This window comes from Eleutherodactylus coqui, chromosome 7, assembly GCF_035609145.1.
Source record: "Eleutherodactylus coqui strain aEleCoq1 chromosome 7, aEleCoq1.hap1, whole genome shotgun sequence".
Lineage (NCBI taxonomy): Eukaryota > Metazoa > Chordata > Amphibia > Anura > Eleutherodactylidae > Eleutherodactylus > Eleutherodactylus coqui.
This window is the reverse complement of record NC_089843.1, coordinates 166,699,581-166,985,392: the sequence shown is the minus strand read 5'-3', so window position 1 is coordinate 166,985,392 and position 285,812 is coordinate 166,699,581. Positions and strand designations below refer to the sequence as shown.

The window sequence follows — 285,812 nt, the reverse complement described above, 5'->3', positions numbered from 1 at the left end:
GATGAAACTGAAAGGGAGCAGACACAGATTAGATATTAGAAAAAACTTTCTGACAGTGAGGGTGATCGATGAGTGGAACAGGTTACCACAGGAGGTGGTGAGTTCTCCTTCAATGGAAATGTTCAAACAAAGGCTTGACAAATATCTGTCCGGGATGATTTAGTAAATCCTGCACTGAGCAGGGGGTTAGACCCGATGACCCTGGAGGTCCCTTCCAACTCTACCATTCTATGATATATACTGGGAGCCCAAAATTCACATGGTACAAACTTATACAGTAGAGGTCAACCTAACTTGGAAAGTGGATTTTTTATTATTAGAATAATACACTGTAAGGAATCTGTTGCTAAAAGTCTCATGGCCACCCCAATTAGTGTTAGCCAAAGTCCCCGTAAGGGTGAAATATATGCATGGCTGGTCTTAGCTATATGTGACCTGTGTGGTTGCACAGAGTACTAGTCACCAGCTGGTGGTGGTGGTTTACAATTGGCTTGAAATTTTTATTCACTTGCAGACTCAGGACTGTATCTCTGTATGAGGACAGCACTCTGACTCTCTCTGTACAGAGTCAGATCCCTCTTCCCCCAATCTCTTGTTCTCACAGCCTGCCAGAGCTGTGGAGGGAGGACTAGTAAGCTAACACTATGGAGAGAGAGAACGCTGTCCTCGCACAGAGATAAAGATCGTTCTACAGGAGAGGGGGGTGTACTGAAGAGGAGACACAGAGGGGAGCACTAATACTATGTGGTGGCCACATAAGGGAGCACTAATACTATGTGGTGGCCACATAGGGGAGCACTAATACTATGTGGTGGCCACATAGGGGAGCACTAATACTATGTGGTGGCCACAGGGGGGAGCACTAATACTATGTGGTGGCCACAGGGGGGAGCACTAATACTATGTGGTGGCCACAGAGGGGAGCACTAGTAACTCATAAATGTTCTTATTTTACTATTGTATTTATATACACACAAATATATCTATATGCTCATGCTGTGTGCTGTCTGTGTATTCCTCGGACAACACGCATCCCCATAAACGCTAATAAGGCTATTCACATAGAATGGTCCATGTAAAAAAGTGAAAAATTGCTACATGTTCTATTCTCATCCGTTTTCACAACAAGAATAGCACTTGCGATGTTTCAAATCTTTATGGGTACAACACGGACATGGACATGTGAATGCAGCCTTAGTTTGAATAGTTGTGCAGTACTTTGCAATAATATCGTAGTAAGGTAAAAACATATTGGCACATCCACTAATATGCTCCCTGCTACGGAGCGTATCAGCGCATGAACTGGCTTTTTGTTTTTCTGGACTATTCAAACTCTGTGCTATTGCGTGCGAGCCTTGGGGGCTCTGTAAGAAAGACCAGAATATCAGGCTTGCTAGAGTAGACTCAAAGAGACACTCACAGAGATAGTTGTGTCCTACAAACAAGATTATTTTGGTCACATTTAGGTGTCCCGGCCTGACTGCAGGTCTCCTGATTCCAACTATGAACATAATATATTCCCACAATGCTCAGTGTACGAGTCAGAAAACCCACGGCCAGGCCAGAACATGTGCCTGCTTTACGGATGCATAAATGGGGCCAAAATACGCTTGTCACTGACCTAAATCTCAGAAAGAAGGGGGCCCAATGATTATGCCACACAGGGCATCATTTACCCTAGGAGTGGCCCTGCATACATGCACCTTGCGGGCCCTGTGCTCTACAATAAGAAAGATCACCAAACATAGCAATTGAATAGCTGTCTTTACTGCTCTCACAACAGCGCCATAAATTCTTAGCGGTTACAAGTCACACAGGGTGGTACAATACACTTGAAGGTTGCGGAACTTAACTTTACATTCAGAGTGGTCTCATACTGGGGCCACAGATTCTGCAAAACTCCACAAGTCTATTGAGAGTTAACTTGTGTCCACAGTAGCTGCTGGATTTTGCCCATCCAACAGGCTGCTGTTGGTCTTTAGGATGCTGCCCCACTTAAGCATCACTTGTAGGGTTGCACCTACCCACCTAATATTGTTACACCCAATGCCTCAGTGGAACTTCATGACCATTAGACCTCTACCCTACATGGACTTCACTCCCAACTACCTGTGGCTGTGAGTTTCCAGATGTGCACGCTGGTGGACACTCTGCACCAAGAGTACACTTACAGACCACTAAGTAGTCAACACAGTCCAAGTACTTCTTAGCCTCTTCAAAGATGCCTCATCTTTAGATCGCCACAGCAGCAAATTTTGGGTGTGAACATACTGTATGAAAGGACTCAGTTTTACGCTATGTTACAAATGCTGCCGATTCTTATTCTATATGTGTCTATATCCAGTAGTTGTGATTTGAATTTCAGCCTGTTGAGGATTTTGCTAGTAAGTACCGATAATATATTTAATTTGTCTCGTGAGAAATTAGAGCCTTTAACAAAATTTGCTGAAAGGTAAGGGTGGACACATCTGTAATTAGCATACATATTAAAATTTCATTAAATCATGGAAGACATTTTGTGCTCAGTACTTTGATTTAAACTTTGAAGTCTTCTGATTGCGTTTAACCATGCCTTAAATATCTCATTTGGCTTTCGGACTGCAGAACATTAGTAAAAAGAAAATAATATTAGCGGATCTTTTTACATTTCACATTTAGCTACTTATCCTTGGATGGAAATGTACTTTCCTAATTAGATTTTTTATTTTCAGAATGAAGTACTGCGCGGCCTGGTACATATACTATAGCAATTGTGATATAGTTTGGGGGGCTAAAATACCTTGATGTAGACAAAAGGTTCTAGGTATAATATTATTAGGCTTCCAATATGTATATGGTCCATTAATCATTATTACTACAAACCAAAATGATTTTTTTTTGCTTATATAGATGTAAAATTCAGTTTCCCTTCTTCTTCTTTATGTCTCACAAATGGAAGCCGCAATGGCGTTTGGTGAATCAAACAAAGCAATTAAAATGGTTGAATGTGAGCTATAAACTCAGTTTATAGAGATAGACCCACTGTGTGCCCTCAATGTACTTTACCTAGTCATCGCAGGATCCACAGTTACAAGCACTCAATTTTGTTCTTACATGGAGCACCTATAGACTAACATCACTTTCTATCTATCATCTTTATTGCATGACTTTGCCACATTAACCCTTTGCAATCCAATTTTGGATTCAGGGTTTCCTAGGAGGCTTTCTCTTTCTCCTATTATACAATGGCGCCATCTGCTGGCTAGAGCCAGTACTGTGGTATGGGATATGCTGGAGAGGCCCCCAACAACAGAATGGCCAGTAATATACAGTAAGAATGCCCTGCCGGACGTCTTCCGACATCGGAGCTGTACAGCCTTCAGTCAGAATGTCTTCAGATGTCAGACAGTGGATTGGAAAGGGTTGAAGGTGCATTTAGACACAAAGATAATCGCCCAAAAGATGGCTTTTGATTGACCATTTTGCATAAACTGCTACTTTGATACTAATGCCTATTAGTACCAATTAGTAGTGTGTGAGACTCTGGGAGCTGTATTCAGAGAACAGACCACTCGCTGTTCTCTGAATAAATTCCCTTTGTTCTGCCTTGGGGCTGACAGCTGAGACAATGTAATCAGTGCTCCCAGGCAGAATACAGCGTGCGGTCAATCTTATCAGCTGTTCTGCCGAACTGAAATCCATCGTTCGGCAGAAAAGTGAAAGATGGGCACATTTACACGCAACGATTGTCGCTCAAAAGATGGCTTTTGAGCGAATTTTGAGTGATAATCATTGTGTCTAAATGGGCCTTAAGACACAATTTTGAAAATCTCTCTACTAGTAACTAATATTGACACATATATATATGTGTGTGTGTGTGTATGTGTATGTATATATATATATATATATATATATATATATATAAATATTCTACAACAATGCACATACTATATATTTATTAACATAGCTATTTCTCAGCTGTTTACTTGTACAGTAATTAATATATCATAGGGCAAATTTAACAAAGACAGTTATCTAAACAGAATTACTAAACAATAGGACATTGTGCCACCCTGTGACTCAGTGGTTACCACTCACATACCAGTACAGCTCAGCATGTGAGAAGCAGAAATACATTTTCTGCATCCTTTTAAGTCAAATGAGGCCACTGCTGTGACTGAAGTAAGGAAAACATATTCAAAGTAGCCTCCTTCTGCTACAATACATGCATGGGGCCATGGTTGGACCTGTGTTCATTCCAGGGACTCTCAATGCAGATGGGTTCCTGAGTCTCCTGCAGACGACGGTTGATGACTTCCTGGATGATCTTTGTTTAAATTCAACCAAGGTCAACATCTGCATTGAGTTTGTATATCTTTGATGTGTTTTCCTAAGATTTCTCTCACACTCATAAAACTTTCTATGAAATTGTCCTTAATATGTGTGTCTGAGATAGAAAAACTAGATTGTGAGCTCCATTGGGGACAGAGAATGATACATAGTGATAAATAATCCCTGTACAGCACTGCAGAATAAGCAATGGGAAATAAATGCATGTTAGTTAAAGGTGTAGCTTCAAATTAACAGACTTTTTCATGATTGTGGTCTTTTATGGGTTTATCATAATGCTTGCTCAAGTCTATTGCAGCCTGTTTTTTCTTCTAGAGGTTTTATTAGTAAGCTTGTGTATAGAAAGCTTTGATTTACTTTTATTACAATACCTATGTACAAATCTAGTAAAAATCGATTGAATATTATAAATTAATCTTAAAAGGCAACACCACACGATTTGTTAGTTACTCTACTGCCTTCTAGTGGACCATTGATCTGTTTTCAGTACTTTAAAAGATTTTAGATGAGCTCTACTTGCAATTTTGACCCTTCGAAGACGAACAGTTCTTCTTATTTATCTTTATAATTTTTTTATCCTTAATTTTCAAGAGTTGCGACCTATTTTTCTGTCACTATAGCTATGTGAGCACTTGTAATTTTTGTAGAACATTTTTTGAGTGGGGTGAAATGAAAAAAAAACACAACTGCACTATTTTTGGGAGCATTATTTTTACAGCATTCACAGTGCAGCAAAAATGACATGATAACTTAATTCCGCAGGTCAGTAAAATGTGGAAATACCAAATTTATACATTTTTTAAAAAATATTATTGATTTAATAGCTTAAGCTTTTTTTGTACTAAATAAAATAAATTGCCATATGGAGGCGCATTACTCTTTTATTTTTCCATTAATGGGATTGAATGAGGGTTGATTTTTGTAAGGCAACCTGTAGTTTATATTAGTACCATTTTGGGATACATGTGACTTTTTGATCAGTTATTATTCAGTTTTCTTAAAAGATGGAGTGCCCAAAAAACACCGTCCTGCCAATATTATATTAATAATGCTGTATTTTAGTAATGTGGACTTTTACTGATACAAATTTATTTTAATTTTTTTGTATGAAAAATGGGAAACTTTTTTTTTACTTTTAATTTTTTAAATATTTTTAAAAATGTTATTAAAATTGTATTTTAGTCCTCTGAGGGGAGTTGAACTTGTGAACTTGTTTATACAATAAGCTGTGTAGCAGTATATTGTGCTTGTCAATGTTAGTCTATTAAGTCCTGCCGCAATAAGGGGTTAAAGGGATTGTACAAAAATGTAAAGTTATTAGAGATGAGCGAACGCGTTCGTCCGAGCTTGCTATTCGTGCGAATATTAGGGTGTTCGGGATGTTCGTTATTCGTAACGAACACCATGCGGTGTTCTGGTAAATTAAACTTTCTTCCCTGAGACGTTAGCGCTTTTTTTTGGCCAATATAAAGACCGGGAAGGCATTACAACTTCCCCCTGCAACGTTTAAGCCCTATACCACCCCCCTGCTGTGAGTGGCTGGGGAGATAAGGTGTCCGCCTGATATGAAAGTCTGCCCCTCCCGCTGCTCGCTATGGATGCATTCTATATGCGCTCAATGGGGCCAGCGGCAGCAGCGCTGACCCCATTGAGAACATATAGAAGACAAATCCTTCTTCTCTGGCACAGCTGTAACAGCTGTAGCAGAGAAGAACGATGTTTGCCCATTGAATTCAATGGAACCGGCAATACAGCCGACTCCACTGAATGCAATGGGCTGCCGGCGATCGCAGGATGAATGGTCGGAAAGGGGTTAAATATATAACCCCTTTCCTGCAATTCATCCAGAAATGTGTTACACTAAAAATATATACCGGCGTATAAGGCGACCGGGCGTATAAGACGACCCCCCAACTGTCACCTTATACGCCGGTAATACAGTGGAGAAAAGAATAAAAAGCATTACTTACGTTTTTAGATGATCTGCGGCGCTCCTGCAGGCTGTCACTCCCTCCTGGTCCACGGCAGAGTATTGCTTTCTCCACGAAAGACTTTAAATCCCTGCCTCCAGAAAGACACGTGCCTTCAGCCAATCACAGCCAATGACAATGATGTCATTGAATGGCTGTGATTGGCTGTGTTTCTGGAGGCGGGGATTTCAAGGCTTGAAATCCCCGCCTCCAGAAACACAGCCAATCACAGCCATTCAATGACATCATTGTCATTGGCTGTGATTGGCTGAAGGCACATGTGCTTCTGGAGGCAGGGATTTAAAGTCTTTCGTGGAGAAAGCTTGTCTGCCGTGGACCAGGAGGGAGTGACAGCCTGCAGGAGCGCCGCAGATCATCTAAAAACGTAAGTAATGCTTTTTATTCTTTTCTCCACTGTATTACCGGCGTATAAGGTGACAGTTGGGGGGTCGTCTTATACGCCCGGTCGCCTTATACGCCGGTATATATTTTTAGTGTAACACATTTCTGGATGAATTGCAGGAAAGGGGTTATATATTTAACCCCTTTCCGACCATTCATCCTGCGATCGCCGGCAGCCCATTGCATTCAGTGGAGTCGGCTGTATTGCCGGTTCCATTGAATTCAATGGGCAAACATCGTTCTTCTCTGCTACAGCTGTTACAGCTGTGCCAGAGGAGGACGATCTTTATGCTGACAGTGGGGGGGGGGGGGGGGGCACTCTTGCCGCTATTGTGGCTTAATAGTGGGACCTGTGAACTTGAGATGCAGCCCACCATGTAGCCCCTCGCCTGCCCTATCCGTCACTGTGTCATTCCCATCACTTTCCTGAATTGCCCAGATTTTCACACATGAAAACCTTAGCGAGCATCGGCGAAATACAAAAATGTTCCGGTCGCCCATTGACTTCAATGGGGTTCGTTGTTCGAAACGAACCCTCGAGCATCACGGGAAGTTCGTTACGAATAACGAACACCCGAACATTTTGGTGTTCGCTCATCTCTAAAAGTTATCCCCTATTTACAAGATAAGAGAGGACTTTTTGAACAATGAAGGTGGACCCACATGACCCCAAGAACAGGGGTCTTGATATTCTATGCATGAATGAAGCAATGGTCACACATGTATGCCCCTGCTCCATTCATTTCAGTGACTGCACTGGAGATTGCCTAGCACTGTCCCAGTGGTCGGACCCACCCAATTTATAAAGTTATCCCCTATCCACAATTGCTTGATCCTGCTTTGCAACAGATGTATATGTCTGTTTCCTACATCTCCTAAAATGAAACAAATCAATAATGCTGCAGCCATGTGTTTATCATGGATTCTATATGCCCCTCCAAAAATACCCTCCTTAGAATACTAAATAATGTACATAAATAGGGAACATGTCTGAATTTGGCAACACCTAAGACACCATCTTCTCTTTACATCAGTTGCAATATCTACTCATACAAAAAGAAAACTAGGAGCTAGCTCCTGCCATGCTAAGTCCTGGAGGTCTTCAGAGCTAGAGCATGTAGAATTTAAAAGAGTTATCCAGCAATTAAAATTTTGCAACAGGCTATCAGCTCATTAAAATAAATAGGCAAGGCCCTCTTTCTACCACCACCGATGCGGGGATAGAAAGGGGGCTTGCCTAATTATTTTAATGAGCTGATAGCCTGTTGCTCTCCTATGACATCAGTAACAACGGGGGCCATGATACCATATGACCTCTTGTCCGAACACAACCGGAAGTGGTGGGCCCGACTCTGCATATTCTGGTAAGAAATTTAAATTGCCAAATAACATCTTTAACCCCTTAAGGACCAGACACTTTTTAGGGATTTTATCCATGTAGTGGTTTAACTGCATTATTTCTTTTCTTCAGCTACCAAAATTATTTTTGCTGTGGTTTTTTTTCGTGACATACTATTTTTTTTATATCTTTTTTTACTTTTCTTTCCAGTTTTTTTAGTTTCATTGGGGGTAAAAAGCAAAAAAATGATTTTTTTTTTAACATTTATAGTTATTTTGTTTTTATTATTATATTTACGCTAAAGTAAAGTAAAGGGAATGGGTTCCACATTTTGTTTTGGATGTTTTAATATATAATATGTATGGTTTTGGATTACAGGGCGCATACGGCGACAGTTTTGGCTAGCGTCGGCTTTGGGTTATTTTCTTTCTTATGCATATATTTTTATTGTATTTTGTAATTTTGCTTTACTTATTTATGTAATTTTTTTTTTTACTATGTCCCCCATGATGTCATAAGACCTCTGAGTGACATTCACGTGGTCTTTTTTTTTTTAATTTGACATTTTTCCACAGGATCCCCAGTTAGAGGGAAGACATCCCCCTGTAGTGACAATAGTGACTGGCAGAGCTGATCAGAGTCTGCTAGGACCCTGTAGCTCTGGTGTGCCAGGTAATCCCAGCGGTCACATCACTGCCTGTTCACGTAGTGGAAGAAACACTTCCACTTTCACTCTTTAGTACATAGCACTTATTGAGCTCTATGTACTAGTGAAAAGAGAAGGCAAAAGGGGTTAAGAACTACTTCTCCCTCCTCCTCCAGGTTATCAACTGTGTCTGACAACTCATCCTGCTTCTAAATTGATTGCAGAAGCAGGGGCTTTAATCCCCCCCCGACCGTACTTTTACTATTGGCTGGGATTAAAGCCCAGGACCAAGTGCCGTAAATTTACAGTGCTTGGTCCTTAATGGGTTAAGAGAACATGGTCCTGACAGCTCCCACTGATTATAAATGTTAAAAATACCAAGGAACCAAATAAAAATTACTGGTCTGATAGTAAGAGTGAATAAATGTTTCCAGCATTCATCTGCCTGAACCCAGGTTTTTCTCTAATATCAATTATTACACATTTTCATATCTTTCATCTAGACCCAATATATTGGTCTGAAAATATAATATAAATACATATTTTCCTCTTTGGAATCTTCCCAATATTAACTTGGCTGCTTTTTAGGCTTGACTGATTTAGTAGCCTTGCATAAAAATACACAATGTCTGTCCCATTGTCTTTTCAGCTGCTGAATTCTTTACAAGAATGAAAACCATTTCCTTATAAACCCCTTTCCACCTTTATATTTATTAAACTGATTTCTAGGTAGAGGAGGGTCTTCCTACAAAACATCCTACCAAACTATATTTACTTTGGGACAAGTGAAATATAAATCAAGGAAAGGAACTCCTTTCTGAGTACAATCCAAGTTGCGGACATGCAAAGGGATTCCCTGTTTGAAAAGAGCTTGTATCTATCTAGACAGCCGAAGAAACTCCCACTTTATGTTGCCATCGTTAGATCGAGTGGTTTGCACAATAATTGTTACATGTAAACACATGCAGTGAAACAACAATTAGTGATAAATCGCTGTCTGCATCTTTCATGCAAACCTGAAAATGGTAGTTGGTCTGCTGCTGTATCATTCTGTCTAAACAGACAGTCATTCATTTACAAACCACTGCCTGTTTACTGTGAATATAGGTGGGTGGGCCGGAAGAGATCTCTGGCCTGCTCTGTCTCCATTCACTTTAGTGCCCAACAGTTATCTTGTGTAAAAGGGTTTTTAGACTAGACAGTCTTAAAATCTGCTAGATTTACCCAAGTAGACTGTCTAGTCTAACTTTATACCATCTTTTACTTGGCTTAGTTTATGACAAAAAGTGCACCATTTTTTTTTATGCATCTTTAGTGCATGGTGTTGGATACAGCAAGAAAGCACCTGAAAGTGTTTAAAACACATAGTAAATGTAGTGCAAGGCATGTTTGACAGTTTTCTGGCACACTTTGCACCAGAAAATTCAAACTTTCAGTAGTAAATAAGCCCCGCTGTGTCCCCCAGAGTAAATGTGAGCATATGTGAAGCTTAACCCCTTAGTGACGAAGCCTGTTTGCGCCTTAGTGACGGAGCCAAATTTTGGAAATCTGACATGCGTCGTTCAACGTAGCATAACTCCGTAAAGGCTTTACATATCCAAGTGATTCTGACACTGTTTTTTCGCCACATGTTGTACTTCATTTAGGTTGTAAAAAGAGACCGATATCATTTGTGTATATTTATTAAAAGTACCAATATTGGAAAAAGTTTGAAAAAATTGTCAATTTTTCACATTTTCAACCGTAATATCTCAAATATGTCCAAACATACTGTACAAATTTTTCAGAAGATATGTATTTCCATCTGTTTACTTTATTCTGAATGCACACTTGAAAAACTTTTGTGTTTTTTTTTAACCATTTAGAGGACGTACAAATTTAACATTACTTTTCAGCATTTTGAGGAGCACTTTGTTTTCCTGCACCAAGCCAAGTTTGCAAAGGCTCATAAGTGTCATCATAATAGATATCCCCACAAATGACTCCATTTTAAAAACTACACCCCTTAATGTATTCACTGAGGGGTGTCATGAGTATTTTGACCCCACCAGTTTTTTTCAGGAATTAGTTCAATTTAGGGGAGAAAAAATAAAATTTCATATTTTTGCAAATATGTCATTTTAAAGACATTTTTTTTTCCTATAGAACCCATGAAAATGAGAATTTACACCCCAAAACGGATACCCCCGTTTCTCCCGTGTTCAGAAACATACCCATTGTGGCCCTAATCTTATGTCTGGATGCACAACGGGACCCAAAATGAAAGGAGCAGTCGGTGTCTTTCAGAACATAAATTTTGCTTGAAGGCGTTTTAGGCCCCATTGCACTTTTGTAGAGCTCTTGAGTAGCCAAAACCAAAGAGAACCCCCACGAGTGACCCCATTTTGAAAACTAGACCCCCTTGACGAATTTATCTAGGGGTGTACTGCCCATTTTGACCCCACAGTTTTTGAATGAATTCAAGCCAAGCAAAAGGAAAAAATTGTGATTTTCGTTTTTTTGTCAATTCTGTCATTTTAAAAACAGCTTTTTTTCTACAGCACACAAATGAATGAACTCTTTCACCCCAAAATGGATACACCTGTTTCTCCCGTATTCAGAGACATACCCATTGTGGCCCTAATCTTTTGTCTGGATGCACAACGGGGCCCAAAATGAAAGGAGTAGTCGGTGGCTTTCAGAACAGAAATTTAGCATGAATGTGATTTAGGCCCCATTGCCCACTTGTAGAGCCCTTGAGCGGCCAAAACGACAGAGAACCCCCACAAATGATCCCATTTTGAAAACTAGACCCCCTAACGAATTAATCTAGTGGCGTACTGTGTATTTTTACACTACAATTTTTGAATAAATCTAAGCAAAGCAGTAGGAAAAAAATTACAATTTTCATTTTTTTGGCAGTTGTATCAATTTAAAAACTGTTTTTTTTGTACAGCACACATAGGAATGAAGACTTTCACCCCAAAATTGATACCCCTGTTTGTCCCATGTTCAGAACCATACCCCTTGTGGCCCTAATTTACTTAAAGGACACATCGCTAGGCCTATAATGGAAGGAGCACCCATTGGATTTTAGGGTACAACGGAATAAATTCCAGGCCCCATTGCCCACTTATAGAGCCATTGAGCGTCCAAAACTATAAAGAACCCCCACAAATGACTCTATTTTAAAACTAGACCCCTTAACGAATTCATCTAGGGGTGTATTGCGTATTTTGACCCCACAGTATTTGAATAAATTTAAGCAAAGCAGAAGGAAAAAATTACGATTTTCATTTTTTTGGCAATTTTGTCAATTTAAAAACTGGTTTTTTGTACAGTGTATATAGGAATGAAGACATTCACCCTAAAATGGATCCCCCCGTTTGTCCCGTATTCAAAAACATACCCATTGTGGCCCTAATCTACTTACAGGAAACATGGCAAGGCCTGTAATGGAGGGAACACCCGTTGGATTGCACGGCACAACTGAATAAATTCCAGGCCCCATTGCTGATTTGTACGGAATAAAAATGGACTCCCTAAAAATATCACCCCCCTCCGCGCGTTCCCCAAATCTTAGATAAAAGTAATAATGTGAACTGTGTGGTATTTCCGAAGACAGGGGTAATTACAGAGGCTGATTGGGATGGGTACATGCGGCAATAAAACCGGGTATCCCTCCTCCTCTCATGCTTTTTGGGGGTATTTCGTGACCTCAGTAGCGGGTATGGGGTGTAAAAAGTGGTGCACTGTGAGTCTCCGTAAGCTTGCTGAGGTGCGTCGGTCTCACACAGAAGGCGCTCAACAAGCTGCTCCTGGAACTGCAGGAAGGCGAGCGTTCCCGGGGCTTCTTGTAAATTGCGTATTACAGGTAGCGGTCTGAATAACGCTGGGCTCACACGGCCGGATGTGGAATCCGCTTGCGGAGGCCCGCAGCAGATCCCATCTGTGAGCCGGCCGTGACCCTGCGTACGGCCACGTAATGTACTGCGCATAACTGCCTATTCACACAGGCGGTCATTCGCAGTACACTTTTTTTTGTTGTTGTTTGTATTTCCCGCACCGTCGCCTAGCGATGACGCAGATACCCGCAGCCCGTATACAACATAGTTGCGTATGGGCTGCGGGTATATCTGTGACCATGGAGCACAATTGGCTCTATGTTGCCGATATCCGCGGTAAAATAAACCCTGCTGTGTTCTCTTTTCTGCGAGTGGATTACGCAATTCCAACCCACTAATGTGAGCGGAATTGTGTAATCCAATGCGATTGATCTGCGTAATACCGCGGATCAGACGCATGCCGAATCCGTAATTCCTATCCGGTCATGTGAGACCGGCCAAAGGTAGATCGCTACCTTTTTTTCACGTGACCGGGGACCGCTCAACGAGGCCACCCGTCACTGCTCCAGGCTCTCGGCAACTGATGGTCGCTGAGAGCAAGGAGATTTTAAGTTTCCTGGGCTCCCCGACTCCTGCGCATGTGTCCAGTGTTGTGCCGGCGGTCGCATGCGCAAAATACGGGAAAGTTCATGGAAGAAGATTGCGTAGGGGTGCAAATACGGAGGCCTCCGGTAAAAACTTTAATCTCCTCTCACTGATCGCATTGGTGAGGGGAGATGAACCTTCACCTTTTTTTAACTTTTACGTGATCGCCATTATTCATTGGATAACGGCGAACACGTGATCAGGAACCACTCACCGCGGCCCCCCGTGAAATCTCCAGGCTCTCGGCTAAGTTTTGTAGCCAAGAGCAGGGAGATTTTAAATTACCACGGCTTTCGCACATGCGCCTGCCATATTGGCGACGGCGGCGTGCGCAGAAGCTGGGGTAAGGTCCGCGGATAAATCCGCGGGCCTTAGGTACGTGATTTCATCCTCCCTCACGGATATGATCCTTAGGGGAGATGAAACGCAAGCTTTTTTTAACTTTTTAAAACTTTTTTTTTACTTTTTTTACTTTTTTATTTTACTTTTTGCACTTTTTTTTTTACTTTACATGATCACTGTCATCCATTGGATGACAGTGATCATGTCTCTTGTGACATCCCTCTGCTCTTGGCTACACATGGCAGCCAGGAGCAGAGGAATTTTGAATTTCCCGGGGCTCGAGCCCCTCTGTGCACGCGCCCGATGTCAATCATCGGGCGCGCACGCGCAGACGGGGATTTCAGGTCCCGGGACATCGGGACATCGCTGGGGACCGGGGGTGAGTATTTTCACCTCCCCTCATGGATCCTATCCATGAGGGGAGGTGAAACTTCACTTTTCTTTTACTTTTTCAACTTTTTCCATTGGATAGCGGCGATCGCGGGCCCGGGCTACCTTCAGGAGCCAGGAGATTTTAAATTTGCCGGGGACACCCGGGCTTCTTGCCGGGGGACACCGCAGGTCCGGGAGGACCAGATCTCCGGGGAACACCGCCGACAAGCTGTGTGAGTATTTTCAGCTGCCCTGATGGATCCGATCCATCAGAGCAGCTGAATTACTACTTTTTTACACAGTTTTGTTTACTTTTTTGCGATGCCGATCGCAATACCGGGGGGGACTGCCCGCATCCTGGGATGACAGCTCCATGCTGTCGGCTACCTGCGGGCACCGACAGCATGGAGCTGTCACGTCCTCAGGCCAGTGGGCATCAATCCAAAGAGGATGCATAAAACTACGTCCTCTAGGATTAAAGCCCACTTTCCCACTTTCTGAGGACGTAGTTTCCTGATGGGGCCGTCGTTAAGGGGTTAAGCTGCCTTCTTATGTGCAATCTGATGTAGTTTTTGAAGAAAATTATGGAAAAGTGTCATAAACACATGGGAAGTATAAATAATGGATTCTATGTCTCTTTTTTTAAAATTCACACTTGATTTTGGCTTCAAAAACTGTAATAAAGTGAAAACTTCCTAAAATAATGCAATGCCCTGGGACCTGCACTCAGAGATTATTGACTTTTCATTATACCATGCACAAGAAGTAGTTCAGACTTTCTGGACAAGTGGCATCTTATTCTATTTTCAAACAAGAATGGACAGTCATCATCCAATTCTGGATATTACCACAAAAAACATAGACTAGCACTCCTACTAACTTCCTATGGTAACTAAAATAATATTACAAGATTTCAGGTTACGACTAGAGATGAGCAAGCATACTCGTTAAGGGACAATACTCGAGCTAGTATAATCCTTTTCTAGTACCTGCCTGCTCGTCAGAAAAGATTCGGGTGCCGGTTGGGGGCGGCGGGGGAGAGCAGGGGGAAACGGAGGGGAGATCTCTCTCTTTATCCCCAACCCCCTCCCTGGCTTCCCCCTGCTCACTCCCACAACCCACCGCTCACCCCCGCCGGCACCCGAATCTTTTCTGACAAGCAGGCAGGTACTCGAAAAGGACGATACTTGCTCGAGTATTGTCCCTTAACGAGTATGCTCGCTCATCTCTAGTTACGACTCTTCTTTAGGCATTAAAGTAGCTAATTGAAGATATCTATCTGTATGAAGATTCGACTTGGCAGAGATTTTGATAAATAGAGGTAATGTGCACCATGGTGTAGACCGTCTCTTCAAACTGCCCCCATTTACCAAGGTCTTTGCCAACTAGGACCTCCATGTGGACACCTAGTGTTGAACCAACAGTAGATTTTATGCCTGAAGAAGGGCCTTAACCAAAAACCTTGTTATATTATTATATTTACTGCAACAACTACACATGTTATGTTTAAGTGGATCTGGATTGAATCTGGATTCACTTGAAGCAGACCTAACTGCTATTTTACCTTTTTTTTTTGGTTATGTATTTAGATAGTCGGCCCTCCTAGAACAAGCATCGATCAACCATTGTACTGACAGCAGTGCTGCCCAGTCACTTGTTTGAAGATCAGGAAATATGGTGACAAGAAGCATAATCAGAATCAGTATCAGTGGTGCATGTCACTCCCATACTATTTCAATTGTAATTGTGTGGAAAAAGTCATGCTATAGGAAATCCCCATATGTAAAAGCAAACCCTATGGGTCTTTCGCCTAATGTCCTGGGTATCAATTTGCTAGCAGTCACCAATTACATTTTTATATGTATCCTCAGAATAATGGTTTGGGGGTGCAGGACACACCTATGTGAAAAAAACATGCTGCAGGATATGGGAAGGGCCATTGCCTAGAGTGTTTGGGAGTCTAGCAACATTCCCTAACCAGTATGTAGTATCAGACAACTAGCCCTAGATCTCAGTGCCAGATATCACAAGCAGAAGGTGGTGCCAAGCCCCAAATTCTAGAAATAAAAAACTGGACATGAGATTTAGAATTCAGAGCAACAGCATTAATAGAGGAGTGAAGGAGAGGTGTGTATAGCGAGAACATGGCCATAATTTGCTAGAAGGAAGAGAAGAGTGAGTATACAATGTATAGTGTACTGTAGCTTTACTTCACTGAACATGCAAACCAGAGTTAAAGGGACGCTAAAACTAGAAATGAATGGGCTTGGTTGGGGAAGAGGGAGTGGATTAACAATCTTTGTGTCCTGTGGAGACAGAGCAGTGATGGGAGGCTGCTGTTGCAGACAGTTGGCTCATTAAGAAAAGATTCTGAGGGGAAAGAAAGGAACAATGGCTGATCTTCTGGGACACAAAGAGAAGAATTATTTACAAATTTCTTAAGGTTCATTTACATGCAAAGACAATCTTTCAAGTAATTGAAAGATTGACAATTTTAGCGATCATTTTGTATAAAGTACTAATGGGCACTAATGCCCATTGGTACTTTATCAGCTTCATTTGCATGCAAATGAGCCTCCAAGAGCTTCTTGCAATCAGCCCCTTTGTTCTCCCATGGGCTGTTAGGAGCTGCCAGCATGAATACAATGTAATCAGCCGCTCCCATGGAGAACACAGTGTGAGGTCTGAGTTATCTACTCTACGACTGAAGGATAGATGTTAAGCTCACCTTAAAATCATCATTCAGCCAAATAGTAAATGATGGGAGCCTTTACATGCAACAATTATTGCTCATATGCCATTGTTTTAATGAATTTTGAACGATAATCGTTGCATGTAAATGGCCCTTAAGATTAACTTGTACAGTAATATACGGCAGCTTAGTGTGCTTTAAGGAGAAAGCGTTGTGGATTTATTTTGGGTCCATGGCGTAATCAATAGGAATGCTTGTACCCTTCCTGATTTATGTTCAGAGATTGTGCACACAATGGAAGGGATCACACAGAGACAGACTATCAGTGTAGAAAGTCTTCCTGGACTCTGTTTATTAGTAGGCATAAAGCGTCTTTTATAGCATTATGGGTTAACTGCCCTTTATGGGCATGCAGGAAGCAATACGTGATTGGGAATCAAAGTATTGGATTGGGTGGTCCAATTAAGGTCTTTTTACATCCGGTCCTGCGTGAGCTTCTGTCGTCATGGGCGTCCGATGTCACATGGTTTCAGGTGCAAAACGACGACATCTTGGGTGTTCGACAGAGGGGGCAGGAATGAGCAGCGTGTCATCAAATGACGCCTGAGGGCTATGTGCGGGTAAAAAAATGTGCCCTGAGGTTATGAGCATGTATTTCTATCAAGCTGCATATTCTGATAACGGTTAGCAGAACAGGAGGTGGCCGGCACATTCCATTCTGCTGGCTCAGATAGTGAAATAGAAATTTCACCTTATGTATATATCCTCTACAACCCCCCCTTGAAACTGTCTGTTTCACTAACTGTCCCTACACTACCCCACAGTCTTCACCGGTGGACCCTCCTTGGCAACCCAAATCTAGGCAGGCCCTTTGAGCCAACCAAGGCAATCTCTCCGAGCCAACCACGGGTTCTTCACAGCTCTTGCGATGAACCACAGCTGACCTGTGATCCCCCGTAGTGACTGACTACAGAATCCCAAGGAGGGTGATCTGGCCCTAAGGCGGGAGTGTGTTGTAGACAGGGGTCAGAGGCTTCAAGGGGACGGGTGAGGCTTGTTCACGTTCTCTGAGGACACGTTCAGCAAGTTCATGGTAGAGGCAGCACTGGCGGCAGCGGTTTCACAGGTCCTCCAGACACAGGGGATTATACAGCAAGCTACAACGATAAAGACAATTAATTCACAGGACAGAGATCCAGTCTGGTTGTGCATGCCCACGTTGTACTTTATCCATTCTAACCACAGGTTGCTGTCAGAATAGCCAGTCTTTATGGCCATTGTGTTCTTAGGAGGCGGAGCCTTTGTGCAATGGGAGGCCTGGATCCAGGAGTTTCTCCTGTCTAGTTTCATTGGTAAGGACCATCGTATTTGGGCTCAAAGGAGTGTTTTCTAACAATTTTCTTTACATAGACCCAATCTCCAGGGAGTAGGTCATGGGTCCTCCTGTCAGTCTCTGGAACTGGAAGGGAAGTAAACACTCAAGAATATACATTAGTTAGGTGTTTTTATTGTGAGAGCAATAACACAGTTTGTCAAGCTACCATGCTGTATCTGGAGTTATCACGATAAATGCAATCCTGACCTTGGGGCCGACCCAAAAAGAACCCTATATGGGCTGAGGCCTATTCTCTCAGGTGTGTACCTTCCGGAGAAGAGTACCAAGGGGGGGGGGGGGCACTTGGTTCATGGTCTACTGAGCTCTGCCATGGCCTTCTGGATCGTAGTTTCTAAGGTACCATTTAAACCACTGCTTTGTGGATGGTACGGAGCATAAAGAGCCAGTTCTATCCCCAACATTTTCATTACTTTCTGCATCACTTCTTCCGTGGAGGGAGTACCTCGGTCACTCTTAGTTGTCTCCGCTACTCTGTACCTGAATACCACCTCAGAGGCCAGTTTTTGTTGGTGGCATTTGTGGGCGGGTATGCCAGACTGGCTACCCTGAAAACAGGTCTAGGCAGACCCGACCAACCTTATACCTGCCCACCCTTGGTAGTTGGAAGTAGTCTATTTGAAGACGCTGGAACGGGTAGTCAGGACGAGGGGTGCACTGCATGGGAGCCTATACAGACTTACCCACGTTGTTCTGTGCACAAATCAGACAGCCCTGTGTGTGTGTGTGGCTGCTGTGACGCTAAATCCTGGTGCAAACCAGTGACTAGCGACCACCACTGTTTGTGAAAGGTGTATATTTCCATGGGAGGCCGAAGCCATGGCCATGATGGGATAGGGGCCTGTGGGAGACAAGGCTTGTTGGATACCATCCATTTATCCCCAGGTGTCGCTTTGCTCCTCTTGCTGGTTCCCATTGTTCCTTTTCTCCCCCCTTAGTTGCCTGATTTGTAACTGAATCAACAGGTCATAATCCACCGACATCTGGGGGGGCACCTGTACCGCCCCAACCCCTTAAGGATCAAGTCTGAGCTTCTGTGTGGCTGTCTTCACAGCCTGATCAGCCGTGTGATTTACGGCTGCCTCAGGTGCCATCCATGGAGTGGCCTTTTGTTGCTCTTTTAGGCCACTCTCTTGGGCAGTAAGAGGGCTTCCATCGGTGCTGGTACACATTCACTGTTTCTAATTGCTTTATTTTCAAGAATGACCTCGCTCTCCAGATGGGTCCATAGTCATGAGCAATGCCATACGCATAGTGGGAGTCTGTGTAGACGTTAGGTTAGAAGAGGTTCGGTTTTGACTACATCATGTAAGAAGAGCACAACATAACTTGTATAGAACCTGCCTTCTTGACCATACCTCGATCCATTCACAAAGAGTGCAAAATCAGGGTTATCTAATGACTGATCAACATGACTGAATCCCCTGTTTCCTGGGCCATTAGCTAGTGTACAGTCATGTCTATCACTCTGAAAGGAAAAAAAACTATCAGGTGATTATTCCCACTGTGAAAAGACATCTCCAAAAAGAGTTTGGGATTAAACATCTGGTGTAGCAACAATAAGAATATATGTATTTAAAGTTAACAGCATGAAAAAAAGAGTTTTATACTGTTAGTTAAATCTGGTATTAGCATATGTTGCCTATGTAAATATAAATAACACTTTGGGGCCAATTTATTAAGTCTTGGAGTCTTATTATGAAGTCTGCTGGAGGAAAATGCACTAAATGTATTAATAGTATCAAACTCTTAATCCTCTTAATACATTTGGTGCATCTTGAGCTGTCTGTGCACCACAACTGCTCTCTATGCAGTTTTAAAGACTGACAGGTATAGGAATTATGTGAAACGGAGATCAAAGAGGTCTCAGTCTCACATATTGACGTGTATGATTTAGTTCCAGTTCTGTACTGATTTCTGTCCATATACAATTTTCTGCAAAGAAGATAGAAAGACAAAGTGGAACCTGCAGTGGATAGAAGATCCTATGATGGTCCTGGCAAGATCCTCTTTATATCTGTGGTGGGCACATTGGGGAATTCAAACCCCTCTCCACCATCTCCATTCCAGGATAAGGGTTCCATAATAAATGATCCATTTTTCATTGTATAAGCCCAATGAAGGACATAATCAGTCCACAACATAACTACTGCTACTTGTATTCAACGCGTGAAATCCATGTTAATATATGTGCAATTAAAGAAAAAAACACTCATTAAGCATCTCAAAAAAGTTTGTAGTCCAGTTTTCTGTTCTTCATGGAATATATTGAGACTGAGACTTTAAGGCAGTAAGAGTCTAAAAAAACAGCATTTATCCTAAAGATCAGTGGGGTCAATTTGATTAATCTTGAAAATACTATACATAATGGCCTCTTCTTGAAAGAAATTCTTTCTAAGAGGGACATTTAATATATAGCTCTTGACCCAATCAAGGTTGGCACAGTAACTAAGTCGGACACTATCAGCAAACCTGAGAATAAACTTTAAAAAGTCTCTTATAACGTATCTGTCACATCCTCTCCTCAGCGGGGCCAGCTCTATAGTTTTACAGCCATATCTCCATTGACTCTGTTGCTGGTTTTCTATCTATTCTCCACCCCAACCAATTGCCTGCATTGGCTATCACTAGATATGAAGCCCAATGCTGTCATTTTCTCAGGTGGGTGGTTTCCATCGCTCACTTTCAATAAAACCTGATATCATCCATTAATGACATACATATCACTTATATCATAATGTAGCAGGCCACATAAAACTATACAGTACCTGCAATACAACATAGTTAACACAAAACATGGAAACAATGCAACGTATAACAGTTTCAATGGTCATTAGGACCTGGGAAGTCCATAACACAACAAATGGTAGCACAGTTCTATTCACATTTTTGATAAAAGGGTGCATTACATGGTGGCATCTACATCAACCCTCTTGCAATCACTCTAGAAGACCATTTGTCATGCAACTTTGGGTGGTCATCTCAAAGAAGTTTCTTTGTACCTAAATAAATTATATATTGGTTCATGTTCTGGTTCAGTGCTGTTCTTTATTGACTGCTTCCTATGTACTATATGGTATCGTAAGTAATGCAGAGCATCATTACAAAATATTTAATAGTTTTCAGAATATGCTATCATTAAGAATACCTGTAATTATTTTGGAAAAGAGTAGAATACAAATTGGAATTACCTTTATAAATAAACAACAGGTTGAATCAGAAAGCAGCAGAAGGAGACATATCCAGTAAATAGCTGGGAACAACACAATGCCATAATCCACTGTGTGCGATGCGGTCTTGTTACCATGGCTACACATTCTCCAGATGCCTATAGTATTCATAAACAAACTTTGATGATAACTAACATTGGTGAACAGCTGGCCGTCATTATTATGTATTGATACGTCTCAGTAAGGATATTACATCAAGTGATGGTGTTAATTCATCTAAAGGATGCTTTTGGTAACAGAATTTGAAGCACAATTATTATTTTCTTCTGTTTCCAAAGCTGTTAAGTCATGGACGTGTGAAATAAGTTGGGCAAATAAGAAGCTGTCGCACAATGGATGGAAGTGGATCCTTTCTCCTCTAAACTGAAAGTTGAGTGCATGTGCCGGCCCTTTAAGAGACCAATCTGATACGCATGAGCCCCCAGCCTTTGGGTAGAGATGCTAGCTGGGATGCAAAGGAAGAGGACACTGCAGGTGACACAGGGAGCACGGCACTGCCTTGGCCCAAGGCTGGAGTAGGTAAGAGGTACCATCGGCCATGGTGGCCGTAATATATTTGAGAGCATTAAAATCAAGTTCTTAGATTTGTGCTAAAGACCCAACCTCGTGTTCTGATTCTACATTTTGAGGATAGAAATCAGAACTTGCCACACTAAATAACATTATGGTTATTCCAATATGGACAATGCAATGCATCCCACACATTCAGAGTGTTACTATGGGAATGCAGCAAGGTTAGAAGCTGTCAATATTGCTGGCGCACCTAATGACAAGTAGCTGATTTCCCAGTAGGAGTCATTAATCTTATTCCAGTCTTTCTTTCTAGAAAGCTATCACACAAATCTTTCATAAACTTTCTCGTAGCTTTAAAAAAAATCTAAATGTAATATAAAACTCTATCAAGGACATCTCAATAGATGCAAACCAGAAAGTGAATATATACAAGTGCATCACTAATCTTGAGATGCCAAGATGTCACACAAAACGCAAAGGATGAAAAAAACACTTCATAATATAACATTTTCAAATGTCCCTTAAGCCCTTCAAGATCAGAGATTTTTTGTATTATTTGATTAATTTTTCCTTTGACATAGCTGTATCATAGCTTATTTTTTGCAAGAGGAGATGTATTTTGTAATGGTACAATTTAATGTACCATATAATGTATTGAACCAGTTTTAAACATTTTTAAGTGGGGTGATATAAAAAAAACACATTATTTTAATAGTTCAGACTTTTTTACAAACACGCCAAACGTGGGGACCATTTCCTTCTTTAGATGTTTTATGGGAAAAGGTATTTTTTTACTTTTAATATATCTTTACTGTTTTAAAAATTGTATTAAACCTCTTGCCACGTACTTTTTAGTCCCCTCAGGGGACTTAAACTTGTCACTCGTACAACATATTGTAGTACAATGTTGCCTATTAAGCTCTGCCACAGGCAGCCCGGGTATCATATCTACAAGATTACTTGGTTTCTCTTAGGCCTCGTTCACAGGTTTGTTTTTTTTTGCGCGCACCTACCGAACGATGGATTTAATGCCGAACTGAAATTCATGGTTCGGCAGAAAAGTGAAAGATGGGCACATTTACATGCAATGATTATTGCTCAAAAGACGGCTTTTGAGCGAATTTTGAGCGATAATCGTTGTGTCTAAATGAGCCTTTAGCCTACTAGGCTCTGCCTCCTGCAGAGTCTAATAAGCTGCTGTCATAGGCTTAGTAGAATGCACTACCCAAGTAATGGAGTATACTATTCTAGCAATCGAAAAAATCACATCTTTTTGTCTACTTCAGAGACTAAAATAGTGTCAATAAAATACAATAAAGTTTAATTTCAAGGGGAAAAAAACAGTTTGAAAAATAAATGCATTTTCTACTCAACTAGTTTTCTGAGAATAGGTTTCGAACAATTTACTCATTTAGCATCTTGCTCCCTTTGGGGTTCTGAGTCTAGTGGGTGGTCCCTCTGAATAGTTGACAGCCTAGTTTATATGCGTGTGCACAAATATAGATATATCAATATGCTCTGCTCTTTCTACTCTTTACTGCCGGCAGATCAGACTGCATATTTAACATGGCAGGTTCCCATTAATATGTGGTATAAATGTACTTTATACTGAATAATCGATCATGGCTAATCTGTTTTTTATCTTGTACAGAGATTCATTAGAATCATTATTTTTCTTTTTTGCAATCCACATCGTTATCAATATCTTTGTGCAATAAACGTTAATTATTTTGCAATTTTTTTCCTTATGTTTCAACTTTTATTAAATGACCAAAGATGTTATGCCTGATCAAAGAGTAGGGTGATGTCTTTAGTCACATAATGTGAGATTCTTCTGTAGTGAAGGATAACATACTTTGATAATCTTAATCAAAAGCCCAATTAACAGTTTTCCACCACTAAGAAAAATATGTAAATATCCCCTTAGATCATTATGTTAGGGCACCTGGGTACAATTACAAGCCAAATATTTTAGAGATTGTGAAAGAAACTAGCAATTAGATGTTTGTAGACCAAAACCATTACCAATATCCATTATACAAGGGTGGGTCAAAAATTATCCGCACTCTGGCTGTAGAATTTATTTTAATCAACTTTCAGAAAAGACAAATAAACAATATTTTTCAACATAACCTCCCTGCTTTTCAATACACATTGTCCACCTGCCAACAAGCTTTCATATTTCCACATAAAAAAATGTTTTAGGCCGGACTTACACAGCTGTAATTCACATACTTACTACTAGAAGCGTAACTATAGAGGATGCAGAGTATGCACAACGGGGACCAAACCGAAAGGAGCAGCCGGTGGCTTTCAGAACAGACATTTTGCTTGAAGGTGTTTTAGGCCCCCATTGCACACTTGTAGAGCCCTTGAGCGTCCAAAATGATGGAGAACCCCACAAATGACCCAATTTTGAAAACTAGACCCCTTATCGAATTCATCTAGGGGTGTGCTGTGTATTTTGACCCCCTAGTTTTTGAATGAATCTAAGCAAAGCAGAAGGGAAAAAATTACAATTTTCATATTTTTGGCAATTGTGTAATTTTAAAAACAGGGTTTTTTTTTGTACAGCACACAAATGAATGAAGACTTTCACCCCAAAATGTATACCCCCATTTGTCCTGTGTTCAGAGACATACCCATTGTGGCCCTAATCTTTTGTTTGTATGCACAACAGGGCCCAAACTGAAAGGAGCAGCCGGTGGCTTTTAGAAAAGACATTTTGCTTGAAGGTGATTCAGGCCTATTACCCAGTTACAGAGCCCTTGAGCAGCCAAAACGACACAGAACCCCCCAAAATGACCCCATTTTGAAAAGTAGACCTCGTATTGAATTCATCTAGGGGTGTACTGCATATTTTAACACCAGGGTTTAGAACCTGTTTATAAATCAAGAAAGTAACAGCTTAAACATTAGTATTTATAGAAATCTGAATATCCCCAAAAATCTATAATTTCTGGGGTCCTTTGCTTGACGAATCGGTTTCTTTCTGTTTTCCACCCACTTCTAAAAAAAAGGCACATTAGAGCTTTTTCCATGTCCCTTTGACCCTGTTTTTGCAGGCGTCGCTCTTTCCTTTTTACACTCTTAGACAGGACTCACACAAGCGGATTTGAATTGCAAACTGCACAATTGGCGTAAGCGTGGACAATCTGTGGTAAAACACAGGCATTAAAAGGCTTGTATTTTTGATTTTTCCTTCAGACTCGTGCATACAAATTGCGTATACGGTAGCAGGAGAAAAATGGCAGCATGCTCTATTCTACCAAGGATTTCCCGCGAACAGCCTCAATTGAAGTCAATCGAGGTGTCCGACCCGCAGCCCATACGCAATTAACATTTTGTATGGACTGCAGGTATCCACAGCATCGCTACACGGCATGGGAAATGCAAACAAAACTGTTCATGACCGCCTGCGAACCTCCATGATCATCCGCAATACAAGTTAGTGCCGTACGCAGGGTTACTGGCCAGCTCACAGACGTAATCTGACCCGCTTGTATGAGCCTGGCCTTAATATTCTCAGCCGAGGAACCTTTGGAACTCAAGTATTCTAACCTTCTTGTTTATCCTTCTTCTGCCCAGTTGCATACACAATCTCTAGTGTCTCTTTCAAACTTTTTCATTTATTCTCTAAGATAGACGATCCCAAATCAGCAATATTTTTATTCAACTCCTCATGAATCCGATCCCATTCTTCAGCTGCATATTTAATGTTATATTCCTCCTCCACCTTAGTAATTTCACTCCTAATATTCACAATAGCGATTTGTGACTTTTGAACAGTTAATAACATCAGATCAAAGGAATGACGATGACACAATACAAACCACTTTTGCTGATAAACTATATCATCTCTCAATAAAATTGGAGGGATTGTGTTTCTTAATACTCTAAGGATCAGCTGTACTTACAGATATTCAGTCAATGTAAAGGCATGTAGCATCAAACTAGTTTCCTTCTTTCTCAATTGTTCCAATTTTCGAGGAAAATCCGCGCCTGTTTTCCCCATTCAGATGGAAACCCAGACCAGCAATTTTAAACTCTTGTAAAATAGATTTCCTTTCAGCCTTCACGAAAATAAATGTATCTACCTTATAATCTGTTAGCTCAGCTATCTCTGAAAATGACATACTCAAAGATAAATCTTTGGACACAGGAATATCTAACAATAGAAAAATAGAATATATGATGGCTCAGTATATATGTTCGTTTTCCTATTTTTTTCTACTTCGGGTAATTTAATAGTACAGCATACCAAGACATTTTACATAATTATATGATTTTAACTTTTGAGGTAAAAGTTTTAGAATGGTCATCATTTCCTGTTCCAGCATGACTCTGCCCACCAGTGCACAAAGCAAGGTCCATTAAGACATGGTTTGAGGAGTTTGCTGTGGAGAAACTCTAGGGGCCTGGAAAGACTGTTCATTGGGACCCAGATCTTCTCATCCAATATCAGTACAGGACCTCACAAATGTTCATTTGGCTGAATGGGCAAAAAATACCACAAACACACTTCTAAATCTTATGGATACCTTTTCCAGAAGAGTGGAGGCTGTTATAAGTGCAAAAGGAAGCCTAAGTCTATATTAATGTGTAGTGTACAGAAGTTGAGGTGCAGAATGTTCTGGACACTTCTGAATGGTCTATGTATGTCTTGTGCTTATGTGTATTGTCAGTGTCTTCTATGTGAGTGAATTTGATGTGTATTGCATAGCTGCAGCACTGAATGCGTTACTGTCTGGGTTACGTCTGGAAATGCATCTTATGTATGTCATGTGACCTTGTTTTATATATGTGGTTGCAAGGTGCCTGTCTGCACACAGACATCTTTAGTCTGTGTGTAGGGAAAATGGAGGAAGCTGAAAGGATGGCATATGTGTGTCTTAGGTCCCTTCTACCCAAGTCCAGTCACTGAAGAGCAAGAGAAGAGCCGCAGGTCTGCGAGACCCCAGCGTGCAAGGCTGAGTGCATGTCCTATCTAGTGAGTGTGAGCTAGTAGAGAGCTAGAGAGTGCAAGATGAAGAATGGCCGGGAACAGAGATCCACAGATAACTTGGCCTGTGTAATCCCTCTGTCCTCTCAGGATTCCTCCCTGTGATACCATGAGTCCTCCTGCACCAGTGTCTTGCCGGGGGATGTAAATTGTATGGACTGTTCTCCACGTTTATTCAAGTTATTTTGCAAGTAAGCGGCTCTACCACCCGTTCCTGGTTTAGCCTTTAAAGATCAACTCTGTGTGCGTGGACTCTTTATTACATCGTCTAGAATTTACCACAGAGGAGGGATCTGTGGTGTCAGACATAACGAGACTAAGGTCAACCACAGTTTGGGTTACCCATTTAATAGCCTGTCCTCGGCCCCTTGGACATGTCCCTAGTTACCCTCCGGGTGGGAGACATTAGAACCCCGTAACAAGGCCCGAACTCTACCCAGCTGTCTATTAGGCTGGGACCCGCTCCTCAGATGCTGCAAATGTCCATGCCTTTGAATATGATGTTCAGTAAGCTTAAATATCATAGTCAGGTAGCCACATACTTTTGATCATATAGTATACATTATATACATATATACTTTATTTGTTCTCATGTAAAAACAGTAATTTTACAAGAAATCAGAAAATCAACCCTAAGGACTACAAAGTGTATTCAATAGGCTATCCACCATATTTGAATGTTAAGGCTATTGTTTTCCCCAATTCCTTATTATCTTTCACCAGGGCATTCTGACTAAAGGCTAGCACAAGCATCAACAATTCTGTCCTCAACCCATTAGGGATGTTTCAAACATGTGGAATATTTCTGCAAGACGTACCTGAAAACACAGAAGATTCTGCACCAAAATCCACATATATACATGCCGGTTCTGGAGAGGAAATCCGCAGCAGCAGATCACACTGTGCCTTTAGGCGCATATTGTGGAAATTTTCCACACGTGTGGAAGGTATTTTAGTGACCAGCCTGTTTGGTAGACTTAATCTGCCCTGTACCTACCACTGGGCTTTTTGCGAACTTCTGGTCTATTTTATTGCATGACGACAGCAAAAATGCTAAATCTTAGGGATATACACGTGGGGAAAGATTTTCAAAAAGTTCTTCTTCGTTAAAATATGGAATATGTACCGCTATCACTTATGTTACTATGAAGTGTCAATAGAATTGCTCTTTACCATTGGAGTCTGTTAGAACACCTGAACTGTGATTCTACTGATAAAGATACAAGCTCAGCTGCTTTATTGTCCTGCTCAGTACTGTGAGCAAATATCCTGCTACACTGGCAAATAAGCAATCAGAGGTACAATGTGCCCACATCCAAGACTGATCAAAGGATAACCCGACTGCTCATAAATCAACTGCATTACTTTGCAAACATTCAGTCTGTTTATATGCCTGTAATTCTTTACTTACAGTCACTTTTTTACCTAGAGTACAATAAAGGTATATTCACACTACATTTTCCACCGCAAATATGATGCAGAATTGTTGCCATTTTCACATCAAATCCATAGCAAGCTCCTGTCCTAAAGTGTCCCCTTGCTTCTAACTGGAATCCATGCATTAGTCTGTATGGCATGGATGTTTCTCTGCGCTTGGATTTGAAATTCACATGCGGGGAAAAAAAGTGGCATGTCATTTCTTGATGTGGAATCCATGCCTGGCAATCCCCATACCGATCTGCCCATTAAAAAGGGCTAATTTCGTGTGCAGATCTGTAAAAACCTGAAGTGCAAATCCACTAGATAGTCGTGGATTTTGAGACAGAATCAGCAGGCAAAAATGTGATGCGGAATTTTCGTATCTGAACATAGACTTGAGGGCTTAAACAGATGGCGTAAGCGCAACTGCGCTAGCCACTACGAAGCATAGTTGCGCATGAATGGAGTATTCAAACTCTGCACTATAGCGCGCGAGTTTGAATAAAAATCGAGAAGTTAGGTCCTGCCTTGTCTTTCCCGCAGTGGTATTAACTACGTGTGCGAATAATAAGGCAAGTCCTATGTTTTCTTGCCTGTACTATTTAGAGGCGAGAATACCGCCAGTAAAAATGAAACCATTGAAATCAATGGTTTTGTTTCGTCCTGTTATCTGTCTGTGATTATAAGGGACGCATAACGGGACAAAATACACCCATCTGTTTAAGCCCTGATAGGGACGTCTTTGACTGTTTTAAACCTTGTATATACCGTAGTAAGAGGAGGTAGAGCCTAAAACCTACTTCTACAACGCTGATAAAACCATATACACCGTTGCAAGAAAAAGTAAGTGAACATTTTGGAATTACTTGGATTTCTGCATTCATTACTAACAACATGTGTCTTACTATTAACTATCTAGGTGTAATGCCTGATGAGTGAATCACCACGTTAGTATATTACCTATTTGCTGACCACTTTACATTGCTGCCTTAAGGACTGTCCCGTTGCAAGAGCCATAATTCATTCACATAGCCCTATGAGGACTTTTGGATGAGTTGTATACTTTAATGGCAGCCCTCTGGGGTATATATATTGTGTTGTAGAAGTTTTATTAAATTATTTGGTTTTTTTTTTGGGGGGGGGGGGAATACATCCAGAAATTTGGTCATTGTTTTGGGGTTTTGTTTTTACAGCGTTCAACATTCGGTAAAAATAACACGATTTAGGGTGCATTCACATGAGCGTGTGCTAGTGCGTACATAGGTGCGCATAAAACCGGCGCGCCCACGTACATGCACAAAAACAGGTGAATGCAGATCCATGCAGCATTGCTTTCAATGGGGCCACTGCTGCTACAGTCGGCTGCTTGAAAGCAATGGACTGCCGGCAACCCCTGCAGTGATTTTCAGGGAAGAGCTTTAAACATAAGCTCTTCCCTGAAAATCATTCCTATCTGGTGTAAAAAAATAGAAATAAATAAATAATGACCTCTCCACCGCTGCCGGGGGTCAGGCGCGTCTATCCGCTTGGGTCCCATCACTGTAATGAAGTTTTTTCAGCAGCAGGGATTTAAAATTTATGGAGCTCAGGGGCTAGACAACTGCCTTTTAGCGATACCCTTAAAGGAAACATAACTCTATTCTAAAAATGCCTTCTTACAAAACTGCATACAATACTTATGTAGTGGCAACTTCAGGTTACGGCATTTACATGACAGAAATTATGAAACTACAGAAAATGTGTGTATCTTTGTTATATCCATAGTTGCATCAGTGCCCCAATCAGAAATTCTCAGAGTCTTGGATAATTAGGCCTACACTATGATATCTATCTCACCTGCCTATTAATGTGTTATCAAGGGGTATTGTCCTAGAACCAAAGAAATTTTATTCACTGTACGATGAAGAGTTATACAGTTTTCCAGTATACTTTGTGTATCAATTCGCAATCTTTTCTTGCAGTCTCTCTGGGGATAAACCCCTGTCCGCATCATGTGGTGGGCATACAGGTGCAAGGTTCATTATGTCAGATATGCAGGTTCCTCCTGCCAAGTGTCTACCATTTATAGTCTACTGTACATTTTGGTAGCCTGAGGTAATAAGAAGAAATTTTCTAATTGTTGTTGTTAGCTGTTTAGTCATTCACGACCCTCGGTGACACTATAGGCGAGCTCCCTCCATGTTTTTCAGTTTTGCACTACTTCTTTCAGTTGTGTGATATCCATGCCAGTATCAGCTTTGAGAGTATTAGCCATCATGTTCTTTGGCCGCCGGGTCTTCTTTTGCCAATGAGCTGTCCAAGCATAATAGAATTTTTCTAGCGACTCTGCTCGCATTACATGGCCAAAATATGTGAGTCTGAGCCCGGTCATCTTGGTCCTCCACGAGTCTGAGCCCGGTCATCTTAGTCCTCCATGAGTCTGAGCCCGGTCATCTTGGTCTTTCATGAGTGTGATTCCAGTCATCTTGGTCCTCCATGAGTGTGATTCCAGTCATCTTGGTCCTCCATGAGTGTGATTCCAGTCATCTTGGTCCTCCATGAGTGTGAGTCCAGTCATCTTGCCCCCCAGTGATATATTGGGTCTTATACAATTCAGGACTTCTCTGTTTGTTACTCTCGCCATCCAGGGCATACGCAGCAGCTTTCACCAGCAGCTCAAACACATCAATTCTTTTTCTATCAGCTTTTTTCGCAGTCCAGCTATCACATTTTTAATTATCATTAAATTAACCAGTTAAATCATATCTATATATATAAAGACGAAAGCCCTCACTGACTCACTGACTGACTGACTCACTGACTGACTCGCCAAAAGTTCTCCAACTTCCCGATGTCGTAGAAACATGAAATTTGGCACAAGCATAGATTATCTCCAAAATAGGAAAAGTAATTGGGTCCCAACTCGATTATTCAATTCTAGCGCAAAAGAATTAGCATCAAAATTTTACGTACGGAATCTAAATCTCTCACTTCCCAATGTCATAGAAACTTAAAATTTGGCACGATCATTGATTATGTCATAAATAGGAAAAGCTGATGGGTCCCAACTCGATTATTTAATTCTATGCGCAAAAGAACTAGCGTCCAAATTTTACGTACGGAATCTAATTCTCTCACTTCCCCGTGTCATAGAAACTCGAAATTTGGCAAGACCATTGATTATGTCATAAATAGGAAAAGCTAATGGGTCCCAACTCGATTATTCAATTCTATGCGCAAAAGAATTAGCGTCCAAATTTTACATACGGAATGTAATTTTCTCACTTTCCGGTGTCATAGAAACGTGAAATTTGGCACGAGCATTGATTATGTCATAAATAGGAAAAGCTAATGGGTCCCAACTTGAATATTCAATTATATGCGCAAAAGAATTAGCGTCCAAATTTTACGTACAGAATCTAATTCTCTCACTTCCCGGTGTCATAGAAACTCGATATTCGGCAAGAGCATTGATTATGCCATAAATAGGAAAAGCTAATGGGTCCCAACTCGATTATTGAATTCTATGCGCAAAAGAATTAGCGTAGAAATTTTATGTACATAATCTAAATCTCTCACTTCCCAATATCATAGAAACATGAATATGCCATAAGCATTAAATATGTCATAAATAGGAAAAGTTAAAAGGTCCCAACTTGATTATTCAATTCTAGCACAAAAGAACTAGCGTGCAAATTTTACGTACGGAATCTAATTCTCTTACTTCTTGGTGTCATAGAAACATGAAATTTGGAACGGGCATTGATTATGTCATAAATAGGAAAAGCTAATGGGTCCCAACTCGAATATTCAATTCTATGCGCAAAAGAATTAGCGTCCAAATTTCACGTACAGAATCTAATTCTCTCACTTCCCGGTGTCATAGAAACTCGATATTCAGCAAGAGCATTGATTATGCCATAAATAGGAAAAGCTAATGGGTCCCAACTCGATTATTCAATTCTATGTGCAAAAGAATTTGCGTAGAAATTTTATGTACATAATCTAAATCTCTCACTTCCCAATATCATAGAAACATGAATATGCCATAAGCATTAAATATGTCATAAATAGGAAAAGTTAAGGGGTCCCAACTCGATTATTCAATTCTAGCGCAAAAGAACTAGCGTCCAAATTTTACGTACGGAATCTTATTCTCTCACTTCTTGGTGTCATAGAAACATGAAATTTGGAACGGGCATTGATTATGTCATAAATAGGAAAAGTTAATGGGTAACACCTTGATTGTTCAATTCTAAGTGCAAAAGAACTGGCGTCCAAATTTTACATACGGAATCTAATTCTCTAACTTCCTGATGCCATAGAAATTTGGCATGAGAATTGATTATTATCTCATACATAGGAAAAGTTTATGCGTCGCAACTCGATTATTTAATTCTAGCACAAAAGAATTAGCATCAACTTTTCCGTACGTAATTTAATTCTCTCACTTCCCAATGTCATAGAAACATGAAATTTGGCACGGGCATTGATTATGTTATAAATAGGAAAAGCTAATGGGTCCTAACTCAATTATTTAATTCTAAGCGCAAAAGAATTAGCGTTCAAATTTTACGTACGTAATCTAATTCTCTCACTTCCCAGTGTCATAGAAACATGTAATTTGGCACGAGCATTGATTATGTCATAAATAAGAAAAGTTAATGGGTCCCAACTCGATTGTTCAATTTTAAGTGTAAAATAATTAGCGTCGAAATTTCACACACGGAATCTAATTCTCTCACTTCCCAGTGTCATTTTATATAAAGGAAACGTTGCATGCTTGCCTCCACGTGGTGTTTCCTGGGTAACGCAGAGAACTATGCAAAATGGTGAACATTTTTTTTTCCTCTATCTCTAAAGTAACGACAACTTCATAAGATTTTCCATGTGAACACCAGATAAACACCAGTACCAAATTAACCCAGGCGAAGCTGGGTATATCAGCTAGTCTTTATATATAAAGACGAAAGCCCTCACTCACTCACTCACTCACTGACTCACCACTAATTCTCCAACTTCCCGATGTCGTAGAAACATGAAATTTGGCAAAAGCATAGATTATGTCATAAATAGGAAAAGTTTAGGGGTCCAAACTCGATATTTCGGTTCTAGCGCAAAAGAATTGGCGTCTAATTTTACATACGTAATCTAATTCTCTCACTTCCCAATATCATAGAAACTTGAAATTTGACACGAGCATTGATTATGTCATAAATAGGAAAAGTTAATGGGTCCCAACTCGATTATTCAATTCTAAGTGCAAAAGAATTAGTGTCCAAATTTTACGTACGGAATTTAATTCTCTCACTTCTGGATGTCATCTATATATAAAGATGAAAGCCCTCACTGACTCACTCACTCACTGACTGACTCGCCACTAATTCTCCAACTTCCCGATGTTGTAGAAACATGAAATTTGGCAAAAGCATAGATTATCTCCAAAATAGGAAAACTAAAGGGGTCCCAGCTCGATTTTTCCAATCTAGCACAAAAGAACTAGCGTCCAAATTTTACGTACGTAATTTAATTCTTTCACTTGAAATTTGGCACGAGCACAGATTGTCATACATAGGAAAGGCTAATGGGTCCCAACTCGATTGTTCAATTCTAAGCGCAAAATGACTTAGCGTCAAAATTTTACGTACGTAATCTAATTCTTACTTCCTGATGTCATAGAAACTTGAAATTTGACACGAGCATTGATTATGTCATAAACAGGAAAAGTTAATGGGTCTGAACTTGATTATTCACTTCTAAGCGCAAAAGAAGTAGCGTTAAAATTTCACGTACGTAATCTAATTCTCTCACTTCCCAATGTCCTAGAAATTTGAAAATTGGCAAGGGCATTGATTGTCATAAATAGGAAAAGTTAATGGGTCCCAACTCGATTATTCAATTCTAAGTGCAAAAGAATTAGCGTCCAAATTGTACGTACGGAATCTAATTCTCTCACTTCCTGATGTCATCTATATATATAAAGATGAAAGCCCTCACTGACTCACTCACTCACTGACTGACTCGCCACTAATTCTCCAACTTCCCGATGTTGTAGAAACATGAAATTTGGCACAAGCATAGATTATCTCCAAAATAGGAAAACTAAAGGGGTCCCAACTCGATTATTCAATTCTAGCGCAAAAGAACTAGCGTCCAAATTTTACGTACGTAATTTAATTCTTTCACTTGAAATTTGGCACGAGCATAGATTATGTCATACATAGGAAAAGCTAATGGGTCCCAACTCGATTGTTCAATTCTAAGCGCAAAAGACTTAGCGTCAAAATTTTATGTACGTAATCTAATTCTCTTACTTCCTGATGTCATAGAAACTTGAAATTTGACACGAGCATTGATTATGTCATAAACAGGAAAAGTTAATGCGTCTGAACTCGATTATTCACTTCTAATCGCTAAAGAACTAGCGTCCAAATTTTACGTACGTAATCTAATTCTCTCACTTCCCAATGTCATAGAAATTTGAAAATTGGCACGGGCATTAATTATGTCATAAATAGGAAAAGTTAATGGGTCCCAACTCGATTATTCAATTCTAAGTGCAAAAGAATTAGCATCCAAATTTTACATACGTAATCTAATTCTATCACTTCCCGATGTCATCGAAACTTGAAATTTGGCACGAGCATTGATTGTTATAAATAGGAAAAGCTAATAGGTCCCAACTCGAATATTCGATTCTAAGCGCAAAAGAATTAGCGTCCAAATTTTATGTACGTAATCTAATTCTCCTCACTTCCTGATGTCATTTTATATAAAGGAAACGTTGCGTGGTTACCTCCATGTGGTGTTTCCTGGGTAACGCAAATAACCATGCAAAATGGTGAACATATTTTTTTCCTCGTTATCTCTAAAGTAACCACGACTTCACAAGATTGTCCATGTGAACACCAGATAAACACCAGTACCAAATTAACTCCGGCAAAGCCGGGTGTATCAGCTAGTCACTTATAAATTTGACACAAATCTGAACTATTTTCTTGCATACCTGCCCTTCATCTGATTCTGAAATTACGAATTTCACACATATTGTAATTATTTTTGCATTTCACATGAATTAATTACATAAACCTTACATATCTGACTCAGTCTGGCCTGTTGAATATATTGCTCTCACTGAGGCCTCATTAACAAGTGCGGTCTTTTAGCGCAGTATAGGCGCGTAAAATTTGTGGCTATACTTCACGACAAATCATGTAAACGGGGGATTTGCAGCTATTTTAATTAGCTATGAAATTGCCCGTTCACACAATCGGAGGTATGTGGTGCATGTCTTCCAGCTGCCATAGGAGTGTATGGAAAGCAAGCATTGCAGTCTCATGTTCTATCTTTGTTAGGGGCGAGTATTTAGCGTGTCTAAAATTCCTTCATCTGAACGGTTCTATTGGAAACCATTGGTTCTAGTAGTAGTGCTTTCTATTATGTACTAAAACCGTGCTCGTGTGAACGAGGTCTAAAGCATAACTGTTTGTAAGGGTTTTTTATGGGATTGCGAGGGCGATATGGGTCTGTGAATCACAGCCAGATATTGCCCTCGCTAGTGTGCAGGAGCCCTTGAAGAACTGCTAGCAAAGGTGAGATTTAACCCTTTCCTATCCACTGTGTGACGTCTGAAGACATACTGATTGAAGCCTGTACAGCTCCGATGTCGGAAGACGTCTGGCAGGGTATTCTTACTGTATATTACTGGCCGCTTTGTTGTCGGGGGACCTCTCCAGCATGTCCCATACTGCAGTACTGGCTCTAGCCAGCAGATGGCGCCATTGTATAATGGCAGAAAGAGAATGCCCCCTAGGAAACCTTGAATCCAAAATTGGATTGCAAAGGGTTTATGGAATTGAAACTTCAAATGATGCTGCAGCTACTGATGCATCTGACGTCCTTCTCCTTGTACCCCCACTAAAGCATCTCCTGCTTGTTGGTAATTTCGCTATTGTGGAACCAAAGACACGGCTTCGTCCGTGATAGGATGCACACAGAATAACATCTAAGGGCTCTTTCAGACAAGCCGATTCTTGTTTGAAGGAGCGAATGATGTCACCATTAGCTCATTCGCTCTCGGGCAGCCTGGTTAGACAGGCAGATACACGAGTAACACTACAATAGCAGCCTTAGCTCCTCCGTCCTTGTGCTTTTTTATTACCCGATCAAAATGTACAGCATGCAGTGTTATTCTTGGGAAAACAGTAACCTCAATAAACCCTTCTGGGTTGCAATATAAGGCAACGAGTTCTGTTAAGCACCACTTATGTTAGTTTTACCTTCAGACCTCGCTCCCCATTTAGGGACGCCCCATTCAGAATGTGCATGGACTGATAGAATGCACATCCGTAGCGCCTACAGGCTATCCATGGCACAATCAGTCTCATTTATCATTAATAAGTGATTATCTCAATCATTCGATCCTGATTATCTCCCTGTATAATATTATTCTGCAACTTCCAAAACAGGAAATATATTTTTATTGTAAATAATGCTGCTGAGCCCTATTATGTTATTAACATTGCCAGTGACTCACAGAGGCGGTTTGGCTTCCTAATTCATTTCTCTTTGAGGGAGTCTGGGGTCACAGGAGCGCACAACTGCTTCTGCATCTAAAGGGAAATCATTTTCAAAACAGGAGGAAACAGAAGGAGAGTGCCCAAATCCCGTTAAAAATTATGGGGCTTTGTGTACCTCCCTCCCACACAGCACTTTATAAAGGTACCCCCCTATGGATTTCATCAAAAGAACACAATCTTGAAAAGGAAAGATTTATTTTTTTGATTGCTTGTAGTTAAATGTAAAATGCATTGAACTATTCGGTTTTCAATTCCATGAGAATTTAATTGAAAGTACCCAGAGCTGTACGCACAATGCTTTTATTTCATTTGCTTCTCGATTTTGCCTTCTTCCCCATTGTTTTTCTGTCACTCTTTTCTACAAGCTGTTCAGGCTTCCACCACTTAACTCTAGTTAAACCTCATTTGCGGTTAGATTTGTTTTTCTTCGTAAGGCACCATTCTCTGAAGGATTGTGGTGCTAGCTAAATGTTCCGGCATAGGTTTGCATGACAAGCAGGCCGCCGTTTGGTCCATTGGTTTTATTTCAAAAAAAAAAAAAGGAGCAATAGCCTTCATAAATACAAAATACAATGGGGGAATTTATCAAGTATGGCTCATACTATAGAAGGGGGGGGGGACGTATAGCAAATGTATTAAATTCTAAGCAAGAAAATATTTTTTTTTTGTTTCAAGACAGTCCAAAATTTGCTGCATAAAACACCAGTCTTAGGTTTCTTTCACACAAGCATATATCAGCCGGCCGTTTTCATGGCTGGATGATATGCACTGTGATCTGATGTATTGGATTCCAATGCATCAGATCACATGGGTGTATATTTCTGAGACATAAAAACGCCCGGCCGGCCAATATAGCGCCGGGCGTTTTTACGTCAGGCCCAAAAGATAGTCCTAGAACTATCTTTTGGGCCGGAATACGTCAGCCACTGCATGGGCTCCTATGGGAGCCCATGGCAGGCTCCGTGCAGGCTCATCTCTCACTCAACCTTGCTCGTTCTGTGCAATGCGCTAAGCGCCCGCCCTCTCCCTGCCCCTTGTCTATAGTCATCAATGGGAGGAGGCGGAATGGGCTAGCGCTTAGCTCCGCCCCACCATGCCCCCTCTCATTGCACAGAACGAGCAGGGGGGAACGCGAGGTGAGCCTGCGATGGGGAGGGAGGGGCGATGGCCTAGTGAGCTCGGCATATTTGCGCTGGCCTCACCAGGCCATATGAGTGGACACACAAACGTTTGATTTGTGCGCCTGTTCACCAGTTGTTTTTTTTTGCCCAATGTAGCGTATATCGGCCAACCGTGAAAACGGCCGGCTGATATGAGCTCGAGTAAAAGAAGCCTCCAAGGGATTGTCTATCCACAGGATAGGTCATCAATATTAAATTGGTGGGACTCTGTCTCCTGGGACCCCAGCTGATCAGCTGTTTGCTGGGATAGAGCACTTTTGTGCTTAGCTGATTTCTGCAGGAAGCAGACAGCTCTCTTCCTACTGCAGTGGCCAGGCTTGCTATTGCGGGCCCAGTTCTCACTAAAATGAATGGCAACTTTGGATGCAATACCAAGCCTGCATTCAAATCAGGGCTGTCTACTTCCTGCAGAAATCAACTCAGTACACAAGCACACCAGCTTGGTGAACAGCTGATTGGTGGAGATCCTGGGGGATAGACTCCTGATGGTCTATTACTGAAGACCTGTGCTGAGGATAGGCCAACTGGACAACCCCTTTAATGAAGTTGCCCCATGATCAATAAAAAGTAATCTAAACCAGCGCACATTCCCTATCCCCCACATTCACTTTTTTCATGTTTTACTGTGTAATAACATTAAAGGGATGCTCTAGTCAGGTGCTCAAAATTGACACATAAGTCAGTACCTACAGGGGTGATTACCTGCTATTTATTTTTCTTCAGATCTTGCTCCTTGGCTGTCTTTTAGCTCAGCTCTACTATGACAGAGCTGTGATTTGTGACTATATTTTAGTTACAATGCCTACTCTGAAGTAGTCTGTGACACACCCCCTGTCTAATCATTGGTTTAAGCTTCAGAGGAGACAGTCTCAACCAATGATTGGACAGGGGTGTGTCACAGGTTACTACAGATTAGCCATTCAATCTAAAGGCCCATTTACACGCCATGATTATTGCTCAAAATTCATTAAAATGATGGCTTTTGTGCGATAATCGTTGTGCGAAAATGCTAACTACCATTGTGCACTTTTTCTCTGAACGATAATTTATAGGTGAGTTTAAAATCCATCATTCAGACCCCACGCTGTGTTCTCTACCTGATCAGGAGATTACATTGTATTCGTGGCTGAACAATGGAGCTAATTGCAGAACTGAGACCACCTGCTGAGTTCTGCAAGCAGCTCCAAAGGCTCATTTGCACGTAAATGAAGCTGCTAAAGTACTTATGGAAATAAGTGTTCATTAGTACTTTATGCCAAACAATCGCTAATCTTTTAATCGTTTGAAAGATTATCTTTGCATGTAAATGGGCCTTAAACTATAGTCACATATTACAGCTCTGTCATAATAGAGCTGAGCTACAAAGCAACCAAGGTGCAATATCCAAGGCAAAAATAAATAACAGGTAATCAATTCTTAGGTAATGACTTACATACAGTATCAACTTTGAGCTCCTGAGTGGAGGGTCACTTTAAATCACACATTTAAATAGGCTTTATGGCACTGATGAAACTAATTTATATTTATAATACTACTTCCATGCAAAAAAATTGATGACTCGTTATGCAGCCCTCTAAGGCCTTAGTCACATGGGCGTTTTTTGCCGCGATTTGTGGATCGCATGACGGATACGCATCCGCAAATCGCGTGACCGGGGCCGAAAAATCGCCCGAAAAAACTGCTCCTAGCCGCGTTTCAATAGAAACGGGCCGGAGCTGTCCAGTGCATTGATTGGTCCCTGCGCTGAGCCAATCAGAGGCAGCACTCACTCACACCCATTCATGAATTGGCTCAGCGCAGGGACCAATCAGGGACAGCTCTCACTCACACCCACTCACACCCACTGCCAGCCGGCTGCGCTGAACTCCGTCTGCCGGGACAAGGTGAGTATATATATATTTTTTTTTTTTTACACATTTCTGGATGAATTGCAGGGAAGGGCTTATATATTTAAGCCCTTACCAACAATTCATCCCGCGATCGCCGGCAGCCCATTGCTTTCAATGGAGCCGACTGTATTGCCGGCTCCATTGAATTCAATGGGCAAATATTGTTCTTCTCTGCCACAGCTGTTACAGCTGTGGCAGAGAAGAATGATTTGTCTAGTATATGCTCTCAATGGGGTCGGTGCTGCTGCCGCCGGCCCCATTGAGCGCATATAGAGAAGAGAACAGGAATCGCAGATCGCAGATAAATGCGATCTGTGATTTCTGTTCTATAATTTATCGGACTAGCGCATAAAAAGCGCTCATGTGTCCGATGCCATTGCAAAGCAATGGCTTTATAAAATTGCCGGGCGCGTGCGCATGCGCAAATCGCGCGAAAAAACACCCGTCTGACTAAGGCCTTAATGTGATACACCCATATATTGTAACATTGTAAGAAGGGTTTGATGGACTTTAAAAGTTACTTATGACAAGAGGAAAATGTTCATATGGTTTATAACTAGAGATGAGCGAACGTGTCCGTTACGGACACATCCGCACCCGGACACCGGCTTTGCCGAACACTGCAGTGTTCGCGCGTAAGTGTCCGGGTGCCGCCGGGGGGCGGGGAGATGCGCGGCGGCGCGGGCGGCAGTAGCGGGGAACAGGGGGGAGCCCTCTCTCTCTCCCTCTCCCCCCCACTCCCCGCCGCACCCCCCCGCGCTGCCACGGCGGCCCCCGAACTTTTTCGCCCGAACACTGAAGTGTTCGCAAAGTTCGGTGTTCGGGCGAAAAAGGGGCGGGGCCGAACGTGTTCTCTCATCTCTATTTATAACCAAACTGTAGAAAACAAGGAGCATATGGACCGGTAAGCTCGAGAGGCCTGTTCAAATAGTGCAGTGCTGCGTGGCGGCCCAAAGTTATTATGATGCACTGTACATAGGGTAGGGCAGCCCAGAGCTAAGGGTGGCTGAGCCTGGCAGCTGTGGTGGTGTTGGGTAACAGGGGTCGCCATGCAGTGCTGCACCCAATACTGTAGGGACTCACTATAGGAGGTCACCATGACATGGAAAGGGGGCTTATACAATCTGTTCAAAATGTAATGAAGAACCTCATGCTCATGTTTAAATTAATGCCAAGAAGCAATAGATCAATGTATAATATGTTCATGTGCGTCCGTGTCTGTTTCTATGGTTTAGTTTTATTTGGTTTATGTAATTGTTCCTTTAAGCTTTGTGCCTCTTGGTGCGGAGTGAGCTAGTGCAATAATACAGAGAGGTGAATTTTTTATCATTGTCTAATAATTAATGAACTTATCAAACATAGACCAGAAGTTTATGGGAGTTCAAGCTCCATTGTTTATGATTCACCATCATTTATTGCCTAATGACGCAAAATGGAAAACTCTTCTTTAAGCATGTTGGTGTGTTTATTGCGTAATCATGTCAACTTGATCACCATTGTTTAATCATGCAATCTTAATCATGATTGTATAATCATACAAACTCAGTCACCATTGTTTTCCAATGCTTCTGTCTGTCAACTTGATATTTTATCATTTAAGATAAGGTTAGAGGAGCCGATTCTCATTTGAGCTTGCAAGTGACGTCACCGCTAACTCATTTACTCTTGTGCAGCCTGTTTAGGCCCAATGCCCATGGACAGAAATAACGCAGCGAGATTCCACGCGTAATTTCTAAAATTGCACACTGCCATAGGACTGCATTAGTTTATGCAATCCTATGGAGACAGCCGCGATTTGACCGCGTGAAAACTCGCCTAGTGTTAAAATCACAGCATATCCTATTTCTGTGTGAGCTTTGCGAGGCTCACACAGAAACATCACCGCTGACGCGTTGGCTCTGCTCTGTGCATGCGCAGCTGTGCGCCAGCTGGCATATTGCAGAGCGGAGAGAGAAGATACCGGATGGGTGAGTATATGGTGAACGCCAGGACACGGGTCGCATCCCGCTGCGTGAATCTCGCAGTCAGTATCTGACCTGGCCGTGGGCATGAGGCCTTAGGGAGCCTTCAGACGTACACTCATGGGTGCGCACCCATGTACGTGCAAAAACACACGTGTATGAAGGTCCGTGCATTGCCTTCAATGGAGAGGTGGCTGCTGCCGGCGGCTCCATTGAAGGCAATAGTCTGTCAGCACCACTGAAGTGATTTTTCAGGAAAGAGCTTTAAATATAAGCTCTTCCCTGAAAAATCATCCTTTTTAGTGTAAAAAATAAAAATATATATATACATACATACTTACCTGTCTGCCGCTGCCGTGTCCCCCGCGGGGATGAAGAACACATCTGCCACATGCGGCAGATGTTTTCCTCATCCCCGCGGAAAATAAAGAATTCCCTGCTGCAGCTGTCACAGATGTTCTTCATTCCCGCGGGGAATGAATAATTCCCTACCACAGCTGTCACAGATGACAGTTGCTGTAGGGGATCCAGCTGCCAGCATCCTGTAATTGTTTTTCAGGGAAGGGCTTTAAATATAAGCCCTTCCCTGAAAAACAACACAAACTGGTGTAAAAAATTTTTTAAAAATTATACTCCTCTTTCTTCAGCTGCCGGTGCTTAGCCGCATCCTGTCTCTGCAGAATGAATTCAATGAATGACAAGCAAGAGCTGCCTGTGATTGGCTGAGCGCCTCAGCCAATCAGAGGCAGCTCTTTCAGCAGGCAGGGATTTTAATTCCCTGGCTGCTGAAAGAACTTCAATTCAGAGCCAGGGACAGTGGAGACAGAATGCAGCTGAGCCCCTGGCAGCTGAAGAAAGGTGAGTATGATTTTTTTTTACACCAGTTTGGGTTGTTTTTTAGGGATGGGCTTATATTTAAAGCCGTTCCCTGAAAAACAATTAAGGGATGCCAAATGCTGGATCCTCTACTGCAGCTGTCATCTTTGACATCTGTTAAAGAAATCATTGTTTTACATTATTGTAAGTACATATGTACCCCCGAAGAGTACATATGTGTCCCCGAAGTCAGGCTATCGATAAAACAGAAAAAGCCATGAAGACAAATGCACAATTTGAATACATGCATGACAAGGCTGTGAAAAGTACCAGTAAGAGGGTGGATACAAGAAAATTTAAAAGCCATCCCTTGGCGTACAGATAAATCAATCTTTTAAAAAGGAAACCGCTATTGAAAAAATGGAGGGGTGGGAAATCAAGACCAGATCCTTCTGTCCTAAATGGCGGAACCTTGCACCATACTAGAAGGTTCATTTTGATCTTTGTCATAATGCCCTGTCTCTCCCACGCACGTTGTTCGAGACCAATCACATTGCAGTTGTTATCTCAAGGAGAAAAAGGGACTTTTTATTTGTATAGCGCCAACTTATTCCGCAACACTTTCAGGTCACCAATCTCGGAAGGATGGAAGGCTGAGTTATCCTTGAGCCAGCTACCTGAACCATGCAGTGATTGAATTTGCAACCTTCATACTGCTGCCTTAACACTGCGCCACATGAGGCTTAATAGATAGATGACAGATAGATATGTAATAGCCCAGGGGGTCCTCCAGAATAGTCACAATCATTTGTCCTCTAACACCTACGAGACATAGAAGGTGCTGTACATTGGAGAAACCCTGTTTCCACCCTTTCTTCTCTAAGCTAAAGCTAACTGCTTAACAGCTTGTTGCTTATTGGCTGCTTGTCATGCTGCCACTGATTGATAGAGGGCAATGGCGTGAGCTGGCTGAGCGGGAGAATACCAGGAGGAAAACAGGAAGTAAAGGAAGAGTTAGTAGGAGTTGGAGTCGGGAGGAGGTAGTCGACAGAGGACGACGTGAGAGAGAAATTCTGCAGAGTGAGTGGATACAACGCGTGTTCAGAAAGTCCCCCCACTTTGGCATGCCCCGCTCAGATGCTGCAGATAGATAGATAGAGCAAAGGTAATTAGCATATCTACAATGAAATGAATGTATATAGGTGTATGGTACTTTTTATGTGGCTGAGATACAAAGATATAAGTGGTGTGACAGTACCCTAGGGGCTCCATCCCACTAGCGATAGGTTTTCTTGCGATGTGAGAGTGAGTGAAAGTGCATGATTATGAAACCAATGATTTTCTATGGTTTCATACTCATTTGCATTGCATTGTGTGCGCACAAGCCTCGCAGCGCTAAGAAAAACCTGCGCTATCACAGCAGCTCTGGTTCCATTGAAAACATAGGGAGTACATTGCACTTCCCTAACACAGCTGTGACAGGGGATTCCTCCATCCCTGTGGGGACCGCAGGAATGAAGAAATCCCCTGCCACAACTGTCACAGCTGTGACAGAGGTCCATGATGCTATCCCAGTGCTTTTAATGGAGCCAGCGCCGCTGCCACCCCATTGAAAGCAATAGGTTGCAGGCAACCCCTGCAGCGATGATTTTCGGGGAAGGACTTGAAATATAAACCCTTCCCTGAAAATCAACCCTAGCTGTAAAATTTTTTTTTTAAATTTACTCCCACAGAAGAGGTGTCCAACTTTTCTCACTGGCCCCGGTAGTCGTCTTCTGTTTTCTGGAGGTCGGGGGTTGAAAAATCTCCGCCTCCAGAAAGTGCTGCTTTGTGTGCACTCAAGCACTGCGAGGCTTGAGTGCACACAAAGCAAATTAGTATGAAACCATTGAAAATCATTTGTTTCATAATCATGCGTTTTCACTCACTCTCACATCGCAAGAAAACCTATCACTAGTGGGATAGAGCCCCTAAAAGCGCAAAATAATAGACCCTCAAAATTTGGTCAAAATGTTTACAAAGAACCTGAAAATTATGTGCAGAGTAAATTTAGCAGCAATGCATTGCAAATGCATGTATTCCGTGTTGGCATATTTTCGGGCTCTTTTAATGTACTGTTACACCATGTATATGCTCGTTAAATGCATATACACAGACACTGGAAGCAGTGATCTCAATATCTGTGATTTATATTACCTGCATGCGATACAATATCCAAAACATATTCTGGCCATCCATTCCACAATGTGCAGTGCGGTTTACTTACAATTTAATCTCTATGCAATCTGTAATGTCAATGGCAAGAAAATTATGTAAAATGTCATCTCATAGCTATTTGCTGTTTTTTAATATATAACATCAGGTTTTGGAAAGGGAGACAGGAGTACTGATTGGAAATTTGAAAGATAAAATGTCAAATCAGTTTTCCAAAGCTACATGGTGCTAGAAATATGAAGAAAAAACTAAATGAGAGCGAACATTTGGAGACGTACAAATAATAACCAGTTGCTTAATGCAGAAAGAGAATAATGAAAAAAGGAAACGGCACAACATGCAGATCATCCAACAACAATACTGTTACTATTACTGAGTGATACAAAAGAACGAGAAACAAAAAGTATAAAAACAGCACAAACAATGTACAGTTTATTCAACAACATTACAAGGAACACTCCCGGCAATGTGATAAATATTCCACTGTAGAGTATATAGTGGGATATATGGCTCATAAGGTCCCATTTAGAGTTGAGCGAACGTACTCTGCCGAGCTTGATGCTCATTCGAGTATTAGTGTACTCCATGGTGCTCGTTACTCGAACAAGCATCACGCCGCGTTCAACCCTGCCCCACTGCGACGCAGCGCGCCAGTGTCAAATTTTTTTGGCTGGCAGGCAGAGGGAGAGAGAGAGGGAGGGGGGAGAGAGGGGGGGCAAAGAGAGGGGGGAGAGAGAGAGAGAGGGGGAGAGAGAGAGAGGGGGGTGAGAGAGAGGGGGGAGAGAGAGAGGGGGGAGAGAGAGAGGGGGAGAGAAAGAGAGGGGGGAGAGAGAGAGGGGAGAGAGGGAGGGAGAGAGAGAGAGGGGGGGGAGGGAGGGAGAGAGACCAAAAAAAAAAACTCAGGACCTGGTCTCCTACATACAAAAATGCTCGAGCCTCCTATTGCAGTCAATGGGGTTTGTTACTTGAGTAGAGCTCTCGAATTTTACATAAAGCTCGACTCGAATAACGCAGACCCGAGCATTTGGGTGCTCGCTCATCTCTAGTCCCATTGTAAAAAAAAAAAGTATACCGTGTGGTGTACTAGTGATATATTCCATACATTTTTTATAGCATGGTGATATATACCAGTCCAATGTAGGAACCGGTTTCGAATCTGTTGGAGCCAGTGGTTGGCTGGCAAATTTTAGCCGGCGGGGCAAGCCCACAGCACTGGCCCATGAGTAGCTAGCCCACCCTAATATGTTCACATGGTGGAATCCAACGTTGAATTTTCCACAAGGATTCTGCTTCTAAACTATGGTCAATCCACCTGTGGTTTTCGTCCTGTCAATGGACAAAATCTACGTGCCGAATTTTCAACGTGATTCTGCATACAAATTACTTCTTCACACGGAAGTGCATTCGAAATTCTATATGTGGATATTGCCCATAGGCAGGGCTAAAACAGCATGCAGATCCGCGACAAAATCAGAGTCAAAATAGCAGTGGTTTTCTGCATCAGAATTCGCCACGTGGACATACCCCAAGGAACGAATTCACAAAGGGCATATTTGCGTGTGAATAGAACCCATTGAGTTTGTTCTCATTAGCTTTTTTTGCACGTGAAAAAAGCTCAGCATGCTCTACTTTTGTGCGCCAAAAGTCCACATTAAAGGCTATGGGGGTGTGCGAAATTGCACGTGCAATATGCAAAAGGATACCCAATAACTTGTCAATTTCACAAGAAAAAGTAGTGACCCCCATAGTGGCCCCAATAGGACCATACTTCACAGTTTACAGTAACTTCCTGATGCAGACACACTCACACAGGAGACAGGATCTGGCATCCATTTGGATGCTGCATGTGCTCTTACAGCATAAACCTGCTCCTCCTCTGCCCAGCTCCAGAATTCACTGTCTGCTGAGTGAGAGCCATAGGGAGGAGGAGCGAGGTTATACTGTAAGAGATAGCGCATGCATGTGAATATGTTAGGAAGTTACTGTAAGTTTAGTAAGTGGCCCAAAACAAGTGCTGGGGGCCCAGGCCAACCTGTCCCTGGGTGGAGCAATGGAGTCCCATTGTTTTTTTCTAGCATACACACTAAAATTAAATCATTAATGTGATCTGAAATAGCCCTAACCAAGGACAAATGTAGCTCAACTGCTTATATGGTACAAAGTCAGATTCGATGTCTTGCTGCTGTCCCCAGGTACTGTGAAGGAGAAGCATTCTAGTACTGTGAAGGAGAAGCATTCTACTCTGCATATGGCTTCTCTCCTCACAGTGCTTGCTCCCCATCAGATCTGATGCACTGAAAGAACTGTCATTGCATCAGGCTGTGACATTTCATACTATACACCCGATGTACTGAGAGCCCTGTCAGTGCATCAGATCCGACGGGGACCAAGCACTGTGGGGAGAGGAGGTATATGCAGAATAGAACGCTTCTCCTTTACAGTACCCGGGGAGAGCGGCATGTTAGAGGGATCTGAGAATTGTAAAACACAAAGGAGGGGACACAACGGGCACAGGGTTATTAAAAATAAATTATATATAACAGTGAGTTTATTAATAGAACTGTAATATAAAAATAGAACGGGTGCAGACACATCTGGATGGAGCGCCCTCTACTGTTATATTGCTAAGTAAAGAGGGATTTCTCAGCCCTGTCTTCAGATAGCTGCATAGTTGAAGAGGGGTTTTGTAAGAAAAATGTACAAAATAGGCTAATAAAACCTAAATGTGTAGAATCACCTTTTTTGTACATTAAAAAAAAAAGTGTGCGCATCCTGTATTCTTCTCCCCTGCCTCCTCCACTTCCGCTTAATGTAAAGACAACCATAACATTTTTTCCCCACTATTAAAAAAAGTGTGGCAAAGTGGCCTGCGGATCGCTGACCTTAATGTCAGGAAAATAGGCACCACGCATGTAAACAGGCTCCAGGAGACGTGACTCTTTTAAAACTGGTGCCTGCCAGCACTTATTCACACAACAACCTACGTGTACAGCATGCACAGGATACAAAAGCCCAGGCTTCACAAACCCACAGCCCCGTCACTAACCCCACCCGGGGCATCAAGAGGTCATCCTCCTCTTTCAGACTGGTGATTGTTCCCAACATGGTCCGCACTGGACCTCAGACTAGCAGCCCTTACAGCTCCACTGAGCTATCACTTTCCCCTGAGTGTGACAGGAACTGGCTCTTTTGTATCTCACCTCCTGCCACACACAGGGTGTTAACCCTCTGGTCTCTTTTTTCAGGTATCAGAATGCCTGTCGTCCAGCATCTTCTACAGGCCATTCTGATATTGCATTCCTACAAGTGATAGTAAGAAATGGATTATGGTCTACATTTACTTTACGTTGTTCCTTGCCGCTACAGTAAGCAATCCATGTAAAGATAGAGCTGTACATCACTGCCTCCCACTGTCATCATGGAATCAGTCCTGTTTCAAGATTTGCTACGGGGCAATGATTTTTGGCAAGGTTTTTGAAAGATTATAATTACTCTGGAAATAAATAAGTGCATCTATATGTCTTTACCTACCTTGGAATGAAGCTCACGTGATGCCATCTGGAGACAACAGGTGCACTATTGATTAAATCTATGAAACTCACGGAAATTGAAAACAGCAACGCTGCATTACAGACTTCTCCAATGCCGAATGAACACATACTCCATGACTTCCATTATAAAAACCTCTTGCTGAGACCTAACATGAGTAAGAAGCAATTTACTATTTTCACTACTTTCAGAAATTGATTTTTAAATGCGCTGCTTTGTATTTTTTTTAGTGGTGAAATACAGAACTGTATTACATAATCAATTGAAGTGAGACATCTGCAGACGCTGGCTCGCTCCGGAACCCTACAGAAGCCGTATTATCAGCAGCTGTGATAGGACCATTTGCCAAAAAGGTTTGTTTGCATCAGCTTGGTTAACCTTATGGCTTTTTTTTACAATCTCTTTTTATAGTCACAAATATTTAAACATACACAGAAAAATGTCCCGTCCAGCAAATACATCAACTTCACCCAGGTAAAGTCAACCTAGAGCTGGCAATATAATGCCAAGGAAAGTATGTTGTGATGCTAGTGACGGGACTAAGCTTTGCTCACTGGTTAGGGAATAGTGCAAGTGTCAAATGTGAACATTATAGTGTGAAGGAATTAACTTGGGATCGCCCAGCATACACACCACAGGTCACACCTTTAGGGTGCATTCACACAAGCATGTGCTGGTGCGTACATAGGTGTGCACAAAGCCGGTGCGTGAATGCAGGTCCATGCAGCATTGCTATTAATGGGGCCATGCCTGCTGATGGCAACCCCTGCAGTGGTTTTCAGGGAAGGGCTTTAAATATAAGCCCTTCCCTGAAAATCATTCCAATCTGGTGTGAAAAATAAAATATATTTACTCAGCCCGCCGCCGCTGCTGGGGGTCAGGCGGTCTAGCCACTTGGGTCCCATCACTGTGATGAAGTTCTTTCAGCAGGCGGGGATTTTAAATCCTCACCTGCTGAAAGGACTGCATCTTATTGGCTGAGCGCTGCACTGTTATATGGTGTTTCTGTGGCTCCTACTTCTATGGGAGTAACGAGAAATAGGGTAGTCCAACTGCATTCAGCTGTTTCCATCCTCCCATTTAGTTGAGATGGGAATACCCCTTTAAGTTTCTTATTAAGCCTAGGGAATCACCAACAGCCAACATGAATTAGTAAGCACCTCACACTAACAGACCAGAGAGAGAGATATTATGACAAGTCATTTGTCACCATAGTATGTATACTTGTACTTCGGTTACATATCCAAGGGTTCGAGGTTTGGTTTTGTCCTCTTCTAACGGTGGGGATGATTTGAAGATGAGAAGAGGCCAATTAACATTACATTCAGCCAAAGTATGTGATGCTGTCAATAGAGTAAAACACCCATTTAAGCATAGAAGGGCCCATGGGATAGGTTTCTGTAGATGTTTTATTTACAACAGTAAGCCGGTTCTCTATATGGTGTAAAATGTGTTACAGTCTTAATTTTTTTTCTATATGCTGAAATTGTAAACGGAAAAGTATTTCAACTTTCTCTGTGTGATTGTAACGTTGATATAAGTAAGAAATTACAATATCAGAGAAAAAAGAGAATTTATTGTGGAAAACTGAACACTTGAACAGAGGCTCCAGTACCCTGTTGTACCACCTCTATCTTGGATACAAGATGTGATACGGGCGGGCATTGAGGCTCCAGTACCCTGTTGTACTGCCTCTAACTTGGATACAAGATGTGATAAGCGGGTATGGAATGCTCTTGTACTGTTGTACTGCCTCTATCTCGGATGCAAGATGTGATACGGGCGAGCATGGAGGCTGTAGAACCCTGTTGGGTCGCCTCTAGCGTGGATACAAGATATGGTATGGGCAGGCATAGAGGCTCTAGTACCCTGTTGTATTGCCTCTAGCTTGGATGCAAGAGGTCATACGAGTGGGCATGGAGTCTCTAGTACCCTGTTGTACCACCTCTATTGTGAATAAAAGATATGATATGAGCAGTCATGGAGGCTCTAGTACCCTGTTGTACCGCCTCTAGCTTGGATACAGGATGTGATACGAGCAGGCATGGAGGCTCTAGTACCCTGTTGTACTGCCTCTAGCTTGGATACAAGATGTGATACAAGTGAACATGGAGGCTCTAGTACCCTGTTGTACCGCCTCTAGCTTGGATACAAGATGTGATACGAGGGCATAGAGGCTCTACTACCCTGTTGTACCACCTCTAGCTTGGATACAAGATGTGATACGAGCGGGCATAGAGGCTCTAGTACCCTGTTGCATCGCCTCTAGCGTGGATACAAGATATGGTATGGGCAGGCATAGAGGCTCTAGTACCCTGTTGTATTGCCTCTAGCTTGGATGCAAGAGGTCATACGGGTGGGCATGGAGGCTCTAGTACCCTGTTTTACCACCTCTATTGTGAATAAAAGATATGATATGAGCAGGCATGGAGGCTCTAGTACCCTGTTGTACCGCCTCTAGCTTGGATACAAGATGTGATACGAGCAGGCATGAAGGCTCTAGTACCCTGTTGTACCGCCTCTAGCTTGGATACAAGATGTGATACGAGGTCATAGAGGCTCTACTACCCTGTTGTACCACCTCTAGCTTGGATACAAGATGTGATACGAGCGGGCATAGAGGCTCTAGTACCCTGTTGCATCGCCTCTAGCGTGGATACAAGATATGGTATGGGCAGGCATGGAGGCTCTAGTACCCTGTTGTACCGCCTCTAGCTTGGATACAAGATGTGATACGAGGGCATAGAGGCTCTACTACCCTGTTGTACCACCTCTAGCTTGGATACAAGATGTGATACAAGCGGGCATAGAGGCTCTAGTACCCTGTTGTACCGCCTCTAGCTTGGATACGAGATGTGATACGAGTGGGCATAGAGGCTCTAGTACCCTGTTGCACCGCCTCTAGCTTGGATACAAGATGTGATACAAGCGGGCATAGAGGCTCTAGTACCCTGTTGCACTGCCTCTAGCTTGGATACAAGATGTGATATGGACAGACATAGAGGCTCTAGTACCCTGTTGGGTCGCCTCTAGCTTGAATACAAGTTGTGATACGAGCAGGTATGGAGACATAAAGATTCTGTATGGTGTCCAGTGGAATATGGGTCCACATTAGTAGCAAAACAAATTTAAAGAACAAAAACAACCGTATAAATTGTATGGCTACGAATGCAAGAAGTCTGATCAGTAAAGTGGGTGAGCTTGAAGTGAGAATGACCGATGAGAACTATCACATAGTTGGAATAATGGAAACATGGCTTGATGATAATTGGGATTGGGCGGTGAATTTACAAGACTACAATCTCTTCAGAAGAGACAGTGGTAAACTGAAAGGGGGAGGTGTGTGTATGTACGTGAAATTGTACTTAATGCCGAGGCTATGGGAGGCTATAGGGGCAGGAGATGAACACGTGGAATCTCTGTGGGTAGAAATACAGGGAGAAAAAAAATAACAAAATCCTGATAGGGGGTTTCAATAGGCCACCAAAAGCAACAGAAGAAACTGAAACCTTACTATTAAGGCAGATAGAAGAGGTGTCAAAACGCAATGAAGTAATTATTATGGGGGACTTTAATTAGCCGGATATAATATGAGATAACGAGACCTGCAAGTCTCACAAGGGTGAGAAGTGTTTGAGAATAATTAAAGACAATTACCTGAACCAACTAGTGCAGGAACCAACAAGAGGGATGTCCATTCTGGACTTAGTATTAACTAACAAACTGGACCGAATAATGGGTGTGCAGGTCGAGGGACACTTGGGAAATAGTGACCACAATATAATTAACTTCCAGCTGTCATCCAATAAGAAACCTTATCAGGGAGCGACAAAAAAACTAAACTTTAATAAAGCAAAATTTGATCAGCTTAGAACTACTATCGGTAACATTACATGGGACAACATCCTCAAAAATATCAGTACAGACGACAAATGGGAAAAGTTTTAAAACCTCCTAATTACTTCATGCGAGCAGTTCATACCATTTAAAAACAAAAGAACTACAAGTAGAAGGAAACCAATGTGGCTCGACAAGATGGTAAGAGAGGCAATAAATGAAAAAAAAGAAAGCCTTCAAACTACTAAAGCAAGAAGGCAGCGAAGAAGCACTAAAATTGTACAGGGAAAAAAACAAAATATGTAAAAAAAAAAAGATCAAAATTGCTAAGGAGGAGGCAGAAAGACTGATCGCCAAAAAGAGCAAAAACAACCCCAAACTATTCTTCAATTATATTAACAGTAAAAGGATTTGCACCGAGAGCACTGTCCCTTTAACAAATAATACAGGAGAAATCATAGAAGATGATGGAGGGAAGGCAAATCTATTAAATAGTTTCTTTTCAAGTGTATTTATAAACGAAAAAGAAATGTCACATGAGATGCAGGGGAATAAAACGAAACCCCTGCAAAACATTACATACCTAACACAGGAGGAAGTGCAGAGCTGGTTAAAGAGAATTAAAATTCAAAAATCACCGGGCCCACATGGAATATACCCAAGAGTTCTAAGGGAACTAAGTGATGTAATAGCTAGGCCGCTATTTTTAATATTTATGAATACTATCAAGACTGGGGTTGTACCATTGGATTGGCGCATTGCCAATGTGGTTCCAATTCACAAAAAGGGGTCCAAAAGTGAGCCTGGTAACTGCAGGCTGGTAAGTCTCACTTCTATAACTAGAAAAATATTCGAGGGGTTTCTGAGAGACGCCATCCTAGAATACCTCAATTAGAACAACAGAATAACTCCTTACCAGCATGGGTTCATGAAGGGTCGATTATGTCAGACCGATCTGATCAGCTTCTACGATGAAGTAAGTTCTAGGCTGGACCTGGGAGAGTCTATTGATCTTGTATATCTGGACTTCTCTAAAGCATTTGACACTGTGCTGCATAATAGGCTAATATATAAAATGAGACAGCTCGGACTGGGTGAAAACGTGTGTAATTGGGTAAAGAATTGGCTCAATAACAGAAAGCAGAGGGTGGTAATAAATGGTTCATACTCTGATTGGGCCACCGTCACTAGCAGGGTGCCACAGGGCTCAGTATTAGGCCCCATTCTGTTCAATATATTTATCAACGACCTGATAGATGGGCTGCACAGCAAAATATCAATATTTGCAGATGATACAAAATTATATAAGACAATACATCAGAGGACAATATACGGCTACAAAAGGACCTAGATAAGCTGGGGGCTTGGGTAGAAAAATGGCAAATGAAGTTCAATGTGGATAAATGTAAGGTTATGCACATGGGTAGGAAAAACTGATCTCACCAATACACACTAAATGGGGTACTGCTAGGGAAAAGTGATATGGATAAAGGCCTGGGGGTACTAGTGGATTGTAGACTTAACTGGGACAACCAATGCCAGTCAGCTGCTGCAAAAGCAAATAATGTTTTGGTGCGCATTAAAAGAGGCAAAGCGGCAAGGGACGAGAACATTATTCTTCCACAATATAAGGCACTTGTCAGGCCCCACATGGAATACTGCGCACAGTTCTGGTCACCGGTGCTCAGGAAGGATGTTGCAATGCTTGAGGGGGTTCAAAGAAAGGCAACTAAGCTAATACATGGAATGAGGGCACTGGAATATCCAGAGAGGCTAACAAAATTGAGATTATTTACCATGGAAAAACGACGGCTATGGGGTGATCAAATAACTATGTATAAATACATGAGGGGACAATACAAGGATCTCTCCCAAGATCTGTTTATACCCAGGACTGTGTCAGTAACAAGAGGGCATCTGCTATGTCTCGAAGAAAGCAGGTTTCATCACCAACACAGAAGGGGGTTCTTTACTATAAGAGCAGTGAGACTGTGGAACTCTCTGCCTGAGGACGTGGTGATGGCAAAATCCATTGAGGAGTTTAAGAGGGGACTAGACGTCTTTCTAGAGCGCTATGGTGTTACAGGATATAGACATTAGGTGACCAGCGAGTTGTTGATCCGGGTCTACAGACAGGTAGGAGCTATCAGAGGTTGACTAGGGATTATTCTGACTGCCATTATGGAGTCGGTAAGGAATCCCCCCCCCCCCCCCAAAGGGTCTAATTGGCTTCTGCCTCTTGGGGTTTTTGCTTTCCTCTAGATCAACAAGGAGGTTGAAACAGGCTGAACTAGATGGACATTGTCTTCATTCAGCCTAACACACTATGTTACTATGTAATCAGCATCTGACAACACCTGATAACTATCCTATCACTGATTGACAACATGTATAACATTTTTGCCATCTTAAAGGATAATATATGATGCAAATATCTAGAACTGTATATTGTAACGCCTTAACCCTGAAGATGTTGTGCCCAGCAACTAGCCTTAAACAGGTCAAATATAGTTCTGTCTACAGGCTGTTCCTCTTTCTGATTTCACAAGTCTAATCAAAATTACAATAGCCCCAAGTAATAATGTATAGGACTATTTCAATAGATTACTCGTACAATGGGAACAGCTATAAATGTGGCATTTTCCCTTATAAGAAAGTTATCCTGATAGCCTGACCTTGAGTTGAGATAATGGATGAATGGCAGAAAAACCGTATAATTTTTAAGTTATAAAAACAAATCCTATGTATTTTTCTACAGCTTAGCTGTGAACCTTCCTGGCCTGAGCATGGGAGGAGGGGAGGAAATGTTCTATTACAGTTTTATTGAAGCTTTCTGTCTGTTTTAAAAAGCAGAAAACCTGACCTGACAGCTTTACAGGCACCTTACCTCAGAAGCATTACCCTGCTATTGTAACTGCAGCCGAACCGAAATAAGACTATTTTACCACATCAGATATTATAAAATATTTAGGAACAAAGATGGAACAATCCTGAGCGCAGAATAGGCAGGTGGAAACTTCCGGAAGCTTTAATAAAGGAAACATTTTTATTCTATGTGAAAAATCTTTATGGAAGAACAGGAAGTATCCACATCAAATAGCACTCTGCACGATGCTGTGGATGATAAGGCTATGGAAACTCTTGTAATATCCCTACATTTTGTACATTACTATATCACATTCTTCTAAAAACAGCATCATGGCTGTCCACAAGTTGTATCTGATATTGAAATTCCACTTCATCAAAGTTAATGAATCTAAACTACAGCACCGAAGTACAGATGTGGCACTGTTCACGAAGGGCAGCTCAGTGATAATGATTACAATCCCATGCATTTTGGATGGTGTTTCCATATTTTTGTCCACCCCTGTAGATTTTCAATCGGTTAGTGGGGTATACAGAAGGTAAAAACAAAGCCTCTGATTTGTTGCTAACACCATGGTTTCCGTCACAGACATTTAGAAATGAGCTCCAATATCCTTAGAGAAATCCTTTAAAATAGAAATTATATTTCAATCAGACTACATTTTTTTTTTACAGATCATTAAATCACAATTTTCAAATGAACGACTTCCCTACTGACCTTCATTGTTGCTTATGACCAATACTGTACTTCTAGCAAGAGGAGTATTTGGCAACCAATCAGGAAAAATGAAAGTAGAATCGGATTGGTTCCCATTTGCATTTACTTCACTTTACATTGTACCAGTTTTTCACATCTTCTCCTGTAAAGGGGTTGGCAGAGATAAGGAAACCCCTGTCAACTGGACCCCTATCAGCACTTAATCACCTCTCCCCACTCTCCCATTTATCCTCCGCCACTGTCTCCAGTCTCCCTGGGAGGTCGATTTGCATGCTGAGCCAGTCTACAAACACCGATCATGGCTGAGCGCTGTCATTGGCTGCTACAGCAGGTTTACAGACAAGCAGACTGAAGCCAGCGGTGGGGACCAACGGGGGAACTGGGAGAGGTGAGTTAGTGCCGATTTAATAATTTTAATGTATGGGGGACCCGTTGACAGGGGTTTCCTTACCTCGGACAACCCCAGTAAGCTTTGTCTCATTATATACTGTGGATCTGACTTGTTACTCTTTTTTGTCTTACAAAAGTGGAACCTGTGGATGACTAGTCAAAGTTGGAACACAACTTGTGTGTTTCTTAGTAAGAGAGATTTGTCTTAAACCACGAGATATTTTGAGAAATGTGTCTCTAACATCACCCAATAAAGCAGGGTCTTTCCACAATGCCAAACACTTGTTCCTACAACAGTCAGCAGCATAGTTATATGGGATGACAGGGCAGCAGTTGAACATGGGCCATGGCATCCAAGCGTGCCCAAAGGCTCCTTTGCCACATAAGTAGGCACCGGTATTATAAATGGCCCATGTTGGTGGGCCCTATCACAGATTTTGCATTTGGGACTCAGGAACTTCAAGTTCCTCCTTTCATAGCTGTATCTGTTCTTTATGTTTTTAGGGTGCATTGACATGTAGCTGATTTGGTGGAGATTTTGTAACAGATTTTTGGTCAGATCTGCAGCAGATTTCATCCTTTCCATTAATTTCAAATTAAAAGGGTACAATCTGCTGCATATCTGCACCAAAAATCTGCAGCAAATCAGTGATGTGTGAATGCACCCTTAGATTGAGCTACGTATGCAGTAGGACGTGTGCTGATTCGTACAAGTTCAAGGTCTTAGTTGATAATAAAAACAGAATAAAATAATAAATAAAATTTATTCCAAATACAGATAATCCCCTGCTTACAAACAGGTTCCGTTCGTATGTCCAAACAAATGCTTGCATGGATGGGGATTGCGGGTGGATCTCACTCCATATGTCAGGTGCGGCTGTTTCTCACGGCTGACACCCGGCCGCAGCAGCTCGGACAAGTCGCACCGCTCATCAGTGCTGTTAACGCTTTAAATGCCACCATCAATTCTGACAGCGGCATTTAAAGCGTCAATAGTTCCGATGAGCGGTGTGGCTTGTTGGAGCTGCCGCTGGGTGAGGGCTGTAAGAAACAGCCGCACCTGATGTTTGGGGGTCCCGCACTAGGTGCCGTGCGGTTGCCACGGCAGCCGGGAGCCTTCTGAAAGGCCCCAGGGCTGTCTATGCAGAGTGCCTATCAAGCCATGCCTATAGCATGGCTTGATAGAATGCCATAGCATTACATCATTCTGCAGTACCGGCTTGTTCGTATCTAGCAAAGCTCGTAACTCGAGTATTCGCAAGTAGGGGAGTATCTGTATAGTAGTGGAAGAATAAGATTTTGTAAGATTCTAGCTAAACAAGATGTTTGCCTGAGGTTCTGTACTTTCTTCTACCTCTAGGGGATGCTGTCTACAGTTTGGTAAAAAGTATATGTTAAATGATATAGTGTCATCTGTGGATGCCTGACATTTAATATTGAACATGTCATAATATTTTCACAAATGCAAATGAAAGACGCTCGTTAAATTGATGTAGGACTAATTATTCTCTGGTCAACAGTGTATATTTATGAAGATCAGTTGGATGTAATTTAAATAAATTAGTTTGATGGTGAAATTTTAATAAAAGATATTAATTTTAATTTGACGTACTAAAAACAAATTGCAATGGATTAATTGTGCTTGACTTCTGAAATTAAATAAGCAATTAGTCCAATATAGGAGTTTATAAATTTATTCATTATTTCCTAACTTAATTAGGTGTAAACTTTTGATACCAGGAAATGTATACCCAGAAAATACAAAAATGTAGGAAAAAATGAACTATAATAAATAATGGAACTGGTCATATTTATTCTAGTAAGCTATGAGTATACAGAGCTCAACGCAATGATCAGGTGAGGATCAGGCTATGAGTGGGGGTCATGTTCAGTAGTCCTGTCCATTTATGGCATGTGTAAGAGGATACTGCAGTGATCTACCTCTTAATAGACGACCCTTTTCAGAAAAGAGTAGCCCAATTGGCATTGAAGTCTGGCTCCCGCAACCCTAGCAGACAGCCGACAGGGAAATTTATGGCCAGTTATTTTTTACAGGAAAGGATTGCTTTTGTGAGACAATCCCTTTGAGGAGTCACCAATATAATTGAAGAAAATGTTCAAACTTCTTCAGTCGGTAATTCTCAATGCCACAAATCATAGGTTCCTTGATGGCACTACTGAAGCTATGGAAAAGTCTGGCTGTTCCAGTTCAGAGTTTACTGAGGTCAGCTTCTGCCCTGTCTGTTTGGCCAGGATAATTTTTGCTGAATTTCCTATTTAACCGCTTAGTGACGAAGCCTGTTTGCGCCTTAGTGACGTAGCCAAATTTTGGAAATCTGACATGTGTCACTTTAACATAAAATAACTCCATAAAGGTTTTGCATATCGCAGTGATTCTGACAGTTTTTTCGCCACATATTGGGTGGTAACAATAGACTGATAGTACTTGTGTAAATTTATTAAAAGCACCAAATTTGGAAAAATTTTGAAAAAAATTTTTCCTTTTTTCCCATTTTCAACTGCAATATCTCAAATATGTGCAAACATACTGTACACATTTTTGATAAGATATATATTTCCATCTGTTGGCTTTATTCTCGAAGAACATTGGAAAAACTAGTTTTTTTTAACTGTTTAGGAGACATACAAATTTAACATTGATTATTAATATTTCAAGGAACACTTTTCCTGCACCAAGCAAAGAATGCAAGAGCTCATAGGTGTCAGAATGATAGATAGCCCCACAAATTACCACATTTTAAAAACTACACCTTCAATGTATTAACTGACTCTTTTGACCCCACAGTTTCTTTTCAGAAGTTAATGCAATTTAGAGGAGAAAAAATAACATTTCATATTTTTGCGAACATATTTTAAAGACAAGGTTTTTTTTTCTATAGTGCGCATGAAAATGAAGATATGGATACCCCTATTTGTCCTGTGCTCAGAAACATACCCATTGTGGCCCTAATCTAATGTGCATATGCACAACGGGGCCCAAACCGAAAGGAGCAGCCGGTGGCTTTCAGAACAGACATTTGGCTTGAAGGTGCTTTAGGCCCCATTGCATACTGGTAGAGCTCTTGAGTGGCCAAAACGATAGAGAACCCCCACAAATGACCCCATTTTGAAAACTAGACCCCTTAAAGGGGTTGTCCCGCGAAAGCAAGTGGGGTTATACACTTCTGTATGGCCATATTAATGCACTTTGTAATATACATCGTGCATTAAATATGAGCCATGCAGAAGTTATTCACTTACCCACTCCGTTGCTGGCGTCCCCGTCTCCATGGATCCTTCTAATTTTGGTGTCGTCTTGCTTCTTTAGACGCGCTTGCGCAGTCCGGTCTTCTGCTGTGTGCTCGCGCCGGAGAGCTGGTCTGCTCGTCGTCATCGTAGCTCCACCCCGTCACGTGGTGCCGATCAGCCAATTAGGTGGCTGTAATCGGTGGCTACCTCTAGTAGCCAGGAGCAAGGAGATTTTAAATTTTACAAGCCCTTCCCAGCTTCTGCGCTTACGTCCGCCATTTTGACGACATCCGTATGCACCGAAGTTGGAGAAACGTCCAAGGATAAAGATCCCATTGGGGGACATCGTCGGAGGCCTTAGTTAAGTAATTTCACCTCCTCTCACGGATCTGATCGTGACGAAAAGTGAAATTTTATCTTTTACATGATTGCTGTTATTCATTGGATAGCGGCAATCACGTGACCAGGGACCACGTACCGTGGCCTCCGTGAAATCTCCAGGCTGTCGGCTATGTTTGGTAGCCAGGAGCAGGGAAATTTTAAATTACCCTGGCAATCCGCTGCTTTTGCGCATACGTCTGTTCTTTTGGAAATGGGCGTATGCGCAGAAGCCAGGGTAAGATCCATGTATAAATCCGGGGGCCTTAGATACGTAATTTCATCTCCCCTCATAGTTATGATCCGTGAGGGGAGGTGAAGCTTAAACTTTTTTTTTTACTTTGCATGATCGCCGTTATCCATTGGATAAAGGCGATCATGTGACCGGGAACTGCATACAGCAGTCTCTGGTGACATCTCTCTGCTCTCGGCTACACATGCTAGCTGGGAGGAGAGAGATTTTAAATCTCCCAGGCCGCAAGCGCTTTTGTGAATGCGCCTGACGTTTATGTCTGGCGCGCATGTGCAGAAGACAACATCAGGTCCTGGAAGGCCCAGAGCACCGTGGGACATCGTGGAGGATGGGAGGTGATTATTTTCAGCTACGCTCATGAATCCAATCCATGAGAGGAGCTGAATCTTCAACTTTATTTAAATTTTTTTATACTTTTATGCGATTGCGGCAATTGCTTGACCGGAAGTCACTCAATGCGGCCCCCATGACAGCTCCAGGTTGTTGGCAACCTCCAGTCGCCAACAGCAGGGAGCTGTCACGTTCACAACCTGCAGGGCTTTAATTCCCAGAGCGAGCGTGTTTTTATGGCCCTGAGGAATAAAACCCACAAAGCCTGGACTTAAAAAGGCAATGGGGCGGTCACTAAGGGGTTAAAGTCTATGATACAGTGATGGGATGATCATGCTGTTTTCACAAAAGGTATTAGTAAAAGCTCTAACTACCAATGGGCAGGATTATGTGCGCTTTTGTTTTTTTTTTCCAACACACTTCCATTGTCACTAGGCTTTAACCCTTTCCAATCCAATTTGTATCCTGGTTTCCTAAGGGGCTTATTAATTTTCTGCCGTTATACAACGGCGCTATATGCTGCCAGTACTGCATGAGGTGACACGTTGGATAGGCTCCGACAGCACAGAGGCTGGCAATATACAGGAAGAGAACCCCGACGGATGTCTTCCAACATCGGAGCTGTACAGCCATAAATCATAATGTCTTAAAATGTCAGACAGTGGATTGGAAAGGGTTAGTTGCGCAAAAGCCACCTTAGATTATGCTGCTGAATTGTCATTCCATCACTGTCGACTAGTAATAAGGAGTTGCATGGATTTTAGCTTTACTGCAGACTGTAAAGCAAGGTCATCTTTAGGCTGATATCCTGCAGCCAGCATTAAACCTACAATATGTCCCAATTAATTTTTATGAACACGAAAGTACAAGAAAATGTGTTCTAGGAGCAATATTCCTTTAACATTAACAATAAAACCTCCCCTTTATTGTTCAAAATATTTTTATTGAGATTTTAAGGTACATTAACATATCACAAACCTTTCACAGTATGTATCATTAATAGAATTCCGCAGAACAAAAATTTTGTGAATAGAGAAAGAAAAAGATTAGACCGGATTCCTTTTTTTTCCCCTTTCTCATGTTGCATGGAATATACTATCAGGAGGGTCCATAAAAGGAAGCGGTGGCATCTCTGGGCTAGCTTTAGTCAGGTCAAGAACCCATTGATGTGGTAAAGTATCAGAAAAGGAAGGAGAGAGAAAGAAAAATAGGAAAGTCAAAGGAAGAACAGAAGGAGATAAATGTGGTAATGGGGAGGGGGATGGGAAGTGTCTCATTTGAATGCATTATGGATAATGAGAGTAGTAAAGTTATATAGAAACAACGCCTGACTGGAGCCAGATCTTCAGATCTCTCGAGTCACGGAAGAGTATGCAAGCTGACCAGATTGAATACTATTTTTCTGCTTTATTCTCGTCATTTGCAGCGATTTCTTCCATTTGGGCTATCCATAGCTTTCAGCCATAAGAACCTCCCCTTTAAGAGGGCCCACCTCCATAAAGAACAGATTTTTCTTTGACAGATTTTCAATTAAATTATAGAACATATGCAATGACCTTATTTAAAAAAGACAACCTTTTTAGCAGGTTTTTCTTCTGGGCCCTACTTTGTAAAAGTCACATGTCTCTTACTTGTCCCATGTAATGTAGTGTCTGGGTAATAAAATATTCTAAGTACAGCACCAATCAGGCCCACCCCACTTGCCCGCTGCCGGCGATAAGAAGAAAACACCACACGGAGGTCTGGTATAGTTTCTCACACGGGACATGGCTCTCGGCTGTGCTTTATTACAGATTACATGAGATCTTATACCCTTTGTCCCATCACCATCAGGGGGTGATGGGCTCATAACCATATATGGGCAGTCCGGATTTCCGGCCTGAGACACTGAAAATCATATAACAGTCATTATCTTGACATTGGCGCCTCTGGCTTATGTACAGAAAATCACGTATTCAAATAACTCCAGTGCAAAGAATCACCCACTCAATTCTAAGAAAACGGCCAAGCATGCATTCTCCATATATGGGAAGTCCGGATTTCCGGCCTGGGACAGTGAAAGTTATGTACATAGTGGAACATCTTGATATCTTGCTTCTGGGAAAACGGCCAAGTACACGCGTCCTTCATGTCTGGTTCGGTATCATCTCTGAATTTCTAGAACATCTCTCAGCCTTGCAAAGCCTTAGGAATATCTGATTTAAGGCAACATATAAGTTTTTTCTCATTTGGAATTGAATAAAACTTGCATATAGGTATAAAAGTATAAAGAACATATGGCAATATATATATATATACCCTCACAAACCCCCCTAAAAAACTTAATATGGAGATCAAGCATCAGACCTTGCACTCTTCCTCGGTCGTCTCTCCCTTGCGTCAGGGTTTCTCCACTGCCCGTAAGTCCCTACTCCTAAAAGGGAGGGATCCCTACCTCACCTCAGAAGGAGGCCATGGATTCCCTGGGCTTATTTCCGGGCACCCATACCCTCTATCTGTATGAGTTAACACCCCACAGGGTGTGCCCTCGCCGGAACCTAAAGGTCTTCTGCACTTTCCCTAGGCAAATGGGAAGTCCACTGACAGTCCATCTTATGAGACCGGGGCAGGCGCAGTACTAGTACATCTCTCCATTCTTCTGGTAACGTATCTGGTTGGCACTATCGGAACTGACTCTTCGTCTTTTTTTCAAACAAGGGAAATTTTGGTGTCACATTAAAGGGATAATACACAAACAGGAAATTACATACCCCACCTCCTTCTGCTCAAATCATATCCACGGCCACTCTATTTTGGAACGCCATGGATGCAGTGGGCCCGAACTGGTCAGCTAACCCTTGCAAAGCATCTCTGGTGTAGTTTACAAACCTCTGCTGATTGTAATAGATATAATTCATCCAATCTACATTATTATTAACAGTGACAATAGCAAATAAGGACTCAAAACCTGCTTTAACCTGATCTCTAGAATTAAATTCATCTCGCACCCCCCTTGGCACTCCTATTGCATCTATGTATACATGTGGATCAAAGTTACCACCTTGAGTGTCAACTTCTCTCTTAGCACGATGCGGTGTTGGATTCTCACCCTCAGTGTAGTCTTATTGCTTGTATTAATTTGTTCTGATCCCTGATACAGGTGGCTAGTGTACAGTAGTCAAAGGTGTGTGTTAGAGGAATTGTACCACATTATAGCATTTAAAGGATATGCAGGATCATTAGTTTTTTCAGTGCGAAGTGTGGATCCAAGTGGGCTTTCCTTCGAGCTTGACTGCAGTTGGGGTGGACAACATCTGGTAAGGACATTCAAACCGGGTTTCTCTCTCAAACTTTTTCACATAGACCCTGTCACCTGGTTTCAGATTGTGACACTCATCTGTAGGACCTGGGAGAAAAGCAGAGACTGCAGAATGCATTATTGACAATTCCTTGGAGAGGCCTATGACAAAATTAACAAGAAAATAATTTCCCAAACTCAGCTACTGAGGCATGTACCCTCCTGGAAAAAGAAAAACTAATAGAAGACACTCAATTCAAAATTTGCCCATTTCCTCTATTGTCTTTTGTATCTACTTTCCCACTACTCCGTGGATGGTAGGGTGTGTGAAAAGCCTGGAATATACCCAAAACAGACATGATGTGTTGCATTATTTCACCTGTGAAATTTGTACCTTTGTTTGACTCAATCACTTCCGGTACCTCGTATCTGCGGACTACCTCATTCATGAGCTTCTGTGCGGTTACCTGCTTATTTACTTTGGTAACAGAGTAGGTCTCCAACCTGAAAAGAAATCAACAACAACAAGCACATATTCATGCTTCCCAACAAGTAGGAGCTGAGTGTAGCCAATTTGCAATCCCTGAAATGGGTAGAGTGGTCTAGGCAAGTGTTATGTGGCAAATTTACTTCTGCCCTGTTGCTTACGGCAAAGGTCATGCGAAATTGGACAAATGATGCAGCAGCTACAGAAAACCCAGGAGCCACCCGTCCTCGTTCAAGCATCGACATCATTACTGCTTTGAGAGGTGCGTCTTTCCGTGCGTCAGCTGGGCCATCATGGGGCACAGGGATCGTGGTAGGCAAGCGCTGTTGACTGTTCGCCATACGCTGTCCCTTTTTAGTCCATTTTTCCTTTTTCTTAACTAAAGTCTTTAGCATATCAAAGTTCAAATTTTTATCAAAGTCCAAGTTTTTATCAAAGTCCAAGTTTTTATCAAAGTCCAAGTTCATATCAAAGTCCAAGTTCATATCAAAGTCCAAGTTCATATCAAAGTACAAAGTTATTATCAAATTCTTCTTTTCTTCTTTCTTCCACGGCTTAAGGGCCGCTGCTTTTGCTGTGTGGTCTGGGATGGCATTGCCTCTTGCTTCTCCGGTGTAGGAATTGGTGTGAGCTTTCCACCTTGTCAGGTAGAAGTAGGGCCTCCATGAGACTGCACCGCTGCAACATTCTTAATTGGCTGTCCTGCTGTGGTAAAAAACTGTCTGGCCTTCCATGTTGGGCCTTAATCATGAGCTATGCCAAATGCATACCGGGAGTCAGTGTAAATGTTTGCCGTCTTACCTGTGGCCACTCCACACGCCTCAGCGAGGGCTTTTAGTTCCGCTTCTTCTACTGTGACATGCGGAGGCATTCTGCTTTTAGGACATCTTGTTGTGTAACCACTGTATATCCAGTGTGGAGTCGTCAATCACCCTGGGTACCATCTATAAAAAACAACTCAAAATATGCATTATTAACAAGGGCTTTCAGTAACTTTTTTAAAACTTAAATTTTCTTGTTGCATCAATGCTAGACAATCAGGCTGGTATTATATTTCAAATAGATTAGAACTAGAGATGATCGAACGTGTCCGTTACGGACACTTACGCACCCGGACACCGGCTTTCCCGAACACTTCAGTGTTCGGGCGTAAATGTTCGGGGGCCGCCGGGGGGCGGGGGTCGCCGTGGCAGCGCGGGCGGCAGCAGCGGGGAACAGGGGGGAGCCCTCTCTCCCCCCCACTCCCCCCCACTCCCCGCCGCACCCCCCCGCGCTGCCACGGCGACCGCCGAACATTTTTCGCCCGAACACGGAAGTACTCGCAAAGTTCGGTGTTCGGGCGAAAAGGGGCGGGGCCGAACATGTTCGATCATCTCTAATTAGAACCTTGTTGCAAAAAAATTTAAAAATTTAAAAATGGCTTGCAAAAAATTTAAAAATGGCTGACTTGCAATACCTAGATCACCTATGCCTTCTCCTCCCCCCCTTTAAACCAGGGTACTCAATTGGAACAATAGTACCCTGTTTAAGGTAGTACAACATTGTAAAAAGATTTGATGGATGCAGATAAGGCCTGTAAGATGTTAACACCTATAACAGAAACATGAGTTACACCGGGACAGAATAATCTACAAACACCTATTAATATTGGAAATGTGATATCCCTTTAAGTGAATTCATTATTAGTCTGATCCTGCCTGCAATATCTTATCAAAATCTGAGACAGGAGAAAAAAAAAAAAAAAAACAAAACAAAAACTTTTACTAGCTGCTCAAGCTCCTCACCCCTCCCTTGTCGAGAAGAGGGATGAAACATTACGTACTATTACATCATCTAGCTCCACCCCTTCGATATTGGCACATTGCGTCTTTCTTCTCAGCTCCATTTCAGCGTAACAGTCCACACGTCCACATCTCAACCAAGCAAAGTCCCATGCATGGGGAGGACTTTTATCCCCAGTCATTATCCACATCACACATTCCACCACAGCTTGAACACGGGTCACTAACTCTCATCCATCCATGCTCTCAAGTCTGCTCCGTCACCCCCCTTTGAAGGTGTACCAGTCCATACAGATGCACAGACAAAAAAAGTTTGGCAAGCATACATACATCAGTTGAAAAACACTGAGGTGAGTGCTATGATCTTATAAAGTACATGATTCTATTGAGATGAGATTGTGAATGAGCGCTATCTTTGACAAATTATGTGAAAAAGTTTGCTGAGTGACTGAAATATTCTATATTTCTTATCTACTGAAGCTATTATATGCTGTATTAAACGCTAAAGTATTTTAGAATCTGTGGGTATTTTTCAACCCCCCTGCCTTTCTTTCTCTGTATTTCTCTGTATTTGACCCTGAACAAAAAGTGAAGTCTGAAAGCCCCCACCTTTTCAAAACAAACTGTTATCTCTCTACGAATATGAAACACAGACTGAATTGTTTTAGCTTAAACTATTGCCTGACCTTGCAACATTCATTTTCAACCCCTGTATAAGTAAGAATATAACTTAGAATGCTAGGTTTCCTGCCTACTAAGACGGTATAATTAATTAAATTCATTTCAATTCATTTTAAGCAAGCAAAGATATTAACCAAGGTGGTTGTTGCATTTTCTCTCTCGCTGTTATCTTCTTGACCTTGGAAGGCTGAACACAAGCTCGCAGCTACATGTCAACAAAACTCTTCTCCCCTAAAAGCAAGCTCAGTTAACTATTTGCACACACAGTATATATATATATATATATATATATATATATATATACACACATATATCTCTATCTATTATCTATCTTGTATTATACACCTTTTCTTCTTTCTTTGCCAACAAATCACATGCATTGTAACTTTCTTATCGACTTGCTTGTTCCTTCAAATCACAGACGTGACTACCACTAAAAACGTATTTTATTAAATATATTAAAAGACATAAACTGGGCACTACAAAGACAACACACAGCAACCAGGTACCTCCAGACACAGATTCGTTATAGGAGGATAAGGACCTGGAGTTATTTGATACTTGATAAGCGATAAAAAAAAAAAATGTTTTATGATAACAAACAAAAACACTCTACCCAAGATGGATTCAAAAAAGCAAAGGATAATTCAATATAGGAGCCAAAAGAGCTGGTTTATTCTATGTGTAAACAAGGCAGGGTTACCATTTGCACTCTCACTTGTGATGGAACACTATCACTATCAGTGATCAGGACTCAGGCTCCAACAATTGAGCGTCCTGAATTGTTATGGGTGTCGACAAGACAGGATCACCATCTAGGTATTCACTTATGATGATCAGTACTTGAGTAAGCCAGTACAAATACTCAGATCAGTACTAGAGTTGGTCAGTACTTATACTCTACGCGTTTCACCATTAATTTGTTGGATCATCAGGAGATACAGTACTTGAGTCATAGGTTCAAAGGTAGAGGGAATGAGAAATCCCCGAGAGAACATCAAACTAATATATAAAAAGCTGTATCTAAGATGAATACAGCAAAACTTGTGTAGTGATCAGGATAAATATCCTTATTATAGGAGAGTTCTATACTCTCAATTAGGGCATTAAGGTAACTCTTAGGGTTGGGGGCCTGCCAAAAGGTACCTCTAAACAAGGAAGCTTATCTTGTGTGCTAGCGGTTAATAGCTAGATGATATATGTAGGTACATAACGAGAGGTGTTTATTTCAAAGTATGCCCGTCAATACACGCACAGAGGTAGAGTAGAGCGCCCCCGAAAATATGGGGGGGCACTGCTCTCAAATATCTGAGCGCTAGAGAGATGGTATAATGCTTGTCATGCACAAGTAGGATACTCAAAGTAGTTAGCGTATCGAGTTAGAATTTAGGTCATCAATATGGGGATAAGGCATAAAAGTATGTCCTGATCTCCTGACCCAATTAATTGCACTAAGGCAAACAAGAATAGCTAAAGTGCTAGATTCCAACCCAAAGTGCTCGCATTAGAGGTCATTGGTGTGGAGGTATGACATTAATATAAGTCAAACTCTCCTGACCTAATTGTAGAAGCACTTTTAGATGTCCAAATTGCTTGCATAGAGGTCATTAGTATGGAGGTATGACATTAATATGAGTCAAACTCTCCTGACCTAGTTGTAGAAACACTTTTAGACGCTGTGCATGCTCTCAAGATAGACAAGCCATAAAGCTAGTTTCCTAGTAGTTAGATTTCAGGCAAGCAACCCCAGCAAACCCCCCAGATATAGGGCTCAAGAGAGAGCAAAGAAAAAGGTATGACCCATCGCCTTGATGGTAGGCTAGGGAATGACCCATCGCCTTGATGGTAGGCTAGGGCTATATATATATATATACACACATATATCTCTATCTATTATCTATCTTGTATTATACACCTTTTCTTCTTTCTTTGCCAACAAATCACATGCATTGTAACTTTCTTATCGACTTGCTTGTTCCTTCAGCACTTTCTCCCTACCTAGCTGCCAATATAACCTTCAATAGACACTCTCCTGACGCCCTCTTGATCACTTACTGTACTTTTCAACATTTCACTTACGGATACTTTCTTAAACAAATAATGTGTACATACCTAACTTTCTCTGACTGTCTCTCTCTCTCCTCCTCCTCCAGCATTTTCTAGCAAACCTTGATCTTCCAAGGCACCTCTCGGTCCTAAAGACCTCCTACCAGACACCATTTTGTAATCTGCCGTGCGGGTCGGTGTCACACATTTTCATTAGAGTTTTGTTACATTTTACAGATTCATCCACACGGCCGCAGCCCTTGAGGGGCTCTATCTTCTTTAATAAGGTCTTACGCATATTACAACAACAACAACAATAAAAATAACACGCTCCATAGAGTGCATCCCTCTTAATTCCAAATTGTCAGCCCCTTATATACCGGCAAAACAACCGAGGGTATCTCCTTCTATGGAACCAGCCCCTTAAAATGCATCTCTCTGAAATCAAATCGTTAGCCCCATATATAAGGCAAAACAACTGAGAGTCCCTTTTTTATGAGACTTATCTCATAGAGTGCGTCTCCTCCTCAGCTAAACCATTAACTAACTAAACTAACCCCGAGGGTCCCTTCTTCTATGAGACAAAATAAAAAGTAAGAGAAAAAAAACTTCTGCAGATACAACAAACAACCTTCACTATCGTTAAAACACTACGGACTTCAAAGTACAAATAAACTACAGACTAGTTTCTGGGTGACCGATTGGTGCGCATATCACGGTCAGTGGTCCATGACGGCAAACCCGGAGCCCACACGAGTTACCGTGTAGAACTCTTAACCCAACCCGTCCGGTCACAAACCACAGATAGTCAGTCCCTCTGCAAGACTCGCAGTGTAAAACACAACATAAATATATGCTGGCCTTACCTGGAGTTCTTGTGAGTTGATCAGGCTCGGTTTGCAGCAGGACGGCTTCCCCGTGGCGTGGATCCGGGTGAATTGCGCTGTAAGCTCCTGGTTTTACCGCCCCAGTTGGTCGCGCCATTTGTCATGGTAATAAAATATTCTAAGTACAGCACCAATCAGGCCCACCCCACTTGCCCGCTGTCGGCGATAAGAAGAAAACACCACACGGAGGTCTGGTATAGTTTCTCACACGGGACATGGCTCTCGGCTGTGCTTTATTACAGATTACATGAGATCTCATACCCTTTGTCCCATCACCATCAGGGGGTGATGGGCTCATAACCATATATGGGCAGTCCGGATTTCCGGCCTGAGACACTGAAAATCATATAACAGTCATTATCTTGATATTGGCGCCTCTGGCTTATGTACAGAAAATCACGTATTCAATTAACTCCAGTGCAAAGAATCACCCACTCAATTCTAAGAAAACGGCCAAGCATGCATTCTCCATATATGGGAAGTCCGGATTTCCGGCCTGGGACAGTGAAAGTTATGTACATAGTGGAACATCTTGATATCTTGCTTCTGGGAAAACGGCCAAGTACACGCGTCCTTCATGTCTGGTTCGGTATCATCTCTGAATTTCTAGAACATCTCTCAGCCTTGCAAAGCCTTAGGAATATCTGATTTAAGGCGACATATAAGTTTTTTCTCATTTGGAATTGAATAAAACTTGCATATAGGTATAAAAGTATAAAGAACATATGGCAATATATATATATACCCTCACAGTAGCATGGGTCAGGAAGGCTGAGCAGAAGTCAGGAGGAACTATGAGGAGGGAAGGGAGCGGCCAGCTTTAAATCTCATAGCTGTCGTCCTCATTCCCAGTGCTGATACATACCTAAATATACTGCAGTAAAGCAATACACCACTTATTGCAGGATGAGAGGGGGACAGAGGAAGGGGTTTCCAAGCTCTCTGTGCCGTTGACTTCATGTGTTGGGAGAGCAGAGCTCATCTTGACACTAGCCGTTGGAGAAAAAGCCATCATTGGGAGGAAAATAAACGAGCCATTAGAGGGGCTATGCTTGTGATTGGAAAAGATAGGACAGCCATGCTGATAAGTGGCAAGATAGTGCAGTCAACATGGAGACTGGAAAGAAGATTGGCCTTATCCTGGTGACTGAAAAGAGAGTGGAGTCATGTCGGTGAATGGGCAGAAGGAAGCTGTGCTGTGGATTGGGGATGATACTATACAGAACTATGCAATATTATTGCACCTGTGGCTCCATCTTAAGACTTCCATACGGTAAAGCCACAGGTAGAAGACACTGGAGTATGCAGTGTGAATGCAGAGTTTACAGGTTACACACAAAGTAACATACAGGGACAAGTGGAATAGAACATTTCTCAGTATAGTCAGTATTCTATGCTATATGCCAACATGTTTCGCCTTGCGGCGGCATCCTCCGGGGGAACAACAATTAGGGCTGGTGGTGCTGACCTATAATTTCCACATAGGCCTGGATGGCCAACTTCCAAAAGCCTATGTATTAGTGTGTAAAACAATGTTATTGCTCACCTGCTAATGCAGAGTTGATAGACTGCCTGGCGGTGGCCAGGCTGTAGTAGCAGGTAAGAGCATGCCAACGGGATAGGGTCCATACACTGTTCTTGCACAAGGGTCCTTAGTCGTGCTGTATTTTTAAGCCATACGCAGCAGCTTATCTAGTGACAGTACATACCCAGCAGCCAAAGTAGCATGGCTTGCTATACACGTCAGATAGTTGTCATCCAAATGTTCGACTGACAGTCGTCCCAAACGCCAATGCACATTCACACTCAGTTTTTGTTTAATGGGGAGAGAGGAGTAAGGGTCCTTTGACAATGGACGATTGTTTGGAACTTCAACGTCCGATAGTCATCTCAGGGATCTTGGCTCCTCTGCTTTCACACAGGAGTGAGGATCGCCCAGCGAATGTGAAGATCGCTTCTACCCGTCGGACTCCATTCACAATAATCAGGCAGTCTTTCATAAATGTGAATATTTGAATGATTATTATTCAATTTAAAAGGGCCCTATCCCGAGTGCCAAATGCCTCTGGCAGCGGCTTATCTTCCCTGAGATCAGAAGAATCAGGCATGTTGTAATCCAACATGCCCAAACCTGGTTTCCTCCAACATCAGCCATAAGGAGATAATTGGTGGGCCCAGCCAACGCTGATCTAATGAGTATGACGGTCAACAGCTGGATCCTTTCATCTCACACTAGCATATGACCATAGAACAGATAATCCCTTAATCTATTGATACTTTGACCTGCCTTGTTTACTTTGTCGTAATCTGAGGTTTATTATATGAATGGTTGATTAGATATTTTAATAGAGCTTGCATTTATCACTTATCCTTCCTGGAGGATGGAGTTTTCCTTTGATCTTTTTCTGTATCCGACGAGGGTGTCTGTTAGAGATGAGCGAGCATACTCGCTAAGGCAAACTACTCAAGCGAGTAGTGCCTTATTCGAGTACCTGCCCACTCGTCTCTAAAGATTCGGCTGCCGGCGGGGGGGAGCGGGGAGGAACGGAGGGGAGATGTCTCTCTCTCACTCTCTCCCCCCCGCTCACTCCCGCAACTCACCGCTCACCCGCGCCATCATTAAATTTATATGTTGACTCATTTGTTTAAACTTGTGAGCATAACCCTTTCCAAATGGAATACCAGTACCAGCCGAATGAATCCCATTATGAATGACACACATTTTTCTTGCAAACTGTCAATAATCCACATCACATATTTCATCTCTAAATTTCTAATTTAGGTAATATTGATGAGTAATTATTCTATAAAGGTCTCCTGGTCATGTATACTTTTGTCACGCCAACACTTCCCTTAGGTGTAAATAGCTGCAATCAAGATAGACAGATGTCTGTCCAGCCTTTGTTTGAACACTTCCATTGAAGGAAAACTCACCACCTCCTGTGTTAACCTGTTCCACTCATTGATAACTCTAACTTGCAAGTACATTTATTATTTTAAATCTCATGGATATAACAATTTATGGTTTGTCTAGTATATGCCTTTGTTTCATACTCATACTCTGCACTGTCACTGTAGCAGGCCTGACATATAGTGGCTATACCTCTGTTACTCTGTTTTTTTATTTTGTACTAATAACGATATCCTCTTAATTCATTTTTATGTTGTAGAGATTTTCTTTTGTCTATCATATGTTTATGCTATGGCTAGTGAGGTTTCTAATATGTGTATAAGTCATATTAAGTACTGGTATGCAAATGAAAGGGTATTTCTGTAATATTATGATGCTACATACCTGATTACTTAATGGAAGTAGTAGCCTCCCTATTAGCTAAAGCCGAAATCCACATCCAGAACAAGAATTGCTACCTACTAGGATACTCACACGCAGGAGAAAAAAAAAATCAATGGTCACGAAATGCACTTGCATGCACTGGGCCATTAGGTATCAGCTGAGCATGTACACTTCCAGCAGTAAATCCACCCTACGGTCAGCATAGCTAATGAGACCTACTATTGTAGATTAGATTGTCCAAAATGGCCAACTTTTTTTTTCTGTCCAATATGGTGAAAATCGGGTTCCATAATCACAAATCTGCGAACATACTAAATTCTAGTTAAAATATCAAAGATTTTTTATGCATCTTGAATTATAAAATATAAAAAGGGTCTAGAAAAACAGAAGAAATGTTTGAGCATGCATAGTTCGACATGGTATACTATAACCGAAACAAACAAAGCACCCTTAGAACTTATGTAAAATAATTATTTTCTATCTTGTGCTCTTCTGCAGCTATGAGTGACAATAGTGAAATTACTATTAGTGTAGGAGTACGTAATATCATAATTGATCACTTTTCATGTCAAACCAGACAAAAAGGTTTATGAGAAAAAGACCATTTAGAACTTCTTATTGGAGCTGAGAGCTATGTAGGTTGTGAGTGAGACCGAATGCTATATGGTGGAGGCTCAGGTCTCAGGTTTTGCATTATGCTAAATCAAGTAACAGTCATTTGCTTTTTTTATTTGGAGGATCATCCTTGTATGACTGAAACCCCTAGATGATTCAAACATGCTACTGGATTGTGGAAGTATCTGTGGGTATGAGCTAACCTTGTAATACCAAGAACCAAGATTTTCAAATGCAGGCTTCCGAAGTAGTGTTGGAACAACATGCTGTGACAGATAAGAATTAAAAATAGCTGTAGTGGGACAGGGACGGGGGTTTATTGAAAAGGATAATCGTGAAATGCCTTGATTTTCAGAAGCTAATCTGTATTCCCCCACTCCACTCTTACTAGGTGCTACTTTGGTGGCTTTTCGACCCAAACAAAACCACCAGTCATGAATTCATGAATGGGTGTGAGTCAGACCTGCCTCTGATTGGCTCAGCGCTGAGCCAATCAGGGGGCAGGTCTGACTCACACCCCCTTCACACCCACTGCAGGCCGGCCGCGCGGAACTCCGGCTGCCAGGACAAGGTGAGTGTGTGTGTGTGTGTGTGTGTGTTATATATATATATATATATATATATATATTTTTTTTTTTTTATTTTTTTTTTATTTTAACACTTTTCTGGATGAATTGCAGGGCAGGGCTTATATATTTAAGCCCTTCCCGACAATTCATCCCACACTCGCCCGCAGCGCATTGCTTTCAATGGAGCCGGCTGTATTGCCGGCTCCATTGAATGCGCTGGACAGCTCCGGCCCGTTTCTAATGAAACGCGGCTAGGAGCAGATTTTCGGGCGATTTTCGGGCACCGGTCATGCGATTTGCGGATGCGCATCCGTCATGCGATCCACAAATCGCGCGAAAAAACGCCCGTCTGACTAAGGCCTAAGACTGTGAATATGCCTACTGGTGATACTTCAGAACTGGATGTTAAAAATCAGAGATCATGCACACATGAGACAGCGGTCATACATTACTGAAATGCGCAGGATGGAGCTACTTGGTGTCTGTTCCAGGTGATATTACAGACTGTCTACATGCTAGGTAACAAAGCTTTACACAAAGGCGACATTGGTTTAGAAAAAAGAAAAGAGCTCTTTAAACTCAGAAAGGTTGACGTTGGGAGTTGTAATTAAGTAGACCCACCTAAGGTTATGATCAGAAGCGGAGGCTATGTGAGCTGTGCACTGCCGGATGAACAAAGAGATGTAATACTCTTCCATTTACCGTAACCACAAAGTGTGTATGAATGTGGAACATGCTACTTACTCATTGGTAATCTTCTGGAAGACTCGGAACAAGGATCTGGTTCCTGAAGTGAGGACAGAAGTGTGAACCGCCACTCTGACAGCTCAGGCCAGGTCTTGTGCTATCAGATGGATGCAATTATCTGATGTGCTATCCCTTCAAGAAATTATAAAGCTTTTCCGAAGAGCTCTCTGGCAGGGGGCTCTGGAAGCCAATCGGTGTGAGCCGAGTAGAGAAGTTTGTAAGATTGCAGAAGTGAGGTTTTGGTAAGCTGACAAAGAGAAACTCTCCAACTATCAGACATCTGATCTACAGTTAGGCAAGGATTTATTTTGTTGTTGGCTATTTTTGTTTGTGTGCAACCATTATAAGCCAGACAAAACATCAACTTCGATTGATTTGGTGCTGTTGATCGGATTTGGATCTGGGTACAGAGACAGCAGACTTTGCTTCCAGCAAAGGCAATCACAACAGCTGCAATAGAGTTTACAGAATGTCATTTTGTGCAAGCTGTAATATCATATGTAATCTGTGACTTCAATGAGGCTTACGGTACCAGTTATTACAGTGCGCGAAGCAAGGCATTTAATGTCATTTGGCTCAGTGGCTACGGATGTAGCAGGTCTGAATTTGTCACTGTATTGTGCACAAAGCAGGATGTCTTTTTGTCCTCATTACTAATAGAAAAGGAAAGCCTGCTATAATGTATTTGAATCTACAGAAAGGAATTACAAAGCTTTAAAAGAGAGGACTGAAGACTACAAGACATATGAAATTTGACATACTGTTTAAAAATCTGTAAATTGATCCCACTAGTTACTGTTATCCAGTTCCTTCCAGAACAGAAATAAGGTTCAAAGATGTAGAATTTCCCTCCTGGTATAACTGATCAATGAAACTGAATAGCATACACAAATAAGGGTTTGTCTATATCTAAATAAGTCTGTAGACTCCTGCTTGTTCAATAAAGTTTGTACCAGTCATATTCAACGTGGCTCAATACATTCAAGATGGCTAGACTCCGATGTAGCCAATAAGTGATACACAAGGCATCGTTATTAAGAAATTTATTATACCATTTTAGGTGATTAAAAGAAAAAAAATTACAAAAACACAAATGACAAATGCTCTGAGAAGGGTTTTTGTGTCATTACTATGCTTGACCCTTCAGAGCTTATGCTTACCTTTCACCCACATTTTTGGGTTTCTCTACACATAAATTAATCAATCTAGCATATACTTTGAATTACTTATTGTACCAATATTGTACACAGTATTTTTGGAAGAAAATGACAAGTTCTACAAGAATAGGCAACAAGGAATGCTGGGAACAAGACTGTCATTAGCTTACTGTTGCAGCAGGGCATCATTGGAGCCTGGGGAATGAGTACTGGACATCTGATATTTCACCCTTAGGACCAGCAGGAATTTTATAATTCATCTCTAACCCATCCTAACCCAATGTTTAGGTCATTAGCCTCCTCAGTTACCTAGACCACCAGTCATATAAATATAGACCTCATTTAGCACCTAAGCCACCAGGAACGTCATCATTAATCCCTTCACTATTCTAGACATGTACAGGATAATGAGATTTAATACATAGAAGCTGTTAATGTAGATTATGTATTTATCTACAGTATACCATAACATTAAACCTATGCTTTAATGTGAAAAAGTCGCATAAAAATCATAATTTTTATACATTTTTGCTTATTCCTTTACTCCAAGTAGTCATTCTAAAAAATGTGAAATGTCATTTTGATTAGTTACATATGGTAAGCTTTATAGTTGGTGGCCTATAATTAACATCTATGTGAGCTTCGGCAATTGCACTTTGAAAAGTAAAAGATAGCATGCACTTGGGTGTTCCTCTGGATTTTTCAGTTATAATAACTGTCACAGTTCTTGGGTTATTTTTACTTTACTCAAAAGTCATAGAAAATATTACAAAATGATTCAAATCGATATCCAAATCACTGCGGACTTAATTCCTTTCATTTAGAATTTACATATAACAATAAAATGTGCCGATCTGCATGAGCCCAGGAGATTTATTTGATTTCAATTACAATACAGATAGTTATATTTATGGAGACCCTAAAAAGTTTAGAAGAATAAGTAGCACTTCTTGCTATTCATTGAACATAAGAAATTATTTAAAGGGTTTTTTTTCCTTACAGAGCTATTATTGACCCATCCTCAGGACAGTTCAGCAATAGCTCACCCATGGGGATCCGCCTAGGACACACAGCACCCAAACCACTTCAGTGGCTTGGGGTGGTACTGCAGGTACAGTTTCCATTCCTGTCTTTAAAGTGATTGTCTGCCCACAAATATCTTTTATTTTTCTAAATAGGAGTGTTTTTGAACACATTACTTTCTTAATATATTTTTATAGTGGTCCTTTTTCTGAAATAATCAAAACAGACTGCTTACAGTCACCACTAGGTGGAGCTTTATGTATACTGTATTCAAATTTAGTTCAATGCATAAGTAAATATGCAGTTTGCTCCTAAGCTCCCTTCAGTAGTCACTCCAGAATGTCTACACAGCGTGTCATTTAAGAGATAAACAAGGCTCCAGCTGTTAAAGATATTAATCAGCACAGAATGATGGCGCTAATAATGACATTGGGTTGAACTTGCTGTACTATAACCAGATGATTAAACCTAAGATAATACATTTTTTCTTCATAAATAACAAAATTAACAAAAATGAACACAACTCATTCTAACAAGTCTTATTGAGTAATGTTTGGCTACTGCGGTCAGTTCTAAGAGTTATAAAGTACTGCAGAATATGTTGGAGATACTTCAGATTATTAAGATGTTTCCAAATGGCCTAATCTGCTCATGCGATATCCAATATTCAGAGAAGAACTGAAGTGGCCTTGAGTCACATATTGACAGTTTATGATTGTGTTACATTAGCGAGTTGGATAATGGTTAATATATACATTCTAATTTTAGTTATCTTCTCTTTTCTTAAACTAAGAGTTAGTTTACTTGTACTATCCTTAGAAATATATTCCCCACAAACGGCCCGGTGAGAAGACCCTTGTTCTAGCGGTGGAATATGCATCCATTAGCCATTTATGGCATATCCTGTGGCTGTGCCATAAATGTCTAAGTTGGGAACAACATGCAGGATAAATAATGCCTATGATAAGAAGAGGTCCTTCTAAAGAAAGTAAGCTGATTAGAGAGTATTTCATCGCTCAACTGTATTCTGTTAGTGGATCAGTCAACAAGCATTAAATTTCCTTGCCGTGCCACCACAGATACCCATTGAGAACAATAGACTGAACATGTAATGCATAGGTGTGCCATGTCCTCCAAAGCAAGATACCCTACATGTAAGCTGCTCCGTACCTCCGCTAATGGATTGTGGTTGGGCATGATCATTTCTCCTCTCGTAACTTAGAACATCCCGTTAGGATATTTGAAAATGTTTTTCTAAACCAGACTAACAACATAGGATGATTCGTGATAAAAAGACCAGGAAGCAAACAGCTACTTAAGTTCATGCACATTTTATTGAGTAGTAATATAAAATGCTTTTTTGTCATTGTTACACGTGCATGCTTTGATTGCCAACATTTCAGAAGTCAAATTACAAAGGCAAGGCTTTAGGCTGTAGTGAATTACTTGGGCACTTAAACAATTGTTAGAAAATATCAATGGACTTGTTGTATCCAGTTCGATTTTTAAGTTCCTTTAAGAGTCATTAATAACCCGTAACTCATATTATAAAGGGGGGAATAAGTGAAAAGAATTACACATTTGTGGCACATGACAAAACGTAACAGAATGACCAAACCATTATGACATTAACAGTTATCATGCACTTAAAGAGTTCCACATGTAACCACAAACTTATTTTAAATTTCACAAGTCTTGCTAAACATGCTAACCATATATATGTGTGCACCGACAAGCGTATGTTATAAAACATTAAGAATATTCTTTTCTCCTCTTTAGATTTTTTCAAAGCTTTTTCTTTTTGTTTGATTACAAAATTTCAAAGGCATTAAGCGTTTTTAAGAGAATATAAAGTATGCCAGTATACATACATTTCCAGTATAAGTCCAACCACTAAGCGCATTACAGTCCCATACAGGCCTATACAGCCGTTTTGTCTTAAAAAACATGCATAGGCGGATTTTTACAGAATATAGATGCTTTTCACTGCACTTAATATGGTGTCTTGTTCACTATACTTAAAAATGCACCACTCATAAATATTAAAATTCAGCAAGCCACAACCAATACTTTATTTACCAAAAAACCTTAGATAGAACAGCAAAAAATAGAATGGATATCATTATTCCAGTTTTGCTTTTTTTTAAAGAAAAAGAAAAGAAAAATTAATAAGAAAAAAAGAAGATATTCACTGCCAAATAAGTAAGCTATGTGTTCTATAGTAAGAAGGGCATTCAAGCACAATAATGTAACCTGAGGTAAGCATAATCTGTACAAAATTAAACTTTCCTTTTTGGCATCTTTTACAATTTTCAACATTCTTACATTTTTTTAAATTTTTTATTTTTTTAAATTTTTTTTATTTTTTATTTTTTTTTATTTTGCCATTTGTCCTCCATTGCCGAGGCAATGCTCTGAAGTCTGTGTCCCAGCACCGGTGGCATTAAGACTAACCATAGAAATGGTGTGTGATACCCATACACTGTTGGGAGGTGCTTGCAATTGATTTAAACAGTGATACAAAGCAGGCACCTCCCACAGAGAGAAGGGCAGAAAAGAGCCAATCTGACAAGAGTAACAAAACATCAGCAATAAATAGTCCTTATTCTTGTTTGCACTTTATGTTAAAAATGTTGTAATGTCTAGCTGTAGTTTAGAATTGCAAATGTAAACATACAATAGTTAGTAAGAAATTAGACAAATATGTACTGTATGTTCAGTAACTAAAAGAAGGCCTTTCTGTAATATAACTACAGCTTCCCAATATCCTTGGAAAATATGTTCTATATAGGTAAGCAATATCTGTGTGTATGTTTTCTACAAGCATTTATAGGCATATCCAGATGAGGCTAGTGTCCCCCCACTAGAATAGATTTCTCTCTTTCTTAAGATGACACTGTAAACTGAATTCAACACCAACCCCAAAATTAAGTAGCATTTACCCAAATCAAGATCACTCATCTGCTGATGAGCGGCAATCCCATCATGCTGTGCAGCTACAAAAAAAATATATATTAATAGACAGGACGTGGTCACTGGATATTGCTGCTGTTACTGCCATTGCTGTCAGTGCCATTGGTCTCTGAAGAAATAGCCTTGTTGATAGAGTTAAGATTGGCATCTGAAGGCATAGCATCTCGTCGTGGTGGCATCCTTTCATTGATGCGATCCAAGCCTTTGGCTTCCTCAAAGCTAGTGATCTTATGCTGCGGCGAGAATCCTTTGATTGCTGGACAGGAAATGTAAAAAAAAAAAAAAAGAAAAAGAAAAATGTAACAAGAGTAGAGAATCGACCTTTTAGTAAAGTTCTATAAAATGATAAGTCTTGTAAACTCGCAAACATGTGGTATGGAGTGGTAAAGAGAAAAAATTTGGATTGAAAACTAAAACAAACATAACGCCACTTAAACAAAATAAGATGAAATATAGTACTATCCAGTTGAGTTCAACTCAGAAGCTTGTTTTTTTCACCTCATGCAATTTAAAAGGACTTCATTCTAGATTTGGTGACAAACTAATTTGCGATCATCCCTAAACTCTGCAGTGAAAACAATGTAAATGTATCAATAGAATTGTTAAACAATTGTTTTCTTAGGATAAAGAAATGGCCAGCGTTATTTTATAGATCACGTATGCGTAGTAAAGAGCATACACACCTTCAGGTGGAATTTTATTAGAACCCCACTTATCTTTTGAAGCTAAACATTTAACAGTTGATCAACATCACAATTAAAAAATGCATGCAATGAAACAAAAAAGGATTCTAGTAACGGTTTGTATAATAGAATGCTAAAACAAAAAGTCCAAATCCATGAAAGAAACGGAAATACAAGTACAATAAATCTGCGGTGAAGCTGAAATATATCTAAAAAAGGAACAAAGGTGAGTTAATTTTAACAAGCCACAGTCTGTTATATAGTGGTGAAATGATTATCAATCTATGATGTCAACTTCAATAACCAGTAACACGAAAACTTCTGATACTCTAAGAGGTTTAGAACAGACTAAAATGCACAGAACTACTAATGCACTATAGCACTACTGTCTATATAATGTTTAAAATCAGACAATGGTGTATATATAGCTATATATTATATGTAAATGAGGCATTCATACCAACACCTTGAACACGTGGCAGTATAGTGAAGGAGATTATATTGGCATTTCTGGTAGTAAAAGATAATACTGTATTCTTTTTGGGACATATATATCGAAAAATACATTAGGCTAAAGTTCACCATTTTCTAAGTTACAAAATATCTTCTTGCTATATTTGATCAATTAAATGTGGAGAATTTGGGGGTTATAAAGGCTATAATTCATATACCATATTACATATGTCTTACGAGCCAATGTTCCTCAGTCTTCCTACCCATGTTTAAAGGGAAAATAGGCAGAATTCTAACTTTCAGTGATGCCTTTCAAAAAAGTTATTGCATATTTAGTCCAACTAACATTAAGCAAAATGAACCTACAAAAAAATTACAGTGTTAGAAATTACTATTTGAGATGAACTCCCATGGACAATTCTCCAAATAACCTATGGCTATTTCCAAAAAAAAAAAAAAAACACAACGAAATACAAAAAGAAAGCAAAAAAATAACAAAATGGATGAATGACCCCTTTGTTTTATACATCTCATGTTAATGTGAAAGCACACATTAATTAGATCGGGTTAGGAAGCATGGAAGGGAAAGAATGGAAGAAAAGCAAAGGCCATATCAAAGCTTCTTAAACTACCTTTCATTTTCTCAAATATAATAAGAATATAAACACATAAAGCAAATGAAGACCAACGTAGGTTTTAGTCAATATTCAACCTCAGTAGGAAATTTGTGGAATGCTGGAAATGGCGACAAGATTTTAGGTTTAAATATTTCTCAAACTTTAGATAAATGTGAAAAGTTGCAGTTGGTCATGCATTTGAAAATCCCCGGTGTGGGATTTCAAAGAAAAAGTAGAATGGGCTTTGTGAAACTATAAATTTAGAAGAGCAGAAGCCTCACTGGCCAAGATTGTGCTCTGCTAGTTTGCTGAGCAGACACGGGGACCGATTGACTATACGGCTGTAATACACTCACAATGGAACATGACTGAAGTGTGGAAAGTACTTTCAAGAAATAGTCTCACTCCTACTCAACTCTGTTAATTTCATCTATACACTCCCAAATGTTAATGGTTGATTCTTAACATGTTACTTTAATAGTCACATAGTAAAAACACTATTGCATCTCATCTTCATCCAGAATCAGCGCTATTCAATGCATTCTGCATGCAACCATTGTTTTATTCGTACATGATGAAATTTATGTTGGATTTTCCATTGTATTAAAAATCGGGTTTGTTAAAATTGCAAAATTGACTTCAGTTGATTTAAGTTGGTAAATATGGTGGTCATCCTCAAATCTTACAAAGACATATTGGAGTACAGGACTGTGTACGCTCCCACTTCCAAATGTGCATATGTGTCACTTATTAAAGCGGACATGAAGAAGCAGAAAGTAAAGTTCCGTGTTATGAGTTTAACAAACTCTAGATTGGCTTTTCCCTATGAAACTGACTTACTGCCGTTTAGTAAATGAGGCCCAGTAAGTGTTAGCAATTTGCACCAATATAATACTACACACAAACACAGAATCACATAAATCACACAAAATAGCCAAACTGGGCAACACAAGGCACACTGCAAATAAGATTTTGCTGATAGGAATAGACAATTCCAACATAAATAACAGCTCAAAGTGCTGCTATTTAGAAAACAGTTGTATTTTCTCTCGCAGTTTGTTTCAAAAAAATGGTAGTTCTAACAATCTTATTCCCAGATAGAAGTAATTAAAGTCGTCCAATTTGGAGAAGATGAAACTCGTGTTCAAGAACAAAATACAACTGAAAAAAAAATTGTTTTAAAGGGGAACATTTGTGGCTAAGAAAATTCTGAAAAAATGTATCAAGGTAGATTTTGGTTTCTAAAAAAGTAAAAAAAAAACAACACGGCAGTATTTTGGGGTTAATTCATTATAAAATCCCAACAGACTAAAAAAGAAAAAACAACCCCCCCCCTCCCCCCAGATATAGTTATAGTAAGCTTTAGGAATGATTCAATCATGTGTTGCAATGAAGGCACACAGTAAATTTCGACTTAGGTATAAATCCGGGATACAGTTTGACTAATCGCTCGATTCTGATGTGTACAGAAAAGGGGATTATATGTAAATTGCGTAAAGTGAATACATTGTAGCGTTTTTTAATGAACTGTTAAAGTCACTTTACAGAGTTGCCAATTACGTCAGGTTTGTTAGGTAGGTGAATTTTAACGGCTTCGCTTTCTCTTGCCTTGATGAAATTATGCAGTTGATTGGAACTGTGAAAATTGATAGACTAATGGCAATAGCAAACTGTAGCTTTCCATTCCCCTTTAAAGCAAGCACATTTGGTTAATACTTAGCCACAATCGTTAGCCCAACACCCACACACTTTTTACAAGCTACAGCAAAATGAATACACCCAGCAGGTCCCTTATCTGCTGCAAATGCAACAGAAAGGGGGCTTGCCAATTACCTTCATCGGCCTCTATAGCCTCAACAGTAGCTAAAGAGAAGAAAGGGTAGCAAAATGGATGAGAAAAATGAGCAGAGGATTTGAACTATTACGAATAAGTCAGTGAGTAGCAAAGGAGCAGGTGAACTATGTTACGGTAAGTGCTAGACTCGTTTTGCACAGAAGACGACATAGATGCTACACAGAAAATAGGCTGAGCTTGGCAACTGTTTATTATTTTGCAGCTTTTCCACTTGGCAACTGTTAGATGTATAAAAACAAGATACTCAAGTTCATGAAAAATGCTTCAATTCGGCACAGATAAAACACCTACAAAATATCTGAAGAGAGACCATCCTCCTTATCAACACTCCAGGGCAACTCCGACGTCCAAACCACATCACTGTTTAGATCATTTATGGAGGAAAAACTAAAGAAATGGTCAAACCTGCATCATTTACCAAGAAATAGTTTTCATAAGGGAGAAACATTGAAAAGAATATTGTATTTGTCAATGCAAAGCACGAAGAATTCTGTATATGATATCTTGGAAACAAATAGAATTAACAATAAAGACTTATTTCCATAGGTTATCCATTTTTAGTGATGTTTAGACTGGTTATACCTAAAGGCAAGATATTGAACACATTTATGTACCATTATTATCCATCAAGGAATGTGTGTTTAAAGCAACTCTTCAGTCAAAATTGATATGTAAGTTAGTATCTACAAAGGATGATTACCTGCTATTTACTCTTCCCCAGTGTTTTCTCTTTAGCTCAGTTGTGACTAGCTACAGTGTTGATTTTAAGGTAGTCTGGGATACAACCCCCATCTTGTCATTTGCAGTCTGAACCAATGGTGAGACGGGGGTCTCTCAGACTCTTTGTCCTATAACCCAGTTCAAAAGCAGACAAGGATGAAAAATAAATATCAGGTAATTACTCCCTGAAGGTACTGATTTTCATATAAATTTTGAGCTCCTGACTGGAGGGTCGCTTTAAAAAGGAACACAAAAACACATGAAAAATACACAAGATTCCTTCATTAACCTCTTCCTTTCTTTCATCCTATTTTGTTTTGTATTGCAATTAAAACTCAGAAATATATAAAGAAATCTTCTCTACGTGTCCTAGAAGATCAGACATGTCATTACCATCGTGTGTCTGGCTGTAAGGCAACTGGTTGTAGCAGGAGACATCACCTATTGCTTAGATTACAAAAAGTCACTGACTGTGAAATCCCACCTATTAAAGGGGTTGTGCAGGGAAATAAACTTACCTGAATGCAGGCCAGGCCCAGTAGTACTGGCAACTACACTATGGGCTTAGTTTAGACATTGCATCACATGATATACAAAACTATGCAAAAACGTTTAGGCAGGTCAGGGAAAGTGCTGCAAAGTAAGAATGCTTTCAAAAACAGAAGTGTTAATAGTTTATTTTTTTCAACTAACAAAATGCAAGCTGAATGACTGATTGGAAGAAAAATCTAAAAAGCAATCAATATTTGGTGTGACTTCCCCTTTGCCTTCAAAACAACCCCAGTTCTTCTAGGTACACTTGAACAGAGTCAGGGAATTTGTAGGATTATAGTCAGGTGTATGATTAACCAATTACACCAATCAGCTGATAATGATCATCATTTTCATATGTAGATTAAATTACAGTCATTAAGGGAAATATAAACAGTTGTGTAGGAGGCTTAAAACTGTGTGAAGAACAGCTAAACTCTGCTACAAAGGTGAGATTGTGGAAGACAGTTTCATGTCACAGGTCACACACCATGGCAATCTACTCTCTGGCCTAGATGTTACCTCTCTGCTATCCAGTGTCCCAGAGTGTCTATCCGTTGTATCCTAATCCTCCTCCTGCTTCCTAAACCTTAACATGGAAAAAGTAAACTCATCTTTCTCCCATCTCAATTTACACTTCCGCCAGACATATCAATCACAATCATTGGCTCCATAATCTCACCAGCTCCACAAGTCTATTGTCTTGGTGTTATATTTGACAGGGCCCTCTCCTTCAGACTGCATATACAAGCAATCAACACCTTCTGCTGCCTCTAGCTCAAAAACATCTCTTGGATCTTTCATCAACCTAGAGTCAACGAATAGAGCTAGTGAATGTCCTCATCATCTCTCATGTAGACTACTGCAACACTCTCCTCTGTGACCTCCCTTCCAATGCCATTGCGCCCCTTCAATCTATCTTCAACTCTGCTGCCTGGCTTATTCACCTCTCTCCCCATTGCTCCCCGGCCTCTCCCCTCTGCCACTGGCTGCCTATTACATAGAGAATCCTAGAGAATCAAGTTCATGTTATTATCAGTGACATACAGCTCCATATACAACTTGTCACCTCTATATATCTTTGAACTCATCTCCTACGGCCCTTGCAAGACCTCCTGCTTTGTTCTCTCTTAGTGTGCTCCTCACATAATAGTCTCTAGGAATTATCCCATGCATCACCTATACTTTGAAACTTTGTACCTCTCCACCACCTGGTAAGGTTTCAAAAGGAGCCTGAAAACTTACCTCTTCAAATCTGACCAAAAATGATGGCTGTATGAAGGTTTTCAAAGTCGATGTTGCCCTTGGTGAGATTTGAACCTAGGACGCCAGCATTGCAAGGCAAGAGTGCTAACCACTGACCACAATAATTAAAGTACCAGAACCACCCCCGGAAATTAAAAATTGATGGTCTTCAAGTTCCATCTACCTCCCATTGAGTACAATGCAATAAAAAATTATCCATTTGTATTCGGTTTCCGAAACTGGAAACAATCTGCTCGTTTTTGATCCAGTGTAATAAAGGGAATGGAGATGGAAAATACAGAAACGGATTGTATCTGAAGACCTTTCGTTTCAATACATTTCTATGGGTTTGAAAACGGAAAATGTTTTCTTTCAGTTTTGCTATTCCCACGACAGAACAAAACAGAAATGAAAACATTACTGAGATTTCTCTTTTGTCCATTCACTTCACATTTTGTTAAATGACAAAAATGAACTATTAACACCTCTATTTCGGAAAGCATTCTTCCGGTCATTTCACACTAGCGTTAATGCTTCCCGTCTAGCTGTTCCATTGTGGGAGCGGCAGAATGGAAAGAAAAAGTTTCAGTTTTGTTTTCCTCCCCATAGAAATGCATGGAAACCAAAAACTTTTAGTTTCAGTCTGTTCCTCAATTTTCTGTCTCCATTACTTTTTTAACACTGGAACAAAAAGTGACAATTGTTTCCAGGTCAAAAAGCGGATCAGTATTTTTTGTAGATTCTAGTCAATGGTAGACTGGAAAAAAAACCCAAAGTGATCAGCTTTCATCCGCGTCACTTCCATCTTGTACAGTTCTGTTTTTGTAAAACCGGGGTGCGCTGAAAAAAATACTAGCATTAGCTCAGCCTTTTTTTGCACCAATTTTACCACATCTGCCTAAAACTTTTGTACAGTACTGTATGTGTACTTTTGTGTAATTGCTAGTACCTATAGGTATGATCTGTGGTAGACAATACTGAATACATGGCTGGCGTAGCAAATGCAAAACTTTATGGAAAAAAAAAATGGAGCACTGTGCAATATAGAGCATTATATAGAGGTTCGTTTCCAGTGAGTAATGTGGATGGAATATACTAGAAAATGTAATTTAGTTAGAGGATTTCCACCCAAAATTAAAATTTGTTCATATGCTAGTACAGGCATAACAATAGCAACCACGATCACTGAGGTGCTACATTACTAGTGCAGATGCTCTGTGCTCTCTAGTTGCATAGCTCGGCCATTGCCATTTACTGTGAATGGCTGGTGCCTACACAAATAGTGGAGGTGAACTACAATCATGTTGGTGCTTACCACATCTGTAAGTCAGAAGGTAGCAGAATAATATTATTATATGTAATTTACTTACAGAGGTATTATTTAGAAGTTTTGTTGTGATGGCCAACCTCCCTGTCGAGTGCCTTAGAAAAATGTGTAGAATTTTAAAATTAATGCTGTTTTGAAGACAAAGGTCGGTCACACCAAATATTGATTTGATTTAGAATTCTCTTTTGTTCTTTTACTTTCCATTTCATTAATTGACAAAAATGAACTATTAGCACTTCTATTTTTGAAAGTATTCTTACTTTGCAGCATTTTTTTTTTTTTTTTTTTTTTACACACCAGCCAAAAACTTTTACACAGTCAGGTAGATCTTCCTTGCACCTTCCGTTGTCGGTGACATGCTTGAGGAAACTGGAGGACTTGCTAGTTTCAGCAACTAAGACAGCCCTCTTCTCTGTATCAACCGTGACAGAGAATGGGACTGGTTTAGTTATGGACATAAACCAGTCACTCAGCCCCCTACAAGCATGTCACTGACGATGGGGGGTGAAGAAACTCTAAATCGCATGACTAGGTGATGGAACCAAGCCATAAGTAGAGGTTCTGGTACCAATGGACCTGGACTGAATTCAAGTAAGTTTATTTCCCCGAACGTCATCTTTAAAGGGAACCTGCTACCCCATACAAGCACCATCAACTAAGTTTCAGTGCTTATAGGATAGGTCCCGCTGAGTCCTGGGGTGTCATTTTTAGGTCTTGTTTATATAAGGTACTGGTTCCCTTTAAGCTCTGCACCTCAGTTGTTTAACACCTAAAAAAGAAATAGACCAGCCAACAGAAAATAAACCTTTATAGTTTGCTGGATTTTTACAAGAAAGACAAAGAGCGTCAGCAAATATATTATATTATATATATAGTGTTCCTCTAAGGGACAATAATGCTACTCATTGCCATCAAATTACTTATTATCTAAGCTAGTGTTCTTAAACCAACTCTTCAGTCTCCTTGACTAGAAAGCTATTTAATTCTGCTTTTAGTGCGCTCACGTAATGAATAAAAAAAAAAAAAAAAAATATATATATATATATATATATATATATATATATAAATATGCGCATACTCACCTAGTACACCGCCTGGTCTCTGTAGTTATGTCTTCCTCTTCATGTACTGGTGAAGGTGAGCTACATGACACACTCCTACCCATGCGCTCCATTTGCTAGGCATTCCAGTATTACGAGCCATGAGCTTATGAGCTGTGGTTTACATCACTATTCCCCCTATGTCCATTGCATTAATACAGATGTAGCATTTTATTCGTATTACAGGTATTTATCTTTCGATGCAATTTATCTTCCCCTAAAATTGCATTAGCTTTCCTAGCTGCTGCTCAGTTGAATGGTAACCAGTATACTCATGTCGCTTTCTTGCCATTTCCCAGCTGCATTCCATTTATTGCACATGCAGCCATACTATTACATGTTTAGGATATGTGATGAACAGCCCTTCCTCAAAGATATTCGCACTTAAATTCAATAAAATTTGGTCAAAACTTTAAATCAATTCAACCCATGCAGCCAATGGCTTATGGTCTGATGAGACCAAGGGAGGCCTAAGATGTGATGAAGACAACATAGCTCAGTCAACAAACATATTAGTCATGATGAACAGTGCGACCAAGTTTGAAGGGGTAGTGCCAAGATGGCACCCCCTGTTTATACGTCCTATCAGAGCCACTCAGCAACAGCAGCTCTGTCCTGGTGGATCTTCTAGCTCCCTGTTATTACAAGATGGCCATTCATGCATGGAAAAGGTCAGGGTGGCTGCAGCTTATCACTGCAAAATCAGTCTACTGGATTTTCTAAAGTGTGGCAATCAGTTGATTGTTCTGAGGACTTCATTCTCACAGAGGCTGCGCATCTTGGCACGACTCTTTTAAAGGCCCATTTACATGCAAAGATAATCGTTCAAAAGGTTTTGAGCGATTGTTTTGCATAAACTGCTACTGGACACTGATGTCCATTAGCAGTTTATCACCTTCATTTGCATGTAAACGAGCCTCATGGACCTGTATGCAGAGAACAGCAGGTGGTCTGTTCTCTGCATTCAGTTCCTTGTTCTACCATGAGACTGCAAGCTGAATACAATGCAATCAGCGCTCCCGTGGAGAATACAGCACCATGGACAGCAAACACAGCATGCGGTCTGTGTTATCTTCTCTCTGGCTGAACGATGGATTTTACGCTCCCCTAAAAATCATCATTCAACCGAAGAGTAAAAGATGAGAGCATTTACACACAACGATTCGCTCAATTGATGGCTTTTGAGCGAATTTTGAGCAATAACGTTGCGTGCAAATGGGCGTCAAGCATTGGAATTAATGAAGCAGAAAAGAATAGCAATGAAAGTCAAGATCTTATTTACATGAAAAGGTTCCTTATTCTCTTCCCCTGAATGTTCATCTAATTTGATCAATTTAGATTTGAGCTTGGATGAGCGTCCAAAAGAGGTCAAAGAGGGACCCGAAAGGAGGCCAACTGTCTGAAATGGTTAAAAAGTTTTAAACAAAACTAATTGCAGAAATGTTTATATCATATAATACTTACAATGCGGGAAAAAAAGGATCCATAGCCTTTAAGATAAGATTTTCGATATTTTTTCAATAGCGAGTATTAAGCATAGGATTATGGGATATTGGCTTATTTTATTTACAGTTTTTCCCTGATATTGCTGCTTATGAACATGATCTGGGCAAGATTCACTTTTTCAACAATGTATGTATTCTATATTCAAGCTGCTAAATGCATTCTTTCTAGAAAAAGAAAAGGTGAGATTTCCTTCACCAGCCAAGGTGCACATTAAAATTCTCTTACCGCTTTGGAGTGATGGTTTGCCCCCAGAAAGAACTCCACTAGGCAGCATTCCGGTGGGTGTCAAACCTTTCAATGTCAGCACACTTTCACTCTCTTCTCTGTTCAAGGACAAAAAATGGAAATGATCAATACATATATTAAAACATTGGTGTCCAACTGACGTCCTTCAATTGTCAACATGGAAGACTTATCCCTAATTACTGGATTCGACTATGATTTAATATGTGAATGGAACAATCTGCAATAAGCAAGTAAATGCAAAAAAGTGATTTAATAACACCACAAATGAGGCCAAAACGAACTGTCACTGACAGCACAACTGACCTCCTACCACTCTTACTCTATGTCAAAAGGACAAGATCTTGTTGATTCTAAATAGTAAATTATAGTCAACCATGGTCATATGCCCTGTTGCGCTGAACAACAGAAAACAGGACTACTTCTGGTTATAGTGCCTATATACAGGAGCCACAACATTGCATCTGTACACATCCTTAGAATGTTTAGGAATCACATATATCACCTTGTCTACTGGTCTGCCAATTTCAAAATGCTGTGAGACATACACTAATTGAAACTTTCTACGGGAAGTTGCTGATAGTTGCCAATAATGTTTCATGTACATTAATCCTGAAGATCAGATGTTTTTTATACCGATATTCCATATTTCCCACTGATGAGCCCATTTTTGTGTCTGTGAGAATTACGCTATCTTTTCTGACCCCCTCACCCCCCATCCCAGGCCTCTCACTAGCAAAGCCAAACTCCTACTGTACACTGATGAAGGGCAAAAACCCTGAAACAGCTGTCTGTACATGGAGTCTGGCTTTGCTTGTAATTCCCGGTCATTGTAACAAGGCTTGTATAACAAGTCTGACTTTGGCTTGAAGGAATGCTGCCTTTCAATAGGTGGCACTGTGGAGGATTTATTCCATCTCCCTTATTTGTGAGAATTACGAAACAGCATGTTTGCCGATCTTCATAGAAAATAGCAGAAACAGACCACATGGTCCATCGAGTCTGTCCTTATGAATTTTTCTCTTCGGTTATATGTATACTTCTCCTAGGCATGCTTAAATTCATTTACTGTTGATTTCCATTCGTATTTGCTGGAAGTTTGTTCCAAGCATCTACTAGTCTTTCAGTAAGAGAAGTTTTTCGTGACATTGCTTCTGATTTTTTACCCAACTAATCTCAGATTGTGCCCCTTTATTCTAGTGTTTAGCTTCCTAAGAAATACACTTTCCTCCTGAACTTTAGTTATATCTTTAACACATTCAATAGTTTCAATCATGTTCTTCCCCTCCCTCCAGGCTATACAAATTAAGTAGCAGCCCCAAGAGAAGTAGCCTGTAGTGTTAGGTCACGCTATATGGATTGTACATGGGTGTCTCTACCTCACTGTATATGATCTCCAAGTATATGCAGAAGGAAAATTGGCATGACTGTTGATAATACATATATGAGATTGACAGGCATGGAGAAGAGATAGTTAGGAGAAGATCCAAGAATTATGTATCATTTCATGCAGGCTATGTGACCGGGTATCTAAAGACATTCCCCATAGCCCTTATAATGGATGAGTGCTATGCTTACATACAACTTTCTGCCTGTTTTAGAGTGAAACAAAGCAGCTCTGGATGACAAACTGAAGGTTCTACGGGGAGAATATTCTGCCAACAATAGGCTGCATCGCATATCCAGCTGAAAATGCCGGGCAGAAAGCCGGGCAGCTGGGCGGAAAGTGGGCGGATTCTTTAATAGTCAATGGGGTCCACCCGCTGCTGTTCGATCCCATCCACAGACAAAACTATTCAACTGTGGGTATTCCCCTTTCCTACTCCCTGAACAGAGCAGGAAAGCTGAACCCCCAGTGAAAGCGTGAAAGCAACCTCAGACATCTGCTGTGATCATTTTTAAACGGATCGGTTTCATTTTTTTTAGAATAGCTTTACTTTATAACTTCATTTGTGCAGATGTATAAAATGGATACGTTAACCCAACGCATAAACAGAGGAACAGTTTTGCAGTACAGTCCTTTTTTTCCCATCTGAAAGATGAAAACCAATTGAAACGGAAGTGAACTGAGAGGAAAATAAGACCCGTTGAAATCAACGGAGATTGTACAGGAGATTGTACAGGACAGCTTTTTTCAAATTTGCTGTTCGTATGAAACAAAAAACTGAATGTTGCTGCCAATATTTCTTACTGTTAACCATAGACTGTACATATATGTTCTCTTTTTACATTCTTTTGGTGAACATTTGCGCGTAATCCTAAGCATTTTCACATGCTCATATTTATATTTCTTAGAGGATTCTATAAGATCGTACAAAATAAAGACAAAAAAAACTAAATGCAACAAAAACAGTAATATGTGAAAAAAAACATACATTGTGCCCTTGAAGACTTGATTTAATCTAATGCACACAGAAAACGGTAGGATATTTTTTAGTCAATACTATTTGTGTCTAAAATATAAATGAAGAAACTTTACAATGTTGCAAAACAAAACAAAACAAAAAAAAAAGAATATATGAGCAGTTCACTAACCTAAAGATAATGAATAGGACCCTGTCTTCTATTAGGGATGCTCTACAATCTACTGGAATCTATCCATTACACTGATCCCAATACTCCTCCCCTAATTAATGGCATATTAGTGTCTAGGGTTCTATTTAGAAAGTACATATCCCGTAACTGCTCTAGATTATGGATTGCATGGGTTGCAATGTAACCCTTATTTATGGGTACCCTTTTCCTACCTCAGTGAAATGATATTATATATATATATATATATATATATATATATATATATACATATATACATACATATATATACATATACATACACATACACACATATATATATATATATATATATATATATATACATAGATAGATAGATAGATAGATAGATAGATAGATAGATATATACACACACATAATACATCTATAGATCGATAGATCGATAGATACACACACACACACACACACATACATACATACATACATACATACGGGTAATTATTTTCTTTTCACCAATGTAAATGCCGGCAGTAAGCAATTAACCACCTGCATATATCTTGTCGCTATACCCTCAAATGACCTCATTTCTTTTTAATAGCAAACCTAATTTCCCTGTCTGGTTTCATAATTTTCTAAAAGACCAGTGTGTTCCACAGGTCAGAAAATCCACCAAGGAACAGTTTTAAAATCAATTACAAATACCGCTAATTAAACATTTTCTCTACAATGCGCTGGAACAAGCTAATGCTGGGCTTGAAATGTGAAGTGTGAGGAGTGAAATGACTCTAAAACTCGTTTCACCGGCAGCCCCTCTATAGAACGCTGCATTTGTAAGTGCAGATACACAGCATTGAGAAGCAGCAGTTGAAAGCTGTGTTTACACCTGTGATGATCGGACCCCCTGATCTTGGCTTTGCTCCCAGAATAAATTGGAACATAATGCCAAGCGAGACCAAGGACCTAAAATAATTACTTGAAAGCCCAGCAAGGGAGGCTTGGAGGAAAGTGACAGATAATCTTGCCATGACCTCAAAGTAAAATGCACAGGTTATTGCTTACAAGATGACTACTGTGCTCAGGGAATCTGCACAGCCTGCTGGAAAAAACAACCTAGACGGAACAAAGTTTTAACGCAGTGACACACCCGGCGGCAGAGAGTAACAGATTGGGCGCTCACAGGGAACATAAGACCAAGACACCTGCTTTACTGCTATGGTGTAAGCAGCATGCTCTATGGTGAATCGGATCGTGAAAAAAAGTAAATTTTGCTAGAAAAAAAAAAAGACAATAGTGATAATTTGTAGAGTTTATACACGGATCTGTGAACATCAAGAAGAGGATTTCATTTTAAGAGGTTCTCTAGTTTAGAAAACTCATTAAATTAACCCTTTCCGATCCAATTTGTATTCTGGTTCTCCTAGGAGACTTACTCTTTTTCTGCTGTTATACAACGGCGCTATCTGCTGGCTAAAGCCAGTACAGCATGAGGTGACACATTGGATAGGCTCCAACAGCAGAGAGGCTGGCAATATACAGTAAGAGAACCTCGACGGATGTCTTCCAACATCGGAGCTGTACAGCCTTAAATCATAATGTCTTTAGACGTCAGACAGTGGATTGGAAAGGGTTAAAGAGTACCCTACATGGACCTCCATCAATCAAATGGAGCATAAAGTGGCCTGGAAGTGCTGTGCTCACTAGAGGGTATCGGTGGGCGGGGTAAGCTGACAGCGGGAAGACTTCGGAGGTGAGGGGAGCGCTGTATCTTCTGAAATCAGCTGTGGATATACATGGGATTTTGAGTCAAAACCTGTAACAATGGTGAGGCTTTTGACTGTTTTGGATGCGGAAATGCTACAGAATATGCCGTGGAACTTTCTGCAGCAGAAATTCCACAGTATTTCCGCTACATGTAAACATACCCTATAGCTGATTGAACATATTCCCAGTCTAATCACAAACTACTTTGCCTATTTTTAACCCCTTAAGGACCAGATAGTTTTTAGGGATTTTACCCATGTGGCGGTTTTATAATGCCCTATTTTTGTCTTCAGCTACCAAAATTATTTTTGCTGCATTTTTTCCCCCGTGACATATAGGGCGATTTTTTAAAATATCTTTTTCACTGACTATCTTTTCTGCTTTATAGTTTTATTAGGGGTAAAAAGCGAAGAAAAAGGATTTTTTTTAAACATTTATAGTTATTTTTTTTTAAATTAGTATATTTACACGAAAATGAAGTATGGGAACGGGTTCCTCATTTTGTTTTGGATGTTTTGATATATAATATGTATGGTTTTGGATTACAGGGCGCATATGGTGATAGTTTTGGTTGGAGTCAGCTCTGGGTTATTTTCTTTTTTATGCATATATTTTGATTTTATTCTGTAATTTTGTTTTACTTATTTATGTAATTATTATTTTTACTATATATGGCCCCCATAACGTCCTATAAGACCTCTGGGGGACATTCACATGTTTTCTTTTATTTGACACTTTTTCACTGTAGCTGGAGCATCCATAGGAGCCCCAGTTACAAGGAAAACATCTGCTGTAGTGACACTGTAGTCACTGGCAGAGCTGATCAGAGTCTGCTGGGACCCAGTAGCTCTGCTATGCCAGGGGATCCCGGCAGCCGGCTCGTATAGAGGAAGAAAGATTCTCACCTTCACTCCTTAGTACATAGCGCTCATTGAGTGCTGTGTACTAGAGAAAGGAGAAGGCAGAAAGGATTAAAAACCATTCCTACCTTCTCCCACGGGTTCTCAGCTGTCATTAACAGCTGACAACCCTACATGCTTTTGATTTATTGCAGAAGCAGAGGCTTTAAACCCCTGCCGTATTCTTACTATCAGCTGGGTTTAAAGACCAGGACCAAGCACCGTAAATTTACAGTGCTTGTTCCTAAATGAGTTAAAGGACCCTTGTAATAAAAAGGGTTTGTCCAAAGCAGACAAATTGCATAAAGGAACACTCTAGACAAAACGGATACACTGTGTTATGTCTAGTGCAAGGCCTAATGGGGCAGTCATGACACCACAGCTCTACAGAGCGGGGACCTTTACTTTACACCTACGTTTTAGGTTTGGAGTGGCGTTAGGCTAAATGTGTTAAATTGTTTGTTCATAAGAATAATTGCCTGAAACTGCATACTTTATCGTTTTATTACTACTGAATATGTTCTTGTGTGTTAGTAGTTTACAGAATGTCTTATAAAATTCATGAGTGATATGCTTAGGGAATTCTACAAAGTCTATAAAGAATAATTGTTACAGCTGTTCTCAAATGATGCAATGGAAAAAAGTTACATCTATTTCGGTTTTTCTACATTAGGGTTCACTCACACAAACGTTGGTGATTCCGTTTGGAACCTCCTTCACTGATTTCCGCAAAAAAAAAAAAAAAAGGATGAAATAGCGCTGAAAGCAGCTCTATATAATCCTGTAAATTCCAGTAAATTGACAGACTGCTTGCTGGAAATTTAACGGACCCCCATTACAGTCAATGGGGAGCCGTTCGATTCCATGATAAGACAAAGCCCTTCAACCAGGTGCTGCAGGAAGATGGAATTACCTAACGCTGATGCGATCAAGCCGTTACTCAGGTAAAAATCTAGAAGGAATGAAGTAGAAGAAGCAAAAAGACATGATTTCCCACCTCAGAACACTGAATACTCTTGCCATTTTCCCAATAGCGCGAATCTTGTTTCTAATTACTTCTTTACGAGCTGCAGCTGTTGCTCCTGTAATTAATACAATTAAAACAAATGTCAGTCATAATGATTCACATGTACTTGTAAATATACATTCTACATATATACTGCTTGAAAGAAATTGAATTTTATATACAGTAAGTGCAAGTAGAGACGTTAATCAAGTCAGCCAAGCTTGTATGCAGGACCAGCTGGACACAAACTCCCTACAGAAAGATACTGTTTGTATAGGAACATTCGGCTGATCACGCTATGTACGTAGATGGATCGCTACCTATAAATGGGGCACATGTAGCAATAATGTTATAGGGATGACACAGAAAGGGACAGTCGTTTATTAGGCCGGCAGATACAACAATACATATTTGTTTAACAAGTTAGGCACCCCTCATGTGTAGTAATGTAGCCTCCAAAGCATTAGGGGTTTTAATGGGTTGAGTTTTCAATGTAATGCAAAAGAAAAATACTCAGGAATGAAAAACACATCTTCAAGGAGCTCCTCCAATTTGAGTTGTTTTAATGATCACTTGTAAAATGAAGAAGCAACTCTCACATGAGAACATTCCTTTAGCCATGGCAGAATACCATAGGAAACATCTAAGACATTTCAAGGTGAAGCCAGGGCCAGATTATCATTGCAGCAGTTAGAGCACTGGATCCAAGCTATCAGGAGGACCCCTGGCTGCCCGCTCTCTGGCAAGCTGCAGGAAGGCCTCCAATACTGGTTTTCACCAGTTTGGAAAATACGGTGAGAGGCAGTTAAGCTCAATTTTGTGCTAGATTAAAAAACCTGTATACTCAACTGTTGCACAACGCTGCCCCAATCTGCTACAAGCTGCTTTGTCTTTCTTCCAGGGCAGCGCTAGTACATCTATGTGCCATGACAAGTGACTGGCACAGGTCAATCTCCATCCTTAGAGGAGTCTGAGACAAGGGATTGGCAAGTGTTGGTCAGGTTTCTCGGCGCGTACCAGCACTAACCTGGAAGACTAAAAAGTCTGGAACAGAATGGGGAAGCAATGGGCAACTAGTGAGTATACCTTTTTTTTTAAACCAGCAGAAAAGTGGGCAGAAGAGGCAACATTATATGAGGAGTCATTATCTGTAATGAGGCAGAAAGGGCAGCATGATTTATTATGGGAGCAGGAGTGGCGACCTTCTCTATTAATGGGGCAGAAAGAGAGGCATTAGTTATACCTGGAGAAAAGGAGGCATTATTAGCTATGGGGCAGAAACGGCAGCATTATTAATTATGGGGACAGAAAAGGAGACGTTTATGCCAATGTGGGCAGCCTACTAATGGCAGCAGAAAAGGGACATTATTGATAATTATGGGGGCAGAAAAGGAGGTAGTATTAATTATGAGGGCAGAAAAGACTGCATTCTTATCTACAGGAGCAGAAAAGGCAGCATTATTACTGATAGGGGCAGAACAGGGGGCCCTTTTACTGTGTGGAGGGTCCTAAGCAAAAATTACTGCAGGAGGCCTAATTACTATCTGGAGCCCTATGGATTGTGTAGAGGTGTGGAAAATGTAGGGAGGGTGATAGAAAAGCAAGGAGTCAAATAATTGTGTGTGTCAAATTCTGCTGATACAAGTTGCTCCAGACGTAATCATGACAGTCTGGGCACGGACAGAGAAGAAAAGGGAGAGAGAACACCACCAGTCAGACGATGCCACTTGTGATCACTGGAGGTGAAGTAGAGAAGTGAAAGGATCATCGAGAGGCACTATTACTATGAGAGGATACAAGGATGTGGTTTCGTGTACAAAGGTGTGGCCTAAAAATTTGCTGTGGGGTGCAAGGTAATGGTGTTAACAGGGAATAACATTGGAGGTGGTGTGTGGACATCCATATAATAGGGGCCATTATACACTCACTGTCAACCCCCCCCACCCCCCCAAAAAAAACCAACTAGCACCTAGAAGGAATTGTCAGATTCGATTGAAACTTTCTATGTGTGATTGTAACATTGATATAAGTGATTACAATATCAGAGCAAAAGGAGAATTTATTGCAGAAAAGTGAACACTTAAAGAGAGGCTCTAGTACCCTGTTGGGCTGCCTCTAGCTTGGATGCAAGATAATGATATGGGCGGGTATGGAGACACACAGGTAGCATATGGTATCCTGTGGCATATTAGTCTACATTTGAGTCTCCTTACTTAGTTTATAGTTGCTTTCCCTAAGGAGAAAATGATAGCGTTTCTGACCCCCATCACAGGCCTCTGACTAGCAAAGCCAGACTCCTACTGTACACTGATGAAGGGCAAAAACCCTGAAACAGCTGTATGTACATAGAGTCTGGCTTTGCTTGTAATTCCCGGCCATTGTAACAAGGCTTGTATAAAAAGTCTGACTTTGGCTTGAAGGAATGCTGCCTTTCAATAGGTGGCACTGTAGAGGATTTATTCCATCTCCCTTATTTGCAGTCTACATTTGCTGTAACTAGATTGTGCAAACTCGTAGAGTGTCGAAGTTGGTATGCCAGATGGTCCTATAAACATTCTATTGGCGATATATCTGGTGAAGTGTGGCAATGTTGTGGACACATTCCTGTGCCACCCCTGCTGTGTATGGCTGAGCATTAGCCTGCTGGAAAATGCCTCTTGGAAGCCCTGCCATGAAAGCAACACATGTGGCTGCAGCGGTATGTCCTGAACATAATGTGGAGCTGTCCATGTTTATTGTACCACTACTAGGGGTGACCAACTGTTGTATGTAATGTTCTCCCAGACCATCACACCAACACTGGGGTCAGTGTGCTGCTCCAAAGCAAAGGCAGAATTGAGGTGCTAATTCCTAGGTCTCCTGAGACAAACACGGTCAAGTGCCCAAGCTAAATATGGATTAGTTGCTGAGGGTGATGGTGTGTGAGTGTCAAAGGCAGCACACATAATAGACGCTGTGAGACCAAATATCCTTCAGCCAAGCGCCTGAAAATGGTTCTAACATGCACGGCGGGTGTAACAATGGTGCCACTTGTCTCTGGATGGTGGACAACAAAACAGTCAGAGGATCGTCTGATCATCCAACAAAAGCAGCTCAGTTCTGATGGTCTCTCGAGGGCGTTCTGAACACAGTCACCTTGTGTGAGTACCCTCACACATCCACTGGTCCCAACACCTCTTAACAGCCTGGTTAGGATTGCTTAGGAGGCAGATAATTCGTTGATATGACTATCCAGCTTCTGGCATTCCAATAATGCGACCCCTCTCAAACTCTGTTAACCGGGCGAAATCTCTTCCATTTCGTCATAGTGGTCAACAAGCTCTACACACTATAGGCCAAGGGTGAAACCACTTTTAGGGTCTCAGGCGGGAAGACTATTCATCTAATCACGCCACATATCTAAATCATTTGCATACCTACCTGACCTGTAACTGCATACTGAGTTTTGCAGCCGAATGACAACTCCCTTCTAGGTGCTTGAATTTGTTTCGACAAGGAGTGCAATTGTTTGCTCTGTATTGTAGGCAGCTTTAGGGCTCATGCCCACAGATGAAGCGGGATACGTCCGCGGTTTTACGCCGTGGGAATTCTGCAGGGATAAACAGAAAAGTCCCCACTGGGGACTGGTAAAAACAAGCTTTTTACCGCGGTCTCCATTAATACTATATTAACAGAGACCCCCTGCCACGGAAAAACGCTGTAAAATAGAACATGCCGTGTTTTTTTCCCCCCGCGGCGTTAATTCCTGCAGAATCCCGCATGTGAGGACTGAGCTATTTGGTTCAATAGAACCTATTAGCGGTGTTATTTCGACGCAGGTTTGCGCAGCGTGGAACGCGGCATAAATCTGTTCATAAATATGGCCCTGGGTGAAGCTCTGCCATTTGTTATCTGTGTAATCAGCAAATGTATACTCCATCATACGTGTAAGATATGTTTGTTACCAGTTTTACTGCTTTCACTTATTTAAATTTAGTTTATCTTTAGAATATTCTGGCTAGAAAAAAAATCATGCACGGCTACCTAGAAATAGTAAGCAGGGTGACTAGCTTTTGTCTTCAGATTGTTTTACGGTTTACTATAGGATAAGTCAATAGTTAGACCAGCCCAAGTCATGAAGATCAAAATAGTAGGACTAATAGAGATGAGCGAGCATACTCGTTAAGGCGATTTACTTGAGAGAGCATCACCTTTTTCGAGTACCTGCTGGCTCGTCCCTGAGAATTCAGGGGTGTGCAGGGGACGGCGGAGGGGAGCGGGGTGGAGAGTGAAGGAGATCTCTCTCCCTCCCGATCCCCTCCGCAATCCCCTGCTCACCCCTGCCCCCCCCCCCCCCCCCGAATCTTCAGGGACGAGCCAGCAGGTACTCGAAAAAGGCGATGCTCTCTCGAGTAAATCGCCTTAAAGAGTATGCTCGATTATCTCTACTAACTAACATATGAATAGTTCATATATCCACCGGTAATGTGTTCATGGGCAGGGATGAAGAAGGTAAAGTAGTGTAGATGAGCCCATCAGACTCCCAGGCCTTACACAGTGGTACACCTTCATGTACTTATAAAATACTGATCGTGTTTAAAACCACTTTATTAAAATCAAAGCTGGACAAATCTTGAGCGCTATGTCGAATAGTATATCATAGCTAGAGTCATAAAATAACTTTGTGACTACCTGCATCAGCCACTAGGGAAATTAGTTGCATATTGGTTTTATATAGCTCCCACTGGCTTCAATGAGTTCCCCTTTAAGGTCACTGCAAGCACAAACTGTTTTATCATATAGCCATGTGGATATATGAAAGGAAGAAGAGTATTTGTAACTCTGTATCACAGAAACAGATGATTTGGCCCCTAAGATGATCAAAAATGAATTTGAAAGAGAATTGTCCAGGTCTGGTTTAAGTGGATCTCAAAATGTTGTCTGTATGCCCGATCTCCAATCATAGTAAAAATCTCACTAAAAATGTATAACAATGTAAAACTGTAAAAATAAACTAATCTATCCACCACGAGGTTATACAGAATCACATCACACCCCTGACAAGATTTAACACTGCTGCACATGGGTCAGGGTCACCCATTTCATGGCAGGTGCTCTGTCTAGGTCAGCCGACACTAGGGTGTTAGTGGGGTCATTTGTTACAGTTTGCCAGTTATGTATATTTTTACCTTTATTAACACATAAAAAAGTAATATTTTAAATTATGTGAACTTATCGTAGTTGTTCTTTTGGACTTGTGGGTGAGCTCTTTGTTCATATAGTCCCATCATTTTTATGATAAGGGAATCAAACCCATGTGTAACAGATATTATTGAACAGTTCATTATTGAATGTATGTAGTCCAAAATAAAAATCCTCAATATGTAGTAATTAAATCTTTTCACTAGTTTCCCACTACCTATAGGCTTATGGCCTGCAATTCAGCTTGCTGGTCGAGCATGCCCAGCTACAGAAGGGTGTAATTGGGATCTAGTGTGAGAAGCTCAGCAGTAAGGGAGCACAATATGAAATGCACATAGAGGAAAAGCTTGGCCTTCAGGAGCCAGGAGAGTATGGGGGAAGAGAACAACCTGGAGTAGAGGTCAGCAAAGCAAGATGGGAACTGTAGTTTGCTACGTATAAGGCTTGCTGCTAAAGCCAAGCCCATTCTTGGTGGGCTGAGGAAGGGCATATGGGGAGGAACAGTGTGCCAAAAAAATGCAATTAAAATGTTTAGGATGTAGAATCAGTGTTGCAGTGCTGTTCTGTATGCCAATCCCCTGCAGCATTCTTTCAAATCTCTTGCTTGAACACCAAAATAGCCCTTTCACACAAAACTGAGGCTGCTGAATTCTGTGGCCTGTGTCACACGAATGCAGCATCTCCACAGCGATTTGCATGCACAATACTCAATGAATAGAACCCATTAATTTCAATGGATTCATTCAAATTAGTGTAGCTGTGCACGCATTTTGTTTGTGCAAAAAAACCCCAAAAAACGTAGTATGCTCTGTTTTCCACTCAAATAGCACATATTGAACTAATTAACTTAATTGCCTCTTTCAACGAATGGGAACATGCTTGAGTGTTTTTTGCATGCGCAAAATGAGCTTGATTGGTGTGCGGAAAAAGTAGAATAAAACACACAGATGCGCATACAAATATGCAATGCCCACTGCGCAAATATGTGACACAAATGACTGCGTAAATGTGTATACGCCCGTGTGACATAGGCCTAAGGCCCAATGCCTACGGACAGATTATCGCTGCAGAATTGGTGGCCAGATGCCCACTGCGAATTCTGCAGCAATGTGCATCCATAGACATGCTATGTTAAAAGATTCTTCCCTGCCCACGAGCGGAAATCAACTGTGATTTTCAGCTCGTGGGGAAGAATCGCAGCATGCTCTAGTCTGTGTGGGGGGGGGGGGGGGGGGGAAAACACCGGCGGCTTCCATTGCAGTCAATGGAAGCCGTCCTTCCCATGACGAGTCGCCACGAATTCGCGTCGTCGCCGGCAGAGTCAAGCCCTGCCCTTCGCATGCGCACCTGACCGAGACACTTGCCGTGGATCCTGACAGGTGAGTATTGGGTCTTTAATCGGCAGGGGGTCTGATTCTGCTGCAAGATTTCGCAGTCACAATCCGACCCGGCCACGGGCATGAGGCCTAAAGCTAGCCAGAAATTTTTATTAGTAAAACAAGTCTCTGTACTGAACCCGTGTAAAAACAAAAAATACTAACAAAACAGCTAATAACTGAATCTGAAAACATAGTAAGAACAAGATACCTCTACAATGTAACAAGTTAGCTGCCTATAGAGGGCTGCACACATTAGTTGCAATATAAAAAAGCGCAATGACAGTAGCCATGTATCAGTGGAAAAGAGGCTGGTCTCTGGAAGTGATGTAAGCCTAAGCTAAAGCACTTCTGACTATACCGGGTGCGGGTTTTGACTTGATTTCTCGGCATGTCTAGGTCACAAAGTTGTAAAAAGCAATAGTCTAAAGCATATGCCCACACACTGTCCACTCTGCAACCACATAATACCTTTTTTCTGTGCATAAATAAGGTGGTCTTCGTATGAAAATCCAGAGGCAAACACATAAAGAACAAATAAAGTTTGAAGAATGGAAAAGAAAAGGGAGAATGTGAAACAACTACTAAAGTGAAAGGTGTCTGCAAAATAAAGCAAAGAAACATTAGAAAAAAAAAGAAAGAAGCTGTGAGAAGTGACTGAACACACACAAGCCGTGAGGGTTAGGTGATGAAAAGCATTGACATGCCATTAGCCAGATTTTCTTGACAAATGAAGAAGTGATGACAGTCTATAAAACAAGTCCTTTTCAGCCTGAAGTTAATAGCTACCATGTGGTTGCTGTTAATACCAATATATCATCTAAGGAGAAAACCTGTGCATTCTTGCATTACCCATGTCAGCAAGCAAACCGCAAGCTTTAGAGTGGGACAATAAGGGAGAGTTCTACACAAAGTAACACAGGAGACGGCACATGCACCCAGGCTGGTCAAATATTTAACAACTCGTAGGCTGTCCCAACTTTCCTGCCTGTAATCTCTACAAGGAATGCTCAGACTTCTTATATGGTGTAACTGGAGGTTAGGACACTGAACGATACGCCCAGAAGGGTTCACTCTTTCAGAAAGTCCTCTCTAGTCTAGCAATAGAGAAGAACCATTCTTATCTCATCTAGACTTTTATCACTTTGAGTGGTGGGTATGTTTGCCTATTCACAATGTGAACAGCTAAAGCTGGGTTCCCACGGGACGAAAATTCTGCGGAAATCTCGCTGTGGGTTTTGGAGCGGCCAGGCCACCGGCATTCCGTGGCGGCTTTCTCTCCCCATAGAATGGAATGAGGCCGCAACGGAAAAAAAAAAATTGACATGCTCCGGCTATCAATTCCGCACCACATTCCCGGTTCAGCCTGGCCTTGCCGCGACAGATTGGCCGCCCCGTGTGGATGAGATTTTAACAAAATCTCGTCCACATGGCTGGCTAATCCTGGGATTAGGAGCTGTGGGAGGATTTGCCGTATAGAAATTCCACACAGAATTTCTGCTGCAAATCCGTCTCGTGTGAACCCAGCCTTAAGAGTTTGTGAAACATCTCCAAAACCTATTCTCCTATTGGTAACAGCACTAAAATCTAAACTGTGGGGAAAACAAACATATCATCCCTTGTTAGTAGCTTTAAATGTACCAAACCACATGTTGGTTGAATACAGAGATCAAACTTCAGTAAACAAATTAATATAGTGACTTCTTTTCTTATTCAAAAAGTTTCTGTACCGGCTAGGAGTTATGGCACAGCATCACACCAATTTCTTCATAGTTGGCACCAGGGAACACCACATCAAACACCTATGTCACTTTGTTCTTGATAACAAAACCATGCATGGCAGAGTGAGTAAATCAGGCCTGGGGCTTACCGTTACAATCAAATTTTAGAACTATTTGCCAAATTTACACAATTTCAGACGTTTGTAAAAAGAAAAAAAAAAAAAATTAACAATATAAATAACTCAACACATCTAATATAGTAAGTGATTTCTTCAAATTCAACACAAAATGACTAGAGATGAGCGAGCACACTCGCTAACGACAATTGCTCCTTAGCGAGTATCTCCCCTCTCGGGAGAAAAGGTTTGGCTGCCGGCGCGGGTGACAGGTGAGTTGCGGCAGTCAGCAGGGGGGAGCGAGGGGGAGAGAGCGATCTCCCCTCCGTTCCTCCCCGCTCTCCCCCGCAGCTCCCTGCCCGCCGCCGGCAGCCGAATCTTTGCTCCCGAGCGGGCAGGTACTTGCTAAGGGCAATGCTCGATCGAGCAATTGCCCTTAGCGAGTATGCTCGCTTATCACTAAAAAAATGACCCAGTTAATGACTACTAAAGTCTCAGAATTATTCAACCCCCTGAATAGAATCCCTCACAAGAGCGGATATTTGCAAATCAGTTTTTATCTCGAGGACACCTGATGCAATTAATCAAGGGCTTTATTACTTAAATCAGGTGTGCTTGAGAGAAAACAAAAATATTTGGACTGGCTAGGGCTTCGCTGACTGGGACGTTTGTATATTAGAAATGTGGGCACGGCAAGAGAGAGGTCGAGAAAGGATGAACAAACAATGAAAAGGTTAGAAAAAGATAGCGAAGACATTAAATACTTCTAGAGATACAGTTGGAAGCATAGTTCGCAAGTTCGAAGTTAGAAGAAACACTGGCTGCACTACCTGGATGTGGCAGAAAGAGGAAGAGATCCCTGGCTGCAGGTGGAAACGGGCAGGTGGTCAAAAACTTTCGAGTGACTGCAAAAACCTGCAGCAAGATTTGGCAGCTGCAAGCAATAAGGTTTCTATTTGCACAGTCAAGGACCTTTTATATGGGACAACTGTCAGGCACTAATGCACCTGACAGTTGAACTAATTAACTTAATGATCGCTTAGTGAATGAGGCAGAGCGGGTCAGACCACCTGCCTCCATTCGCAGAAAACAGGCAGTCATTCATCTATGCAGTGGAAGACCAACTATGATTTTCGGGTCTGCACGAAAGATCTGATCAGCTTTAATTTAACGATTTATTGACGGTTGGTGTAAACGCATATAGCGAAATAACAAACAATTATCATGTATATCACTTGATCTAACGATTATTTGCAAAAGAACTGTGCCGTGTAAAAAGGCCTTAAGCCATACACTAAACTTTGAAGGTCTTCAAGCCCAAACGTCAAGATGTACAAATCTATTGACCTAAAAGCACAGGAAAGGTCATGTGCAATATGCTCCAAATTATATAGGTAAGAAACAGAAGTGCTGGGATTTTGTTCTGTGGAACGATTAAATAAAACTGGAACTATTCAGGACTATGAATGAGCGGTATGTGTGGAGGCAAAAGAATGAAGCATATGTTGAAAAGAACACCCTGCCTTCCGTGAAGCATTGCGGTGGCTCGGTGATGCACTGGGGCTGCTCTGCATACTCTGGCACTAAAACCTGCATTGTGTGTAGGCAAAAATTGATTCAATCAAGTATCTGGAAATCCTAGGCGAGAATGTCATACCTTCTGTAACGAAGCTGGAGATTGGGTAGACCTACCAACAGGGCAATAATCTAGTACCTCATAGTCCACCAAGGCTTGGTTTAAGAAAAAGTCCTGGAAGATTCTGCAGTGGCCATCACAGTCATCAGACTTGAAGCCCATAGAAGATCTTTGGTGGGACTTGAAGAAGGTGGTTGCAGCATTGAAAGCCAAGAATATTGAGATAGAGGCTATTGTTCATGAGGAATGGGGCTAAGCTTCCTCAGGAACACTGGCAGATGCAAGGTGTCTGGCTATGCATCATGTTCACAGCAGGCCATAACAGCAAAAGGGTGTTCTACTAAATATTAATGATGCTTGTCATGAAGGAATTAAATAATTCGGAGACTGAGACAGTAGTCATTAAAAATGGCATTTTGTGTTGAATTTGAAGAAAACACTTGGATTCTTACTTGTCTTGAGATACTGAAATTGTTAGTTTGTTTTTCGCAAAAGGCTGAAAGTTTGTAAATTTCGCAAATGAGCCTAATTTGCAATGTGTGGGGAGCTGGTGTGGGGTGGTTGAACCATTTTTATAGTAACTGTATATGTGCACATCCACAACAGATACAGATACATTTAGATAAAAAATAAATTAACCCCCCACAGTTCAGGACTAGCTCTGTTCATTCTGCAGGGAATGGGCATTACAGCTCATACTAATTTAAATGGCTGTAGCTCTGGGTATATCAGGAATACCAACATGGTTTTCATGTGATTTTAAAGCTAAGATTCTTGGCATGTCAGTAGCCATTACAGAACTGGAGATACAGCCATTTGATGTGGAGGCGGGAGTACTAAATTTATAACTGTCATTTTTTTAGTCAGTGGGTGCAGAGCAGAGAGTCAGGGAAGGATGAGGGGAGACCAGCAGCAGCAGTGAAGATCTGTGATCCTCCTGTATATCTCTCTGTCCCAGGGGAAGGGGGCATGAATTTGTCACATTATCGCCCCCCAAAAATCAGAAAGCATATTTGCTCTCTGATTATCACATATAGGGTTTTCCCCTCAAAAAAGAGTGTAACTATGAGGATTTGCTAATCTAATTGAGGTCCTGTACCTCTCTTAACGCTGCAGATGCTGCAGTCACTGATGACCACAGAATTTAAAAGTTTAAAAAATAAATAAATAATTCTCACCCCCCCTTACACAAGAGCCCTATCACAGTGGTGACTTAAATTAAAAAGTTTAAATTTTATTTAGACAAATGTTAAAATACAACACCTAGGGGCACAACACACAAGACAAAAACAAAGGTGGAGGACGTGGTGTACGGCTTGTGCAGCCACACCATTCACAGTCGCTACAGGTGAGTATCTATAACGCAATATGTGTGTGAGCGTTATAGCATAAACACCTAAGAGCCAATGCTGGTGAAGAGGAATGGATTAATGAAACCGGACTATTTGATGGTTAGCCGGATGCTTAGATTTGATTTTTTCGGTTCTTCCGGTTACCAATATAAACTCTCACCAGTTTTTGGTATTGTGTAACCTCAGATTCACGTGGGTTCAGTTATAGCTACTGTGTTGAAAAAGTTTCTTCGTAATTATGACTGAAGGGAGTAAAGAGTTTTTGGTTACCATGTTACGATTTTTTGTAACATGAACAGTCAGGATTTGTTAGTCTTAAATACGAGAAATGTCTCCAGAGGCCCTGAAGATGTCAACAGACCTCCTATGAGAGATTTCTTGAGGACATAACAAGAGAATCCCCTCAGTTGATGGGAGTCATAAAAGTTATAGACCCATAGGAGACACAAACTCAGGTCTCAATTTAACTGCTCTGCTCGACGTGTTTCACCACTTGATTGCGTGGATCATCAGGAGCATACAAAACTTTAGGTCTCAGTGGTCTAAGCAATATCAAACAGTCTAAATAGGCTGGATGAAGAAACAAGTGTCCTGATATTTGAAGGGACAACTGTCTCAGCAGGTCGGTCAGGGTTTGGGGTGGGATTTTGTATTCTCCCGATTTTTGCATGAAAATAAATCCAGGTGTGAAACTGAAATTGGTACCGCCCTGAAATGTCCCAAACGACCCTGATTGCAGATCTCTCTCCTACGGTTCAAGACAGAGACTAATAATACCCTCAGGTCTCATGCGATAGCATAAATGAGAAATGAGACCAGATTAACTTCTCAATTGAGGACATATACGAGGTAACGCTGAGTAACACGTCTCTGTCTTAAAGTTGGAGTGAAGGATTAATCAGGTTCTATTGGAAGTTGGAGTGATGGGTTGGTATCTCTAAGATGTCAGATACCATACCTCTGCAATGCACCTCCTCCAGAGGTTTGAACACCCAATCTCTAAGGTGTCAAACACCCTGCTATTACGATGCACCCTCTCCAAAGGGAGGTATGCACACTCACTCCAGTCCTGATTAACAACACCCTGATACAGATCTGCTTCTCCTGCTTAAAGGGGTTGTCCCGCGCCGAAACGGGGTTTTTTTTTTTTCAACCCCCCCCCCCCCCCCGTTTGGCGCGAGACAACCCTGATGCAGGGACGTAAAAAAAAAAACCGCTCAGCGCTTACCTTAATCCCCGCGCTCCGGTGACTTCTATACTTACCGGCTGAAGATGGCCGCCGGGATCCTCTTCCTCCGTGGACCGCAGCTCTTCTGTGCGGTCCATTGCCGATTCCAGCCTCCTGATTGGCTGGAATCGGCAAGTGACGGGGCGGAGCTACACGGAGCCGACATTCTGCACGAGCAGCCCCATTGAAGACAGGAGAAGACCCGGACTGCGCAAGCGCGGCTAATTTGGCCATCGGAGGGCGAAAATTAGTCGGCACCATGGAGACGAGGACGCTAGCAACGGAGCAGGTAAGTAAAAAACTTTTTATAACTTCTGTATGGCTCATAATTAATGCACAATGTACATTACAAAGTGCATTAATATGGCCATACAGAAGTGTATAGACCCACTTGCTGCCGCGGGACAACCCCTTTAAATTCTAAGAGAGAACTAATAGATTTCAAGCTCGTTAGATAAGGAGCTGTCTCTCAATACCCTCCCAGGTTTCTTTTACCCCAAGTGTCAAGATTGACAGAAGAAAGGCAAGATACAAGGTAAAAATAAAAAAGCTGGTGTCCGTAGCTACCATCTGGGCTACGGACACCAGCTTTTTTATTTTTACCTTGTATCTTGCCTTTCTTCTGTCAATTTTGACACTTGGGGTAAAAGAAACCTGGGAGGGTATTGAGAGACAGCTCCTTATCTAATGAGCTAGAAATCTATTAGTTCTCTCTTAGAATTTAAGCAGGAGAAGCAGATCTGTATCAGGGTGTTGTTAATCAGGACTGGAGTGAGTGTGCATACCTCCCTTTGGAGAGGGTGCATCGTAATAGCAGGGTGTTTGACACCTTAGAGATTGGGTGTTCAAACCTCTGGAGGAGGTGCATTGCAGAGGTATGGTATCTGACATCTTAGAGATACCAACCCATCACTCCAACTTCCAATAGAACCTGATTAATCCTTCACTCCAACTTTAAGACAGAGACGTGTTACTCAGCGTTACCTCGTATATGTCCTCAATTGAGAAGTTAATCTGGTCTCATTTCTCATTTATGCTATCGCATGAGACCTGAGGGTATTATTAGTCTCGGTCTTGAACCGTAGGAGAGAGATCTGCAATCAGGGTCGTTTGGGACATTTCAGGGCGGTACCAATTTCAGTTTCACACCTGGATTTATTTTCATGCAAAAATCGGGAGAATACAAAATCCCACCCCAAACCCTGACCGACCTGCTGAGACAGTTGTCCCTTCAAATATCAGGACACTTGTTTCTTCATCCAGCCTATTTAGACTGTTTGATATTGCTTAAACCACTGAGACCTAAAGTTTTGTATGCTCCTGATGATCCACGCAATCAAGTGGTGAAACGCGTCGAGCAGAGCAGTTAAATTGAGACCTGAGTTTGTGTCTCCTATGGGTCTATAACTTTTATGACTCCCATCAACTGAGGGGATTCTCTTGTTATGTCCTCAAGAAATCTCTCATAGGAGGTCTGTTGACATCTTCAGGGCCTCTGGAGACATTTCTCGTATTTAAGACTAACAAATCCTGACTGTTCATGTTACAAAAAATCGTAACATGGTAACCAAAAACTCTTTACTCCCTTCAGTCATAATTACGAAGAAACTTTTTCAACACAGTAGCTATAACTGAACCCACGTGAATCTGAGGTTACACAATACCAAAAACTGGTGAGAGTTTATATTGGTAACCGGAAGAACCGAAAAAATCAAATCTAAGCATCCGGCTAACCATCAAATAGTCCGGTTTCCTTAATCCATTCCTCTTCACCAGCATTGGCTCTTAGGTGTTTATGCTATAACGCTCACACACATATTGCGTTATAGATACTCACCTGTAGCGACAGTGAATGGTGTGGCTGCACAAGCCGTACACCACGTCCTCCACCTTTGTTTTTGTCTTGTGTGTTGTGCCCCTAGGTGTTGTATTTTAACATTTGTCTAAATAAAATTTAAACTTTTTAATTTAAGTCACCACTGTGATAGGGCTCTTTTCAAGTAAAATTGGAGACTTTTGTTCAGACTGCCTCCCCTGTGAAACCCCTTACACAAGGCTTTAAATAGTGAAAAAAATAAAAAGATAAAAAACTACACATAATTGGCATCGTCACATCTATATCAACCCGTACTATAAAATATTAGATTATTTATAGAGCATGGAAAATTTCATTTAAAAAATCCAAGATAACAGTTTCTGATCATTTCACTTCCCCTAAACAGAAATGAGGAAAAAAATAATTTAAAAAAATCGTATGTACATGAATATAGTACCAATAAAAACTACATGTTGTCCCGCAAATAACAGACTTGATACAGCTCTGCACACTGAAAAATAAAAATGCTGGAATGTGGTGCCACACAAAAAGTATTTTTGAAAAAAAAGTGTTTATATTGCACAAATGTGATAAAACCTAATAAAAACCCTATAAATCTGAAGTTGTCATAATCGTAATGACCTACATAGAGTAAAAGGTAACATCTTATTCATACCACACTGTGAATGCCACAAAAATAAATAGCAAAGTACAGTGGTTAAATTGCTTTTTTTCTAATACCCCCAGCAAAAAATAAATGTAAAAAAACAAAATCCAACTGTACTTACCATCAGCATCTTCATCTGAGCAGAGTTCGTCATCAGAGCAAATGCTGAGTACATTGACAAGCATCTCGGTCACTGGGGAAAAAATAGACAAGGATTCCTTATTATGGACACTTGACCAAATACATTCATGGACACAGGTGCAGAAGAAAAGCAGATTTTGATGCAATTTTTTTAAGCCAAAGCCAGGAGCGGATTCACGAGGAATGGGAAATAGAAAGGAAAGACTTGTATTTCTCCTTCCTGATGGATCTACTTCTGGATTTTGCTAAACAAAAAAACACACAAAATGCAATGGTATTTTTCCAGATACACAGAACTACGCCAAACTTCAGACTCCTCTATTTTTCCTCAATCCAACTTCTTTATAATTGGCTCATGTGTAATAATTAGTAATAACAAAATGAACTGCAGTAAAATGGTAATACAAGACTTAATTTATTAAAGGGATTGTTCAAGATATTTTTTTTAAACACTGTTTACCATGGCAGAAAATAATAAGCCAACTCATACTCACCTCTTCGGGGTCCCTGCACCTCCTGTGCCACAGCTCTATCCTCTGTACAGGGTCTGTGTTCCCAGGCTGCTGCAGCCAATCACAGACCTCAGTGCTGGAGTACAGAGGATAGAGCTGTAGCACAGGAGATGCAGGGACCCAGGAGAGGCGAGTATGAGCTTGTTTATTATTTTTTGTCATAAGAAACCCTTTAAAAGAGAAAAAAAGACGGCCCTTTAATATCTAATATTTGACATGTGTATTTTGAAGCCAGAGTTAGACTTATTACATGTCTTTTGGTTCCGACTCCAGAGCGCCATAAATAATGCAGGGATAATCCCAGTGTTGAAATACAGAGAAAATAGAAAAATCTATTATCGTAAAGTGGTTGTACAAGGAGTAAAAGTTGTTCCCCATGCACAGGATGGGGGATAATGTTCAGAGCGGTGGGGGATGACCGCTGGAATCCTCAACAATCTTAAGAAACGGGGTTCTGAAGGTCCTTGCATGAATGCAGCAGCGGTTGAGTATTCAATGGAAATACCATGGATGGCAGTGTTCAAGAGCTTGGTTGTGGCATTACCAACAGCCCTACTGAAATTAATGGAGCGGTGGTGCAGATGATCTACCGCTGCTCCATTCATGAGGGAACCTCTGAGACTCCTGGTGGGGGTGCCCGCAGTGCTGTGGATAGAGGATTCCTTTTAATCAGTCAAACTATAATGTGACTCATGGGATACTAAGCAAAATAACACACACAGAGTTTACATGCCCGGGTTTCCTCATTAAACTCAATAAAACGTCACTTTGATTATAACAACACACTTCTAGTGAAATTAAAAAAAACACAAAAATGTCTCCCCAGTATATCAAATATTCCTAAAAGAGTACATCTATATTGGACTTAAAGGTTCGACAGTCATATGCTCTCTGTCTATTAAAGCTTTTTGTACCTTTTAATTCTAGCACAACACCTTTAATGCATTAAGGACCAAGCACAGTAAATTTACAGCCCTTGGTCCTAGGCATTAATCCCGGCCGATTGTTAAAAAAAATATGGCGCAGGATTAAAGCTCCTGCAATTTAGTAGGTGCAGGTCAAGTCCTCGGCTGCTAGGCTACATAGCGCTATGTAGGTAACAGAGAAAGAGGGAGTGTCCCTTCCGCTACTCAACCCAGTGATCATGTGCCTGCCGGGTGCCCCCTGCCACTGCAGCACTGCATGCTCCAGCTCTGACAGTGATTATTTCACAACAGGGGGATGTTTGTTCCTATAATATACGCCCTGTAGTCCGAAACTATACAAATTATATAGCAAAACATCTAAAAAGGGGAATCCATTCCTGTGCTTTATTTTAAAATATACCAATTCTAAAAATAAACTATAAATAAAAAAAAAAAATATTGAAAAGATAGCTGTATAGGTCGCAGGAAAAAAATGCAGCAAAAATAAATTTTGGTAGCTGAAGAAAAATAAGAAAATACAGCCGTAAAACCACCACATGAATAAAATTCCTAAAACGTGTCTGGTTCTTTAGGACCGAAACACCCTGGTCCTTAAGGGGTTAAGCTGGAAAACCATTTACTGTTATTCTTGAATATTTCCTGATAAGTATTACGGAAAAGTGACCTCGATCTGTAAACATACCCTTTTCTCCAACAAATGGTAAGGACCAAGTGAAGACATCCATGAAATTTGGAAGCCAGTAAGGATGAGGAGAACAGTTGAACTGTCTGATATTCATGACGTTGTTCTCATACTTCAATACTGCAGCTGCAACACAAACAGAATCATCATTCTGGTATGCGGGATATACGAACTGGTCATTATCCACCACCTGCGCTCCTCCAGTGGTAGCAGGAGTAAACCGGAGGACCAATCTTCTGCTAAAAACGGACACGGCATGCTAATAGACCAGTAGAGCCCGTCGTCGAATCTCAACAGATGGAATGTGAAAATTCAAAATGAGCCTTGCTGAAAACTGCGACAGTGCAAAATTATAGAATATAATGGCCTGTTGGCCCTCAACTGGACTGAAACTTTATTGGGATGACATTTTAAATAGACTCTAAATGCTTACTTGGCCACACTAACCGCTCCTCTACGAGCTTGCGTGAAAGATCCACAAAACAAGTTGCCCGTGTATACATGTGCGTCCACAAATGAAATAAAACGATTTGATTTGCAGATTTTTTGGTCCAGATGAAAACAAACAAACAAATAAAACGCTACATGCTCCATTTCAGTGCGGATCCCGCACGGACGGCTTCCATTGAAGTTAATGGAAGCCATCCAATCTGTGGCCTATCCGCAATAAAATTGTGGTCAGGCTGAGGATTCCACAGGAAAGCAGGATTTAAAAAAAAAAAAAAAAAAAGAAAACAAAAACTCTACTGCGCATGTGCGGTGGCTGGCCCTTCTGCACACATCTGCAGCAGAGAAAAAAAGACGACCTGGACAGGTAAGTAGGGTGCTTGGCCGCGGGTAGGGTCGGACTCTGCTGGGGCATGCGGAATCTAACCCACCCATGGACATGAGCCCTTAGTTGCAGCGGGCATCAATTCTTCACACAAAGGCCCGAAGCAATTCCATCTCAAACTCATGTTTGGTGAATCCAAGCAAAGCATAAAAGCCTATTAAGTGTCTGGGCTTCCCAACCAACTTAATGTTAATCTGATGGCTTACCTTTATTATTGTACACATCTAGGTAATTTGGTGCTGAAAATATTGTGATTAAGGAGGGGAAGCCGGTTGTTTGGCTTTTTCTATACATACGATACCTGCAAATAAAAAAAGAGGAAATATGTTATAATTATTACATGTTCTTCAAGGACAGGAGGATTGGAACAAGTTTTTTTCGATTGGTAGTCTGACCTAAGTTTTTGAAGGAGGAAAATGTGCTGCTTGATATGAAGGCGAGTTACAGAACTCTTACTGTGAACATCAAACTAGAACAACAGAACAAATATGTGATGTATATATGAAGTGTAAGAACTACGGAGGGTTGATAAGTCAGCATTACAAACCAATGTCAGTCTAAAGCCTCATACACACGGCGTCACCATGTGCATAGCGTTTTATGGAGGCACACGGAACCCCCGAAGTTCTCCGTGATCAGACAGCAGTGCACAGGTAGACAATTGATGTAGGCATCCTGGATGGCCGAAAACAGGGCTCGAAACCAGTTGAGGGGAGGCAGAGAAGAAAAACTGCAAGTAATCTACCCCCTGCCTCAGGACGGAATTTGTCTCTGAAAACGGAAGGTTTCCTTTAAGATAAGACTATTAGAAGTTCAAATATATTGCAAGTCTACTGTTCCCTTCCCTTCTTCTCCATGTAATATTACTCATCTATTATCTGCAACCTTTGGCCCCTGACAAATGTCACTACGCACTCACAGAGATTGCGAAGCATCTTCTAACTAGCAGCGGTGCGCATGGCAAGCGCTGAGCATCCACATATACAATCAGCAGCAATTAAGAGTTTTATTGAAACCCAACAGTCTCATTAATACAATAATTACCTTTAGCAATCACATCTCATGTTTTATACAGTAAATTAAGATTTCTAAAAAAAATGTAATAAGTTACCCGGCATCCTGGGCTTCATGAGCTCGAAGTATAGATAACAGGTTATTGTGCTGAAGGAATTCACAGACAGCTGGGTAGCTGTGGAGGGAAGACAACAATGTTCATTAGAAGCGCTCCATTCATGGAACTACTTGGTGCTTTATTACCCTCCCCAATATACATGATGAGGCTTGTATGAGCATCCACAGATTAGACCCCTAACAGCTCATTGGCCGGGCACTTTGAGCAATTATGGATACATGGCGATTTAATAGCTCTAATGCTTTTATTCACTGAGCTACCAAAATAGTTTTGCATCAATTTATATGTGATTTATAGCGCTGCTTTTATTCCATTTTGTAGTAATGGGGATTTTATTCTATTAGGATTAAACGGAGATCGGATCCACAAAGTACATTGTTAGCATTTAACTTAAAATGGGTAAATTCAAACTTCGTTTATTGTGTTTTGGTTGAGTTTGTGATTAAAGCTAAATGTCAATATCTTAATATAAAGCGATTTTCCCATTATGGTTTGAACAGTTGTCCGCTAAGCTTCGGTCATACGGATTTCCATGACAAAGTATTGCCTATGGTCACTGTGCAAAAGACATAAAGAGCAACAGATGACAGAAAAAGCAGTGTTTTTTGAGTGTAACGTAGCAGAAGCTTGTAGAGCCAGTTTGTAGCTCACATTTTGAACTTTAACACATAGCATATGGATCAAACGTGAGGAGTTTGGTAAAAATCTAACATTCTGTAGCTGATCAGAGTAATGCGTGTTGGTAACGGCCAGCTTACAGGCACAGACCATTGTTATAATGCAAAACTGCAACTGCAGCGTTAAATGACAAAATGATCAAGTATTACATCACGTGATGGAACTTTGTTCTAGGTCATATAGTATTTGTAATGATGTGAATATTCATCTCATCTTCATTTAATAGAATGGTACAGTTGGAAGGGACCTCCAGGGTCATTGGATCCAACCCCCTGCTCAGTGCAGGATCAGTAAATCATCCCAGACAGATGTCTGTCCAGCCTTTGTTTTCAAGACTTCCATTAAAGGAGAACTCACCACCTCCTGTGGTAACCAGTTCCACTTATTGATCACCCTCAGGGCTTATTCACACGAGCGTATATCGGACGCTGTTTTCACGGTCAGCCGATATACACTACCGTTCAAAAGTTTGGGGTCACTTTGAAATGTCCTTATTTTTGAAGGAAAAGCACTGTACTTTTCAAGGAAGATAACTTTAAACTAGTCCTAACTTTAAACAAATGCACTCTATACATTGCTAATGTGGTAAATGACTATTCTAGCTGCAAATGTCTGGTTTTTTGTGCAATATCTACAAAGGTGAATAGAGGCCCATTTCCAGCAACTATCACTCCAGTGTTCTAATGGTACAATGTGTTTGCTCATTGGCTCAGAAGGCTAATTGATGATTAGAAAACCCTTGTGCAATCATGTTCACACATCTGAAAACAGTCTAGCTCGTTACAGAAGCTACAAAACTGACCTTCCTGTGAGCAGATTGAGTTTCTGGAGCATCACATTTGTGGGGTCAATTAAACGCTCAAAATGGCCAGAAAAAGAGAACTTTCATCTGAAACTCGACAGTCTATTCTTGTTCTTAGAAATGAAGGCTATTCCATGCGAGAAATTGCTAAGAAATTGAAGATTTCCTACAACGGTGTGTACTACTCCCTTCAGAGGACAGCACAAACAGGCTCTAACCAGAGTAGAAAAAGAAGTGGGAGGCCGCGTTGCACAACTAAGCAAGAAGATAAGCACATTAGAGTCTCTAGTTTGAGAAACAGACGCCTCACAGGTACCCAACTGGCATCTTCATTAAATAGTACCCGCAAAACACCAGTGTCAACATCTACAGTGAAGAGGCGGCTGCGGGATTTTGGGCTTCAGGGCAGAGTGGCAAAGAAAAAGCCATATCTGAGACTGGCCAATAAAAGAAAAAGATTAAGATGGGCAAAAGAACACAGACATTGGACAGAGGAAGACTGGAAAAAAGTGTTGTGGACGGATGAATCCAAGTTTGAGGTGTTTGGATCACAAAGAAGAACGTTTGAGAGACGCAGAACAAATGAAAAGATGCTGGAAGAATGCCTGACGCCATCTGTTAAGCATGGTGGAGGTAATGTGATGGTCTGGGGTTGCTTTGGTGCTGGTAAGGTGGGAGATTTGTACAGGGTAAAAGGGATTCTGAATAAGGAAGGCTATCACTCCATTTTGCAACGCCATGCCATACCCAGTGGACAGCGCTTGATTGGAACCAATTTCATCCTACAACAGGACAATGACCCTAAACACACCTCCAAATTGTGCAAGAACTATTTACAGCAGAAGCAGGCAGCTGGTATTCTATCGGTAATGGAGTGGCCAGTGCAGTCACCAGATCTGAACCCCATTGAGCTGTTGTGGGAGCAGCTTGACCGTATGGTACGCCAGAAGTGCCCATCCAACCAATCCAACTTGTGGGAGATGCTTCTAGAAGCGTGGGGTGCAATTTCTCAAGCTTACCTCAACAAATTAACAGCTAGAATGTCAAAGGTGTGCAATGCTGTAATTGCTGCAAAAGGAGGATTCTTTGACGAAAGCAAAGTTTGATGTAAAAACAATGTTATTTCAAATACAAATCATTATTTCTAACCTTGTCAATGTCTTGACTGTATTTTCTATTCATTTCACAACGCATGGTGGTGAATAAGTGTGACTTTTCATGGAAAACACAAAATTGTTTGGGTGACCCCAAACTTTTGAACGGTAGTGTACGCTACCATCTGATGCATTGGATTCCAATGCATCAGATCACACAGGAGTATTTCCGCGACGTAAAAGCGCCCGGCTGGTCAATATAGTGCTGGGCACTTTTACCCCCGGCAGCAGAGATAGTCCTGGAACTATCTTTCTGCCTGGAATATATCGGCCACTGCATAGACTCCTATTGGAGCCAATGACAGCGGATAGAGAAGGGAGGTGGGAGAGAGTTTAGCAGTGCGACTGCTACACTCCCTCTCCCTTCTCTCCTCCCCTCCGGCTCTTTGCAATGGGAGGGGGCGGGGCAGAGCTAAGCGTTGCCCCACTCCTTCCATTGCTGACTACGGACAAGGGACGGGGAGGGGAAGTAAGCTTAGCTCTGCCCGCCCTCCCTTTGCAAACAGCCAGAGGGGGAGAGAGGAGGTGAGCCAGCGAGGGGGGGGGGGGGGGGGGGGGGGGAGGGGAAGACAGCTTAGCAGAGCTAAGCTGTCTCTCCCAATCTAACAACATCGCGGCTCAGCATGTATGTGCCGGGCCCTTGCCGTCTGGATGGGTGCACAAACGTTAGACTTCTGCGCCCATTCACGCGTTTTTACGGCGCCGGTGGGCGCACGTAAAACCGTCCACGGCCGTGTGAAAGAACCCTCATTGTCAGAAAGGTTTTTCTAATATCTAATCTGTATCTCCTCCCTTTCAGTGTTATCCCATTGCTTCTAGTATTTCCTTGTGCAAATGAGAATAGGGCTGATTCCTCTGCACTGTGACAGCCCTTCAGATATTTGTAGACTGCTATTAGGTCTTCATTGAGAACTGCATATCCCAAACCAAATATGCAGATAGCGATTTAGATATTGCATTTTTTTGCTAGAGGGCAGTGCTGACTAAAGGCCTATTTACACACAAAGATAATCTTTCCAATGATTGAAAGTTTTAGTGATCTTTTTGCATAAAATGTCAATGGACACTAATCTTCATTTGCATGTAAATGGGCCTCCAGGAGCTGTTTGCAGAGCCCAGCATGTGACTAATTACACGCCCTGCTGTGCAAACAGCTGCACTGTTCTCGTCGGGGCTGCCTGCAGAATACAATGTAATCTCCTGGCACATGCAAAGAATACAGCATGTGGTCTGTTAAGAGATACTTTATCTCTCTGCGGCTGAACGATGGATTTGAAGTTCAGACAAAAAGTGCATGATAGCAGTGTTTACACGTAACGATTATCGCTCATTGGAACGAATTTTGAGCGATAATCATTACATGTAAATGGGCCTTAATACTTCCAGTACGTGCCAATCAAATTATACTCTTGTCTTTTGCAGTTGTTTAGAAATGTATCTCTATTCACTGAACTGTGGTTAACGGTGGATGTACCCATAATCGCCATAAACGTGGAAACACAGATATAGACATCATCATCCCCCTCAGAGTATTATCACTGGTGGAAACACATGGTCACATGGAGAGATGTATTGTCAAACCTTTTATTGGCTGATCGCTACCCTGTTTATTTGGGAAAATGATCAAGTACATAAGCATTCTAATGAATACTTGTTCACGATCACCGGCCCATGTAATAGGACTGTAACTGTCAAATGGCCTCATTATGGACAGCCTAGACTCAAATTGGTACCACATTTTTGGCAGCTCTAAACACAAATGCTAGCTGCACGACCTAAAAAAAAAAAAAGTAATACTCACTTAGCAGGTGCTGTCTGGGTTCCCGCCGCTGCTCTCTGGACTCCAGGCAGGCTGCTGGGCACTTGTCAGCGCTGATAGACAATCTATTGCTGGTGACTAAAATCCCCACCTCCAGCAAGAGATTGCTGTGATTGGTTCAGGAGCCCCGACTCAGTCAATCAGAGCCAGCACTCGATGCACCAATTACAGCCATTCATTTGAATGACATCATTGAATGGCTGTGATTGGCTGAGTTGACGCTTCTGAACCAATCAGAGCCGACACTCAATGAACCAATCAGGGCAATCTCTTGCTGGAGGTGGGGATTTCAATCCCCACAACCAGCAACAGATGGTCCATCAGTGCTGACAAGTGACTGGCAGCCTGCCTGGCACACGGAAGAACAGCTGTGCAGAAAATGCAGCCAAGATACACGCCAGCACTGCTGAAACAGCAGTAAAAGCAGCGGTTACAAAACGTTTCTGCTAACGCCTGTGTGAGGGAGGTACTTTGTGCACTTTCCTTCGGCTTGTAATAGCGCCATCACCCTGTCTGACATGATTTAGTATTTCCTTTATTTTGAGGCTTCCAATAGTCTCTTAACTAATTAAACTTTGTTGGTTACAGGCCCTTTTGCATTAATTTTGCTTTAAAAGCTGTACAAAACATTCTCTATTGGGTTGATATCCAGGCTACTGCACAGCCTTGTAAGCACCTCAAGTCCAGATTCATTAAACACTTGCATTAAACTTTTTGCTGTGCGGCAAGCAGCCCCATTCTGCCTAAAAATGCAGTCCAGTCCAGAAACCACTCCCTGAGCCTATTAAACAGGTGATTCTCAAGCACATTCCGTTATTGGAACTGATCCATCCTTCCTTTTATTGTGTGCAGATGACCTGGACCCTTTACAGAGAGAACACCCCAGACCATCAGTTTATCCGGATGTTTAACCCTATGGACAACACAGTCCTTCAAGAATCCTTCTCCTAGCTTCCTCCTTTCATACAAGCAACGGTTATCCATTGTTTCAATCGTTGACTCTTCAGAGGAGCACGTTTTTTCTTAATCTTCAGAACTCTTAATTCTTAACCTGTTTAGCCCAAGTGAGGCACAAACATTTACCTGGATCTATAAGCTTGGTAGCCAGCATCTCACAGCCTCCTCCTCACAGTCCTACAAGCTTAACTTGACACCACTTTGTTCCATTTGCAGCTTCAAAGATTTGGAGCATGCCTTCCGGTTGTTCCGGCACAGTTTCAAAAGTAATCAGTCATCCCTAGGGCTGGTGATTCATTTATTTCCACATCTACTTTCTTTTCACCGACAAGTCCTGACCCAAATCTAGTCGCTTTTTTAAAATTTGGGAACACCACTGATTGAAATGGGGTAGGAAATGATTTGTAAATCAAACTAGGTCATTGACGTATTCTGCAATAACACTTCAATTTTACCCCATTTACAAATTGCAATATAAGCACTTTCTGAGCATTTTTGCAAGACCTCCGATGAGCCACAATACAAAGAGACAAACCCTGATCATATGCAGCAGCGTTTTACTACAAACATTCCGTGGACTGATCATACAGGAAGTAACAACGCTGCCGCGGCACCAGTGACGACGCTGCCGCGGCACCAGTGACGACGCTGCCGCGGCACCAGTGACGACGCTGCCGCGGCACCAGTGACGACGCTGCCGCGGCACCAGTGACGACGCTGCCGCGGCACCAGTGACGACGCTGCCGCGGCACCAGTGACGACGCTGCCGCGGCACCAGTGACGACGCTGCCGCGGCACCAGTGACGACGCTGCCGCGGCACCAGTGACGACGCTGCCGCGGCACCAGTGACGACGCTGCCGCGGCACCAGTGACGACGCTGCCGCGGCACCAGTATCGTTGCAACCAATAACATAATTTTATAACAAAAGTACAACAAAAAAGTACATTTATCAAAACTGTCTACTAGAAGAAAAAAAAACAAAAACAGTCTTTGCTTCTTCTTGAAAGTACATCAGTCCAACGCATCATCTCAGGCGGGGATCTGTCCAACTACCGGGCGTCAGTTGCTAACCCAGTTTTTCTCGATTCTGGTTGGTGAGTAGATCAATTCACTCAAACACAAAATATATTTGTTAAGTGACTCAGCTAGGAAAATTTTGCATATCAGGTTAAACCCTGAGAGAAGAAAAGTGTTTTCTTCAAAGCAAATAAGCAAATTAGGAGAGACATCTTCTTTCGTAAGTGCTGGGAACAAAGGGAAACCAAAGAGTGCATTTTCTCTGATCAAAAGAAAAAGGTTTCCAGAAAAGTTAAAGCGAATCTCTACCAGTACAGTCACAGCCGGCGCTGACCTCATTATATTGTATGCACAAAACATTTATCCAATTGCATTTAGGTTAACACACTGGAACATTAGATGCTGCCATGGTAACAGCTGCTTTACATAGGTGGCAAACAATTACCCAAGTGCCGGTTGTATTTTGTTTTTGTAAAACATATACAAAAAACAATAAGCCGACCCCTCTCCAGAATATTAGCAACACTGTAACACCTCCGATGCACCTAAAACCTATTGGACATTTCAGAGGTCACGAATGGGCATTACATCTATATACGCCTCATTGCATAGACAAGCAATAAAATGGTCACTATCATTCCGGTAGACTAAGGAGGTCTTAGGAACTAGATAACCACTTATCTAGCTAACTATCTATGACAGACGTGCCTCCTGTTTTTGGCAGCTGACACCCGCCTGCAATGGCAGCTATTGGAGCTAGTTCTGGCTACTGCCATTACCTGTTTCGATACTGGTGTGAAACTTGACAACATATCTAAGCAGCAAGCTGGAGGGGGGGGACGACACATTCGGCGCCCCCCCCCCCCCCCCAACTGCTCCCCCGCATCACTTGCAGGGTGTGATGTGTTCACATGTATTGCAGTCTGTTGAGTTCTGCCTATGGCAGGCTTAATAAACGATCCTTAAGAATTCAATATACTGCAATACTGAAGTATTGCACGGTATTGTAGAAGCATTCAGACTATTGCAAGCTTAAGCCCCCTACGGGGACTGAAAAGAAAAATACAAAACTCAGAAAAATAGGTTACATTTTTAAAAATACTAACGTTTTCCCATTTCTCATATAAAATAAATATAATTGGTATGGCAGCATCTGTAAAACGAATGCCATAACTGCATTTTTTGGGCATACAATGTCCTAAAAAAAGTAATCAAAAAGTCATATGTACCCCAAATAGGGAGAGGGATGGGGAGAAAAAAACAAAAAAAACTCGACACCTGGTGGGTGAATTGCAGAAATGCTCGGGTCTCCTATTGACATAAATGGGGTTCGTTACTCGAAGAGCTCTCGAATATTACGAAAAGCTTGACTCGAATAACGAGCACCCGAGCACTTTGGTGCTCGCTCATCTCTAGTTCTTACCTCTCCACGGGTCTCCTCCATCGTGGCCGGATCTTCTTTCTTCAGCACGGCGGATGCGTAGTGCCTGTTTTTTTTTAAATCTCCTGCTTTTCCGCGGGCCATGGCGGGGACGTAGGAAAATAGATGGGATCCGTAGGAAAATAGAGCATGCTGCGATTTTATTTCGTCATGGAGCGGCCGCAAATAAAGTCCACTGGTGTGGGTGGAGAGAGGAATCTCCACACATATCAATGGGCACGTTGAGCAGCGGATGTCCCGCGCCTGCTGACAAGCGCAGAATCCGCTGCTCAATTTGCCCCGTGTGCATGAGGCCTTAAGAGCCCTTAAACTATACTGCCCTGCATTTGAAAGTGGTAAAAGATCGAAAAATATGGAAATGATGATCTTTATAGAAAACGTGACATTGTGAAGTCATCAAACTGGGGAACTTAACATATGATGATGAGGAATAACAGCGAGCCAGCTGAAATCACGGGATAAAAAGAGGAAATGGAAGCCCATGGCTGAGATTAGGCGATGAGGTCAGAGAGGGTACCATGTGCTCTCAGTGCAGGCACAGGAGAGCCTTGGGAGCAATACTGGAAACCTCTTGATCTAGCAGAGAACTCGTGAGAACGCTATTAAAATGATGTGCATATAGATTCAGCAAAGAGCGGGGCATCAGTATAGTCTGTGATCACGACACTAAGGCTGGGGTCACATTGGCATAAGCGCATTTATGCATGCATTTGTGCAATTAGTGTTACATATTTGCCCACGCATGTTCCTGCTTTGCTGTATTTTTTTTGCGAGCGAAAATCGTGTGCATTTGCTCATGCAAAAAGACACACAACCGTGATCCCATTCATTGAAATGGGCAATTAGTGTAATTTACTTCAATGTAAAAAGCAGATTACCTTTGCAGGTTGTTTTTACAGTACAGCATGTACCGTATTGTTTGCTCTATACGACACCCCCCCCCCTTCCCCAATTGAAAAAGTCAGTGTGTCCTATAGAGCCGAAATTTGGATGCCGTCGGCCAGGTGCACTCCGTAGCAGGGGAGGAGAACTGCTCGTACATACAGCCGATTGGTGGAGGTGGGGAAGCAGCTGTAGTTCCTGTTGGCGCTCACCAATCAGCTGTACGTACAGGCGGCTCTCCTTCTCTGCTATGGAGCGGACCTGGCCGGCAGCTGTGGGATAAGGACATGTGATCCTTATCACACTGTTGCCGCCCAGGTGCAAATTTCGGCATGTTTGCTCTAATGTCCCTAGAAATTTGCTATCGGTTGTCTAATTTATGTTCTCTAGCATAAGGTGGGTAGTTCACTTTTCGGAACCATCATAATTGTCTGCGTTACACAGTTCCAATTGGAATCAATGATCTGCCCATGTAATACATGAACATACTGGGTCCTTATTATACAAGATCTTCATTTCAAGGCGGTACTACTGCTCCTTATTCCTCCTGTAATACCCCCCTCACTGCCTGGTCTGGGGAGCTCAAAATATATTTTTTTCCCCTCATTTCCTCCTTAAAAACCTAGGTGCGCCAAAGGCCTCATGCCCACGGCAGGGTCGGATTCAGACTGCAAAATCAGACCCGATGCCCCGGCAGTGACCCCCACTCACCTGTCTGGATTCCGCAGCAGAATTCTTCCTTCTTCATCTTATATGTTGCAGAGTAAAATGTGGAATATATAACTAACTCTATACTGAACGCTTCAAAGAGAAGTAACTTTATCCATGTTGCAGGCAATTCTATACAATATATTGCGTCAGTCTGTCTGTGTATATACGTAATTTTATATATTATATATATATATATATATATATATATATATATATATATATATATATATATATATATATATATATATACACACACATATACACACACACACACACACACACACACACACACATATATATATATATATATATATATATACACATACACACACACTTACACAATGCATATAAAAAGTCTACACACTCCTGTTAAAATGTCAGGTTTTTGTCATATTAAAAAATCCGACAAAGAGGAATCACTCCAGATTTATTCCCACCCTCAATGTGACCCGCTATCTGCACAATTCCATTGGAAGACAAACTGAAATCTTTTATGGCGGAAAAATCTAAAAAGAAAACAAAAAAAAAAGTGGTTCTATAAATATGCACACCCTAAACCTAATACTTTGTTGATGTTTCCATTGACGTTATGACAGCATTCAGGCTTTTTTGGGTAGGTGCCTATCAGCATGCCATATCTGGACTTGGTAATCTTTGCCCGCTCTTCCTTGCAAAAGCGTTCCAAATCTGTCAGACTGCAAGGGCATCTCATGCGTAGCGCCCTCTTCAGGTTAACTCACAGATGGAATTCAGGTCTGGGCTCTGGCTGGGCCATTCCAAAACTTTGATCATCTTCTGGCAGAGCCATTCGTTTGTTGATTTGGAGCTCGGCTTTGGGTCATTGTGAAAGGTGAAATTCTTCTTCATCTTCAACTTTTTAGCAGAGGCCTGGAGGTTTTGTATCAAAATGGACTGATATTTGGAACTGTTCCTATTTTCCCCCACCTTGACTGAAGCCCCAGTTCCAACAGCAGAAAAACTGTCCAAAAGCCTAATGCTGCCCCCACCATCTTCACTGCAGATTGGTGGTCTTCTGGTGATGCGCAGTGTTGGCTTTACGACAAACATACCTTTTGGAATTATTGCAAAAAAGTCCAACCTTGGTCTCATCCGACCGTAACATGTTCTCCACATACTTCTGGCAGACTTGATGTAGGTTTTGGCAAAATATAGCCGGGCTTGAATGTTTATTTGTTAGAAAAGGCTTCCGTCTTACCACCCTACCCCACAGCCCAGACATATGGTGAACATGGAACATGGTTGTCACATGTACTACACAACCAGTGCTTGACATAAATTCCTGCAGCTCCTGTAATGCTTTTGTAGCCTCTTGGAAGGCTCCCGGACCAATTTTCTTCTGGTCTTTACATAAATTCTTCAGGGATTTCCAATTCTTTTGTGTTACTTTTGTGCCAAATTTAATACACTCCTTGATGACCGTCTCCACTATGTTCCATAGTACATGCAATGCCTTGCAAATTGTTTGGTCCCCTTCTCATGGCTGATACCTTTCAATAGTCAGATCCCTTTGATGTGCTGTAAGCTCTTTACGGACTATGGCTTTTGCTGAAAACCGTAACTTGGAAAATGTCAGGAAAATCCTACTAGAACAACTAAACTTTATATGGGGTAAATCAGAATCCCTGTAAATAACGGCAGCGGTGTGCTGACTACCATTTATCATGAGCTTAAATATGATTGGCTAACTCAACACAAACACATCCCCAAATATAAGAGGGTGTTAACATTTATGCAACCACATTATTTTAGTTTTGTTATTTTTATGTTTTCCACCCTAAAGGCCGCCTGCAGATGGGTGAAAATTTCCCGCAGAATTTCCGCCCCTGGAAGCTGCCATAGGATTGCGTTAGAAAACGCAATCCTATGCAGACGGCCGCGATTTGTATGCGCGAAATATCGAGCGGAAAACAAATCACTGCATTCTCTATTTCTGTGCGGGGCTCGCAATGTCACTCCTTGGGCGCTGGCTCGGCTCTGCGCATGCGCCGGCTGCCGGAACATTACACAGCCAGAGCCGCGGGAGAGGTGAGTGCCGCACTGGTCCCTGCAGGGGCTCAGGTCGGGTCCCGTTGTGAGAATTCTTACAGCGGGATCTGGCCCGGCCGTCTGCAGATGGCCAAAAGAGTTCAGTTTGTTTTTCCATGGAATTGTACAGAAAATGGGTCACATTGAAGGTGGAAATAAATTTGAAATTATTCAACTTTGCCAGATTTAACATGACAAAAACCGGGCATCTTAACAGCTTTGTGTAGATTATATATCTAATATCCAGCACAAGACAAATGGTTAAAGTGCCGAGATCGTCTCTAGAGGAAAAGTTGTAATAAAGAACAACAAGATTCTCCAGCAGTGACAATGATAAACTGGCCAATCAAAGTTAATTATGCAACAACCACAAACCCAGTAAACAATCTGAATGTTTGGTGCCCCTGAGTAACTTTTCCTGCTTATTAATTCCTTGTTCTTATGGGCAGTAAGTGTTCACAATGGGCAGATTTTTAGAGTAAATTTAAAATGTAGAACGTTAAATGGGTTGTCCCATAAAAAACAGACCCGAGAGTTGGATATGCCATCCCATCATGACTTAAGGGGGTTTGACCCATTGAACACTTTCCAATCATGAGAACAAAGGCAACAGGTTAATTTGTGTTCTTACTTGTAAAATGGTATGCCTGGACACCTACAGAGCAGGACAACTGCAACACAACCCCATTCTAGTGAATGTAGCTGTGTATAGATCCCTGCACAGTGGGGGGCCTGGAGCAATGTTGTGCATGGAAAAACCTGTCAAGGAGCTACTCTCAACCAATGTTGCTGCTCCTTCATTCTGAGTATTGTGAAGGATCCAGCATCCAGATAAAGGTATTTCCTAGCTATATGTGAGAAAGAAAAAAGTTTGGTACTATATTAAGGCCCATTTAGACAACGTTTATCACTCAAAACTCGCTCAAAAGCCATGTTTTGAGCGATAACCGTTGCGTCCAAACATGCAACCATCCTGCACTATTCGTTCATCAGTGATTTCTAGCAATCTAGATATCACCGATGACTCTTATCAGCACTGCCCACTGATTTACTTAGCGGTCGGTGCTGATAGTATTCTTCAGCTGATATCCCGCTGGCAGTTCTCAGCAGGACACCAGCTGAACGCTCTGAGAATAATGCAGCTGTTTACACATATAAAACAGTTGCTTTGTTCTCTCAGCTATCGCAGAGATTTTTTGGCTCCGACTGCATTAACTCTTAAGTAGCTAATTAGCTACTTAGGGTTATGCAAAGATGATCGCTTAAAACTGTTACTCATGTCGTTTGAGTGATCTTTCAGTTTAAATGGGCCTTTAGCCAGTAGAAAAAACGTTACTGTTCTCAGTAAAACATTCCTAATGAAGAAACCCAAGTAGTCTTGAAAGCTTGCACTGCTAGCATCATCATTTCTTTTTGTTAGCCATTACAAGGTAACATATCATTAGGTTACATGACTGTTCAGGTAGAAAGCTATTCATAATGAACTGTTTAATGAGTAAATGTAAGTCATTCCTAAATTATAATTGTTCACAGAACAAACAAAACCTCCCGAGCATTCTAGTGAGATACATCCATTTATACAATCTTCCTCATTAAACACTGACTGTACTTGTCATAAAATGCCCTGAAACCAATAGGGGAAGATTAATTATTTAGGCAGTTCTCATGCTTTACTGGCTGTAGTAACACTTCTATAACAAAGGTGCAGCACAGGAGCTTCAGAGAATAGTATAACAGAACCTAACTGATTGGAAAGTATTACCCCAGAACTGACTGACTGTGGCAAGAGGTCTCCCGTGAACCATCCTGGAACGGGCTAAACCTGTCACAATCACAGCATTGGGAATATAGCTTGCGGGAAAGAATAGTAAAAGACAAGATTTGGTCTAGGCAATTTTATAAATTCATATATCATCCACTCATCAATACCGATGACATTATAAATGACCTACCTGTAAAAATAAGAGCACCCTCTAACGGTGTTGTGAGTGAAATGTTCTTGGCTTTTCTCATTACCAAAGTCTTCCAGGGGATCTGACCACAAGATATCGCACATAGGCCCGTATGCAGGAGGTTCTTTAAAGCGATCTAACTGAGGAAAGTAAAACAATGATATTTAATTCCACTTCTCAGATTATATCAACATGGACTCACATATAACAAAATAGACTTCAGCTGGAAGTCTCTTAACAGTAAGGCTGGGTTCACACAGGGCTGATTTGTCGCGGTTTTGCTGCGGTTTTTCCATTGCGGTTTTGACGCAGAAGAACTGCTTCTGCGGCAAAACCGCTTCAAAGGTTAATTGGGGCTTGCGGATTTTCGTGTGGAAAAATCCGCACGCTTTTTTACTTTTTGTAGCATATTTGGTGCGGTTTTGGCTGCGTCGATAGAGGTCTATGGACAAAAAAGAGCTGCGGAAAAGACCAAAGAATGAACATGCTGCATCTTTTAAAACCGCAACGCAGTTGCATTTCCGCACTGCGACTGTGCGGAAAAAATCCGTCCTGTGAGAAGAGCTTTTTGGCAAATCTCATTTGTGCTGCATTGCACTGCAAACGCAGCGGTTTTGCCGCAGTGCGGATATGCAACGGCAATCAGCGGCAAAACCGCGGCAAATCTGCCCTGTGTGAACCCAGCCTATTAGAGCTGGGTCTAGTAACTATCTCTGTATAAAAGCGCAAGAACAAGGTCCAGTGTCGATTCCTTTGAAAGATTTCTTAAAGTGACGCAGTCATCACCTTTGAGCCTCATAAACTGAGTTATGGGACCAAAAAGGTGAGGGAACAGGGAGTCCAGGGAGGTATCTGTCATACTCACAGGCACCCAGTTTCAGCGCTGGGACTCTGACGGCAGCAGCTGGACTCTTTCTGCATGCGCGTTTCCCATTTTTCTCTATGGAATGCCCAGTGAGTATGAAACAGATCCCCAAACTCCCGGTTCCCTTACCTTTGAGCCCTAGGACTTAGTTAATGGGGCTCAAAAGTGATAACTGCGTCTCTTTAAAGGCCCATTTACATGCAACGACTATAGCTCAAAATTCGTTTAAACGGCTGAATTTGATATAGTACATAATAGTTGATATAGTAATAATAGTTACATAAAAATGTGGGCAACGGACACTTTTAAGGTGAACCTAAAATCCATCATTCAGCTACTAAACATAAAGCACTTTGCATTATCTGTCAGTAGACCGCAGGCTGTTTTCTCCATGGGAGACGGCAGTTAACATTGTATTCTGCTGTCATCCGCGACGAGAACAATGCAGCAGTGCAGGGCATGTGGTTAATCACAGGCTGGGCTCCGCAAACAGCTGGTGGAGGCCCATTTACATGCAAATGAAGATGATAAAGTGTTAATGGCCATCAGTGTCCGTTAACACTTTATGCAAAAAGATTGCTAAAACTTACAATCTTTTAAATGATTATCTTTGCATATATATGGGCCTTAAGTGGCTGGGGACGACTATGTGACCACTCATTGAATGGTAGAGTTGTAAGGGACCTCCAGGGACATCTGGTCCAACCCCCCACTCAATGCAGGATTCACTCGATTTGCCAAAAAGAGGCGACTGATGTGGAAATGCAGTATCACATGGAAATCTTTCAAATAAATAGGCGATTACATAATACATGTGGGAGGGGGCATCAGTCTTACCAGTGGCTCTCTCCGCTGGCTCAAGTACTACCCACATAAAAAAATAAAAATCATGTACGCATCTATTTTTTTTCATGAACACGGGGAAAAAAGTGCCCTGTTTTTACGAACTATCCAGGACTTTCTGGACTGTTGACAACCCTGATGACACCCATATGCTGTAATAGAGCATATTGAAAAGGTTGCCCACATGGGTAATGCTAATTGTTACACACAGATGAACCAAAAAAAAATTTCTCTGCTCTAAAGAAAATGATTTAATGTAATGAAGCTGAATCATCATTTGTAAGTAATTTTCACAGTTTTTATAGAATGCTGCAAACCCTGGAAAACCTTTCTGAAAAACAAGTTGCGGCTGACTTGTCACATTGATTTATCCATCTATCACGTTGGCTAATCCAGTCAGGAAGTAGAATAAAACCTAAATAATTCAGCGATGAAACAGTGAAATTTTAGCCCAGGGCTTTATATTATTTGAGGTGAATGAAGTGATATTTCATCGCCTTGACGTTCAATTAAAAGGAAGAAAACTTTCATTAGAAAGATGCATTCAGAGATTCGACTTCAAATGTGTATCATAAAATATGCAATACGGAGCTGGAATCCCAAACTTATTTCAGGCTTGTAAATTATTTATGGTTTGGTAACTGAAATACTGAAATGAAATAATGTGTTGATAAATATGCAGATTGCGTTTCAAAAAGCCACGGACAGACTTCTTATTACCAACCGCGCATTCCAGAAAATGACTCCTCGTAAATAGGAAATTGAGCATGGCATCCCAGAACAAACATTGAGGCAACTGATGTATTTATGACTAGACTGTTTGCAAATGGGCCAAAATGTGGCACATAATGTTGCATCCCATTTTAGACACATTTATGTAACAAATGGGTCAAAAATAATGATCCACTGTGCGCTCAACAAGGGGCGTGGCTTATTAGAAAGGGCATGGCTTAGACTACTTGATCTAAATTTGTACTGTTTGAAGAGACTTGTCTCTAAGGGCAGCATGGGGTAGTTAAAGTCCGAATGATGACATCAATAAGTCTGCTGTGTGGATATATGCCATCGTTTCGGAGAAAATTACCTTTTATGAGCGGTTGCACATGCATAGAAGACTACCTAAAGAAGTCCTGGATATTCATGAGCTGCAGGCTAGCTACACACACCCACCCTCCAGCCAATGACTGACTGCTGTCTGCCTATTACTGTGCATAGAGAGACAGCTGCCAATCATTGGCTGGAGAGCGGGGTGGGTGTGGCCAGCCTGTAGCTCATAAATATGCCAGACTAGGTCTGTGTCTGGCCCCTACTAATAAAATGGAATTTTCTCCAAAACTACTGCACAGATACACACAGCAGACATTTCACTGTAATCAGTGTGACATGCACTACCGTATCCTGTTCTCAGAGAGGTCTGCAAAAAGATGGTGACAGATCCCCTATACATGCATGGCAAATCCTTAATTGTAGAGTATTTCTTTAAAATAATTGAAGTTTGGTGTTTTGGTTTCACAGCTCCAAATCCACTGCTTATATTCATAGTTATACAATTTAAACCCTATGGACTCCTATGTGAGAAAAACATTTCCCCCCCATGAAATGTATGAATTTCGGGTTGACAATGATTTTTGCAAGAGAGACTATTTAAAAATTTGGCACCATTTGCATTCTACAGCTTCTCTGTATAACTGTATATATAGAATCTGTAGTCCAAGTCTAATCGTAAATCTATTAGTGAGGCTGGACTGATGACTTGACTTTTGGCCCGCAACTCTCCTCTTCTACATGTTATCAGCTAATTTGTGACCAAAGCAAAGATAAAATTTGTTGTGTTCATAAATTAGCTAGATAGAAGAAAGTAGGAGGAAACTAAGCCATTAGTACAGCCTCACTGACACATTTTGTATTGAGACTTGAGGCCCTTTACACGCAATGATTATCGCTCAAAATTCGTTAAAACGATGGCTTTTGAGCGATAATCGTTGTGCGTAAATGCTACCATCATGCACTTTTCATTTGAATGATGATTTTTAGTTCAGCATAAAAACCATCCTTGAGACCGCACGCTGGGAGCAGGAGATAACGTACTTTCTATGCAGCCCTTGAGAGAAAACAGACAAGTAGCTGTTATCTCCCTGGCAGCTAGAGATTATATTGTTTTATCTTAGCAGCCCATTACTTAACAATAAAACTAATTACAGAGCTCAGTCCTCCTGCCGAGTTCTGCAACAGCACACAAATAAAGCTGATAAAGTACTAATAGGAATTTGTGCCCATTAGCACTTTATGCAAAATGATCACTCAAAACGATTATTCTCCTTATCTTTTGAACGATTTTTGAGTGATCATCTTGGCATGCAAATGGGGCGTTAGACTGCAGGTTTTATACACAGTGATATGTAAAAGCTGCAGGAGACAAAACTGTGGAATTTATAAAAACGAAACTCTACTGCAAAAATTAAGGTCAACCCAAAATACACGTCTTTAAGTGAAAAAAAATCTCCCCAATGGTGTCCATAGCTTTGAGGTTTTAGCATTCTGAAGACCTACAGCCAGCATAAGGTGGAGCTCACTTTGCACAGTTTTCATTTCAACTTCCACTTACCTTAGGGCAATTTTACTGAAGATAGATTAAAAGGGATTGTCCCACAATTATAAATTCAAAATTTAGTCTGATGTGTCTCAGGAGTTTTCCCAAAGCTATGGATGACTTATCTCATTGCTTGGGACGACACTGATCAGCTGATGTAAAGAAGCTCGAGTCCGGATGGAAGCTCTCAATTAGAGAGAGCTGCATTACCATACTTTGCCACTAAAGAACAGACTGCGTTCTGACAATTCTGGCTGGCTGCAAGTTCCTTCACATCAGCTGATTGGCAGGGCTCCTGGATGGCGGATCCCTGCTGATCTGCTATTGATAACCCATCTTCATGATATCAATAGCTTTCGACTGGAAAATCCAGGTTCAAAAACTTTTATGTTTTGCCTAATTTAAGACAGTAAATATGTATTTAATCGTGGCACAACTGCTTTCATGTGGCATTATTTAACTCTATGGCAAAGTGAAACGAAGCATACTATATATACACACACAATAACCATCTAGAGCATCATGAATCATTGCTGCAGGTTTCAAAGCAGTGACAATTTTTTACATTTACAGATTCAGTAAAAAATAATGACTTTGAGAAACGGTGGAATCATCTTAAGCACTTACTTTTCTAATGTCATCTAAAGTGTTGATTTCTGGAGATAAACCACCATGTACACACAGGAACTGCTGGTTCATCAGAGCAGCCAGAGGAAGGCAGTCAAAGGCATCCATGCAGGCATCATACACGCGTTCTGAATATTTTATTTTACCTTTTAGTGATGGTGAAGAAGTAAAGAACCAGGCATTAAAACAGATTGATATTGTACAGTCACAAGAGTTATGTGAAAAACAGACATTTATGGGACAAAGATAATGGGGGGGGGGGGAGTATACATCTTTGGGTTTCTGCTGGCTCTGGGTCTTCACTGTGATATGTTGTTTACAGGCTGCAGAAGCCCGTGTACGGGACATCACATGCTGCTGCAGCCAATCGCGGAACTCAGTGATCAACTGCAAACAATCCTGTAAACGGCACTCACAGTGGAGACCTGGAGCCGCCAGCGTGGGACAAGCAGAGAAATGGGAGAGGGGAGTATGAGCTGGATTATTTTTATACATGGACCCGAAAAAAAAAATTATCTTGAAAAACCCCTATAATCTATTTAATGAAGACATATAATATTTAATTTAAGCTATTCTTTCTTTCAAACCATTCATATATGCAAGAAATAATATAAAATTCAATACAGTTATCCTATACTTATAGTACAAAGCAGCCTTGTGTTGCTATTCTGGAATTTTGGGCCATCTTGGAAGAGTCTTCTATATTAACCAATCAGGTTCCGGTTCATAAATGTAAAACCTTATTTGTGTTAATGACAACTTTAGTGAACTCTTAACTTGTTGATGCATATGGAAGAAATTAGAGTAGAAGATGACAACAAATGCACCAATTTTCATACAACATGGTCTCTGCTCCGCTCCTGCCCTGAACGCAGTACTTGGCTTCTCACCGGGGTCATAGCCTTGTAGACATTCTTTCATTAAACACAGCTAGACCGTTCACAATCAAGTGTTCCCTTACTGCAGTTCTTCCCCCTTTCCTTACTCCGTGTTTTACTGCGGGTCCTTGTGTTAAGGCATTTACTAGCATCACCAAATAGGTTTTGGAAGCGATGAAATAATATGACTGTAACAAGGATCGGTGAATTGTACATGTTGTATGTTTTCTTAGCACGCCATTGTATATGCTTTCAATAACAACATTTGAACCACTATAACTTTAGTGCAATTAAATGAAGAAATCAAAAAGTTTTCGGGTCAACAAACATGAACAAATATAATCTGATATTTAAAAGGCGTTATCGCACCCCAAGGACAGGTGATAACTGTATGATCTGGGGTCTGACCATTAGGACTACCAGGGATCATGAGAATGGCAAACTCTGCGTTCCCCAGGGTGAACAGAGTGCAACCGTGTGAATGAAGTGGTGGTCACGCATGTACAATGCTTCTCCATTCACCTGGGGAACCCTTGTTCCCATGCTCCCCGAGGGCCCCAGGGATCAGACCTCCAGCAATGATATATCTTGTGATTAAATGATTAAAGCTGTTATCCCATCAAAATCAAGTGTTTCCAAGGTTACAAAAATGTCCAAGGGTTGTGTTGAGTATTGTATCTTGGCCATACCAAAGAAGTGAATGGAGCCGAGCTACAATACCACACACAGCCTGTGGAGAGGTTTGGCAACATTTCTGGAAGAATACATTTATGGTTTTCTAATTCCCCACAATCTCTTTAAAAAATTTTACATTTTTTTTCTGTGTAATGTTAAATTAGTTCATGCATCCAGTATTACTGAAAATTTTTACAGACAAACAAGTGTACGCACCACAAGATAAAAGACGAATCAAAGATGGTTAACTTAGTTTTTTTTTTTCCTGAAAGAAATCGTTGTAGGAAGCAGTAATAGAAAACAGCATTTGCATGCCACGCCACAATATATGTGACCTATGGGGCATGCTGAGATTTAACGGGGAAGGTCCAGTCAGAATTATCGGTTATGCATGTATATTACAAATCGCATAAATGAAGTGTGATCTTGGACCTACATTGAATTCCAAAACCAAAGGGCTCTATGAGGTTCTAACACCCATTTGGAACTGTTCATGGATTCTGATTGCTAAAAATATGACAAAACTTAAATCGAGGGCCCTTCAAATTAACATCAGTCTGCTCACATTGGTGGAGTTCTTCTTCCATATAGAGAGCCCAGTACTATGAATAAAGCATTATAGTTGGGGGCCATGTTACAGGTTTTGCATTGTGACTCAGAAGCTTCAAGGTTACGCCTCTGCGTTAAGGGGCTAATAGAAGTTGGGGGGCCCCATGATAAACTTTTGCACCCGGGCCCATGAGCCTTTAGCTACACCCCTGCTTCTATCTTTTTATTCCATTTTCTATACATGACTACAAGGGTTGCCATCCTACCTAAGCGGTTATGAACAGCCTTCAGAGATGTTTTTTACAGCAGCCACATGGCCCATAGTTACCTTTACCCCTTTGTACCAAAGAATGTTTGCACCTTAACAACCAACTAATTTTTCAGTTTTTTTCATCATCGCACTCCTATTTTTTTAGGGAGATTGAGGGAAAAAAAATCTGCGGTAGTTTTTAGGATTTCATTTTCACAGCAGTCAGCAAGCAGAAAAAATGTGCTAACATTATTCTCTGGGTCAGCACAATTCCAGCAATACCAAGTTTATACAGTTTTTTTTAATACTTTGCTACATTTCTACACTAATAACTTTTTTGTTAAGCTTTTCTTTCGTGTCGCCACATTGTAAGAGACACAATGTTTTTATTTTTTGATCAATGGAGCGCTAGTAAGGCTTGTTTTTAGCAAGACAAGTTCTAGAGTTCATTGATCCTATTTTTTGGAATATATAACATTTTGACACTTTTTATTAGATTTTTTTTAGACGCAATATTAACAAAATCTGCAATTCTCCCATGTTTTTTTTAATTTTTTTTAATGGCGTTCTCCATGAGGCATAAATAATATATGTTTAATTAATTCAGCGGGTCAGTACAATTACGTCAATACCGGATTTATATAGTTTTTTTTTTTTCTATCGCTGCATTCAAAGATCCCTAACATTTTTCTTTTTTCGGCAACGGTGTTGAGACTCTTTGACCGTTTTCTGTTCCATTTTTGTAAGCCAAGATAGGCAAAATAAGCCACTTTCATCATGCTTTTTGTATTTCCCACAGCTTACACCAGGCAGGTTAACTAACTTTTTTTTTTTACATGGATCATAATGAACACAGCGATTTCAAATTTGTGGTGTTATTTTTTTTTTCTTACTTGCTAAGGGGTTAAAGGTAGGGTTCTCAGTTTTATTTTCTTTGCATTTTTGCTAATTTTTTCACTTTTTTCCTACTTTGGCACTTGAATTTCAAATACACTACTTCAGTATTATAATGCCTAGGAAGCTCAGCCAGAGGCCGATCTACATAGGCCACCATAACATGACGGACCCTGAAGCCATCTTCAAGCCATGGCAACCCATCAGAACCCCGCAATCACATCGCAAGGGTCCAATGGGTAACAGAGGGATCCCCCTTCCTCTGTCAGCACTGTACATGCTGCAGTCACACTTATTATGTGACATGTAGAAAGTTAAACAGCCGAACCCTGGTGTTAAAGTAAGTGCTGGGGTGTCATGGGGCAAGCCAAGCCGCCCAAGCCTCCACTTCCTTGGCATGTATGTCCCTATGTCCCTTGCCAGGCTGTTGATTGAGCACCGTGAAGCAGTCTATGCATCAGAATAAGGCCCCTTAACGACTGCAAGAAAAAGGCATATGGGCAGTCATAGGAGGTTAACCTATCGTCATATACGTACGGCAAATATGTGCGGGGATTATATGCAGCGGGATCAGAAGCCAAGCTTGCTTCATACACAGTGAGTGTCAGCTATCTAAGAGCTATAGGAGGCAGTTTTTAGCTGCCAGGAGGAACCAAAACTGGCCAATGAAGCGGGGGCGCTCCAGCATGAAAGTGCAGATACTCTTTAAACATACAGTGAAACGAAAAAAAAAATAAAACTGTATATTGTATGTGTTTCTGTGATCTTTTCACATGTACCTGTGACATAAGAGCACTTAACCGCAAAGAATTTAAACTCTATGTTCCCAGAAAAAAATGGGTTCTGAGTTCCACATTGACTGCACACCTGAAGGGTGACTAATGGACAACCCAACATACTATCACTGCGTGTTACTGTGGCCTCATATAAATTACTGACATGCAACAAGTGAGGGGAACCTAAATGCTGCAACACATCATAGAGATCCATTACAATGTGGCATACTTACATTCTTGCTTGAAGGTAAAATATTCTGTTAGATGTCTACATTCATGATTCCCACGTAGTAAAAACAGAGTTTTGGGATATAGAATTTTCAAGGCCCACAAATACAACACACACTAAAAGATAAAGAATACGTCACTGAATAATAGCGGACAACACCAATGTAACACCAAGTAATATGATACTACGCTCATCCCCTTATTAACACTTTGAAAACCCCAGTAATTAAATGTTTTCCTTAAAGAAGTACTCCATTTTTCATTCTTTGAGAGATTCAGCACGATATCAGTGATCCCTGCTGTGGGGAAACCAGTTCTGTAGATCCTCCTTATCAGGCTGTGTATTCTGCATTTTTCCTCTGGTGTTCAGGTCACATGACCAACACTCTGACAATGCTCCGTGTCCTGCAGTTAATGGGGTAGACCTATGACAACTGTCATTAAGAAAAAAAAACAAAACACTGTCTTTCTTGCCCAAAGCAACCAATCGCTGCACATTTTTTTTATTTTTTTTAATTCTGCTCTTGAAAATAAAAGCTGTTCTGTGATGAGTTGCTATGGGCAAGAAAGACCGTTTTTTTTCCGTCAGTTGTCATTAACCTGCCCTATTAATCGCATTGTTGTCAGAGTGGTGATCATGTGACATGGAGGCAAGAAGAAAATTGCAAAAATACATAGCATGGAGGGGATTAGCTACAGAACTGGATCATTCAGAGCACAAGGCATTGATACTGTGATCGATTTCTCAAAAAAAAAAAAAAAGGGAACACCACAGTGTTCATTTACAGCAATGTATCACCTACTTTCAACTAATTGTGAATCACATTCCATTTTTCGAATCCGTTGGCAGATTTGTTTTATCCAGTTGCCTGTACACTACTATGGGGGCTTTTATCTTGCTTGAGATGTAGTTGAAGGGGTTTTCTGGGCATTTACAATTGATGAGCTATTCTCAGTATGGGTCAGCAATAGTTGATTGGCGGGGATCTACCGCTTAGGATCCCGGCCGATCAGCTGATCCTCTGTCAGTGCAGTGGGGTCGGACTCTGTAGTGTAATAAAAAGGCTTTGCTCCCATTGATTTTAATGGGAGTGAAACCTTTCTTATACACTTCCAGCTCCGGTCCTGATGATCACGCCCGGCTCCACTGCACTGGCAGCTGGCCGGAGGATCAGCTGAACGGCGGAGATCCTGTGCATTGGATAACAAAGTCATTGTAATCCTGCCTGTGATAATGAGATGACTGCTGAAAAGTTGTCCATTTAGAACAGCAAGTATCAGACTATTATTAATTTTTTTTAATAGATCATGACTAGAGATGAGCGAACGTACTCGGATAAGCACTACTCGTCCGAGTAATGTGCCTTATCCGAGTATCGCTGTACTCGTCTTGAAAGATTCGGGGAGCGCCGCTGCTGACAGGTGAGTTGCGGCGGGGAGCAGGGGAGAGCGGGCGGGAGAGAAGGAGAGAAAGATCTCCCCTCCGTTCCTCCCCGCTCTCCCCTGCAGCTCCCCGCTCCGCGGCGCTCCCCAAATCTTTCAAGACGAGTACAGCGATACTCGGATAAGGCACATTATTCGGACGAGTAGTGCTTATCCGAGTACGTTCGCTCATCTCTAATCATGACATTGAAAGTGAAAACTAAAAAATACACAAATTTTTAAAAGTATGTATAACAGAAAACCTGATTTCTACAATAGGCCATTTTCTGACGGCACATTCTCTATAAATGTACAATTTACATTTTATACTTAAAAGTTGAGTAAGTTTTTAAAAACTTTGGTTTACTTAAAGTTGTACTAATCCTGAGCCGAGTATTACAGCCGAGTTATTCTTCTATAATGTGATGTGTGACAAAGAAGCTCAGCAATACTCAGCAATCCAGTTGGAGCACTGGGATAGAACCCCTGAACGTAGTGTGAAACGCCATCTGAATGTAGCCTTACCTACAAGGGGTTCAAAACACATTAATAAAGTAGAACATTGTACTTACTTCAATGCTAAAGTATCCTCTGTCAACATAGTCTCCCAAGAAGAGGTAACGCGTGTTGGCAGGTGATCCCCCCACTTCAAACAACTTCATCAGGTCAAAGAACTGTCCATGGATATCTCCACAAACTGCATGAGAAAAAAAAGAAAAAATATATCATTATTTGATTATCACATGTTATCTTTCAATACAAGTTAAGAGAAAATAAAGTAGATAATGAATATATAATAGTGGCACAAGCGATGTCCAACCAAATACAAGATTATGCACTACATTACTGAGTAACTGCCCTTTTTAAAAAACTTTTGACATGTCAGAGCGATTGGTCAAAGGTTTTCATCAGTGGAGGTCTGGGAGCAGAGACCCCCACTGATTACTCAAATGAAAAAGCTGCAGCGCCCATCCGAGCGCTGTGCCCCTTCAGCTGCCTTCGATGCTTGCTGGCTCCTCTTGGTAGTTGAAGATGGAAGACAGCTGAAGCAGCACAATGCTCGGAAGAGCACTGCAAACCCTTTATTTGAGTGATCAGCAGGAGTCTTGGCACCTGGTCCCCCACCAATCCTAACTTTTGACAGGCCTCTCTAACATGTCAAAAGTTTCAAAAAAGTCCAGATACTCTTTAAATAGAAAAGGTACCCACCTTATACAAATGAGAAATAATATAAAAGTGCAATGCCAAGATACCAAATACCTTACCGCTACCAAACATAACAACTGAAGGATAAACTGCGGTAGATAGATGATGAGACTTGATAGTTCCAGAATAATTAAATATTATTGTCATTTTAGTATGCAAAAAAATAAATAAAATTATATTATAATTATATATATATATATATATATATATATATATATATATATATATATATATATATATATATATAATATAAATAAAAGACACCTGGAGAGCTCTCTTATGGCTAGGACTGGTGACATTTAAGGAGAAAGCCGACTACGCAGTCAGATTAATGTTGCTTGAAAACTTCAATTTTGGCTAGTTCAACTGGCCATCTAATAGGAATGAAAACCTCCCAAGTGTCCCCTAATGGCAGATGTTTGGGAAGGGGAGAGGTGAAGGGTTGAGCAACTGGATTTTTAACATGCCCAATCTTTTTTTCCTCATTTGAGATGAGCCACTGCCAGAAGTGCCTGGCAGCGGTTTACATCCATGTTTCCATTAAGAAAACAAGCACCCTCAACCAAGCGGAGTAAGTGTATGGGGTAGTTGGGAAGGATAATTAATTTATATCTTACAGGCAATGTGTGAAATAAGTCATTGTTAGAATGTCTAGGCAATGCATAGCATGCTAAAGTATGGAATCCACAATCCAACCCCCATAGTCTTCCAGTGTCCATTAATCCAACCCTCGTTCTCCTCCAAGGTGCACTACTATAGTCCCATAATAAATCCCAACTGACAGAGCCAAGCTGGGTCCCTGCTCTATCGCTCCTCCAGAGAACACATTGCCTGCAAGCTGCACGCATGACTGGACAGGTCTGGCTTTCCTTCGTTCAGCATAACATTGCTGCCGCATATTGTCTGGTCGTGGGTCCTCTTCAGCTCAGTGCCCTATGCAATGGTTGCCCGCCTGACAGGGGTTTAGACCCACCGAGCCCCTCACCTCCCGCCAACCAGCACCACTTTGAAAATCTGAATTACTAATAGAGAAGCAGACTGTGAAAGCACAGGAGCCATAGTCATGTTGTGTGAAGGTACCTTTACAGATATATAATCAGATGGGAGAGACAGATATACATCGATAAGTCATTAGTCAATCGCTGGCTGCCCATCAGTCCATAGGAGTCACCACGATGAAATAGTTCCAAAAGTCTAGTAGAAAATGTTCTTCTTTTTAACCAATTTCCCTACTAAGGCGCATTAACCAAATTAGATCATCAACAATGGAAGGTAAGTGAAAGAAGCTTTCAGTGTTTTGATAAGAGCTACCCCAAGTGACTCCTGAAAACAATTAGTGCATGCAGACAAAAATCTAAGCACACAGCAATAAACTGTCTTATGTGATTTGAAAGCCCTTAAAAGGCCGCAGGGAATATTAGGCAGAACAGCAGCAGAAACGTTCACATTTACTGCGCTTCCAACAAACCCATCTCATGTTTAATACACAACTGCATTCTCCAACTCTGGTGACCCCGGCAAGCGCCTCGCTAGGGCTTCCTTGCCATTGATAGGTCTCTGCTCACAGCATGTAATAATGCCATGAAATCAAGAGGTGATGAAGTTGTTGGCACGACATTACACGGACTCTTAAAATAAGCAGAAGAAAAAAATAAAAACACTCAGATATCCTTGGATTAATAACTTTGAATCTACCCTCCAGATTGTGGGCTCCAACCTCTGCAAAGTGTACTGTACACTGAAAGCCACAAGTTGGAGAGCATGGTCGAAATGATGGAACCATAGCGCAAAAAGGAAAATTCCTATTAGTGAAGACTATGATTATTATTACCTATACACCCCCCCTTCTGCATGCTTATAGGTGTACACAGAATACCCCATATTTTAATGCACCTGTCTCTATGTACAAGGTAGGTCTGCAGCTGCAACTAAATAAACCCCATGACTTTACCGATGCTCAAGCAAGCGCACCAGATTATGGCTTCTAGTCAATGAGCTTAAATACATAATTTTGCTGACAATCAAAATGACTGATGAACCTTTGGGATAAGTAGCTTATGTTCTTCATGTGAGCAGCTTCCATCAGCCATTGTGGAAGAAGGTATTCCCCGAGAAGAGTTAAATTCTATCTAATTTTCCAGATGACTCGTGTGTACATGAGGAACAACACTACCTCTGGCCAATATATGACTTGCATCCCTCCGCAGTATATACATGTGAATCTCTCAGGAATTGTGGAAGAAGCCTGGCTGTTGCTCTGTGTGTACTGTTTTCTATAGACTGTACACAGATATCTAAACACTTTGCTCTGTAGCTGTCTGTAACACACTCACAGACATAAAATCACTTAGTATAATATACAGTAAGCATGAGAAGTTGAGATTTCTGCTGTTAAGACAGGAAATTGTAACATTATTAGCTTTCATGCAGTGCCTGTTTGAATCTTTACTTCCCTCCTTCCCCCTCCCCTCTGCTCTCTATACATTTCAGTGAGCATGGTGACTCATCCCTCTCCTCCACCACTACCGTCAGTCATATTAAAGCAAGCAGCGATCAACAGGTTAGGAGAAAGGGAGACATCTAGTGGCCAGCACCTTGGAGGGATTTTTTTTTTAGCTGAGAAAATTCATTTTAGGTAAATAAAATAGTTTTGCTAGTTATGACACTAGAGGTCATATAAGCACAAGTTGTTTGAAAAGTTAGTGACCATTTAAGAACATGTCCAGACATGCTGGTTGGATGCAATATGGCTACCGGTTATCAGGAATACATGATGATGGCATAACTAATCACGTTTTCAGACTAACTGGCATCATAGAAGGTTGTCCCTGTACTGTGTGGGGAGCTCTATAACAAAAACGAATCAGAGAGATAGTTAATGACCGGTGCCAAGTATTATCCAATACTGCCTTATGTCATGTGGAAAGCAGACTGCATAGGTGGCACTTAACTATGGCTATGTACACATCTTTGTCAGAAGTCCCATTCAGAGCCATAGAAGCAGATCAATCTTACAATTTTGGACAAAATAGCGCAATATGCTGTGCTACCTCATCTGGGAAAATGCTGAAGGACATAACCGAGGCTGAATAGAGACCATTTTGGTCAATGAGGTCCTTCTGGTTCCATTTGATTTCATCATATGACGGATCTGTTAAAGCAGGAATTCCATTCCAAAAAACTGAATCGAGCCTGAAGATTGGTGTGAACCCAGCGTTAGGGCATGTGTTTGACCTGCAGAAGCATGGCGCAGCTGAAAACCACAATACAAAACTGCAGCGATTTGCAGTAAAATGCATGCAGTTTTCAGAATACATTATTCAGTACAATTAACATGCACATTGAAAATACTGCAATAACTGCACAGAAAGATGCCACAACTGAGGCACAACTACCATGTGGAAACCAAACCTTAAAAAGGGAACCTGTCAAGCTGTCCAAACCGCCGGCATCATGTTATAAAGAAGGAGGAGCTGAGTAGATTGATATACAGTTTTAGGCCGCCTGCAGAGAGCGACGCGTACTTACCCGCGCCCGCAGCTGTCTGATGTGCCGGGCAGCCGGTGCATTCGCAGACCGGAGCCGGCGTCGGGTGAGTGACGTCTCTGTGCGGGGCTCTGCGATTGTTAACGCAATCTTATGCAGGCTTGCAGCGGCGGAAATCCCGCCGCAAAATTTCCGTTCGTGTGCAGGCGCCCTTATGGGGAAAGGTTCAGTATAACTTGGATTTTATTCACATATATATTTGCTCATTCTGGGCCTAGAGGTCCAGTGGGCGGTATTATCAGTGATTGGCAGCTGTGTATGACTGTGGATAAATAGCTGTCAATCACTGATAGCTCCGCCCACTGGACTGTTCAGCTCAGAATGAGCAGAGATATAAATAAATAAAATGAAAGTTATACTGAATCTTTCCCCATAAAACTATATATCAATCTGATCACCTCCTCCTGCTCTATCACATGGTGTGTCTGCAGTTTCCATAGCATGTTCAAAAGGTGACAAGTTCACAGGATCCCTTTAAAGCTGGGTTACCTTAAATACTTGTTTTTAAATGATTTACAGTATACTATATCATTTTCACATATTTTGCCAGTTCATATGTCCCATTAATAATAAATAGTTACAGTATTAAGACTGGTATAACATAGGGAGCTCATGCAGGGAAGCATGCACACTATTGTGGGTTAGGTCACTGAAGACGATGAACAGATGAATGTACGTCACTATCTATGTGCCGATTCTCCAACTGCGGTGCAGTCGCACTGTATCTGGAGACATCAGTCAACATCATGATGGGTGCAGCTCAACAAAGGAGGGGAACACGGACAAGTTAGGTAGAGACTGCTGATATGGGCAGTTCATAACAGCAATTTGAGTATCCACGGAATGCATGAGAAACAAGATATTTGAGGATTGCTCTTTCTAGAGAACAAAATGAGGATACAGTTAGCTTCATCTACAAGTCCCACATAGTATGATGGGAATACGTCGGAGTATTAGATTCAGGTGATAGAGTTCCTTTTAGGGTGCTATTACACAGCAACAATTCTCCTCTGCAAAATGCAGGTGGAGAAGTACAGATTGAGGCTGGCACCCAACTCATCATATTGATTGAACTGTTGACTATGGGTACCATCCACAATTAGAATAGTCCCACCTACGTTTTGCAGGGAAGAAAGGAAAAAAAAAAGTTTGGAACAGTGTTCGTCAGTAGAACAAAATATCATTGATGTCAGTTAGAGAAACAAAATATTCTTGTAGATATGATGCCAACAAAGAAAAAGATGATGTCAACAGTGCAAGCTTTTGAGGCTACTTAGACTTCTTCACCAGGCCTACTACTGGCCTAAGGAAGAGGACTTAAAGGGGTTTTGTCATAAAAAAAAAAATTCTATACTTATCTATTACTCCCCCCCCCCCCCCCCCCCCCCCCCCCCCCCCAGTCTCCTTACCACATGTTCTCCTGGCTGAGCTTCTGCAGTGCCCCTAAGTCACCTCACCGCATGCCGGCCGGCTTGTTATAAAGCTGGCATTCCTCACATTTCTTTCTTCCGGCCGGGTCACTAAAGGTCACGTGCCTGTGATGGAGCGTTCACTGCCTAGGAAGGAATGCTGATCTATTGCCGAGACAGATCTCATAAGCAGTTTCTGCAGTAGTTCAACACTCCTCCTACTGGTCTGTGACCTATGACATAACGTACATTGACTGGCAGGAAGGAGACTGTCAGCAATGTACATAACCTCACAGGAAGCAGAAGAATTAGCCAGCTGAAGGTGAGGTGACTCCTCCAGACTGCAGGAGACAGGAGAAGATAAGGGAGGTGAAGATCAGGTAAGTAGACTGACGGGGGAGGAATAGGTAAGTATAGAATTTTTCTTTTTTAATAACAGAACTCCTTTAAGTAGCATTGATAACTTGCACTGTTAACATCATTTACTTTGCTAGCCATTAAAGGGGTTGTCCCGCGCCGAAACGGGTTTTTTTTTTTTTTAAACCCCCCCCCCCCCCCCCCGTTCGGCGCGAGACAACCCCGATGCAGGGGTTAAAAAAACAACCCGCACAGCGCTTACCTGAATCCCGGCGGTCCGGCGTCTTCATACTCACCTGCTGAAGATGGCCGCCGGGATCCTCTGTCTCCGTGGACCGCAGGGATTCTGTGCGGTCCATTGCCGATTCCAGCCTCCTGATTGGCTGGAATCGGCACGTGACGGGGCGGAGCTACATGGAGCCGGCATTCTGCACGAGCGGCCCCATAGAAGACTGCAGAAGACCCGGACTGTGCAAGCGCGGCTAATTTGGCCATCGGAGGGCGAAAATTAGTCGGCTCCATGGGAACGAGGACGCTAGCAACGGAGCAGGTAAGTATAAAACTTTTGATAACTTCTGTATGGCTCATAATTAATGCACAATGTATATTACAAAGTGCATTAATATGGCCATACAGAAGTGTATAACCCCACTTGCTGCCGCGGGACAACCCCTTTAAGGCCGGGCTCACACGACCGTATCATAAAACGCTGCATAAAATGGCAGTCTTATACTTGCGTAGGGAATTACATATCCCCGACTTCTTGCTCGCGTATGCCTGCGCGTGTACAGAATATTTTATGCACGCTGTCATGCACTGGCTTCCTGATTTCTTCTTTATGTATAAAAACACCGTACATTCGCATTATGCATGCGTAATGCGCAATACAAATAGTTGGCGTGAGCCCGGCCTCATCATATCTACAAGATGATTTTGTTTCTCTTGCTGACCGTACTAACATTTTGCAAGGGAGAACAACTCGGTGTAATAGCACCCCAAGAAGTCAGTGAAGTCGTCTACAAAAAGAGGGTTTTCTATTCCAATTTTGAAAAACAACTTTCTATTTGAATGGAAGGAATCTTACTGGTTTATAAAACACCTGGAAATCTTACAGAATCCCAGCAAACGACGAACAGACTGCTTCATTGTGATGCAGCATTACCATGTAAACTACTGCAGTAGCACAGAGTCCTGGGCTCGGCAAGGCAGCAGATGGCAGACATGGCTTCACAGAGGGAGACAGAAGCTCCAAAAGGCAAATTGTGCTTCTGCTATTGTTCATGCCTTTATATTTAGCGCAGGATTTTATGGTGTATTTTGCAGACTTTGCCTCCTAGAGACCTTCATATCTGCTATTACTCACAGGACACAAATCCAAGTAACTTTCCTGGCACTTTCACAAACTAGTTCAGTCTTCAGTTTGCCCCAATATGGTTCACTTTATCTATAATAAATGCTAGCATGGAAATAATGCACACTGGATTACTTCATTTTGGCATCCAAATATCAATTCAGTAAATGGAAATACTAAAGAACTTCTTACCATATCTCATTCAGCAGCTCCTACACAAAGAATGGTTTCAATATATTCAAAGATTAATAGAACTCGCTCATATTATTCAGCAAATGATGCAGATCCCCATTGTTCCCACGTGCTGTTGGAAACACAGTTTTACCATGTCTGTAGTGTGATTACACTGCATGTTTTATGGACATGGAAATGTGCATGGAAATGAAAAAGGTTTGGTACGGTGTTAGCCAGGAGAGCAAAATGTGATTGTTCCCAGCAAGAGGAACCAAGTAATCTTCTACATATGATAGCTTTTAATGGCTAACAAAAATACATGATGTTACAGCAAGTTTCCGAACCTCTTGGGGTTCTTCATCAGGCATAATAAAATAGATACAAAGAGGCATGCATATATATACACCCATACATATGACAAGGCACAGACATGGATGTGACTAATTTGCACTTAAAAGAATACCACAACAGGAGGAGTAGAAAAATAAATATTTAAATAGTCAACTGATAAAGATGTGAATGTTTTATGCTCTTTGAATTCGTGTTAGGGAGTCACCAGGTTTTCTCTGCTATAGATTTCACATACTTTCTAAGTGGCCAAGCACTTTTCTAGTCACGGGCACAACATAGTTCACATAAATATTGAAATAGTCCACTGATAAAGATGGGAAGGTTTTAGGGTCTTTGAATCAGCGTTAGGGGGTCACCAGGCGGGAGTGCTATCTCTGCTATAGATTTCTCATACTTCACAAGTAGCCAAGCACTTTTCTAGTCACAGGCACAATATAGAACACATGGCAGTCACCATATTAAAAGGCAATCTCAAGTCACAAAGCCATCAAAGAATTTGGGAGTACAAATTTCTAACATCTTTTGACACTTTAAACAAATTCTTCAAGAGGATTCATGCGTGACTGTGAAGTATGAGAAAAATATAGCACAGATAACACTGCTGACCTGGTGATCCCCTAACACTAATTCAGAGACCATAAAACCATCACATCTTTATCAGTGGAGTATTTAGGTATTTATTTATTTCTCTGCTCATCCTGTTGTGGTATTCTTTTAGGTGCAAATTAATCACATCCGTGTGTGTATATATATATATATATATATATATATATATATATATATATATATATATATATATATATATATATATATATATATATATATATATATATATATACACACACACACACACATATATACATATATATACACATGCACATGCCTCTTTGGATCTATTTCTTTATGCCTGGGGAAGAATCTTGAGAGATTGGAAAGCTCGCTATAACATCATGTACTTTTGTTAGCCATTAAAAGGAATCATATCTACAAGATTGCTTGGTTTTTCTTGCTGGGAACAATCATATTGTGCATGTAAAAGGCACATCAAAAGCGAGGTTAGAAAATTGCCTGCATTCACCAAAACTCACACGAATAAGAACCCTTCTTTTGAATGGAGTCATATACATGTGCAATGCAGTGCAGGACCAAACTGTGTCATGTCCTATCTTTTCACGTTGCTCAGAATGCACCACGAGTTGACATCTATGATGTCGGCACATCTCCGTAGGAGAGATGCAGCCCCTATGGGGGTGGGGGGGAATGTCTAGTGTACATAAAGCAGTGTTTGGTAGCCGCCTACAGCCAGCTAAAGTGGGCGAGGGGGAATTGCTGAGGCCCAGATCGAGACTCAAGAGAAGACTATGAGCCCCCAATCCCCTTTAAAGGCAGATATTTACATTATAAAATGCTAGCTACCAACAGCCATCATTACAGAAAGTTGAAGGGTCAGGAACACTATCTGTTCTCCTTAGGGAGAGCACCTAGAAGGTGAGTGAGGAGACTTATTAGGCTATCCATGCTCCTCTGGGTAATATGCAAATAAGGGAGATGGAACAATACACCTCTGCAGCGCCACCTTTTGGAAGGCAGCATTCCTGCAAGTCAATGTTAGACTCTTTAAAAGCATAGAGGGTTGAGTTTAGTAGAAAGCAATATGCAGTTAATGCCCTCTAGTGGTGGCTACATGTACCCAGTATGTGATCATGAGCTCTTTATCAGAAAAGCAAAGTTCCACACCCTATAAAGATAAATGAAGAACTTCAAAATCAGCCCTGTTAAAATTACTCGCTGCCTTTTTGGGGTGCAGTCACACAACGCAGTTTGGATGCAGTCAACCACACCAAAAATTGCAAAATTGGAAAAAAAATAGGTGTTCACTTTTGCTTCTTTTGCGGTTTTCTTAATTACAAACATAGCAAAATGGTAAAAATGGTTGCGATTTTTACCATATCCAAGCTGCCCCATGTTAACCCTTTCCAATCCAGTGTTGGACCTCGTCCGATATTGAGATTTCCCTGCTTAGCTCCACTGTCATACGAGGTCCGACATGTGTTTCTAACACTATGCAGAAGAGAGTTTCTTCTGTATATGCATATTACAGTATAGAAAGGAGAGCTGCAAAGACGAACCTCTATCTTACATACTGTAAGACATATATAGAAGAAAGACGTCACAGCTCTCTTCTGTATATTACAGTATGCAAGGGAGTGATCTGACAGCGCAGCTCTCCTTTACATACTGTTATATACAGAAGAGAGCTCCGATGACAGACCTGTCTCCTGCATAGTGTAATATACATATATATTACTAATGTTATATATACACACACACACACACACACACACAGTGTAATATACACATTAACTCACTTTAAACCCTTTGCAATCCAATTCTGGATTCAGGGTTTCCTAGGGGGTTTTCTCTTTATGCTATTATACAATGGTGCCACCTGCTGGCTAGAGCCAGTACTGCAGTATGAGACATGCTGGAGAGGCTCCCGACAACAGAGTGGCCAGTAATCAACAGTAAGAATTGCCGGCCAGATGTCTTCCAACATCGGAGCTGTACAGCCTTCAATCAGAGTGTCTTCAGACGTCAGACAGTGGATTGGAAAGGGTTAATTTAAAAAAATGCTAATAAAATAATCATTACAACATTTTTATGCGTTTCTGTTGAGTAATTCCAAGGAATGCACAACGTGCTTTCCTGCCCCAAAATAAATAAGATCTGGGGAGCGTGCGGGTGGCTGGGAAATGGATTTGGAAAAGGTTAATGTAGCCTTATGGCTAAAATTCTGAGCTGATTAAGTTCTGTATACTGGGAAGTAAAAATGTAGTCAGAATATTGCACACTCCAACCTCTTTCCAAAATAATAACATTTAAAGTATACCTGTTTCAGGTAACTTTTCCGAATAAGCTGCTGTGTGTGTTTACATGAGGAATAACACTTTCTGTGACCATTATATGACCGGTTTCCTGCATTTATCATCAGTTTTCTCTCTTCAGGTTCCATCTCTAATTTTCAGTCTTCCATGAGCTGATAGGAGGACACAAGCTGCTATGTCGTCTCCCATACACGGCAGACAATGGGAATTGGAGATTCTGCTCATTTATCTCTATTGGGCAAAAAACTTAGAAGCAGCAGCAGACTAGAAGACATTATATAGCAGTACTGAGCAGTGTAGATGTGAATTCTGCACAGGGGTCAAATAGAGCACTTACTAGAGCCCTCAACCACATCTGTGTTTCTCTCTGCCTCTCTATCACTCTACTCTGCTGCTTCCTCTGCTCCCCTTCCCTCTCCATAAACGTCTAGGGGCAGCATGTAACCTAGAGGTTTGCAAGCTGTGGCCTAGAGCCACATGCTGCCCACATTGCAATTGGTGATCAGGAGTAAATGAGGTGAAAACACAAAAGTGTGGCCATCTTCTTTAAATTTTTAGAAATTCGCTTTACAACTCAAATACCCCTTTAAGGCAAATATTTTTAATAGGCCATAAATGTCTCAGATGGTAATACTGCTTAACATTTTACTGTGGCCTTAGAGATGGGTTCAATTTGACAATACGGGCCTTGGGCTAGAAACAGTTGTGCATCCCTAATGTAATCAGATGTCTTGTCAAGCTTATCAGTTTTGAGATGGATTTTAGCAATATTGCAAAGTGAATTTTCAGCGCAAGTGGTGGTGGGGGTGGTAGTGGGTGTGGGTGGTGGTGGTGGGTGATGGTAGTGGGTGGTGGTGATGGATTTCACAATGCAAGTGAGAAAAAAAAGGCAGTTTTCTCTAAAAAGATATATTACCAAGTTTCATATACTCACTTGTAATATTGATTTATGCAAACTTGGCTAAAATGATGGTGACCACTTAATAAAATTGAAGGGGGGGAGGTATTGTTTGCCAAGAACTTATGAGGTCATCCATGATGCATTACAATTCGCTCACTATTTTACGATGTTCACTGCAGTTTTTATTTTTTGTAACTCCTGCCTTGCTATAGGATCTTACTACTGTCTCACAACGGCACGGAGACAGTATTCCTCTTCGGTCTGTGCTGTATTTTGATATAACACATAAGTGGGGCCCTTTACAACAATCAAACATTCAGTGATGATATCCCAGCACCGAGAAAAGCTTCTAATGACCAGCGAAATGTTTATTAGGTGCCGAGAAGAAATGCTCTAATGGAAAATTCACATCGAGCCATAATGGGAAAGAAGTTTTTGTGTCTGAACCTCATCATCGTTAGGAGAAGATAATGACATTTTAAAACGCTTTGAGAACTAATGTGATGGACTGCGCTTGCTGGAATACTTGCAGACCTATCATAAAAAGCACTTCAAAAAGTAGTCGCGGGCTTTCTAAAGCCAGCTGAAGGATAACCAGTAACGCTATCTTTTCTCCTTAGGGAGAGCGTGAGGAGAGTCAAATGGCCATGCACGCTCCTCTGGGTAATATGCAAATAAGTGATACATGAACATACATTTTAACAAGTCTGCCGTTAATGACAAGCTAGATATCCCAGCCGGCTTTAGCCAAAATGGGCAGTAGGCAATACGATAGGGCAAATAGAAGAAAAATAAAAATCTTAGCATAAAAGGGCAGATCATGTCTAAAACAAGGATCAGCCTCTCCTAAACACGTTGGAACTACTGAAGGCTGAAGATATTCTCTAAGCAACCAGACATGAATTCACATAGCTCAGCAGATATTCGAGGACTAGATATGAAGGTACAGTAATCTCTCGGTTAGGATTTCCATCTATTGAAGGCCATATAAGTTAATATTTTTCTATTTGATCTTTGAATATGTTATTAGAGGGCCACTCCAGTGGAAAACACATTTTTCCATTCCTGCCCTGCTCACCTGATCGTCATAGTCTTGATGTCTCATACGTAGATTGCTCTTCCTTTCATACAGCACATTCTCCTGTCTGATACTAATCAGAACACCATCTTGATTTTTACATCAACCAATCAGTAAGACAGACCCACCCCCTATAAGAGGAGAGACCCCATTATGTAATAAATCATTGTAATGCAGCATTAAAAACAGTCAGGATATCAGACAGCTAAAATAACCACAAACCCTATGACAGCATACAAAAAGCCTGGGAGAGGCAGAGAAGGAGTCGTCAGTAACTTCTAACACTATCCAGGGAGAGCACCTAGAAGGTGTGAGGAGACTTATAAGGCCATCCATGCTCCTCTGGGAAATATGCAAATGGAACAATGCCTCTACAGCGCCAGCTACTGGAAGGCAGCATTCCTGAAAGTCAATGTCAGACCTTTTAACAAACCTTGTAACAATAACTGGGAATCATCAGCCAAAGCCAACAGTGGGACACATGACCGCTGCAGCTAGTCACTGACCAAAGTGAGACTGACTGGCTACAGCAGTCACATGTCACTGTTGTCACCAGGGCGGCACTCAAATTTTAAGATCCTTTATTCACCTATTAGAGTGCTAGCCTGATTTTTTTCTTCTATACTGCTCAAAAGCATCATGTTTTGGTTGGGCTTTGTACCAAAATATATTGTTTTCCCAGTGCTGCCCCATTCCTTTCTACAATGTCCCTGTTGTTGGTGACAGCATCGCTGCAGCAAGAAGAGAGAAGCAGGCGACTGTTCACCATCTGAACAGGAGTGGCAAGGAATGGACTACCAACTTATCAGTTGATGGTCAACCACGCTGCAGCACCACAGAGAAGGGGGAGCCATAGAGAAGACACTATGGGTGGTAGGGGGGCTGAGTTAACTAAAGAGAGGATACTGCATTCTTTCTATATGACTGAATTAGACTCTGACTAAAGAGATGATTCTACAAGGGCAGCAGTGGTGCCCATGGAGAGGGAACTACAGAGGAGATGTGATGAGTGAGTAGAGGGCACTACTAGGGGGGCTTTACACAGCTACATAACAAGTTGGTCCCATACAATTCAGATCTATATCTATATTAATAAACAGCTGTGCATGCAATTTCTTTATGTAAAAAGATGTTTCTTAGTATTCTTTTAGCTCGTTTAGCCAAAAAAAATTACATTAAAATCGTTTGGTGTTGGAAAAAAAAACAAAAAACCCAAACCCCCCACAAATATTTTCTTATTCACATCTAGCACTTACTATTAGAAACACAACATGGAGGACAGTGCCTCAGTATCTCCTAGAGACATTACTGGTATGCCCTCTGGTAAACGAACCACAGATTGGTAAGTCCTAGGGTTGGGGTTCTATATGCACCTTCAAATTTACTACAATTATTTGTAAAATTTTGGTGAATGTTGCACTCGGGTGAACTTACTGAATACTGATTTATACAAATACCGCTGAATTCAATAGGGTTAGTAATCAAAGCCAAAATATTTAAGGGTGAAAGTTATCCAGGAAGAGGAAAAAAAATTCAGACAGGCTCAGAGTGGTGTAATAACAGTCATACTCCCTTCCCGACACTCCCGTTTTCTGATGCCTATTCTCCTGCTGGTCTCCATTTATGGCTGTGCGAAACAGTAGAACTGTCACTGACGCCACAGCCATGTGACCTCCATAAGCAACCACCGGAACACTTTGGCCGGTACTTAGCTGCATAAATCACATGTTGGAACCTCATTGCTCTGAGCTGGAAGTGAAGAGCGGCAGAGGACCAGGCACGAGTGGAACGCAAGTGGTGGGGAATCGGGGAGTACGGCCTTTTTTTTAATGATATTCCACCAGCGGGTAACAAAGGCAGGCAACTAAAGTAATAAATGGAATGGGCAGACTACAATACCCAGGAAAAAGACGGCTGAGGGCCAACCTAATAACTATGTATAACTATATCGGGGGACAATACAGAGATCTGTCCCATCATCTATTTATACCCAGGACTGTGACAGTAACAAGGGGGCGCCTCTACGTCTAGTGGAAAGAAGGTTTCATCACCAACACATAAGGGGGTTCTTTACTGTAAGAGCAGTGAGACCATGGAACGGTCTGCCTGAGGACGTGGTGATAGTGAACTTGATAAAAGAGTACAAGAGGGACCTGGACGCCTTTCTTGAGCGATACATTATTACATGTTATAGTCATTAACAACTTCAGAAGGGTCAGTGATCCGGGGATTATTCTGATTACCAGATTGGAGTCAGGAAGGTAAAGTTTCCCTTAAATGCGGAGAATTGGAACTCCCTTTAAGTCACTGTGATCTTCATTGCACATTGTTTCCTGTGTCACAAGTTTGATACATTATGCTAGATATGAATAATTACAAAAGCAGCCAGGGGCCAAGTCATTTTCTAGATTCTGACGATTTAAGAGAGGTTATTAAGGATAAATCGGTAGTAGGAGACTGGATGCACCTTACACCGGATTTTCGAGAACATAAAGACCTTGCCAAATAAATGTGTTTACAGCTTGCGATATCGCCACGCATCATTATCAGCGGATGATTATCCTTTACAGATAATTTAGATGACTCACATCTCCAGCATGCGCTTAACAAAAGCATGCCGCTTACACTGCCTACTTACCAGACCAGACACAACAAGATTTCATTTTACACCTTGCATCTCCTAAGCTTGCATTCTCCCGGCACTGTCCAATCTCCGCTTTCTTTCTTTTCCGGTAACCAATTACTTATTTCATATGCTAGCTTATACTGTGGAAACCAGGACATGGGAAAGGATGGCTTATCTTTCTGCAAATGTATTGCAGAGTCAAATGAGGACATAAATGCAGTTCAGTAGAGCTGGATGAGAAAATCCTGCAGTTAAATTGCACTCAATTGTGTGACAAGCTGGCTATGGAACAGTAAATCTATAATGATTGTTGTGCCTTGACTGTCTGTATTGAAAAGGTTTCCGTGAGTATCAGTGACATTCATATAAATCCTCCAGAGATCCTACAATCCAATTAACAGATTTTCGTCGACATACAGAATATACAAAAATGATGACCTTATTAAAGACTAAAAAGATAGGAGAGGAGGCCTATTATGCGGAAAACGGAATTCGCTTTTCGCATAGAGAAGGTCTCATCTGCTTCCCCACAACATAGTCCTATCTTATAAAGTTGAGGCTTCTCGCATCATTCTTCATGATACGCGGAGTACTGTCATAGACTCTATGGGGTTCTATTTGTAGAATGTGTTAATACTTATTCTGTTAGGTCTATACTTGTCTTCTATTGTGCGTTTTTAATGTTAACTGGCGCAGATGACCAGAGATGAGCGAGCAGAATACAGATATAGTAGAGCGGAGTCAAGTCTATCACTGTGTGTAAGTCTTTCTCGTGAACACAAATAACCAAATAGAGTGAAGCCAGTTTAAAGCTCCTCACGATTCTGATTTGCTGGAGTGAACAAGTTGTGACATCATCGCCAGCTCGTTCGCTCTCAGTCTGTTTAGACCGGCAAATTATCCTTGGCAATCGTGAAACTTCTTAACTTAGCGTTCAGCGTTTCACATTCCTATTGAATGATTAGCGTTTTAATCTAACAAGAAGCCAACGATCAGACGATGATTTTTATTCTGGCTGAAATGGAACGATGGAGAAGCACGCGATTCTGGTTTGACATTCATTCGTTGGTTAACATTTAAACTAAATGATTATTGTTCACTTTCGTTCATTCGAACGATTTTTGGAATGAAAATCAGTCCGTCTAAACACACTATGGAAGCATTTTTTGACTGCACAACTGTTGCAGCTTCAATACGGGTCGAATATCTGGAAGGAGAAGCATCCAAACTACATTTATGTGAAAGCAGCCAAAGGCAAAGGATTAGAGGGAGTCACTGTGTGCTATCCGGCTGCCCTCCATCAGGTGCCTTATGTTCAAAGCCATCATCATCTACCATTAATCTGTGAAGAGAAAAAAAAGCTCCAGGTTTTTTTGTATTACTGTTAAAAAATAGAATATCTTTAAAAGAAAAATAAAATTATTTACTTCCTGTCATCATCTATTGTGCACCCCAATTTCTTTTCTATCTTTTCATCAATAGCGTTGCGTGAAGGCTTGTTTTTTTTGTGCAACGATCTGTAGTTTCTATGGGAATCATTTTGCTTATATGTGACTTTGTGATCGTTCTTTATTCAGTTTTATTTTGGAGATGGGGTGATCAAAAACAGCACTGCTCTGGTGTTGTGCACTTTTTTTTTTTTAGGCCAACTTTTACTGTCCGGAATAAATAATGCAATATTTTAATAAATTTGACTATTACGGATGGGGTGATACCACATATGTCTTTTTTTTTTATTTTGTTTAGATTTTATTTGAAACATGGGAAAGGGCGATTAAAACTATTACTATTTTGGTGCTTTTTTTAATCAACTAAAAGCAACTCGGGGACTTGAACTAGTGATCGTTTCAGAGCTTATACAATATACTGCAACACTTTAATATTGCAGTATACTGCTTTTATGCAGGCATTCTATTAAGACGTGCCACAGGAATGGCAGCCATGGGGCCTTCACAAGGCCTGAGGCTGCCATGGACACGAATGGCACCCACAATCTAATTGTGGGGGAGGCATTACAGAGGGTTAACGGCTGCAGTCTGAACATGTGGCATGGAGTAAGCTGTGCTATTTCATCCTGTAAAAATAATAGGAGACCGGACGGAAATAGAATGAACCCCATTATGTAGTCCATTGTTGCCATTTTGTTCCATGATATGATGGTTCTGGTTGGGCACAGGTCCCATAATGGAGCAGGAAAACGAAAAGCGTTGATGTGAACAAGCCCTTAGCTGTACTTCAAGGAATCTGCTCACACAAGTTAAAAACTTTTTAACTACACAAAAGTTTGGAGGATTCATATGTACATAAACTGGATTATTTTGAGAGATGACCATTTGTCACTGTCTTTTATAGCAGATTTTAAGTGCCACTATAGTTACGACTGTCCCCAGTACAATAACGAGGCTTCATGCTGCCCGCACAGCTGCCAACCTGGTGATACACTTTATGGAGAAGAAAGAGCAAACCGGTCGTAGAACAAAGCATTAGCCGGAACCACACAAGTATGTTTAATGCTACTCTGTTTAGGTCTACGATATTACAAGCAGCAGTAGACTTATTCACACAGAAGAGATCTCGAAAAAGAGCTGAAAACCAATTCTTACCGCTGTAACATTGGTTATACGGTTGCTTATTTTGACACACTTATCTCTCCTCCTCATTGCCAACGCAATACCCTACAGAGCAACACAAATCTGAAAAGTGGACAGTTCTTCGATATTGTGGCATCTCCCGTTCATACCGCATATGATGCCCTACTCGAAGGTAATGATAAATGCGTATTTCACATAGTGAAATACCAGACATATTTACTAGTAGCGGGTTGAATTGTTTTGCAGTAGTAACAGTCACATGACTAAAATCGTTTATTTATACAGACATTTAAAAGGGAACCTGTCACCTACTTTCAGCCCTACAAGCTAAGCTTATGGGTTGAAAAGTAGGTTACCCCCCCCCCCCCCCCCGAGTCCATGGATGTGAGTGTTATACTTACCTCCCCTGTAGTTCCCCTGGTGTTAGCCCTGGAAGATGCTTCTCAGTGCATTGAGCGGTGCTGCCAAGTAATCCGAGTTTGAATTATAGAATGAGTGGACTACTAAGCAACGGCATTTAAAACACGAAACAGCGGCTTCCAGTACCCACACCGGGCGTACAACAAGGAAGGTAAGTATAATATTTACTTCTCCCAACTTAGCCGGTCACCGACTTTCAGCCCATAAGCCTAGCCTAGCCTATGGACTAAAAGGAGGTGACAGTCTGTTTAAGGGGTATTGTGGGACTTTTTCTTCTTCTATTGCTGACCAACACATCGTCAATTGATGATCTGCGGAAAGCTGAATTCAACGGGAGCTACACTGCAGTACCAACCGAGGCCGCGGCACGATCGTCTACACTTTTTAATTCCTACGCTGACCATAGTGACATCGTCCCCAGAAATCAGCTGATTGGCAGGAATCTGGGTGGTGGGTCCCCTTCAATAATCTATTGATGACCTATAAAAAAATAACCAGGAAAACTCCTTTAAATTGCCACAAAACTGTTATTTTGCCCACACCACTGGAGCCTGAAATGCCATTTTGACAACGAATGTTATGCCAGAGATTCTCAATTGGCTAAAAGTCTGGCCTTTGGTTAGACATTGCCATGTTTCCTTTTAGACCCTCCCAGTGTAGCTTTAGCAGTATATTTGGGGTCATCTTTCTGCTGTAGGTTTCAAATCCAGTCTCAAATCCCTGACAGACAGGTTTTCCAGGGAAGTGTTTAGTTTGTACCAAACATAGTGGAAAATGTAGGTTTTACACCTGCTTTGTGCGTAAAAAAGGTCGGAAAGTTTTCATAAAGCTTGCTTGTATGAAAAAAAAAAAGAAAACTTCTTTAAGGCCTCATGTCCACAGGCGGGTCGGATTCCGCATGCGGGAGCCTGCATCAGAATCTGACCCTACCTGCAGCTGGCGACCCTGCTAACCTGTCCGGGTCTTCTTTTCTGTACTGCGAATGCGTGCTGAAGCACCGGCCAACACACATGCGCAGTAGAGGTTTTTTTTCCCAAACTCCTGCTTTCTGGTAGAATCCGCGGCCCGTCGGACAGCTTCCATTGAATTCAATGGAACCTGTCCATGCGGGAACTACAGCAAAATCAAGCATGCTGCAATTTGTTTTTGTACCAAAAAGGTCTACAAAACAAATCCACATGCTTTAGCCCTTTGCAATCCAATTATAGATTCATGGTTTCCTAGAGGGCTTTCTCTTTCTGCCATTATACAATGGCGCCACCTGCTGGCTAGAGCCAGTACTGCGGTATGGGACATGCTGAAGAGGCCCCTCGACAACAGAGCGGCCAGTAATATACAATAAGAATACCCTTCTGGACGTCTTCTGACATCGGAGCTGTACAGCCTTCAAATAGAATGTCTTCAGACGTCAGACAGTGGATTGGAAAGGGTTAATTTAGCTGCGTACGCCCGTGCTTCCCCATGGGCGGCTAAAATTGAGGATCTGACAATAGCTGATCACTTCAAATTGTTCTCTCAGATTTTCAATCTGCAGCGGTCAGAAAACAAAGGTTTCACCAATGGGTTCTTTCCGCAGGTATCTTTGACTTGGGTCTATATCATATAATATAGTTTCTGTTTACCATAAACTTCTCATCTGCAGCGGTATTGAAAGCCTTGGGCGATTCAAGCGCTCACAATACATAAAATCAGAACACAACGACTCATCTCATTATCTTGCATCCTTTCACTCGGAGCTGATGCCTTCCAATTATACACAGAACAAAACAGAGGAGGAGAAATCTCAAAAGTACAAAAACACTGCAAAAATACCAGACTTCTTTCTTATTAGCAACTGCCTATCTGTCTGATCGACAACTGCTGTCTTGTACATATTCCGATAGAGGCTCACGTGTCAGAGATTTGTATCAGACGTCACCCCTCTGTAGTCTTAAGAACGGGAAGGAAAGTTTGTATTTCCTACTGCACCAATTGTAATGACCAAACACTTATTATTCTACGGCTGCGACCAATTATAAAACCAATTTCACAGTTGTATGATAGGGGATTGTGGGGTTTAACACAAGATGCCAGAAAGAAAATAGGAGTTCCTATTCCAACTCTCGTTTAGCAGTCACATGTGTAAACAGACAATCAAATAATGGAACGTTGATTGAGTGATTTCTAAATTAGAAGGGTTTCAAATTACATCAATTATAAGCTTCGAAAACAATTGTCCTTTTACACTTGGCCGATTATCGGGCCGGAACGTTCCTCCGAACATTCATTCTCCCAACAGTCGGGCCATGAAGAAGGATCAATAATTCTAATTAGCTGACTCTCCTTCGTCAGCTGATCATTCAGCTTCAGGGAGCATAATAATGATCGCTGATCGCATGTGCGTATTCATATGTATAGACAGCCTATGGGGATCAACAATTGGAATTAGGATGGATTGTCCCTAGAAGCCGATGCTCAGCATTTGTGAAGGAGAATGAAATGAGTGCTAAATCGACAATGCCTGAATTGTGCCAGCTGTGGCAATTTAATTCGGGGCCACTTTTTCCATCACCCCAGAACAGGCCAGAAATTTGACATCCGTGGTAGATACACCTGCACGTCCTCCTTTGTGATTTATATGATCGTATGCCCATGTGGGCTTTTATACATTGGGGAAACTACCATGGATGTCAAATCCTGTATTTCCAAACATAAGTCAACAATCAGGACTAAGGACATGAGTGCCCCTGTGGCAAAACACTTTGTCGCTGCGGGTCACTCAGTCAGTCAACTACGATATCGTGTCATAGACGGAGTCACATGCTCCTTATGTGGCGGAGATAGAGAAAGAAAAAACTCAAACTCCTTGAGCTTCAGTGGATCTTCAGGCTGGGCACTCTCCAGCCTGGAGGTCTTAATATTGAGTATAATATTTCTCCTTTCTTTTAATGTGTTTTGGTTTACGTTGTTTTTTGTCATTTATGTTATTTTACATATATTTCATTGTTTAGTTTTTTCTAGGTTTACCCTGGGGAGGATGTCTGCGGCTGGGCAGCTGGAGACCACAGCAGTGCGGCTTCCTTGTCCCGGTTTTTCTAAATTTCTCTGTATTGCATCGGTTGAACTTCTGTGACCATTCATGTCTCAAAGCAACCTTTTTCGAAACATCCTTTTGTTTAATGTTTCGCACAATTACTCCATAATAAAATTAAATGTATATGCACATGAAGGTTGTATCTGTTAGCTAACTGAGATAAATGTACCTAAGTATAGAGATATATATGGTTCCTCATTTCCAGAGGTGTTATCGAATATATCACCTTTGTATAGGGAACACTGCGTTTCAATCTTGCAGTTCACTTACAAGTCTCATTCTCTAAGTATGCAATATAGTCTGCAGTCTCATACCGAGTATCATGACATTTTTCCCAAGTTTTATCTTGGGACATTATTAATTCATCGGTGTGAACTGCGTTTAAGGGTTGGTTTTAATCAATCTCTTTTGACCTAAATTGTAAATACAACACTTTTCAATTCTTAAGCCTGAGTTATATTTGTACATCACTTTAGACAACAGGTTATACAGCGGCTGTTTATTCAAATATGCGATGATCTGCCACCCCTTTGTGGGCAGCATGGCAGGCTTGTGTAGGATCGAGCCCACCGCTGGGGTCTACGACCGGGGGATTCCTCGGTCCGGCTCCCCGCTGAGGGTGGTGCTGTGTCCTGGGATCCTCCTACTAATGACGTGAGGATAATGGGTGTTCCCTACATGTCTGTCTGCGCATGCGCGCAGCGAAGCTAGTCTCGTGAGAGTATCTATCCTAGCTTGTAGCTAGCTTGTAGCCTTCTCCGATGATGTAACAGGGGCGCCTCCGATATGACGCTGCTTCTTGGGACAGGACACGGCGCTGATGATCTCCAGCTGCACACCCCTTGACGGACTTCTCAGCGGTCCTATTGTATGTATGTATTTTGTGGGTTTGTCTTTATGCTTGTCAGCTATTGGTGTAGTGGTTTTATAAACATGATGTCCTCTTAATAGGACATTTAAAGGAGATGTCCCGCGAAAGCAAGTGGGTCTATACACTTCTGTATGGCCATAATAATGCACTTTGTAATATACATTGTGCATTAATTATGAGCCATACAGAAGTTATAAAAAGTTTTTTACTTACCTGCTCCGTTGCTAGCGTCCTCGTTCCCATGGAGCCGACTAATTTTTGGCCTCCGATGGCCAAATTAGCCGCGCTTGCGCAGTCCGGGTCTTCAGCAGTCTTCTATGGAGCCGCTCGTGCCAGAGAGCGGCTCCGTGTAGCTCCGCCCCGTCACGTGCCGATTCCAGCCAATCAGGAGGCTGGAATCGGCAGTGGACCGCACAGAAGAGCTGCGGTCCACGGAGGCAGAGGATCCCGGCGGCCATCTTCAGAAGGTGAGTATGAAGACGCCGGACCGCCGGGATTCAGGTAAGCGCTGTGCGGGTGGTTTTTTTAACCCCTGCATCGGGGTTGTCTCGCGCCGAACGGGGGGGGGGTTTAAAAAAAAAAAAACCCGTTTCGGCGCGGGACATCTCCTTTAAGCTTGAAAAAGGCTGTTTTTTCAGCCGAAACGTTGCTGTCCGTTTTTTATCTTGTCTGGGGAATCTGAATAAAGGTATGTCTTTTTCACAAACAAGGATGTGAACGACCTCTTCCATCTATTTACTGCTAAGTGCTGCTAAGCCATCCTATCTTTCTGGAGAAGTGCCACATCGACAATGTCTTGATGAGCGCTCGTTATACTGGACCGAGAACTCAGCCAATCCAAAGGGAGCTTAAAGGAATTGTACAGGACTTTAAAAAAAGAAAAAAAAATTCTATTGGTGACTTATCCTCAGGACAGGTCATCAATCTTGCTGCCCATAGTGCAGTGGCCTGGGTTGGTATTGAAGGCACAAAAAAAAAAAAGTATTAGACAACTGTAATAACTGGCTACTGGCAAAACTGCAATAAAAATTATCTAGTATCTCTGGCACAAATCAAGGTTAGAACCACAGATCTTCTACAGATCTCCTTCTGTCTCTTTGTGTAATCCCAGACAGACTCCATGATGTTGAGATCAGGGCTCTGTAGGGCCGAATCATCACTTCCAGGACTACTTATTCTTCTTTATGCTAAATATAAATAATCTTGATATCGGTTGTATGTTTGGGGTTGTTGCTGCAGAATAAATTTGGAGCCAATCAGACGCCTCCCTGAAGGTACTGCATGATAAATAAGAACCTGTCTGTATTTTTCAGCATTGAGGACACCCTTCATCCTGACCAAATCCCCAACTCAGTTTGCTGAAATGCAGCCCCAAACTTACAAGAAACATCCACCATGCTTCACCGTTGCCTGCAGACAGTCATTATTGTGCCGCTCTCCAGCCCTTCTGTTAGGCTGCCTGCAGACGGGCGGAAATTCTGCTGGAAGCCTGCATAGGACTGCGTTAACAAACGCAATCCTATGCAGATGGCCAGGCGCGGCAAACAAACTGCGGCATGTTCTATTTCGAGTCCCGCACAGAAACGTCACTCACCCGCCGCCGGCTCCGGTCTGCGCATGCGCCGGCTGCCCGGCAGTTGGCACATGAAAGATCCAGAGCTGCGGAGCGCGGGTGAGTACGCACTGCTCTCTGCAGGTGCTTGAGTCGGGTCCCGCGGCGAGAATTCTCGCTGCCGGACCCGACCTGGCCATCTGCATCTGCAGGCGGCCTTACGGCCAAGTATTTCACATTTTGACTCATCCTACGTTTTCATAAATAGTTCAGTCACTTGGCCTTGCTTCTATGTTGAAAAGTATGTTGTTTTAGCCGATATTCTTCCATGAAGACCACTTCTGCACAGACTTCTGGTTACAGATTTTTTTGCCAACTCTGAGCACTGGTACTGAAGGTCATCTTCCAATTTCGAAGAGAACAGGCATAATGCGTCTTATCTTCAGCATGAAGTTTCCTTGGCTGATCACTGTGTCTGTGGTCCCCAACGTTGCCGGTTTCTTGGTGCTTCTTCAAAAGAGCTTGAATAGCACATCTTGAAACTTCATTCTGCTTTGAAATCTTAGCTTGGGTGAGATCTTACTAATACAGTATATTAACTTTGTCTTGTAGATTTGCTCAGTCTTGCCATGGGCGTATGACCTGTGACATGAAATGGTCTTTCACAACCTCACCTTTGTAGCAGAGTTTGGCTGTTCCTCACCCAGTTTTAAACCTGCTAGACAGCTGTTTGTTTATGACTATTTTTCAATCTACATATGAAAATGATGATCATTATCACCCGTTCAGTATAATTAGTTAATCATACACCTGCCTATAGAAAATCCCTGACTTTGTGCAAGTATATCTATAATTGAAGCTGTTTTGAAGGCAAAGAGTGGGCACACCAAATATTGATTTGATTTAGATTTCTCCTTTGTTCATTCACTTTGCATTTTGTTAATTCATGAAAATAAAAATATAAACATTTATATTTTTGAAAGAACTTTTACTTTGCAGCATTTTTTGCCAAACCTGCCTAAAACGACCGGTCAAAAGTTTTAGAACATCTCAAATTTTCTAGTTATTTTTGACATTAACACAGTTCAAGTCCAGCAAATAATGTGACATAGTTTAAAGGTTCAAAATTAGGTTAAACATTAAAATATGACATTTTAACTTAAAATGCAACAGTAGTCTGAATTTATGATTTTAACCAAAATCCTTTTTTCAGGGAACACATCAAGGACAGCTGCTCTGCAACACAAAAAGCAAATTATGGTTTGAAATTGGATGCAAATTATTCCTACAGATGTCTCAACTTTTGTAGAATACTTTGAAACCCTCTGATTGTATATAACCAGTGTTGGAACAGGCTGCATTATACCCTCCAGGGTAGGATTTGGACAGTTTTGCTCTTCACTGCTATCATAATGGCAAGAAAAATTAACCAAAGAGGACGGACAATTATAACCCTCAGGGCTCCCACACACTTGTGTTTTTAACATTAGAAAGTCCCATTGACATTCGCGTTAAAAAAAAACGCAAGTGTGTGGGAGCCCTTAAAAGTGTAGATCTGTCCGATAGAGAAATTGCCAAGAAAGCCAATGTGCAGACAACACAGTTTCCTATACCCTCAAAAGGCACTTGGAGACTGGAAAAACTGACAGACCAAAGGCGGCTACAAAATCAGATGACAAGTTTTTGAGAGTAAACATTTTGCGTGATCGGTACCCAACAGCGCTAAATCTCCAAGCACAGCTTAATGCAGCAGAAAATAAATAAGTTTCCATTTCAACTGTGAAGAGAAGACTTCTATCTGCAGGTTGGACAGGTAGAGTATCAGTAGAGAGCCAATGCTACAGCTGGGCTAACACGGGCGGATCTGTGTTGTGGATTCTGCATTTTCAATTGTTTGTTCACACTCGAGCACACGAATTGCATATTCCGTGAGCGGGAAAAAAAATTGTGACATGCTCTATTTTGCAGCAGAATCCGCACAGATGGCTTCCATTGATGTCAATGGAAGGCGTCTGACCTGCAAACCATATGCAATTACCATTGCGTATGGGCTGTGGGTACCCATGTCGTCGCTAAGGGATGGCTCGGGAAATACAAATAAACAAAAAAAATAAATAAAAAATTTGTACAGCACATGATCGCCTGTGAACCTCCACGGTCATCCACAGTAGAGTTTTAGGAGGTACGCAGGGTCACTCGCCAGGCTCACAGCCAGAATCTGCTGCAGGCCTCACGCATGCAGAATCCGACCCGCTCGTGTGAGCCGTGGCCAAGACTGCAAAATAAAAATAAATATAAAAAACAGACTTGCCTTGGCCTAGCAGCACCTCTAGTGGACGACTGAAAAGTGGAAGAAAGTCTTATGGACTGATAAATCAAAATTTGACATCTTTGGTACATCACGGAGGGTTTTTGTATGCCATCGAGTAGGTGAAAAGATGGTTCCTGAATGTGTGACACCAACTGTCAAACGTGGAGGAGAAAGCTTGATTACCTTAGGCTCTTTTGCTGGATCCAGAGTTGGCAACTTGGACAGCTTAAATGGCACACTGGACAAAAAGGGCTACTACAGCATTTCGACACACTGTGTAATACCCTCTGGTGTACACCTAGTTGGTCAAGGGGTTCATATTACAGCAAGATAATTATCCAAATTAACTTCTAGGTTAGGTCAGAACTACTTAAGACAAGAAAGCTGGCTTCAAAGACTGGGATGACTTGCAGTCTCCAGATTTAAACAGCATTGAACCTTTTTGGGATGAAGTGGACAACAGGGTGAAAGCAAAGCAACTTACAAGTGCAGCACGTTTGTGGAAACTCCCGCAACAATGTTGGGAAGATATTTCTGAACAATATCTGAATGAAATTGTAGAAAAAAATGTCTGGATTGTGCAGAGCTGTTATATCAGCTAGAGGGACCTACATTAAAGAGTAAAAAAAAATCTAGATTAAATATAGTGAAACAAAGTTAGGCCTCCCTCACACAGGCATTGGCAGAAACGCAGTATTTTTCAACACTGTGTTTACTGCAGATTCAGCCCAGTTTCAGCAGCGCTGGAATGCGTTATGCCAATGTTTGGCTGCAAAACTGGGCATACAGTTATATCTCTGGTAGATATGCAAATTATTCTTTGTGGGGTGATTAGATGAACGGTCTTGTCACCTGAGGCCCTAAAATTGGTTCCCCCCTTGGCCTATAAATGCTCTTGGAGGCTCCTTGTATGTAGTGACCTCTTCTTCCGCTTGTGTAGATAATGTTGACCACTATATGTCTCTATGACACAATGAAAGTGATTTCACCCAGCTAGCTGTTTGAGAGGGGGCGTATTATTGAATGCAAGAAGCTGAATGGTTGCATTGATGAATTGCCCACCATCTGGGCTGTACTGACCAAAACTGGTGTTCGGACCAGAGGATGCGTCTCCATTTGCAGTGGTGTTGTGAATGACTGGACTGCTATGGAGTGGAACGGGGTTGTCTTCGATGATGAATCCAGGTCTAGCTTGGGCACAGACGATAGCTGTACTTGTGTCTGGAGACCTCGGGGTGAATGCCCCAATCCTGCCGTTGCTGTGGAGCAGCACACTGCCCCCACTGCTGGGGCCATCGCATATGACAGTCGGTCACCCCTAGTAGTGGTACGAGGGACAATGACAGCTCAGCAATACCTTCAGGACATCCTGCAGCCACACGTGTTATCTTTCATGGCAGGACTTCCAAGAGGCATTTTTCAGCAGAAGGGGGTCACAGGAATCCCCCACAACACGGTCACACTTCCATGACTGCCCGGTCGCTATCTTAGAGATCCAGGAGAATATTATTTTGTAAATTTCCAAATTCACCCAATGCCGTTTAGATTCCTGGCTAACTGCTACAAAGCTGCATTCCATTCACATACTGATAGCAAAAAGGTGAAGCTGGAGAAAGGCACAGATCCGAATGACTTCCTTAGGAAAACCACGACACAAAGCACAAACATTTATAACCAAGTGGCAGAACCATAGGAGTTTTCAATAATAAAGGATGCCGACCTATAATGTAAATTATTTTGGTAGTAGATACATTTAGAAGTATTGTGCATCATATAGAATGATAATGCACAAAAAGTATGTGTCCATTTACTAGATATTTACATTCTACAGGAATAGCATTGATCAGCCGAGTGTGTTTGAAGGAATTAGCATCAAGACCAGAGTTCTGAGAGTTTTAAACTGAAGGCTTCGGAAGCCAAGATGCAGCAAGTGTATTAAAAGCTGCAAGTCTTATAATATTTTTGGTGCTTCCCGGGCTATCCTTGTGCCAAAAACTGTGCAATAAGGTGAAAGATTTAGGGCTCATGTCCATGGGCAAAAGAAGAATTAAAATCCGCAGCAGATTTTAACTCTTCTCCTGCCCGCGGATCCGCACCCCATAGGGATGCATTGACCACCCGCGGGGTAGATAAATACCCGCGGATGGTCAATAAAAGTGATTTTAAAAAAAATGGAGCATGAAAAAATCTGGACCATGCTCCATTTTCATGCGGGTCTCTCGCGGGGACGGCTCCCGCGGGCTTCTATTGAAGCCTATGGAAGCCGTCCGGATCCGCGGGAGACAAAAATCAGATTTTACTCACCCGCTCCGTTTCTTCTCTTCGCCGCCGCGTTATCTTCTCTCAGTCGCGGCCGGATCATTTTTCTTCGGGACGGCGCATGCGTGGGGCACGTCACCGACGTCATCCTGCGCATCCACCGGGCCGAAGAAAGAAGATCCGGCCGCGACGCAGAGAAGATGACGCTGCATCGAAGGAAGTATCCGGAGCGTGCGAGAGGTAAGTTTATTCTGATTTATTCTTATTTTCAGCCCTCATGTCCGCGGGCCTGATTTTCCCCGTGGACATGAGGCCTTATACCATCACTTAGTTTCAGATGTAAATTATAGGAAATCTTTCAGCACCGCCCCCTCTTACTAAAGCCTGCTTCATTTTAAAGGGGTTGTCTCGCGGCAGCAAGTGGGGTTATACACTTCTGTATGGCCATATTAATGCACTTTGTAATATACATCGTGCATTAAATATGAGCCATACAGAAGTTATTCACTTACCCACTCCGTTGCTGGCGTCCCCGTCTCCATGGCTCCGTCTAATTTCGCTGTCTTTTTGCTTTTTTAGACGCGCTTGCGCTGTGCGGTCTTCTCCCCTTCTGCTCGGTCCAGGCACGAGCAGCGTTCTGGCTCCGCCCCCTTCTACGCGGCATCACGTAGCTCCGCCCTGTCACGTGTGCCGATTCCAGCCAATCAGGAGGCTGGAATCGGCAATGGAACGCACAGAGCCCATGGTGCACCATGGGAGAAAACCGCAGTGCATCCCTGGGAAAGGACCGGCGGCCATCTTAGGGAGAAGATTTTTTAAAGTCCTTATTTCGTCGGATCGGTAAGTAGTAAGCAGTTTAAAAACCGCTTTAATTTGCTATTTTATGCCAGGGGGGTGACAGGGGGAATGGGGTAAGGTAAAATTTTGAGGTTTGCCGCGAGACAACCCCTTTACTCCTTCATGACACGGCCCCCTTTTTTCCCCCATTTTCGTTTTTTTCTCCCCCCTTTAAAAAAATCGCAACTCCTTTATTTATCCATCGACGTCGCTGTATGAGGTCTTGTTTTTTGCGGGACGAGTTGTAATTTTCAATGGAGCTATTTAATGTACCATATAATTTACTGAAAAACTTTAAAAAAAATTCAAAGTGGAGTAAAATGAAAAAACAAACAAACGACATTCCGACATCAGAACTGACAGCGGCATTTAAAGGGTTAATAGCGGCTATTGCCCGCGGGTGTCAGCTGTAATAAACAGCTGACGCCCGCGCTGTATGCAGAGAGGTCGCCCTGCGACCTCTCTTCATACATGCCCCTACGCTCCCGGATGTAAATGAACAACAGCACACAAAATAAATTTACTATCAGAGGTATACATACCTATAATCAATACTCTAACCACATTAAATAATGCAAGGTTCTTGGTATATAATTTGATCAAATTACATTTGGCCCATCTACCAACGTCCAGGTGACCAAGCTCAGATTGGTCCTAATGCTAATACCAGGTGGTAAATCTCAACCTAGGAAAGTTGGGTTCCTACCTCTCAGAATACTTCTCTCTTGGGACTAAGCCTACAAATAAAATCAGGGAATGTAGGATACCATTCATATGGTCCATATAAGACATCTGGGAGTCATTCACATTGTCTTTTTATTTCACACTTTTCCACTGTAGCTGGGACATCCATAGGAGCACCAATTACAGTAGAAGATCTTCCCCTCTAGTGACAATATTCACTAGCAGAGCTGATCAGGGTCTGCTAGGACCCTGCAGCTCTGATGTAACAGGAGGACCCGGCGATTACGTGATCGCCGTGTTGTATAGTGGAAGTAACACTTCCACTTCCTAGTACATAGCACTCATTAAGCGCTATGTACCCGGGAAAGGAGAATGCAGAAGTGGTTAAAAAATGCTTCTCCCTTCTCCTCCGGGTTATCAGCTGTGACTAACAGCTGGGGGCCCATCCTGCTTGTATGCAGCAGAGGCTTTAATTCTGTGCCATATTTTTGCTATCAGCAGAGGTTAAAGCCCAGGAGCAAGCGCTGTATATTTACCGTGCTTGGTCCTTAAGGAGTTCGTTTCAGGGGCACGGTATGCATGAAAGTGGGTTTAAGTATAAAACGTAAGGAAAAAACAAGCATAGTAAGTATGAACTGAATGAGTGACAGACTGAAAGAAAGGGAGAGAGGTCTCTGTAAGGGCTTACAAGCTACAAAGGAAGATGGAAGGGGACAGGTGAGGGTAGAAGTGACTCATACGGTAATTCAATGGCAGTTGGGTTATTGTAGGTCGTTTTTCTGAAGAGGTGGGTTCTCGGGTTGCTCTTGAAGGCTTAGATGGTGGGAGAGTCTGATATGTCGGGGTAGTGAGTTCAAGAGCCGGGAGGATGCAAAGGAGAAGTCTTGGAGACCACTAAGTGAGGAACAAATAAGGGGAGAGCAAAGAAGGAGGTCTTGTGAGGATGGGAGATTATATGTGAGGAGGTACTGGGAGATCAGGGCACAGATGTATGGAGGGAACAATCTTTTAGACTTAATTCAGTGGGCAATGGGTAGTCAGTGAATGGACTGGCAAAGGGGAGATGTGGATTAACTGGGTAGCAGAGTTGAGGGTGGATAGGAGGCCCTAAAAAAGGATGTTGCAATAGTTAAAGGGGTTTTCTGCTGAAAATACTATTGATGACCTATCATCAAGATAGGTTATCAATATTTGTTCGGCTGTAGTCCATTGCTCGGAAGCCCGACCGATCAGCTGGGCGGGTGCATGCTGTCAGTGCTGCAATAACACAGAGGTCGGAGCTGAAGCAGCAGAAGTCTCCACGCCATCTGTGCAGTCGCTGCACTTGTAACTGCAGGCACGGCTCTCATTGAAATCAACACGTCAAATCCTTCTTTCATCTAACACCTACCATCAAAGAACAGCCAGCATAGCCCCATCAACTTACCATAGTTGGCTGATACCATTAAAACTGTCAGATTTGGCAGACTTTGCTCTTATACCTATGGACACCTTTAACTACAATGGAAAATTGCTAAAAATGCTCTACAGTTTGTGGACAACAGGTGATTGTTTTTTTTAAGAAAGTTGTGATCCATAGGGGTCTGTATAAAGGGGTATTGGACATCAACCCCTCCGCAACAATTTAAAACTCATTTTCAAAACTTTGCAGTCAGATTAGTTAAACTATATCCAACCTTAGGTCCATATCAGCAATCCACCTGTGGCAGGAAGCTGACAAGATGGTTCACTGGGGATCCAAATACAAATCTACAAGAATTATCCAAAAAGTTGACACCAGCTGATTCAGTATTACGACCGCACCTCCGCCATGACATTTTGCACACCATCTTTTCCTGTTTAGAAGAAAAACCAGCAGGAGGGCCGAGTGCGATCAACTCCCAACTGGTTAAACTGCCATGCCAAGGTGTTTATTCACACCCGCACATGGCAATAAAACTGATGCATGAAACAATCAAATCATGTCTTTTTGCAACTCAGCCCCCATTGCCTCAGCCTCATGTTTCGAGTTTAGTTCCAGATTCTTTTGAGGCCATAACCTCTAACACACAGCAGCCGAAATACAGTCATGGCCAAAAGTTTTGAGACTGACACAAATTTTGGTTTTCACGAAGTTTGCTGCCTTAGTCTTTTTAGATCTTTTAATCATAAGTTTCTATGGTATACTGAGGGACAATTAGAAGTAATTCATGAGTTTTTAAACTTTTATTGATGAATTGATCAAGTATTTACAGTGTTGACTCTTAGGCCTCATGTCCACGGGGAAAAGCACAATTAAAATCCGCAGCGGATCCCCCGCATGCGGAACCGCGTCCCATAGGGATGCATTGACCACCCGCGGGTAGATAAATACCCACGGATGGTCAATAAAAGTGAATTAAAACATTTCTGGAGCATGAAAAAATATGGACATGCTCCATTTAGGTGCGGGTCTCCCACGGGGACGGCTCTCGCAGGCTTCTATTGAAGCCTATGGAAGCCGTCCGGATCCGCAGGAGACCCACGCCTGAATTAAACTCACCTGCTCCGAGCGATGCAGATCTTCCTTCCTTCGCGGCAGGATCTTCTTTCTTCGGCCCGGCGGATGTGCCCGGCGTATGCGCGCGGCACGCAGCCGGCGTGCCGAGCACATCCGCAGGGCCGAAGATAGAAGAGCCGGCCGCGAAGAAGGGAAGACCTGCACGGTGTGCAGCAGGTAAGTTTATTCTTATTTTCAGCCCTCATGTCCGCGGGGCAGGAGGGACCCGCTGCGGATTCTCCATGGAGAATCCGTACCGGGCCTGATTTTCCCTGTGGACATGAGGTCTTATTCTTCAAGACTTCTACAATTAGCCCTGGCATGCAGAAGTCTTGAAAAATAAATGTTAACACTGTAAATAGTTAATCATTGCCTAAACTTGATGTATTTGTCAATAAAGGTTTAAAAACAAATGAAATGCTTAGAACTGTACCTCAGTATACCATAGATACATCCGATTAAGGCCAGGCTCACATGGCCGGGTCGGATTCCGCATGGGGAAGCCCGCAGCCAGGCCAGAGACCCTGTGTATGGTGCGTAATTGTAATGCAAATGAGCGCGTATGCATGAAGGTGGTCCTGTGTAGTGCAGCAGGGTTTTTTTTGTTTGTATTTCCCACACCGTCGCTTAGTGATGACGCGGATACTCGAAGCCAATATGCAATGTAATTGCATATGGGCTGCTGGTATATTCGTGACCATAGTGCACAACGGGCTCTATAGTCATGGATTCTGCGGTAAAATAGAGCATGCTGCCATTTTCCTTCTGCTCGTGGAATATGCAATTCATACCCGCAGGTGGGGAGGAAACTTCGAAAATACATGCCTTTCAATGCCCGTGTATTACCGCGGATTGTCTGCGCGGAAGGCGATCGCGGAATCTGCAATTCAAATCCGGTCTGTGAGACCGGCCTAAAAGATCTCAAAAACACTGAAGCAGCAAACTTTGTAAAAACTCAAAAAACTTTTGGCCACAACTGTGCAGATGCAGTAAAGTTTAACACGATTTATGATAACTTTTTGTGCGACAGTTTGGTTACCCTTTCAATTTCTTCACAAAGCGTTTGCTGTCTTAAGATAAGAGAACGGTTGCTTCTTAGAACTTCAGATAACTTTTTCTGAGAAGTCATCACAGACAAGTTACAATCTGCTACATCTGTACAATATCTATAATCGCCGTTCTGATAATGCCGTTTCTGGGTTCTCACCCTCACCAATACAGAGCAGAGGACAAGAAGCCCTGAATCGGCACTGCCGGAGCAGCGATGGAAGATGCAGAATGATGGAAGCAGTCACATGACGACACTACCCAGTATCAGACAGATGCGGAGACATTAATGAGGGGAGTATAAGTTTCTTTCCATTTTGATACAGTGCAATTTTTAAGAAATTGCCCCCCACCCCACCCTACCCCGTGCACATCTCGTCCCCAAGCTGCGGAAATAACCCGCACAAAACCCGTGCGGAAACTGACTTGTCGTGCGGAATTCAAATCCGCGACATGTCAATTATGTCGCCGTCTCCACTGAGGAATTCCCCCTCTATCAATGAGGGGGTGAAATCCGCACAGGAATTCGCATTGAAACCGCTTCAAAAATTGCACCAAAAAGGTACAGGTTTGGAGGCAGGCATTCCGCAGCTGATCTACAACGGGATGTCCGCTGGAAATCAGCACGGTGTGGATGCAGCCAGAGGATAACACAACGCAATCCTTCCTACTGCCATTACTCCACAGTATATTTGGAACGCAAAGAATATATAGGGTTTCCTTTTTTTAAAAACAAAAATGGCAGCGGCTCATCATTAAGATGTGGAAAGGTCATAGTCGAAATACCGTTGACCAGGGGTAGATGGAAAACACAGTGCCAGCTGGGCTCATATTTCGGTCCCTCACCTGTGACTGGTGCATCGATGTCCAGCAAATTTTTTTCCAAACGAAGAATTGAAGCTCCTTCTGTTATTATTCGGAGTGCCACACTTTCCTCCAGTCTTCCTTCTTTCATTAGGTGAGCTTTTAATACGTCTACCCGGGGCTTGCCATCATTGTCAAATACTTCTTTTGCCGTTAGTCTGTGACTTGGTGGAAATGGTACAGCTAAAAGATGAAAAGACAAAAACAGGAAGAACAAGTTGTTAATTTAACCTTCGCAAGGTCATCCAACACTTAAAAATATATATTTTTTCACATACAACCCTTTTTAGGCATTTAGTCTACAAACTAATGAGCAATAAGCATAAATCGGCGCCAAGAGCCTGCAGTCTAATAATGTAATATTACTTCTTCTATCAAGACAATGTCTGCTTTATTGGCTGTAACTAACTGACATACTACTCTCCCTACAATTAACCCTTTGCAATCCAATTTTGGATTCAGGGTTTCCTAGGGTGCTTTCTCTTTCTGCCATTATACAATGGCGCCATCTGCTGGCTAAAAACTGGGACACGTATGTCACATGCTGGAGAGGCACCCGACAACAGAGCAGCCAGTAATATACAGTAAAACTACCCTGCCGGTCGTCTTCTGACATCGGAGCTGTGCAGCCTTCTATCAGAATGTCTTCAGACGCCAGACAGTGGATTAAAAAGGGTTAAACTCAGAATAAATCTCCCCCTATAGGCCTAACCTCTATAGACAGATGTTTGTTGATACAGTGTTCCCAATTATACAAGTAGACCATTTGCTGACAAAGCCAGATTATGTTCTGGCCAGTAGTGCGACTCAGTACTGAAGGAGACATATCAGCATTTCTAGATAAGTCAGAGGAAGATGGTCTTGATATTAGATTAGAAGGCAAATAAAATGGTAAATCAGATAAAATGGGAATGTTGAAGGCACTGGATGCACTTTAAAAGGTTATGCACACCCTTGGGGACACATTTTTTTCACTGAAATGCATGGATTTTGGGCTGACAATCATTTTTGCAATAAGTTTTGATTTAAAAAAAAAAAAAAATTACCAGTTTGTCTTCTGCAGTTTTTACTTATCATTGTATATAGGAAGCTGCAGAATGAGTCTCAGTAGGAGATCTGCTGGTGTGCTGAACTAGTGGTTTGGTTTTCTGCCCTTATGTCCTGAACATTCTTATCAGTTTAGGCTACATGGACATCAGAGGCTCAGTTTGTGACTTCTAGAGCAATTCTGGCACACAATCGGGGGTGAAATAGAGCATCATGCTGCAGTATTCAGTGTGGAAAAAAATGTGTCTGGCGTGCAGGAAGACGGATGGACAATATTTTTAGTCAATGAGGTTTATCTGGCGCCAATTGGATCTAGACTAGAGATGAGCGAATATAATTACTCGATCGAGCACCGCGATTTTCGAGTACTTCCGTACTCGGGTGAAAAGATTCGGGAGGCGCGGGGGGAGGTGTGGGAAACAGGGGGGAGCCCTCTCTCTCTCCCTCTCCCCCCTGCAACCCCCCACTCACCCACGGCGCCCGCCGAATCTTTTCACCCGAGTACGGAAGTACTCGAAAATCGCGGCGCTCGGGTGAAAAAGGGGCGTGGCCAAGTAGGTTCACTCATCTCTAATCTAGCCCTTCATGTATGATCATTGAACAGTTCCATGGAAGGAGATGAACAAGGAAAAGAATAACAGAGCCTGGGTGAAAGTGTGAATGTGCCCGAATTTATGGCCAAAACAAAGAAGCTGATTAAAATGTTCGGAAACACAAAAGGAGAGAAAAACTAAGCTGATTGATCTCCTATTGACACTTAGGCCGCTCTCACACAGCCCGCTTTTTACTGCGATTAGAGAGTTTCAAAAATCGCGCTAATCACGGTACAGCGCCCTCAATGATTTCAATGGTGCTTTGTAGATCTGCACTTCAACGCGACATTTTCAATGCGTGATTTACGAGTAGAGTCTGCTCTATTTTTTGCCCTTTTTGCACACCTGATCACAATGACGGGGTATATAAAAAAACATGAAACTCCATACAACGCATTCAAAAATCCGTTTGCTTGCGGGTTTGAAATTGTGGGAAAATGCGGTGATTTCCAACGTTGCGTTTGGTGAAAGCTTGCAGTTTACTACATACAGCGACCTCCTATTAGGACTTAGATTGCAGTTTCTACATATAGTGATATGCAGAAGCTGCAGAAGACACAAACAAGGTAGCATTTTTAAACACTTTTGAAAAATGACTGTCAGCCCAAAATATAGGTATTGCAATGAGAACAATTACCCCTACAGGTGTCAATAGCCTTTAAGCTTACGTCATATTTATACGAGTCTGATAAGCAGCTACCAATCCTAAGCGCTTATGTATCATGCTGGGAGAAAGCTTAGGTCATGGTAAAAGACTGTTAACCCTTTCCAATCCACTGTCTGACCTGTGAAGACATTATGATTTAAGGCTGTACAGCTCCGATGTTGGTAGATATCCATCAGGGTTCTCTTACTGTATATTGCCAGCCTCTCTGCTGTCGGAGCCTATCCAACGTGTCACCTCATGCAGTACTGGCTTTAGCCAGCAGATAGCGCCGTTGTATAACGGCAGAAAAAGAGTAAGCCTCCTAGGAAAACCAGGATACAAATTGGACTGGAAAGGGTTAAACATAAGCAAACTGTCCAAACAGCAGAGTGCTTGTCTGTGAACCAACAGTAATTTTTGTTGAGCGACAACGGCAGTCTACTTGCGGCATAGTATGAAGATATGCTTCTCGGAGACGTAAATATGGCAAAAAGTTGTATTTAAAAAACTTTAAAAAAAAAAAAAAGACATAAAAAGTGTGAAATCTCTTGAGCCTGGGGATGATTATGACATTCTGAAGCCAGCCCGGTGGTTTAAAAGTAGAGTTATGTGAACACACATACAGTACACCGGTAATCGAGAGCTGCTGCCGAATATCAAATGACGATCGGTAGGGAAAAACATCAAGAGAAGACCACAAAACTTTGGAAGCAAGTTCACTTCCAAGCTGCGGTCTTCTGTTGGTATGACATCGACTAACATCTTAATATTGTGTGGGCAGGCATCTGAAGAGGGAATTAGCAGGATTACCTCGTTGAACCTGGTAAAGTTCTCGTAATTTATGTAAAATATTTGCTGTAAAGACCAATGAAAAGTTATTGGAGGATGTGCGCTAAGTTTCAGAGCTCATGAATAGGAGGAAGAACAATCCGGGAAGCTAAAGAGACACCGCAGCGTGGTTCAGGAGGTAATCCTCTTAATTCCCACTTCAGATGCCGGCCCACACAATATAAAGATGCGTTTGTTGATGACATATTAACATAAGACCTGAGCTTGGAAGTGACCTTAGATTTAATTGGACTGTCAAAGATCATGTCACTTTTAATTAGTCGTTTCGCTAATCTGATCTCCTCCAAGAGGTAACTATTTGCAGTATGCTACACTACTCATATTGCGCCAACAGAGGTATTCGACTAATGATGGTCATCACGGTCGGCACGGCATGAACACCACAGCGTGCACATATTATCGGAGGAAGTAGTATTAGTACATTTTGGTGCTTCATGTTTTGCCAAGAGCAATATTATCAATAAAGCCTGATCTTGAGGACGTTGTACAAAACGGTGTTTATGTACGTAAAACCTGGGCCAGGTCAAATTAACAGTACATAAAAGGTAAGAAACAGGGTCCGCGGCACCAAGTTCTCCCTGTACGGTACATAATGTGAAAGTATGTGTGCTTTCTTGGCAACGGGAAGAAGTGTACTTCAATAAAAGCCAGAGGTAGAGTACAATCCGCACGGTTAGACGGTTGGATATTCTCCCTCGCTAGTTACTCCTTAGCCTTATCTAAACTAAAGTCTACACTGCGCAGTCTACAGTCTGATAGATGGTATTTTACTTTTTACCAAGCCCTTAATAAGACAAGAAATGGTTAAAATTAAGCAAATATTGCAAATTCTTAAAATGTTATTCGTATCCATGGTAAAAACGTACATTACCTAGCCAACCCAACCCAACCCAACCATGGAATAAGCAAAGTTCTACTATGATGGTTCATGCTTCGTAACTGGTAAATTCAAGTGCCTTGGGCTGCCTTTCCACGGGCGTAGTAATATCCTGCGGCGGAGATCCGCCGCTGGGGAGCAGGAGCCAGCTGACGGTTCTCCGCACTGAGTATATCTGACAGATAGGCTCACCGCAGCAAATTGCAGCATGCTGCGATTTGAATCCCACGAGCAGAGAATCCCTATGATCATCCGCTTGTGGACAGCAGGGCTGCGCTTTCCATAGCAACGCTATGGAAAGATTGCACAGCGTTACCTGCTGACTGATTTTCGCCGCGGATGACGCAATGCAAAAACGCCCGTGGACAGGCAACCTTAGAGTTGGGGAGAGCGTCTAGAAGTTTCATACAGAACATGTAGATACAACTTTTACATGAAACAGAAGTGTGGCAGAAGAAAAAGACTGCGGGAAATCAAAGGATTTGTAAAAGGCTTAGAACCAAATCCTGCTACAGTACCATCAGCTTTACCTAATTTTTTGGATTTTTTTTAAAAACCATATAAAATGATAGTACATTGAAGGGTTAAATCTGCACATGGATCTGTGGTTATACATGTGCACAGCTGTGGCAAAAGTTTGTGTCTTCGCTATGGATTTCTGCTGCAGTTTGTAGAGGAGGAATCCATGTGGGAAAAAAAATCATACACCCATTTGGCCATATGAACGCACCCCAATGGTTCCATTTTTTTTATATTTTTGGCAAGATGTCACAAAAAAAAAATAACTGAAAAAAGAAACAGATGTATACTGTACTGTGTCTATAGACATCTATGGGCACATGTATGCAAAACAGGTTTCCCTTTGGCATAGGTTTGGCAGGTTTAAACTTGAACTTCAGAACTTTTTAACCACAAACCCTGTATATGATGAAGGTTCCCCAATTCTAAGGGTATATCCACATGCACCGGGAAAGCAGTGGGATTTTGCATGTGGATGATCCGCAGCGGATTCCGAATTAGATCTTAAACACTCTTCATCCACAGGCTGCGGAATTTTTCGGCATGGAAGTTGAGCAATTTCTGCAGCAAATTTCCAGCATGGATTTCCCCCCTTTCAAATGTAGAGAGGTGAAATCCAAAGCAAACCCGCTGCAAAATCCACATCTGGCCATGTACGGACCTATCTTAATTCAAGCCAATGGCCGATATATCCAAATGTAACAGTATATAAAAAGTCTGGCAACTGTATAGAATTCAGAAAGAAAAAGGATACAAAAGAGCCAAAAGAGTCTTCACATAGTCTTCTATGAATGTAGTAGAATAAACCCCTTGCTATGTACTCTCCGTGCATGTACAGCAGTCCTACCTTGTGCGCAAGCATGGGCACTGCCAACCTTGTATACAGACCTCGGAGTCAGGCAACAAGCACCCTGTATTCTACACGCCTCACAGGTCATTTCTGGTTTATAGATCGTCGAATAAACGCTATTTTACATAAAGGAACCAAGGTAAATGTTGGCAAGTGCGGTAACAGAAGGAAGAACGGCTCTGGAAAAACACAAGTAGAACTATTTCCAATACATTATTCCTACTACTGTAGAACAGATTTCCTTCCAGTCCTTTTGGCTCACATTCGGTTACACCCAAGTTGACTCATTCTTTTCTCTCTGCTGGTGATGGGGGTCCCCAACGACCACGTGACGGATCTCACGCTGAAAAAGTACTAGCTGAGCCAGACAGGTTAGTCTTACATAATGGCAGTGATTCCCACATACTCTTACGGCTACAACCGTGACAGACACAATGCTTGATGGATACCAAGCCCCTACTCAACCGGCTAGATTGGAAACAACTGAGCTCACCGTCACCTTCACGCAACTTGTAAACCGGGCCATTTTTTCCCTGGACACTTTTAATGAGTCAGAAAAATCGGTAATGGTCTCACCCCGTACCCCCCCCCACCCGTACTTTTCAATTGCTCCAAAAAAACTGTTCCATATGCCCCAATGATTTTTGCAAAATGAAAAACTCAAATCTATATTAAAAAAAAAACGAAAAAAAACAAACATGTTTTGATAGTTTTTGTTCTACTTCATCCTATACTTGTAGTCATGTAGCAAGGCCCATTAAGGCGTCTTTCACACGGGCAACAGCGATCTCGCTATGAGAAAATCACAGTAATATCGCAGGTGTGTTCTTTGCGGTATCATTGCGTTTCTGTGGCGCAACATTGTAGCGCTCTTTTGCTGGGATTTTGGGGGGGCTTGAAATTAAGCCCTACTCTAAAAATAAGCCCTAGCGGCATTAAAAAAAAAAACAAAACAAAAACAATACATTACCAAACAAGCGCTGTCTGCGCCGCCGCAATTCTCCTCCAGCAGTTTGAGGGCACTTGCTTGTAGTCTTCAGCCAGCGCTTCCTGGCCATCAAGGAAGCGCTGGCTCTGATGGGTTCATCGAGTGCTGTAGTGATTGGTTCTTAAGCGCCGCAGCTCAGCCAATCGAAGCGCTTCCTGGAGGGGGGATTTTTGGACCCTCTGACCAGCAAGCGCTGGCTGAAGACTACACACAAGTGCTGCCGAACTGCCGGCGGAGCAGACTGTACCCATTAGGTAATGCATTGATTTTTTTTTTCTAATGCAGCTAGGGTTTATTTTAGAGACAAACAGTAGGACTTCCTCCTGTAAAAGTTGCATCATACCAAAAATTGTGTTTTCATGCGGTGTGATGCAACACAAAATGAATGCTCCATAGGGAAACAATCTACAAAACATCACAAATCACACCTGTATAGAGCATGCCGACTTTTTGTTTCTTGCAATGTAGCAGCCTACAAAACATTGCTCATGTTAAGGAACCCATTGGAAAGCATGGGCTTCACATGAGCTACACGATTTGTAGCACTGTCACATCACCAGAAAATCTTGCGTTTTTGTTGGCCGTGTGAAGACGCCCTTAAAGGCTGGACAGGGAAATCTATTTGTTTTCACCCACATACAGGAAGACCATTTAGGATTAATGGGCATTTTCCTTGCAATTCTACAAACGTGATCTTACGAAGTGTCCATGCGGTTTCCCGTTTGTGGGTGAGATGATGCAACATGTGAGGGGTCGCATCAGTAAGTATAAATCTGCAATAAGGTGCGCAAATTCGTTATTGCCGTTCCCACTTCATTTCCACGGAGAAAAACCCATACAGTTGCTCTGTTAAGATTTCCAGTAATGGAACAGGTGGCCATACCTAGAAGAAGTGGTAATACCTAGAAGAAGTGGTAATACCTTACCGTTACGTCAAGAAGCTTTCTGGATTCACACTCTTCAAACTTTAGTACTGATGGGTCTAAACGGGGAGTACGCTATTGTTCAATTAATGTATGTTTTTAGTTTTAGTTTACACAGCACTATTAATATGAAGATCGGATATGGATTATGCCATCGGGTTTCTGATCTCATGTTAACTATGTCATCTGGTGGACGCCGGTCGAGGATTGCTTTATAGCTTACTAGGGTTACCAGGATGACTAACTGCAAGGTTAATTCTGTCAGATGATGGCTGCTTGATTCTGTTTGCGATATATATGGTAGTTAAAACCGCTCAGACGGGCCGAAACGCATCCTTTTGTATTGCTAATATGCAATAAACTGGTAATGTTGAAGAAGCGTGTGCTGTGACTTTCCTTTGAGATGTTGGATTATTACTTCATGTGCATTACAAGGGGGCCATAGTGTGGATTAAAGTGTTTGTAGCATCAAAATGTTGTAGAGAGACTTGAAAAGAAGCCACCTTCTAGTAGGGGGTGCTGTAGAGGCATGGCACCATCGTCCAGTTGCATACCTTATTTCCCAGAGGAGCATGCATGGCCGTATAAGTCTACTAACACCTAGCAGGTGCTCTCCAGAAGGAAAACCTATACCCTTCCCAACCCAAGTCACAGGTCTCTCACCCAGCCAACTAGCAATCTACTGTACACCGATGAGGGGCAAGAGGCCGAAAAAACAGATAGATGCCCTTTTCCTTCTTGAAGAGACTCCGGTTTAGCCTAAATTCCCCATCATGTTGCAAGTCCCATTAAAAAGGCAGGAAAGTGACCAACAGTGAAGCTACCTTCCAATAGGTGGCAATGCAACGCCGTTGTACCATTTCCCATTTGCATACCTTATTTCCCATAAGAGCATTGCATGACTGCAGACGTCTCTTATGCCAACCTGTTGTGGTCCCCATGGGAAAAACCGTGTCCTTCCTGAATTTTTATCTTTCTGGAGCTATCAGACATTACTCTATTCCTAAAACTCTACTCGTTGATCCGCAGGACTCCTTCACAGCTGCACCCAGCCTCTGCTGCATTCCCATTGTCCTTAGCCTCAGCGATGTCCAGCACATAGCAGACCCGAACAGCGGAGGGCGGCCTCCCACACACGGCGCTAATTTATCTGGGATTTCGTACCGGATCTGCACTAGCAGCTATGAACGGAGCCTCGGGCGCAGATGTAAATGGGGTCAAACACTCCAGCAGGATACGGGGCACGATAAAACAAAATCCTTAGGAGCTTTTTCACACTCTTTAAAAGTCATGAGCAAACATTTCTGTTCAAAGCAAATAAAGTCAGAAAAGTTATTCTGGGCACATTTTACATCTCTATTATTAATTAACTCATGGTAGAACAGCCTCAGGTGTAAGAATATCTTACTGATCAGCATTAATAACTATAAGTAGGAAACAGAGGGGGGCGTTATCAACCCCTCTATGGCACATGTTTGGTCGAAAAAAGTTGTCTATTTTTGCACAAGTCCCACCTGCGCAAACATTTTGTGACTGTTGGGCTTTTGGGGTTCTAGTTGCCACTATTAGAAATGTGGGTGAAACTTAGTAAAAGGGGGTGGGGCCTCACCTGCCCATCAGATTTACTATAAATCTACATTAGAAACGGGCATAAATTACAACCGAAATCTAAACCAGATAGGGGTCAGAGAAATAGATAGCTTTTCCTGCTCCCAGAGCCAAGATTAAATTTGGCACCCAAGATTCAATAAACACTAACTACCGGTACTTCTCAAGCAAACTCTAATCTTAGACAGCCGGCCCCAGTTGGACAACCAATCCTCGAAGGTACACTGCCCCATTCATTAGCTCCCTATTACTCGTCAGATCAACGAGATCAGCTGATATCCTTGGATAAGTTACAGCTTAGCTCACATGTCATGGCAGGGGAAATACATTGTACAAGTTCATTATTGAATATTAATGTGCAACCCCAGAAATAAGTAATGGGATAATGTCTCCTCAGTGCCACCTACTGGAAGATAGCTACCCTATTAGGCAACATCTAACCTATTTAACAAGCCTCGCCATGTGATTAGAGATGTAAGCCAAACCAAAATACCAACGTACATGCAGCTGTTTTGGGGTTATTGCCCCTAATCTGTGCACAGTAGTGTTTAGGTTAGCTGGTTGAGAGGGCATAAATGTGAGACCAAGGGGGCAACTATTCCCCTTGGGATAGCACAACGATTGGCCTACAAGATTCCCTGCAACCTTGTGATGCTCATTCCACAGGTATTCCCACCAGACTCCTGCTGATTGTCCTTCACCTAGCCAACAAGAACCCTACTGAACATTCGGGCAAGAACCCCAAAATAGCTGCATGTACATTCCTAATCATGTTGCAAGGCCTGTGAAAACGTCAGCTATTGACTACCATTCCAGAAGGGGGTGCTGTACAGGATTATTCCATCACTTATTTGCATACCTTTTCCCCCAAGGTGCATTGCATGGTCTATAATACTTCCTACATACTTGTAGCGCTTCTCCACAATGAGAAACATTATCCCCCCAGACTCAATATGCAGGCATGTAATGGATAGCTCACTAGAGCGGGCGCAGACCTCTGCTGAGGCTTCCTGCTCAGACTAAGGCTGCCTGCACACGGATGCAATCCGGCCTTGTGCCCGCCTGGCGACACCACATACCTGTCCGCAGTCTTCATAATCTGTGCTGCGGATGTGCCAGTCGACGTGCCGCCACAGTACAGATTATGCCGCGCTGTCGCTAGGTAATGATGGGGATCCTGCAACCTTTCCGGAATGATGATTGTGGAAGGGTCATGGGGTGGATGGCTGCCATTGTAAAGGAAATTGCATTGCCATAGCATGCTATGAGCGGTATTTGCTGAGGAATCTAGAGGTGGATGCCCACTCCGGATTTCGTAATGCAAATCCACCCGTTTGCAGGTGGCCTTATATTCATACATCCTATGTCATCTGGCATGTCATGCGAGAAGTCTGTTGTGAGAAGTTGCCCATGAGTAAAAACCAATAGCAGCCACATTTTTATGCATTTCAGTTTAATCCAGTTGAATTTGTTCCATTTTTCCGTAAATTCCAGTAAAGTGAATAGATCCATTCATGATCTGGACAGGGGGCATTGAGGAGTAGACTTGCGGACTGTTACTTAGGACTATAATGAAAGGCACTGCGGCATGCCTGATTTACAGCCTCCGGCTGCTTGAGCTGCAGGTTTTCCCAGCATGAAGCGGCCACTACTCATTATTATTCATCACACATGCAGCGGCCGGACTGGGGAATCCTGAGTCAGCATCCGCAGTGCAATTACCAAGTTGCAGTATTGGCATCCGCCCCAACCTCAGTAGGCAGCGATTCACACTCCATAACCAACTAAACAACGAACCCCCTAGTTTAGCTGGGATATACTGCAGGGCTTGTGGCCCTTTTACACGGAGCGACTACCGTTCAGCATCGTTCCGATTCCCGCGCTCCTGTGGGGATTTCAGCGATAAATTGTTGCGTGAACGCATGCAGCGCTCTGAGTGATGCCAGTGATACTCGCTCCTGTGTAACAGCATAGGAGCCAGCTACACTGGGACGAGCTGACGGGCATTGTTTGCCCGATAGTTCACCCTGTGTGAATGGGCCTTTAGGCCGCCTGCGCACGGGCAAATTTGCATCGTGGAATCTGGAGCAGGTATCCGCCTCCGGATTCTGCTGGAACTACTGCCCATAACATGTTATTGAAAAACACTTTGCCCTCCACATACGGAAATAAACTGCGATTACCCACTCGCGGAAAAAAAATAAAAACCGCAGCGTGTTCTATTTTTACGCAGATTCTGTGTGGACGGCCTCCATTGGAGTCAATAGAAGCCATTCAATACACTGCCCTTCTGCAATGACATTGTGGAAAGGTTGCAGATTCCGCGTCATCGCTAGGCGGTGATGGGGGGAAAGCGGGAAAAGATTTATTTATTTAGAAAAATACATAAATGTGTACTGTGCAGATGGGGAGCCATACGGGCCACCTGCAGTACAGATGAAGCAGGTATGCCGCTACTGCCAGACCCAGATTCTGCATGTGGAATCCGATCCGCCTGTGCGCAGGGGGCCTTCCTGAAGCGGTACGGCTACACTGCACAAGCAGGACAACTGCACTAGAACTGCCTTGAAGAGAACCATAGAAAACAGTTCACTTTAAGCTGGGTTCACACGCCGCAGAATTGCTGCAGAGTTTCTGTGCGGAAAGTGCGCACGGCAATTCTGCTCGCGCCTCCTAATCCTGGGATTAGACAGCAAAGTGCACGAGATTGCAAAAATCTCGAGCACACACTGCGGCCAATCCGTTTCCGCAAAGCCGCACAAAAACTGACAGGCGGCATGGAATTCAATCCTGCAGCATGTCAATTCTTTTCGCAGCGGCCTCTCTATGGGTAGAGAAAGCCACAGCGGAATGCCGACAGCAAAACCGCTCTAAAGGCCACGGGTTTTGAAACTGCACTTTTCCAGCGGAATGCTCGCGGATTTTTGGTGCGGCCATTCCACGAGAATTCTGTTTTGTGTAACCCCAGTCTTAAGAATTTAGCCGCTTCCTAATCTGCGTCAGGGCTTCTGTTTTCCTGGTCCATTCGGGGAGCAGAAAAAAAAGAAATCCCCTGGCAGAAGGGGCCACAGAATCAAACAGACCCCACTGACTACAACGGGGGGCCTTCTGTTGCCGCTGCCCGGCATTGTACTGGAAGAAAAAGTGCTGCATGTGACTTTTCACATTAGTAACAAGGAGTCTTTTCTAAAGGGGTTTTATCACTCGTAGAGTAGCTGCCATTCCAGTAGGTGATGCTGTAGAGGGTTAGTCCATCCCTTATTTGCATACTATTTTCCCAGGGTGCATTGCATGACCTCTAATACTGGCATCTATTTCTTACTGTGCAACCAGCGGTACAGCGCATGCGTGTGCAATCACAGACAGTTGGCATTTCTGGCAAAGGCAGTGCACCTATGTCACTAGTGACGTCAACTGTCCGGGCCGGGAGTACAAAATAAGGATTGACGTGACCCTGGCGGATCTGGCGTAACTGCAGTGATTTGGGTCATGTGACCTGTCTTGCAAATGCCGGAAAGGAGAAAAATATTGAACGTAGTTACATTAAGAAGTCGGTGACAGCCGGGAGTAAGGCACAGAGGGCAAATCTATATTTTAATGAAGCATTCGCTTCTGCTGTTTGCGTTTTTCTCTCCGACTACTATTAGTGATGTAATTGGGCAGCATCTTACATCGCAAACAGGTTTAGCTGTGTAAACATCCAAGAGCAAACAATTTAAAGTAAAGACAAAAAGTTGCCAGAAAGCAGCTCTACAGATGAACCAGACAGCAATGGGCAGGGGTGCATGCTACTAAATGTTCCCTCTAATGCCCCATTCACACGGGACGACTGTCGGTCCAACCATCTGCACGAGTGGGTGACGACACCGCTAGCTGTTCGCGCAGAGTGTTTAGAAAGGCAGGCCATCGCTGAGTATTGCTCACTTCTCGCTAAACGCGGGGAGTGTTTAGACGCAGCGCGAAGTGAGCAAACCCGAGATGTTTATTATGTTGGTTAAACGTGAGAGACAAACAAATAGTAAATGATGGCCGTGCATTTAGAGGTAACGATTATCACGCATTTTCGCTCATTTGAATGCATTTTGCTTGACAATGCACATAAATACCCGTAAGGTGCGCGGCTGAGCAGCTGCCGATCTCCCCCTGCCTAGTAAAGCCTCTGCACGACCCCAAGCACTTCCCCTTCCTCCCACTCTCTGCGTTCATACATGCTGGGGGAGGATTGCAGAAGCAGGCAGGGCGGGGATTTATTACGGTGTGCCTGGCTCCGTCTCCTCTCCGTCCTCAAGGTATTGAGATAAGGGGGCGGGTGGAGCGGAGCACGGTTGCTGAGTCAGTGAGCATTGGAGGTTCCGTACTCCGTCGCAGATTTCCCTAGAGAAGAGGATAAAATAGCGCTGCAAGGAGTACTATTTTGTCCCGTTTATTCCAGCAAAGTGGTGGACTGCTAGCCGGAAAACAAGCAGACCCGATAATAGTCAATAGGGCGGCCATTCAGTTCCATCATAATTAGGAGCCGTTTGGCCATGGGGTGCAGTTTTCCAACTAACTGAATGAAGCAGGAAAACGGTATCCCCTAATGTTGATGTGAAGAAACCCTAACAGACCGTGTCTGAGAAAGAAGGCTGGATTTCAATGAGAGCTGCACCTGCAATTACCAGTGCCGGCCACTAAACAGGGCTCGGAGCAGTGGTTACTGCTCTGACCCCGATGCAGCCTGGCACTGACAACCGGCGCTGCCTGGAAAACCCCTTTAATGTAAGAATGGGATGTCATTGCAGTGTAGATTTTACAAATCTGGTTAGTACGTAACATATGCACATGGGACACCAGGACTGCGGCTCATAACAAGATAGTCCTCATCGAATTGAGATTTCTCTAGTTTATGAAAAAGAGAATGTTCTGAAAGAATAACTTAATCCTCAAATAGATGAAGCTCTTGAAGAGAGAAGAATTTAACATCTTGAAAAATGTTGTGTTTGACAATTCTGATTTTATTGGGAATTAAAAACTGGAAAGGCGTATACCGGCTTAGCGGACAAGTGTTTTATAAGGCTCTGCAGCAGCCGAATATTAGGTGGTTCTGCCAGTCAACACATAAGAATCGCGGTCGCGCAAACAAACTCGCGATCTCACGACAAATGCGCGATCAGTTAGGAGTTTTCTCCTCTGCACTGCCGCCCATACATACTGCTGATTGGTGGTGAGCGCCGGTGGGAACTAGTGCTGCTGCTCCGCCACCTCCACCAATTGGCTTCTGCCCTTCCTCGCACCCTACATGAGTGCCGCTGTCACACTATCCATATCTAATGATCTCCATCTCTGTAATACAGCGCCATACAGAGGCATTCTATAACTGCATACAGTGTGTATAAGACAGGTTTCTATAGGCCCATTTAGATGGGACGAACGTTGGGCAAACGATGCCCGACACTCGTCCCCGCACATACTAGCTCTAATGTTGCTGCACGGGAGCTCACAGAGCTGACAGAAGGGGGCGGGGAAGCTGCAAGAGATTTCACTCCTCGCGCCCCCCACCCCCACCCCCACCCCTCTCCATTGACTTAACATAGCAGCCATTCAGTACTGAGAGTTCAATTCCCTATTGACACTGAATGGAGCGCTTCATTCAGTCCCCTCCTCGCTGCAGTAGCCCCATAGTGGAGGGTAGGGCGAACCCCGATTGAGATTGGGGGGGTCTCAGCGGTGAGACCCTCACCGATCAGCAAGTTTCCCCTATACTGTGAATAGGAGATAACTTTCTATTTTGGTATAACTCCTTTAGTATTACCTGGCATAAACTGTTAAAGGGGTTGTCCCGCAGAAGCAAGTGGGGTTATACACTTCTGTATGGCCATATTAATGCACTTTGTAATATACATCGTGCATTAAATATTGGCCATACAGAAGTTATATACTTACCCCCTTCCGGTGTTGGCGTCCCCGTCTCCATGGCGACGGTCAAACTTCTTCTCTAGTCGCACGAACAGTTGGGCTTGCGCAGAGAGGAATCCTCTTCTGGATGGTCCGAGCTCACGAGCTGCGTCCTGGCTCCTCGCCCTTCTCAGCGTCATCGCGTAGCTCCGCCCCCATCACATGGTGCCGATCAGCCAATGAGGTGGCTGGAATCGGCAGTGGAACGCAGACAGCAGAAGAAGAACATCCACAGTGCACCATGGGAGAAGACCCGCAGTGCACCATGGGAGAAGACCCGTGGTGCACTGTGGGAGAAGACCAGCGGCAGCCATCTTGGACAGAAGATTTTTTAAAGTTGCTGAACGGGGATTCAGGTAAGGGAATTTTTTTTTTTTTTTTTAATAACACATGTCAGCAGTTTTCCTTTACAGGTACTGGGGGACTGGGCAAAAAAATTTTTTTATCTTTCGGCACGGGACAACCCCTTTAAGTATGTCTACCTTTCAATGTCATTGCCATACAAGGAGTGATCTCCCATTCATGCTGAGCTTATCAGTGTGGGTATCAGCCTGTGCCATGCAGGACGGGCACCACTCAATCATTTTGGCTGATTACAGTTATGAAGCAACAATATGGAGAAGTGTTCATGAATAAAAATAAATTAAATTAAAGTGATTGATTTCTGCAATATTTCCCATTCCTTAGACACAATATTTATACTTTAGACGCTTATTACTCAATTCAGAATTCCCTGTTTTTAATAAAGCAGCGTCTTGCTGAAAGCATCTCGACTTGCATCTTGCATTCCGGACTCTCCAAGTTCACTCACATCGCCTCTACAGAGTGAATGCATTATCCACAGTACAAACCACTTCCATTAAACTCATTGCACTTTTATCGCACTTCCCACAAGGCAGAGACCAGGCTCTATATCCTGACATTTGCACATACGGATCCTTTTACATGGGACGACAATCGAGCGCCCGACATGCAATCATCCCAACAATCATCGCTCCTGTGCTTTCTGGCAGGAACAATCAAGCGCTCACTGAATTGAGGCAGTTAGCATTGCGATAGTATCGTGGGAATCTGTGTCACAGCCCATCCGGATTCAGACAGGTGAGTATGGGGTCTCTGGGGGGCACCAGGTCTGATTCCGCTGCGAAATTTCGCAGTCGGAATCCAACCCGGCCGTGGGCATGAGACCTAAAAAGGTCCTATATCTACATGTCAGATAAGTAAATAAAGCAGCCCATACCGCTGACCATAAACAATGCACAAATTATGTGTACAAAACAAGAATAAGCACTCGGCTGCACTGATCCAGGTTTAGTTGAACTGTGATCAACTCTGTTGAACTTGATTTTCGGAAAAAATGTGCCACCAATACTTTTTCACCCAAGATTTATAAACCAAGTTCACTTCATCTGTCATCAAAAGGTTGAACCTAGAAAAAATGGATCATGTGCAGTGATTGGTGACTGCAGTCCGGTGATCCTCCCAGCATTCATTGTCTTAGCCAAAAACATAATTTCCTAGCCGAAGTCCAAGCTGGCGGACTAAGTTTAACTAGTTTGATCCACCTAGATTTGAACCAAGATCATTGGCAAAATAGTGTTGGTACAAGGCTTTTCTGAGAGCAACAAGAGTTTATTTAAGATTAGAGATGAGCGAGTATACTCGGTAAAGGCAATTGCTCGAGCGAGCATTGCCTTTAGCGAGTACCTGCCCGCTCGAGATGAAACGTTTGGGTGCCGGCGCCGGGCACGGAGCTGCGGGGGAGAGCGGAGCGGAATGGAGGGGAGATCTCTCTCTCCCCCCCCCCCCCCCGCTCCCTCCTGCTGACAGCCGCTAATGACCGCTCACCCGCGCCGGCACCCAAACGTTTCATCTCGAGCGGGCAGGTACTCGGTAAAGGCAATGCTCGCTCGAGCAATTGCCTTTACCGAGTATACTCGCTCATCTCTATTTAAGATCAAAACTTTGTTGCAACGAGCCCTAAAAGTAATTGAACAGCCCCTATGTGAAACATACATTTATTTGAGTTATGTAAAAATGTAACAGCCAATTTCCAGAAACTAGTACCTAAACAAAATACTCAACCCAATGAATTAAACAGCTGGTATGTATATATATCCTAAGCTCCTTTATGTGTTGCAGATGGTCCCAATCCACCTTTCACAGGCCTTCTTCAAAAGAGTGAGGAACTTGTTTATCCAGTTTCCTAGGCACAACAAACACCCACGTATAGCATACGCAGAATTGGTTCAAACCAAACCGATGTTCTATTGTTTTATAGAGCTAGCCATCGCACTCGTTGGCTTTCATTTATCCCAATCAGCCTCACATATACATATTAAAAAATCTCAGTGTCAAAGCTTCCCTTTCTTAGAACTACTACTGGTAACATTAATTGGGACAACACACTCAAAAATATCAGTAGAAATGACAAATGGGAAAAGTTTAAAAGGATCCTAATCACCTCATGTGAGCAGTTCATTCCCTTTAAAAACAAAAGAACTACAAGTAAAAGGAAACCATTGTGGCTCAACAAGACGGTAAGAGAGGCAATAAACGAAAAAAAGAAAGCGTTCAAACTACTAAAGCAAGAAGGCAGTGAAGAAGCGTTAAAATCGTACAGGGAAAAAAACTAAATATGTAAAGGAAAGATCAAAATTGCTAAGGAGGAGGCGGAAAGAGTGATCGCCAAAGAGAGCAAAAACAACCCGAAACTATTCTTCAATTATATTAACAGTAAAAGGATTTGCACCGAGAGCACTGGCCCTTTAACAAATAATACAGGAGAAATCATAGAAGACGATGGAGGAAAGGCAAATCTATTAAATAGTTTCTTTTCAAGCGTATTCTTGAACAAAAATGAAATGCCACACGAGATGCAGGACTGCATTTCTGCTGCTTTAACACTCTGCGCCACACAAGGCTCTTATAACATTAAAACTAGAACTCTTCCCGCAAATTAAAAAAACCTTATGGGTCTTGGAATGTGGCAATGCAAATTCAATTTTTTTCTTCAAAGAAGTGTTTTGTTCATATCATTTTGGGGTACGAGACTTTTTGATCAATTTTACTTTTTTTCCAAGCAGATACATGAAGAAAACAACAAATCTGACATTCATTTTTATGCCATTTACCGAGTGAGATAACGCAATATTTTCATTGTTTGAGTTGTTATGAATGTGGTAATAAGCTATTATGTATATTGTTTTATTTTTTGGTGCTTTAACTAAAAGGTGGTTTGTGTGGGATTTTTTTTTTTATAGTCCCTCAAGAAGACGAAAATGCAATTATTTGATCGCTACCATAGTACACAGCAGTACAGAAGTACTGCAGTGAACTATGCATATTACAGCCTTTGTCATACTTCTGGCTCCCATGGGAACCCCCATTGGCACTTTGTGATCGAATGGCAGAGTACCAATGGTTGTCCCCTCCTTGTCACCAGCACCAGCTTATATGCAGCGATTGCTATTGATCGTGACATGGAAGGGGTTTAACAGTTGAGAACATCGACTTCTCTGCTCCCAGCTATTAGAGCAAAGCCCAACTGTCCGTAGAGCACCCGAACTTCTCCTGCTTGATTGCAGGAGCTTTAAATCTGCACTGTATATATGATGGTTCAGGTTTAAAGCCCATGACCAAGGGCTGTATAGTTACTGTGTTTGGTCATTAATGGTTAAAGGGATTGTCCTACGAAAGCAAATTATCCTGCAGGATATGAGATAACTTGCTGATCTGAGGCAGATTTACCACTGGGACCCTAACCATTATAGAGAAGAGGAGTCTGAAGCATGCATGAATCAAGTGGCAGTCGCACTTGTGCTCTAGCACTCTATTCATTTCAATGGGACCGCTGGAGATAGCCAAATTCAACTGTTGGGTAAGGGATAAATTGCTTTTGTGGAAGAACCCCTTAAGTCAAGATCAGGGACACTATAATTTTTATTGAAAAACCATCGGCTCTAATAACTGAGGCAGCAGATACCACCTTAGTAATATGTTGATAAACGATTTCAAGAATTACCAGCGGCTTTGATAGTTTGAAATGATGTCTGCAGAGATAACAATATAACACTTGGATTTTAACCTACCCAGTCTTTTTGCTCTTAGGGAGATAAGTCACCACCAGGTGTCTGGCAGTGACTTACCCCCATCCCCATTCAGAATGTATACACACTTGGCTAAGCTAAGCATGCTTGTATGGAGGCGGAAGAGATGGCTGTAGGCCAAGCTTCAGTTGCCTAGTCTGTAAGACCGTACACAATGTAAAGGAGGCTTCTTAAGGAAAAGGCAGAAAGAACACAGACCCCACTTTGTGCTGATCAGCAGGGTCCTGGAGGTTGGATCTCCAATTGTCAAACTTTGAAGGTTTCTTCTAGTTCTTCAAAGTTTAAAATCCTGGGGAACCTTCACTTTCCGCAAAAATAGTTGTAGCTACAACAGAAATAACGCTCTTCCTCTTTGAGCCCCCACAAGGTTCCAGGGTCAGTGCTGCCCTTTAGAACACTTATGGACACCAATGGCAGCGATACACATAATATAGCTGTTGGCCGAAGACTTGTTAAGCCGACCTGAACAAAGATGTGATGACAGACAGGAGCTTGTGACAGTGATTTATCTCCTGCCAGAATAAAAGTATCTAGCACATTGAAATCCAACATGCCATATCTTCCGGTAAGAGCAACTGAAGGACCACTCGATTCTGTGCCTGGCGTGCTTGCATGTTGTGGCTCTCAGAAACCAGAACAATCTTCTCCAAAGCCCATTTACACATAGATTCAATATCCCCTCTAAGTTTTGTAGCCAGCGAATGGGGCGATTAGGGACCTGGACACATTCCCACTGAAGGAGCGTTTGTATCACATCTGAACAATACATTGGCGTTATGTGCGGAGAAAGCCATCGGCGCATATGCTCAACTCATCCATAGACACATTGACTCAGCATTTACAAAAAGGGTTTCCTTTGGCATGCACTGGGTAGGTATATGGTCATCTAGCTTTTTTAGGATTATTTCTGCATGAAATAATGTAGTAGACTGTGCCATTACAGACAGAAGAATCTAGAAAAAAGCATGTTTTTTTTTAAATTGGGATCCTATGCTTATACAATGGCACACATTGGAGCAGAATACTCCCGAGTCCCAACATATACCCCTCATGGAAGGCACTGATACGATGTGAACCAAAGCCTGCAATGCAGAACAGCATCAAATAAATATTAACACATGGGACCCTCATAATTAGCTGGTGTAGGGCAGTGAAAGGATAATGCCACTATAATTGATGTTCTATTTCAATGAAGATTAAGGCTGCCTGCCCACGGGTGATGCGGTATTCCGCGGCAGAGATCCGCAGAGAGTCGCAGCATGCTGCGATTTACCGGGCGCGAGCGGAGAATCGCAATGATTCTCCGCTTGTGGACAGGGGGGGGAAGCGCTCTCCATAGCAACGCTATGGAGAGCGTTCACTGCGTTCCCCACGGCCGGATTATCGCCACGGGGAACGCAATGAAAACCCGTCCGTGGACAGGCAGCTTATGGGTCAATGTCAATAAATCTGGTGTTCTATGGCAGTGAGGAAGGTAATGTCAGAATCCCTTGCATTCTATGACAATAAAAGGGTAAATGCTAGGCTTCCTGGTGGTCTAGGACAGGGAAGGGGTGAGAACGCCAAGACCTCTAGTGGTTTACGGCCAATTAAGGAGCTGATTTTAAGTCCCTTGGTGGTTTTAAGACAGTAAAAGTGTCAACTTTAGGACCCTTGGAGGTCTAAGTCAGGAAAAAGGTAATATTTTAAACCTGGCATTAAATAGTTATTCACCAGTCCAGCCGCCAGAGTTTTTCAGGAAGCTGAACTTTATTCATTTAACTTCTTGTTTCTTCCTAGCACGGATCATAAAGATGAGGGCAGAGAGGGAATAGAGAGGACACGGCAGCTAGCTTTATGACTGCATAGCTGATCCGATCTTTCAGTGATCACGCAGCGCTCAGGGAAGGAGGAGGCAATGCCTAAACCAATGGCGCTTTTAAACTGCGCAGTTAAAGGGGATGTTCACATGAAAGAGTTTTGCTGCAGATTTCACCCTGCTTTCACATGCAACTTCTCAGAAGTGATGGAAGGCATTTTTGACACAAAAACCCCTCGCATCCGCGGGTACCTCACTTGTTGGCGAGAGCAATATCGAGCAGAGTTTCCTATCCAGATATCCATCGCCCGTGTAAAATTAGCCTCTGTTCGAATTCAATGGAAAGTGTGAAATCTGCTGCAGATCTGCACTAAAATCTGCAATAAATCAGAGTTGAGAACGTACCCTAAAAGCAACAGTGCGCATTATCAGAGATGTAACCTGTAGCGGCTGGGCTGCAATGCAAAGTCTGTCAACGTGCCCTTACTGAAGCCACCTGCACACGGGTGTATTTGCATTGCGGAATCCAGAGGAGGCGTCCGCCTCCGGATTTCTCAGCAAATGCCTTCCATAGCATGCTATTAAAAATTGCTTTACCCTGTCCACAAGCGGAACTCAAGTGCGATTTTCCGCTTTTGCGGAGTGAAAATCGTTGCATTTTCTATTCCAGCGCAGATGGTTTCCATCTGACCGGCGGCCCTTCTGCAATGGCATTGCGGAAAGGGCGCGGGATCTGCATCATCGCCTAGCGACGTCGCGGCATTATCTGTACTGCGCATGTGCGCCATCCGGCATATCTGCAGCACAGATAAAAATCGGGACACGTACACAGGAGTCACTGGCCAGGCACCGGGTCAAATTCCGGATGCGTGTGCATTCAGCCTTAGTGTCTTTTTTGATAGAAAGGGCTTTGGGCTCTCTCCAGAATCAGAGCGGGGTGTGACTCCTACCTTGGCACATGGCTGCTTTGCTAATAACTGCAACTTTGTTTTATAACTTAATATGCTTCCCCCCATAACAAGGAGGAGCATATTGTCCCAATCACTGTTCACAAGCTAAGATAACAGAAATAAAGTGGCAGGAAAAAAATAGCCTGTCCAATCCACTTTTAATAGTAGTTTTGTGAACTGCTGCAGTTACTGACATGATGGAGGTTATACGGATGTTTTATAGAGATATGATTATGTTTTGGGGATCTTAAAGGCCTATATAAAAGTAGAGCGAAGAATGTGTGAGCCAATCCCTCACTGTAGAGGGCTGCCCTGCGCTGGGTTGGCCGGGGCCCACCACTGAACACAGCGTTCCTTGGCTGTGCTTAGGTGGTGAAAACGTGAGAGCCTCAGGTACTGCAGATTCTGAAAGCGCAGGAAGAATGTGTTCACAGTGCAAACAAATACACCTACATTATTTATGACTTTGCCAGAGAGAAGGTTGTGTTATCCTGTAGTGGGTACAGTTTGCAGCAATGCCTAAAGCTGACAAAATAAATATAAGTATGTAAAGTCACTGAACCGTAAGAGCTATTTAGGATCGGATCCAGCATTGTCCGTGTAGTACGCCGAGACTCTACCAAATTACACACGGACACCGGAGAGAACATGAAAAGATAGGATCCTGTATACCCGAGCAATGTCTCACCAGCAGCTGCAACACTACAACTTCCAGCATGTCCTGACAGCCCATTGGGAGTTGTAGTTTAATATACTGTATGTCAATGGAAGCAAAATATGATTGTTCTCAGCAAGAGGAACCAAGTCATCTTGTAGATATGATGACTTTTTAATGGCCAACAAAAATACATGATGTTCTAGCAAGCTTTCCAACCTACTCGGGGTTCTTCTTCAGGCTTATGATACTACAATGGAAGCATGAACGGAGGGGGGGGGGGGGGGGGAAATAGACAAACTACCTGAAAGCGCTGCGGAGAAAGTTGGCGCTATACAAACAACAAGACCCCCCCCCCCCCCCCCCCCCCTCATCATCTTGGATTCCACTTACATTTTTCCTATGGAAAGGTAGGTGTGCGATATATCAAACTGACCGAGAATTTTACCTTAAAAGCAGCTGTGCGCTTCATTTTTATGTAACTTCATCCATTCTAATCTTAATGCAGCGATTTTGTTTCATTACAAGCAACGTGAATGATGGCGTTCGGTCAAGCAGAATGTGTTGAGGTATGTCAGGTGAACGAAGCACACGTGTCATTGCAGCAGATATCAATCAGCGCCACCCAACCAGACTTCCTATTACTACAGTGCAGTTGCCAAATTTTTTTTCCCAAATTCCAAGAAACAGGTTCTGGCGCAGGCAAATCAAAATGTGGATGGCCAAAAAACTGTTATGGATCAAGCATCAGCAACTACTGTTCTGGCCTCATTCATTATGAGCCTACAACGTCTCCAGAATGTGGGCTTCGATGGGGAGGTCTCCATGCAGTAAGTGTTGTCTGTGCACAAACGGCATCCTGACAAATTGCAGATGCTGCAACCACCTGATGGAGGAGATATATATATTTATATATATATATATGTTCCATCAATAATGCAAGTCATTGTGCCTGCTTCATCATTTATGAATACGGCTATCCGTAGCTTGTAAAAAGCTGTTTTTCTTAGTACAATGACATTTATTATGGTTTGGTTTTAGGATACATTTCTAAGCCTTGGCATACATTGCTTCTCTATAGATCTGTCTACACATACTTCCGATTTTCTGGCATGTGAGCAGCTTGATGTCTAACGGCCAAAAACCATAAGCTGAAAGCAGAGCCAATTAGGAAAAGTACTCGGCATGAAAGAGCAACTCCGGCCGCATTCATACTCCTACTTGTCCATCTTCCTGTCCACAGAGCCCACGACTGGGGTAGTTTGCTACTAAGCAGCATTATTAACCCTTTACAATCCACTGTCTGACATCTTCCAACATTCTGATTGAAGGCTGTACAGCTCCGATGTCGGAAGACATCCGGCAGGGTATTCTTTACAGACAGCTGGCAATCCTACACAGTGGGACCTATTTCTAACGGACTCCTTGTGTGAGCTCATATTGATCAGTTTAATCAAGCAGCCTGATTACTATTGCCAAAAAAAATGTGTGTGCGCTAATCTAATGTGTTCTGGGTTACAGGATGGGTGATACATTTGCTTCATTTATCAGTAGATCTGATTTTTTATTTTTATATACCAATGAAAATGCCTTTTCTATTTCAGGAAAGTAACTATATTTGTGAGAGGACAGTGCATTTAACCTTAACTTTTTAATGACGCGGCCCCTCCCCCCCCTCCCCCCTCCCCCCCCATACACACCCTTTTTTTTTCCTCCCCCCTTTTAAAAAAATCGTAACTCCTTTATTTATTCAGGGACAGCGCTGTAAGGAGCTTGTTACATGGGAAGATATAGCATAAAATCAATTACAAACCCAGAGAAATTGGGGCAGATTTAATAATATCCTGACAGCATAAAGTCAGACTAGGCAGGCAGAAGTTGCACCAAATATGATAGTGGAGCAAGCAGTTTGATAAATTTGGTGCACCTACCTCACTAGATAAGACACTTTTCCTTAAAGCACCTTTTATTCTGAAAGATTGGTGCACACCATTAATAATTCCGGCACATTTAAGAACGCCACTTAGTTACACTGCCTTTTCTAGACACTTTTCCAAACCTTTAATGATGAGTAAAAAACTATCTAAAATCCATAATAAATGTGTCGCACAGCATGTAAACTAATTTTTTGGCACAATGTGAGTTAGTACTCTGGTATTAACTTTTCTTATAAGCATATAAGTCACCTCCACCCCCCAGTACAAAGAATATGACATCTGGTCCATGCAGAGGTTCAAGAAATGTGGCCAAATCAATCTTCATAATTTTCCAGTCAATGTGGCCGTACGCAGAGCTCACAAATATTATGTGAAGGGTCATGTTTAGAATCCTCACAGAATTTATTTTTTCAATCAAGCCAAATATTAACCCTTTGAAATCCAATTTTGGATTCAGGGTTTGCTAGGGGGCTTTCTCCTTCTGTCATTATACAATGGCGCCATCTGCTGGTTAGAGCCAGTAATGCAGTATGTGACATGCTGGAGAGTCACCCGACAACAGAGCGGTCGGTAATATACAGTAAGAATACCGTGCTGGACGTCTTCCGATATCGAAGCTGCACAGGCTACAAATTAGAATGTACGAAGACGTCAGACAGTGGATTGGAAAGGGTTAATGTTTTTTATATATTTTACAAACATCTGGAAATTACTCCACTAAAAAAAATTAAAAAAAAAACACCTAAAGTTCTGTATTGGAATTCTATGTATAGCCGATCAGCATTACTGCAATGTCGAATTACGCAGTTTAATATTTCTAGAAGTACAAACTTTGACTTTTTTCCATATTATTCAAAAACGGCAAAAATGAAAAACATTAAATGCATTAGGCAACTTCTTTCCGTATTCCCTATCAGAGCATATGGCTGCAGTAGTGGGGGTCCTTAAGAGTTGCATGGCAAATGAGGACTAGCTGGCAGCTTACTCCAGTTATAACAACTACAGTTTGCTTGCAGTTATGGGACTAAATAAACTCAGAAACTGAAGCCAAAGTTCCTAGGAAAAGGTAAACGGTCTCGGTGAATCAAAATCGCCCTCGTTACCTCCAGAAATGAGAGTTATGGCACAATAAAAGTGGAGTTGCACTTGGTTGCTATTCACAGCAACACCAGAGGAACTCCGTAAAATGCAAAAACGGCCATCGCCTAGGTGGTGGCACGATCCTCAGATCTGTAACTGGGACATCTAATCAATTAAAGGAGCTAATAATGACTGACGAGTTCCCAGTCTGTTTATTTAGGAGGAATCTTGAACTCGGCACTATATTTTCTTGCTTCATCATTCGAGACAGAAAATGAAACGCCAGATCTATCCTATGTCCGAAACACATGACAAAAGCCGAACCCCACCAACTATATGGGACCCGTTTTCTAGTTTTCCTTACAGCATGTTCTGGGACAAAATAATATGGGATGGTGTGCTATTATGTGAACATAGCCATAGGCAGGTTTTACAGCAATATCAACGGGCAACATATTGGTTGAAGAATAGGGAATGGCAAGAGGTTGGGTGGGTGGGTAGAGGCTGGGTGGGACCCACTTCTGGACCCACTGCATACATACATATATATTTAATTTATTTATTTAGCTGTTCCTCGCTTTCTAACAAACTAACAATGAACTGGCGTGCTGGATGCCTTGTATTCTTCTGTAAAGGCCCATTTAGACACAATGATTCTTGCCCAATATTCGCTCAAGGCCATCTTTTAAGTGCTAATTGTTGCGTCTAAATGCACAGATATCGTGCAGTTTTTGTGCAAACCCAGCCGATATACAGTCGTCTAAATAAGCCCTGAAGCAGGTCAACATGCTGGGAGATTGAGCGATGATAAAGGTTCACAAAAGGCAAGGCGTGATGAAGTAAAAGGAGTGCCTCATTCACCTCCATGGAATTTTGCCACATTGGATGGGAATATATAAACATGATATGAAGTGTGAGGTTATGGGTGACCAGATATGGGGCAGTCACATGACCTGCTGTGTGATGAAGAAAAATGAATGCCAAATAACCTTACTGTGTCAAGTCTCAAAATAAATTTAGTTTCTGAACAAAAAAATTCCAAAATTGATTTTATTGCATTATACCATGCAAAATGATTCTTTTAACCACGATGCAACACGGTATATGTGCTACACTATAGAATTGTTAAAAATAAAAGATGTTAAAAAAAAAATTCCAAAATTTTACCCAAGAGCTTTGTAAGTCAACAAGTCTTTTTGAACAGGACACTTTGTATCGCAGAGTTTAATGCATGGCTACAACAGTGGTGGAAATCTGAAGGTTTGGGATTTGTTAGTCATAATGCTGGTAGATGGTTTAAGATGGAGTTGTTCGAAAGGGACAGTTTGCAGCTTCACATAAACTATATATAAACATAAAGTGCTAGGTGACAAATTAAAAAAAAAATTGATAGACATTTAAACTAGATGAAGGGGACAGAAATGTAATCCATAAGGATATGCCATTCATCATCACTATATTTCCTGCACCGTCTCGTAGCATTAACGCGTAAACCCATAGCCCATACACAATGTAATTGCATATGGGCACGTGTATATACACGATAATAGAGGGCAATGGGCTTCATCTTGTGTATACACGTGTCAAAATAAAACATGCTGCGTTTTATTTTTTGCTAGCGGATCACACAATTCCATCTCGCTAATGTGAACTGTGAAAGGCAATGCAATGGATTACCTGTGGTCTACCGCGTACCACACGGGTGTACAGAGCCCGCGTAATACGCAACCCCAATACGGTCATGTGAGCCCGGCCTTAGTTATAGCACAGAGACTAGGAATTATGTTAACTTTTCAGTTACTGTCAAAACAGCAGCCCCTGCAGTATATTGTGACTTTGTAGCACTACAAAGTCGCGCGTTTTCGTGTAATGCAATAGAGAAGAAGGTTCCGTAGGGAAACATGGGCTACACAACCTCACAAGTCGCGGGCATATCACCGGACCTGTGAGGTTTTTGTGTTGGGTTGTTGCATGCTACAAAACCTTTGCACCCAAAAGGAAAGCTTGGGCTTCTCATACATGTAATTTGTAGCATTGTAGCAACGCGACAAAATCGTGTGAACCAGACCTTAGTAAAAGGGTTTAAGAGTAGTAACACATAAAACAATTATAAACATAGTATCTTTGTAATTAACACTTGTAAAAAACAACGCTCAAAAAATAGCACAAATGTGTTTTTTTCCTATTTCACCATTCATTTTTTCTTTGGGGTTGGGGGGGGGGGGGGGGGGGGTGGAATATTTTTCAGTATACTGTATCATATCACACATTAAACAATACCTTTAGCAAAAAAAAAACAACAAATAATTATGGCTCTTGAAAGGCAAGGATGAAGCAACTCAATGAAAACCTGAAAAATGGCCAAGAGTTAAAGGGTTAATGATAAATATTCAGATAGACGATGAGCCCAGCAATGCACCAGACAATAAAAACACCAAATTCATATGAAGTTTACAGAATGTGAGATATCACCGACTACTATGATGAGATTTTTCCCAAATAAAGTATGTCCCCACGCACGGGCGCAGAAAGCCCCAATGTCTGCTCATACACACCTGTGTACACACAAAGAGGATACTGTGTTTCAGAACATAACGGTACAGTGTTGATCCCTGTGATTGGCCACCTGCTCAGTTTGGTAGGACTTGTGATACTTGCTCCCCTGCAGCCTATGTTCTACACCAGGCATGTCTCTACACAGGTAAAACCCGAGATGCAACCTGCCTTCACAGTCATGTCCTCGGAGGTGATAACCTGATGATGTGTGTCCCCACAGGGCCCGGGAAACTCAACCCGTAGTTATACCGCCACCAGATGGCTCAGCGCGACAGCAATGCATTAGAAGTCAGATTAAGTCTAATCCATGCAACATAATTTGTGGAAAAATGCAAAAAAAAACAAAACCTTATGTCAAAATACTAAGTATATTATCAAGCAATAGGATAGAGCGCATATTAGTAGTAGAATGACAATGGCAGCTTACCCGATCACTACCAGCTGGGTGTATGACAACACCATGCAGGTCACACACTCTACTTAAAGGACCTCTACATATTAATGCGTTACATGGTCAATATGCTGCATCATAGCGCTAACGTTATGGGGGGAGAACAACTGAAACACATCAGTGCAATCTCTGCAATACCCTCTGGTACAGGTTGGCTGCAGTGTAGTGTCAGAGGCACAAGTTGGGCTTGTTGGCCTCTTTCTTCGGACTATCCAATACTACGCAGAACAAGTGCGCAGGACTCAAACACTCTTGGCGTCTTATCTCTTGTCCGACATGTTCCTCAGCGCTGATCTCTGACTGCAGGTATCGGTAGAGGAGGAGATCCCTACACTGGAGATAGTCGTTCAGTGTCTGGGAGGCACAACGCGCCAGGGATCTCTCCTGACCGCCCCCCTCCATTCACAGTGATTAACCGACTCCTGCTTACAAGTCGTTCGCTAGCTGCTTCGCTCCTGCGAGCCGTGTGTATTTGGTACGACCGTTGCCGAAAATCACTCAAAGTAAAGGTATGGGGATTCTACTGCCTAGTAGAATTCATGGGCATCACTATCTTAAACTGGGAACACTAGATTGTCCAAAATTGTAGCTAGAGTTGGTTTGGAGATGTGGGCAGTATTGTGAGGCGGGTATCACATATCACATACTAGTACAAGGTTAGTTAACCTACTGTGGTTTAGAGTAATGTTGCAGATTTTCAAATAGAGTCTGCACTAATTTTTACTGAAAATTTACTGGAGATTTCATGAATTTCACTAAAATGAGCGATAGCCACGGCTAAATCTACAACTAAACCAAGTGCAGATATTATTGTGGATTTTGGTGCGCAATACAGGATGAGGTGTATATCCAAAATAATTACTATGCTACGTGTCATTATGAGGTCATGATAAAGTGTCCCAAGTGACGAATAGTAATAGTATGCTGGACTCCAAAAGATTAAGTTACAACCAAATCCCCATGGGTACAGCCATGAGGTACCACAGGGTAACATACAGCGGACAACACAGAAGATACATTCTGTAGTACTAGGTATTGCTCTGCTGTGTTTTCATATACAAGTATGCAATTACCTGATTCCTCAGTTAAAAATGGCATTAAGGCCTCATGCCCATGGCGGACTCTGCTAGCGGAATATATATATATATATATATATATATATATATATATATATATATATATATATATATATATATATATACATACATACATACACATACATACATACATACATACATACATACACACACACACACACACACAGGATCCACCATCCACAATAGGAGACTGGGGCAGCTTATCTGCTCCCCATAAGGGGGAGTGCCTATAGCATGGCTATAGGAGTCTCCCATAGAAGCCAATGGGTCAGCTCATTTCCATTGTGTGAATGGCTCCCGATTTCTTCTGTAAAATACATACACAGCGCAGTGTGCAAGTTTTAACCAGCTGTGGAAAAATGCTGAAAGATGAGAATGCTTTCAAAACTAGTAGTGTTAATTGTATTTTGTTAAATTGACAAAAATAAACTAAGTGAATGAACAAAAAAGAGAAATCTGAATCAAATTAGTATTTGTTGTGACCGCCTTTGCCTTTAATACTGCATAGATTCCTCCAGGTACACTTGCACACAGTTTTTTAGGTATTTCGGTAGGACATTTTTTTCTGACATCTTGGATAGTTAAGCACTAGAGATGAGCGAGCGTACTCGGAAAAGCACTACTCGCTCGAGTAATTTGCTTTATCCGAGTATCGCTGTGCTTGGGTCTGAAGATTCGGGTGCCGCTGCGGCTGACCGGTGAGTCGCAGCGGGGAGCAGGGGAGAGCGGGCGGGAGAGAGGGAGAGAAAGATCTCCCCTCCGTTCCACCCCGCTCTCCCCTGCAGCTCCCCGCTCCGTGCCGGCACCCGAATCTTCAGGGACGAGCACAGCGATACTCGGATAAGGCAAATTACTCGAGCGAGTAGTGCTTTTGCGAGTACGATCGCTCATCTCTATTAAGCACAGATCCTATGTGGATATAGACTCGCTCAAATCCTTCTGTCTCTTCATGTAAACCCAGACAGACTCAATGATATAGAGATCAGGGCTCTGTGGGAGCATATCATCATCACTTCCAGGACTCCTTGTTCTTCTTTCCGCTGAAGATAGTATTTAAAGGGGTTGTCCCGCGGCAGCAAGTGGGTCTATACACTTCTGTATGGCCATAATAATGCACTTTGTAATATACATTGTGCATTAATTATGAGCCATACAGAAGTTATAAAAAGTTTTATACTTACCTGCTCCGTTGCTGGCGTCCTCGTTCCCATGGAGCCGACTAATTTTCGCCCTCCGATGGCCAAATTAGCCGCGCTTGCGCAGTCCGGGTCTTCTGCAGTCTTCTATGGAGCCGCTCGTGCAGAATGCAGGCTCCGTGTAGCTCCGCCCCGTCACGTGCCGATTCCAGCCAATCAGGAGGCTGGAATCGGCAATGGACCGCACAGAAGAGCTGCGGTCCACGGAGACAGAGGATCCCGGCGGCCATCTTCAGCGGTAAGTATTGAAGTCACCGGAGCGCGAGGATTAAGGTAAGCGCTCCGGTAAGCTTTCTTTACCTCCCTGCATCGGGGTTGTCTCGCGCCGACCGGGGGGGGGGGGGGGGGTTGAAAAAAAAAAAAAACCCGTTTCGGCGCGGGACAACCCCTTTAATGACATTGGTTTTATGTTTGGGCTCGTTGTTCAGACTTCAGATTTATTTTGCAGCAGACGCCTTCCATTTTGGAAAAAAGTCTTACTTTGCAGCATTTTTTCCACACTTGCCCAAACCTTTTACACAGTCCAGTATATGATATGTGATATATTACATTCCACTGAAGATCCGCACAAAACAGGGAATAGTATTTGCAATATTATTGGAATTCTCATGTGCAATAAATGTAAGCCATGCCGTCTTGTGAAAAGCCAAATACTGATTTCAGGATCTGTGGAACCGGATCCAAGATAAAGTCTGTGCATTGTGCTTGGGTTTCAAAGAAGATCCAGACCGCAGAAATTAAATAATCCCGGCCGCTCGGAGTTATTCCACAGGTTGACGTTACCAGGGAAAATACTAACTTGGAATCGGATTATAAGGAAGGCAGTGAAGTGCTGGGAAATAGCGTCCATCAGCCCATAACCCGCTGTAGCAACCTGGAGAGCGGACGGCACTGCACAGAGGTCAGTATTGCGCCATTTACAACGCCGGGCCGTCTGACATTAGCGATGCTCTACTAGAGGATTTATCACTCGGCATTCACTGTCAAAACACATCAATATATCAGCCGCCAAATCCAGTTTGAGAAGTCTGTGACAGATGAAAAGCCGTCCGTGATAACGGAGGAAACAAGTGACAAGTGAGGCCATTGTATGCGGCCGCCGAGATGAGACAACTGCCCGGGCTCTGCCCTTGGAGGAATAGAAGCTGGCATACGTACCAGAAAAATGCCAACATTGGAGAGGGGTCACTACAAGGCTTCTTACCACACAAAGCTTTATGTGCAAAGTCTGCCGCCAGAAAGATCACAAGAACGCTCATCACTTCGCTTCCCCAAAGCATTTACATAAACTGCTCACACTGTTGTGTTTGTATTTAAAGCCGCAGTGTTTGTGGCAGGTTTTTTTTCTGTTTTGTTTTTTTCTTTAGCCCCCTGTCCAGGAGCGGAGACTGAAATCACAGCATGCCGTGATTCTCCGCAGTGAGCCTGTCTGTCAGATACGCTCGCCGCAGAGAACTGACAGTTCTCTCCCCTGCAGCGGAATTTCGCCTCGCCCGTAGACAGGGGGCCTTAGGCTGCTTGTCCACGGGCGTTGCGGTATCCTACGGCAGATCTCCGCGGTGGGAGCCGCCGCCCGGGAGCAGGAGTCGGCAGATGGGTTTTCGCTGTCAGCCTATCTGACAGGTAGGCTGACCGTGGAGAATTGCGGTAATTCGCGAGCGGAAAATTGCTATGATTCTCCGCTCGTGGACGGGGCAAAATCTGCAAAAAGTTGGATTTGTGAACAAACAAATTCGCAGCATAAATGGACAACCTGCGGACTCAAAATCTGCATCGGAGGTCAATTTACACTGCAGATTCTTTACACAGCATGTGCAAAACATTTACTGCTAATATAATAAGCTGGTATTTCCTGCATGTGGCAGAAAATACACAGCATATCTGCCCTGCGTGAATATACCACTCCTGTAACAGAAGCTTATTTAAGACCTGAACGTTCTTCGACATGGCCTCCCACCTTACATACTAATGGTGGTCATGCACATCAGATAGATAATAGGTTGATGGTTGAACCATCATTCCGCATAAACTACAATGCACATTCTACTTCATATTGGCCGTTACAGTCGGTCAAATAGGACATGTATTTAATGGCAGCAGGTGACGGATGAATGACTGTTCTGGAAACATTCTTCAAACTCTTTCCGGAATAGTTGATCAAAGAAAGTTCGTTCATCTGACTGTTGGCCAAAAATTTCAAAGATGGCCGACTTCTTTCTAGAAGAGGACATTGTTATCAGCCGGCTAAAATGATCCCTCATTGTTTTGGTTGGGTTTTTCTGAAGACTGACAACAGATACATAAAAGGTCAGCTATGATTACATCAAGCACTTCTGATTGCCAAGAACACATTTCATATCCGTTCAGTCATTTAAAGGGATTTCCCAAAGTCGACAGATATCGCTGATCCACTAGATAAGTGAGAAGCTCTAGAAGCTCGAGGCTCCGGGGCCGGGACTCCCCCTAAGAGTGATTGCTCTGAGTCATCGATGCTGATGAGACTTACATCCACATACCAAACCACAGACAATCTCATGTATAGCAAATAGGTTTACTATTCGTTACAAATCTCTATATAAAGTCACAATTGTGTTTTTATTCAGAATAAAAGATATGTAACTCCAACAGGAGAATCACTCTTCAAGAACTTGTCAAACACTCCATGTCTGATACAGTGTAGGTATGGTAAGACGCCTCATCACAGTAGAAGTATAGTTAGAGGGCGCCAATTGTCATTTCAGGAATGGTTATTAACATACGTCTTGTTTAGGCCCCCTGCACACGAGCGTTCCGGATTCCGCTAGCGGATTTTCACGCGCGTATGGTACCTAAATGTGCTTGCGGATAGGTGCGGATGCGTGAAAAATCACGCGCAGATATACGCGGATGTGTTGCGGAAAAAAACGCGCAGAAAAACCAGCAGACACCCCTTATTGTAAACCCAACCCCTAGAGAACTGCCCATTCCTTGGAAAACAGCTTAAAAACCAACACCCAGACTCCGTTTTGTCGCTCTTGCTTGTGCGAGCACCGTTAAATTATTGATGTCTTTGTGGGCATGGTTGATCCATGTAATTTTTCAGGCGCTTCTCCAGCGTGACTTTATTTCAGTCACTGCAAAAAAATTCACAAGAGGAATTCATTACTACAGATTTTGCATTCTTACATCCTGCATTGGCAAGAAATACTACCTATCTCCCTCTACAAATTTGCCTGTGAAGCTCTGCTGTGTGTTGGGACGTCTCCTACCATGCCTACGCCCTGTAGTTATAGCAACCAGTGACTCCATCCGCAGGTGCACTGCGGATGTACTGCGTGAAAAAACGCACCCATTCACTTGTATTGGAGGCTTCACGCGCAGAATCCGACCCAAATTAGAACAGGTCGCAGATTTTTTTTCACGCGCGTGGAAAAAACGCGATACAAATCCGTCCGTCTGGGGACAACTGCGGATCCTCATAGGAGTATATTGGCTGCGATCTGGGGCGGATAATGTGCCTAAAATAACGCGCTGGAAATTCCGTTCGTGTGCAGGCACCCTTAATGTGTGTTTTTTTCGTTGTTTTTTCTTTTTAGGGGAGGTTGTAAAAAGGTAACACATATTGGGCTCAATTCCGATCTCGCTATTGGCTCAGTCCAGGGGTCTCGTCAGGGTTTACGTTCAACATTCAAAAAACGGAACCCTTGCACCAAACCGCTCTTGGCCATTATTAAAAACTACCACAGCAGAGACCAGTAGGTGTCATTTCGGGCAGATTTCTGTTCATTTACGGCATTTTGTGCTGAAAAGAATAGCACCGCGCACCGTACTGTGGATAGAGGACAGCTTGTGATTCTAGTACAACCCTTGTAAACTTCGCTAAAGCTTTAGGCGTAAACCGCCACGGGGCTCCTGCAGCATTTAACAGCTGTGAACCCGGCCGTGACGCTAGATATGACCGCATCTGGAGGCGAAATTGTACTGTGCATGACCACGTACTCACGCACCCGGTAATGCGCGATACGCCTGTTTATTTTTTGCTTATATTTCCCACTCCGTCGCTTAGTGATGACGCATATAACCGCAGCCCATAGACAATGTAATTGTGTATGGGTCCGTGTATATACGTGCCAATACTGAACAATGGGCTCTATCTCACACGTATAGGCGGCAAAATAGAGCATGCTACATTCTATTTTGCTTTCGCAGTTTACGCAATTCCGACACGCTAATGAAAGCGGAACTGCGTAAGACAAAGTAATTAATTGCCTGCGAATTACCACATCAAGCATGAGCGTACATTCCACAATTTCAATACGGTCGTGTGAGGCCGGCCTTAAACGGATCGGTTCATCTTTTCAATGCAATTGTAGCAAGTAGCTGTACAAGTAACACGGAGGTGAGCTACGGCTGGCGCTGCCCAGTAGCTCTCCAGCAATCAAACAGCTACACTGGCGTAACATCTAGTGCAGCGGTTAACCCGGGTTCAATCGAGCCCCAGGGGTTCAGCGAGTCAGTTTCAGGGGTTCAGCAGAGGTCAATACTCATATTGTCCTCTGCCATTTGTTACAACGCATCTTTGCGAACAATCCTTTGAGAATGGTAGACATACGAACTAGGAGAAAAGTAACAGATTTGTTGCGAAAATGATACGAGAGAGTGGGAACAACACCTCCACAGTGCCACCTATTGGAAGGCAGCATTCCTTCAGATCAATGTTAGACTCTTTATACAAGCCTTATAACAATGACCGGGAATTGAAAGCAATTGTTACAAGGCTTGTATAAAAGAGTCTAACATTGATTTGAAGTAATGCTGCCTTCCAATAGGTGGCACTGTGGAGTATTGTTCCATCTCCCTTATTTGCATATTACCCAGAGGAGCATCTTGTAGGTGCTCTCTCTAAGAAGAAAAAACAGTTTGTAACCAGTGATATGAGAATGCCTAGGTGAAGGCAACAGTCTCATTGATGTGCAGTAAATATTCATGGAGTTCATTGGGTATAACTGATGCATGGTTTATTTCATGCACCAATAAAATATATACCTATGTTTTGAATTTGAAAAAAAAAATCATATTTTATGTTTCCGATTACGAAAGGTTCGGTGAAAACATGTATGAAACGAGCGGGGATCGGTAACTCCAACAAGGTTAAGAACCACTAGTGATACCTGAGCATCAAGAAATATGTCCTACTGTGAATGTCCATCATTAGTCTATATTTCCCATGCACTTCCTCACTCCTTTCTGTTTCGCGCCACGTCCAGAAGCATATATCACGCATGTAGATCTATGGCCATGTGATGAAATAGCTGCGGCGTTCCCGCTCATGTACATTAAGTGGATCGCAGTGGAACAAAGCTTACCAGATGTATAAGATTAGGTGAGGAGCGCGCTAAGGGTTATTGAGCAGCGGGCAGGACCCGCTACTATCCAGGACACTAATGACCTCCGTGGAGAGCAGACCCTCATCTGCAATCTTACATTCCATTTCCGAGCGAGCGGGCGAAAAGTGTTAAGTATAATGAATGTAGTTCAATTTCTGATTTAAACGTTAATATGCGCCTCTTCAATGGCATTCAAGGAGCATGGTGAAAAGATCACATTTTCAATTTCGGCCTGTTTTTTTTTTCTCATCTGGATTTTTTTTTATTCACATGTAATGTCAAGCCATCACCTGGATTTATTATTCATCTGTTATCGCAGACAAAACCGGCAAAAAAAAAAAAAACCCTTCGGATTAAAGCCTCATTTTACATCCCATCTCCAATATTGTACTATTCTACACATAGAGTTCTTTTTTTAAATAAAGACTTTCATTTCTTTACGTAAATGAAGAAATTCATTTAAACCCATAATAAGAGAATGAAATGTCATGGCGAGCTGCGAATCAGAGAGAATCTGTGAAATATCGGAAATACAATTAGACTGTTGAATACCACATTGGACAAGTACCAGCCAAGGGAACGACAAAAGGTGCTGTATGTGAGGGAGATGGCTAATCTCAGGCTGCAGGCCAATGCTTCTGCATTCTAATCCTGTAGAAACTGATCTCTCCTGCAGGGAAGGTACTGCAGTGTATTAAACAGAGCACGGACCAGTACAGATTAGTCAGAGGATCTCTCGTTTTTCTTTCCGTTAGCTCAAGTCCAGTGGTTCCTAATGAGATGATTTGCAAACATTTGGCATAACTTTAGTAACTTCTCTGGAGCGCTATGGGAATGTTCAGACAGCAAATTTTCATATAGGTGTTAGCATAAAAACTTTAAAACACCGCACTAAATGCGGTTATAAACGGCCAGCGTGAGAGTGGCCTATGACATACCCTTATCAATGGAGCCAATGACCGAGCCAGAAGTAATTATGGAGAATCCCTCCTAGACCTGGGGGACAAGTGCTAGAAGTTGGGGATTTAATGCAGTGAGATAAACGAGGTGCCAATATGCATGCAGTTAGTGTTAGGGTTAGAATTTAGTAATTGATCACTATTAACCCTTTACGATCCACCGTCTGATGTTTTCCTACATTCTGATTGAATCTTGTACAGCTCCAATGTCGGAAGACATCCGACAGGGTATTCTTACCATCTTTTGATAGCCACTCCGCTGTGAAAGCCTCTCTGGCGCACACACACTGGGTTTAGCCAGCAGATGGCACCGTTGTATAACAGCAAAAAGAAAAAGCCTTTTAGGAAACCCTGAATCCAAAATTGGATTGGAAAGGGTTAATCTATTCAACCCTGTGTTTTATTATATACATATCTATCTATCTAGAATCTATATCTATTTCTTTCATCTATATAGATCTCTTTTACACTCTCATCTGTATCTATCTAGTATCTAATATCTATCTAGTATCTAATATCTAGTATCTAAGTATCTAATATCTATCTAATATCTAAGTATCTAATTATCTAATATCTATCTAAGTATCTAATATCTATCTAGTATCTAAGTATCTAATATCTAGTATCTAAGTATCTAATATCTAGTATCTAAGTATCTAATATCTATCTAGTATCTAAGTATCTAATATCTATCTAGTATCTAAGTATCTAATATCTATCTAGTATCTAAGTATCTAATATCTATCTAGTATCTAAGTATCTAATATCTATCTAGTATCTAAGTATCTAATATCTAAGTATCTAATATCTATCTATCTATCTAAGTATCTATCTAATATCTATCTAATATCTATCTAAGTATCTAATTATCTATCTAATATCCATCTAATATCTATCTAATTTTCTATCTAATATCTAAGTATCTAATTATCTAATATCCAAGTATCTAATATCTAGTATCTAAGTATCTAATATCTATCTAGTATCTAATATCTAATATCTAAGTATCTATCTAATATCTAAGTATCTAATTATCTATCTAATATCTATCTAATATCTAAGTATCTAATTATCTGTCTAATATCTAAGTATCTAATATCTATCTAATATCTAAGTATCTAATATCTATCTAATATCTAAGTATCTAATATCTATCTAGTATCTAAGTATCTAATATCTATCTAGTATCTAAGTATCTAATATCTATCTAGTATCTAAGTATCTAATATCTATCTAGTATCTAAGTATCTAATATCTATCTAGTATCTAAGTATCTAATATCTATCTAGTATCTAAGTATCTAATATCTATCTAGTATCTAAGTATCTAATATCCATCTAGTATCCATCCATCCATCTCACCCCCTCTCTCTACAATCTATCCAGGTAATAATTTATCAACTTGGTGCTACTAAACATCCTGAGTTTTGGGAATCCAGAAAGGATGATGCAATGTAGTCTGCCATTCCTTAAGGAACATGTGCATTAGTTTCTTGCTGTGGGTAAAGTAGGCACACATAGCGATTTTTTTTCCTATGGCAGTCCAACAAATAGCTTGGAGTCAAAAAGCAACAAGTCAATGTTTTTCCCAGCTATTATGTATTAAAATCTTGCAAACCAACGTCAAGTCACAATTCCACTAAACTAAAAGCATAAATACAGTCTACTGTACCAGGGAATCATTCTCATAAGTTGCAGCAGCAGTCTGCAGTAATCTCATCCCTCAGACACAAAAAGTGTGAAAAGCACCCAGTGAAGTTGGATGAATTTTGGTTCAGTTTGGGCAGCATGCGGTAATGGGTTCACATCTATCTATGGCAGACCCTGTAAATATGTGAAAAAGCCATTATTAGTTGGATGTATATCTTTGTTTTACGTAGCAATTGATTCCGCAAGTAAATATTTGAGGTTTCCAGTGTATATTTGGCCGAATAATCGCCCCGTGCAGAAAATACCTTAACCAGTATGCACTAAGACATGACTGAAATAATCAGAGCCCATGCAGATACAGCAATGTAAAGTTTTTTTCGCACTGACAAACTCCAAAAAGCTGCACCAATATATAGCCCGGGCTAAAGAAAACTAAAGCTTCACTGTGACCTCAATGTTTTAGTGTATATGTACAAGTGTAGCAAGTTGATTTCTCTGTTAGATTGTGGAGAATCTGTCTAATATTCCAACCGCCCGTTCCAGAGAAACCAATGCATATGGCCACTGCAGGGCTAGAGCTCATCTGTACCCCAGTCGGAGTCTACCCCATAAGGAGAGATGTCGGACAGCGTCACACTAATCCCTATGTGGCTCGAGATACAAGACCGCCATTCTGACGGTCCTCATGCTTGTCTTTTTTCTGCATCCCATTCTCCTTCCCTTACATGTCATCATGTAGTCTCAGCCACAATAAAAGAACATTCTTACATAATTTAAAAGTTGTGCGCTATGAAAATAGGTCAAACAGCAGAAACCAAGTATTTCTTGCAGCACGTCTTGTTTAAGGAAGCCCTTCCACCAAAATGTCTGACAAAGAGTGTAAGCAGGAATTTCATTTATACAATAGTGCTAAAATGAAAATAGAACTACATCTTTAATTCCTCGAACCAACAAGTTGTTTTTTAAGGGTACTGGGGATTCTTTTTAAATACAGACATGAGCATCAAATAATATAACTTCCCTAAAAAATATCTAAAAATTCTGAGATCCTCAATATACTTCCGCAGGAAGAGACCGCTCTCTAGCAGATTATCACAAAACCAGTTCACTTTCTCTATTCTAGATGGAGGTCTCTGAAGTTAAGGACTTCAGTATAGGAAAAGTGGCCTGGTTGGTAATTTGAGCAGACACACATAGAAGCTCCTTCATTTCTCCTGACCTGGTACGCAATACTATAACAACTTGTAATACGACGACCACTAAACTGTACCACTAAACTGCAGAAACGCTATGACGAGGTACAACAAAGGGGCGCAAGTAGCAGGCAATCGTGACATCCAAGGTGGTACTGGCACTTCTAGCTTGAGGCCCTTTCTGTCAAAATAATAGTGACGGGGGAAATCGAAGCTAGAGGAGACGGGGGAAATCGAAGCTAGAGGAGACGGGGGAAATCGAAGCTAGAGGAGACGGGGGAAATCGAAGCTAGAGGAGACGGGGGAAATCGAAGCTAGAGGAGACGGGGGAAATCGAAGCTAGAGGAGACGGGGGAAATCGAAGCTAGAGGAGACGGGGGAAATCGAAGCTAGAGGAGACGGGGGAAATCGAAGCTAGAGGAGACGGGGGAAATCGAAGCTAGAGGAGACGGGGGAAAATCGAGCTAGAGGAGGCCATGTATACTGCACATGCTTGAAACAATGCACAGGTCTTTAAACTTGTTGGGCGGAGTCTAGGGCACCACACAACCTGTGCCCACAGGATCCTGAGAAGGAAACCTGGAAGCTAATCATGGGATGACCTCCAAGACTTTGAAGGTAGCCACTAAGGAAAGGAAAACTGGCACACATGCAAGGCATGTGTGATGCCCTTAATTATGGCACCCAATTGGCAGTTTAACGGTGACCCACTAGCGTTTTTTTTACTGCAAAATTCGCAGCGGTTTTTTTTTCTGCAGGGGTCTATGGGCTATGGGGCTTGTAAAGCTAAAATTGCGCAAAGTCACGATTTTGCGGTAGATCGCGATTTTAACATTACAAGTCCCATAGACCCCTGCAGAAAGAAAAACGCTGCGAATTTCGCAGTGAAAAAAAACGCTAGTGGGTAGTCACCCTAAAAGTGGCTCAGTGGTTGCAAAAGTGCCTAGTAGTTTAGCATCGTTAGGGATCATCAACAGGGTCCTATATCTGCTCCATGTTGCCCTGCATATATTTTTGTCAAACATGCAGTCTGATAACAGGAAACAATTGAGAAAACCTTCATGTTGAGTCCAAAATGGGACTAATCAAAAATAAAATAAATCGCCTGTTTTTTTATTTTAACAACCAAGAAGTAACATCCAATTAGTGTAAATCCCACTGTTACAAACAAGCTTGTGTAGAGGTTTGCAAAGCAGTCGGTAACCATTCTTGGGTCCAATTGTGTTCCTTTCGGAATAATCACATTTGACAGATCATGAAATGTTCTGACTTTGTCAAACAAAATGAAGACATTTCATGTTACCGGACAGCACAAAAGAAATAGGAAAACTGACAGAATGAGTAATACGAGATTGCTCCGGATAATGGATGTACTTTGTGAAAAAGCTTAATTATAAGAGAAGCGAAAAGTTAAAAAGCCATCAGGATTATTAATACAAGAACCTTTGAAGAACGAGCGCTGATAACAGTTCTAGTGATTCTATAGTGGTGCTCCTTTTGTTCTTTAAAGTATCAAAAATTGAGCATAGAAATAATGACATAATTCATGACCGGTAAAAGGAAGACTTGACATGAGGCTTTAAAAAAACCAACTACATTTGACTATCAAGCCATCAATCCAAGTGCCATTTTAAAAAATATTGGTCGCTTTTATTTATGTATTTATTTTTTACCACACATTAGAAAGTGCCGATGCCTCCTGTTTCTCCGTTCATATTCTTTAAAAAGAGTTCCGTCTATACTTCCCTATTCCTCCCCCAGCAGTCTTCCTACCAGATCTTCACCTCCCCTAGCTTCTCCAGTCCCCCCTGGTCACCTCACCTCCAACCGGCCAGATTCTCTTCTTCCTGTGACAAAGCATACATTGCCGACATTCTCCTTCCTGTAGGTCAGTATACCCGGTCACTAGTAATGTAGCGTTCACCGCCTAGCAGGGAACGCCGAATCCTTGGCAGCCCGGTTTAGCCCAACTGCGAACTGTAGCTAATGGACGCTCCAAAACAAGAGGAAGAGGATCTGGCCGGCTTACGGTGAGGTCACCCGGGAAACTTGAGGAGCCAGGATGAGCTAGACAAGGAGAAGATGCAGTAAGAAGACTGCCGGGGAAGGAATAGGTAAGTATTGATTTTTTTTTTCTAATGACAGAACCCCTTTATTATTGCCATGTCAAATGTAGAAAATCTTCTATAAAATAATCTAAGCATCCGGAGTGAAGCACAGACAAACATCTCGTAAGTGACTTCTTTAAGAGGATCCGAATGAAAGCAATTTCAACAACATAGATTCATTAAAAAGAAAAATAGCTTCAAGAGCCAAATCATGTCCGTGACCCCGTGCCATCCAGCTCTTACCTTCCACAAAATGAGCAAACTAGCCTCATGAAATACTAAGAGGCTGCAATCTAATTGTTTATAGATTAGTTTGTCCTTCAAAATGACAATGTGCAAAACATGAAAACAAAACGCCGAGTAGTGTTCTAACCTTAGGTAATTACTTAAATAAAAAGTGATGGCAACTGTGTACAAGAAGCAACCCATCAGATTATGTTCCTGATTCTCGATAGTGTCTATTACAGTAGAGCACAACCTACGGGCCCAGGAGACATATGTGCCATTCTGTGCGGCCCCCAACCATTCAGGCAAAGAAATGCATTTCTGTATGTGGCTGGTTCGGGAGGAGTAGGTAAGTGATTAGACTTATAAGGCCATGCATGCTCCTCAGGGTGATATATGCAAATAAGGAAGATGGAATAATACCTCTGCAGCTCCACTGATTGCTGCTCACATGCAGAGAGAAGAGAAATGGCACGCAGCTCAAGAGCTGCGACAGGCAAATACCAATGGTGCACTGTGTAGTCAGCATTGGGTCGCCTTATAGCAGGGGGATGGAGTCTCTTGATCCCTGTATAGCACTCAAGAAACGAGTATGCAAGTTAGAGAAGAGCTCGTCCATGCAAGTTGGGTTCTCCATTGCAAATTATAGAAGCCGTTACCACAGAACTGATTTGGGGGCCCTCATTCTCTCGCTAAGTGGGAGTCTGTAAATGGAACCTCCACCCATAAGACATTCATGATATATACTTGTCGTATGTTATAAATATCTCAGATGCGAAAACCTCTAAGCTTTATTGGAGGACCTTAAAAGCAGTGTTCAAAGGCCTGGGATAAGAAATGTTTCTGCACCCCTGCTCTATATAAAAAAACCCAAGTGGTAGAAAAAGATAGAAGCCCTTTACCACATGTACACTTATGTTAATTGGTCACTAACTTTTCAAACAACTCATGCCAATTTTTTTGTCAGTGTGATAACTACCAAAAGCGCACTCTATTTAACTAAAATTATGTTTTTGTGCTGAAAATAATCCCTCTAAAACACTAGCCATTAGTGGTTTCCCTTCCGCCTTGTCTGCTGTCCACTGCTATTATCTCTGTTACATAAACAGGAAGTGGAGGAAGGAGAAGAGTCTCATGCTGTTCACTGAAGTTTATGAGAGTAGAGGGTAGAGAAGCAGAGGCAGAGACAAACACCGACAAAGATTTGCTGTTGGAGCCAATGCTGAATTTATTTGCTGCTATTCACATCTCCACTATTCAGTACTGCTGTTTGCTGTTCTACATGATAAGGTTATTTATTTTTGTGTGTGTTATAGACAGTTAGTGAGCTCAATCGGTAACTCTGTGTCCCAGTATATAAAACACAGCACAGCAGCCAGGCTCCCCCCACCAGTTCTGAAGGAACGGAGAATTACAAATACAGGATGCATAGAAGGAAAACAGGGTACAATTCATATAAAGGCTAGAAATAGGGTTACTCCTATATACACACACAGCGGCTTATTCTGAAAAGTCATCTGAAAAGTTAGGAGCACTTTATGTGTGCCTGTAACCTGAAGTTTTTAAAAGGGTTGGCTACTAAAATTATCTAAAAGAGCCATAAACTATGATCCAGATAACGGTTCATGCCCCAGACATGATCAGGCACCGTTCCTCGCACGTGCAGAGATGGACGCGGCCTGGGACGTCCGAAGAAGTGGTCATATGAATAAATCAATGAAGACCGTGGAACTTCAATTTCACTAACAGTTGCAGTCAAGTATAAACACAGTTATAGGGCCACTATATAACTATTTTAGGTAGTTTTCCCATAAAGTAACCAACCTCTTTAAAGCCACCATATTACTTCAGTGAAAGTCACAAAACTGCAGTGTGTCCTGAAAACCACACCGTTTATAGTTGGATTGTCATGGGGGTTTCTGACAATAAGGATTAAAACAAAATGGCTCATCTTAGGAGGGCGGCACACGGACAGATTGGATTCTGCATGCGGGAGCCCGCATCAGAATCAGTCTCTGACTGCAGACGGCAACCCTGTGTACCTGTTGGATTCTGTATTGCAGATGACCGTGGCGGCTCGCCGTTGGACATGCGTAGTGCAGATTTTAAATTTTTTTTTACTTTAAATCTTAGTTGTTCCCACGTCGTTGCTAGATGATGACGCGGGTACCCGCGACCTATCCGCAATGTCAACTGTGGATGGGCCGTGGGTCAGACAGCTTACATTGACTCCAATGGAAGCCGTCCGTGCAGAAGCCGCTCAAGAATAGAACATGCTGCGATTTTTCCTTCACTCACGGAAATTGCAATTCGTTTCCGCGAGTGTGTAGGTTAAAAAGCGATTTTGCATAGCATGTTCTGAGCGGTATTTGCTGCAGATCCTCGGTGCAGTTTCCGCAATACAAATCCATTCGTGTGTCACCGGCCTTAGGTTCAAGAAAAAAATGCTGAGACCAGACTATGAATTGCAAACCCTCTGTGTCCCAGGCTATACGGGAAAAAAGGACTTGGCACTACTTTGCTAGTCAACATGGTTAAACCTTATAGTAAGTCCTGCAGAGTGCCTTTTTCTATTAGTTGTACTGCGTGTTTTTTATTATATATATATATATATATATATATATATATATATATATATATATATATATATATATATGCTTATTTTCCCCAAATTGTTATCGTATGATTTTCCAAGGTAGTTACGGGCAAAAGAGTGATTTTACGAGGCAAATGTTATTTGTTTTCGGAGTACATGTAAATCCCCAAGTTGCGTTTACCTACAGTTTATGGCACAGAAGGCGAAGGAGGAAATTTACAAAGGCATCCATAGCTGCCCACAGGCCGGGGAGACGATTGGCCGCGATACATATTTATCCAGCCAGATGGACAGTTCAATTCCACCTGCACAAAAAAATCTCCTAAATGAGGAAAACCATCTGTCAAAGTAAGCTTGTTACACTGCGATGTTCCCGGACAAAGTAATACATGTTATTGTCACAGCTAATTGAAGGCAAGTGCCGGGATATACACAAAAAGCAAGAACTAGATTTGTACATGAGAGATTTACAATTTATTTCTGATTATATTTATATTGGGATTTACTTCCTATAAATCAAAAAGCCATTATCAGTTAACTGAAAGCGGCATAATCTCCGTCTGAGGCTTACATTGTAACAAGTGTGGAATTCTGGAGGGAGGATTGCACACATTTTCCAATTACCGAGGCTTATAATATTCAGAGAGCAATTCCACCATGAAGGAACGGAGCTGGCACAAGGCGATTGAATCCAGGCCAGCTCCACAATAGGGGTCACCAGGTTACCATATGATGCTCCGCGGTCAGGACAGGCAATGATGAGCCAATACTTCTGCAAGTCACAGAAGGTTACTGAAGGCGAATCTACAGGAGAGGTGACTTTGTTTGCACAGTATATTCCATTCAGTGATCACCTCTCATGGAGGTAAAGACACTAGAACCCCAGTAACTTTATCTAAGTCCAAGTACTACAGTTTACTCTCTTAGCAGCAGCGAGGAGACCCCATCAGGGAAAAGCTACAAAAATATATATCGATATCCCTTTAAGGTAAAATGCAGCCCACCAATAAAAAGGTGTTACCCCATCAGGGCAACTCAAGAGAGCAAACACTCCGCCGATCAACTCCATGGCCGGCATCACACGGCCGAGAAAACCGTGCAAGATGTGTGTTGAGAGATGCACGATATGAACCCTATTCTTTTGAATGGGGTCATACACATGAGCGATATTTTTCTGCATTACATCGCACCGCAATGCGATTAACAAATCGCAGTACGTCCTATCTTTGGGCATGCCCTCACATCGCCCATTGCCATTAATGGGGTAGCACTGCCCCATGTGCTAGGTCAGTGGTGGCGAACCTGTGGCACGCAGGGCCTGCCCTGTTGGCACGCGCCGCTGCTGGCCCGCTCACCACGTTAGTAGTGCATATCGGCAGGGGCCGCGGCTCCCCGGCCGGTATTCACTCACTGCGCTGCTAGCGGCGCTGATCCCGGCACACACACTGACATCAGTGTACAGATGGAATCAGCCTCCCCCTCCCCTGACGTCTCCTCTTAAGTTCTGCGAGAGGGGGAGGAGGTGTCTGGCAACACACTGACGGCACAGTATGCACCTGCGATCAGCGCTGTTAGCGGTGCCGCGGGCAGAGGAACAGCGGAGCTTCCACAAGGAGGAGTGAGGTAAGTATATGGGTCTCAGGGTGGCACCATCACTGCTGGGGGCTGCTGTGGGGGGGCACAATTACTACTGGGGTCCGCGCTGTGGAATGTCACCATTATACTGGGGGCTGCTATGGGGGGTGGGGTCACTATTACCATGGGGACCGCTCTGTGAGATGTCACTTTTATACTGGGGGCCACTCTAGGGGATGTCACTATTAGCGCTGGGGTATTTTCTTACATGTGGCGGAAATGGGCAGGGCTGTTTCAAAATAGACAGGGTGCAGACTTTGACTGCTTTTTGGATGCAGAAATGCTGCAGAATTTGCGACATAAATTTCCGCTGAGGACATTCTGCGGTATTTCCGCATCCAAAAAGCAGTCAAACGGTCTTTCCTTTTTAGAATGACGGGGGTAAAATCCTACATGGTGATAAGCCCCACCCCCTTACGTGTTGGCACTTTGCGATAAATAAGTGGGTTTTGGGTTGCAGTTTGGGCGCACTGTCTCTAAAAGGTTAGCCATCACTGTGCTAGGTGCATGTGAGTTGGATGCAAAGTCTCCCCATTGAAAATAATGCGAGACACTAACCGAACCCTTCGCCATGACAGATCGCTACTTCTCAGAGGTGACGCAAGGTGGTTTTGATATAAAAAGTCTCACATCTGCTGGGAATTTGCATGTTGACACGTTTGATATCAGGTCGTGATTCACAGCCCGATATCACACTCACCTGTGTGAAATTAGCTGTAGGCCGGGCTCACACGATAGCAGTCCGCGCAGAGAACCGTGCTAAAATGTGGCCATTGTAAGACATGCATTTTCATTCACACTCACAGATATGAATTGCGTATTCCGTGAGTGGAAGAAAAATCGCAGCGCACTCTATTTTGCCACGGGATCCGCGTGGATAGGCTCCATTGACGTCAATTATGAGCTGCAGGTATCAGAGTCATCACTAAGAGACAGTGCAGGAAACACAAACAAAATACAAAACTCTGTGCTGCACATTACCGCAATACAGTGGAAACCGGGACACAAGGTCGCCAGCCTCCCACATGCAGAATTGGGTCCGCCCATGTGAGTCCACCCTTAGGGTAAAGACACAGTCCGGGCAGAATGAAGTCAAAAATGACCGTTTTTGTCACCAAGTTGCTGTTATTGCGATACGTTTTTAAAGCGAGCATTTAAAAATGACTTTAATAGCATTAGTGTCTAGAATAACGCATCGACGAACCTGACAGTCACATCAGGATTTCCTGTAAATAATTTGAGACATAAGCTTTCTAAAAGAAACTACAACAGAACATAAGAGGATAGGCAGAGAGAAACCTACGGCCAAATGCTTCATCCACAGCTATCGCAATCAGTACATCGGCCGAGCCACATCAAAATTACCATAGAAAACAGTGAAAGTGGCCTTGCTGGAGCTCGTGGCTGCATCACAACGGACCTGACCGTATAGCCTTACCCTGATGTCTGGAGAAAAGTAGCATTACGTAACGGCCCTCCAAGAAAGGGAAACGGTGTGTATCTTTGTTCTACAATAAAAAAAAGAATAAAAAACTAGATCTGTGCTACTAACAAGCTTGGCGAGCCCCTGGGTATTACAAGGCCCTATTCACATCCTCTCCTTGCAGGTCTATTCCATTCCCATAGTTCGGCTCTGGCCTCGAAACAAACATACCGGAACCAAACTGCGCTGAGCAGAACCCATTGGCTGTAATGGGATCTGTCCAACATTTGGTATTCCAACTGGAACTTCCTGAGATGAAATAGTGCAGCATGCCTGTGAATAGAACCCCCCACGCTGATGTGAATGGGCCCATAGTCATGAAATGTAGTCATTTAATCAAACATTTATTGAAAGCCATTTATTTTTACATACATTTTAAAACATGGAAAAAAATATATGGACAACACAATGTCTTCTGGTCGACACTAATTAACATTATTGAACTAGGGATTTGGAAGGATGATCATTCAAGCGATCATTTTGCATAAACTATTAAGTAGCTACTCAGCTACTTAATAGCTTATTAGTATGCAAATGAAGCCTATAGCTGAATGCAGTTAATAGCCCAAGGGCTCTTATCTGCATTCAGCTCCTTTGTTCTCCGACAGGTAACAATGCTATTAGCACTACCCGAGGAGAACTCAGCGTGCGGTCCCGATAAGACCGCACAACGATTTTTAGGTTGACTTGAATTTAACGATCAGCTAGCGGAGAATGAAAAGTGCACGATGGCCGCGCGTTTAGACGCAACGATTATTGCTCAAACGATTGCTTTTTAGCGATTTTTGAGTGATCTCTCCGTGTAAATGGGACTTAAGTCATTACCACTGCTGCCTCGCTGCTCTAGGGTCCTAGGTTCAAATTTGACCAAAGACAAATTGGCATTTGTTAGCACTGCTGCCCTGCAGTACTAGAGTTGTAGGCTCAAATCTGCATTGATTCATACAGCCATCATCCTTGGTCAAAGTTAATGTTGCCCTTAATGAGATTTGAATCTAGGACCCCAGCATTGAAAGACAACAGTGCTAACCACTGAGCCACATTCATTGAACATTATCACAACCACCATAAATTATGGATAGGTGATAGAAGTCAAGGAATATCCCTTTAATGTAACATTCAGCACCAATTCTTCATAGGAAAATATGTCTACCTGCCAGAATATATAATTTATATTAAACTTCATCATTTAAACTCTGTTGGCAATCCATTCTGCATAGACTTTTACACCCCATCATTGTTCGCTATGCTTTAAGCACGGAAATGGCTTAATTGGAGATCTGTTACTTATGTGTTGAAGCCTTGATCTTTTAAAAACCTCAGTATCAAAATACAATGATTAAATACTGCAAATCCACCGTTACCATAGTTACACATTTCCATGCTCTGAACACAGATTTCACCTTCAGATGCTTTTTGGAAAAACATTATGTCTGTATGATATTTTATTAAACCAGGACTTGATCATGTGCTAATAGAACATATATATGTAGGCATGACTGATGCGGGGAAACTCTGGGTGCTGGGGCAGCAATCACAAAATCCTTTTTTGTGGTATATTATATACGCACAGGCGCACGCACGCACACACACACTTTATACATACATATAAAAAAAAACAAAAAACAAAAAAAACACAAAGCGCTCCTCCAGATGATGAAACTTTAATATTTTTTTATATGATCCACACTACCACTTTGAGTGCAATCTAGCAGTAAAGCACGCCATTCAAACTTCTTATTTTTACATCACATCACTTGTTTTGAAAACTTTAGTATCGTCTAGTTTTAGGCGAGCTGCCAAATGCACTTTTTATATATTTTTCTTCATCAGAAGGAATATAGTGAATTTATTGCTTTGAAGAGTAAACAGACGGTTCTCAGGGAATCAATCACGTAGCAATTTGAGCATTGACATCATACAACTTCTTTCAATCACACAGTGAGCCGACACACTTGAGAAGTATATGGTCACTAGTAATATTAACAGGTTACCCTCAGACCAGCAGGCTCGCCAGTAGTAAAGTCTGACCTTTAAACCCTTTGCAATCCAGTGTGGACCCTCATCAGACATTAAGATTTGCCTGCATAGCTCCGATGTTGGAGGAGGTCAGACTGAGGTTTCTAACACTATGCAGGACGGAGTTTGTTCTGCATATATATTACAGTATGCAGGACAGTGCTACTATGGAGCGCTGTCCTATATACAGTAGTGTACATATGTAGAACAGCCTTTGACATCGGAGTGCTAACCTGCTTACTGTTAGAAACATGTCTGACCTCGTCTAACATCGGAGCTATGGAGATAAATCTTAACGTCAAACAAGGGCCAATACTAGATTGGAAATTGTTAGTTTTCAAAAAATTGCCAAATAAATTATCATGACATCATTTTTTTGTGTTTCTGCAGAGTAATTCCAAGGAATCCACAAAGCGCTCTCCCATCCAAAACAAATAAGAGCTGGGGAGCGTTCGGGTGGCAGGGATATTCGTTTTGGAAAGGGTTAAGGTACATTTCCGTGTAACAAAGCGCTTGGAGTTGGAACTTCTGCCCATTTTATTGGTGCTGCCACGGCTGGGTGGAGTCTCAACCACAAGCAGTTTCTTTTATGTGGGATTCACACCTTCTGTCCACCCCCCTACCGGTATTTACTGGTCTGCTAAGGACCTTAAACTAAGTTCCCCTTTAAGCCATACCACTCACTCTCATCTCCAAGATTTTTCCAAAGTGGCACCATTACTCTGGAATGTGCTATCCTCGACAACCAGGTTACTTCCCAATGTGCATAATTTTAAGCGTGCCCTAAAAACACATTTTTTTTTAGGGAAGCCTACCATATTCCCTAATCTAACGCTTCTCCAGTTACCCCACTTCTACACCCTCCCTTGAAAACCTGACCCTGTTTTTCCCACTGTACCCCTCATACACCGCAATGCACTTCTTAACACTTTACACATCAAAAAATGTCTGCAAAGAACAAAAAAAAAAAAATTCCACATATTTTAGCATACTAGGGTACCCCAGCCTCGGCAAATCAAAGTCTATTTTCTAATATATTCAATTTGCAATGTTAAATCTGGTAACCGATCGTCTTTAAAGGTCCATTTACACCACCGAAAATTAGCTTGCTCTAGCGAGCAATGATTGACAGAGCGCGTCAACTGGCGCTCACAACAGATCATTTGCTTTATAGGGGGCAAATGATCATCAATATGATCGTTCATCCCCATACAGCTGTCATTGGTCGGCTGTACATCTCATCTTCCCGTAGTGCATTCGATCATCCTTTCCCCTACGTGTACACTAGCCGTTTACATTATTTAGAAGAAAACATGTTTTATCAGAATTCTTCCAGCGCTCCATGGTCCACTTCTGATACTCATGTGCCCATTGTAGGCGTTTTGTGTGTGCACAGAGGTCAGCATGGACACTCCGACTGGTCCATTGTGATACAGACTGGTCCATTGTGATATGCGTTAGGGTGGTTTCACATCTCTGTTGGGGATTCCGGCTTCCAACTCCGTTTGGGGAGTAGGAAACCGGAATCCCCACGGCTAAACTGTTCTGTCTCTGGATAGAAACAAACACCGCCTGACGGACCCAGTTGACTATATGGCATCCGACCATTTTCTGCCCAGCTGCCCAGCTTTAGGATAAAAGAAAAGGCGCTCCATGCAGAGTTTGTTCTTCGTTAAGACAGCCTAGGCTTTGCTCCCTACGCACCTTCAGTGAGCCTTGGGTGCCCTTGGCCATTCACTAGTTGTCCTAGTGGACTTCCTAGGTCCAATTTTAGTCTGTACTAGCCACAGAATAACAGGAGATGCTTTAACCCAGCCATCTAGCATCACAATTAGGTCCATGTCAAAGTCACTCAGATCATTATCTTGCCCATTTTTCCTGCTTCCAACACATCAACTTCAAATCAGTCAACAGATGTCCTAGAAATAACGTAGTAGAGAACAATGCAGTCAAGTCATTCTAATCTTCTCCTATAACAATTCATAGATGCGTCGACCAAACCGTCATAACGCTGTAAGGTACGCATCACCACTGAGACGTGCACTTAAAATACCGTAAAATTGAAAGATGGAGAATCCGTACCTAAGCACCAGTAAATTATATATCATTACCATCTGTCATAGAAACATAAATCCTCATCTTTTTCATCGTAAGCTCCAACAATCCATACGCCCAACATTTGGTTAATTTGAGAGATTTCTGCTACATTACGATCTGTTACACTTCCAATGGTGATTATTTACTTAGAACATTCTCTTTTAAAACATATTGCTGCAACGGCCTTGGGAAGCCTATTGTAAAAAGAGGAAGTGTTCGAAGTAAGAGGAACCCCCCTTAAAGGTTACATAGTAGAATTTGCTTGTGTTAACACAAGATAAACTTGTGATAGTCACTCCATCTCTTTATGAAGTGTTCTGAAACTTCCCGCTATTACTTGTTATTTCTACAGCCAGGCAGAACATACAGCCGTAGCAAGACTAATTTTCTATTAGTTTAGAGGCATGCCTACAATTTCACAGCATATCGCAATGAAAAAGAACAATACAGTCCATGGATTTTCCATAAGACTATCTTTGTATTAGGCTAGGCTCAAACTTTGTTCTGGCTCTTACGGCAGCCGCCAGATGTGCTACATTGGTAAAAAGGATTCTTTTTTCTGCCAACTTTAATTACAGAGATGTGAAAACCTGAAAATGAAAGCAGTTTATATCCCCTCCTGTCTTCTCTTTTGAAGTCTATATAGCGTTCAATGAGCACTTTGTAGCGAACACAGGCAGCGTCAATGCTGCCGTCTCTATTGGCCCTGTTGATCACAAGATCGCCCCAACTGCTCCCCCGGCATGGAATAGCTGCTAGGTCTTAGGAGGCCTAGATCAGCTCTACGAGTGACTAATATCTTTGATCATGCTCCTATGGATGGCAAAGAACAAGGTAAAACAAACAGAAAAAAAAGGTCAACTAAAATGTTATGTATAAAGTTAAAGTTTTGTTACATAATAAAAAGTTGTTTAAAAAAAAAAAAAAAAAAAAAAAAAAAAAGACATAGCCACCTCGTTCTCTGTGACTATACATACTATGTATCAAAACAAACAAGAAAAAAGGGACTTGTTATTTGTACAGCGCCAACTTATTCCGCAGCACTTTCAGGTAACTTGTTTATTACTCCCCACCAAGCTGGTACTCATTTTACCGACCTTGGATGGCTGAATCAACCGTGAGCCGCTACCTGAACCATGCAGGGATTGAACCTGCAACCTTCAGGTCATGAGCGAGAACTTAGGAGTGCATTCTGCTGCCTTAACACATGAGGCCCTTACTGTACCATAAGGTACTGCAAGGAACTAGTTTTAATACTTTTAATGTTAATTTGCTAATTTAAAGAATAGAATACTATGAATAAAAAAAGTTATTGATTTAAAAAAAACAAAAAACACTTGCCATAAAAGTAGTATGAAAAAAATAGCCACATGCCAAAAAGTTACAGCCCAAAGAAAAACAAACGTTGGTGTCAATAAACCACCACAAAAAAAAAGGATCACACTGATTAAAAGGGATATTCCCATCACAGAAAGTTATTCCCCATCCACACGATATGGAATACTTTGCTGATCAGTAGGGGGTCCAACCGCTAGGACCCCAACAATACCAACCCAAAATGTGGACAGCAGAGGATGTGCCTGTGCACTTCTGCTTGATTCACTTCAGTGGGACCACTGGAGGCAGTAGAGTTCAAGCACTTAGATCTCTGTGGTGGGCTCATTGAAGCAAATAGAACACAGGCGCATATACTTATTTTCCGCTACCCACATTTCAGGACCCCTAGTACTGCAATCTTGGGATCGGTTGCGGTTCCAGTGGTCGTAACCCAAACCAATTAGCAAATTATCCCCTCCCCTTTTTAGTGGTCCCTGCAGCCACTCCGGTCACATGTAACACCAGAGCACTACAGGTTTCCTGCAGCAGTGATCCACCCTGGTTCAGAAGGAAATCCGGTATTGGGACCTAGAAGATCTATAGCATCCAGCGATAGAACCCCTTTAAATATATACTACGCATTTTCAATGTACCTTCTTTAATTGCCAAAAGGCATCTTTCACTGCAGCAGTTCATTGAAAGTAATTAAAAATATATACTTTGTGATTAAAAACAACATAAAGACCTTAAATAAATCTGCGTCCTTCTTCATGTTTCGACGTCACTGTGGATATAATTATTGGAAATCCTATATTTCTCCTTCCCCTGGGCACCATTCCCACATTGGTTAGATCACTCAGGTAAGACAATAATGTAGCAGGCACTAAAGATCACATAATTGTCAACCGCCTTCTGTGAAGTTCATTAGAACTGACAAAATCCCCCATGTCCAGTCTGCTGGAGCCGTAATATTGCTATGAAGCTCCTATTCTTCACTGTCAGCTGAACTCACCACAATGAAGCTGTGAAAAGTCATTCTGCAGTATCTACATACATCAATTCAAATGAACAGTTGCCAGGCCAAACCTGCCCTCGGGAGCAGTCCAATCATTTCTGGTGCCATCTGCTCATCTACATGGGTCGATCCCAACCTAACATCACTCAAATTCATTTGTCAACTCACGGTTTCTTTGTTTTAATTACATCACTAAAAATCATTAAGTCCTGGATAGAACGGACGTTACCCCAACGCTAGGCTAAAGCCATGTGTAGTACTCGGTCCGAGAACACACAGACCAGGCCGTTATTACACCACCGTGTGTGAATGTAATTTATAGCATAAAACGGCATGTACATACTGAAGGCTCATATTCAGAAGGAAGGTCAGACATATAATGTGAGGCAGGAAGGAAAGGGTGTAAGAACTCATGAGCATGCCTTGGGTACAACATTCGCGGTCATATATTATACGTTTCTGTGGATCTAGTAAAAAAAAAAAAAAAAATGAAATAAGGAAACATTTAAGCCCCGCAGTAGAACCTCAAGTCACTTAAAAGTGGTTTTCCAGGCAGCGTCCGCTATCAGTGCTTGGATACACTGGGGTCGGAGCGGAAGCAGCTGGTCCAACTCCTGTGTAGCGGCCAGCACCCGTAACTGCAGGAGCAGCTCTCTTGTAATTGTAGGCTGGGGTACCATAGATTTCAATGAAAGCTGCATGGCAAATTACAAGTCCCGGCCACTATACAAGGGTTGGAGCAGCGACTTGCGCTCGCCCCCGATGCATCCTGGTACTTCCAGCGGGAGCTGCCAAGAAAATCTCTTTAATCTTCATGGATATCAGTCTGTCCAGTTTGGAAGCATAAGTTTGTGAAGTTATTTCATCCGCTTTAGGCCGCTCTCACACTAACGTTTGAAATGCTACAAACGCCTCCATTGATTTCAGTAGGGCTTCCCAGATGAGCGTTCGAAAGTGGCGTTTCTACTGACGCAATTTTCTAATGCTGTATGCTCGATTTTAGTGAGTTTCAGTGTTTTTTAATGCACCTCATCACGCATTGCAATAATGGGGTGCATTAAAAAACCGCTGTTCGCAAATGTGGCGCTTGGTAATGTGGCGTTTTAACAGATGCCTGTTTGAGAGCAACCTTAGTGGCAACAAGAGCACTGGAGAGGCAACAGCAAGACAGCCCACAGAACGAAAAGGGCATTAGAGGTGTGGGGGGGGGGGGGGGGGGGAGGAAGGTCGAGGACTATCACTCTCTTCTTATCCTTCCCGATTCTTCTCATGTCCTCATCACTACTGATACATGAGGCGGCCCAGCAGCCCAATCCGGTTGCCTCGGCTGTGCTGATCCTTTAGCATTGTACCTCCATATGTGATGTTACAAGAAGGTTTGCTGTGTGTTCCAGATCTGTAATGGAGCCGATACCAGGATACAGGCTGTTACACAAGGAGAGCTGGACAGGGCCATAGAGGAGCATCAACCAACACCAGGACTGGCATCTGCTCCATTGTGTGAGGAACAGGAGGGGCACTGCTAGAGCCTCTACAAAATGACCTCCAGCTGTCAAAAATAGACCCCATGAGGTCCCAACGTCCTGTAGTGGGCCTGTGATCACAGCCCAGCATTGTGCAGCTCAACTACCATCGCTAGAGGACACTAGAATTGTCAAGCTTCTCCCCGGGGCCTCATTCTCTTCACAGATGAGAAAAGGTTCATGCTGAGCAGGAGACAAAACACAAAGGAGCGTGGAGATGCGGTGGTGAACGTTTTGCAACCTGTCTCATCATCCAGCATGATAAAATTTGGCAGTAAGCCAGTGATGGTCTGTAGAAGCTTAACTTTAGAGGGTCGCAAAAACTTCCATGTGAGCACAAGTCTCACTACAGGATATCGGCCCGCATGCCACGCTCATGGAGTCGGTTTCTGACAGTTGAGTCAGAAACATGCAGAACAGTAGCGCATTGGAGACCATTTTCTAGGTTTCTGGCAGTGTTCCTACTTGCACAAAACAGATACTGACCGGACGCTAGATTGTACTGAAATGAATGAGCTGTAACGTAAAAACGCTTACTGTTGCCCTCATCCACTCTCGGCTCGATTATTGCAACTTGTTGCTGATCGGCTTCCCCCGTGCCAGACTCTACCGTCTCCAATCCATCCTGAATGCGGCAGCCAGGCTCATCTTCCTGTCCAGCTGCTACTCGGATGCCTCTGCCCTGTGCCGGTCACTGCACTGGCTGCCTGTTAAATACAGAATTCAATTCAAACCCACTACCTTCATCCATAAAGCTCTCCACAGCGCCGCCCTACACTGCCTCTCTCATTTTAATCTACCACGCAGCTTGCGCCCTCCGCTCTGCTAACGAAATCAGATTTAGTGCTTTTTTAATTTGAACCGCTCGTTTCCACCTCCAAGACTACTCCAGAGCAGCACCACTCTTCTGGAACCCGCTACCCAAAACTATCCGGGCAATCCCTGACTCACACAACTTCAGTCGTGCTGTAAAAACGCACCTCTTCAGGGAGGCATACCGTATCCCCTAAACCAAACCCCTCTGTACTCTGCCTGATAACCTACTCCCAGTCCTACTGACTGCAATCCTTGCTAGCCGTAATCAACCGCCCCCTGCAGTCATTCCGTTTCAGCCACCGCACGGCTTAATGTTTGACCGTTGTCCATGTATATAGCATCCCTCACTCTCCACCTCGCCATACCGTGCACATATCCAGCCCTTTACCTTCTGTATCACCCCATTATCTGTAGTATGTAAGCTCGTTGGAGCAGGACCCGCACCCCTATTGTTTCCATCAATTGATTACTACATGTAACAGTGGTTTTTGCAAGCACTGCGGAATATGTTGGCGCTATATAAAAGATCATCATTACTCACAGATATGAAATAATGTTTTCTTTTTAGCACCGTGCATTTGAATAACACATCCATAAGTAAAGCAACTGTGAACTGAACGTACAAGAAAGATTGCCCCAAGACAGAGCATAACAAACTGTTATTGATTGTTCCAGTAAACTACTAATCCCCAAAAGGACTTGTGAAATTATCCCAGTGATCATCCAGGGACTAGAGGAACCAGTAGCAAAACATCATAACAGTTAGACCTCATCTAGATACTACTTCAAGGTGCAGCACCTTAGCCCCAAGGCTACCTAATTAACCTTACATGATAACATTTTATTAGGTAAGCACATTGTACTGCAACACTGGAGATTGGATACTATACTAGTCTAAGAGATACTTACCTGTTTTTTGGAACCAGACTTTTTTCCATAGCCAAACATGAAGAGGTCTACAATTATTCTGCATGCAAGTCATGGAGCAACTTAAGCGTACAGTTACACGATTTTCCACAGCGAAAAATTCCACACCTCTTCCCCTCACCTCCAAAGTTTTCCGCATCACCTGACCAGCAACCTCTAGTGAGCGCAGTGCCACTGGTCAGGCGATATGGGAGACTTTGGAGCTGAGGAGGAGCGCGGTACCATTTGAAAGCAGCCGCGGAAATTCAGTTGAGTTCAAGTCAAAATCCACACCGATTGTGTGGGTTTCAACTTGTGTCTTTTGCGGAAATCACAAAATAAAATAGCCACCTATATAAATATTAAAAATATAACTTTTTTATTAAGCAAAAATGGGACACTATAAATATCCACACTAAGCCCCATTATAAAGCCTAACAACAAAAAGGCACCCGCCCTGAAAAGAGAGACCCCTGCCATAAGTATATCCAAAAGGGCAAAAGAAAGTGGAGGACATACATATAAATAAGAAAACCTTTTGCCTTAAAGGGGTTGTCCCGCGAAAGAAAGTGGGGTTATACACTTCTGTATGGCCATATTAATGCACTTTGTAATGTACATCGTGCATTAATTATGAGCCATACAGAAGTTATTCACTTACCTGTTCCGTTGCTAGCGTCCTCGTCTCCATGGTGCCGTCTAATTTCAGCGTCTAATCGCCCGATTAGACGCGCTTGCGCAGTCCGGTCTTCTCCCTGGTGAATGGGGCCGCTCGTGCCGGAGAGCTGGTCCTCGTAGCTCCGCCCCGTCACGTGTGCCGATTCCAGCCAATCAGGAGGCTGGAATCGGCAATGGACCACACAGAGCCCACGGTGCACCATGGGAGAAGACCCGCGGTGCATCGTGGGTGAAGATCCCGGCGGCCATCTTGCTAAGGTAAGGAAGAAGTCGCCGCAGCGCGGGGATTCGGGTAAGTACTAAACTTTTTTTTTAACACATGCATTAGGTTTGTCTCGCGCTGAACGGGGGGCCTATTGAAAAAAAAAAACAAAAACGTTTTGGCGCGGGACAACCCCTTTAAGATGTTAGAACCAGCAAATATCAACAGATCAAATAGGGGTTTGAAAAGAATTTTATAACAGGATTTCAGAGCACGTAATAATAAAAATAGAACAAAAATTTTGAAACATTTATGACATTTAAATACACCCAAGCATATTGTAATTGGCTGAACTGGATAGACATGTCTTTTTTTAGCCCGACATACTATGTTACTGATTAATTTTGAAAAATGACAAAAAAAAGGGTCATGTAAAATCACAACTATCAATAAAGGGCAAGAGTGATGTGAATAATTATACCGGCTTTCCCCCCAAAATAAAACACTGTCATATTAATTTTTGCCCCAAAAGAGGAGCAGGATCTTAATTTCAGGGGGAATCTCATACTCACTTAGCAGTTGCTGCTCGGGTCCCTCCTGCTGGGCTGCAGCACTCCTGCAGGCTTCTGTATAGTCCTCAATGCCGACGGAGCAGCTCTTGCTGGTAATGGGGCTTGAATACCCTGCCTCCAGCAAGCGATTGTTCTCATTGGTCACCGCCTGAGCCAATCACATGTCATTCAATAAATGACTGTGAATGGTTCATCAAGCGCCAGATCTCATTGCTTCAGGAGCCCCACCTAAGCCAAATCAGAGCAATCGCTTGCTGGAGGCGGGATATTCATTACCAGCAAGAGATGCTCCGTCGACATTTAGGTCTAAACAGAAGCCTGCAGGAGTGCCGTAGCCCAGTGGGAGTGACCACAACGGCAGCTGTTAGGTGAGGTTTTTTTATTCATGCAGTGTGGCTAGGGCCTTTTTTCGGGGTAAGGCTTATATTTCAAGCTCCCCCCTAAAATCAGGGTAGTGCTTATTATCGGGGTAGGTCTTCTTTTCGGAGAAACGCGGTAATTTCTAGGACAATATGTAACAAGCACAGATGAAATGTATAAAACATAATGGCATCAGGAAAGCTACATAGCTGAAAACACCATATTGTGCATAAATGGATTCACTAAAGAAAGAGTAAAAAAAATGAATACACTGCCTATAAACGGATTCAAGACCGCAGAGGAAAGGAGCCTGTGAATAACAAATAAAAACTCACACCCCTTTAGGCTATATTGGGTGAAGATGTCTCACAGTCTTATAAGATATAAGCGCTGTCACAGTCCAAGAAGCTCCTTTATTCTGCTTTACCGAGTCCATATTTGTGCAATGTATTCATCATATAGGAAGAGGTTAGCTACAATTATTACTGCCCAAACCGGTCCCACCAGATGCTGAAAGTAGAGGTTCACATACTTTTGCCATTCACAGACATGATCTTGGCTGCCCATGGCACATTGTCTTGCGGTTTCCCGATGAGCCATATTTATCTGAGAAATGCGTGGATTTTTTTTAGACATTTTAGTACATGGGTGTCATGTCTTTGAATGCGGACTAGGACTTTGCATTGCTATTTTGATCTTTTGATGCATTTGATCTCCTCCATCTTCATTATGATTAATGCTTAGGCGTATCTGAGCAGCATACATTTTTCAAGATTTTTGTTTTTACATCTTATGACAAAAACGTTTTTTCCCCATTTGTATGCATGTAGTCTTTTCTTTTGGCCTATTGGACAGGCAGAGGGTCCAACTGGGTCATTCAGGGTTGAGTGCCATTTGGGAGTTGCTCTTTTTAGGATGGGTGCTCCTTTGTTATTTGGGTTTAGAATAGGGTTTAGTAGTGATATTTCTACTGTCCTATTTTATTTACCCTTTAGTAAGTTATGTTTTAATAACATTTATCCAGGTAGCCATTTCATTCTGTGATTTCCTCTGATTTGTTGGTTTACCTGCACAATTTCAGCCTTCCCAAGAGACAGCATATCTTGGCTTTTCTGTGAACAATGTGTGAAATACCAAGAGATTTTCATGAAAATAGTGTTTTAGTTGTTACGATCCCCAGTGATCCTGAGAGACGACTCGTTCCGGCCGGTAAATGGTATTTTGTAATAAAGTTGAAGGCTTAAAATAGCATTCATTTTTGGGGAACAATCTCCATAAAATTTGCCTTTTTGTCAACCAGCTGATAAACCGTGAATAATTCACGTTACAAGTCTGCTTGTTAAAGAGGTTGGTACAAAGAAATAGAAGACTCACAGTTATTCAATAAGACAGAATGTCCCTTTTTGGAACATAGAATTGATTTAGGTTTACAAACATACATCGTCTTCTCACAAATGTTTACGATATTTAGTCTATAAAACATAGACTAAAACAGAGTGATACCTTTTTAAAAACACTTCTTTGTTGCCATGTATATCAATAACTCATGGACCATAAGGACCTGCCATCTCTGTCCAATAGATGAATGGAGTGGTAGTGCGCATGCGGGACCAGAAATCCATTTATACTTGAGACCTCCATTATCGTGATCATTGAGTGCCCCATTAGTCAGACCCCCACCACTCAGACACTTATCACCTATCCTAAAGTTAGGTGGGAAGTTATTTTAATGGGAGGACAACTTCAAAAAGGGTCCATCCGCTCACTTTTTGAAAATTTAAGGGCAGGTGCAGATGTGCCAAAGGGAAAAAAAAAAAAAAAAAATCAAGCTGCTTTTACCCGTTCTTGACCCCACCGATCCAGCGCTGCTGTTTCAAAGTTCAACCAGTCTTTGTTGACACCAGAAGTCAAGTGACTACAGCCTGCCAAGGCCGTAGCGTCACTATTTGGGACTCCTGGCATCATGGCGCTGCTGCCAGGAGAACAGGCAGTGAAGCTGTGGCCTCTCATTGGCAGGCAGCGATCCCTTGACCTCTGCTGTCAGAGACCGGGTGAAGAGCAGGGCTGCAGCGCTGGATTGTCGAGGTCAGGCAAGTACTGCTCGATTTGTTAGTTTGGCACATCTGCACCTGCCATTTAATTTTTAAAAAGTAAGCGGAAAACCCTTTAAATCAACCCGTTCTGGTAAATAACAAGAACAAAAAATGCTATAAATCCAGATTTCTATAATATTCGGCTTGCATGTTGACTTTCACACATTATTTTGTAATCAATGCATCTCCTCGCTCCCCGGCATTAACATACAATGCTCCCACACAGAAGGCGCACAATTAGAAATCAGCAGACATTGTTTCTGTCAGCTGTGTAAAGTGACATTGTTGCAGATGCAGGAAATCATTCGGCTTTGCACAGAATTCTTATTGATATCGGTTATTACTGTGGCAATTTCCAGGATAACATTGTGGGACATACATAAAACTATTAATTTGCCTTTGTTCCTTGTGGAGCTTTGTCAGAGAATGCTGTATTCTGCACAATGCATGGATGAGGATGAAAGAAAGGATTCTCTTGTACAAAAATCTAACTTCTCTAAGCTTTCCACCAGTTCAACAATTCACTCATTATTTGATTGTGTTTTCTTTAATAAAATATATTAAAAGGATTCTGGGTACAAGGCAGGAGGCCTACACTTTTGTATGGTATACTACTTTTACAAAACCTTAAATTGACCATCTCAACCTGGTTACAGCTTTGATATTACACAGTAGTGTATAAATGCCAGATATTACAAACATCCACAAAAGCCCTTGTAACCAGGATGCAATCAGTGATCGACAGCCCTACACAGATCGCCATCACTGATAGGACCGCCCATTGGATTATTAAACTCAGCAAGAGGAGGGATGTAAATGAGTAAAATATAAGTAAAAGGCCTTTTACACACAACGATGATTGCTCAAAAGTTGCTGAAAAACCATCTTTTGAGCGATCATTGTTGTGTGTAAATGTGCCCATCTTTGACTTTTCTGCCGAACAATGATTTTATGTTCAGCATAAAATCCATTGTTTGGCAGAAGAGCTGATAGCAGGGACTGCATGCTGTGTTCTGCCCAGGGAGCGCTGATAACATTGTCTCGGCTGTCAGCCCCACAGCAGAACAAAGGGAATGTATTCAAGAGAACAGACCACCCGCTGTTCTCCAAATATAGCTCCCAGCGGCTCATGCGCATTAATAAGCTACTACTAATACCAATTAGTAGTTTCTGCAAAATGATTGCTCAAAAGCCATCTTTTAATTGATCATCTTCGTGTGTAAAAGGGCCTTTACACTGAATCTTATCCCATCAATCTGCTTCGTTCCTCCTGCTCTAAACTATGCTGCCCGAGAAAAGGATTACATTTTCTGCAGCGTAGCTGCGCATAGGGCAGAAATGCTGTGGATTTAGATGGGTGGATGGGAAATCTACAGCAAAATTACAATAAGTACAACACAAGTGGATGGAATTTTAAACAGATCTCATCAGCGTAAAAGTTCCATAGTGAAATTGGACTTGCACTGCGGATTTCTAAATCTGTGTCGAGCCAATTTGGCCGGATTTTAACTCTTTCATTGTAGACATATAACTTCAGAATTTCACTATAGGTTTAAGGAGGATTTTTCAGCCCTGTGGGAAGTTGCCCTAAAGAGAATAGGGTTACCGTTCCAAACACAGCCCCGAGTACAGGTGTGCAAACAACGGGGCGGCCAGCGGACAACTGCCATTTTCAGCAACTGCTCGTAAAACAGTAGACAAGACTTCTTCATAGCATTGCCGTGACTGGTATTGCAGATGCTGGGGATCCATAAAAGTGTTTGCCAGTATAAAGATCAAGCAATGCTATATAATTTAAAGGTTATAAAACAGTAACCCCATTAACTTTCTTGTAAAGTAAGATGTAATCCATAAAATTGGAGGAAACAGGAATGCATTCTGCTTGGAAACCACTATGTGAGCATAACTTTTAATAGAAGGGTAACCAGACTCCTTGTGGACAGCAGCAGACTGATGAGGACTCCATGCCCTTTTCTTGAGCTGACTGAGAACAGCTGTCAAAATCACTAGAAGATCATCTTGCACCAGATTGTGTTCCACCAAGTATCAAACAATGACACAGAGAGATGAAAGAATTATCGAAGAAGAGGAAGTGCTGACAATCCCTGCATGGACCTGAGGAACAAGTCCTATCACTGCAAAGAGTCTAGGAACGTACAAGAATGCAGCAAGGTTTCCATAATTCGGACCTCTGCCCAAGCCGATCACATGGTCGATATTTTCGCACAATTTCTGTCCGTGTAAGAAACCCATATTCATTCGAACGGGTTCATTCACATGAGCAATTTTTTTTAGTCCGAGTTTGAAAAATGGCTGCATGCCACGATTACATGCCAGTGTTACATTATAATAGGACGTAAAATGTGTGGAGTCCCTCGCACGGAGTGTCTGTGTGCTGTGCGATGTGAATTGCGCCCGGGGTGACTCGCTCTTGGCCGTATGAATATGGCCTAGCTCATAAAAAAAAAAATATAGGACTTCCAGGTTGCTCCCAATTAACACAGACGGCTCAGTTGCCCAATGCAACCTTCTATTTGCTAGATGAACCCAAGTCAGCATTTTTATAAATCCACAGTGTAGTAAAAGTGCTATTCTGAAACCAACATCTATATCCAGAAAAATTTGTAGGAATAAAAAAAATGTTTTTAAATTCCTGATCTATTTTTCACCCATTATGTCAAAACAAGTGTTAGCGCAATGCCTGACAGCCCCCTAGATTGTTATATTATAGGCCTATGAGCTACTTAAAGAGATAAATTCAGGCAGGACACCACTGATAATTCAGAACAAAGCAGCTGTTTTGTATATGCAAACAGCTGCTTTGTTCTTGCAGTTATCGGCAGTGTCCCGCTGAGCAGATAGCTCTGAGCAACAGCAGGAGCACTGACAGCTGCTTTGTTCTCTGAGCTTTTAGCTCAGGGGTCCCCAACTCCAGTCCTCAGGGACCACCAACAGGTCATGTTTTCAGGATATCCTATAGTAAGAACACCTGTGGCAATGTCTGAGGACTGACAATAATTACATCACCTGTGTAACACTGAGGAAATCCTGAAAACATGACCTGTTGGCGGTCCCTGAGGACTGGAGTTGGGGAACACTGTTTTAGCTGGAACCCTGTGAAAAGTCCCAGCGGGATACCAGCTGAAAAAATGCTATCAGCACCACCCGCTGAGAAAATCAGCGTGCAACACTGATAAGGCTCATCACTAGTTTCTAGAGTCGATGAACGAACAGTGCACGATGGCTGCGCGTTTAGACACAACGATTATCGCTCAAAAGATGGCTTTTGAGCGATAATCGTTGAGTCTAAATGAGCCTTTATACTTACCCGGATCCTTGATCCAGTCCTGTCCCCCCGAAAGTCATGCAATCAATGAGAGTGCGCACGAGCAGCCAGCGGTTTGGCTGAACGGCCTACACGGACTTTTGGGGGTGACAGAGCTGGACTGGAGAGCCGGGGTAAGTATGAGAAATACCTCCCTGGACTCCAGGGTACCTACTGTTCGAGGACCATAACTTAGTTTATGGTGCTCATACCTGGTGACAGGGTCCCTTTAAGATCCTCAGCGTCTTCTTTGTAAATAAATTGGTCTTCAAGATCCCCCTTATTGAGAATGTGATTTTGTGTGTCCAAAAACATGCAGGAGTAGACAAAATACACGGGTGTAATATGTATTTCAGTGCCCAAAATGCGTTTACGTCCATGTGAATAAGCCAAAGTCTAAACTTCCACACAGAATAGGTCATTCGCCAAACCATACCATTGAGTAACAGAATATAGACTGCGATATTTAATCCATATAAGCAGCCATTCCCAGAAAGGTCACAGATCAGCCTTGACCAAACAGGAAAACATAAACACGGAGTACCCGCTTATGGGAAGTTAGGGGGATGGACGGCCGCCTCAGACAGTTAACGTGTATGACGATTATTCCAAATACCAAAGAAAATGACCACAGAACACCTTAGGCCTCATGTCCACGGGCAAATTTGAATTTCAGAATCTGCACGGGCCACCCGCGCGGATAATCTGCATTTCAATATTCCCTTAGACATTCATTGGGCATCCACAGGTTAATTAAATACCTGCAGATGTCATTTTATCCTGGTGAGCGGTTTGCAAGCATGGGCTAAAAAAAAAAAAAATTAAAAAAAAATGTAAATAAAATCGCAGCATGCTCCATTTTCTGCGATTTCCCGCATGGATGTATTCCATTGATGGAAGCCGTCCGATCCGCAGGCACAGCAGCGGATGACACGGTTGCCGTGCTGCAAATTCGCGGGAAAGGAGATTTTAAAAAAAAAAGGAGGCTGGAGCGTCAAGCGCATGCGCCGTGCAGAAGAAAGAAGATCCAGCCGCAAAGGAGGAGAACCGCGCTGCGTCCGGACAGGTAAGAAAATGCTTTTTTTGGCCTCCTGGCTGCGGGCACGGGTGGAAACCACTGTGGGATTCTTCCCCTGGAATCCATGCGTGCCCGTGGACATGAGGCCTTAGATTTCTATACTACAACCGATAGTGGGATTTGCAGCCACAACTAGGCGAAAAGCGACAAAGCGTCATATGTCCAGCAGCAAGGTAATGATTTACTTAGGACTTCCAAAAACTGAAATGCTGAAATCCATAAACCGCACATAACGTAAGGCCCGGAGGGCAGCTTTAATGCAGAAAGTGAACATAACCACAACAAGCATTCATTTTTAAGTCAAGTGCCTTCCAGAGTTATGCTCAACTTTAACTTGGCTGCCTTCTTCGAGCATGCCCCTGCAGTGGAAGCAGGGAAGTGAGCATCATGCTAAGGCTGTATAGTTTGCCGTTGGGATTTAAAGGGTTACCTGTCAGCAAATACACAATACTGTTGTAATGCTTTTCTATAACACAAATAATCAACAAAGAAATGGTTAACTGGCAATTAATTCGACAAGGATAATGAAGATCATTGGTCCCATCCATTGTCGGTCTGACCGCTTCACGGTGAAAGGCCAGAAATACTTGGAATCAATAATGAATGGGGAAAGGTGCATTGGGATATACAAGCGTACTGGCTTACTCATTAGTGATTCGCTTCATTCTGAAATTAAATCCGGCTCGTATTGGCTAGTTAACAGATCAAAACATTTTTAGTTAAATATCTTCGGAATATATCCAATGTTTATCCAACAGACTGAAGAAGCCGCTCCTTGTATCCCTTCGCCTCATCTAAATGGTAATGATTCTACTTTACCGCTGAACTGTGACTGATTTGAAGCTTCAAACACGATGACATTAATATTCCAAAAGCCAGCATATTCCTCATTTCCCATTGTTTTTGCCCTCCTCTATAGAATGTTGCTAGGCAACCATCCAGGAAAGCAGTTTAAACTGCTGATCATTACAAGGCATGGGAGATTGTGTAAAGACTTGAGTGGGGTACCTGCAATAGTTTACTCCTTCAAGAAAGCACAGAACGCATGAGTTGTCATTGTGCAAAACCCTTGCAGAAAAAAAAAAAGCCCTTTCGCAGTGAACCTGTCAAACCCGCCAAGTGCACAGCGTTCAAGACATTGTTGTTCTTCCTGGAAGGACGGAAGCACAAAAAGAAATATTATACTGCTGATGGAGACAATTCGGAGCGATCAGAACTAAGGATCCAGCCTGCTACACTAGATCTACATAGACTCTGAATGCTATATCTATCCAGCTATCTATATTTCATTCCGTTTCCTACAGATATAGAATAAAATCAAGCACTGTCTGTGTGCTAACCCTGTATAACTATTATAGGACACTTCTATCAGAGTTACTGATGATGAATGATCACACAGCTCCTGGCACTCAGTTATACTAGAGGAGATCACAGCTAATCCTGCTGTATACATGTTACACACACACACAAACTCCGGGAAGAGCAGTATACGGCAATTAAGTTTTTAGAGGTACACAACAAAGTGAAAACCAACTACCTGTAAGCCTGCGCTCTCACATGTCGGTTTCCCGGCGGAAATCTAGCGGTTTGGCTGCAGCGAAAAACCGTGAGATTTCCGCCGGGAGAAGCGCTGCTTCAAAACCCGCGGCACTTAGCCGTGGGTTTTGCAGCGGCCTGGCCACTTGCTCTTCTGCTGCGGCCGGTGCTTCCATAGGGGAGAGCGCGGCCGCAGCGGAAGAAGTAAAAAAATGAACATGCTGCGGCCGGCGAATCCGTGCAGCAGCGCAGTCTTCTGCCGGCTTTGCCGTCGCGGATTCGCCGTCCCGTGTGGACGAGATTTCTGAGAAATCTCGTCCACATAGCTGGCTAATCACAGGATTAGCGGCCGCAGGCAGATTTGCCGCGGCAAAAATCCGGACCCAGCCTAAGTAATCTTAATACTTCCCATATGCCCAAAACAGCACCTATGAGAGAATAGAATATGACTATCTATCCTAAGGAGGGGGATGTAATTTTTGAAGGATCTTCCTCCCAAAGGACAATTGTTCCCCAGATTGTAAATCCAAGTAGTAAATGGTATAACAGCAATCCAAGATGCAAGATCTTCAAGTAGAAAAACACTATTCCTCCATAAAACACAAGTAGCAGTGACGTTTCAAGCAACGGGTCTTTCTCAAGCTAGACTAGCTTGTTGGTCGAAACGTCACTGCTACTTGTGTTTTATGGAGGAATAGTCTTTTTCTACTTGAAGATCTTGCATCCTGGATTGCTGCTATACCCTTTACTACTTGGGAACTTTTGTGGGTTGTGGGCCAAACCCATTTTGGATAGCGTGCATATGGTCTTCATACCAATTCAATATATGCATGGCTTGACCCATTGTTTTTGCTGCTGACCTCTCTTTATACAGATTGGAAATCCAGTCTGTAATGTTTGAAAAAAAAAAAAAAAGTATTCAGAGAGCTCCATGGAGCAACTCTGTAGACACAGAGGCTCTTACTGCCCAAGAAGCGCATACTGCTCTGGTAGAGCAAGTTCCAAATCCCAAAGGGAGCATCCATTCCTATGGATGTATAAGCTACCCTAATTGTGTAAACAATCCATCTAGCCAAAGTTCTTTCGGACACTTTCTGGCCTTTGCTGTTCCCCTGAAACTGTATAAACAGCTGAGACTTTCTAAAGGATTTATTAACTTCTAGATATCCGATTAGACATGATCTGACATCCAACAAGTGAGGTTGACATTCCTTTTCATCATTTGGCTCCTGGCAGATGGAGGGCAGGACAATCTCCTGAGAGCGGTGACAGTCAGAAGACACCTTGGGAAGACAAGTAGGGTCAGGTTTAATTACCACTCCATCACTAAGATTATTAGTATATGGAGGAACTGCAGATATTCTTTCCCCAGGCCTGAAAATGGAGGGTAAGGCAAACTCCGACCTCGGGCCTGGCGTTTCTCTTGGTTTTTATTGGTAGAGTTTCTACCAATTTCTATTACATTTCCAGGATTTCTTCTTTTCAGAATTTCTATTTCCAACCTTCCTCCATCTACAAAAGGGTCTCTTCAGTCTAGGGAAACCAGATATTGGGAAACCCTTCTTTTTATCTAAAGCCTTTTCCAAGAAATCAACCAATTCTTGCCCAAATAAAAATTGGCCCTGGCAAGTACCTACACATAATCTAGCTTTTGATCCTAAATCCCCATTCCGGCGTTTAAGCCATAAGGCTCTTCTTGGCGAAATAGATAAGGCTGCGGCTCTGGCGCCAAATCTCAATGCATCAGCAGACGAATCTGAAATAAAAATCAATTGCTTTGGATACAGTAGGAAACGATTCCAAGTTTTGTTCCCTAGGGGTTTTATTAAAAGTATGAGACTCCAGCTGATCTAACCATATGTTAAGTAATCTTGCTACCGAGATGGCTGCAATACAGGGTTTACAAGAGGTTGTAGCTGCCTCCCAGTTCTTTATAAGGTAACCCATTGCTCTTCTATCTAAAGGATCTTTAAAACATCCTAAATCTTCTAATGGAAGAGCTGATTTCTTTGAAATCTTTGCTTCTGATGCATCAATTTTGAGGGTCTTACCCAAATTCATCCACCTCCTCCTCAACAAAAGGGTATTTCCTTTTCACAGCCCTAGAAACATAGAATCGTCTATTATGAAATTTCCACTCTCCATTAATTAGGATTTATATTTGCCTGAAGTTGAAAAACTTTAAAACATCTATGCCTAAGGCTATCAAGCATTCGATCTTGAATGGAACGGGACTCTCTGGTTTCTTCTATCTTCACTTTAAGCAGGAGATCTGTATCTTTGGACTACAAGAGTGGTTTACCGGCTAGTTCATTTTCAGAAGAGGAATCATAGGACCAAGAGACTTGTCCTTCCTCAACTACCTCTGATCCACTAGAATCAGAAAGATTCCTATAAGGCCTCGTTCACACGGGCGACAAAGTCGCACGATTTTGTAGCGTTGCTACAAATCGCATGTATGAGAAGCCCATGGTTTCCTATGGGTTACTTCACACATGCGATATTTTGTAGCATGTGACAAACCGACACAAAAACCTCACAGGTCCGGCGATATGCCCGCGACTCGTGAGGTTTCGTGGCCCATGTTACCCTATGGAGCCTTCCTCTCTGTTGCATCGCATGAAAACGTGGTTTTCGTGCGGTGCGATGCAACTTTGACAGTAGGAAATCCTATTGTCAAAGCCTAAACTAAGCCCTAACTGCAGGGGAAAAAAAATACACATCCCCTTAGACGCGCTGTCAGCCCGGCCGCATCTTTTCCCCGGGTCCCGACACCGAGCTTCTTCTGTTCTGGCCGGGGATTGAAAAATCCCCACCTTCTGGAAGCGCTGGCTGTGATTGGCTAAGCGCCAGCCAAACAGCCAGCACTCGATGAAGGCGGCGATTTTTCAATCCCTGGCCAGAAGAGAAGAAGCAGCTCAGTGTCAGGACCCGGGAAGAAGATGCGGCCGGGCTGACAGCGTGTCTAAGGTGATGTATGTATGTATGTATGTATGTATGTATGTATGTATGTATGTATATATATTTATTTATTTATTTTTTTCTCCTTCAGCTACAGCTTATTTTTGGGGTAGGACTTATATTTCAAGTCCCCCCCCCCCACCAAAAAAAAATCCTCGCATGTGATGCTACAAAGTCACGCTACATTGTAGCGCTACAAAATCGTGGTATTGCCGCGAGAAGACACAGCTATATCGCACAGACGAGCGATGCAATATCGCTGCGATTTTCTCGCAGCAATGCTGTGTTGCCCGTGTGAATGAGGCCTAAGGAGATTTAAGGGGAGAAGATTTAACCCCAGAAGTACTAAGAGGAGATCTTTTAAAAAGGTCTATAGAGCTCTGCACTTCACCTTCACAATCTCCTTAATATTCGGAATCAAAGAAGATTCATCAGCTGCAATTTTATCCAAACCCAGCTGACACAAGGCTTTAGTTTGAGAAGAAGGGAGTTTCTTTTAACACAAAGCACATTCTCTATTCTTAGATTCGTTCAAAGCTTTCTTCAGAACATCCCTAGATCCCTATAATAAAACAAGAAATTGCAATAAACATGGGGAACTTCAGGTAAAAAAAATAAATAAAAATGATTGGGAAACCTACCCACTTGCAACCTTACTGGTTTTCGGAGGTAGATTTGGGTGTTCAGAGCACTGATGACCATCCCCATTCTAATGCATAGTGGTTGGGTACAGGTCTAAGTGTATGTTCTAATAGACCGACGTGCCAGCTGGGACCCTCCTAAAAAAAAAACAAAAAAAAAACAGGCTCCTTAAATCCCCTATTTCCCCTTTCTCCTATTGGTGTTTGCGCAGACACCAATAACACTTTCGGGAGCTGGCTGATATTGTGCCCTTTACTAGCCCCGCCCTAGGAGGTCATGTCAGAAAAGCACCCCTGGTCATAATGGCAGAAGTAGAGTAGGTCACATGACCGGATCCTCCAATCCTGCACTGCACCGAAGCCATAGTCTTCCCAGAAGAGAGGGAGAATGGGTAGCCCACAGAGAAGCCCATGGCTCTAAGGCAGCCCTGGGCACCAAAAAACATCAGCGGATAACAGGGATTCCCCATGCAGTTCAGAGCAGCCCACCCACTCGGCAATGTGGCGACTCACCAGAGCCCCTGCATAAATGAGCCAACGGGTTCCTGGTGGTAATGGGGGGGAGCAGAGTAGAACCAGTTGTTTCAGTGACATCCTGGTGAATCAGACACCTTCACCCAGACATTCTTTTAATATGAGAATAGTGGCCCTGTGGCACCTATGAGCGACCCAGAAAGCTGCTCTCTGGAAACACCCAGAGGGAATTCCACCTGTCCCATTAATAGAAACTGAGGATGAGGAGGGTGTTCCTGTCTTTAAAGCGATCGGGGAGGTTTCCGTTTCCTGTCCAGACAGGATGTGGTCTCTCATTGGTGCTGTCATGGGTGTAAGGTAACGTGTTTTCACCAGAGTGGCCCTTAGTACTATAGCAGCTGCTTAAGCAGTCAGCAGCAGACTGAATGGATCTAGATATATAGGTTTTAATTGAGCAGGCAACCTGCATATAAGGAATGAAGACTATTACAGAGACATATATATTCCAATAAAGTGTGCCTCGCTACCATCTTCTCAACGGAGAGCAATGTTTAGCAGCAAATACACAATCTACTAGTATGCAAAAGTAATGAATTAATTTGTGTGCAATTTAGGTACTAATTCCAAACAGACATTGCACAGTGTGTGATGAGCCGAGATCTGAGAAAACATCTGTGTCATTTAGAAATACAGAGTTTCCGCAGGATAACCTGTCATCTATCCACGGGGATAATCACCAGCCATTCCATCAGCAGGAGTTTTTGTAAGCCAGACTAGAGACAAGAAAGTAAAGAGCTTGAAAAGGAAAAAACATTTTTCCCTCTGGTGATATAAGTGTTCTCCATAAAGGTGTGAATCACTGCTCTCCAATTTCAGTATTTTTGGCCACAGGTGTCAAGTGTGAGCAACAGAACGGAAATAATTTAAGGCGACAGCAATCGCAGGATTGCCGAGAGTCTTACGGACAGAGGGACATTTCCAATTCTGTATAACAATGTAAAAGATCAGTCATTAAACTTTATGATCAATCACTGGGATGTGACAATCTACATAACTAGGAGTGAACCCTCATACACACTCTTCCTACTTAATACAAGTGGGTCTCGTCAGTTCCAGGCAGAGCCGAGATACATGGCCTTCGCCACTAGGAGAGAATAGAATGTGCTGCTGAGTACAGCTAATAGGCACTCAAGAGACAAAGTACAGGCTTGTAACTTTCTACAGGCACCACACTCCGAGATCCAAAACAGGATAATGTGCACGGCCCACAGACACAGTGAAATTAGAATTATTACAACAGATTTCCACTTTCAGACAAATCCATTACAAGTCAGTGGGTCTAAAAAAAATTACATTTTTGCAAAAGGTTACAAAATGTTCTCTTGAAACTTACAATTGTACTTGGGTTTTCAGAATAAGGGTACATGCACACGGATGGTTTTCCAGTTTGATTTTTGGACCGAACATTTGTTCCAAAATCGGACTGGAATAACACCCATTCATTTGAAAGCAAAAGCTCTACCTGGCTTTCATTGATTACATAAAGGCTTTCAACTGCGAGGACCGTGATAAGTTTTTGAAAGCACTGAGGGAGGTAGGAGTAGCAGCACACCTGATCACATTCATTAGGTCCCTCTACAGCAATCAAGAAGCCACAGTGAGAACAGAGTATGCGGAAGTGATCATGAGGCGGCTGGACTAAGATGATCAGGGTATTGGGTTAAAACAGCTGGAAGAAATAGTAGACTTTTGTGCCACGGGAATACACCTGTGTGATCTGATGAATTGGAATCCAATGCATCAGATGTTAGTGTATATTGGCCGGCCATGAAAACGACGGCTGATATGCGCTTGTGTGTATAAGCCCTGAACCCGTTATCATACATTCTTTTTTTTATACAAAAAGGATAGAATATAAAGTTAGATTATTTCTCTGCTTTTCTCTCTGGCTTCCTGACACATAATAGACAAGGTCCTAATATCATAATGCAGTCTACTGTTTAGCAGATAGAAGTTAGTAGAAGCACCTTCTTACAAGGTTGTATTCTTAAACAGACGCTAAGTCTATACTTAACAACCTGTACTGAAATAACATCACACACCAAAGGCTAGCTGCAAAACTACTGTAGTAGCAATTAATACAATAGGTGTGCAGATGAGCTATGGTTAAAAAAATTGTGTAAGGATGAAAAGACCATTGTATATGACAAGAGACCTGGGGTGTCCAATATATACGGAAAGTAACTTCATCGGGGGATCTGGTCTTGCTCCCCACATTAATGTGCAGTTTATTTTTACACTTTGGGTTTGTCTTTAATGATGTTCATAGAATACTAATTGGAGCACTGTGTCCCTTTTACCCGAACCCCGGTTCCCTTCTCCACATCTTGCCAACGCTGCTCCCAAGCCAATGACAAATGGCCAGCTGCTCTGTACAAACAGCAGCCATGTAAATATCTCGGTGATAAAACAAAAGCCAATATTTAACCTGAAGTCCAAGCATTGTTCTATTGTAGAACGTACCAGCCTGCTTCCCACAAAGCACCAGGCAACTGCCGGACGAGCCGTTCACTGCCATCACCTAGAATGTAACAGACCTCCGCATAGAAAGCAATGGGTTTCATCAATCGCAAGTTAAATTGTTTTAGAACCATTTTTCTTCACTCCGTTCACATCTGCTTCAGGCCTTCCATCATTGTGTTCCATCATAGGGACAGAAAAATGGAAACAAGTGTGTCCATTTAATTCCAATGGCGTTTTTGGGACCCTTGTTTTGTCTCTGTTCAGGTTTGATCTACTAGGTTTTCGTGTCTTTCATGGAGAGAAAAGCGAAGTCAGCTACACTATATTTTCCTTTAACCCTTTCCAATCCACTGTCTGACGTCTTCCAACATTCTGATTGAAGCCTGTACAGATCCGATGTCGGAAGACGTCCAGCAGGGTATTCTTACTGTATATTACTGGCCCCTCTGTTGTTGGGGGCCTCTCCAGCATGTCCCATGCCACAGTACTGGCTCTAGCCAGCAGATGGCGCCATTGTATAATGGCAGAAAGAGAAAGCCCCCTAGGAGACCCTGAATCCAAAATTGGATTACAAAAGGGTTAAAAAAAAAAAAATAATAATAAAAAAACGATACAAAGTAACTTTTTTTTTACAATGTCATTGGAGAACGGATGCAAAACATAAAGCCAGTAAACTAACATTTCATTTATTGGATTTTTATGGGGGTTTTTTCTATGCTTGTTCAGGGGAGAAACAAAAAATGTGTTTACACTAAAAACGGATCTGTTAAAATGCTTTCAAGCAGATGCCAAACTGATACAAATGGAAGCCGGTGTTCAGAATCAGTCTAAAAAACAAGTGTTACTTTCCATTTGTTGCACTTAGACATCAGTTTTTTGAATCAGTTTATGGAATTGTAAATGGATCCAAACCTGAAACCCAGATAAGAAGAGTCCAAATAAATTTTTTTTTTATTTGCAATGAGTCATAAGTAATCCCAGCAAACGCCATATACATTACCAAAGAGAGAACCTTAGCGGCCACTAATTTGAAACAGTTTACAAAACAGAGAACTACTCTAGTAGTCTGTCGTGTAGGTAAAGGGATTTTCCTTGCAGCGCCTACTGACAGTGCTGGGATAGCCCGGTGTCAGAGCGGAAGCAGCTGCTCCAACCTGTATGTAGTGGCCGGCGCTCGGAATTGCAGGAACAGCTTTCATTGAACTCAATAGGATCTGTGCCTGCAATTACACCCCATCCACTGTACAGGAGTCAGCGCAGCATGTATAACCACAACTCCAATCCCTTCTACAGGGCTGATGATAGCACTGTGTTCGGCTATGTCCATAGGCAGTGAATGGAATGGTAGTCACATGTGTGCACTGCTTCTCCATTCATCGAGTGATCAAGGGGGGTGTTCTCGTAATCACAGGAATGAATTATTTATCTATCCTGCAAATAGATGATAAAGAATTTGGGGGGGATAACCCATGAAAACTAAAGCGTGAAAGAAAAGAAAGGAAAATGGAGCAAGTTCAGAGAAGAGTTACCAAGATGGTGAGCGGTCTGCAAATCATGTCCTATGAGAAACGGTTAAAGGATGTGGGAATGTTTCTGCAAAAAAAGAAGGCTGAGAGGAGACTTAATAGCCGTCTACAAATATGTGAAGAGCTGTCACAGTGCAGAGGGATCAGCCCTATTCTCATCTGCACAAGGAAAGACTAGAAGCAATGGGATGAATCTAAAAGGGAGGAGACACAGATTAGATATTAGACAGTGAAGAGGATCAATGAGTGGAACAGGTTGCCATGGGAGGTGGGGAGTTCTCCTTCAATGGAAGTCTTCAAGCAAAGTCTGGACAAATATCTGTCTGGGATGATTTAGTGAATCCTGCACTGAGCAGCGGGTTGGACCCGATGACACTGGAGGTCCCTTACTCTTTTTGATAGAATGGTAGAGTTGTAAAGAAAAGCAAAAACAAGAAAAAAAAAAAAAAGAAGAAGTAGTGCAAAAGGCTGCTTTCACATTTACAGCAGTGGTTCCCTTTACTGCTCCATTCAGTGAGCAGAAAAGGGGAATCCCCTGGCAAAAGGGATTAGTCTTATGATGGAAGCGAACGGCGCAGAACAGACCCCATTGACTATAATGGGGATTATTCGGCTTTCGTTCAGCTGCTTGGCATTTTACTGGAAGAAAAAAGTGTTGCGTGCAGCGTTACTTCTTCCGGTATTTTGTACTGGACCTGCGACAATCTCAGAACGGAGGTTCCAGCACAAATGTGAACCCGGCCTGAGATGGTGAGAAAGATCGCGTTCCTTTACTTGAGGTACACCATGTTTCTGAGCACACGATTAGGAGTCCTCTCAAGCTTCTTAAGCTACAGTGCTTGCATTATTTATGTCTTCAGTGCTTTCCAGACGGAGCAGTCTCGCACTAGATTTCCAGTGAATATAGCTTCTTTCCCTGAAGCATTTGCCAGCATTAGCCTCATTTTATGAATCAAATCTAAGCTGTGGGAAAAAAAGCCTTCCTTCTTTTTTGGAATCAATCTGCCTACATTCCGAGATTTCCGATCCACAAGCAGCAGGAACGGCCCTGATCCTTATACATCACTTTAGTCACCGTAGGAGATCCAAGTCCAGCAACCAGAACAACTGGAACTACCCGGTCTATCTACATTAGAGGCATGTAATACCATTATCACAACCGCGCATCTCATAAATATGGAAAAGACATTCACGAAGCAGAAACGAATGAAAGATTTAGGGCAGGCTCACACAGGCGCATAATTAGGGGTTAAAGGGGTTGTCCCGCGGCAGCAAGTGGGTCTATACACTTCTGTATGGCCATATTAATGCACTTTGTAATGTACATTGTGCATTAATTATGAGCCATACAGAAGTTATAAGAAGTTTTTCACTTACCTGCTCCGTTGCTGGCGTCCTCGTTTCCATGGAGCCGACTAATTTTCGCCGTCTAATGGCCAAATTAGCCGCGCTTGCGCAGTCCGGGTCTTCTTCTTTTCTCAATGGGGCTCCGTGTAGCTCCGCCCCGTCACGTGCTGATTCCAGCCAATCAGGAGGCTGGAATCGGCAATGAACCGCACAGAAGCCCTGCGGTCCAGCGAGGGAGAAGAATCCGGCGGCCATCTTCAACCGGTAAGTAAGAAGTCACCGGAGCGCGGGGATTCAGGTAAGCGCTGTGCGGATTTTTCTTTAGGTCCCTGCATCGGGGTTGTCTCGCGCCGAACGGGGGGAGGAGGGGGGGGGGGGGGTTGAAAAAAAAGAAAAACGTTTCGGCGCGGGACAACCCCTTTAAGGAAGCAGTATGCAGTCCTAAGCTCTCGCTCATGACCTGAAGGTTGCAAGTTGAATCCCTGCATGGTTCAGGTAGCCGGCTCGAGGTTGACTCAGCCTTCCATTCTCCTGAGGTCGGTAAAATGAGTACCCAGCTTGGTGGGGGGTAATAAATAAAAATTACCTGAAAGCACTGCGGAATAAGTTGGCGCTATACAAATAACAAGTCCTTTTCCCCTTTCCATATTACGTTGTGAATGGGGTCAATGAAAGTACATTGATTTTTAGTGGCCCTCTCACAGTAGTGTTTCTTAATTGCGTATAATACGCACATTAAAAAAAAATCTTGTCTTTTACCGCGTATTATGCATGATAGAGCCCTATTGTTCTCTATGGGTGCGTAATAAATGCTGTACATACACAATTACATTGTATATATGTGGCATTTATATACAACGTCGTTAAGCCACAGAATGGGAAATTTAAAAAAATTAAGAACTGCGCATAACCGAGTGCGAAATACCCTGTCATGCGCAGTGCAAAAATCGCTGTCCTACACACTGATATGCCTGCACACCGCCAGTTCACACGGCAGGTATATATGCAGCATTTTACGCATACACTCGTGTGAGCCATCCCTTAGGGGCAGAATTGCCAGTGGAATGTCCGCACTGGGCGCACCTCTGCAGATCAGCCGCGGAATATCTACCTCCAAATCCGCACCATTTGGTGCGGCTTTCATCATGAATTCCTGTGCGGAATTCCCCCTCTCGTTGAGGGAGAAGAGTTCCGCAGTGGAAACGATGATATAATTGACATGTCACAGATTTGAATTCTGCGCCGCAAGGAAGTTTCCGCACGGGTTTTCTGCACCCTGCGGACAAGTTTTTTTAAAAAATCGCACCCACTTTGCTGCTTCTGCAAATGCAGCGGAATTTCCATGCGAACCCAACCTCAGGAGCGGCAGGAAAACAACCAATGCACAACAGATTTATTTTATATAATATCGGTTGGTCAGAGGAAGACCAAACTTCAAATATGAAGATACACATACATAAGGCCGGCTTCATGCAGGTGGACCAGATTCTGCATGCGGGTGGCCTGCTTCATTCAATGGAGGCAGACAGTGCAGAATCGGCGGCAAAAGAGAGCATGCTGCGATTTTTTCCTCAATTACGGAATACGCAATTCGTATCCGCGGGTATGAGTGAAAAAGCTTTATTTTACATGCTTTACAATTGCCTGCATTTTGATCACGAATTCCACATGTAGGAAGCCGACCTAAGTCTACATAGGAACCCATTACTTCAGAAGCTAATTCAATGCATTTAAACAGGACTCCACTTTTACCCCTATACTAGTCCTTAAATACCCCATTACCCCTATACTAGTCCTTAAATACCCCCATTTAATCTATTAGAACACAATGGAAAAATTATGACACAACTACAAACCTTAAAAGAGGCGGCCACCCACAGACCGGGCAAGAAATGCAGTAATCAGACTCAACATAGTAACATAGTATGTTAGGCTGAATGAAGATAATGTCCATCTAGTTCAGTCTGTTTCAACCCCCACCTTGTTGGTCCAGTAAAAGGCAAAAAACAAAACAAAAAAAAAAAAAACCCCAATGAGCCAATTTAGTTCATTTGGAGTTAACAAATCCCTTCCCGACTCCAATACCAGCAGTCAGAATAATTCCTGGATCAACATTTGAGATAAACAACCCTGTTGGTCACCTAATGTCTATATCCTGTAATATCATAGCGCTCTAGAAAGACGTCTAGTCCCCTCTTAAACTCCTCTATGGATTTTGCCATCACCACATCCTCAGGCAGAGAGTTCCACAGCCCTTCTTTGAACCCCCCCCCCCCCCCCTCCCCCTAGCACTGCAACATCCTTCCTGGGCACCGGTGTCCAGAACTGTACACAGTATTCCATGTGGGGCCTAACAAGTACCTTATCTAGTGGGGGGATAATGTTCTCGTCCTTCGCCCCTATACCTCTTATAATGCACCCCAAGACTTTATTAGTTTTTGCAGCAGCTGACTGGCATTGGTTACTCCAGTTTAGTCTACAATCCACTAGTACCCCCAGGTCTTTTTCCATAACACTTTTCCCTAGCAGTACCCAGTTTAGTGTATATTGGTGACATCCGTCTCTCCTCCCCATGTGCATAACATTATATTTATAAATGGTGAACTTCATTTGCCATTTTTCTGCCCAAGCCCCCAGCTTATCCAGGTCCGTTTGTAGCCGTATCTTGTCCTCTGTTGCATTGATTATATTGTATAATTTTTAGAGATCAGCGAGCATACTCGTCCGAGCTTGATGCTCGTTCGAGTATTAGGGTGCTGGAGATGCTCGTTACTCGAGACAAGTACCACGGGGTACTCGTCTCGATTAAACGAGCACTGACCATTGAATTCAATGGAGCCGGCAATACAGCCGACTCCATTGAAAGCAATGGGCTGCCGGCGAGCACGGGATGAATTTTCGGGAAGGGCTTAAAAATATAAGCCCTTACCTGAAATTCATCCAGAAATGTGTAAAAAGTAAAAAAATATATATATATATATACTCACCTTGTCCCGGCAGACGGCGTTCAGCCGCGGCCGGCCGGCAGTTCTCCTGAACTGCTTTGAGTAGTATTCAGCAGCCGGGGATTTTAAATCCCCGCCTGCTGAATGAGCTGCCTCTGATTGGTCACAGCCTCACCAATCAGAGGCAGCTCTCACTCACCCATTCATGAATGGGTGAGTGAGTGCTGTCTCTGATTGGCTCAGCGCAGGGACCAATCAGGGGCAGCTCTCAGCTGAATGACAGCGCTGAATGACAGCTGAGAGCTGCCCCTGATTGGTCCCTGCGCTGAGCCAATCAGGAGGCACTCACTCACCCATTCATGAATGGGTGAGTGAGAGCTGCCTCTGATTGGTGAGGCTGTGACTAATCAGAGGCAGCTCATTCAGCAGGGGGGTTTTTTAAATCCCCGCCTGCTGAATACTACAGAAAGCAGTTCAGGAGAACTGCCGGCCAGACGCGGCTTAACTCCGGCTGCAGCGGAAAGGTGAGTATACATTTTTTTAATTATTTTTACACATTTTAGGATGATTTTCAGGTAAGGGCTTATATTTTTAAGCCCTTCCCGAAAATTCATCCCGCGCTCGCCGGCAGCCCATTGCTTTCAATTGAATTCAATGGACTAACATCGTTCTTCTCTGCCACAGCTGTTACAGCTGTGGAAGAGGAGAACGATCTTTATGCTGACAGTGGGGGGGGGGGGGGGGTCTCACTCTTGCCACTATTGTGGCTTAATAGTGAGACCTCGGAGCCTGAAATGCAGCCCTGCATGTTGCTCCTCGCCTGCCCTATCCATTTCTGTGTTTTTTACATGACTTTGGTGATTTGCTAAGATTTCACAAATGAAAACCTTAGCGAGCATCGGCGATATACAAAAATGCTCGAGTCGCCCATTGACTTCAATGGGGTTCGTTACTCGAAACGAACTCTCGAGCATCACTGAAAGTTCGACTCGAGTAACGAGCACCCGAGCATTTTGGTGCTCGCTCATCTCTAATAATTTTGTGTCATCTGCAAATATTGATATTTTACTGTGCAGCCCCTCTATCAGGTCATTTATAAAATATATTAGACAGAATGGGGTCTAGTACTGGGCCCTGTGGCACCCCACTAGCGATGGTGGCCCAATCAGAGTATGAACCATTAATTACCATTCTCTGCTTTCTGTCTCCAAGCCAGTTCTTTACCCAGATACACACGTTTTCACCCAATCCGAGCTGTCTCATTTTATATATCAGCCTATTATGCGGCATGGTGTCAAATGCTTTAGAGAAGTCCAGATATACAAGATTAATAGACTCTCCCAGGTCCAGCCTAGAGCTTAATTCATTGTAGAAGCTGATCAAAGTGGTCTAACATGATCGACCCCTCATGAACCCATGCTGATGAGTTTTACTGTTATCCTCCTTGAGGTATTCTAGGATGGGGTCTCTAAGAAACCCATCAAATATTTTTCCAATTTTTGAAGTAAGACTTACCGGTCTGCAGTTACCAGGCTCCCTTCTTGATCCCCTTTTGTATATTAGAACCCTCATTGGCAATGCACCCCCCCCCCCCGCGCCATATTCTATGATTTCTCCTGTATTATTTATTAAAGGGCCAGTGCTTTCAGTGCAAATCCGTTTGCTGTTAATATAATTGAAGAATAGTTTAGGGTTATTTTTGCTCTCTTTGGCGATCTGTTTTTCTGCCTGCTCCATAGCAATTTTGAAATTTTCTTTACATGATTTGTTTTTTCCTGTATGATTTTAGCGCTTCTTCGCTGCCTTCTTGTTTTAGTAGTTTAAACGCTTTCTTTTTTTCGTTTATTGCCCCCCTTACAGTTTTGTCGAGCCACAATGGTTTCCTTCTACTTGTAGTTCTTTTATTTTTTAAGGGGTATGAACTGCTCACATGAGGTGATTAGGATGTTTTTAAGCTTTTTGAGGAATGTTGTCCCAATTAATGTTACCGATAGCAGTTCTGAGCTGATCAAATATGGTTTAACTAAAGTTTAGGGTTTTTTTGTCGCTCCCTGAGAAGGCTTCTTATTGAATGACAGCTGGTACCAACAATAACTCTCAAGGCCCACCATAGATCCACAGTGGAGATGAAAGCATCTGCCCATAGGACCACTAGAAGCCAGAAAAAAAAGCGATTGCTCAAAAAATAACTTAGAAAACACGTTTGCACCTTTGGAGTGTACCATTTACCCCCATATTTGCTGTCATTGGTTGTATTTTCTACAGGGCAAATACATATTTTATTCTATTCATTCAATAGAAAATAACATCAATGAATGTAAACATGAAGGCAAGAACCAGAAAAGATAGGTTGCGCTGCATTTTTTAAGACAAGACTGTGACAAATATGGCCATGTGAATAGATACATAGATTTGTACGCCAAACACCAAACACAGACCAAATATGGAGTTAAAATCCACTTGTCCGGCACTGGTCTTAAGGGGAAACACGGAAATATCGTGGAAAAGTCTAATCAAAGCCCAGACCTCATTCAAGCTGAGAATCTGTAACATGACTGCTGGCCCCCAACAGAACCCACCGAACCTGAAGGAGTTGGAGACGGTTGGCCTGGAAGAATATACAAAAATCCCGATGCCTCGGGGTGCTGAGCTAATAGAGAGCTGCCCCAAGGGACTTGGATCTGTAATGGCAAGAAAAGGTGGTGCCACAAGATATTGCCATTAGAGTTAAAAACATACGTACATGGAAGTTGTCTGTTTTTAGTCTTATGGTTTTGGTCACTTCAGATTGTTAGGAATGTAATGTAAATCAAATAGTACAAACCCTCCAAATATGTGATTCCAGGTTGTCATGCAAAAAAAAAGCAGCAAAGGGGGCAAATACTTCTGTGAGACGCTGTACATCGGGCATCATTTATCCTTGGCATTGCAAATATTTAGGCTATGTAAAAAATAATTAAAAATAAAAAGCACATGCACCAAATGTCTAAAACAACTGGATGTCAATTATTCCTTCTTTTATACTTTTGTCAACATTTTTCTGTTCAAGGGCGTCTGAAAATGCCACAAAGAAGCACCTGCAATAGTTACTGCTCTGAAATGTTGTCTACCAGTAAGTGACAAGCCAGAACTGGAGTTCATAGTAGAAGGGGGTTTTCCAAAGAATGAAATGTCACCGATTGGCATTGGGACATTTCAGATATCACATGCCGAAGTGGTATACTAGCAGAAGGAAATGTTCACACTTCATATCTGTCATACTTGCTGCAACACTTATTTCACAGCTTTGCGTGTTACTTCTGTCTTTCCTTGCAATGTTTCATGCAAGTTGTTTGATGGATATACATACACACACAAAAAAGATTATATTTATACACACACACAATTATATATATCCATAATTATATATATATTATACACACACTAATATATATATATATATATATATATATATATATAGATTACACATACACACACAGACGCCAGATATGCCTCCTATCCAAAGACATTTGCACCATTTTGCAGACTGATCAACAGCCACATACAACAATTTTTCAGGTATCTTGGTCATATTCCCAACAACTAGCCTAAAGTTTGGGACTATTCAACTCATTCAATCAGAGAGCCTCAAACTGGAGCTTTGAAGAGAATTTAAAAAGGACTCCAATATTGATGATCTATCCTTAGGATAGTTCTTCAATATTAGAACGGTGGGGGTCGGCCACTCAGGACCCCGCCGATCAGCTGGCTGAAGAGACCATGGTGTTTAACCCCTTAGTGATGGCCCTATCGTAAAACTACGTCCTGCTGTTGCAGGACGTGTATGGAGGGAGGTAGCGCTGCTATCTCCCTCCATACAGCGCGGGCGTCAGCTGTTTATTGCAGCTGACACCCGCGGGCAATAGCTGCGCTCGGCCGATCGCGGCTATTAACCCTTTAAATGCCGCTATCAATTCTGACAGCGGCATTTAAATCCCCCGAACGCTGTTCGGGGGTCCCGCACGGCCCCCCCGCGGTGATATCGGGGGAGCCGTGCAGGTGTCATGGCAGCCGGGGGCCTAATGAATGGCCCCAGGGCTGCCTTAGCAGACTGCCTATCAAGCCATCCACACAGGGTGGCTTGAAAGACTGGCTGTAAAAAAGCAGTAGCTATAGCATTACGTCATACTGCAGGAGCGATCAAAGCATCGCATGTTAAAGTCCCCCAGGGGGACTTCAAAGTAATGTAAAAAAATAATCAATAAAGTTTTTTTTGTTTAAAAAAAAAAAAAAAAGTTATAAAAGTTTAAATCACCCCCCTTTTGCCATATCCATTATTAAAAAATCAAAATCATAAAATAAAAATATGTATTTGATATCGCCGCGTCCGTAAAAGTCTATCAAAGTAGTGCATTATTTTTCCCGCACGGTGAACGTCGTCTGGAAAAAAAATAAAAATAAAGAACGCCAGAAATACACTTTTTTTTAGTTACCCTGTCTCCCAGAAAAAACGCAATAAAAAGCGATCAAAAAGTCGTATGTATTCCAAATTGATACTAACGGAAACTTCAGGACATCCCGCAAAAAATGAGCCCTTGCTCAACTACGTCGATGAAAAAATAAAAAAGGTATTGCGCGCACAAAATGACCACAGAAAATAATTGAAAAAAATTAAATATCTTAAAAAAAATAAAATAAAAGTACTACAGCAAAAAAAATACTATACAAGTTTGGTATCGTAGCAATCGTACTGACCCATAGAATAAAAATATCAGGTCGTTTTTGTTGCAATTTGTGTGCTGTAGAAACAGGACGCACCGAAAGATGGTGGAATGTCGTTTTTTTTCCATTTCTCTCCGCTAAGAATTTTTAAAAAGTTTTTCAGTAAATTATATGGTACAATAAATAGTGCCATTGAAAAATACAACTCATCCCGCAAAAAACAAGCCCTCATACAGCGACGTTGATGGATAAATAAAGGAGCTACGATTTTTTAAAAGGGAGTAGGAAAAAACAAAAATGGAAAAAAGCAAAAAAGCTCCGTCACTAAGGGGTTAAGGGAGCGTCACAGCCTATTTTCAGGTCTGTGACATCACGTTAGTTGGTCACATAGCTTAAAAACAGCTCAGTCCAATTCAACTGTATGGGACTGAGCTGCTATACCAGGCACAGCCACTATAAGATGTACAGTGCTGTTCCTAGTATGCAGCTCGCCTGAGCTGCCAGCACTTCATACAGCTGCTCAGGGGAGATCCTGAGCACTGGAATCTTGATGACCAATCCTGAGGGTCATCAATATCTTAGCCCAAGTAAACCCCTTTAACAAATCCAGCACTGGATGCATTTATTCCACATAGGACTTTAAAAAAAAAAAAAAATAATCTCAACGTATTTTTCCCCACATAGCCACCATACCTTATACATTTCCACCGACGGCTTCATAATTAATGGGCCGTGTGATGGTTCATCTTCAGAGTACAGTAATATTCTGCTCTGCTGCGCTCAAGCGCCAATCTTTCAAGCTACTTTCTAATTAGAAACATGTATCGTCCTCCAGAAACCCATAAAGAAGCTGAAGCCGGTCCGTCCCCGATACAACAACATGTAACAGATCTCTTTTGTATTTAGTTATATTAATATATCAGGTTTCTGAGTGCGTCTAGTAGGGAAGTCCAAGCAAGAAGAAGATTGGAAAACTGATCTCCTTCCATAAAGTGAATGGGCTCACATGTGCCTACAGCTGTCCCTCGTCTCCAGGAAGGTCCCACGATTATTTCCCGAAATCTTCCCTAATAGTAAAAAGCTGGCAGAGGATAAAATCTGACCCAGCTAACCAAAAATAAAGGCCAACGTACCCACCTCCAAAAAATGCAATTGTTACTGACTTTTCAAACAACTTGTGTTTATGTGATAAATTGGTGTGAAAAACTAGCAAAAGTGACGCTTACTTCACTTACATGAAATGTTTTTGTGCTAAAATAAATCAATATAAAGCATTCTCTAGAGCAGGATGTCCCAGACTGGGCTCCATGAGAGCTTCTCAGGGGCTCCGACTGAGGGTCTAGGTCCCCACTGTAGCAGTGTCCAGACAGGCAGTAGTAAGGAACTTAACAAACAGGACCTGTGGTTGGCATAGCAACACAGATCAGTTGAGCTGGTTCCGGTCATCTGTTCCGCGTTGCTATGCCAACCATAGGTCCTGTTCATTTATTTCCTCACTGCAGCCTGTCCGGACACTGCTACAGTGATGAGTAGAGCGGAGACCAATGGCAGGGGGGAAGGTGGGGGGGCACTATTACTACTGGTTGTAGACGAGGAGGAAAGAGAGAGAGAGGTGGAGCAAAACGCGCACAGTCGTGTTTGTTGTAAACAAGGATACTACATACGTGGTGAAGAGTGGAGTGGTGACTTCAATGGTGGAGGTGCTGCCTGACCAGATGATGCACGGCCTGGGTGGACGTGATAGAGCAAGAGAATAGGACTAAAAGCTGGCAGTGGAGAAGGCGCAACACTCCAGGTTAGAGCAAGTAGGAAGTGACCAAAGGTGTGGAAGACTTCTCCTTTGATTTAATAACGTACGTGATCAGCTTATGAAAACACGTTTCGGGGCTAACCCCTTCATCAGCTCGGCTGGTGTTTAAAATATACAAGCAATTGGTAGGTCCTAAAAGGGTTAACAATCCTGTTTGCCTGCGTAGTGAGGGTCAGCCAGGGCAGGAGAAGGAGAACTATAACTTTAAGGAGAACTTTCCAGTTTAATGGATCCATTTAATTAATCCCCCCCCCCCTCCCCCCCCCCCCCCCCCCCAAAAAAAAGAATGTTTTCAGTAAAACTGGATTAGTCGTAAAACCGCTGGTGTGAGAGTGGCCTTGAGTCTAAAGTATGGAGAACAGGAAGCAAAAGAAGGGGGATAAATTATCCCGCTCATTGAAGTCTATAAGAGCAGATGGAGAGAGGGGAGGAGCTAATGGAAAGTGATTTACTGGCATTTACTCAAAATCTCCAATGCTCAGTACTGCTGCACAGTGTTCTACATAATGATGTTATGTCTGTATGCATTAGGGCTTATTTAGACCACCGTATTTACGCAGACATTTAGCTACGTTAAAAAATGAAATATTGGATTCCAATTCATTCAGAAGAAGTTTGTTTTTTTTACAGCCAAAAATCAAAGAAAAAAGAAACCAGGAAAAATAGCACATACATGACAGTTTTCAGTCGCCGGTTTTATACGCAGCGTCAATAGGTAGGTCTTGCCCTATCTTTTGCCGAAATACGCAGCAAGCTCCCATAGACTCCTACGGCAGCTGGAAAAAAAGGGGAGCGGGAGATACTTTACATACAATGCTAGGAAAAGACAACAGCTAGCCCTATTTAAGCATTAGTAGTCATTCCAAGACTTCCTTCTGATCCCCGTTTTTCAACGCCCCGACGTATTTTTTTGCCTATACGCAGCAGCTGCCCGTGTGAGTGGCATGAAATACGCGACTAAAGATCGGGACTCTATCACAGCAAATCTTCATTCATGCAATTATACAGCGTGTACGGGCAAAAGTAAAACCGCATATGGTCGCGTAAAGGAGTTCTTACAGACATAGAACTGAATCTACATTCTCATGCAGTGGAGAGAAACAAAAAAAAATAAATCTTGTTAATTGTACAGCGCCAACTTATTCCACAGCGCTTTCAAGTCATTTATTCCCTCCCCCCCCCCCCCCCACCCCCAAGCTGGCTGCTCATTTTACCGACCTCGGAAGGATGGAAGACTGAGTCAACCTTAAACCAGCTAGCCGAACCTTGCAGGGATTGAAGTTGCAACCTTCAGGTCGTGAGTGAGAGCTTAGGGCTGCATACTGCTGCCTTAACACTCTGCACCACACGAGGCCCATCATCATATTGGAACACTTTTTATACAGCTGTGTGCATGACAGTCAGTCCATGGCCAAATATCTGAGTACATGGGAACAAAGACCTTCAAGATCGCACCAGAAACAACATCATTTCATCCCAAGGAAGGTGCGTTCTCCCCCCCCCCCCTTACTCCACAGGTGGGGGTACCTGCAGCAGTCAGTGTGCGCTACATTCTGGAGCTCAACCTGATTCATTCTATTCCGACTGAGTAGGAGGCAGAGAGAAGGTGAAAGGTTGAGGGGATTTTCTCTTTTCATACAATGTTGCTGGTTTCCATGGACACAGGAATAAAACCAAAGATTTTTTTAAACCGGCAGCAAAAGAAAAAAAAAAAAAAGCGACTAGTATTTTACCTTGTGTTTTCTCATTATGAGGCCGATTCGTTGCCTGGACTAATTACTAAAGACTCAAAAAAAAAAAAAATTAATAATATTCAACTGGACATGTCAACAATAGGTCAAAATTGCCCCCAAAATGTAGCTTGAAGTGGCCAACCTGCGTGCGCGGATGGAGATGTGAATGGGAGTGCATCTCCTCCCATCATGCCCCCATCGTTCATTAGGTAGGCTTTATCTCCAGCTATGTAATCTTACAATTACAGTTTTCTCATGTTAGCAGCAGCCTGCACACAGCATTAGCAGGGAACGTTACAATTACCCAGATTACTGTGTGAGCGCTGCTTATTACCATCTTGCTGTATTGTTTTACATGACCCCCACCCCCACGCCAAATGTTTAATAGGCACAAGCAAGAACAAAAAACTAGAACCAAATTGGTTTAATTTGCCGTTCTGATGTAATCAAGCATCGAAACATGACCAATAAAAAATAGTGCAAACTGTCACAGAAGGGACGCTGCATGAGTATGCTGAATGACACAATGTATCAGCGCAGAGAGAAAAAAGTGTCATTTCCAAAATGCAATCAGCAACAAAGTAGATCTATTATTGGCGCAGCGGAAAAGATTCCCGTTAGGTCTCTGCCAGGGCGGTTTGTGGGTGTTGTCACGAGCGGATGCCCATTAACTAATAGCACCTAGCCTGTGCAGCGTTAGAGCTAGCCCACGCATTTGACAGCTGCATTTTCCAGCAGTGTTTTATGCAAGCTCAATGGAAGAACAACAGAACTGGGGGAGCGGATTACAAGAAATCTCTTAATACTGAAGGCAACCAACAATCCGAGAAGAAGAAATAATAAAAGGGAGGTGAAGCAAAGCCCAGACGGCGAGCAGCTGTCAGCGCGTTCTCAGATACGGCTTCCACTATGCAATCCATAGCAAATTAGGCAACAAAATGCACACGATGGATAGGACATTTCTCTTCTTACATGCAAGAAAAAGAAAGGGAAGGCGTGGAACTACTCACTCACATTAAAAGGGGTGGTCGATGACTAAAAATACATGGCTACTTACTTCCAGTGCCATGCATGTCATTCTTGGGGGTCATTAACCCTTTCCAATCCACTGTCTGATGTCTAAAGACATTCTGATTGAAGGCTGTAAAGCTTCCGATGTTGGAAGACGGCCGGCTGGGTATTCTTACTGAATATTACTAGCCGCTCTGTTGTCGGGGGGGGGGGCCTCTCCAGCATGTCCAATACCGCAGTACTGGCTCCAGCCAGCAGGTGGCGCCATTGTGTAATGGCAGAAAGAGAAAACCCCCTAGGAAACCCTGAATCCAAAATTGGATTGCAAAGGGTTAATAAGTGCTATGCTGCAACTGCCCATGAAAAAGTACGGCATTGTGTTTGAAAGAAAGCAGCCTTTTTTTTTCTAAATCTGGACAATGCCTTTAAGGAGGAATCCAATGTCTCTCTGGAATATCTAATCCCTACTACCAAGGGAATGAAGATGGCGGCCGGGTCCCTGTGCTCGGTACAAGATCACTTGAAAACCATATGTGTATTTTATGTTTGGAGTTTGTTCAAGACTCATTAAAAGAACTACAATTAAATGAATGAAGGGATTTATGGATTAACTTTATGGATTATAGAAAAATAAAATAAATAAATATTGTTATTTGTATAGTGCCAAATTATTCCGTAGCACTTTCAGGTAATTTATTTATTCCCCCCCCCCACACCACCACCAAGCTACTCATTTTAGCGACCTTGGCAGGATGAGCCAGCCTTGAGCCTCTACCTGAACCAATCAGGGATGGCACTCACAACCTTGAGGTCGTGAGTGAGAGCCTAGGCCTGCATACTGCTACCTTAACACTCTGCAGCCTCCATATGCATCTACCTCCTCACAGGCAGCTCTAGAAAACAATTAAGGCACTTTACCCCAAGGGATTATTTACTGATTGCAGCTTGAGTTGCAGTGAATGCAGGTTACCATCTTGTTTTGTGATGCCTTTTTATTACCTTCTTCCTGGCATAAATTACTCAATGACAATGACCCCAGATTCAATCTTCTATAGTATGGCTGTGGCATAACAACTATTATTCATCATCATCATCAAAGCAGTGCAGCCATGAGCTGGCACCTAGAAACGAACGAAAACCAAGCATCGCACAGGAAAACACTGCAATTACTCATGCAGAAATCATCTTTCTGGCACACAACTTACACAGGAAACAAAAGCAATGCCAACCCAGCGCCAATGGTTTCCATGCCAGTGAGCAGGGAGGAAACGCTGCCATGTTGTTGGTATGATTGTGAGAACGCTGGATTATATACAGTATGTAAAAACAGACGATTAGAACTCAACGATGTTCTTGTCTGCGGCCCATTGTAGACATCCAGTAGATGTTACTGTGGAGGCGCTAGCTGTTAGGTAGCTGCAGAACACACTGTGTAGACAGCCAACACCCGGCTAGTTACCGATTCACCAAGAATCCTAGGTGCCCCATATGGCCCGAACCTTGTACCCGGCACACTGGTGGAGCTGACAGAAGCAGGAACAAATAATCCATTGAAGATCAACACTGCTGAGTAGTAAATCCTCATGCTTGTGGAGTCCTGGGTAGCGGAGTGCGCTCATGGTGAAGGCCCTTAGACTCCAACGACGTAGGGGTATGTCCACCGCTGAGCAGGTCACACCACCCTTTATAGACGCTAATTATTAACAGATTTGCATTACTTCGTTTACGTTAGTCCTACGTTATAGTCTATATTAAAGTCCAGAACGGTGTTTGAAGTTTCTATAGTCCCCATTGGAAACAATCATCAAGCTGGTTATCACACAATCACAAGCCGCTAGGCTGCATTCACAAGGGTGACGCCTATCCAAGAATCACGTAAACATGCGCTTTTCTATGTAAGTGCAATGCGCTTTGTGAAACAAAAACTGCACCTCGGCACGTGCGATTATCACCAAAAGTGCGTGTTATTCCCATAGGAAAAAAAACAGAAAAGTGTATCTGTAAGCAATGCAATTTTTTAGGTCCACAGAAAATGGGCGTTATCGCCCCAAAAAATAAGTCATGCAATAATTTTTCTATCTGGAAGCGAAAGAACATGCATGTGAATAAACAGTGAAATCAATGCGTTTTTCCGTGCAGGTTCGGTCCACATCACTATTGGAATGGACTTGCACGTTAGAAATCAGGCATGGGATTGTATCCTTAAGGCTCTTTTAGATGAACCAATTCTCTTTGAACGGGCGAGCGACGTCCCTGCGATGTGCCAGGAATCACCTATACACCGTATATACGGTAGCTGGTTAGTTAGGGATATCCTCCGAGTGCATTCTACAGTCACACTAGTTTGCTACTATGGCCCCTGCACATTTGCAAGCAGAGCACAGATATTGCATCACTGGTTTGTGCAGGTAATGTAATACAGTGACTGATGGGTTGATAAGTCATGTAACTGGAGCTAGAGACTTTCCGGGGAAAGGGCAAGCGCACAAGACAGTTCAAGACTCATCTTAGGAACATAGAATAAAAGAGAAAAAAACCACTGCGATCTAATGTGTTACTAGAACCCTCTTCGTATTCTAGAGCTACGTTATTAGCAACCCTCTAATATACATTGTATCCGTCACATATCCACCCGGAGAGTCCCTCAGTGTATGGGCTGACGAGACTGAGGCAACAGCCTTGCAAGAGCAAAGCAGACAGACTTCCAGCTGCTCTCCTGCAGAGGCCGTCAGCAAGACATTTTTCTCTATGGAGAAGCTTTCACATTGACGGACAGCAGATCAATATGGCCGGAACATTAGGCATATGATTAGAAGTACGCCAATGCACTATTCTGATCTGATTTATGAATGACACTCGCCCATTCAAGTCTATGGGGATAGCAACAGACAGCAATCAGATGCATACAGAAGAAACAAAAAAAGAAAAAACGACATGTCGTCGATTGCATGCCAAACCGCACAGGGATGCAAAAATACCACTTTTTTTTACAGACATAACACAGACAAGTTTTTTAATGTGCGTCAGTACCCAGCCTAAGCAGAAGACAGATCATGAATGTATGTCACTCTAGTAATAAATGACTCTAGGGAGGGGGGGTAATGAACACGGGCAGCGCTCCTGCGGTAGGAGGGTAAAGAAAGTTCAAATACCAAGGCAGAAGCAGAGGTGACTTACCTGCTGTGACCAGGCCACCCTAGGAGGGACAGTCCGTCACACCCGAAGTCCCCGGTTGCTTAGACGTTATCCATTACTGGTCATACAATCCCTAGCCATATGATCATTCAGAGGAAGGGGGAGCATGAATGGGATCCCGACAAAGGTTTCGAAAAAAAGAGAAGTACAAGATTAACCCTTTCTGATCCACTGTCTGACGTCTTCCTACATTCTGATTGAAGCTTGTACAGTTTCAATGTCAGAATATGTCCGACAGGGTATTCTTACTGTCTATTGCCAGCCACTCCGCTGTTGGAGCCTCTCTGGCGTGCACACACTGGCTTTAGCCAGCAATTGGCACCGTTGTATAACAGCAAAAAAGAAGAAAACCTTTTAGGAAACCCTGAATCCAAAATTGGATTGGAAAGGATTAAAATAAGTAAACAGTACCCAAGGAAGAAGGGGGCGGAATGCCTAAGATTTTATGGTTGCTTGATCAGTAGTGGATGGGAACCTAAATAAAAAGCATATACCATACTCCATCTTGTAGTCATCCAAATGGGTTATTGAAGCGATTAAAAAGGGTTATCGCAGTCTTTAAAATGCATGACCTTTCTCTACAATAGACCCCGATTATTAGATCATCGGGGACCAACACCGATCAATTTTGTAGTTTTTTTTTAGTTAAGGAGGGACAGAGTTCGGAGAGTGGTGCACCCCTTTATTGTTTACCAGGCGCACTTAGTAGCAGCTGAGCCTTTTATTGCAGCTCAGGCCAAGTGACTGGAACGTGAGAAAGCAGTGATACAGTGTAATACCAGGTACATATGCCATAAAACTAGAGTTGTGATTTGTAAACAAGGGAAAGTGGGGCTTGCTGGCATCAAAGTGCCTACATACAGCTAGCAGATGGGGCTACAAAAACTCTGGCCCCGATGACCCAATACGGAAGGTCTATCCTAAGGCTACAATCATTATTTCTAAAGAACTGTATAATCCCTTTAATTACCTCTTATCCCTTGTTAGAAAAGATGCCAGATGTCTGCACACGTGTCAGATTTATGGGCATACCTGTTCAGACATGGCCCGCTTTTGTGTTTGATGAATTCCCTACGGTGAGTGTTACAATTTATTTACACAAATTTGGGTGAGAACCTCCACTTATCTCATCCTAGACCGCACACATCCCTTTGTGCTTAGCAGGGTAGGCCTACATTCTTCGGCTCATCCGACATGCCAGACAAGTTATTATCTCCTGAGAGGTAAGGGTGAATGATAATGATATCTCAGGAATGATCTTTAGCTCTGGGCAAATGGAAGAGCATGCATGTACCCTCCATTCCTTCCACTACTGGGGCTCTCCGCATTAAGAGATTTACACCTTCACAGTGTTTATATAGCGTCCTGTTGGGGATGGTTCATTGTAACTAGAAGAATTATATAGGGTTTACTGGCGCAAAGTATCGGCAGAATAGGAGACGGGAGTGCTCTCAAGATCTACCAAAAAACATGGTCAAAGAGGCATCTAGCCACCTTCTACATAAGCTAATTAAGTACAGAGAACAAGAAATTATTCCATTTCCAAAGGACAATAATTGGGTTACGTTGCTTAGAGAAGAGTGAATTCAATTTAAATGAAAATTACCGCAACAAATAGAAATATACAAAAAGGACCTTCCCACCTGGCACGCACATTATGGACCTTCCCACCTGCCACGCACATTATGGACCTTCCAACCTGCCACGCACATTATGGACCTTCCAACCTGCCACGCACATTATGGACCTTCCAACCTGCCACGCACATTATGGACCTTCCAACCTGCCACGCACATTATGGACCTTCCAACCTGCCACGCACATTATGGACCTTCCAACCTGCCACGCACATTATGGACCTTCCAACCTGCCACGCACATTATGGACCTTCCAACCTGCCACGCACATTATGGACCTTCCAACCTGCCACGCACATTATGGACCTTCCAACCTGCCACGCACATTATGGACCTTCCAACCTGCCACGCACATTATGGACCTTCCAACCTGCCACGCATTATGGACAAAATCGTTCAAACCAGCGAAAGTGAGCCGCTTAGTTCAAACGCAGCCAATGACGAACGAAAATCATGAGGTTCTCGTTCGTCATTCAGTTTCAGCCGGCATAAAAATCATCGCGGGCTCGAGCTCTAACCATACAGTTTAAATACTGATCATTCAGTGTATCACACAGGAACACGAGACACTGAGGATGAGTGAACGAGAACTACACGATTCTCAACGAGAAGGATGCAGTATATGCATACTGCCCAAATGTTAGCGAGCTGGCGATGACGTCATGAGCTCGGGCAAACGAGAATCGCGAGATTCTCCTCCCATGTGAAAGGGCCATTAGACTTATTAAATTGCACAATATTTATTTTAATTACCGTCATTTGGAACTGCAAGGCTCACTTTTCAGCAAGGTAAAACTCATCAAGAAACCCCCGCGACTTATAGTCCCTGATCATCGGAACAGAGTAAAGAGTCAAACTTCCCTAACTGCTTCAGGCAGAACACTCATAAAGCACTCTGCCCGATCATGCGGAGAAATAGCTGCACAGTTCTCTTTCTATACGGCACTGATCAGCAGGGCAAGCGGCGGCAATACTGGCATTCCCAAAGAAACCATTAGTGACACTCTTATCGAGACACAGCCAATCTACTCTCTCCAGTAGACACAAGCCTAATTCACTGCATGCCACCCACAAGAGAAACACAAGCGGCACACAGCAAGTATGTGATAACATTGCGTACTTGCTGCGTGCCGCCAATCGCCATGCACCATTTTGGCGTATATGCGTGCATAGTACACGCCAAGATAGAACATGCTGTGATCTTTCTTGTGCGTGTATTTTGTGTAATATGTGTAAGCAGCAACATAGGAGCCTATTGCGGATTGGTAAAGAGTATTACCCGCATGCGTAATACGCTGTCACCACGCGCTCGTGTGATGGAGCCCTTACAATATCACATCGCTTCTAGTTCAGTCTAAAAATGGCAGATATCGCCATGTTCCCTTCCGAGTGCAGCGAAGGCAAAGACTTGCCAAGGAGGCTACTTGACGTCTACTGCGTGACACTTGTGTGCAGGACGAGAGGCAGCGAATTCTTGCATCGGCTTGTCGTCTGACTTCATTAACACCAGTAAGCTTCCCCTCACAAAATAAGGGCAACACAATTAGAAATAGCGGCACATACAAGGACAAACAGTGCCAGACCAATAAATATCATTCATTATGGCTTCCAAAACATAATAAATGTCACAATGTAGGACATCCAGCTATTTGCTCTATTAACAACATCATCTGGAAAGCAGCGGAGCTGGCTGACATAAAAGGTGAGTGGAACCAGAGCCGGCGCTATGGCGGTGGGTGCCGCTGGCTTCAACCTGTGGCAGTCTGTAGTGCGTTGGAGCAAGTAAGTAATTTGTTTAAGATGGTATAAATGTACCAATATAATATATAGTCGAACTAATTCAATGCAGAATTTGTTGCATATTTCACCCCCCTGCACATGGGCGGAATTTCCACCCGTGCCAGCTGCCATAGGATTGCATTATCTAATGCAATCCTATGCACGCAGCCGCGATTTGTCCATGTGAAAACACGCACGGAAAACAAATCATGGCATGTTCTATTTCTATGCCCACACAGAAATGTCAGTAGTGACGGGTCAGCTCCGCTCTGCGCAAGCTCCGGCTGGGCAGCAGCCGGCACACAGCGCAGAGAGGAGACGCCAGAAGCGGGTGAGCGGCAGGTCTCTGCAGGGGCACGGGTCCGCATCCCGCTGCAAAAATGCTCAGTGGTATCGGCCGTCTGCAGGTGGCCTTCCTGGCATAGGTATTTAAGTTTTAAAATCTCATATAAATAGATGTTCTATTCATCTAAGCCCCCTATTTATAAAAAACATTGATCACTAGGACGTGGAAACAGCAATAGAGAATTAGTAATTGCGTTTTCTCTCCATTAGACTAAGTATACTTAAGCTACTCTCACACAGACGTTTTTTTCTGCGATTACTCCGCAGTAATCACAGTATAACGCTCCCATTCATTTCAATGGAGCCTCGCAGACACGTGCTTGATCGCACTGTTCTATTTTTTTGTGTTTAGTGCACTTCATCAATGATGGAGTGTGCTACAGCCGCTGTCCGAAGCAGGAACACTGCCTCTGAAAACTAAAGTAAAATTGCGTCGCTTTGCCAGGGCCGCCGTGTGCGAGAGTGGCCTTTATCCTGCTTCTTCAAGGCTTTTAGTTGAGAGAAACCTCTGCAGACCAGGGAAAGGCGGCGCTGGGCATACCTTATGCTTATTATATATCATAATGGTAATGAAAAGCCTAATGTTACCATTTTAATATAGTGCTGTAAGGGTGTGCGTTCTGGGACCTGTGGTTCTACAGGCTTCCAGAAGCATAACTTCACAGGTGTGGAATAATTGTGCTGGCTGGGTGTGGATGTCTCCAGCAAGCCAATCTCTACTGATATGTTGCATATATAGCAGCTCTTCTGCATAAGGAAGCTGGTATCCCATCACTCAGAACTGGGTGTTAAGCATGTTAGTCTGAAGTGTCTCTCTCACCTTCCCTGAGGATGGTCTGGACACCTGTAGTCCCCTTCTGCATCTTATACGAACCCCCTCTCCCTTTCACAGGTGCGGCATCCAGCCATCTTAGGTCTCAGATGGTCATATTGGTGATTCCTGACACTGTTCCCTGTATGTCAGCATGGTGGACAACTCTTCCCCTTGGTGTGAGGACACTTGGGCTAGCTATGGTTTGATTCCTGTATGCATGACAGTTCTGAGTGGAGTCCGATTCTGTAGTGCTAACAGCGACGTGTTCTGTATGCCTGTGCAGGTGGCCGGATATGTGCTGTGAACGGTCCAATTCTATGTTGCATGCAATTCCTGGTGTGTAGGGGTGAACTGTGTCCTGTCCTGCTGTGGATCGTTTACCATCTCTGGCGAGTTGAGGTCCTTCGATTCCAGTGCAGGGTTGTCCCCATCAGGACAATCGCCCTGCTTGCAGGCAGGTTTCCTGGGGACAGTTGTTTCATTAGAGTAGGGACTCGCGAGACAACTAAGACCCTTGATGTGAGCTTGTGGGCTTAAAGGAGATGTCTCGAGGAAGCAGGGAATTTTTTTTTTTGCCCAGTCCCCCTAATTAAGCATACATTACTAAGCCCCCCTGTAAATGACTTTTCTAGCTGGTTTCTACTTACCGTTCCAGCAACTTATAAAAGTTTCTCCAAGATGGCCGCCAGCTCTTTTCCCGTCGCTTGCTGCAGCCCGACGTGCGCGCTCCCGAGACGCTACCAGCTGTGTCTCCATGGCAACCAGACGCCCCGCAGCCGCCGACCAGTCACCCACCGCCAGGCAGCAGGTAACCGGCGCTAGCCCCCGGCTCCCCAGCGCTACGCTCCCGGCTCCCCAGCGCTAGACCCTGACAACAGACGAAGGCCCCGGAGCCCAGCGCTAGGTTCCGGAGCCCAGCGCTAGGTCAGCGCTAGGTTCCGGAGGCCAGGTGAAGGCCCTGGAGCCCAGCGCTAGGCCCCGGAGCCCAGCGCTAGGTTTCGGGGCCTTCACCTGGGCTCCGGAACCTAGCGCTGGGCTCCGGAACCTAGCGCTGTGGCCCGGGATCTTCACCTGTTAGAGAAGATCACCCCCCCGACCCATCACTTACCTGGGCGGCTTCTCGGGGCGGCTGGGCTGGGCTTCTCCGCTGGGCAGCTCCAGTTTCTGCACCTTCCTCTAACAGAGGACGGTACAGAATGGCCGCTCCAGCGCGCTCCCGAGCAGTGACAGCTCGTCTGCGCATGCGCAGAAGAGCTGTAGCAGGGAGCACACTGAAGCGGCTCGTGCTGAAAGGAGAAGACCGGACTGCGCAAGCGCGTCTAAAAAAGCAAGCTGCCAGCGAATTTAGACGGAACCATGGAGACGAGGACGCTAGCAACGGAGCAGGTAAGTGGAATAACTTCTGTATGGCTCATATTTAATGCACGATGTATATTACAAAGTGCATTAATATGGCCATACAGAAGTGTATAACCCCACTTGGTTTCGCGAGACAACCCCTTTAAGTGACTTGGCCAATCCACAAACGAATACCTCATACTTTTATAGAGATTCCATCTGGCTACAGGTGCAGGTATGTATGGTGCGCGTTTTGGTCGCCAGACTGTTAGTTATGTACGCTGTCTCAGTGTTTGGCTGGGGTTTGCCAGTTCATGAGTATGAAAGGCGTAACAAATACATTTATCACTTAAACGTGAGTCATATATGAAGGATTCAGAGTCTGGGAAAATTGAGAACTCGGAGGTTTGGCTTACCAACTCCACTGCCTTGCATGCAACATGTAACATAACATATACAGGCGACTGATACAATAAAATCACAAAAAGATGAAGCGGATAACTCCAGTGAAAATTATAAAGCATCACGTTTACTTACACAAAAAGAAAACGTTTTGAAGAATTCTGCTTCCATTGGGTGCTATGGGCAACAAGACCAATTTTCAGAAGACCGTTTTCTGACTTTTCATCATTCATGGCTGGCTTGTGAAGACTTTTTTTTTTTTTAAAGGCAAAGCACTTATGCCCTCGAAAGTCGCCCCAAGTAAAGGTACCGTTATTCTCTGTTAATAGAGTATAAGTAAAAGTATCACACGCCAGATTTACAAAACTTCGCCTGATCATAAGGCATTAATAAGCTTGGTTCTGAAGGAGTTAAAGTTGCTTCAATTAAGCTGGTATCGCAGTTTTTAATTCCCAAAAATACCACTTTTATTCGGCATTGGAAAGCATTAGTTTTTTCTTCTGCTTACAAAAAAAAATTGCGCATCCATAAGTTTTCTGTAGGTCAATAGTAAAATATGAAAAGCCCTACAAGAGGTGTATTTTGTAGCGTTTTCTCATCTTCACTGAGTTTTTTGTTTCATCTTTCTTGTGGAGGCGGGGGGGGGGGGGGGGGGGGAATGGGTCCATGGAGTTTTTTGGAAGCCACAGTCTTCTCTGAGTGTGACCTTCTCTGGTGTTTTACCCATGGGTGTCTCTATAGGAAAAACAAATACCAAAAACATTTTTCAGTGTTTTTCTCACCAAAATATTGTCTGTGGATACCCTTTTTCGTGGTTTTTGTTGTAAAAGTCATTTTTTTGCCAACAGGAAGTGGTCATATTGCTTGCTACTTTTGAACTAACTCCTGCAGAACTAATAATAAAACAGTCCCTCTGACATGAACGAGATAAATCCACAACCTGTAGGGGCATCACTTTGTTTGTCACGGTGCTTTCCCCACATTGTAGGCAAGTAGACGGCATCTTCTAGCCAATTAGGACGACTTCTCCTATAAATCAACACCAATGTGGCATATTTCTAGAAGTATGCAGATCACATCCATGAGTATGTATCTGCACGATTTCACTACAGCCCCAACATTAGAGCATATCCCTGCCAGATACACCTGAGCCAAGAATGGACTTATTCCGGGTATTGTCCCAATGTGAGTGCTAAGAGTTTACAATACACGGCATAAACACATGCGAAAATTAAAATAATTAGAAGGTCGAAACTAAAAAACAAACCAAGGTCCGGATGTGAAGACAATTATAGAAACGCTGTACACAAAAAGCAGAACTCAAGGCTGTTTAATGTAAACTCCACACCACTTTACACGTGGACCGATGATGTACTTCCCCCACGCCTACTGGAACCTGACAACAGCCGTCCAACAAGCCTCGGCAGATTCAGCTATGTCTTCCGCAGAAAGCCAGACCTTTGTGATAAAGGGAAGCAAGCATGCACATCCGAGAAGAAAAAACACTCTTCAAAGAATTTTGATCACCGCTTGATAGGTTTTTCACCCAAAACACATGAAACTCCAGACTTGTAAAGAAGGCTCCCTTTGATCATTCCCTTCTATCTTACATCTATAAACACTTCACACAATTTTAGACGCTTCGCTTTCAGAAACCTTTTTAAGAAGAAAACTGCTAAACAGCCACCAGTAACCCAAAAATGTAATTTCTGCTCTGTTCACAGCGCATTCGGCACGTATGTTTAACTATAGCGCTACATACGCCTGGCATTGCCCTCCACTAGCAGGATCCAGTCAACTACGCTATTCGGTACGGCGCCAGAACATATACATTTTCCAATGTATACTGTCCAAATGTATGCCCAAAAATCCCCATCCTAGTTAAAGTTTATGTGGTTTACACACCAGGCACAGAGGCCCCCTGCACACTGCAGAGCCGGACTCCGCATGCAATGTGATTGCAGAAGGGCTGCGGATCGGACGGCTTCCATTGACTTCAATCGAAGTCGCGGGAAAAAAAAAAATATGGAGCATGCTACAATTTTTCCTTCACTTGCTGAACCCGCAATTGGTTTCCGCAAGAAGGATCAATTTGTTGCGGAACCGCGATGCGGACGCCCACCATGAATTCCACAGCAAATATCCATCCATGGGCAGGAACCCTAGGTGTATATAGGAATTATCCAATATTCTGCAGTCCCTCAAAGCATCCAATAGCCATTTATTTTCCTTACCCCATATGAATAAACAGGAAGTAGAGCTGACATATGGCACTGGGTGATGACACCATAAATATAAGGAAAACTTCGGCAGCATGCAGGGGTGCAAATCCAAAAAATTTATTCTTCCATCAGATACAAAAATGGCGACATTTCGGCTGTGTTGGCCTTTCTCAAGCTTGAGAAAAATCAACATGGCCAAAACGTCGCCATTTTTGTATGTAATGGGAGACTAAATTTTTCTATGGATTTGCCCCTCTGCATGCTGCCGAAGTTTTCCTTATATTTATGGGCTTTGTTCAGTTAGATTTGGTCTTCGCAGTACAACGGCTCTTGCATTTTTTAGCCCAACCCAGGATTGGGTTAAAATTGGTGCTACTGACGCAACTCTCTACTATTTACTGGTTGATGACATCAGGTAGCCATAGATTGGTGTGTGGCACTGTCAATATTAGGTGGGCATTAGAATGCTAGTAGCCCATACTAAAGATGTTCCACCAAACTTTGCAAGTGGCGACATAAAAAGCAGAACTATCAACAAGTAGTAATGCCGATTGTATTGGGTAATCTAAGAACCGGCGCGGCCATCTTGGAGGCAATTTCTGCCTGTCAGCAAGTTTAAAATCTACTAAATTTACTAAACTGTGTGTGCCGTTCCATAAATTTGGGGCAAATCACTCGAACTACCTCCTTTATCTAGCTTGGCACAATCTGCCAGTCTAAGTAAATGCGAGCCAATGTATCCACCACGCCATGTTCTGGGCATTGAATGGTAAACCGTAAAACAGTCAGAGTGGAAATAGTCCTACTAATAAATGAAGAAGTCTTACCCATCTAGACTAAATTCTGATCATTCTGTAATTCCAGTGTTCAAGGTTCTTCTGAGAAATAAGTTACAGTAACTTTATCATCTGGAGACATGCAATAAAAACATTCAATATCTTTAGATGGCTAGAAAGAGGTGGCTAAAATGGGAATAGAGTCATCAATACGGTAGTTGATGAATGGGGGGGAGGGGTCATCTCTCGCGGAACCCCTATTTATCAGCTGATTGTACGGCTCGCTGCAGAGTGCAGCGGGCCGGACGTAGTCGTCAGTGGTCAAAAGAAGCAGGGGCAGCATCGGCTTCACTCCTATTGATGTCAATGGGAGTGCCATGTTGCCCTTATACTTCCTACTCAGAGCAGGACGCGATGTCCTGACCATGAGGGGAGCAAGAAACAGCATGGCACTCCCATAGTCGTCAGCCAGTGCTACCCCTGCTTCTTCTGACCATTGATGACGACGTACGGCCCACCGCACTCTGATCAACTGAGGGATGGGGATTCTGAGTGGTAGACGCCCGTCTATCAACTACTGATGACCTATCCATGAGTTACAGTAGGTCATCAGTTAAAATCTTGTCTCCCTTCAGCCTAACATACTATGTAAACCAGAATACCCCTTTAAGCAAATAGCCGAACTGGCTGTTTTATGCAGTTTTTGTAACTCTTGTAGAAATGAACAGGAGTTATGTAAACTGCATAGCACATCAAGCTACGCTGTACAACCCCTTATGGGCAACTAGAAATGAAACAGACATAAAAAAGATAATAAATTCCCTTTATTCTATCATTATGATGCATTCATGGTTTTAGCTTAAAAATCTAATGCAAAATTCTAAGTTTTCTAGCATTCCTACATACAAAGCATCTGCTTGGTAAAGGACACATTATACTGCGTCTAACGCTAAAGACCTCAATAAGAATGCTACTATCAATGGAAGCTTTTAGTATAAATGTACGAATGGCTATTAATACACTGTTTATTAGGCCTCCTGCACACTGGCGTATTTGCATTGCGGAGTCCGTGGTGGGCATCCGCCTCCAGACTCCGCAGCAGATACAGCCCATAGTATTCAATGGCAAAACGCCATTTCATCTCCATGAGCGGAAATAGATTGTGATTTTCAGCTCGCGGAGAATAAATCGCAGCATGCTGTGATTTTGTGTGGGTTAGGCACGGCCAACCTCCATTGAAGTCAATGGTGAGCACTGCGGAGGTATCATGGTATACACATCACCCCCCAGCGCCAGAGGCTACTGCGCATCCGTGACGGAGTGCCGGACAGGACATCCGCAGCGTGTGCAGAAGCAGACGGGCAGGTAAGTTGGGGTCACCGGGTCGAGCTCGAATGCGGGTATCCCACATGCGGGGTCCGACCCGCCCGTGTGCAGGAGACTTTAATGCTGTAAGCAAAGCTCCATCGGAATAATATTACTTTATATTGGGAGACACCAAGTATCAACAGCAGATTAAATATTACATATACTATATGGACAAAAGTATTTGGACATTGCTGAAAATCAGCAAATATGCAAATACTGAGTTTACCAAGCGGCATGCTGGGAAGGGTGTGGGTAAAATAAAAGCTGCTCATTTTGTAATAACTATTCATTGATCCGACCAACCACTTGTGGGACGAACTGGAGCGACGGGTACGACATCGCCACCCACACCCATCCAAACAACCATCTCTTCTCACAGCCTTCCATAAAGAATGGCGAGCTATTCCAGCCCAGACTTAGAGAACTTGTGGAAAGCATGGCTGGACACACAGACGCTGTTATACAAGCAAAAGGAGGGCCGACACATTACTAAATAGCATAATAAAGCACTTTTACTGAAAAACATGCAGTGTCCAAATACTTTGGTCTATCTACTGTATAATATATAGGCTCTCGGAGGCCCCTTGTGTGTAGTGACCTCTTCTTCTACTTATGTAGAGATTGTTTACCACTAGACGCCTCTACGGAGAACACATTTCACACCGTTACCAGAGTCTGAGAGGGGCGCATTATTGGGATGTGAGAAGCTGGATGGTCGTATTTACGAATTGCCCTCCACCGGGACTGTTCTGACCAAACTGTCATGAGGTGTTGGGTCCAGTGGATACATGGGAGCATTCACACAAGAGACCGGGCTCAGGACACCCACGATAGACCATTAGTAGAGAGGATCATCTGATCGTTTGACAAGCCCCAGCAGTTCTAACTGTTTAATTATCCGCCATCTAGAGACAGGGGGCGCCATAGTTACACCCCTGTGTCTGTTGGAACCATTTCTAAGTCCTGAAGGACATAAAGACATTTGGCTCACAGTGCCTATTACATGTACAACTTTTGACACCCACCCACTGTCCCCTCCGTTTGCAGTGGTGTCATGAAAATGAAACTGGGCGTTACGGAGTGGAACCGGATTGTCTTCATCAATTAATCCAGGTGTAGTCTGGGCGCTGCTGATGGCAGTGTTAGTGTCTGGAGACCTAGGGGGAAGCGCCTCAATCCTGCCTTTGCTGTGGAGCAGAACACTGCCCCATTGCTGGTGTGATGGTCTGGGGGCCATCATATACGACAGTCGGCCATTTTTCCTATAGCACGCTATGGGCGCCATTTACTGCGGATCCATGGTGCGGATGCCTGCCGCAGATCCCCCAGCAGATATCCGTCCATGGGCAGGAGCCGTAAGTGTTCCATTTTCTGCAATAAATTCCCCTTTTGCTCTGATATTGTCATCACTTCTTTATATCAAGATTACAAACGCACACAAGACGTTTCATTGGATTCCAACAACTCCTAGGTGCCCGATTTTCTTTGTGATAATGAGTGTATTTGGCTGTGATCATTTCCTGTACCACCTTGTCATTCCATTACGGCTTCTGCTAGTTACACATATCAACAATGCAAAGGCTTTGCTAGCGCCAAGAAAAATTAATGAAGACAAAGTTAAATAAACCATGAAAACAAGTTTTGTTGACCTCTCTTAGGAACTATGATAAACAGCCTGGAGCAACTGCCAAGCAGCAAGTCATTATTACACCGTTCTATTCCCCGAGGGGTTGGGTGTACAACGAGCTACCAGCGCTGCTCAAACCAGGCTCCCAAGTGAAGAATACATCTCATCGCACCTCATTTCACTATATAGAAAAGTACAAAAAAATATATATATTCTACAGAAAACTTGGTCGCTACACGAGTATGTTTACACGCAGCGGAATACTCCGCAGCATTTGCGCACTGATGGTGCGTATTTTGACTTTTGCGGAAAAGCGGTAGAATTTTCCGCAGGTTTTTCCATTGGTTCTGCAATCTTGCCATCAGTGAAAATTTTGACTCGAATTTCAAAAGATCCTGCGCTCTCCCTCACCTCTGAACTCTTCACGCTCTCAGCGCTTCCTTCACTGGGCACCCGCCGGCCTCTAGAGAATGCAGCACCGCTGGCCACTTTTGCATCACCTGACCAACGGTGCTCCGTTCACTAGAGGCCGGCGGGTGCCCAATGAAGGAAGCACTGAGAGCATGAAGACTTTGGAGTTGAGGGAGAGCATGATATCACCTGAGACCAGCAGCAGCTGCTGGTTTTAAACCTGCGTCTGTTGCAGAAATGTTGCAAATTTTGCCACAGAAAATCCGTAGCATTACCGCTATAAGTAAGCGTACCCTAATGAGTGCAGCCCAAGTCAACTGAACTGTATGAAGTTTTGGAACGGTCCATGTTCTGTGTCCGGCGGCTCAGGTCATGCAGAGGACATGTTGCGGGCCCATACAGACTATACAGATATGTTATTGATTTCATATGGGAAAATATAAGAAGAGAAGGCTACTTTTTCAATTCAATCCCTTAAATGGCCATCTGCTTCTATTGGAGGCACCAAATAATGCTTAGAGAAGGAACACATTGGTACAAATGAAAAAAATATGAAAGCAATTACCATTACTGAACAGAATATACCAAAGTTTTGATCAGAGATCAACAAGAGCTTATTTAAGATCAAGTAGAAGATCATTGCACCAACCAGTTTTGCACTTGATCTTGGTTCAAATCTTGGTTCAATTTGATCCTCCGATTTTGGTGGACCAAAATAGTTGAACCTCATTTACGGAGGACTAGGCTGATAGCCGGATAGGCTTTTCCCTGGCAGCAAAATTACACCCAAGTTTGCTGCTAGTAGAGGCCATGATTTTACCAGCGCTATAAATGCTGTGAAGATCACTATGAATGCTGGGAGAATAAACTGACTCCAGTTACCAATCACGATACATTCCTTCCAGGCTCAAATTTCAATTGCGGATCAAGTCAACTTGATTTTGCACATCTTAGCCCCACATTCATCAGGTACGGATGTAGCAGCAAGGAAGGTCATGCTCTACAATCTGGTGAGCCCAATTTAGGATTCACGCCAGGAAATACCATTTCACAGGAAAGTCAGTTGTGTGGAAGTAGAAGGGAGGTCATAATCATGTGGTCAGCTCAGTTTGTTACAATACATAAAGGCAATTGGCTCTCACCAGTAAGAAGTTAAGCTTGGGTGAGATATACATAATACTGCTCAGTTTTAAAGAAAAACCCATTTAATGTGACGTTTCGTAATCTACAGTAGTTGATTTGCTGCAGATTTTCATCAAAATGAGCAACGTGTGAACGCACACCCTAAGGGGATCTTCTGGGCTTTTACTATTGTTGACCTATCCACAAGATAGGTCATCAGTAGTTGATCAGTGGGCCACTGCCGCTTGGGATCCCTGTCGATCAGCTGATCGCCTGACCTGCTGTCAGTGCGGCAGGGCTGTACATAGTCGTCGGGGTCTGAGCCAGAAGTGTAATGGACAGCTTTACTCCCACTGAAATCAATGGGATAGAAGTTGCCTATTACAGTCTGACTCTGAACGCGATGCAGAGCTGGAAGCGTAATAGGTGGCATTGCTTCCATTGATTTCAATGGGAGTGAAGCCACCCATTACACTTCCGGCTCTGACCTCCCAATACTGACAGCAGGCCAGGCGATGGGCGGATCTCCATGATCAACTACCGAGGACTCATCTTGAGGATAGGTCAACAATAGTAAAAGCCCAGAAAACCCCTATAAAAAGGGATTCTCTGCTTTTGAACAGCCTTACTTCTTAGGAGAGCCCTTTAAAAATCAGTAGATAAACTTCAGATCACTGGGTTGTGTATTGTAGGGCAAGACACAGAAATGGTCTTTGTAACCACTCTAAACTGGACAAGCCCTTAGATACAACCATAAATCAGGAATGGATACAGAAAAGATCAATTATTCAGTCTTGGATTCAGCTTGAAAATTGGTTGCAAAACACTTCAAATCTGCACCATGTACCCCAATAAGTATATTGAGGACTGCTAAATTAGAGATATGAGCAGAATAAGGCCTACATTACCCTTCTCTCTGCCCAAAGGGCAATTCTTCCTTAAGGTGCGTTCACACGTCACTGATTTGTTGCAGATCTACAGCAGATTTCACCTTTTCATCTGAATTCAAATTAAAGGGATGTAATCTTCCGCATATCTGCACCAAAATCTGCAACAAATCAGTGGCATGTGAACGTACCTTAAAGCTGGGGGGGAAAAAAGACGACTTGCAAACCTACTGAGCAAAAAAAAAAATAATATTTTTTTTCGTTGTCGGGCATGGTATCCTTAGCAACCAGACTGTCAGACATGAGTCAGCTGAAAAGCTGGATTGGCACAGTGTTCACAGCATAGATGTGGAGCTTGGCAGTATTCAATCCATGCCCATCCACAATGTAGGTTGCAGTATTAATCAGATTTAAAAATAAAAACATTGAAAAATTAAATTAGGTCTGTATTTGCTTATAGGGATTTTCTGCTTTGGACAACCTCTACTTCCTAGAAGGGTTCCTTGAGTATAAGAAGATCATACATAGGACATTCCCACCGCCAAGTCCCTTAGCGATCAGATGTGATCTATGGGGAGATCGGGCAGTAAGTGTACAAGTTCCCTGCAGCACCAACACATGAAGCATTGCACAGTACGGTACCCATCCAAATTGGAGTTGAAGATGTAATGCAAAGCAGTACAGGTCCTGCAAAGTGAGAGATGTCACTCTGGTTTAGAGATGAGCGTCCTGAGCCAAGGACCCTCTATAGTAATTCAGTATTCCCTTATAGAGCACTGCATACAAAAATGGGTTTTGTAAACCGGACAACCCTTTAAAAGGCATTGAATACAGTGGCAACTGGAACAGCGCTGTTTACATCCACCAGGTCCATGAGCATTGGGCAACTACTGCTAGGTTTACGCCATTGCATTGCTACTACCACCACTTCAACTAGCTCATCTAAACTCTTATGAAGCATGCAATAAATGATTCCATTCCCCAACCTATAAAGCTTCTGACTGTGCAGTGAAATAAATATGAAGCAACATAAACTCTCTAAGCAGGTAGCCTCATGGATGCGGACTGGTGGACCTTCCTAGCCAATGCTAGACTAAGTCATAGGTGCTGCAGAACAAGACATGAAATGAATTATTACTCTGCTTGAGTTGCAGATTTAGTTGACAAGGGATACAGCAACTCTCTTCATTGACCCCCTCCACCTGTTGAAGTCAATGCATCATCCCCCTTCTATGCAAGCATCATCAACACTCTTACATAATCTTGCCTTCTCAACAACAGCCAAGAAGTGACTAGGATGTAGTTACAAAGCAAAAAAAATGAGTCCCTCATAAAATGCAGACTCAACCATCTGTGGACGATGCAACAGGGATTTTGGGCAATGGTCTAAAAGTTAAGACTGAATAAACTGAAAGTGTACACAGTATAAAGCATATATAATCCATCGAGCAGGAGCCAGGTAAACCCAGGTGCATAAATATTTGTTACTGGAGACTAACCTTTTGGGCTGCTTGCCAAATTGGCTCCTGTAGTCTGCATCGCTTGTTATATGCCAATATGTGTCTTATGCTACAGTTCATTCCATGATAGGAGATACCAACTTAAAGCATTTGTTATGCAGACATGGATCAGCGGATTCCGATTTATAGTAAATCCATAGAGCAATTCTTGTGTGCGGTTATAGATCACCGCCGATCCTCTACAACCCACAAGGATCTTACCAAAAATCTGCACAACATATGTTAACAGATCTACATCTCCACCTCCAAACTAGGTGAAATGTTAACCTACATATTCAAATGTGTTCCTTCTCAGCTCAGTAAGCCGCAATCTCACCAATTCTTGTCCCGCAGTAGGGAGCATGATGTACAGGGTCATGATGTTGTGCTTGCTTTGATCCATAGCCATTGTTTACAAATAAACTTTGTTACAATGTCTTTCCATCACCTGCAGATCTAGATACATTGTAGCACACACATAGAAACAATCAGCAAGCTGTATACCTGCTCCCAGAATAGTAGGCGTCCGATTACAATCCTGTATGTTGTCTCCCATCTTAAAGGGGTTAATTTCCTAACCTTTGCTTGGAATGTGGCAACCCTCCTAGTAATGTACTGTGGAATTCACCATCTCAGAATGGCTGGGTTGGATTTTCCAACTCCTATTGGTCGCTATGTGATATAGAGGTGTCAATAATGGGAGCTCTAATCATCAATATCACGCAGGATTGTGCGGCAGGCCACAAAGATGGTCGTGTGGGAAGGGGTTAATAAGAAGATTGTGGTCGGAGTACAGTAAGCACTGAAAGCTGTCTCTGGAGGAGACACCAATGTGAGACATATTGACTGCAGGCTTTTCTCCAGTAAATGCCGCTTCCTAGAGGGCATCAGGCAATCCCCTTGATGCAACACGCTGCCAGTCATCATCCATAGGAGACAATATAATGCTACAGCGTAGGGGGGGGGGCTCCAATGGTAATGATTCCGCTGGAGCGGAGGAATGTAACATGATGTTGCTACAAGATAACAGAACATGGAGCTGTCCTAATCTGCATCCTGAATACAAAAATCTGCAACAAATACATTGTATATGACAGGCGCAAGAAAAAAAGGATTCAATAAAATGACAATAGGGGGCAAATCAGCATCCACCCACCCACACACACCGTACTATGCAGTGATGGAGAATGGAAGGCAATTCCTGCAGAGAGAGAGTTTCCATTTTGTAGATTAGGGACTGAGCATGTAGGACCCTCCCAGCACCACCTTACAGCACCCCACCCAGGCTAATCATGGGGGTAGGCTGCTGCGCCAGATGGGTGCAGTGCCCCCCCAATACTGCAATGCCCACCCTGCTGTGCCCCAGATCTGACAGTGTGACATCTAGGTGACATATGCTTGTCTTACCTTTCACCGCCCTGTCCAACGTAGACAACTTGGGATCAATGGCCCTGTGCTCAGACATGTCCAGCTGCAGTGTGAGGCTGTCAATGGATCAAGGTCTCTAATATCCTGGAGATACAACTTCAGCCTTTTTTTTCCTTCTGCGGTTGTCAGATATGATTCACCAGCATGGAGAAGAAGAAGATGTGTCTGTCAGCAGCAGCAGCGGCGGCGGCGGCAGCGGCAGCAGCCCTCCCCCCCGAACATAACCAGCACTGCTGCAGTGAGCACTGAAATGCAACAGCCTGTCTCCAGCCAGAGACACTGCTCCACTGTATTCCCTGACACTCACGCTCTCACACACACAAGGCACTAGCGCTCTCTACACCATCAGCCCAGCTTGGGTTACAGCGTTCTAATCCCGCCCCCTTGCTCCCTGTCTCGCCCTTCCTATTGGTTGCGGCGCACCGTCAGTCAAGGCTTAGGAACCCTTCCAGGTATTTCCCTTCCCTGAAGCTCACTGGTGTTACTATGGCTCTCTGCGCTGTCACTTTGGCTGCAGACGAGGAAGTGGAGGCGGAGTGGGAGGGGGGGAAACCACAGCGCGGAGCAGGGAGAAGCCCCGCTAATGACTCCTGTGCAGCACACGGGCGAGAGAGGGAGGGGGCGGGAGGAGCGCGCAGAGAGCGAGACAGGGATTGGACGATGGCTCCAGCCGCCTCATTGGCTCTGCGCTGATTGGCTGCTTGGGCTTCCTGTTAGCTTCTAGATGGCGGCTGCTGAGTGTCTCGGCGCGCCGCCGGAATGTATGAGGGGCGGCGGTGTCCGCAGCTGCACGTACGGGATGGACACAGCCGCGGCTCACGGCTGTCTGGGCGGCAGACATGGCCGACCAGTAGCTGGAGTCCTTGTCAGGGACAGTCATTCTTAAAGGGGGTTTCTAGGACTGCGGCTGCTGCACACCTAGCGAGATGCGCAAAACTCGCGCGACTATGAGCTGCATTCAAAGTTAGGGGCGAGTTTTTATTTATTTTTTCTTATCTCCCAGCGACGTCCTGAGGTAAAAAAATCGCTACATTTCCTATTTTTTTTAAAATGCAGGTGTGCAGAAGCCCTTCGGCTGCACGTGTTCACAAAACGCCACATCCAAAGCCGCAGCATTTTACCACGATTCTGTGCAGAGTTTTTGAACGCATGTTATAGAGTTTTTTTTCAACGCACCCATCGCTGCGATGAGCTGCGATAACAGGCGCTGGAACACACCAAGAAACAGCAGACATCGCTCCAAAGTCATAGTGTTAGAAATGCCGCGTTCAGCGCGAGTGTGGCGGAG

At 42.5% G+C, this 285,812-nt stretch overlaps 1 protein-coding gene across 4 annotated transcripts; it reads right to left on the bottom strand.

Annotated features, from left to right (window-relative positions):
* Positions 1-78,186: 78,186 nt before the first annotated feature.
* PPP3CA (protein phosphatase 3 catalytic subunit alpha) lies at positions 78,187-285,126 on the bottom strand. 4 transcript variants are annotated; one of them, XM_066573972.1, is made up of 15 exons: positions 284,504-285,126; positions 174,571-174,771; positions 140,250-140,374; positions 138,261-138,372; positions 134,006-134,151; positions 129,081-129,220; positions 115,599-115,676; positions 114,694-114,788; positions 113,656-113,781; positions 111,516-111,587; positions 103,330-103,356; positions 96,293-96,377; positions 90,107-90,204; positions 83,431-83,460; positions 78,187-80,100 (listed from the first exon to the last, which is right to left on the bottom strand). In XM_066573972.1, exons 1-15 carry the CDS (start codon positions 284,559-284,561, stop codon positions 79,904-79,906), a joined length of 1,590 nt encoding a protein of 529 aa, XP_066430069.1. In that variant the 5' UTR covers positions 284,562-285,126; the 3' UTR covers positions 78,187-79,903. The 4 variants fall into 4 exon arrangements, with proteins under 4 accessions (XP_066430069.1, XP_066430070.1, XP_066430071.1 ...); XM_066573973.1 differs by lacking the exon at positions 103,330-103,356 and having other exon boundaries at positions 284,504-285,124; XM_066573974.1 differs by lacking the exon at positions 83,431-83,460 and having other exon boundaries at positions 284,504-285,123.
* Positions 285,127-285,812: the final 686 nt, after the last annotated feature.

Excerpts from the sequence above, each read along its gene's own strand:
- PPP3CA (XM_066573972.1), bottom strand. The coding sequence starts at position 284,561 with ATGTCTGAGCACAGGGCCATTGATCCCAAGTTGTCTACGTTGGACAGG. Across the intron at positions 140,375-174,570 it reads CATCGATGCACCAGTCACAG|TTTGTGGAGATATCCATGGA; the intron begins GTGAGGGACCGA and ends TTTCTCATGCAG. Across the intron at positions 114,789-115,598 it reads CATGAAGCCCAGGATGCCGG|GTATCGTATGTATAGAAAAA; the intron begins GTAACTTATTAC and ends TTTTATTTGCAG.